Source organism: Syngnathus scovelli, chromosome 2 (genome assembly GCF_024217435.2).
Source record: "Syngnathus scovelli strain Florida chromosome 2, RoL_Ssco_1.2, whole genome shotgun sequence".
NCBI lineage: Eukaryota > Metazoa > Chordata > Actinopteri > Syngnathiformes > Syngnathidae > Syngnathus > Syngnathus scovelli.
In genome coordinates this window covers 15,153,529-15,407,500 of record NC_090848.1, presented here as the reverse complement: position 1 = coordinate 15,407,500, position 253,972 = coordinate 15,153,529, and the positions used below count along the sequence as shown (strand labels likewise).

The window sequence follows — 253,972 nt, the reverse complement described above, 5'->3', positions numbered from 1 at the left end:
GAGACAGCAGTCCCAATTCATGCTGTGACCTCAGCATGGTTGTACTCTTTTGTGTCTTAACTGCCGTGGTATGTCTTTGCTTTAACTTTCTCGCTAGCAATTAACGACACAGTCACCCCACTTCATCCATTATCCGCTACTTCTTGCCATCTGGACAGCGTACAATTGCCATAGATGTTTGTGCACAATAGATGGCCAGTGTTCCCAAAATGGAATATTTTATCCTTCATAAAAAGCAACATAATATTTTGCTTTTAATAAAACAATTTTACAGCGGAATTGCTTTTATGAGTTTAGACAAATTGATTCAATTACAATAGTGAGATGGCTAAATTGCTGGTTCCTTTTTAGGCATCGGTTAACGAAAATATGAGCAATGAATAACAACTAAAGAAAACAAACGCATAAGAATGATGTATTTTCTTTTAACGCATTTCCAAGCAATTTCAAGCAAATGATCAGTGGTAAACGTAAAAGGACCGTCTAAGCCTCTACTTCCAGTCGATTTGCAACAAGACAAAAGCTTGAATAGCTATAGCGCTGTTTGTCTTCCTTCTCTGTTTTGACTGAGTGTGAGGCGGTTTGGCCGTGTGAGAATGGAATTCCCTGTGATCCAGGAAACATCGTTGATGCCTGAGAACGTCTGGCTGAACATACAGTGGCGGTTGTCCAGTGGACAAACTTTAGATACACAACACAGCTCAGGAATGCCTTTGATCGCATATGCCGACCAGGACGATCTAACTGAGGACATTTTTTAGATGAATTCATCCTGGAATAGACAAATAATTATTTTGTGACCTTCCACAAAATCATACGTACACCATGGAAGACAAACAATGGAATGTCCAGATAGCTCTTAGAAGGACATTTAATACTTTCAACATTAAATGAACAATGCTTCTATATGAAACTGACAAGATATTAGGGGGTCGAAGGGATTAGGCAGGCCAGTGTCTGCACTGTTGCAGTGTTGCCACTTTAGTTTTCACTTTGAGTATAATCATAATGATGAGAAGAAGAAGAATCATCATCATCATCATCATCACAGTTCAGCATGCATGGATTTGTTTATTTGCGGATTTTTTTTCCGCCCAATATTTTAATGTATAGTTTTTTTCTGCCCCCTACCCCTCGCCTCATTTTATCCTATCTGTCATGGAAAACAAATGTAATATTTATCAGCGTTATTTATTTATTTATTTATTTAAATTGTGTTAATTTTTTTAATGATTGTTTTTTCTTTTAATTTCTTTCGCAATGGGCGGCTATTATACGCAGAGTTTCTCTATTCTGTGGCTAGCCTTGTCCTTATCCCCTGTGAATACTGTATTTGTTTTCTACATTTCTAATTATCATGTAAGTCAGCATGATTATTTGTATGAATCTCCACAGTGTAAAGGATTTCTCTTTTACCATGCTATTCTGCAAGTGCATGTTGTTCTTTTATTTGGAGGTCTTTGGATTTCTGTGCATAGTATTTATTACAACCATAATGATAGTGGGATTTATTTGGAAACAGAAAAACATATCGAGCAAAAATGCTGACTTTAAAAAAAATATATATATATATATATATTTTGCAATTGTTTTTTTAAGCTTTGTTCCTGTTTCCAGTTTGGTATGCTTGAAGAATTTACAACCTACATTTTGTGGTATTATTATAGAGTCTTCTTTTATTTTTTTTGGCCAGAATCGAGTTCTTCTTCAATATCCATCACGCTGTGTCCAACAACCACCGCAAGGCTCAAGGCTGCATTCCATTCTTTTCTCCATCCACACAATAATGGCAGTCCCACCTTGGCCAAGCTGAAGGACGGTCAGTGGTAAATTATGATAAAGATAGTGATCCAGAGTTAACCACAGTGTTGAAATATTTTGTGTGTGTTTTTGACTCAGTTGTGCATAGCACTCCTTTGTTCAATTTTTCAACTACCACGTAATTCAAACCACCATCAAGGCTGAACAATCCTGAACAGGACAGCCATGAACTGAAAAATTGCGGTGGTAACATTCAACTTACATCGTCTAAATGGCAGTAATGCAAATTGTAAAGCGGATGTCAGGTCCAAAATCTGACCACATGAGAGGTAGGGGGAATAATTCTTAACTTAGTCAGTTGCTATACTGAAAAACTGACAGTTCCAATCCAGTCTTTATCATGGTAAAAGTTTGACCTTGGAAGAACTTATTTTGCCTTGGGCTAATTTGTTTGGAGAGGTTTTGTTCCAGAACAAATCATGGACATCTGCACAAGATTAGCTCTGATCAATATTTTATGGATTATTTTCCATGGTCTGTACCAGCGATGGGCAAGTGGAGGATGCGGCCCACAACCACATTCTGAGTAGCTCCTTGTTGTTGTTTTTTTGGACAAATCTAAATCATCTTAAAAAAAAAAAAAAACTAAAATACACAATAGACAAATACAGTAGTCGTGAAATCTTATCTTTTTAGGAAATTAACAGTAACAGCAGTGCCTTGTGAAAACAAATTCAGCAGAAATCCTCTCAAGTTAAACAACGGACTTCACTGTGCTCCAAAGGTGCTCTTCCAGTGAAGGCACATTTAGAGAGAAGCAACAATATGAGACATTGAGTGCGAACAAAGTGACTGGGAGGGCAGACCCAAAAGGGGGGGAGGTGCTGACCTCTTCCGAAAGAGAAAGCACGCGTTCTGGTAATTAGGGTCAACAAGGAAAGGTCAGCTCGGTTAGTTCCGAATGTGTCAGGCCTTAAGAAATGAGAGGTTGCTGTTAGATACTGATTAAAAACACACTCAAAAGCAAGAAAGACACTAAACAGGTCCCATTATGACACACACACACGCACAAACTCTTGTCCAGGTGAAAGTGGAAGCCTGAAATCGTCAATGAATGGTGCTCATTGTGTTGTCTACATCTGTGTAATCATGCTGATAGCGGCTTTGTGCAACACACACATACTTTTACATGCATTGAAAACAGCATCAACAGAAAGCACTCAGAAGACACTTGAACATGTCAAATGTCATCTGAGTCTGTGTGGTCTATGGATACTCTCAATTTAGACACATAATCATCATATAGATTTAACACATGTGGCAAAGTTTAGAAATATAAAGGTACATCAAAGTTACTATTGTTGGCATCCAATAAAAGGACGAGGAGGAAACAGAGTATGTTTAGAGAAAGTGTGAAGCGTAAAACCAGGGGCGTGAGTTCAATCCCTGGACCGCGCACTCATCCATCAGTGGAAGACATCTCCACTTTTTTTTTTTTTTTTTTTTTTTTTTTTTTTTTTAGCGACTTGTGACTTACTGTAGTAGCAAAGCTTTGTTAAACTCTTCTCAGTGCATCCCAGGGAAAATTCCAGAGTGAAAGAACCACTCTGGCTGAAGCAATGATCATATCAAAGCCAAATGGTAAGCAGAGCTGCAGTCTTAGCGGCATTAGCTTCATTTGTTGTTTTTCATTTCATAGTCTTCTAAATGGTCGACATATTTGCACACATGTATTATGCCCACCAATAATGACAAAATGTAACTTCGATATTGCAAATGCTGAAAACAATTGTGTTTAGACAATGTGAGCAGACTTACTGTGATATCCTTGCCAGCCCAGTTACATTCCTCCCTCCACTCAACAGGGGCAGGCCAGTGGATCTGAAACACAACAGTGGGACTCTTCATTATTTTTCCGTTGGTTTAACGGTGCCTAATCTAGTATACAATATTTGTTCAATTTTATGCCATCCTTTAAGTATCATTTTGAAATCATTTGTCCAACCTTGTGCTCCTGTTTGCCGATGTTATCCAGTGAGAGCGACAGCAGGAAGTTCTTTGCCCCAACAAAGAGTCGGCCCCGCTCCTCGTCCAGCAACAGAGCGCTAAAGCAGCACGATCGGTCCAGCTCAAAGCGCCTCACTCCATTGAACTGCTGCAATTCTACAAAGAAAAACGTAGGATGTTACACCTTGTAACAAAATATGAAAGGCTACTTTCCTTCCTCTTTGAATCCCCCGAAACAACTTCTTCATTTTCTTTTTAAATTAATTTATCTAGTTACGTTGGTGTGATGGTTTGACTAAAACGCCAGTTAAATGGAAGGTATTTCTAAACTTAGACTTAGACTTAGACTTAGACTTAGACTTAGACTCAACTTTATTAATCCCTTGGGATTACTCCTTCAGGGAAATCCTGTGACCAGTAGCAGTAAAATACAAAATACACAAGAAAAACACAAGAGATCAAGATATACAGAAGATGCAGAAATACACACAGTGCAAGAGTTAGCAATGAAATGTAAAAGAGGCAAAACGATAAACTAGGCAAACTTAACTTAACTTAATAAACTTGAACTGTTTATTTCTTTGCACTTGATCGTATTTCTTGAAAAGAAGTTGTAGAACTGCATGTTTTGATTGGGATTTAGTTGGAATATTTCATTGTATTTTGAATCTCATTTATGGGCAAATTTTTGAACAAGTAACTCAAAACAATTGACCTGAAATAAAGCCAACAGCGAAAGAAGTTTTGATAATTTTTCCAGTAGAAGGTGGTCAAGTCATGTGGTAGATAAAAAAAGATTACGATTTTATCCATTTGATTTGCATTTTAGTTTAACTGTACCTTACAGCTAAAGACAAATATAATTGCTTGGTTCTTGCAACGTGCCGGTTTTGTGACTTTCCATCTGGCAACAACAACGTCACGGGGTATGATTGGGGGGTACAAGAGCGGGTACGCTGAACTTGTCACCCAAAATAAAATAGGTAGGTGTTGTGGAAACTGCTGCACAAAACGGATGGATGAGTGAAACTTCTACTACACAGGACTTCACAACAATACTACCTACACTCAAAGGGACAATCAAACAACTTCCACTTTGACACCTGTTTGCATTTTCTTACACCAAAATAACATTTTCATATCAACAAACGACACACACAAAAAAAGCAACACTGTTTATTTATCTGCTTTCAATTAAAATAATTTTGGCTTATATATGAGTTTATATTAGGGGAAATCAGCATCATGTTCTTAGTTGGTAAGGGTGGAGGTCAAGCCCTTGGCACTCAAATAAAAGATCATATGATGGATTTACTATTAGGATGCCGCCTTGGGTGTCACATCATAATATATTACAGTGACTGTAAATGAAGATGACTTGGATGATTCCTTAAAGCTTCTTGCCTTACCTTTATATGAGAGTTTCATACGCGGTGAGGACGAAGAGGAGGAGGAAGATGACCGTGTCACAGTGCTGGAAGAGGAAGCGTGAGCGGCGGCCAATCCCAAAAGAAGGAGAGAGCTGCAGGTGACCATCATGGCCGCCATCATCATCATCATGGTCATCATTCTGGCACAGTTTCTTTGAAAGTCCGCAATGGGAATGTGAGGATACCCTTAACACACGTCTTAAGGTCAAATATTCAACTGGAGTCCATTGGTTGAGTATCGCCTTATCGTGCCAAAGTTCCAGTCTTCTTTTGCACCTGCCGTCTTGGCATGGAAGCGTTCTCCTGGCAGATCCCCAAAGCAACAGATCTCACCTTTCACCTCCAAGAAGGGATGAAAATGTCACACACGCAACAGATCCAAATCTACAAATAGAAAAAGAGTGGCAAGATTTAGAGATGGACAGCAACAGATTGCCTGAATTTGCCTCACACGTACACACGCGCACACGTGACGATGACGGTGGGACAAGAAGAATATAGCATAAGCATAACCCAGCATAACCATACTAGTTATCAAAGTCAATTTCCAACACATCCGGATGAATTTTTGCCTATTTGGCAGGCCAAGTTTGGCATTCATTGATCGGGTGTCAGGAGGCGGTCCCCATGTTTCAATTTTGTGCTTCTGCCATGTCAAGACTCGAGTCCGCTACGCTACTAGCACACCCCATTTGATTGGCTTTGAGTGACCTCGATTGTGACCACTCCCACAGAGGTGCAGCCCTCCCTCTCACAGATCTACCAGCCTGCGCTCATTTGCACAATTACCAAAATCGTGTATACCCCATTTCTGTGCAGAAATACACCATGCGCCACGGTGCATTTGACTCTTGATTTGCACCGCTCACGAAAATAGAGCCCTTAATGTTATGGTTTTATAATCGTTTTATAATCTGTCTAATCGTTGTGCTTTGCTTGTTTGTTTTGATCGAATGTTGCCGTCTCATTCAATGAGCGTGTTGTTGTCAAGTGTGACAGTTATCAAGTTAAACAAGTGACTGTTTTATTGGAGAAATTGAACAGAGCCTGTGGCACAACACACACACGTATTTAAAAACTGAGGTCTGCTGACCACAATGATGTCTTTCAGGAGAAAGACTTGGATTTATCACATTACACCTTACAGATTTCAATGGCAACTCTGCTTGATATTTCTTACTTCCATGTTGGTAATGATTCCCTTAATTCATATTTTGACTACTTATAGCTTCATTTACAAGATTTTCCCTTAACTTCAGCAGCTTTATTTTAAAGCACAGCTGGTTAAAGTACATTCATATGGGGATATGAATACTTTAATGGCTTCATTATCTTGGATGTTACTGATAAATTATGTCTGAAGAGTTGTTTTCCAAAATACTGTCCTGACATGCACATTTATTGTTTTGAGAAAGAAAATAATAATATACGTGAGTCTTGCCGCAAGGAAAAATGGACCAACGTTGGTCTTTCTTGCAGCAGTAGCCATTTTTCAAAATTGTACACTGTTTGATTATTTTTCACCGTGTGACCCTGAATTGGTTAAGTGATGTTGAGACTGGATGGATTATTTTTCATTTGCTGCAATGCAGCCAAAACACATTCATTCAACAACTAAAAATTCACTTAGACTCAAAACGTGTCCAGGGTGTGAGTGATCATAGAGTACAGTGCAAAAATAGTAGGCCACCATTAGATTTGTTGTTTTTGCAATACTATATTGACCGTATATGGTATAACTATAATGTCACTCAGGAGAGCGTGAGATTCCGCTACGCCCAAACAGAGAAAAACAAAGCTAGTTGTGTTCTATTTAAGTCCATCTCTTGACTAGCCAGCAGATTACTTCCTGATTTGCGAATAATGATGGGGCGTGGAATCTTATTTTAATGCCATCTGCAACACAACAACAGGTAGGCGCCGTTACTTTTTCCTCTACCCGTAAACCACCCCTCTTCACAGTTTTGTGTAATCTTGTTGCTGTGTGTGGCCTACCATTTTCTGTTTGACTATGTAGAAATGACTGCTGTGAGGAATAAAAAACAACAACAAAGCTCGTGGTGGGCCTGAGACTTTTTCGCAGTACGACAACTGTAGCAAGGGATATATTGCGCATATGGACACACATGTGCTGCTGGCACACATTTTATGAATAATGGAGCTATTGAGGACAAGAAACAAGCAAAGCTCTTATAAACTTACACAACTCCCTAGTCTCTCCAACACAACAGGACAGGAACATAAAACACCCATACGTAGCGGTATACATGAGACAGACACACACACTCACACACGTGAATGGACAAAGGTGCATATGCAAGCTTTTGAAACAGCACACATTTTGGTTTCCTGTGCCACACTGCACAGCTCTCCAAGTGAACAAAAGAAGTGTTGTGTTCTTCCCGTTTTGTTTTTTTTAACCTTAAAATTTAGTCTGCTAAGTTTGCGTGGCAAAACTGTGAAAAAAAACTAAAGCCTGAAATTTTCTTTGCCAACACTAAAGGAAGTGACTGATTATGGTGCGCAAAATGCATTTATAAAGCATTAATTGAAATTTGCTGTGGTGACTGGGGTGTGTGTGTGTGTGTGCGTGCGTGCGTGCGTGCGTGCGTGTGTGCGTGCGTGCGTGCGTGTATGAGCTGACACACGCACACACTTGCCGTTTGTGTGGCGCTGCAATGACACAACATATAGTGGTACACTTGCACACCTTTCACTTTATTGTCCCTGGGAGTCTGACACTATTGTCGACTACTATTAAAAGCTCGACAAGTCTCATTGTGTGTTTGTGTGTACATTAATGCGTCCTCTCAGGACTCACGCACACATACACACAGCTTTTCTCGATCAGCACTTAACTGTGCACACGCATTCCCTGACAATTGCACAAACTCCCAGCTAGCTCCTTAATGCATCTTAATAAAAAAGAAAAACCCATTGGGTCTGCTGACACTTTTATTCAGTTCAGCTCCAATAGACACTACCGCAGCATGCCAAGAGGGAGTGGACTAAGAGGAAATAAAGAAAGCGAGAAGTCCAGATTTCTTAGAGTGGGTGGGGGTCAGGCGTCCCATAAAAAAAAAAAAAAGCCTAAATAGCGACGGGTAGACAAAGCAGGGTCGGCCTTCCGGGTGTGACAGGTTTTAGAGAGTGAGGTTAGAGAGCAAGCCAATGTACAGCACAACATAATGAATGAATGATGGCTATTAGCATTTAACCGGCAGCCCTCTGAGAATACTACTTAGTTGTAAAGTTGGAGAACAGAAATGAGCTACAGTTGGAGGCTGAGACGAGGTGTTTGAAGGTGAGGATGTTAGAGGGCGAAAAAGCAAATGGCATCAGGGAGTACAGAAAGCAGAGTCATCGCATACCAATTTCCAACATTGTAACTCCTTTTTATAATGATGAGAGATTGTTGCATGATGTCTGCTTACTGCTCTTACCATGTGTCATGTTCACTACATGACAAAACGATTTTTCTCAACCATTCAGTATTCAAGGTTGTTAGCACTTAATCATAAGAAAGTAACTTGTCATAGCCGTGATGCTCGTTCACCTTGTAATTCCAAGTCAACGAGATGCATAAGTATGGAATTTAGTGCAATGTTACAAAAAATATTTCCATTGGTCGTTAAGCTACAACACTGACACATGAAGAAGAATGTGACAATCGTGACATCATGCCTGTTTCAGCCCTGCAAGTTTGGAGGGGCAGACAGAGCGAAGGAGCGGGAGTTGAGACAAAAGGTAACTGAGAGAAAAGGGCCGATTGTTTGGCTTTATGGGAGAAAATGAGTTTCCCAGCCTGCAACGCAGCACGTCTTATAGCTCTCCTTGTATTGGACCAATGAAAAGACAATGGGATAAGGAGAAAAGAATCAAACAAAGGGCCACTAAATGGATTCATAAGGACACGTGTCAGTTAGGGTTAGGATACGATTATTATTATCATTATTATTATTATTATTATTATTATTAAAAAGGAGAACACAATGTATTACAATGCCCCCGTTTCCTCAACAGCTCAACGGCAACCCTAAAAAAATTGCTAGAAAGTGAATGTATGGAAGGCGGCTCAGTGGTGCACTGGTTAGCACCTCCGCCTCACAGTTAGGAGGGTGCCGGTTCGATTCCACCTCGGGCCCTCCCTGTGTGGAGTTTGCATGTTCTCCCCGTGCCCGCGTGGGTTTTCTCCGGGCACTCCGGTTTCCTCCCACATCCCCAAAACATGCTTGGTAGGCCGATTGAGCATTCCAAATTGCCCCTAAGTGTGAGTGCGAGTCCGGATGGTTGTTCGTCTCTGTGTGCCCTGCGATTGGCTGGCAACCGGTTCAAGGTGTCCCCTGACCGGCCCGATGACCGCTGGCCCGATGACCGCTGGGATAGGCTCCAGCACCTCCGTGGGTACAAAGCGGTACAGAAAATGGATGGATGGATGGATGGATGGATGGATGAATGAATGCATGGAAGTGTGTAAACGCCACTAGAGGGCGTAAAAGAGTACTTTCAGCCTTACTGTAAAGGCTCTCTAATTCATTCAATCGTCTCTTTCAGAAGGAAAAAAGAGGTGATCCAAAGTCTAATGGCGTAAGGGCTGTCTGATTAAATTCCAAATCCAGGAATTAGCAGCAAAACTACATCAAGGCTAAAATATGCTGACAGAGTCGAGGAAGGGGAAACAAGAAAATGAGCATGTGGTAAATAAATCCTTGGGGACAAGTACAGTTATCATCGCATCCACTCTTTCACTACGGAAAGATATTTTTATTTGCTCTAGTAATATGAATGTCTGTCCTTAGTGTTACAGGTATCGTATTTAATCTCGTATCGTTTCCACCAGCCTGAAGTCATCATTTGTTATCAGTGTCAGTAGTTCTATTTCTGATTCTAGCAAAAGTTTGAGTTGATCTGACAATTGCAAGCGGCTGTTTTGTAGTCTGGGAAAGTTTCCATCACGTATTGTGCTCCAGATGGCTCTTGACCAGCAAGTAGCAGAACACACTAATGTTCTCCTCTGTGGCTCTTTCAAGAACCACCGGGCTTGCTGCCTCAGAACGTCTCACTTCTCTTCTTTCTCCCAGCTTAAATCCTCTAAAGACTTGTAGTCACTTTGTGTCGGGCTCTTGAGCTATGCTTGATGTTTGTGGCTCTCCTGACTAAATGCAGTAAAGCCAAGTTGCATTAGATAATGGAGCAAATCATTTTTATCAAACAGATGTGACTGCTCTATGACTACGCACCATTTTGATGTGGTTTAGAACTGGAAGCATATTTGGTAAATTATTGCTCCTTTGGCACGTCTTTCTTCAAATGTATGTAAATAAGTCTGGGATACAATTTAGGTTTCATCATATGGACTATATTTTTCATGAGTACTTGTACAAGGTTGATTGTCTCTGATTTCTTATTCTTTATCTTAGGAAGACATTTGAAACATTTGTGTGCTTCCAACTCAATCTGAACAGCAGAAGGCTCCATAAAGAAGTCCTGGGACATGTCTAAAATAGGTTTGGGACAGAAGCAGCAGACCCTCTCTCAGGTCCAACATCAGAAACCTCTGTTTTCATGACAAAATAAATCCCAAACACACACGTTAACATTTTGTATGTAAGCAACAGAAGAAGCATGGAAACTGTTATAAGTACAGCTGCAAGGGGGAGGGAGGGCCTTAGTTCAAATAGTTACAATAAATCCTAATTGATGTGGCTGCCATGCTGATGGAGTGTTGCTAGTAAAAAAAAATAAGTAAGTGCATGACCACCATGTCTGTCATGTTAAGTCCAGAAGCAGCAGTGAGTTCAGCACAGCTTCCTACTGGAACCAATCCAAACAAAATCTCAAGACCAAATCCCTTAATTGCCCTTTTTTTCTGACTAAATAAACGAAGGAGGACCCAGAGTCAGAATAAACTCACCTGTCCATTTGCTTGTGGAAACCAACCACCAAAAGGGTTCAGTACTTCCAAGATTGGGATCAGTGTCCACCTGAGCCTTCCGACTCCATGCTTAAAAGTAGCTCATAAAAAAAAATCCCTCCTATTTGCCACGACCATGGTGTACCTTGTCTACGAAGAGGTAAGTTCTAATGGAGTCAAGCAACTCCAACCCATAGAAAGTGGTCGGATGCACACAATTCCAAAAATTCAATTCCAATTGTATAATAAAAGAAAATCCTGTGATGTGAAAAGAGGGTAAAAAAACAGCAGGCAAAAAGTTCAGTTTTTGTCTCAGAAATGCTTCCAGAAAGAAAGCACAAGAAGGTACTCCCCAATTCTGCAGTCACTTTCACTGATGAGCGGCGGCACTCCGACTCCACTTAGAAAAACACACAAAAAGTCTTCCTAACATACACATGTGAGGGGGTCGCGCGCACACACATATACACACACACAGGAGCTGAGCGGCGCTGAAGTGCTCAGAGGGAGAGCAGGCAGGAATAATGGATTTAATTCAAGAGGGGAGAGACAGGGAGGGATGGAGCGATAGAGGGAGGAGGGAAAGGTGGGATAAAAGAGGAAGGGGAGTGGAAAGGGGCGTGTGAGTGTGCGTGCGTGTGTGTGTGCGTGCGTGCGTGCATGCGTGTGTGTGTGTGTGTGATTATCTGTCTGCGCACTATTGTATGTTTGCATTGGAAGCAGCTTTCACATTTTTCATTCTCAAATCATTACTTGGCAAAATGTGAATCAATGTCAGTAAAGCAATATTAATGCAGAGAATTCTCGGTATACTAAAAAAACAACTCCAAAAATTGTGGTTCCCAAATTGTCTTGCAATAAGAAGTGCGTCTTTGTTGTTGCCATGGCGACCCCGGTGGGCCAACTGGGACACCTTATGCTGGCATTGGTGTTACATTTCAGAAAGGATATGACTGAAAATCACCAAATGTTTTCTACTTTGACTTAAATATTTTATATTGTATGCATGTCACGTGGTTAATCACATTGACATCAACATCACATACAGTGCAGTCATACAACAACTTGCGTATTTGTTTTGTTAAATGAACCCAAAAGCTCGTGTATGAAATTAAATGAGAAAAATATGAAAACTAGACATTTTCACAATTATAATTTTACTTTGATTTCATATAACCAGAAATAGTCTGTTAGTTTTTGTATTTTTTTTTTATAGCATTCTTATTTTTTTTAATTTCTTTTTTTATTTTTAGCTCTAGTTTAGTTTTTAGTTTTTGTTTTCACTGAAACAACCTCCATTCACACAAAAAGGATTGTGATAGCCATGCATGGATGGATAATATCTCTAATGGTGGACATGCTCTAAATTAAACTCTGTCTTGTGATCTATTGATGGGAAGCAATTATTGGTAACGTGGTTTTTAGAACACACCAAATGTTGAAATACATCTCGCTGAACATCTCTGCACGTCAAAGCATAAATGCCCATAGGGTGAATTGTAAGGCTACACTACTTGTGAGGATCATCAGACTTCACCAACTTACCACAAAACCAATGTTTTCCCCCTGATAGAAGCTGATTCCTTTTCTATTGCAAAAGCAGAGAGGCTTAAGACAAAAGTCTTTGTGAGGACCACAGCCTGTAAAGACATTAAGACGGCTTTATGACGGACAGGTCAGCAGGAGGGTGCGAGAGGCAAATAAAAATAAAACGTGCTCACAAACACACGTATTGTGCAGACAATACACACACACCACAGTGAGCCCGCACCCCCTAATGTGAGACTCATGACCTCTCACTGGGCGTCATACCCTGCCTGCTGGGCGTTCGTTTTGTGGATTTGTTTGAGGGTTGCCGGGCGAAGTTCAGCACCTGCCAACGGAATGAAGGCGAAAAATTGTGATGTAACGCACTGCCAGTGCATGTGAGCACTGCTCAGTTACAACGTCACTGGATCAAAAGGTGTAATTTTTTTTTCTTTCTCTCATTGAAAGTGTTGGCATGGGCAACTTTTCACGGCAGAATAATCATGCACACGGTCCTTTCAGTGCAGTAATTGTAATATCTTATCTAAAAATCCTCGGCTTAGCAGACATTCATGCTAACTTTGCAGGTGTTTAGCCACAAAAGGGGTGTTGGGAAAAGAAGAATGTGAGAAGAAAAGAAAGATATACAATGGACATCAAATTGGAAATCGTAAGACTGCTTTCACAAGTTAGATTGCTATAAAAAAATCTCAACAGAAATAAAAATTGATTTTTACAACAACATAAAACTTATTCGAGTTAAGAATGTCAAAATATTACTTAATAATTGTCATTTCAATTAATGAAGGTTTAATAATCTTTACAGTTTGACCCAGGAATATAATTTTAACCTATGAGAAAATTTGTGTCTATTATGTAGCCTCCCTTACTCTAAGGAGTTGGCGCCCTATCTTTTTTTCACGTTAAAACTGTCAGGGAAAGATTTAAGATTTGTGCATGAAAGGAATGTTTAGGCATGGGTAGAGTTACAGCCATTTTTCACTGTGTCATTCTTCGCTCGGTGGATAAAAACTGCAAGAATGCTCACAATGATGATTCCCTCTTCATGGCAATGAGTCATCAAAAGGATCATGTGCTAAATTGGTTTTGACAGCTCCATGACATCCCAATCACTCTTTCCCTCCTAGCCCGTATTTCAGCTTATGCATAGGATGAAGTCATCCCTCATATGATACAAATGCCAATTAGCCCCCACTGCATGTCAAGCTATCTTATCAGCTAACAAGCTATCAACACCAGCATGTACTCTGTTCTGTTTGTGTTGATCTTTATCCAGAGTGTCCTTCTCTAAATACTCCGGTGATTAGAAATAGGATGAGTTGACTTGTGGAACAAGTCCAGTCTGACTGCTCTTTCAAATTATCTTGCCTCAATTTTTCTGTCATCATCCTACACCAGATAATTGAATGGTGCATGTCACAGTTGGTTGAAACTTAGTCTGTGTATTCCATCCATCCAATCAGCCTATCAAAGCTGGGTTGAAGGTAGATTTCACCCACCATCAGTCCGTCACAAGACACAAATAGAGACAGCCATTCTCACTCACATTCACACCGTCACTGTGTTGAAACTAAACCTAAATTACAAGTACCAAAGTCACGTTTACCAACTCATAAATCCTAAGTAGCAGTCCAAAGATTGTTACAATTAGTCATCTCATCATTGACCAAGTTCCCAAGGGCAGCAATAACTTGATCTTTGACCTTAATTTCTATTATGGTCTTCACACATTATGGAATATTCCATTTGATTACAGGAATGACAGAATAAATAAATAGCCACGTGACAAATTTGTTTGTGCTTCTCCAGCTGTCGTTTCATCTTTTGATTTTCTGTAGAGTTTCACATCATGTGAGTAGTGGGTGACCTGGAGCCTCGCCCTGCAGCTGACTTAGGGCGAGAACACCCTTGGCTGGTCGCCAGTCAATCACAGGCCGCACAGCTACACAAACTCACACAAGCACGAGGATGTCATGATCTGCGCTCTGTGCTTTTGGTAACTTTGTTTTGATTAGATTTAGGTTTGTTTGTCTTTGCCCTTATGGCATCTATTATATAATTAATACATCATAACACAATCCACTGAAGACAAATACTTTTGGTCACATAAGACGATTATCTTAAGCACATACTGAGTGAGTTATGTGACCATTTAAGGCGTGTACCATCCTACACCATTCCCACAAATTGCGTCAGTCCTTTGATTACACTGCTTATTTCACACATATGGTAGAGCAAATGTTCCATAGGAGCCAAACATATTTGGGAGGATATTGCTATAATCGTTTCAGCAGCTATGGGTAATGCTGTGTAAGTGCAGCGATAGACTTACATATGCTCTAAAGTTTACCTCCCCTGGCTATACTATAGGCCATTTCCTTGCAAAGGGAGTGATTTTCTTTGTACCCAGCATCCAACTAGATTCTCAATGCAGCAGTCGTAAATGCAGTGTTGTGTCAGAGGGGCTGTCTTTGTCTTGAAATTGAGCATGCAAGCTCTCCGCAGCTTTGCGTGATGTGTCCTGGCAGGTAGTCTATGACATGGTCCCCTGACCCCCTTGACATCGAGGGGATTATTGGGGCCCCAATACAGGAGGGCAGCAGGACTGAGTGTTACAGGTAGAAAGAGAGAAAAGGAGGGTCTTCTTTTCTTGGGAAACCTTGAGGGCATAGGAACCTGTAATCCTCCCTCTTTGTCTTTGATGTGGTCACACGCAAGTGACAGGATGGAGTTGACAGGTGGGGGCAGTCTGGAGTGCAAGGGGTGCGGGCTTGGGGAGAAGAAAGGGTTGAGTATGGTGCCAGGAGGCTCGGAGATGGGACTAACACCTCTCAAGGCATGCATCACACCCCAATTGATTGCAAGGGTCGACGGAGGGGGTTATGACCACCACCAAGCATACAAATCCAAAAGGATAGCCAAACAAGGTGAAATATCCATACAAAGTAAATATCATGACTTTTTTTCCATCCGTAGAATGTGCATGTACACTAAGAAACACTAAAACCAGGGGTGGCGCTACATCAGGGTTAAGGGGGCTATAGCCCTGTCAGAAATCTGTGTAGTCCCAGTTACACTTTATTTGATATTCTAAAATATTTTGGAGGGGCATACAGTATACATTATGTGTTTCGGAGAACAGCATGTGTGAAATGATTTTGCAAGAATGAACAAGGCAAGAAATATTCTAATCCAAAACAACAAATAAGAAAATTGGAGAAAATCTCTCGTGTGTGCTGCAAAGCAGGTTTTGAAGGTCACAACGTGGATTAGAACACCTTGCATGGCCACGGCTTTCATGCGCGCACACGCACACACATACAAAGCAGTATTTCGCAGTGGAATGCACATTTCTGCACTAGTTCCCACCACTATTAAATCTAGTTGGCTGAACACCGGTTTATAAAGGTGTCTCTGTATGCAGGGCAAAACTGAAAATTAAACAAAATGAAGCCATTTCCAAACAAACTTGACGTTTTCGTACCACAAATGTCAGCACAGCCTGACCCTGTAATTCTGTTCTTGGCTTTAATCAAACTTGAGCTATTGGTGAACTGTTCCTGCTGATACAAGAACCCAGAAAAGAACACAGTGTTGTGGAGGACTAAAGAAAGGGAAATCACCTACTCAAAGATGAAGGCTTAAAAACATGAGACTGAACACTATCATTTAGCGTCTAAAGGCCCACACATGCATCAGTCCTGGCGCTCCGTGCAGGTTAAATAGATGATCACACCTTGTGACAATGCTTTTATTCAATAAGCATGTTGTTGTTGTTGCAACTGTTTTTTAATTTTTATTATTATTATTATTATTATTATTATTATTACGTTCTATCGTTCCCTGTACCATTATTATCTTCTGCATGTGCAGTATAGGAATGTCAGGTTCTGTATTCTGCAAGTTTACATACATAGTCACATGGTAACATGGTAAAGATCACAATAACATTACTACACAATTCACAATCACACAATTCACAATCACAATTCATTACTACAGTAATGAAGTCAAGAGTACATGGATGTACACTACTGTATGTACTTGTATTTGAAAGATTAAGACTCACTACCAATTGCCGCACAAACAACTCTTTCAGGCAGGGACATCAAATCAGGGCAGCAGGCGGGCACCCGAGAGACAGCTGACATTGGCCCATATCAATGACAAAGTACAACAATGTGGTGCTGTCTCTTACTCTCTGTTAATAGCTGCAGATACACAGGCAGAGCATGGGGGGCGGGGGGGTGGTGGGGGGTCACTGCCCACCCTTCCCCAGAAATATGACAGGTGCCCGGCCAGATAATTGACTTTTGGGTACTTGCCGATTTTTCCGGGAATTGATTTCCACATTCCCCTTGTTCTCCGTAGTGAGCATATAACAAATCTTCATCAGCATTTTCTGAGAAATTTTTGTAAAATATTTTTTTGTTTTGTTTGTAACACCCTTGTTTAAATATAACCAGCATGTATTATACAATCTTTTTATTTTATTTGCTTACAGTGTTTGTGTCAATTACCGTATTTAATCAAATATATTATTGTTTATCTACCGTCAAGGTTTTTGTTTTGGTAGGGGTCCCTCTATGGTCCTTCTTTCAGGTGTGCATCAAACACACCATTCAACGTCTAAAACACTTAAACAGATTGTGGGAGTGGGTGGAAACTTTCAATTGTTTCAATGAGACTCCAAACATAATGAGGAAAATATTCCTAGTGTCGCCTTGCTGCACTTGAAGTGTGCGGTGCACCAACAAAGCACGCATAATGTCTCTGCAGACAATTGCAAAGCCAATCCCACAAACCAGATGTCTGTACAAGTACCAGAATTGTCTTGTGAAAGCCAACATGGTGCCACTGGCTATTTAGACTGGCACAAAATGAAAAAGTTCGAAAAGAAGAAGACATAGAAGTACTTGTGATAACTCTGAGCTTATCTGTTCATTTACAGTGCCGTTGCAAAGGTAACACTTTATTTATGAGAGGCACAGTGCAGGCCACAAACACACTATCGCATGCACAAAGAAAGCTGATGATTTGAGGTTACCACGGAAACGTGGCAACACGCCTTGTTATCACAGAGGCAACATCTGTGATTAGCTTACGGTAGCTTCCAAACACAGTGAGTGTGCACACACACAAATCAAAGCTGGAACGTGAACAAAAACACCACGCAAAGTGCAGTTTGATCAGATGTCACGGGATTACTGAGGTTACTGGAAAACAGCGTTCCACTCTCGCAGACATTAGCTCATATATTCAATACATCGTGACATTATCACACAGCATATTGAGCGCCTCTATCAACAATATTTTTATTTTACATTTCTGTTGCGAGTGACTGCATAAATGCTGAAATTGCTGATACATACTGGATGTTTGTTGAAATAATTTTTGAAAAGTTTCAGGAATCCGCTTATTCAATTCTTAAATGTGTATTTGAAGAAATTTACAGATTGCATGATCAATTCATTTAATTGTTCTTTTCAGTTATGAAAATATTTACCTCGTTTTTAGCTTTTGTTTGGAGCAAACTAATTATGACTAACATATTGATGCCAATCCTAATGCAAATGTCAAATAATTAACAAAAAAGTGGAAATCAATACATTCAAATAAAACAAAATGATAGCTAAACTCCAAGCTATTTTATTTTAGCCTTGAAATACACTTTGCGTATAAATACAACAAACAATAATATTAGCGCCAGCACTATAACAGACATGTGTCCCTTCAATTGTTAGACCACAATTCATAGAACAACAGTGATGTGTTTATTTCAAGAATAACCTGGGAGTTTATTTGATTTATGATGGCGAATCGGGTCAAAGCAGTTCAGTCCATATACTGTACATCATGAAATAATTTTCTCCAGCACAGCCTCTGTTCCCTGGCTTCCTCCATCCATCCGCCTTGAGGTTGCAGGTTGTCGGCCAAGTGGAACAGGATTAGAACGCTCTCAATATTAGACTGTCCTAGCCAAACAAACTGTCATTTCCCTGTGTTTTGGCTTCCCTCTTCAAACCTCCCCACCCCCCCTCTCGGAGTCCACGTGTCAAGGGAGGGAGGGGGCCTAAGCAGCATGAGGAGAGACAAAGACTGGGGGATAGATTTACTAAAGGGACAGAAGCTTGACTTTTCCTATCACAAATTATTTGAGCATTAAAGAGAAAGGAGAAGGGCGAAGACATGATATAGTCATTTATATAGTCACCCCCCCACAAAAAAAAAGTCCATTGACATCGACCTTGTCAACGAATTATTCACAGGATGAAGCTTTGAACCTGACACCTCCAACAGAGATGTCGCAAGCGACTGATATTTGGCACTTTGACGACTAGGTCGTCTATGGTTTTTATGAAAATGTATTTATCAGGTTTCTTGAGGACTCCAATGTATATTAGGCTCATCCAAAATAAATAGCTTAAATTATGATTTTAGATGATTTTAGTATTTGAAAATATGTTATATGAAGACAAAAATCCAGCTAAAATTTAGATTAAGGTATGTTTGGGAAATTGGTTGAAAAATCGACATTGTTGCTCGGATTGAAGGCAATGATGTACTCTTGTATTGTGCGCTGTTATCCTGACTTTAGCTAGCAGGCTCGCTATTTTGCAAAAATACTCAAAAGCACAAACATGCAAATATTTCACACATGAAACTATACTTTGGAATTTTGGTTCCCAGTCTGCGCCTTTCGTAATGTCTTAAGCCCGATACTGAACGTTTCCAGATAATACCACTAATAGTATTCCTTCCCCAACAACAAACAGCATGTTGGACCGGGACATGACCATTTCTTGGCATCAAGATGGCAAATAATGAAATCAAGATGATGAGGATGGCAAAGCCACATTGGGGTGCACAGACGCGGAGGGAGCATAAAGTTGACAAGCGTTCACCGAGTGTTCTCATATGATTGTAACCAAGATTCATCGCACAGATATTGCGACTTCATCTTCAAACCCGTGAAACTTGAGAGCCACCGTTATTTATTATCCTCAGTGTCTATACTGCCTTTTAAAATGCAAACAGAAGCTTTCCTTTAGCCAACATGTGCTGTGTAACTGTTTCCAGGAGTAACGGAGCGCCATCTTTCATTTGGCTCTCACTTTGTTGGCACTGTTGTGTCACTACGTGAAGCAGATCGCACTGTATGAAGAAGAAAAAATGCTGCACTATTCATACTGTTAATTCTGAATTTCCCAAAGCGTTTTTTTGGCAACACACACAAAGAAGGAGCAGCTTCAATAAGAGGAGTAAGACTCCCCAATCATGTAATTTATGTTCAAAGTAGACACTTTTATTGATATATATGTTTTACTATTAAATTTAGCTAACTTCATTTTACATCAGACCGGTAACATTGTTAAAAATGAGTGCAGAGCATGTCGTTTGCTATAAGTTTTTTAATTATTTTAAATTTGTATTTAAATGATTTGTATTTGTCGACATTTAGATATTTATAAAAGAATAAATAAATAATATTTTTTATCAGTGCTGCTTAGCGATTTGCATGACATGCTGCAATCTACTTTATAGTCTGCAATGTGAGCAGGACTCCAGTTTGAACTACTTAATATCTGGCATCCAAAAAGTGAAAATAATGAAGTCAAGACCCCAGTCATCAAGCAGCAGTAGCGTGCAGAGATGGATTCTTTGAAACTATAATAATTTATCAGGCATCATGTTGTCAGACCACACGGCGAGATATCACCAAAGGGCTACTAATGTACGTCCAATCGATTAAGATTTGTTGTTCTTCCCCATTGTGTAAATGAAACCGTCAGGCTGTTAACACAGAGATACCACAGGCAGCTTTCGCAACAAGGCCTCTCAAAATAGAAAAGCGAATTTGGATGGCGATGTCGGATGAATTACATTTGTATGACAAAAATGTAATATGAATATAAGGTCATACGGTTATTTCAAATGAAACATAACTCAAAATAAATTGCTAAAGACATCCAGATGTGAGGTCTTTGGTCTGTTCATTGTTGTAATTACACTGAGACAAAAGGATTGGGACACGACAATGATGCCTACAGATTGCGTTCCATTTATTATGCTTTGACAGGTCGGTAAATATATACACGTATAAGTCATTATTTTACATTGAGAACAAAGTCATTACATTACAGGAGTCAAATCATAATTTTAGTAAGCCAGAAAATGGAAATATTCTCACCAGAATTATGCTTGGTTTGTTGCACACCTAGTCTCATAAGATAATTTTCACGACATTGTTTTTCTCTCAAAATTACAACTTGATCATTTATTCTGTCCACTATTTTTCTTCTCTGTTTTTTCCTGGTTTGTCGCCAAGCTAAGTGATAGGAGCGGCTCTATTTTCTTCCATTTAAACCCGCCACTGGTTATGACAACAACCTGCACTGAATCAATGCAATGGGGTTTGTGTGCGTGTGTGTGTGTGTGTGTGTGCGTGTGTGTGTGTGTGTGTGTGTGTGTGTGTGTGTGTGTGTGTGTGTGTGTGTGTGTGTGTGTGTGTGTGTGTGTGTGTGTGTGTCTTATTTCATGCAGCTGTTAATCATTAGCAGGATACTCCACGACATCAGCACTGTGTAGATAGATATCTGTTCCTAAGTCAATTATTTTTTACTGTTCCTTTACTTTTTGGCATCTTCACATCGTACTTGCTGGTTGTTTCCGCAGCTTTTTCTTACCATACAAGAGAGATGTGTGTGTGCTCGTTCATGTGTGCAAAGTGGATGCAGGTGCTTACGTGTACAAGTGTGAATGCAGTACAGTAATCCCTCGTTATATGACGTTTCACCTTTTACGGCCTCGCTGCTTCACCGATTTTTTTTTCACAGTGCATTGTGTTATAGCTTCAAAAGAAAAAGACACTACAGAGCGGAGTCATGCCGCAGCGGCACAGTCAGCAGTGCAGTGAAATAGGCATGAGTCACAATTTGTCCTATTATATAGTATGTACATCATATTAATGATTAAAATTATTATTTTAATGTAGTTATTTGTAAGAAAGTGTTTACTTCACTTTGTCAAACAAATGCTTGGGCCTGAAATCAGGTTTTGTTCCTTGGTTTCAATGGTATACCTATATAATAATGGTGAGAAAAAAAAAGGTTCCTACTTCACTTACTTCACCTATCATGGGTTCTTTTCGGAACGTAACCTCAGTCAAAAACGAGGGATTACTGTATTGCGTGACTGTATTGCGTGCAAACTAGCGAGTCCCGCGTGGCTCTTTTGGAAGGGATAATGAAGGAATGGTGGTTGGCCACATCATGTGGAAGAAAAATGTAATTTATGGAATATGATTCAAATAGAGTAAGTATGCACGGCACATGTAAAGCTAGAGAAACCCGACATATGATAAACCGGATCAGTCAGCAGAAGCATGTGGCCACAAACTGCTTGCCTTGCCATGTGGAAGAGAAAAGTTCAAGAAATTGCTGCTTCCTTATGCCATTGGAAATATGTGGTCGCACCACACCGCTTTGAGGGGAAAAGCGAAAGGGGGAAAAGCTGTCAATTAGTTGTGTACTAGCCAAAGAGGCTGCACACAAACACACACGTGTAGAATTTGGCATCAGTCCACAAAGCACAGAGGCATGACACCATTTGGAGGAGCTAAAAAATAAATGGTCGTTTTGCTCCATTCATTTTCATAGTACCGGGAAATTTGATTCATCGAGAGCACACCAGTACATTTTATATTGAAAGAAAATCTGAACTTTTTTTTTCACATGACGTTCTGTATTACATATAAAAATCAATGTTATTATAGTTAATGAGAGCTGACCAAATAAATTTAATTGAAAGGACAATTTCGTTGCCGCTAAAAAAAACAAAAATGAGAATGCTTCAAAAAAAAAATTAAAAAAAATGATAGCTACCTGACACTACACTTTATGTTTGTAAAACTGAAATTAATTCTCATCATTTCCAATTAATTTCATATGTGAACTTTCAGGGTTCATTTTAAATGTTTTTAGTTCGGAATTACTTTTCGGCCGTATCAAAGAAACATAAACTAAGAATGATCAAACCCGCTCTACAAACTAGTTTGTACTTAAAGTGAATCTAAATGTTACAGCTAAATAAAAACTCACTATAATCCAAACTCCAAAACTACTGCAACCCTGATAGAAATACAAAGTACAAGAAAAAAAAGAAAAACTGCAACATTTACTGGCATATTACACAGATCTCACTTTGGCATGCCATGGATAGTCTTCCGACAAGTCAATCTGACATAATTTGACACAAAACTCATAGTCGTGCCCTCAACCTGGACTGAACTCAGATCTATGGGGTTGAAATGTTAAACATTTGCATTACAGTCAGGCTCTCTGGCATCCATTAATCAAGAGACACACTACTGCACAAGTGCAAACAAATACACCTTTCTCATTTTTTCATAATAATATTTTTCATGGCCAAAATTCTGGTGGCGTATATAACACCAGAGTGACACTTACAAGGGCCCATTTGACATCCCGGGGACGACCATGTAGTTCAAACAATTAATTTTATAATGTGCACAAGAGACATGAGAGCAATGACCATTCATCCTCTCTAATTAATTGCTACATTTAATGAGTCCGGTCTGCACAAAGCCACTAATTGGACATGATACACTGTGAGTGTTTCATGCTAATAGGTTCTTTGATGGTGGCAAAGATAATTACATCATTAACTCTGTACACCCAAAATACATGAAGCGTTTGAAAATAGAGGAAAAGATGAGTGCTTCTTGGACCACCAAGGAGTAAAACCAGAGGTGCTCTTTGGGGAGGGAGGTATCCCCCTGAGGACGGCCAGCAAATCTGAAACGCATTGGGGTGTCATGTCCATTTTGATATAAGATGACATATTAAAGGCTTTTTAATTTTTTTTTTCTTACTTTTCTTTGCAATTTGATTGTATTTCAGCATGAATCTATAATGTTAAGTGGAAGCTCTTAGACTGGCCAAGTCAGTTAGCGGACCATAACCCAATAGAGCCTGCATTTTACCTCCTGAAGGAAGGGAGAACCCCGCCCCAGAAACAAACAAAAATGGAAGGAGACTGTAATAAAAGCCTGGGAAAGCATTTCAAATGGAGGCTGCAACCATCTGGTCAAAGCTGCAATCCTCAACTTTTTAAATTTGTAATTCTTAACTTATGAATGTATAGAAGTCATCAGCAACATCAGATGCAATTTAACTGTCCAAAAATCACAGAAATGACAATGAATATGATAGTTGCAAGTAAAGTCCTGACATAGGACAGACACAACTGTGTTGTAAATATTTCCATATGTTCTCACGTTTACTGTAAACACGATCACAATTTCTCATTGAAAGCAAATGGCAGAGGTCACAGTTGCCCAACTGTCCCCGCAGCAACAGCGAGGAATGCTAAAAATAAATGCAAGCCTTTGTAGGCGAACAGAAGGTCAATGTTTGTGAGCGTGACCGCAAGTGTCACATTATCGGAATCAGAGATGCCTTTATGTGTCGCTAAACATATTTTTGACGCTGATTTAAAAAAATACCTTGGGGTTTCTTTTTCTAGCACATCAAGATTTTGAAATATTTTCTTTTTTCTTTTTGTGGTTAAGATTGACCTACAAAGGTTTTCAAACTGTACCATGTTTTGTAATTTATGGCTATGGCAGTTCAGAAAAAATATCACCTGTTGCTGAGCCTAACCCTTAATTCATAAATATTATTAAATATATCATTTTCATGAAAACATAATTTTCTAGCAAAAATATGTGGGGAGACTCAGAATCCGTGCAACAAATTCATCTCTAAATTTACTTATCTTAACATTTAGTGCATTTTTTTTACCAGTTTGGTGGAGTGCCAGCACACCCAAAAAAAAAGAAAACACAAACGTTCTCAATAATGTCATGAACACAACAATGAACTATATTGCAGCAATTCCTACCAACTTTTAAAGCATCATGTAAGAAGTAAAAATGATAGAGGACCTGACTCATGGTTCCACCTCGCTGTAATGTACTTATCATTTTCTGAGTATAAAACTATAATCCACCCATGCAAACTGAGATATGAGACCACTTAGGAAGATGACAGATGGGATTTGTAACAAATCCCCTTATCCTCAGCTCACTTCATTTCCCAAAGTGTCAACATGCCTGAAGTCTTGTGAGAAAATAAGAGCCCTGACTTTAGCCAAAGCTAAAAATGTTTGTCAACAGCACAATTAAATGGAAGCAATGTGTAAAGATGAATCAAGATACTAGAATGGAAGTACCCAAAAAAGATCTATAATTAAGTTGCGGTCCTAATTATAAATATTATGTCATTTCTTCATGGAAATTAAAGCCCTGGCTGCCACCACTGACAAATTTGAATGGCAATTCATCAGCACTATAAAAAAATTCAAAGAAAATTTCTATTACATGATTTCTTTTCTGAGAATGCTTCTCTACCTCTTGCTTCAAGCTACGATATTAAAAACTAAAGCAAGCAGTAAACTGCAGATCTCCAGCAAAGCAAAATACTTTGTTTAAACACATATTTCATATAATAGTCACATGAGAGCTGTATTAAAAAGAAAGGCAATGTTTGCAGCCATATCATTACATTAACAGTCATTGCATTCCAGGATTCGCCATTTACGCAGCCGCCATCTTACTACCTTAGAAGGAAGATAGTTGGGGGGATTTCAGTGCGGTTTATACTCAACAGCGAGTTGGAAAAGAGCACGAAAATGATGGCTATTAGTGTAAAAGAAGCTGATAATGCTAGATGATGGAAGATGGCTCCTTCCTCGCACAGCGGTTGTGTAATAATGTACAAAAGGGAAACTGAGATTTGTAAACTTGCTCTAATGCAGGGATCTCAAATTCAACTTATGTGGGGGTCGCTGGAGAGAGTGTCTGGGCCACATCAAGTATTCCACAAAAAGGGTTTCAATTCCTCAAAAAAGTACAACAAACATTCTCATTTTTTATTAATTACAGTGCAGTTAAACGTGAACAACATAGCTTATCTCCTTGGTGCTTTGCACATGGCTCAGCATGTCTAGCTGAGTAATGATGTCTGATTTCTTGAGCGCCGCAACTTTCTCTATGCATTCCATGTCGGGTGAAAAACATTCCATCTGTTTTTCTTGAAATTGTCTGTTGTGGTCGCCAACCTTTCTCTTCACGGTAGATTTTGAAAAAGACATCCACTTAGTGTTATTTCAGAATTATGATTTGCCAAAAGCTCATCAGCTTGATCAATGCTAGCCCATGGGTGATTTAAAAAAAAAAAAGTAGAAACACCCAGGTTAACAACATGACAAATAAAGATGGGGAGCCACAAAATATCATTCTGTGGGCCGCAAAAGGCCCCCGGGCCCCAAGTTTGAGATCCTTGGTTTAATGGATAGTGTATTTTTTTGTGTTATCTCACTAAATATCCATCCTTTTCCATTTCTAAACTACACATCCTGTTCAAGGTCATGGGGAAGCGAAGCCTATCCTATCTGGCTTTGGGCGAAAGGGGGACCACACAACCCGAATTACACGGCACATATGGAGGACAACTATGGATGAATGGATGAGGACAGAGGGCATTGACAGCTGCTTGTGTATATGTGAGTACAGTAGGTGTTTGGAGGAGGGCACAGAAAGAGAAAGAGAGAGACAGAGAGCGAGCGAGAGAGACAGAGAGAGAGAGAGAGAGAGAGAGAGAGAGAGAGAGAGAGAGAGCGAGAGAGAGCATGGAAGGTATGCAGAGAGGAATTCTTGTAATTGTCCAAAGTCCACCCCACCACTCCTCAGTCATCCATGGATCTCCATTGACAGACACACACACACATTCCAGTCATCGTCTCCACGTTGCTTTCCGGCCAATCTCTCTTAGGCTCACTGACTTTGCAAGTACTCAAAGCCTGTTGATTTTAAATGGATTGAAATTGGTTGATTAGTAATATATACAATTGATTATTAATATATACAATTATTATTTTCAAAATTATTAATATTCCATTGTTGTCAAATTGATTGATGTAGCTCTTTCTTTTCACAATGCTTTTCACACGTCTGAACTGACCAAAAGTATAGATTTTGAAATAATATGAAAGTCACTCAAATTTGACTTATGAGGTTTTGGCCCAATGCCAGGGATAAGCAAGTACAGTTGATTCCCATAAGGAGCTGGACAATGGCAGTTTTAATAACTTTGCCCCAATATAGTAACACTATGATGACTTTCAAATAAAGCAAACAAAATGTTATAGAAGTTTCAGCTTCACGTTCACTGACATATACAGCCAGTTCATGTGGAGTCGGTCAATTTTCAGGATCTCAAAATTGTTTCAACACTTAACCAGATAAAGTCAATTCTCTTATTATGGGACATTGGCTTGCAAGAAGAGGAATTTCTAGTTGCCATGGTGACGCTGGGTTGCCAGTTTTTGTCTTCAATGGTGGACCAGCCAGGACACATTTCATGCAGTGTTAGTGCAACATTGATGCTAAAAATGTTAATTATGTGCATGTGCAGTATTTGTACAAACACAACAAATGATCGGACAACGTTTATTTTTAAGACATGAACTAATTTGGTTAGAATTTAAAGACTCCTATCTGACCGTGTCTTTGCGGCTTGATTTATGTACTACTGAAAAGTGGTGTTCACCACAGTAACTTAAAGTGGCAATTACATTTCAAATTGAAAGAAGAGGACCTGCATGGGAGAATATAACAATCACTTTTTAAGAGTCACATTAATGAACTTAATGGATGATTTTGATGTGGTCACGGAGCCAGTAAAACTCAGCTGGTTCTGATCACTCACTTTGCATTAGTGCAGCAGTGAGGAAAATGACGAGTTTCTTTATGACATTCAGTTTTCAGTTTGGTCTCTTTTGCTATTCCCTTGCTCCAAGATGCCCTTGAGGTAGGATTCCTTGTGCCAAGTGTGTGTGTGTGTGCGTGTTTGCGTTTGTGTGTGTGCGTGCGCATGTGTATGTGTGTGTATAGAGTTACAGACAGGCGTCTGCGTACAGCTGTGTCTGATCTGATTTAAATTGATGAAACGCCACACTGGCCGATAACAAATCCTTTGTGTAGACTCACTCTCATTAGACACTCGCTTGTAATATTGAGCGGCACACTATATGCACAATGTACTAAGGACGTTAAAGTGAGAGGCCATCTAAGGCTAATCTAGGTTATGTGAGTTTAGCAATGTGTTGGGGTGTTAGTTACGGTCTGGCTTGAGAAACAATTGATTTATTGATGGCACAGCCATGAGCTGTTGGGAATTTCCTTTTTAAGTTGCAAAGCGGCTGCAATCTGGAAGGCTTGTGGGCCATCCAGAGTAAAAAAAAGTGGTCAGAGCGGGAGCAGACAAAAGGCATGAATGAGCATCTCCATTTCCTGAGCGGGACTACTGAAAGGGAATTTATTGCAGTTGCGTGGGCAAGGGGGTGGGGGGGAAACACGAATTGGGCAGATGTTCTATATGACTGTCAAAGGCGAGGGATTGCTCAGAGGTCAGCCCCAGGTTTCTAAGAGTGGGATGAAAGATGACAGGAAAAGGTAGAGTGAAGAAGACACATTTATACCCACTGATGAGCAGGTCTTCACAGTTATATCATGTCAAAGTGGAGAAGAAAAATAACGATCCAATGTATGGCCAGCGTTGTGAGAGCTCATCCTGTTTAAGATATTTTGGTAGCCTTTTGTGTAGCGGTGTCATGTCAATATTAAAATCCCCAGCCCTGACCAGCTTTTTTATTAGTCTAACATTTTCAGACCGGGCCAGGGGTCAAGTAGGAAAAAGACCCAGAGAAATTGCTTTACACGGACCAATTTGCCAAGTTAGAGCTCAACGGAGATGAAAGCATCCGAAACGGTTCATCAAAACCACAGCCAAGCTACCATTGTGACTTGAAAGTTATTAAAGATAATCAGGCAAAACTCAAAGGGTATAAATTGGAAATTGTGTTGCCGAGTCATGAAAAGGAAGTCTCTTAGTTATAAGCCAACTCATCTCATGAATGTATCTTTAAAATACACAATTTCCTCACAACAGGGTAAAAAAAAAAAAAGAAGAGCCAGGACAAGTGATTTTTATCTGTGGCAGGATGTGAACTTCGACTTAAGATGTTACTTATTCAACACCATGAAATTTCTTATCGCTTACTGAGAAAGAGTCGGACGGAAGAACGGGCGGGCAGTGGATGGATGGATGGATGGACGGATGGCTAACAGTGATCATATGTATATGAAAAAACAAGTATATTTTCGACTGCTGAATGTTGCACAAGACATAGATGTTGTCACGATGTTTGTATACAGTCATACATTCCGATCATCAAATCCTCCCTCGTGATATTTCTCCCAGTGTTGTTTGCCTCGTTTCTGCTTTTCTTCCATACCCTCCAGTCTGTCTGTCACGCTATGTGTATTTCAAAGAAGATTCTTTGCTTGATTTAAGCACAAAACAAATAAAAAATGATGATTTTGCCTTGAAGCTAATCTCACACCAAGCATAAACCCACCTCCTGTCTGCCGCCAGTAATCAAAAGTGTTGTGTGACTATTTGGCCCCGCTTGCCATCAGCTGCTCAGACCAAGCACAAAAATTCGGTTCTGTTTTGGATTTCAGGACAAACACTTGCTTCCTCCCGCTGACTCACTCGGTTCTGTCTTCCTTCTCACCACACTCCCTGGCCTCATAAACTTTGCTTTTTCTCTCTCTTCTCTTGCTTGTTCTATGTTTTCATTATTTAGCACCTGTCCAGTTTAGAACAGGAAATCTTGTCGTGCGAACGGTCTGACGTTTGAAACACAAATACAAGCTTAAATCCGGACAGAGCGGCATACTTAGGGACACTGACGCACATCCATGGTGCTGTGTAGTATACGAACACTGTGGCCACATGCGCACGGTCCTGACATTTCAGATTGTACATTAGTTAATGTGGAAAGACATCTGGGCTGGATTACCGCTACACCTAATGACTATTTCATGTCAGGAGGAGAGCAAAAGGAGAGTGGAGCAAGAGAGGCCAGCCACTAAATACACGCAAGAATTCCTTCGTCTCTGCTGTCCTCTCTGTGTCCTTGGTTTCTGAAGCTTGTCCTCGTGGCAATTTAGTTCCAAATTTCACATTTTGGTGAAAGCACATACCGACGGGCCAAATTTGAGCTTTGGGTGGATAATGTTCAAAGTCAGAAAAGACCCGATTACCGGTAGTGTGGTGCTGTATTAAGGGGGATTTTTCCCTTCCTGATTTGCTCAGAAAACAGTCGAGTCGACAATTATTATTGTTGAACATGTTAAATATTTCCAACTGCCAAGCACTGAGTTCAGCTTACTCTGACTGTGATTGAAATGGCTTTTTATTTTGCTTTTTTTGTGGGGTTTCATTGTATTGCAACCACAGAAGGTAAAGTGTGGTGGTAAAAAGATAAAAAATATGGTGATGACCACAGAACTCCAAATTAAAGTTATCATGGTGCAGGAAATGCAATGAATTGAAAAGACCTGCTATTATATTTAAAATGGATGAAGTGGGTTTAGCCATTATCTAAAGCGACTTACCATTCCCAAACACGAGCAGGCAGTTTATTACTTTTACGTTGAAATAAAGCTGCAGACATACCCCAATTATTTCAATGAAAATAATCTGTTACATCATTGGAACAGTAACCGAGTGAACTTTTGATGATCGTTATTTAGCCATAAAGCGGCAATTTTATTGAATCTCAGGGTTCATCCGTGAGAGGGTATAGAATAAAGTACAATCGAGATCACAATTGAGAAGGTTGTTAGCTTTATATTCTATGCTTGACTGGCTTTAAGAGGAATCTTGCTTACACAAGCACTCAACACCCTCCTTTCTATCCCCACTCTCCAAGATGACATGAAGACGACGTTACAGTCTCGCTTGCTGTTAAACCGCTGCAAACCACCAAGTGTGACATGATGAGCGCGAACATATTAATGGGGAATCTTAAAATCCCACAACGTGGTTAAAATCCTTTAGTGTGTGACATGCTAACGAAAGATTCTGAAGACATGTGGCAGTTTTGCAATCTGTGCAGTATTATGTCAATGGTACGGTAGAGTATGTGTTTGTACGGGGGGGGGGGGCTGCACGATGCACAAGATTTTGCTTAACTTATTTGTACATTTTACTTTAGAATGAATATAGTAACAGTAAACAAACTACTACTATGATTAAATGAATATAAACAATAAGTTGGCAGGGTCTTATTAAACTAGTAAGACACCAGCGGCATTTGTTACACAACTTCACATTGATTTTCTTTTCAGTGGCATTCTTAACTGTCATTCAAGTGTAAAAACTTTAGCTTGACAGTTGGGAATGCTAAACAAGAAAATACAATGATTGACTTTTCTACACTTCTATAAATCTTAACACATTTCATGCTTGATCAATGAAGGTCTTATGATGGAGACAGTTGGACAATGGAACAAATTAGATTATCCACCATTTCTTATTTAGATGATGTTAAAAAGTATACTAAATGTAGTGCACATCCTGCGTTGATTAAGATTTTTATGAAAGAGATCTTTCTTTTTTGGATACAACAGCATGTGTTAAAGTGAGGGGCAACAGAGCATTACATTATTCCACTTTGTTCCCCTTGAAAACTTCCCCTTGGAGAACTGTGCCGGATGTTGGATGCAATGATGGATGATACATAAACATATGGGGTATATGAAGGCTGTTTGAATGCAGGCCCCTCACCCACATGAGACAAGAGCCAAATTCTCTTTTCCACTTCATAGTCAGTGGTCACATGAAAAAGACTCCCAGCCCGACATTTGGCAATTAAAACCATATTGCCGTGTCTTTGTGCATCCCTTTTGTCAACACTCCTTGGTGACGTTCAGTACCTTCAATCTGAAGCCCGTCAAGACGTTCATGATGGGCTTCGGATCGATGCCTGACAGTCGTAATCTGAGACATTAAGGATTAGGAGATCATTTTTGGTCAACAGCAAAACACAGCAACTAGTTAAATTTTAAAACTAACAGACTTGTGATATCGGTGGATTATTTGATTATTATCTTTCCATAGGACCAAACCCCAAGTGCTCCAAAACACAGTGTATCGTGAGTAGCGAGTCTACCACAAGTCAAATGTCTTTTCCACGTCCGAGCCTAGGGCCCAAATTCTTTATCTGTGCATCTGAAAATGTCATCTTGCTAATGGCCGCTAAAGCTGCCGCTCATACGTACTGTACGTCACATGCTTCCTGCCCTGGAACTAAAGCCCCAAAGCTGTCTAGCATTGTGCATTTGTGTGAGTGTGAGTGCGTTAAACAATAGCCAAAATGCTTTAGTGCACATGCAGCAACTCACAACGTAGATACGGCATTAATGACTAACTCGCATTGTTCTTTGTCTGTATGCTAGTTCATGGGACAAAACCTCACTTGTGCATGTGAGACGCAAACACACTGACACAAAGTGAGGCACGCCCATCCCAAAGTGCAGTTTGTGGAGGAGGATGCTCTCTGAAGGTGAGCCCCAAAGGATTCGCTTTATGCGTGTCTCTCCTTTCAAGTCTATAGCCGAGTGAGCGTATTGCCAACTGGCTGTGGAAAACAATGAAAAGCATAATACTGAGACAGCTAGCTGTTTTGAAACAATAGTCATTTCCGATCACTGTCATGTGTGTTTGTTATTGTTGAATTAAATATTTGGGAGACACTGATTTTAAAGAAGGGGGGGGCGGTTGAAAAGAAGGATGGGTGTAGCTTTTATTCAAAGGAGGGGAAGCCAAATTGGAAATGTGGCATGATCCCACCTCCCCTCTGGGACCCCTGAGTCAATTAGCCGGTAGAGCTGCCAAGAGGATGAGTAGCCCGGGGAGGGGGTCGAATGCTGGTGGGAACGATAGTGCTCTTAGTGAATGCATCAGCAAGAGAAATTTAATGTGTAATATTGAAATGTTTTCATTTCAACATAATTCTAGTTAGTGGAGTGGTCTATGGACCATCTAATGAAAATTTGCACTTTTTTTGAAGTCATCAGAGGGTAGTTAAATGAGCTATACAAGCCACGCTTGTATGGATGGATTGTGCTTTTCTTGTGAAAACTGATTAGGCGCGTAATATATTCTAACTATAATGTTGCTCCATGGCCGATTTGGTGCGGAACTTAACTGCATATCTTTATATAATGCTTCTCGCTTGTGGGAAATGGCAACCAGAGTCACTGATGCGCTTTTGAGCCTAAGACAACAGTAAAACAGAAAATGAGCAGAGCAACAGAGAGGTCTTATGAGGCAGAAAATTCACATCAAATTAAAACCCTAAATTTGCTGAGCAAACAATCTTGAATGACTTTTTGTCCAACTCAAGTGAAAACCTCAATGAAATGAGATCCTAACCAATGTTGGTTCAGTCAGAGAGGAATTGACAGGACACCGGGCAGGCTTCACTAATGCACAAATCACCACTGGGAGCCATCAAAATGAAGCTTTACCATCATCATCATCATCATTCCAATAGCAATACAAGTGTTTTTGCTTTTTCCATCTGTCATTCCAACATCTTAGCAAAGAATTGTGAGCAGGACATCAGGTGGAGATTGATTTGACAGATTTAGCACCAAAAATGTAAATCTGCTTTTTCTCACCAATTCCTGCTCATTGTACATTTAATGTTTTAAAACCTTCAGGAAGCCCATTTCCAACCCCATACATGTGTGTTTATTCTATTAAAGGGGTTCACAGACAGTTATGAGTCATGAACTCTGTTTATGTTCTTCCCGGGTTGTAAAGACAAGTCAAAAGGTTCAAAGTCTGTTGTTGTAAATTGCCTGCTCAAAATGTTACAATGACACGTTGAAAAAATTTATAAACGTGAATAAGCTGTTGAATATACTTTTTTGGTACTCACTGTGTTTGTGTAGTAGTGGATACCAACATGAGTATTTGTGTCATCTACATATGTTTGTTTGTATGTATATTAGAGTTCATGCATGAAGTCAGCCTTTGGGGGGGTGCTGTTAAGAAAGGCTATAAAGATTATAAGCTAGAAACTCAATTAACAGGATATATGTACTATAGTTTCATGTTGTGCCGCCTAAATCACGACTGGCATCATCTTTGTCTTTGTGGTGTGGATACAGTACTTGTGCATATGTGTGTGTGCAAAAAGATGGCAGGTGACTTGAGTGACAGACTAGTTGGGGGTGAGGAGGATATGGAGGCAGAAGCGCATCCCATCTTATCTGACAGGCACACTGCAGAACAGCAAAATCCCTTGCATAAGCCCCTGGAGCTCCCCTGTGGGACATGCTGTGCATGTGTGTGCGTGCGCAAGCTTGCTCTGGAACAGACAGTTACTGAAAGTATACGGGTGCTTGCTTATGTGTAACATGAAGTGTGTGTGTGTGTGTGTGTGCACTTTTGTGACAGGGAGAGTGAGAATCTCGTTACTTTCCCCATCGCTGTGCGGAGCTCCCTAATTCCTGCTCACCTTCAACAGTACATCACTGCTCAAGGTGATCTGACAGGACAGTCCCAGCACCCTCCCCCTCCCCCTCCTCTATTACACACAGCAACAACACACATGGATGAGACCAGCAGTGCGTGTATAACTTTTGCTTTGCAAATGAAAATGTGTTTTTCAGTACTGGATTCCCAGATTTTTGTTTTGGAAATGATTTCCGTTATTTGCTGAAGTCACTGTTTTTTTAGTCTTACTTTTCTATTAAGCGGGGCTTTAGTGCCATCTTTTGGAATCTTAGTGCGAAGGAACAATGTTCAGATGACATCTCGACTAGGAGACAATGTTCTTATATATTATGGCTTTTTAACTTTGAGATGTCTAAGTTAGTGCTCCCAATAGTTGTTTTTTTTTTGCTAGCCCTGACCATCATCCACTGATGGAAGTGAAAGGAAATACCGTATGTCAGATTTCCAGCACTTTTTCACCGTCCAAGCCTTGAAAGTGTCTTTGAGGTTTCATTAAGCCCCTGTAGCTTTGCTACAAGTAACACATCCATCCTTCCTCTGTGAACAGTCAGCTGATGGTGAAGAAAGATTGGCCAGTGTGGCCTCAGCCCAACCTTAACCTCAGGCCAATCAGCAAGTTTAAATTACTATATTTCCTTATCTTTGACAAGACAGTTAATGCCTAGGCTGACCCTTCACCTCATTCATGAAAATACATCTAAATTATTGAAGAAAAAAAACATACTATCCATTAGAGTCGGGCTATTAAGGCATTGACGCCTTGTCATCAAATTTTACAGTTCAAAATATATGTTTTTCTGTCTGTAGATCTTCTAGCTGAGATGAGTGCCATTTGTTTTATGGATTTCTAATCAAGTTCAACATCTTTACACACAATGCGGTTTTGAGCATTTCTGCAGCACCTCCCTTTAAACTATTACATTTTCAGTTTGGAGTTCTACACATCAATTACATTCTTATCTACACTTGTCACCCAAAAATATGCTTGCCTCGTGTTCCTTTCTGTGACTTCAGGTTCAACTCATTTGTTATCATAATATTCCAGGTGTGTACCTTATTTACACATATCATATGACAACGGTAAAATATGACGGCCATTATGTCGCACTCGAGCGTTAACCTACTTGCATACTTCATGTTCAGGCTGTAGCGTAACCAACTGCGCAACAGCGGAAAAGTTCAAACTCACCACTTTGATGTATTATTTTTGTTACCTCGCAAGTCTATAATTGGATAATTGGTATATTTGGAAATCTCAACTGATTAATAATGGCACCTCGGTTCTACATGCTACCTTAATCCAGGATCACTAACTAAGACAAACAAAAAAATCAAACCCAAGTACAAAGCTCTAGGAATTGTTTTACACTTTTATGCAAGCAGTTCTCAAAACTTCTCAGTCACAGGTTCAGATTTGCCCAGGAGCATGGAACACTGAGTACTTCCATTGTTTTTGTTTTGTCTCTTGCATGGTCTTGTGAAGAATCACCTTCAAGGTCTGGTTTTGTAAACTCCCATGGGATACTACCTCGAGGCAGATTTAAATGCAGCATTCCACTCTGCCTCTCTATCCCGATTACATGAAAATGCAGCCATCATAAAATTGCTTTGGCCACATGAAACAAAACTCACATGTGACTCCTCTCACTTTAATTGAATTTGTGCTGATTTTCTTCTTTGGTGGAGTTCAATTGGTGTGAGTATGATCGTGAACCAAATCACCCCGCAGTCTGAGCGGTCCCAAACCTATTCAGGCATGGTTCAGTTGTGATTACCAAGAAATTGGACTTCAGGCCAATTCTTCAGTTAACCTTCTAACGGGATTCACAGTATGAGGCATCATTGCACCTGCCTAGCAATTTACATTTATTAAATTGCCACATTTTTGTCATAAACTTTATATTATAAACACAATTGGGAAATTGCAAGCCACATTAATGTACATAAGGACGTGGCCCAAATCTGACATGTTTTTTGGCGCGGGCATGACTGATAAGATTGTATCTAATGAAAATAACACATTTGACATTCTTTATTCACTAATAGAATCTTATTAGTACATAGGATTAAAAAAATGCATGGGTGAATAAATAAATGAACCCAATGAAAGTTTGATGCAGTATGAACAGCCTTTTGCTTTTTATTTGACTGAGAGAACAACTGACTCATCTGTCCCCTCCGGCTGCATAGAAAAAAAAGTCAATATTTCAAGACAGTACACTTAAATATTTCAAACAAAGGGAACTTGACATTGGATACAATCTCTCGCTCTCTCTTCGTGCTCTCTCTCATTTATATGTATACACATACATACGTCATACACAAACGCACACACACACACACACACACATACATGCAAGAATAGATAATAGTGGAAAAGATGTGTGTGGCCAGAGGCCTGACAGGAGAGAGTTAGGGAAGAAGGTTAATGGGTTTTCACAGCGAGTAAGGGGTTGAGATGGGGGTTAATGGCTTTTAGGGTGTGGTGGTGGATCACTGACATTCATGAACTAAAACATACAAGTTACCTTGGCGGTCTCAGCCAGCAATCAGTAGAGGCACCTTGAACTCATACAGCAGGTTAAATAAATGTCTGCTTTGCTGCAACAATGTGAACACAAGAGCCAATACATCATGTGAGCAGGTGCACAATACTGCTTGGGCTTCAGCGGTTATGCCAGTCTTTTATTTTGCCCAACAATCTCTCACACTTCCGGCGACATATGACAGGCTGTACTTTGACCTTGCTTTTGTTTTCGTGGAAAATATGAATCGTTCTGTATTACAAGCATCTACAATTTGTGTGTGCCAAATTGGAAAAATCCATTGGAACTCCTCTTGGATTTGAGATTTTGATATACAGGCTATCACAAGATCCAACCACAATAACGATATGAACAACATGAAGAGATCATTGTAAAATTACACAACCTTGACTCTAACACAAAACAGATGAGGTTTGCAGCCAGATCTGTCACAATTGTCAACTAAACTAAGCTAGCTTATCAAGGTCATCAGTCTTTTTTTTTTTTTTTTTTAAAAACGTTATGCAATGCTTTGAGGTCAGACCAGGTGAACTCAAGTGAGCTATTTTCTACATCCTTGAATGCAACATATAAAGCATTCTACACTGCAACCTTATTTGATTATTTAAATAATTGATTAATCAATCGATTAATTGTTGAATATTTTGTTGATTATTTGATTAATATGATTTTTTTAAAAAACACTTTAATTTCCATCACACAGGAGACAGATTGGTACTGCAGAAAACATAAACTAATGATGATTCAGTTACTGCTTGGGTCGGTAGCGTGTAGGAAAATAGAACAAAAATGCTGATCGTTGTTTTCTAAAGTGGGACATAACAAAACACTATCGCATTGTCTCTGAACAAAGTGTATAATTCCCTACCCAAATAGGAGCTTTACCCAAGTGAGTCAATCTCAATATATACAATTGCTCTGGTGCGAATATGGGCTTGTGTGGTATGAAAATGGAAGGGTTACAATCCAGGTCAAAAATGGCTTTTGGTGGGGAATGTTACAAAGACCAGCAAGACCTAGGATTACAACGCTGAATAGGTGAGTTGACAGACAAAACACACACCTGCAAGCCCTCCTACAGGGTGGGAAAACATCAACTAAGGATGGGAAAAGATGCCGATTCTTTGCTTCACATGGAAAACAACATACACATGAAACTTTATGATGGGAGATGATTGTAAAAGGTGGAGAAGGGGATAAAGACCCAAGATGTGGATTTTGGAGCTTACCATCAGAAAGCAACAAAGGTTAAAATTAAGTTAAGGGCACAAAAGTGGCAGAGGAGCTTAAGGTTATGATGTCACAATACCCACACACAAATCCAGGACAAAAGTACCGCAAATCAGTGCTGACCAATGAGAAGCATCTACAGTGATTCCATGAAATGTGTGTTGATTGCCACGCTCGTAACTTTAGATCATCTCTCGCCAATGAAATCAATAGAAATGTCATTCATTTTTAGCTTGTGGGTATTGTTATATTGGCTGTCTAGGTGTGTTGCTCCACTATTTGTATTCAAATATGTTGCTTAAAAGTTTATGACACTGATGCTATTTGCTAGCCCATCAATGGTGTTTTGTATTGGTTAGCAGCATTAAATAGACCTTCCTCAATCAAAGCTATTTGGTTCCTCAGTAAACATCAATTGGGAGTGAGATTTAAAAGCTCGACGCTTCTGTTTTGATTTGTCAAAGTGCTGAGTTGAGTTGAGTTCACTGCCAACCTGCAGCACTCGTATCTAAAATTTATGGTTGCAAGTGCTTCTGGAGATTGCAATGTCCTGTAAGGACTTGTACTACCAAATTCAGTCCATTTTTACTCAAACTCAGAATGTGGTTGGACAGCTGAATCGAAGGCCATCCAATATTTTCATTTGTTTATTCACAAGTGGTTATGTTTTTTTTTTTTTTCCACGCTGACTGCAAGTGCTCCAGGAGTGTTACCCTTCTGGGTCTTTGTTTTTGCAAAATAAATTTCCCCCCAAAATGCGACTTACACTCGAGTGCGACTTATAGTCTGAAAAGAAGCAGTAATTGTCAAGCTTAAGATTCAAATAGCAAGCCTAGCTGTGACTTTAGTTCTCTCAGCTATGAAACATCAAATGATGCATAAAATTTCCAAACAACCATCACAAGTCATTAATATTTTTTTCCGATGATGTTTAATGTGACTTTGCAAAACTTTAATCAAGTTGACCTATTCCGTCAGCGGAATAGAATGCAGATATTGAACACACCTGCACACACCTTCACTATCTCTCTCTCTCTCTCTCTCTCTTACACAAACACGCACAAAACTTCCTCCATCAGTTAGTCATTACAGACGAACCTCTGCACGACAAAACATATAAGGCGGTTGATATGAAAGGGCAAAGGTTCAGCAGTAAAGGTATGTCTCACCTTTGTCACCAGAAGCTCCTCTGGCTTGTGTTCCGCCTGTGTCGTCAGCTTGTTCTGACTGCCCCTAGCAGGTGCCAATGACTCCACGAGGAAGCAAAGGGGAACTGTATTCTGAATATATATTTTCTAACTCACTACTATACTCCTTTCTCAGAGTCCTGCTGGGATTTTTACAGCTGCATATTTGCCTTTGCGTATATGAGTCGACACAACTCCAAAGGCTCCCGGAATTCCCGGAGTCCTGTGCCGGGAGAGCAAGCGTGGTTTTGCTCCTCTCTGTCCTTCCTCTTGGAGAGAGGAGGGGGTGGGACGCCACACAGGAGAGGATCCCAGCTATTTCACTCCTTCCTCCACCTTTTTTTATGCTCCCACCTTTTTTCTAAAGCCCCATTCCCATTTTCCCAACTACAATCGCACACCTTGAGGATATAAAGAGAAGATTTATTCCACTGGGAAAATGACACCATACGAGGTAGCCCTCAATAGGCCTAATAACTATTTTAAAACACCAATATGCATGCCTGGCCATTACAAACAAGCAACTTCGTTTCTATCAAAATGTGCAGACAACACTAGACTTAAATGCTTAGCAAGGCATGAAAGCAATTCAATGTGTGACACACACACAAACACACACCTCTTCCAGCTGCACTCCACTCCACTGCCGTCGCTTTCTAGAGGTGAAGTGGCTCCTTCACTGTCCTTGTGTGGCATGTTTAACACAATGTCATTTGTCTTCAACCCCGTTTGGATCTGGTACACAGCTGATACGTACAAAGATGTCTCCTTTAAAGTTTCCCGGTGGAGCCTTGTACATTACTGACTATTTCCTTGACTTGGATTTTCAGATAATTGTCTCTGGAAATGGAATTATTGTGGGCGGCACAATGCATAATTTATTTTGAACATCTGTCTCGGAGCTCGGAGGTTCTGGTGTCTAATCTCAGTTCCCGCCTTTCGTGTGGTGTCGGCGTTCCAGCTTCATCCCACATTCCAAAAACATGCATGCGAAGTTAATCAAAAACTCTAAATGTTGTTTTGTCTATGCTCTGTGATGGACTGGCGACCAGTCCCGGGTGTAGCACACCTCTTTTGAGTCCGCTGGGAAAGGATCCAACTCACCCGCCAGTTGTAACACAAAAGGACATCCTTCGTGCACTCTTACAGCCTATTTAGAAATATGCTTGCTCATAATTAATTCATCAGTTATTGATGTGCTACTCCTATACTATCATCTGACTCACACCAAACAAATGTAGGAAGCACATTTCCCGCCATTTTATTCATCTAAAGAAAATAGGGGATGTCTTTGTCTCTTTGTGCTTCTCTATCTGGGGCGCCGCACGTACATTCACTTGACCCTGCCCTTCTCTCCTCTGTCATTGCTAACCTTTCCTCAAAGGAGCCTGTGGTTTTCTTTTTTTCATTTCGATTCCTCTGCGTTATCTGAAATTACTCATCCCTTGTAAATCCTTTTTCAGAGTTACATCACTTTCATCCATCTTTCCTCTGCCTTTAATAGTTAAGCATCAATTTACAATTTTCCTTGTGTTTTGCATCTCTGACCAAATCTCTTTTTGTGGCTTTTTTCTCTCCCTTACATTTCACCTTCTTTTAACTAGCAACACGTGCACATACGTCACTTATGCTAAACACATTTTCTCTTGATTTCAGCCATTATTGTGATTCTGTGCCAAACACATTGTTTGGTGTCGTGTTGACAAACCACCATCATTATCGTTTTGATTCCCTCTAACGTGATTTAACATCACACCAAATCCACCCCTTGGACACATCTATCCATCGCTCCCCTCCCTACTTTTACCGCTGCTCTGTGTTTGTTCAAGGCCTCTTTTAACGAGACCGACCACCTCCCAGGTCTCAGCAGGCTATTGTCAATGCTGACGTCTGGCCTCTCACAGGCGCACTCCCGCACACACGCTGAACATCGATCTCACACACATGCACTCTGCACGTAGTTTGGTCTGTCCTATGTCCCACCCTACAGCCGCCCACTTTTAACGTTCACATATGCAACGGTGGTCAAGTTTGCCACATCCGCCCTCCATTACGCTGCATTGTCCTTTCTTTACATCAATCAATGCAGCGTACACAGGGCAATGTGCTCATGTCAGTTAAATATTATTTTAATATGACAAGCTTGACTACTCATCTGTATACGTAATTACTGTGTGTGTCATTCACAAAGATGCTGAAAATGAACAGTTTCACATCCCACTAAATTCTCGAGCAAGTGTAAATACTGTATACTGTCACTTTAAAAAAATGCATTTGCTACACAAATGAAACAAACCTGCAAAAGTAACACAATCCGGTGTCATAGTATTATATGAATACTTACTATCACGTATAAATATTTCATGCCTAACACTAAAAAAGGTCTGTTATGATACACTTCAAAGAGTTCACACACACACACATGCACACACACACACGGACACACACACACACGCACACACACACACACCTGCACACGCACGTTAATGATTCATGTCATGGGGATTCTGCTTTTGCTTCCTGCTTGACCAAAGAACTGACACTGCAGCACATGTGATATTTGTGATATATGTGATATTCTGTATAAATATTAAAAAGAGGCTGTATTTACAAGTAGATTTGATTGGAGGATGATTGCACACCTCCACTTCTTCACTACAAAAGGAAGCAAGAATGAAAAGAGTATGAAGAGAAACCCTTTTTTTTTCCGTGGTCGGGACACGCTCTCTCTCTCACATACACACACACACATACACACACACACACACACACGCACGCACACACACACACACACACACACAGCAAACAGGTGCATTTGAATCGCTGGAGTGGTTGCAAGCTGATAAGAATGCATGTGTGTTAGATTCATTAGAGTCTTAAATAATTTTACAGCCCAGCAGAGCACACAGTCGCATCAATTACAAAACCACCTTACCTTGCTCGGTTTTTAAGTGTGTGTGTGTATGCTTGGCAGCCAGAAACCTTAATAATGCATAGTGTTGGTAAGCATGTGTGTAGGTGCATGTGTGTGCATGTGCCTGACTGTGAAATTTCCTAGAAGACCACGGTGTATGCCACTGGGCATCTTCCACTTAGCGAATGGATGACAACGAAACCAGTTATTTGAAACAAGCATCTATTTGATTCAATTCTGCAAAGACAACTGAAGGAGCAGTTCTCTTTTATGTGGACAAAGAAACCAAGAATAATTGGTGGAAATCATCAAGGACTTTGTTGTCCCATTTCAAATAATTTAAGCATCGTTTCCATCGATGGTATCTACTCTACTCAAATCTACTTATAAAACCTCTCTTTTATATTTATATATACACATCTAAAAGCCTAGTTTCCACTACTACTGGAAATGTTTACACTCTTACAGAGTTGGGTAGTGATGCGCCTGATCCAGGAGAGCGCTGAATGTGGCAGCTAAAATCGATTCTAAATTTCTTGTTACTGCCACCTACCGGACTGGAGCAGAACAGATCACGTAGCAAGTAATGTTTTTTCAATCAAACGGGTTTTGAGAGTGCTTTCGAGACTGTTTGGCCTTGAAGGAGGTCTGCAAATCATTGAATGCTATACCAGTTTTAATGCTATAAAATAATGGTAAACTGGGAATCTACAAAGTTCTGCCACTGTCCATATACTGCACATAATTCGTATCCAGGTGGTGATGAAGGTGTGGAATTTCTGCAGAATGACATTTTACCTTTACATGACGCTTTTACTTTAAAGAACAAACCAATGGAATGCTTGCTAAATGTCAAAGGTTTCAGTGACTCTCCTTGAGATAGAAGGCAGCGATCCACGAAAAGCCACCAAACTCAATGACAGAAAATGGAAACAAAAGAAGGAAAGAATGAAGTGAGAAGGACAAAGTGTTCCCTGTGCTCAGCTATGAATGCCAGACAGTTCTGGGCCACTCTCCCAGGCCTGGAGGTCAACTGGATACCAGAACCAAGCCAGTGGTCCACAGCACAGGGATGAATGATACTGAAGGGGGTTGGGGGGGGTACTGAATACTTTAAATTGCTTGCTCCTCTTTCCTACTTTGTCCGGAATTTTGGATATTTAAACCGGATACAAGCAGAAAACACATTCAGAAATAGCTAAACACTTCCAGGAGTTTATTTGAACACATGTTGTCCATGAATTTGCACAGTTGACCTTAAATTAAATTAAAGACTTTAAATCAATCCCGCTTGAAACATGAAGCAGTAGTAATTCAGCGACGTAGTAGATGGCTGATTATTATGCGCGGCAATGGCATGACGTCATCTTCAGTGACATCTCAGTGTCATTCCCCCAAAACACTGCGGTTTTATGAGATAAAAAGATAAACCTGTCACGTTTTGTATCTTCTCGTGGTGTTTGTGTCTTTTCTGATCTTTGTTTTACAGATAGTTTTTGTTAACAAATTATTTTGTTATTTACACCCTTGATTTTCCTACCTATTGAGATAATTGTTATGTATGGTTACAAGCATGTGTTTTAATGAATGACTGGTCAGAGGCATGGGGTCTGGCACAGCGACCTTCCAGATAACACGACTACGGCAAGTTTTAAGGGAATGTGACCTCAAGGGATTGTTTGTTCCATGTGCTGACGTACAGAGACAAACACATTGTTTATCTTTCTGATATCGTATCAAAACTCCCTCTCTTTGATCTACTGGAATATAATTGTACCAAAATTAGGAATTTCTATACATTCTGATCTGGAACGTGACTAGATTTCTTTTCTTACCATTTGAACCTCATCTCCATCAAATGGCACAGCTCAGTCCAGGAAATCCAAGTAACCATGGCAAGAACCGTTCTTTGTAAGAAACAACTGGAATCACTTTGGTATTTTTCTTAAGTCATCTTGGTAAGTAGTTAAAAAACAAATAACAAATAAAACAAAACCCTCAACCTCACGCTCTGTGTGTTTTTCTGTATAATCTCACCAGGAAGTGTATGAAAGGATTGTATGTGACCTTAACCTCTGCATGTTGTCGAAGGAAACACGTTTTAGATATTCTACATGTAACGTGCAGCATCAGGGATGCGTACACATACCACTTGCATTTCCACATGCTCGAGTTTGTTATGACATGACAGGCAGATAAGCCCTGAACTCACAGCCCAAATTCATTTGCACCGCTCCGTGGGAAACGAGCACAGTTTGTGCAAGTGGGTGCGAGTCACATCCCAAAACACACCACAGCTATACCAATGTTACTGTTTTGTCCAATGCCATGCAATTGTATGAAAACCAAATCCCAGCTAATATTAAAGGATTTATTCTGAGTCATTTTGCTTCTATTTTGACTTTCTATTTCTATTGTCTTCTCTGCACACCAGTGTATTCTTTTCTCTAAAATAAAAGGATATTTACGTATTGCTGTGATTTTCATCAGACTGTGTGTTTTCCCAGTGGTAGCCAAGGACACTTAAATGTTGATAAGTAGCAAGACACAACACCCCAGCTCCTCTCCTTCTCTACACACAAAAGAACAGTGTATCAAGATGCTTATTTGGTAACTAAGCTTACTATCTGATATCTGTCTGTTATTCTTTCCCTTTATTTTCGTCCATGCCATCATCTTTTTCTTTGTCCTGACCTTGGTGATCCTCTCTTGTTTTTCAAAGTGCCGCTACTTCTTTTGACGACACTCTCTCATCCGTCCTCGCTCTGTTTTTCTTGTCAGTGTTCTGCCCTTGACTCTTGTCTCTCAGTTGTGTCTGCTTCTATTATCATCTGTTTTCTTTTGAAATCAACCTGTCCTGGATTCTTAGCACAGTGCAGGAATGATGGACACTGAATGTGCACTGAATGTGCACAACGCTAATGAAAGTTTGTGGACATGCCCCATGATTTAGAGGAGGAAAATAACAGTCGCCAATGGAGATGATACACAGCTACAACCACAATAGGGTAAGGACCAAAGTACTTTGAAATGGGAAAAAGAGGTGACTTAATTCAGATTTTTGTTTACGTGGGTTGTGGCAGCATGATGACAAAAAAAGATGCATGGAAGCTGATACCCTGATATTGGAATCAGGGCCAAATGTCTAGAACTAAAACTCCACCTAATGGGCCGCTATGAGATTTCCTTATATATATACTGGTGTCAAAAATATCTGGATGAATTAGCTTTCGCAATTCTGTTTTCCAATTTTGTAAAGAAAGCAAGTCTATTTAATCAGATGAAAAAAAAAATCCAAATCATAACTCACCACTGGCAAATAAAGAGATAAATAGCATTAACTGTTATTTTTTTATTATTATTTTTATTATTTTGCCTTTTAAAGTCCTAAAGGCAGAAGAATGATCGGGAAATTTTAGGGTGGTTTGTGGGGGTTGACCGACAAATGAAAAACGAAGCAACTTAGGGAGTTTTCCCCAGGGGAGAAGGGGAGAGCGAGATTTTGACAAAAAATGTGAGAAGAGGGGGAGAATATGGGTGGGAGGAAGGCATGGAAGCAAAGGTAGAATGAATGCCTGGTGGAGGAAGGGGGATGAATGTGCGCTAAGGGGATAAGACAGCAAAATAAAGGGGAAACAACGGGTGCCAAGAGGATCAGATGAGAGATTGAAGCGATGCAGAAGAGGCGGAGAGAAAGGCTCAACTATTGTGAGCGCTTATTGCCATTGTTAAAGACTGGGAACTTGTGCCAGATGCACCCCAAAACTTTGCCAAAACCCCCCATAGGATCCATAGAACCCCTCCCAAAGTCGGTTCACCAAATAGACAAGTGGGCGGCTTGGGGGTGGACAGAGAATGATGGAGAGGAAGGTGAGTATTCCCCAGGAGGCGAAAAAAGCTTATGTAAACGCTCACACACAAACCAGTAACATTCCCGCCAGTGTCCCATTTGTGCACATGGAAAAGAATATGCAATAAACAGAAACAAATAACATACAGAGAAAATGTGCCAAATGCTTAAGCTGCCAATTCAGTCATTTTTTTCATGTCTAAACGCATTCATGTTTAAGACCAATGATAAACAGGACACAGTCAGCATGCACACATTTTCATTTTTTATTCTACGGCCTCCATCGGTAATTGTTATTCCATGAATGAAGCTACTATGATTGTTGATTGGCTTTTAAGTGCTCATTTCCGGCGCAGACTTTTTACGAGTGGCTTTGTTAGATCTTGACCAAGCTTGCTCATTTTCACACCGACACACCGGAGGAGGCGGGGGAAACAGCGGAACCGCAATTTAAACGTTTAATTCTGTCGTAAAGCAAACACACCTGCAAGGGCACCGACGAGGGAGCGAGATGGATTAGAGGGAAAACAGACGGCAATGGAAGGAAGCGCAGGTGCGTGTTTTAAAGCGTGACCTGAGAAAAGCTTCAAATTATCACCAAAAATGTGCTGATCTCTCAAGTCACCATCACAACTACATGTGTGGGTTCAAAAATGTCCTTTGTCATTGTTATCTTTTTGGTTAAACTTGCAAGAAACTGTAATTTTGATTGCTTCCAAGGTCAGCATTTTTTTTTTTAATAAAAATTTACTCTTCAGGATTATTCATCTTTAGACATCTGTGTTCGTGTCTGAGTGAAGTTGTATTATTGTAGCTACTTTTGTATGTACAGTACCAATCGTATGAGAAAATATGGAGGCTGATGGCCACTGTGTCATCGATGGGATGACTTCCTTTAGCAAACCAAATGATGTCATTTTTCATAATCCCCGGAGAGGACGTTTCATGACATTTTAGAGTCTTGCATGATGCTATGGGACGCAGTGAGATCACTGTCAGCAACAGCCACTTTTATTCACACTTTTTCTATCTTTGCTTCACTATCGTCCTCTCTCACGCACGTAGGATCTTTGCACGGGGTTTCTCGAAAAAAAAAGATGAGGAAAAAAAACAGGGTAAAAAGGAAGTAGACGAATGTCAACAATGTCCAACAGAACTTGTATTGTCATGTCAGTGAGCTCATCTTTCCTGTGAACTCGCTTTGCACTGCTGATATCATCTTGTGGTAAACAAATGACACCAAGACTAAGTGACCTTCGAGGGAGCAGAAGCCAAATTAAGAGGGCCAACTTTTAATTATGCGGGAAGTATGTCAACAAAAGTGTCATTGACATTCTACTACAATAGAAGTAGTGACAGCATTGATTCACAATGTAATTCTATTCAGCGGTTTTGGACACTTTATTAGATCAGTTTTAGGTTTTTAGTGGTCAAGGTATGTTTAAATTGTTTTCATGTGTGGAGTTTCATGTCGAGCTGTTCAGATACCAATATGGATTGTTGCTTTGCTTTATTAATTGGATATATCTAAGAGAAAGATGTTTTAAACACCACATGAAAGTGCATTTGCTGGAGTAGACGGACTAACAATTAGCATCAATAGTTGCTGTATTGTAATTCTTTAAAGGGGAAGTCAAGTAAAAGAAATTCTACACAATAATTCTATGCATCCATGTTTATTCAAGATGAGTTGTGTTTGATCGTCCAAAGTCAGAAAACAGCCCTATTCAAGTGTGATGTCATTTTCAGTCGACAGCAAGTGGCAAAATGTCCGCTCCCCAAGATGGATGAAACAGGTGGATTTAGCTGCTTAATTCATATCCTGCAAACACAATATACCTGAAGAATACCTGATCTAAATTATCGAACGAGCAATGTAACGGTAACAAAAATGCTTGCGGAAAAACAATGTATGTATACTGGTTTGTCGCTTCCCAGTCTGCTGTTCTTCATTTAATCCTGCATTTCACCATTCAAGAACTTAAGTTTCCTGTTCTGCTTCTAACCCAGAACGTGCACGTTCTTATGCATGTGGCTCATATTAAACCCACGCCATGGTGCCACAAGAGCAATTTATTCCTAATATACGATTGCTGCGGTTGAAGAATGTCTAACTGTTTAACAAGAACCAGTAACGGCTACACACAGTTAGGGTGGGATGGGGGGGTACTGCTTAATGAGCCCCAACCAAAAGGCCACCAGTTCACAATCATGTCACACTACTGCAAGTTTTTACAACCTCAACATGCTAAATTCATCAAGTTACTCGAAGTAGGAACCCTTTTGTTTCTATTAACATAATCTTTTCTTTGACACATTTGCCCATTTCCTCCACACATTTATGTTATTCACTCAACTTCTTAAACACCTTTACTCGTGCACATTTTCATTTTAGATTAAGTCCTTGCCGTACATGCTTTGCAAAATATGCGTTCTATTGACTGAATTAAATAAATATTTGCATTTATAGTTGTTGCAAATCTTTGGCAGTACGTTTTGTCCTTATTTTGTGGCTTGATGGAGGAACGCCTGCTAAGTTTGGGAGCCTTTTCTTTAAATTGGCAAAAGGAAGGTTTCTGTTGACTTCTGGGTTTATTTTGCAGCTGTCATCATCATGTGTTGCGTCCACAAAGATTCATGAACCCGTCTCCGGAGAAGCAGAGCAAGTTTCACAGATGAGCTTGGCTTCATGAGCACATGAGTTTTTTTCAAAGCCTTTTCCATCACTTTGGGAAAGTTTTTTTTCTTTTTTGGCTAATCATTCCATTAAGAATTTTTGAGGTTCTTTATAGCTTTGGAATTCTTACAGTCCTCATCTTCTGTCTGCTGACATTTTCCTTGGTCAACCAGAAACAAAAGGATTATGTCAATAGATGTTGATTTCGAAACTTTTTTTTAAATTGCCCTTACACTGCTGTGAATGATGTCTTCAGTATGTAGGAAGGTGGCTACCCTCGAAGGCGTAAAATTTGGTGGTAGCTTCTAGTGACAGAGACAAATGGGCAGCAAAGAGGAGCAGATTGGATGGGATGACCTTAACTCTCCAGCTAATCCGCTGCATTGTTGTACTGTTACGCGTTTTGGCACGTTCTGTTGGTTTTGTGGGGTTTTTTTCCCCCCACAGTCACTAACTCAGCCATTTTTCATTCCCACTGAACTTTTCAGCAAAGAGCACAGCTGCACACACCTTACCAGCCAATACCTTCCACTGCCATCACACCATGACCTTGCTATTATATGTACGGCAGAGGCGGACTGAAAAGGGTGCAAATCTTAACAAAGCCTTTGATTAGCGCAATGTGCTAGGCAGGGAATACCACTTTCTAAGTACTTTCTTTAATTTTCTAGGTCTGGTATATTGGCATCCTACGCCCACCGTTTAATAGATTTGAATTGGCTTAACTTTCTGATGATGGTTGCACCTTAAAGGTTACATTGACACAGTCCGCTTTACTGTGTCAGGGCTGCTGAGATTTTATTTAAGACCCAATAATTCCATTTCCAATGTCCAATCAATCACAGTGACTTGTCAGTCAGCGTGTGAACAAGCATGATGATTGTCCGTTGTTCTGCACTTGGCTCAAATACAGTAAATGGAATTTCATTAATCATTAGGTATCACAAGTTCATAAAGTGATCCAAATCAGAAGGGGGCTGGTTGCTGCATTACTGTAAATACATCAAATTGATTTATCTTCCCTCTCAGTTTTTCTGTTTTGACAAGTGGAAAGATAAAAATCAACTGTAAATAAATAGCCATTTCTATAGCACTTATTCTCATTTGGGTTGCAGGTGAGCCGGATCCTAACCCAGCTAACTTTGGGCGGAAAGTGGGGGTACACCTTGGACTGCTTGCCAGCTAGTCGAAGGGGACACATAAACATCCAAACAAGCATCCACTCAAAAAGCCCACTGAAGTTTCTTGTCATTTCTTTTTAAACATCAGAATCTCAGCCTAACCATCCTTCTCCTCACTGCTTCCCTTGATTTCGTTCTGCACTCTCTGCAGTTACATTTCCATCCTCTTGTTTGTTTTTCTGAATCTGACTCCAGCGATCAGTTTTTATAAGCGACTTCTTAAAACAGTGACAGCAAAACACAGACATGGCCGCACACATTTGCTTCTTCTAGCCTACTGTAAGTTCTATTCCAATGGGAACCGGAATGACCGTGCAGTCGGGTACTACCATGGACCTCTGCCTCAGCACTCCCTTCTTTATCTTCTTGTTTGTTATTTACTAAAAAAATAACAAAGATTTTCAGAAATGCAACAAAAACATTCAAAATCTGTTATTTCACATACACACATATATATAATTATAAATATATAAATATAGCTATAATAATAAATAAATATATAAATATATTATTCTATTCAATACATGACAAAGTCAATATTTTGAATTTTATGTTTTCTATATAACTTTTGGATAGAATTTTAAGAGAACCTTTCCATTCTTCACTGTTAGCAGAGGAGCCATCATCTTCTGCAATTTTCCCATGCCATCTGATGTCTCTCGAAATACAACTTTACATATGACAACTACTACCCTTTAACTCTTACGCCCAAACAGATGTGCAGCATTAAACGTCATTGGCACATTTTTCCCCGCAATCCTTTGACACTTCCAGGGAAATCCCATTTTGTCTCACATTTTCCTTCAACCTCGAACCACTAATTCAATGTGGACTTTTTGTTCGTACCGCTTTTTTCAAACATCATGGGTGCGGTTGGTGAGAGATAAGTTATATAATATGTTCCAAGAGGTCCAATACGCACATGAAAATGTTGTTTTACAGTAACAATGGTCATGGCCTCCCCACTGGTCCGATACTTAAACTTGTTCTGTGGCTCCCTCAGGTTGATCTATGACGCCAGGCCTTTATTCAGATAATGATGATGGGTGGGGTGAATTTCTTCCATTTCCTAAATCCTTTACTTTGTCCTCCACACTCACAGTCCTTGCAAAAACTTTTTTTTATCCAAGCATTTAATCCTCTCTGTCATTTAAGACAATTCAATGATGTTCTCTGCTCACTGTCACATTCAAGGCCACGACTATTTACAGACTTACAATGAACAATTAGTTTATTAAATTAAAATGCAGTGCATGTTGGGACACTTATGCTTGATTATTTGATTCAAAAAGACTTGGGGTATGTGGTTTACGTTTCCTTTTATTTTTAGAAGAGTGTATTCACAGACTTGAACTTGTATCGTCATGGGAAGGTGAGCATGCGAAGCTGTTCTCAGTCACACCCAACATATCATCTCGTATAGAATAAGCGTCACGTGGCAAAAACCGTCACTAAGAAAACATCCATTCTTCAAATAGTAAGGTGTTTTTTTTTTTTTTTTATCATCTGTGTGGTCCTCCTGGCTTGTGTTGAGGAACTATTTGACCCCAGAGCTCACCTTAACATCGCACAGCTCCTGCCTCCTCTTTATCACTCATTGTCTTCATACTGTGGAGCTTTCACCTCCAGTCTGCCTTTTTTTTCACTATTTGACCATGCTTTCTGCTCTGCTTCGTTTCCTTTCCAAACAAATAGCGGTGCTTTTTCCGCTTCTTTTTGTTGACTTTCTGAAAGGAAACTTGTTTTCAGTCAGTCTGTGTGATAGACATAGATGGAGAGCAGTGAACCTTAAATGGTTCACAATGTGTCAAATTAAGAGACGGACAGAAGACACCTGCTGCATTCATTTGGATCACTCAACGGCGGGAGAAAAAAGTAATAAAAGCGCTGAAGTGTGTGATCGCGTAGCAGCTCTTTTTATGCTATTTTACAGTTTTGTATTATTCTAGCTTTTAACTTGTTTTTACACCAGTTTAAGAATGTTGGAACTATCAAATGTGGGAGGCTTCCATTATGTGTTTGATGTTTTAGTAGTTTTTTGTTTACTTCAATGATTCTATTAATTGAAATTGTTTCGTTCATCAAACTGCTGACTTGCTTCTCTTCTTGCCTCCTCACTGCAGCGTGCAAACCCACCAATTATGTGCAGGGTGGGGATGAATAAAAAAATACATAACCTGTTTGCATAACAATGTTGTCTTTGTTGAAGCACCTCGAGTTCAAGTCATGGATGACAAGGTAGGGGGCAGTTTTCAGAGAAGGTCTCATTTGAGTCTGGAATCTGGCCATTTTAATATCATGCTTCAATATGTATTTGATTATCATAATTAAATTATCCAAAATAATTCAGAGTTCCTGTAGTAAAGAGGTCTTATGGGTTGAACTGTAGGTCAAGATCTGCTGCAGAGTCAGTACATTTACAAGCATTAAACATCATGCAAAGAGAAAAAGTTTAACAATGCACCATTTAACAACAAGCTTGGAGTAACTTCGAGACAACACTTAAACTTTTGAATTTATTCAGGCCACATGTGAATCCAGCTGCAATCCAGAAACACGATCTATCAAGAAGCCACTTCCAAACGGACAAGTGATAAAGAAAAACAGATCATCTTGCTCTTTATTCATCGCCGCTGCCAATCACTAATGAATTTGGGCAGAGAGCAACCTCAGAAATGTGAAAAATTCAAACAGTAGTCCTCAGATTTCCAAAGCAAGCGTACGGCAGCGGGCTGCTGCTTTTTGAAACCTAATAACATAATGGCACGTGAGTACGTGTAGGGAGGCTGTGTAAACACAGCAGCATCCCCGAGGATACAATTACCTTATTATTACTCATTTCGTGTTCGCAAAATCATCGTTACGCTTCGTTGAAATTCCTTTGGCACGTGTGAGTCGAATCAGTACACCGCTTTTAAAGTGTGTGTATTGGCAAAGACTCACTAGACGTTAAGCATTTGACATCTTTGCAGTTTATATTGCTCACATTAACAGTTGTAATAGTGGAAGCGGTAAAGGTGAACGGCCTTATTTAGGAAGTCCGCCAAGACTTCCTGGAAAATTTTAACTCTTATGTATATGTTCGACAAAATCTTTATGCGTGACACGATGCGAGATGGCTGAAAGGATTTAGTCTGCATGTTTTATCTTGTTTATTGCTTACTCTAAATGAACAAGCAGCCTTAACAAGATAAACAACGGTTAACAATTTAAACTTGAATGACATAAAAACTAAGGTGTGTGGTATTTGTAATGAATGTTATTTTTTTGCTAGATTGCTCGTACAGTTTATAAGAAGGCAAATGTTTGAGTGAGGAACGGATTTTGTTCCATCTTCAATATTTCCTGAGTGGAGTATGACATTGTGCATATTGTAAACATTCGGAGGAGGCATATAATTTGCTCATCTTCCATACCTTGCTGGTTTATGAAGAGCTTTTTCCGCGTGTAAATCTAGTTAAAGCCAAAATACTCCGTACCTCTTGTGGAAATACAGATTAGTGGACAAGTAGGAACATGCTGGAGGAGGAAAAATAGGGCTCATCCTGTCCTGGGTGGTGTGGTCAAAACTCATTTCATGTGGGTCAAGAGGAAAATTGTGTGGGTGGTTGGTTGGGATTGGGGTGTTCAAGATTCTTGGAAAAGAGGTAAGATGGAAAAAATTGGAACCTACTTTGATTGTTTAAGAAGTTAAAGTTGAATGTTAAAATGTAATTTCTATGTAAGAGGTGGATTCATCATCTTGATGTGAATGATTATCTCTCAACAACTACGCAAAGTGGTTTATTTTCCCCGTTACAGGAACGTTGTCATGCTTTGGACTCACCTGCAGTCCTCTGGGTTGATCTGTCGTTTGGCCGTCAGTTTATATACGTATATTTATGTATGGTTAGGGGCCAAATGTCAAAGCTCAGGGGTCAGAGGCCATAGACAGATGAGCCAGAGAGGAAGAAATAACTAAATAGGCCTCTATCTACCCCCAGGCCACAACATGTTGCCGAAATTTGATTGGCCGTGCTGCCCTCTGCTCATCCTGTCTCGTGTCGTTTTTATTTAGTTTCAAACTCCAGCAGAAGGTAAAAGAAGAAGCGAGACTGGATGCAGAAACAGACAAAAGCAAATTGCCACACAAAGGGAGGATGTTTAAAAAGTTCACAAACTGTGGCTGAATATCACAGTTCAATAATAGACGAGAATATTTTGAGACTATAATCATGAAGCATTCTGTTCCCATGATGATATCGGTCACTTCTAATTGCAGTTTTGAACAGTCTTGGACTTTTGGGACCGTGACTGTATCATCTATTGAAGTTGTTAAGAAATTGATTGGGGAATCAAAAAAGTTTGATCGGATCAAGCGATCCAAAATCCAGAGTGATGTTGTCATACAATAAAAATTCTCTTGTTAAAAAAAAAAAAAAGTAAAAATCATCAATTTCTTGCCCCGTGAACTGCTAAGTTGTTTTGAGTGTGCTTGGCTTTTTACTATGGAAATTATTATTATTAAATTAAGAAAGAAAAAAAAAAGTTCAAACAATGATTATATGAAACAAATGCTTTATTATGAGAAAATGTTTTCCAGGTATAAATGAAGAAACCGTTTAAAACTTACAGATAAGTTAGGAGATAAGCAAGGTAAGCTTTAATAATAACAATAACATTTAGAGGAGTTCAATAATGTTACATGGTTTGGTCAGAAGAAGGGCCCATCCAAAATCCAAAGTAGGCTTAAGTGTACTCTGGAGTGCATATAAAACATCAACAATAAAAATTCACTCGTAAAAGTGACACGTTTCCGCTTGTAGCTAACCACAAGCAGTTTGTCAGCTAGAAAAACAGTACATTAATTTTACAGTTCTCATTTGAAGTCAGTGCAAAGTGTACGTTGCGCACAATGAGTTCTCCAGAGAAATTCTCTTCAGCGCTGCCAAGTTCAGATGTTTGGACTGTGCTTCAGCATATAATTAGAGGGAAAATCCCAAGTATAAGCGCTGAAATGCATCACCTCCCCCTTAGAAGAACAGACGGATAATAAGGACGATGTTTGAGGTACAGGTAAACATGAAAAAGAGAATATGTACGTATATATATAGTATATATATATATATATATATATATACATATACACACACGCACATATATATTTAACAGGACTGGACAATACCAATTAAAAGCAGACTTGTGGTGACTCACTATGTGGCAATTTCTTTTTGCACAAAACAATTCCTGCCATTTTTTTAATTTGCCCTTAGAGGAGTATAATCACTACAATAAATGCTATTGAAATTAAATGAAAAACAAATCACTTGGTACAGACAGAGCATTAAATCAAAATCAATTAAAGTGTTACCACCCCCCTAAAAAAAAAAAACATCTGTATTTCCCTCTGCAATTCATGTGATTTGGTTTACTGACCAACTCTTCCTCAGAAATTGCAAATAATTGTAGTCATGAAAGATACCAGTGATCCGGACTGTGTTTTTATTCATGAGCCCGTAGGACACTTGGGATACTATTTTTTTGATAAAGTTATATAAGGACACAAACCACAACTTACTAAATATGGATTTGGTTTTGTATGGTGGTCAAGTTAAATTTGATGTTGAATCAACAAAAATATCAAAAGCTTGTTTGTAAAGCTTTTCCAAAGTTTCCCAAGCCAATTCACATGATTGTTTGTATACTTTGTGATTTACATGCTTGACTGAAAGAAAACAAAGTATCATGGACATTTCAGAATGTTTGTAAACAAGCACCAACCAAGTTCGCGCCTCTGGCAAGGTTTTATTTGACTCGTGACTCTTCCTTATGCATCATTTTTTTTTTTTTTTTTTTTACGTCCATGTCCTTCCCTGTCCTTCCTATTTCAAGCTCCTTCTACTTTGCCTCGCAGTCCAATTGGTAATTAGCCATTGTGCCAGAGAGAAAGATTATTTATTGGTTACTAATCTTTCACGTCTCAACTAATCCTAATTATTTGAACGTCGACTAAACCCTCTTAAAGACCAGGAAATGTCTGGAATGGCTACACATATTTCAAGAGAGGTACTTACTGTAGATCCAAGACCTAATGTAACCCCCATGGTGGTTTCATACCATGCGTGTTAAAATGGACCAATGGCACACTAGGTCACAGTCCAAGACGAGAGTGGGCTGATCCAATCAGACGCAAGGAAAATTGAACTTGCTCCCAATTTGGAAAAAAAAAATAAAATCTGAGATTGCAAATTCTTGCGATGGAGCCTAATCAGATTCTTAAGCGCTTAGGGAGAATTAGCCCAGCAATTGTCGTTATTATGATTTCTTTGTTCAGGGGATGCCATTATCTCCAAACTGCATGAAGGAGATTATTCCTTTACTCTGCATCACAGCTCAGAACACTGGGAAACTGTTTCCTCGCCATTTCTGCTTGCTGTGGTTTGTCAAAAGTGTCACACTACTCACTCTGTGGGAAACCCAAGTGCATTGTCTTACTATAATGAGACGGCCTCAGTATGGCACTGTTATTGTGATAGCAATTATAAAAATAAATCAAGTTTTTTTTTGACCACACAATGGAGACAAAATGAATATGAGGGAAGGAGTGAAATGAAATCTGGGGAGGTGTCTTAGTGCTTTATCTCAATGTCTCTGGAGTCCAAGGACAAAGTTGGGCTGGTCACAATTTGTCAGCGAAAGCCTGGTCCACCCTGAAATGACTTTAGATGCAACATCCATCTCCAGCCACTTAAAGAGGAAGATGTGCACATACACATGCACACACTCTCTCTCTCACACACACACACACACACATGCACGGTGAACGACTGCCTGACAGGTGTTTCTCAGCCTGAATGTGTTGAGGCGAGCAAGAGCACAAGGACAGGTAATGACACACTTCAACAGCTGTTTGCCTTATCTCTCCACATTCCTTTAGGACACTTTTTCTTTTCTCCACACTTCCCTTCCCTTTGGTGTTGCCCAATATGTTTTCTACCCATTCTGGGTGGACTCCTACTGATGGAGTACCAATCTCAGGAATCTATTCATATACCAGAGTTATTAAAAAGTATATCGGCCGCAATTTTGTGATTGTTTAATGGTCAGAAATTAGAAGAGTAGATAATTGCCAATTATTATTTTGGGATTTTTAGGTCTTTCTTTAAAATTAGTCACTGTGTTTTTGTCAGGAGTATAGAGGAGTATAATCACTACAATAAATGCTATTGAAATAAAATGAAAAACAAACCACTTGGTACAGACAGAGCATTAAATCAAAATCTATTAAAGTGTTACCACCCCCCTAAAAAAAAAACCCCATCTGTATTTCCCTCTGCAATTCATGTGATCTGGTTTACGGACCAACTCGTTCTCAGAAATTGCAAATAATTATAGTCACGAACGATGCCAGTAATCCGGACTGTGTTTTTATTCATGAGCCCGTAGGACACTTGGAATCCTATTTTTTTGATAAAGTTATATAAGGACACAGACCACAACTTACTAAATATGGATTTGTTTTTGTATGGTGGTCAACTTAAATTTGAAGTTGAATCAACAAAAATATCAAAAACTTGTTTGTAAAGCTTTTCCAAAGTTTTCCAAGCCAGTTCACATGATTTTTTTTTTTATACTTTGTGATTTACTTTCTTTAAAATTAGTCATTGTGTTTTTGTCAGGAAATTTTATGTATCAAAAGCACTAGTGGTATCGGTCCTTCTTATCAGTATCGGTGACTACTCAATTATGGAGTACTGGTACTGGGATCGGTCTGAAAAAAAGTGCTATCGAATATCCCCAATTATTACAGTCCGTATTGCACCAATAAAACACAGGCACAACAACAGGTCTCCTCATCAGCCTGACAAATAGCTTTCCCAACATTTCTTACCGATTACAATAGTAAACCCAAACAACAATCTTCCTTCACACCTGGCCAAGTGTATTGCACTTAAAAGGAAATAGCACACAGAAAGGGACGTCAAGGCACTCAGGATATGGAGAAGTGTGAACAGAGCGACTGCGTCATAAATCTGAAAAGACTTTTCAGCGGTACGCTGAGGGGCAAATGAAGTTCTTAACTCCCAGGTTAATCGCTCATCTTGTGGAAAAATAGTGGCCCCTCCATCATTCAATCCCATCATTGCTCCAGGCGCCTCATTCCCGAGCTGTTCTCTTTCTGTCCATCACTCCACTGTTTCCTACTGTCCCCCCCTCCCCCCCACGTGCGGACACTATGCACTGCATGCCAGGAGGCAGGTTCAGGCAGGCTTTTCTACAGGCTTGTCTCCATAGCATTCAATCCATGTGGAACATACTGTTGGGTCTAGTCAGTATTTTCTCAACCTTGTTGTATTACATCACTCTAATATGTGTGTGTGGACGTACAACTTGAAGTAAGCAGCTGTAATGGCTTGCAACCCTTGGTAGCAACCAGCAAAGTGTTTTAAACAATATTCTGCATACAAAATATCCACAGCTAAACATCAATGTAACCACTTTTTACAGTGTATGTGCAAGAACTACATGAGGATGTCCACAGCAGTTGGTTGTCCAGTGTGTATTTTTATTTATTTTTTAATTTTTTTTTACAGCTGACAGAGCAGTTCAGATCTGAGTGCAAGTGCCGAGTCAGGTGAACACTGCAGCAAAGTTTCAACGTGAATAAACATGAGGGAGGACCATCGTCGGAGATAGAGTCTTGGTTTGCACGGAGCAAAACTGCATTACTGCTGCATGCGTGACATCAGTTGAATGTTAAAACAGAGCCAATAACATATGCACACACACACACACACATAGAAGCCACTTGTTTGAGGTACTACGCATTTCTTAATGGATTATGTTTGACCTTAGAAGTTCCTTCTATTGCATAACTTTTCACTAGATGTCCTCCTATGTTGAACATGATGTGTACACAGTTTACCATGAGCAAAGAGCTACAACAAATTGACCATTATTTTATATACAACACACCCTCACAGTCTAAAATGTGTCCTGGATGGACAACAAGCACGGACCAAAATGAAGCCAGAAACGCCAACTCACGCATACACGCTCCTCTTGCTCTGCGCTCCACCCAAGAGTGAGCACAAACCTTTTCCAAACACTCCACCATGTGGATTAAGTGTTATGGAAGCAAAACACTGACAAAGCCAAACAACACAGCTAACAGGGAATAGGACATGTGACAATTTATTTGAACTGTTAGGGTGTACCCTGACTTTCAGTTGAAGTCAGCCAGCATTCGTTTCAGCGGGCAGGTCTGAGTTCTAATTTTAATATATACAAGTTGCAACTGACTATAAGTCACAAGACCAAGCAAACTATGAAGAGTGTGAGTTATTTTTCGAAAAATTGTTTGGAACTGAGCCTCAATGGGTCCATGACAAAGCCTTACGCTGCAAAGAAAAAATGTTATTTTCAGATACGCAAGGAGAGATGTCAGTGTGACAGTAGCCTGCAGATTCTGCATGGCCGTTGGGAACCCTGCTATCATTGCCATTTTAAAGTTTGTCTGCAGCAGCACTTGAATCACGACCTCCAGCTCCAAAGTACAAGTCCTTACAGAAGAGCAACTGCCACTCCATTACCATCTGTGTTTCTAATTTGGCAGCTTTTTGTTTTGTTAGGTGGCTAAAAATTTGGGGTAGGTTGCAGTGACTCAGAACTTTTTGTGCCATTTTATGTTGTCATTGTTATGTTAATTAAGCCGCAAGCCTTTTTTGACACAAGCCGTGGGCTGGTAACAAAGTGGATCTTGTTTGTAAAGAATTGCTTTGACTAGGCAAACTCTCCCATAATTTCTGACCACCTCTCACAGTCTCTTAACTAAAATGTAAAACGGGACTTTTCATGAAATGCGAGATGGATGTAGGAACATGTCGAACATTACCCAAAAAGTAAAAGTGATGATAACAGCGACAAACCGTTGTACTAGTACGATACTATCCATGTATGATACATGCAATTTGTAGATAGGGGGAAAAAAACATGATAGATTTATGTGTTGTGTTACATCACACCAGGCCGGAGGAGAGCGAAGGAGAAAATTTGTGTTCATGTATTTGAGTTTAGCCCAGGCATGCTTCATGAAACATATTTGGCTGCGGGTCCACGGCGAAGCTGACAAGTTTTCAATGAGTTATGGGCCCGACACACATGAGACGCTGAAAGATTTGTGTGAAGATGGTAGAGATTTAAACAACGGCGGCTTTACCATCTCATTTTCTACTGAGGCGGCAAACCAGCTTGTCAACTGTATTTCAGCACTGCGGGTTAGTTTATTGCTGATAAATTCCTCCCAACTGAAGCGTTTGGAAAAATTGTGTAACTTGTTTGTACTCAATGTCTTCTATGATTTTTTTATATGACATTTCTCTGGCATACGCATGCAGTCATGGACGCATACAAATGGATCGTGATAAAAGTGGTAAAGATGCCAAGACAGCCAGTGTCCATCGTAACGTAAAAGCTTTGAAACAAAACTGACCATTCGGTGGATAGATAAGTCAGTCGTCTGTAGACAGCACAGAACCAAACAGACTAAGGTTTTTTTTTTAGATTGAGTTTAGAATGTAAAGGGAAGTTGTTAATGTGCATGGCTAAACACTCTTAGCCTAAAATGCATCATGAAAATAAGGACGCACAAGAACGCGACAAAGGCCAGATGGAAGCATGCCAAATGGAGGGTATTAGTGTGTGAACCGAAATGGCTCCCACACTTCCCAAAATCCCACAATCCTCTTCATATACATACTGGTAGGTGGTAATGGTCCAGCTTGAACATAACAGAGCTTCAACATGCCAAACGTGGGGGTATAGAAGTTCTCACTCAAGGAGTTGCTTTTGTTTGCGTTGGCATTTGAGCAACCTTATTGATTGCAGCCAATCGTAGGGCAAAATTTGCATTTTTGAGAAATACAAAATGCGCGGGACCTGTATTATTTAACTACTTATTAAATAATAAATGTCATTTCATAACTTGTTGTGGGGAAATGTCCTCTATTTAAATCACACCCAAACTTTTATGAGGGCACATACTCACTCTCTGTGCAGCAAAAATGCCTATAGCGTGTCAGTGACAGCTACATGTGTTCTCTTGAACCAAACATGGTATCGGAACACCTGTAAGTGGGTACAGAACGTTCTCCTCTATCACTCATCAAACGAATGTCAACTGGTGTGCTTCACACCTTGTGACGTCACACTGCGGGGCTTTCCGGTAACATCTGCTGTTCGGGGTGAAAATACAGTCTATATTTATTTAGGATTTTGTATGAATGGCAACGTGGATACACTGAGTTGCTTGTACTTTCTGCAATCTAGTGGAAACCCATTTAATTGTTTTTTCCTGTCATTATACATCACTGGCAAAGATAGCTAGGAGCTGGATTAGTTGTCATGATCTCCCGACACACTGGTTAGGACTCACTACACTGACACAATAAAAAAAAACAACTCCCCTTTTCAAACTAAAAACAAAGAGTGGATCCAGGAACAAAGTGACTGGGAAGCGAGTACCTTACTGCTTGAGAGGAGATCGCACTGTCCAAACTTTCTCCAAAAGTCACTCAATGAAAAAGGAGATAATATAATACTGCAACCCCCACATGCCCCTAAGACATTGCAGGCCCATCCATGCACTGTGTGTACATACCAAACAAAGCTAAGCGGTGAAATGAAACAAGGCTCAAGGGCAGGAAGAGGGTCTCAAGGGGATCATGGGAAATCGTGACGGCAGCAAAGCTTTACATGAATTTTACCTAATTCCGATATACTGTACTTCCTCTTGCCCCAAATCCTAATTAAACATTATTTTCAAACACACTCATAAAAACATGTGCTTGGCAGGCAGAAGGAGGAAAGTTGCAGATGTTGGAACTTTGTGGTTGACAATTTGATTAATTCGCCATGTGAATGCTGCTTTTAATATCGGCTATGCAGGAAATTAACATTTAAATGGTCGGAGGACAGCGAATTGGGCACGGAGCGGCAACATCACAACCAAAGTTCAAATTGAGCATAAACTGTGATTTTTCTTTCACTTTCATCTTAGAGCTGTGAATTTTCTGTCCTGGAAATTGAGGGTGCTATGGCCATGACAATGTTGGATAGAAATAATGGGTATAATAATAATAATACTACAGCATATATGTATATGTGCTCAGGGCTCAGGTATCCCCCAATCACAGCTCACGTGACATTCACAGGCTATCACTTATCCTATATATGTGTCTGTGGCACTTTTCTGTCATAATGCATAAAAGACAAAAAATTACAACATTTATCACATTTGGCTGCTTTTCAATGATGACCCAGAGGCCAACTAGGGTATGCAACTCAGTGTTGCTAATTTAGTGACTTTTACAATGCCTCTAGCTTTTATTTTTCTCCCAAAAGCAACAAACTACAAATCTTCCCAGAGCCGGCAATCACTCAACAGCAATATACCCCAATATCGGTCAACGTTGCTGGCCAGATCGATGCTTGTGTACGTAGTAGCCTAAAACAAATGGTTCCTTCACCCAGGGCATAAATAAACAACGATAGGTACCTTACTTTCAATGATGCGAGGAAAGCCACAGGGGACAGGTCAAAGGCTCACCAGGCAAGGTCAGCAAAGCACTCCTAGTTGACAAAGTTCTCCCAGTCTGCAAACGGTCCGTTCCAGTGGGGTGCTTCTCTTCCTTGGCAACTTTGTTTCTCCACACAGGCCTTACTTATTGTGTTAGCTTGTGGTGAGCTGCTAAGCAAACTCCATGCACTAGCATTAACATCTGTATTAGTGACTAATTGCACACATTGATGTCTTCTGCTGAGTAGTTCACTCAACCAACAAACTTTATCCCAGTTAACATTTGCAAAAGCATTCTGGCTGAACACTTTCGCCCACTGTGATCAAATTTCCACTTTTCTGTATCCATTTGAGTGTCTCTCCCTAGTCTGCCTTATCATCTTCTTCTTCTTTTGTATTTAATGGCAGTTGGCAACCAGCTTTTATGGAGCATCACCATCACCTGACTCGTCCTGATCGTCGCAGTCCATCTTTTTTCTCTTCTCTCAACCCTCCCTCATTGTGCCTTATCATCCCGGATGTGATTCACACATTTACAACAACAATTATACAACCCAAATGTATTATCCCTCTTTTTTCATGCACTATTATACCAACACATTCAAACAGAAAATGTGCATTTTGTTCTAACTTTGAACACTTGTACACTTTTTGAACTTATATTCACTTGAAAATATTGTAACATTTTTAATTTGGTTCCACCAATTAGTAGTTAGCAACTGGGGCTCATGGTGCAGAAGAATAGAGACAGAAAGTGGCGGCAGGAACATGAAGTGGGGTAACTGCTGCGGCAATGCCTCATGTGCCCCAATGGCAAACTTGCCACTGACCTGTGGCCAAATGTAAGATTTCTTCCAATGGAGAAAAATTAGGTTTTCACTCACAATATGTGGCTATTAGAACAACACTGTCACCTGCATAGCCAATTATTTATTGTTCTGTACTTTTCTTCCTCTGCAGCCACTTACAAACAGGAAGCAGAAGAACAATCCAACACCAAGCGGTCCTTTGTCCCCTCATGTCAAAAATCACACATGCAGTCTTTCCTGCCTTTGTCCGCCTCCTACATGCGGCGAGAGCGAGCGCCTCATCCCGGCTTGGGAACAATGCCTCGTCTCAGCGTCTCGGCCCACACAGCCGAATACCACGGAAGGCCGCGCTGAACGTCTCCCTCTGTCCGTCACCATTGAGTCACTTCTCCTTTCCTTCGGCTACTTCGTCAGCACTGTCTCCATCCCGGCCGTCCCACCCGTCTCCCGAAGTAGTGACATCACCCGCCCCCACGTGACGGTGACCTCATGAGGCTGCAGCTGCGGTCGAGGCCACATAACGTGTGTCGGTGACACGGCCGGTGTGTCGAGAGGGAATGTCTGGAAGATAGATTTCATTGTGTGCCGTTGACAACTTCTCTTGTTTCCAGTAAAGAAAGATCCAAGAATGCAAAGTCAGGGGAATTGCTCGAGGCCACAATCACAGTCGTGACCACAATGGTTGATCCAACAAACTCATGGCATCATGCATTGCTTCCCATCCAGTTATTGATTTTTTTTTTTTAAACGATTTTCGTCATTGGAACAATCTTCTTCATCAAGGGTTAGATGGAGCCTCTACTGGTCCCCTTTCATTTCTTTTACTACATGGCTACGACGTACATTTGGGTCTCAACCCATCAGTTGAGAATTGCTGCATTACAACTCAGGAAACTGAACCCATTGAGTCATCCATCTCGCCATCAAGCTTCTGTTTTGTCACTTCATCTTACACTTGCTCGCATAATGCACATTTGCGTAAACACATTTCATTTCATTTCATTTCATTTCATTTTACTCAAGCGATCCAGCATGCAGTCAGAAAGGGCTGCAATTACAGGCAAGATGGCGTTATGCTGCCCTCTGCTAGGCGTTGTAGAAACTACACTTCTATGGCGTTCTAGAAAATGAGTACGTAGAGGTGGGGGGAACTTTTTAGCAGTCATGCATAACTGAGATTTAAAAAACAAAAGGCATGTAAAATTATTGATTTGGTTGAGTCATTTTATTTTATAATAGAAAACCTTTAAAACCTATGCAACAAAATAGCCTGGAAATCCAGACTCATTGTTGCAACATAATTTGAGTCAGTGAGGTGATTAGATTACGCGTTAATGACGCATTTAGTAACACCATTGATGTAAAACGCCGTTGCTCCCATCACTGGGCATGATAAGGACCATGACCACATCTATTTACATGTATGTGTTAGAGGTACTGGTGCAGCCACAGCACTACATTGACAAAGCACTGGGCCTGTGTGTCCACTCGGGACAGGGAGTGTCCGTCTTCTGCAAACCACAATAACCTGAAAAGACAATGAGAGCAATTATGGCCACTCAACACCAAAGCATCAATGAGTATTACAGCCACACTGAGAGTGAGCGCGAGATGAGATTATAACACTTGTTCCATTTTCATTCTTAACACCGAGGCCCTTTCTATTAAAAGCCTTTAAAGAACATTCAATAGACTCAGAGTGACATGGTGCAATGTGTGTGAGCATGTGATGTGATATTCACTGTTGTACCTGACAGGTGACGCCCGACTCTTGAGCAACTTATAGAACTCCAGACCTTGATAAGGAGACACCCGTCTGTCTTTGCCTCCCAGCATCAAAAGCACTGGAGCCTTGATCTATATCAAATAAAACACATTGTAGTTCAGGGTTCAGAGTTCTAGGCTTACAGTTAGGGCAACATCTAAGTTTAGAGCTACTTAGCCAGGTGCAGGGTAAGCGTTGAGGTATGGCAGTGACTCCACATCCAACCAGGAGACAATGGCTTTATCGCTACTGACCTGTGCAACATGTATGATAGGTGACTGCGCCAACATGGCAGCCAAGGCTTCTGCAGTGGGTGTCTGGTTGTATGAGTAGTGTGAGCCCACACAGGTATAACGCCTGGCGAGTGCAAGAAGGGAGGGACAGTGTAACAGCTCAACTGGTGAAAGCTGGAGAGCCAAAGTAAACAACCAGTCTCACCAGTCCACGATGTCACTGGTGCCTAGCAAGGTGGCTGCGTTGATGACGGGGTTCCTGGCTATGCAAGCCCTGTAGAACTCGGGGTACTGAGCCACCAGGTGACAAGACAGGAAGCCGCCATGGGAACCCCCGATTACAGCCACACGATTGGGGTCAAGAGTCGTGTGACTCTGCAATGCTGCAAGCACAGCTCTCTAGGCAAAACACAGCGGGTAGGTGGGTACAGTAGGTAGGTTAGATTAGATTAGGTAGGTAAGCTACCTGGACGTCTTTAACATCTTGGCTTCCAATGTGACCGATGAGGGATAGAATGTTGTCCTGGCCAAAGCCTGTCGAGCCGCGGTAGTTTACTAGGAATAAAGAAGCAGAAAATATCTTAAAGAATCTTTCTTACAAACAAAAGCACTGAGCGGTCTACAGTAGGTTTCAAATATTTATCAGTTAATAAGGTTCAAGCAAGAATGACTACCATATAGGCGTGAGTTGCAGGAAAAAAATATATAATTGAACAAAATTATGATAAAAACATGCATTCATGCATACGTGATACACATGCAAGGCTATAAAAATGTCCAATTGTATTTTTCATGTAGTATTTAAATTGCTGCCACATAAAATTTGCATCAGATCTGGGTTTAACATTACAAGTTCCGAACCCAAATCAAATCTGTTTTGATATGATTTTTTACTTTTTTTTCTCTCCAAACAACTAAATGTGTTTTTAAAAATATTCCCCAAAATACAAAATAATAAGTTATTTTCAAAAATATTTATAAAAAGATGGTTTTGAACTGTCTCTATGGTGAATTGCATAGGCTGCGTTGCTCAGCGTGTCCCACCCATTAGCACAGCAAAGCCGAGAGAGACAAGACCAGCAGTGGTGGTGTTCCATTCTGCGGCAAACTGGGAGTTTGGCCCACCTGTGTGAGATATCACGCCTTAAACCACCAGACGTAGCTTTTTGGACAGCCCGCTGGCAATCAAAATAAATACTCCTACCATGGATAAAGACCACGAGTGGTGTCTGGGCTTCATGGAGCGGACTGCATGGTTTAACTAGGACCGCTCCAAACTTTAAGCCAGCTACAGACAAAGATCAGGACAAGTACAAAACGTGAAGAAGCCCCTCCCTCCATCACACATCAAAAAGAAAAAAAAAAAAATCGATGCACTTGTATGCATGTGTGGATCTCACGATAGTTTTTGTTGTCTTCTTCTGGTAGAGGTTCAACTTCTAGAACAGTCCACAGGAAGTCAAAGCTCATGATGGGCTCTTGGAGGAGGTGCCAGGTCACAGCTTCACCTAATGAAGGGAGAAATCCAACCAGCTACACACACACACACACACACACACACACACAGACACACACACACAAACACACACACAAAAAAACATTATTAGCTTCAAAAAGTTCAAATATATTGTGCAGGTGCACCTCATGATGTGTGCATGTGCTAACCATGCTTGGTGGTGTGTTGGGACTTGAGCAACACACGACCATCAGATCATTCTGGATGGTAAGTAGCTTCCAGCTGCCATATTTGTTGTTAACATCAGACAGGCCTAAAATAGGCGCAGCAGAGAAAAATAATTGTGAGACTCGACCCCACTTGAACCACAGAGTGTCAATTCAGCCTTGCGGTTAGGAGGGAGGACTTTTACCACTCGAGAGGCAGAAGACTTTCTTTGACCCTCTGTCCACCATGAAGAGATCCTGAAAAACGAGTTGACTCATGGTCATGAAGTGGACAGACAGTAAACTAAAGGCTAAATTCCAGAGCAGAAAAGAGAGGAAAGAAAAACGAGAAGACAATAAAAAATACTAAAGCTTCAATGTGCACAAAATAGATTTTAAAACTTTAACAGAGCTAAAACACATGAAGACTAAACGACATTTTGGAAACTCAAACCAAAGTTAAGATGAGACAAGATTGTGACGTTCCTGGGCTCAGGAAAATCCAAAAATAAGCGACATAATTGTTAAGCAGCAAGGGTTAAAGCTGAAGGAAAAAGTCTCATCTTATAGTTTGAACTTTACGCTAATGTTATTGACACATATGCATACCTTGCGGTTCTGACAGGCGCTAGTGAACACAACTTTGTGACCATCTGCAGACCAACAGCTGGAGGGCAAGGCTTCATAAATGCCAGCAAAGCCATCTGGAGCAAAAGCATATTTCCAAATGTGGATTGAGAGATTTGATACACTGTCATGTAAATAGCACACAGTGATTTTTATTTCATCTGAGCATGTATGCTGAGAAATGAAACTGAGCCAAATTATGAACTCAATTAATTAATTAATTCAATTAATACATTATGACATATTATAAGGAATTGCTAGAATCCTGAGGGGTTAAAAACAATGCTACTTACCACTCTGAGGCCTATGCACAACATCCAACAGAGTAGATGTTGTCCTACTATTGAGGTCCAACTGTGAAAGATCAGGTTACTGGTAGATGGTTGAACGGACATATGTTCACCCCACCCACAAACTCAAACTAATGTACAGTACATGATACAGGTACCTGTTGAATACTGAGGCACTGACTGTGGGGCCCAAAAACCTGGCCCTGCAGGTAGATTAGTGTGGACCCATCTGGACTCAGTCTGGGACAGAACACCGATAGATTTTCCCCCGTCAAGCGCTCTGTTTTACAGATGTACATTTTGAAGAATCTGAAATGTTAGACTATATACAGTGCTTAAAAAATTATCCTCAGTGAAGCCTGGTGATCCAACTCAAATTTGGGTAGATAAAAAGGTTCATTCAGTTTGAAATGCGTCATTCCTATTCAAAAGGTATCGGAGCTCACTATCATTGAAAGTGGGCATCAAAACATCTGCATAATGTTTGATAGATGGACTATTACTGAAATTTAGTTAAATACTTGCAAATCTAAAACCAATACTTTTCATGCCCCGTCCTAAAAAAAGGCATATTTACAGAGCAACTGTCAAAGAGAGCAAACCACGTTTAACACTTTGGGAATTGGTCAATGATTTGTAAAAATAACAGACCCATATGAGAACTGACCGATAGTGGACGGATTTGTAAAAGAATATGACATTTAGCAAGTTTGTAAAAGGTAGGTTTTCCGTCCGACAGTGATGATATATTTGCGAAGTGAAATTGTGACATAGTTGACTCACCACATTGACCATCCATGTCGAGCTGGAACAAAGCTGACCTGCGAGAGTCAAGAAAGTCCCAATATAGTGTATGGCATTTAGAGATTATGACGTGTGCACATTCTAAACAATAATCTAATTTATAAAAAATTAAATAAAAATGTAACGTTAACGTGTAACATCTCTCCTAACCTGCGATTGGAGCAAAATTTGAGTCCCAATCTGAAGGGTTCATGGTACCAACCAATAAAAAACACTGATTGGCTTCCTGGGGCCCAGCAAGCCTAGATGAGATGAAGACAGACACACGTATAGTCAACGCACAAAATGGCACACAAAGTAGTACTGGTGACAGGACCATGCATTCACCTGTCCTGGTGAGATGTCAGCGGGGACACCCGGCAACACATCCACTAATCCATTGTGCAGGTTGACCGCACAAATAACTGGAGTGCTCTTGTTGGTCAGAGTCTCGCCCCAGTCCTCACGGTATACACTCCTGTCCTGTTTGTGCCAATGCAAGATGGGATTAAATATTTTATCCATGTGTGTATGCGTGTGTGTCAAATGATGAAGATGGTGACCCATGATGACTCCTCTTCTGTGTTCTTGGTCTTCTCAGCTACGTAGAGAAGTCTGCTCTCACACTCTGACCATGACAGGCCGCCAAACTGAGCTGAGAGCACACAACAAAATAACACACCTACAATGCCATTATCAAACTAAAACAAAAAGGACTGTACAGATAATACTTCAAGAAACATCCATCCATTTTCTCAGTAATCTGCATCTGTCTCACCATCATCGTACACGCCGCCATGTTTGTTGAGGGCAGTCAGGTTGAGGCATTTCCTGAGACCATGATGGTCCCAAATCTACAAAATTGCAAACTGTGTTAACACACTCTTGGTTCAATGAACATAATGCTCAGAGAAGTCCATGTGACCTGCTCACCTCCAGCAGCTGGTGACCACCTGTATCTCGGACCACTGCTCTCAATCCACCAATGGGCGAAAGAGCACTAAGCAATCTACAAGGGGAGAAATCCACATTCTTCATTGGAGTAGAATTGACTATTTTACCCTTCTTTCTGGTCATACAAGAATGAAATAAAAGTTAGCCTCTGTGAAAAAGTGAGATTACTTTCCACATTAAGCCTTTGTGGCACATTACGTTCTATTTTTAATTATTACAGCCGACTGGCCCATTGGTCGTCTACTTTCTTGGCATTTCACTGCATGCACACACACAGGTATAAAAGCCAAAGCTATTAGAAAGACGTGGTAACCATCCCATCGGTGCATAATAATAATATACCATGGAATATAACAATTAAATACAGCCGAAGCGTGTGTGTGCTTGTATGTGTCTGTACTTACTCTCCAGACACAGGTATACATGGTCCTGGCGGCAGAGTGGTCCTAATCTGCTGGTCTCTGGGGGCTGAGATCAGAGTCCATTGTTGCGAGTAACAAAGTCTGGATGCTCTCACCGCGTCAATCTGACTCCACCCTGAAAATGTATCCCAAGATATTAGTACACCTGACCAGGAACTACAAAATGTTGCTTCTTCCACTTTGCTGGAAAGGCTTTCTACTAAATTTAGGAGCAGTGTGGATGTCATTCCAGGGGCTTCTCGGTTTGTGACCATGTTCCAGTTATAGCAGTGACGTAACGAACATATTGGAAGGTGCCAAAGGAGAGCTGTGTAATATGGTCTTAAAATAAAACATCTGAATTTTATCCCAAAAATCTGATTTCTGATTGACCTCAGCTGAAGATTTGCCAGTCTGAAGCACATAACTCAGATGAAAAGTGTATTTGGCAATGTTCCAAGCCATTGATTTTAAATTTGCACTCCACAAATTACTGTACCTGTTATACCAAAAACAATGTGAAAAGGATCCTACCTATGCTGTCTATTACTTAGCGGCAATATAACTCGCAACAGGGGCGGAGCTAGTACATGTTGGCCAGAGGTGGCTCAATCTCATCCATCACATTCACATGGATGCTGTATTCTTACATCACTACATAATCCCAATACATTCACAGTATATTAAATGCAAATCTAAATAACAAATTTGAAATTAAACTGGATGCAATCTCTTAGAAGAATCTTACAAGAACAACAACAACCTTGTGAATATCACGTGACCAGGATTGGTCGTTACCAGCGACCTGAACAACTGAAACGTCATTTTCAGTAGACAGCAAGAGGCAAACTTTTTTAAGTCACACACTCACACACATGCGTGAATCAAACTCATAATGCATGCTCACAAGACAGGCGAGGGTACCACTACACCACGTATCAAATTAAGCCCCGGAGGCCAGATACGGCCCGTCACATCATTTTATGTGGCCCGCAAAGACAACTTGTGCATCAAATTCATGTGTCAGTCCTAAAATTGCAAATTGTCTTCTTCACTTTTAAAAATAATCTTTTTTAATATATCTGAACAGTTTTTAATAGTCTGATTTGAGAAAGATTTTGTTTTGTATCTTATACTATATATAATATGAGGCGTTCATGCATTTATTTGAGTTGACAGTCATCGTGGCCCTCCGAAGGAAACTATGACTACACTTCGGCCCGCGACAAAAATAAGTTTGACACCCCTGCCGGGTAAAAACAAGTGGCTTGCTGCTCAATTCATATTCCGCAAATGGAATATTGATCACAATCCAGTTTATAGACGACTGGGGGCGCATAAATGGGAAAGAAACTCTTGCGTTTTTATTTGAAACCTCGGACAGTCACTCCGTCATACCCTATTGTGGACGAATGTACCTGCATTGACTGTGATAAAACGAGTGTCTCCTTGCAGTTGTTCCCGCACGTCAGCAGACACCGGCGTGGCGAGACAGCTGACTTCACCGTACACCTTTGTAAAGTGTCTGGCCTGCATGGACTCCATTTGTGGGACTACAAACTTCACACTAAACAACAAATAAACAACGATTCCCGTTAACACACGACGAGCACATTTATGCACTAGCGTATCTTTGTACACACCATCAGCAGCTCAACGTATACGAGCGGATCGTACCATTCTTCTCCATTCTGAGGGGTGTGGAGCGAAAGGATACACGGCACCACGAAGGAGTAGAAAATGAATGTGTACTGATTCGTTATATTTTATTAACAGATGGAATATTCCAAATGCTTTTGCAGAAGGGTATTAAACCGGATGAGTTATGGAGTCATTTGATAGAATGGTTTGTGAAGCCAATTGATTTGTCCTATTTTTGGACATTTCTTATGGTGTTCTCCAGGGGTCAGTGTTGGGCCCCAAATTATGAGATGAAAGATTTTTGTACATGTAATTTCTGCCAAGAGTGGAATGTTTTGAGAATGAAAATTAAACAGTCAACGCTCAAGACACTCCTTTAATGATTCAAGTAACACCCACCTGCAATAAAATAGACAAAACTGCAACATCATAATAATCTGTCATCTTCCCTAAACTGTAAAAAGTATTCCTGTTATACTTTAGTACAATTTGAAGAACAAATAGCAACAACCAGATAATTAAGCGGTTTTCCCCTTTTCAAAAAATTCCTCCGAAAAGCTAATGAGGCATATAGTTTGTCAGTGATGATTCAAACTCATAAAGCACACTAACATGATCAACACACCCACTTTCGCTTGAGTCACAATGTTTGGAGAGTGTGGATTTGGCAAAGTTATCCTATTAGATACATAATGTATAAACAGCTACCATAGATTAGCATTGTCATTAGCACCTTTCAAAACCGCAACATAAATTAGGCTCAAGATAAAATGCCTCAGAATTTTCCTCCCATGAAATATACAGTGGATCTGGTACATATTCACACAACTTCAAACCACATTTTGTTATATTACATCTTCTTCGAAAATGCAAGGCCCCAATTGTCCTGGATTTGACCAGATAGCACCTAGATATTAACCTGAATGATTTCTGGAGAGATCACGAAATGGCTGTTGCCAAATTGCATTAAGTACTGCGCAAAAGGTGTGACGACTTACATTATGTCCCACATATGTGTGTGTTTTGACTAAATGTTTTTTTCAATTGTAGAGCGCTTTTCTACTTGTTAATGACCTCAAAGCGCTTCACACCGACTTCCTCATTTAGCTCCTGATGACACAGCACCAGGAGCAACTGGGGGTTCGGTATCTTGTTCAAGGATACTTGCGCATGGTCACAACGGCCGAAGATCAAACCCCCAAGCTCTGGATTAGGAAACTACCACTGAGTTATGTGTGGTGTTGCATATGTAGAAATAACTTAGAAAAGTAAATTCATCCATTTTAGAATAAGGTTGTAATATGAAAAAATATTGAAAAAGTTCAGCACTGTTAATACTTTCAGAATGAACTGTAAATGCTTCTATTAAATTATTGACATGAATAAAGCATCATATTACCACTATTTTTCTTCTGAGTCATAAAGCATTTTTCATCCAGTTAAACCTTTGTTACATGACACTAACAGCTAACACATTAAATTATCATCTTTAAAAATTATTCCTCTGCATCATAAGCAAAATATGTTTTACCCATAACGGTAGCCCGAGCGTGAGTGTGCGCCATCTAGAATCTGAAGGATGTAGCCACAGGTAAAATGTTTTGAGTCCAAATTAATTCATTATGCCTCTTCGAGGCTGGCTTGAAGGCAGTTGATTGGTGTCAACTTTTTTTTTTTTTTTTATCTTCACATGATGTCGGCTCGTTTGTCCCGCACTTTGTTCCTCTGCTTCGTCCTGGCCTTGAAGGCAGCTGAGTTGAAAAGATGCTGGTGAAGGAAATAATGAATTAGCCTTCAGTAGAGTACATGCAATAAGTAACAATATTACATAATCAATACAAAGATTAAAATATGTTAGTTCTTTCTTCCTTTATTGATTTTAATGAGTGCCTTGACCACCATCTACAATTATTTTGCATAAGTACTTAAAGAATACTTCTATTGAACAATAACCTCAGATTGGCACAAATTAACTCATTTTCACTCATTTCCTCCACAAAAAGGGCAGTCTTAACATGGCAAAGCAGGGTGTTAGGCTGAAGATATTGTGGTGAAGATGAGTGGCTAGACATTCAAATCTTCGGATGCTCAGAATTCATAGAACATGACCCCTGAGGCCAGAAGTAAGGCATTTACCTTCTCCAATCGTGAGATCTTGTTGGCTTTGACGGTTGCGTCAAGGATGATGGGAGGGCCAAGACCAATGATGTCTCTCAGAAGTGGGTTGAACTGCAGCCAGGCAAAAGAAAACCCCCAAATCCTTTATGAGAGTGTTGTTCCCAACTTCAAACATTTACTTTCACAGTCACTGGAGATAATAGAGTTTAATAATATAGTAATAGTGTTTCCTCACAAAATTGTGATTGGGTTTTTTAAAAAATAAAAAAAAAATTAAAAAATCTGTTTTCTTTTAAGCGCTTGCTGACCTGCAGATGGTGCCTAACACCAGACTCGAGGATCTCTTTGAAAGCATCATAGATTCTTCGCCTCATCCAGCTGTCGACGTACATGCTCTCTACTCCAAAACTGATCTTCTCATCTGTGAAGTCCTCATTCTGAAGGAGACATAACAGGATCTCTTAAGCGCCACAAACCAGAATAATATTAAATAGCTGAAGTTTTCAACAAAATAAAAAAGGCTAAATAATTTAAACAAGACGACTCCAAAAATGGGCAGAACACCAAACAAAAGCATGGACCAACCCAAAAATTATTTGTGGCGTGAGCGCACGATAGCCAAGTCATGTTGATCACGAGCAAAAATGCCATCCCACACAGCGTAAAATTGTAAAAGTTGGCAGCTGAAGCCCACCTCGATGTAGTGTAGAACCTCTCTGAAGATAGAGCGCTGTTTCCTCCTGTCGTTCTTGGCGCGATGCTTGTGGCTGTCAGTTGCTAAACTCTTCAGACTTTCACACAGACTTTCACCATCCTCCACCTCAAAGTCCTGCATACAAAAAAGAAAACTGAGTCATACAACCTTTCCAGCACGCAAAATTCCATATTTTGAAATGTTCACATTATTGTAGTTCCTATCAAGAAATTGTTCTGAGATCCAAACTTTATCAAAACACCGTAAGACCAACAAATTAAAAATTGGATGCACAGCATTCCCTCATTTTTTGTGGGCAATACATTGCATTACAGTACAAGCTTCAATAGGAGAATTTCTGCCAAGTCGAGATTGACTTATTTTGTGGGGATGATACTTGTTACCTTTAAAAATGCAGTATGTACCTCATCTATCTCGCGTCCGAGCTCAACCAGCAGGGCAATGGTTTCCCCAACAGTGATCCTATAATTGACGTCACTACTTTGCAGACAAGCTTGCAGCTTGGGGAGGTGGCTGCAACAGATCATGAGTTTGTGATTTCAAAAATCAAATTATAAAAACATTAATTCAAAGATAAAGCCTCGACTCACAGGTGCAGCAAGACTAAGAGTTTGGATGCTGGACACATGGTGACCAGCAAGGACCATGCCTGCATGGCGGCACTATGGAGACCTGGGCCACCAGGTTTGGGTGTGGGCAGCACTCCCTCTTTGTTGGGGTAGGAAGACATGAACACGCTCTCCAGGAGGGACAATGACTTGATCAAGTCCTGACAGGGTTCAAAATGAAACAATGAAAAGGGTTGGTGTGTACTTAACAAAACATGCATTCCCATCAGTTCACCCAGTCATAAAACACAGAAGCATATTTTATTGTGTTGTCTTTTTGTATTATTGTATTGTTATTTTTAGACTCATACAAGGGATGCTCAGTTTACAACAAAGCTCTTTTTCTATAACAGGAACAAAGCTGGAAAGTACCATATTCCAACACCATGCAGTTGTAAAGTCATCATTTCTGGAAATATTTGAAAGGAAAACACTACTAGGGCATAAATATAAAACAATTGAAAAATTGCAGTTCACAGCAGTCAATATTGTCGCTGGTGTGCTAACTGCCGGTAGTTGCCATCGGTAACCTAAAAAGCAATGTATGAATTATAAGAAAAGTAAACTGAGGGCTCCCTCTAATTGACTACCTGGAAATCCAGCCATTTTATACAAAGAGCCAATAGGTCAAGTGGAGCTTCTTTTTTTTTTCCCCAACCTTTTAAACAAAGCTGTTCTCACCTCTCCATCTTCAGCGGAAGAGACATAGCAGCACATCCCCAAAGCTCTGGCACACTGATGGGGACACAAGCAAAGACAAACAGATAAGTTAAACTAGACACTATTCTTTCATTGCTTTTTCTCTAGTCAGCTGGACAACACCAGAAGGTCAAATACAAATACAAGGTCACATGTGTCTTTTGAATTTCGCATGAATTTGAAAGTTTATAATTAATCAAGATAGTATTGTCATTTTAAACAATTTAAGTATATTTCATAAGGTCTCATATGCATGAAATTAACTTTGGAGGTTGTTGTTTACAATTAATAAAGTCAAAACATATACAAAGAGATTAAAGAGTTTATATTTTTTGTATGAAAAACACACTGGGGCGTCTATTTGGTTTGCCTTGTTTGTTTACATTTCTTTTAGTAATTGGATTCAATTCAATTTCATTCCGGATTCAGGGTCCACTTCATATAAAAACAGACACACAAAAAAATAAACCGTTATATATTAAGAAAACAGGCATACTAGTGTTTCCACTTGTTTGACTGGTCGTGGATTGCACTGATCCGATATTTGACGGTGACACAGTCATTCGTAAAATCGTGATAGTACCAATAATTGTGATATTTTGATCAAGATAACTGGTTTCGACTCTAATGTGAACCAAGTGCTTCCCGTGTTTACTGACACTCTGGCGTGCCGCTATAGCGGCCGTGTTGTCAATCAAGATGCTGGTGAGAACGGGTCGCAGCATGTTGAAGCCCTCCATTGCCTCATCTCCTCCCCCCAACTGGATGCAGAGCAGTGCAAAGACGGTCGCCGCGGCAGCTTGCTCCTCTGTGCTGCCTGGCCACGTGGAGGGAACATGGCAGAAAACATTATTAATGTCAAACTGCGTATTTGTAAGAACTCTAAGTGGTAAAATGAGAAAGAGCAAGACTGACCTTTTTTAAGGCTCCTCTCCAAGCAGTCGCTGACTGTGAAGCGTCTCTCTGTGAGGAACTCGTATAACACTTTGGATGAGAAGGCCAGCCGCAATGACTCGAGGGCTGCGAGTCGAGTCTTTGTACTGAATGAGAGCAGACAGGAAAGAGTTTTTGAGGGACATGCCGCCATTGTGGATTTTCATGACGTGAAACAGGAGCCTCACCTCTTGTCCGTTAGGTTGTCAATGCACTGTTTGAGTTTATCTTCCGTTTCTTCTTGGGCAGTTAGCTCGTCAACCTGCTCTCCTCCTTTAATGAAAGGGGAATTATTTCTTTTACCCAAGACAAAGGTACAAAAAAACCTCCCACTAATTGTGAATCAAGCCAACCTGTGACCTCTTCTAGCACGGAGGTGCTTTCACTGGCACTGCTGTAGTGGCTGAGAACGTCCGACGTCAGCTCGTCGTCACTGGCTCCCGAATCCGCCTTTGCTCCATTTTTGAGACCTAACGGGCAACACAAGAATAGGAATATTAAGATCGGTTCTCAAAAAATTTGGTTGGAACTTCACTGGGAGATAAAGTGTTAATATTTAGTATTTTGTAGCATATTTATTTGCGTTTGGATGTATTGTCACATATTTGTTCATAAGCTTGTATTTAAATCAGTAATGGAAATGGCACCTAAATTTGGAGCTACGCAATCATTGTAATATTTAATAGGGTGAATGTTAGTAAATAAAGAAAGCAGACTGACAATATAAAACACAGAGGCAAGTCAACTTTGCTCAGCTGTTTTTCCCCCACTATGTAACTCAGTGTGGCTTACGTGTTATGCATGTGTGCGTGTGCGCATGCATGCACAAAGCAAGCTAGCCCTCAAATTACTGCTGGATCAGGACTTTTTACTGTTGGCCCATTGGTGTGGCATTCCATGTGCACAACCCTCAATGCTATGTTGTGTGAGTGTTCATGTTGCAGGTCATCAAGGTCAGGGGAGGTAATTCAGAGGTCATTGGATTGTGTGGAGTCAAGTGCAGTGTAAACTTTTTGAGGGGGTGAAGCTGTGCTGTGTCGGCATTGCCACTGTGACACTGGGTGGGGCAATTAATACATTCTGTAGCTATAATCTTTCTTCGTGGCTTCTGTAGTTCAAAGTGTGCACTTGCTAGCATGCACTGCTTGCACGAACATAGAAACTTGTTTTAGTTGGCGACTGTCTATCCAAAATGTGACAAGCAAATGTATTTGCTGCTAAGAAAGTGGTGCTCAAGAGACAAAAGTCCTGATGACGCAGTGGGGACAAGGGTTACAGGAGTTACCTTTCAGTGAGGCTCTAGCCGTCAACTGTAGCTGTAGAACCTCCTGACGAAGAGATCCTGGAGATGATGTATGGGTGTCGGAATGAATGACGTAAATATAGGATGTGTTGGTGGGAGAATATAGAAATGGAATGCGGAAGAAAAGGGTGTAAAAGAATGACCGGGAAGAAAGCATAAAATGTGAGATTTTTTTTTTTTTAAATGTACTTTATGAGGTCTTCAGCCAGGTCTGTCTGACATCCATTCATTTAGAAAACATCAATATAAAAATAAAGAAGCAGTTAAGTCCAATAGGTATTCCAGCTTCCTCCCACATGCCAAAACCTGCACATTTGATTCTTGAAATTGTCGAAAGCTGCGGGCACGAGTGTCAATACTAGAAGCTGTCTAACAGTATGGGCGAAAGCTCAACATGTGCATGCCAGAGCCACACCAGTGCACAAAAAAATGAGATCACACGTGACAGCACAGGCACTCAGAACACACGTGACTAAGTTAGACTAACACATGGGACCTTTGCGCGCAGCTGTCACTCAAAAGGTTGAAATAAAACCAGGTTTTTCATAGGCGTGCACAAGTATAAATAGAAGATTATTTCTAGCAGTGGGAGGTAATGAAGTACAAATAGTGTATGGCAGTTATGGCATTGTGATTTACTTACTGTACTTGTATTTCCTACATTTGAAAATATATTTCTGAAATTTCAATTTCTGACTTTGTTGAACTAAGTGGGTTATTTTTTCACCCTTGTCAGATAATGTGATGGGGGAAAAATGTACATAGGCAAACTGTCAAATGCATTGAGATGGTGGGATAATATAGGGAGGAAAAAGTGTCAACAGTAACATAAGCAAGATGCTCCCCACGTGAAGAGAATTGTTTGTTTTAGCCCCAAGTTTGCCAAGTTTCGTGGCATATCTGTTGTCTTATATACCAGTCTGACAATCATCATTTCAAGAATTAAAAAAAAATCATCACGTTATCAAAACAGATATTTTTAAAATCAATTTCTATCTTTGCACTTGCGTGTTTTCCTTTTCTCTAATAACTTTTGTTTGTGTTTTTATGCAAATCTCTCTACTTTTTTGCCACCTCTGATTCTAAATAAAAAATGAAGTTGACGTACAAACATTGTTTCGCACACAGTTGTTGTCTAACTGGAACACTGATGACAAGGTCAGTGCAAAAACATTTTGAAGACTAATTGGAAGGAGTAATTTTGCTAAAATTAGCATAACATCAAACCCTGGGGAAATGACAACTTCCACCATAAAGTCATCTTATTAACACTGTCATGCAGTCACAATTCTGTTATTAGCTACCTGTGGGAAAGATGGATTATACTACTGTTGTGAGCACACTTACCGGCTTTTGTAGAGCCCCGTTTCCCTTTTTTATTTCGCGGCATGGCGACCGGCAGATTTAGCCGGGCGAGGCTAACTAAAGTCTGCTTTCAAACTGTCCGACTTCAAATCTCCTCTCAGCTTTACAATCGGCGTGGAGACATCTGGGGTTGTTTCCACGATGACAATTCAAAATAAAAACGATGAAATTTCCTCTGACACTATTCTTGTGAAGAGTTGGCTAAAGCTGACTGGCCAAAAACCGCCCAACTCGCTGACTTCCACCCGGGAATAAAATCTTGCCCACAGGTGACAAACCCACTCGCCTTCACGATTGTTATCGGTGTATTATCTATGCTTGTCGCCAGGTATTCTATACGTAACACCGGGTTGGCACAGTGAGCATTTGTCAAAGAGTTTGGGAAGGAGTTTGAAGCACGCTGCAGTTGCGAAGTCCACCATCTTCCTTTCCTCTCACAGCAGAGAGCACGCCGGCTAACGGGGTTGCCAGTTTAGCTTGGTCAAGGATGCCAGCTCCAAGTCACCGATCCCCCTTTCCGCTAATAGTTTGAGCAGAAAAGACAGAGTCCCTCTTTCAGTAATAGCTAATAATCATAGAGGGATTTTGCATATCTAAAATAAAGGACTATGTAGTGATCTCGCCAGAAAAATGAAAAATATTGTTTTTACATGACGAGGTCGTGGCGTTAGGTACGTCAGTGAAGTCCGAACGCTGTTTTGACGTCAGACATTGGGTGGGGGCTTGAACCTAATGAGGCTTGAACAACGCGTGATTAAATTGTACATTAAGTTGTTTGAGTTTATGTATGAAACACAAGAATTTTAGTGATTAGAAAATAAATCATCTTTAATAAAAGGGAAGTGTTCACACATGAAATAATGTTACAGATTAGGTTTTCAAGTAAAGATTCACATCAATTGCTGACAAAAATGTTCAATAATTTCTGATCAGTAGTATTCTGCTTTAAACAAAACACAATAAAGGTTACTACTAATGTGTCAAGTGTAGCACTTTCAGAAACAAAAACATGACTACTCGTGTTTTTTGTTTCTGATGTTTTTCGGTGTGGAAAAAAAAACTGTTTGTGATCACTGGAGCATCATGAGGCTATTTTCATTTGTTAGACTTGACTTCATTGATAGAAGATATTAATATACGATACATTGTTATTAAATTAAATAAGAAGTCATATTAATCCAATAGAAAAAAACATTTGTAAGGACACTTTTTGATAAAACAGTAGTAGTGTTTAGGTTGTCATAGTAGTGGTAATTTCATCCACTAGTTGTAAACTTGTCAGAAGTAAGATATTCTCTTTTTTATAAAAAAAAAATGAAAAAGATAGAAAACGAGCAGGTATTTTGAATGAAAAATCAGATGCTACCTCCATCACCACAAAGGCTGCTGATTGGTCCATCAATTATTAAAGTTTTACAAACAGTATTTAGACTTAAATTTACATCAGAACTCATCACCTCATCACTGTAGTTGCTTTGTTACTCAGTAGGATTATACAAAAATTACCAAATAAATAAAGTCTAGCTTTATTTACACATCCATCTTCGTTGGTCAATACGAGATGTATTATGGTTGCTGGCCAATGAAAAGCATATTTTTTGTGATTAAAATACACATCTAACAAAATGACCTTTTGTTGTGTTGCGCAGGAAAGCTCAGAAAATTTGGAGATACATTGGCCAGCTGATCTGGAAAACCGCGGAAGAAAAACGTTCACATGTAAGGAAAACGCTTGTAGGAACGTTGCTCTATCCTGAATAGTAATTTGTAGGGACGAAGGGCATCTTGCACACAGTGGCAGCCACTGCTTTTTTCCTGACCTCCACCTGGATTGCTGTCCCATTCTTGGCATAGGCGGTGTCCACGTAACCCATAGCGACATTCTTTTTCAGGCAAGGTGAGGGGCAGCCGCTGGTCACTTCACCTAGGAAGAGAACCAAAAGCTGCAATTACACTGCATAAAGAGCTTGCTTTGCTGATTTGTTAAAAAAAAAAAAAAAAAAAAATGCAGACTAACCAATACCAGAGGTCTCGTTATTGTTTGACAGTTGACATTTGCAATTTGTGAAGTTTTCTACTTTTTTGATGAAGTGGCAGTAATAAAAAAGAAGAACTTATTACCAGTACACGTTACTTCTTTCCAACTGCATGAAAACGAGTATCCTAAATAAAAATGAAATAAAACCTGTACAATACAATATTAGAGACCTTATTAATAGATACTTTTATTTGGAGAATTAAACATTCAAAGATATCAAAAACCTCCTGGATTGTACTGGGTTTGATTTCCGAGGCAGCAAATTTGTTCTCTGACCTATGACTTTTCCATCTGGACTGAGTATGGGTGTGTGTTGTCTGACGGGAGGCCCCGTAGAAATCAGGCCAACTCTCTTCCTGGCAGTCTTCGCCTTGATTTGAGGAACAATGATGTCCGCACCAGGGAAGTCCTTGGCCTGACGCCGTCTCTTTCCTGCACGTCACATGAAATTCATGCTGTGAATGCGGCGGTGGACACAATTCATTCAGCATTTGATTAAAGGCTCACCTATTGTCCAAACGAGTGTGGCCTCCACGGGCGTGGTGCTCTCGTCTATGTCGTTGCCATAGAGACAGAGGCCCGCCTCCAGTCGCAGGCTGTCTCTGGCACCCAGGCCGGCCAGCTTGACCTCGCTGTGCGCCAGCAGCTTCTCGGTCAGCTCCACCACTCTAGACTGAGGAACAGAAATCTGGCAAGCACACAGCAAGACGTCTTAACTGTTGCCATTTTGTGCAGTTTTGATGTCATGTTCATAATAAAAGAGGAGTCAAAACACAAAGCAGCAATGGGTGCAAGTACCTCCACCCCGTCCTCTCCGGTGTATCCACACCGGGTGACCCTGCAGCCAGGAATACCAAAGACAGTAGCCAGGGCAGAAGTCATGAAGGGCAGTTTGCTGAGGTCCTCCTTCAAGCCCTCCTGCAGCACCCGAGACATGGACGGACCTGAAGATATAAAACAGTCAACCGGGAATCAGGAACGACATACAAGAGGAACACTATGCAGAGACACACAAATCCAATGTCCAATAAATATCTCACCTTGAAGTGCAATCAGCGCTTCGTCAAGGAACTCCAGATCCACGTCTGAGCCTGACGCCTTGAACTCTGCAAGTCTGGACTGGAGGTAATACGCATGCAGCGAAAACACAAATTTTAGTTGAGTTAAAAACGCTTTTTTTGTGTATTTTGGGGAAAAAGTAACACCATTGAATGAAGAATTGAGTTTTTAAATCTTGTCACGGTCCACTCGTCACTCACCTTCATATGAGCAGAGTCTTTGTCTGCGCAGCCAGCGTTGGAGACCACATAGAGATAGCCCTGGTCCGTCTTTGTTACGATGAGGTCATCAATAATTCCCCCCTTATCATTAGTGAAGAGGGAAAGTGTACCCTAGAAATAAGAGAAGACTGACATGTGAGGAACCGGTTTCCTAATCAAGTCTCTCACTTGCCCATTGTTGTTCATGTAGACCTCACCTGGTTGTCTTTAAGTTCTGAAATATCTGCTACCACGAGAGACTCCATGAACCTGATCCTGTCTTTGCCATGGACTTTGGTCTAATAAAAACAATAAACGTGATGGACGGTTAGTTGGAGGTACAAAAAAGAAAAAATGGCCCACAGGTGGACCATGTCACCTGCAGCATGTGGCTGACGTCAAAGATGGCGCTGTGCTCTCTGGTGTGCATGTGAGAACTGATGTGACTGTCTTTGTACTGCACAGGCATACTCCAGCCTGCAAAGTCCACCATCTTCCCTCCATGTGCCTTGTGGAAGTCAAACAGTGGCGTCTTCTTCAAGGCGACCTGGAGTAGAGAAAACGGACAAACTGACATATAGAAATAGCCAGGACCCAACCAATTTTTTTTTTTTTTCAAGCCGATGCCAAATTAAACTTCAACTTTGGTCCTTGGCACCAACACGCCGCAAGATGTCATCATAAAACTCATCAATTCACTTCTACATGGCATCAAGATGGCAGACAATGGTGCCAAAGCAATACTTTAATTGTTTTGGCTTGTGCACAAAAAACGTAAATAGGGGGGGACTGCACTGGAGTACCTGGTGAAAACCCAGCCAAATGATATGTACACGTTTGACCTTTGGAACGAGAATGAAACGTAGCCCTTATCTGTGTACAAGCGTGAAGCGGTGCTTTGTGGAATGGCAGTTTGCTCTTTAGGCAAGATTCAATATATTGTTTCCTTTTTTTTTGTTTTAAACAAAAGTCCAAGGTCAGCAGGTATTTAAGGAAAGCGGTTGTCCAGGCTGTAACACTCGGGACTCAGATAAAGTGAGATAAACACCACAAATAAGAATTAATGATTAGCACCAATATGCTGTTCAAGCTGCAGGATGAATGAATGAATGAATGAATGAATGAATGAATGAATGAATGAATGAATGAATGAATGAATGAATGAATGACAACGACACAGCACATTTATAAAGCCTCGTGAACATTAAACAATGGAGATGGTGTTTAAGTGCTCATGTCACATCCGTTGCTTGTTTTTAGTTGGATTAAATTCACATGAAAGGACAAAACGGGCACAGATGTTCATTATATCTGCATGAACACACCACAGCTTTCAGCCAGTCACGAATGATGACTCATTAGCCATTGGCAGAGACAATCATTCATTAACACTTGCATTCACCCCTTTGACCTTTTTCGAGTCTTCAATGAACCTATATTGGGGAATGTGTGATGAAGCCATGATCAGCACGAGAGCCACCATGCTGCTCCATTAGATTTTTTGTTGTTGCTGCTATATTTTGTATGCATTCTCAACAAGCTACCGTGGAAAATGGTGATTAAATCAACACAAAGTGAGGGAATATTAGTGGTAATTCCTCATTTTGTCATTGGGTGAATTGTGAAAAGTGGAAAATTCATCTCATGTGTTGGATGCATTCATGTGACAGGAGTCCCAAGATGTGCAAAAATAATTGGATGCTGCTCTGGGAAAAAAAAAAAAAAAAAAAAAAAAAGAAAATGTCGATACTATTCTAACTATTTTGACTGTTTGCTCGTGTGGCGTAAATTTAATTTGTACGTAATGTATAAAAAAAGGTCTACAAGTCATATCTAAAATTATCTGTACATGTGTAAAGAGGAGAATTTTTTTTGTTTTGATTTTTATTTGGGATACATTCCTGCCTATGAATAACCTACTAGTACTAACGTGATAAGAGAACAAAGTCTAGGACTAGATAAGATTTTCTACTTCTAACTCACTTTGAACATGGACACTGTGCTGAACTAAGACATCTTTAATTTTATTTTTTTATTTTTAAGATGACAATTTCGGGTTTTTTGTGAGGGTACTTAATTTTGATTTTCCTCCAACGCTATCCATTTAACTGCACCAACTTCATTGAGGCGCCATCCGTTACATTAAAACGCCATATGTCGGTACCGTGGACACCGTGTCCGAGACTTCAAAACACTCTATGTATCATGTTTTCTGGAAAGCATTCACCATGCATCCACTCACCTCTGCACTTGAAGAAGCATCTCGTTCCTGCAGCTTTGCGGTCGCACATCGGGTCGCCCGCAGCCGGGCTTCTCTGCAAGCCCGACGCCCGACCACCGAAGGCACGACCCCGGCCGACAAACGAGCCCACATGTCGACAAAAAGTCGCAAGGAGTGTGTCGCCCTTGATGCTCGCTCGCTCGCTGCTCCTTGGAGTAGGAAAGCCGTGCCGCTTGTGATTGTTGCTCAATACTTTCTGGACCTCGCACTCATTATGTGGAATTTCTGCTTTCCTTGTCGCAACACGCGAAGTGCTTTATGGGAATTGTAGTTGGCAAACTGGCTGCTTAGCTGTATGATAGGGCTACAATTTTCCATCAGTGCCATAAATGAAGGACCAAAAAAAATTGTTTTTAATTATTGATAACATTTCTGCATATGTGCATACTTCATGCATATGTATTCATTCATTCTCATATACTGTCATATATTTCTTAATTCATGTATAAAAGATCCTTTACCCTAACCAAACAACAAGGGGTTTAAAGTAAACAACAAAATAACAACATATTGTGATTACTTCACTGGTTTCTTTTATGTCAAACAAATTGTTTTAGGTTCATTACCTGACATGTTTCGGCGGTTTCTTCTGCCTTCATCAGAGATATTGTGATTCTTTTTTCCAGTGCAAAGGGCTGTCCAGCACAAATATTACTATTCAAAATTACTATTCACAAAACTACTGAACAAACCAACATTAAGCGCGAGAACTCGTTTGAGCATTTTTGACAAAAAATAATTCACTAAAAAGATAATATCATAGAATTATTATGTCTGCATATCCAAAGCCGCAAAAAAATTATATTAGGCCTTATTTTGTAATATCAGGAAGTATAAGACCCGTTGTAAGTGAAACTAAGCTATTTCTGCCCTCTAGTGATGAATGATGATATTACAGCTTCAAAAATAATTCAATGTGTGTGTGTGCGTGCGTCCCAACGACGCAGCACCCTTCACCCACTCGCCTGCCTAATAATATCACCATGTGCATCCCCTACTATTTTAGGCGAGGCATTTTGTGAAAGGCTTCACTCTCTCTCTTTTACAAGTGTATAGCTTCCTCGGCCACAGTCACCAGGCGTGCTGGCCAGAAAGAAAATTTGCTGTAATGTCATATAGTTGGTCAAGCAGGTGACTATGTCCTCAGGTCTGAGATCAGTCAAGGTTTAAAACTATGAGGTCATTGAAAGTTTTGTCCTCCGTGACCCACTAGGACAAGGACAGCACATACAGGACAGGAGCGCAAGGCTTTTGTTTATGCTGGAGCCAGATAGGTAAGAAGAGATTGTGTGTATTGTTCTATGTGTGACAAAATTTTGGGGGAAATTTTCATATGGTTTAGAAAACAAGGTTTTGAGAAGGAAGACAAGTCTGTGGGCAAAGAATCAATTCTATCACAGCATCGCCTTCAAGAAAATATTTAAAAATCTGTTCCTTGACCTAATTTTCTTCTATGGAAATATTTGGGAGTGCCTGCCTACCTACAAGAAAATTAACAACAATCTAAGTATTTTTGTTAGCTGTCTCTTATTTTTTCTCCCACAAATTGTTCCTATTGTCAAGTGACAGTCAACACCTTGGGGGCTCATTTTTCTCTTCTCAAGAACAAATGGTTGGTTGCTGCCACATCTAAGCGCCATCTTCAGTTGCCATAGCAACAAATGCCCCCCTCGAAAATGCTGGTTTCAGTGGGACCCGGAAAAGTTGGTTGAAAATTAGATACCTGTTACATTTATTATTGTCATGGCACACTTTTCAATTATAATGTACATATACTGCGCATTGTTTATAAATATAATGATCATATTTGGGGACTTCATACAGTCACACAGCTTGTGAGTCTTTTATGCTTGAATATGCTTGGGTACATTTTTTACCGCTTTTCAGATTTGACACCTTTGTATTTTAGATTGATAATGGTATCTTATTAGTTTCTTTTGTTGACACAAACCCAAAATAGCAACTGCATTTCTAGCTTGAAACCGTGAAACTCTCCTTTCTCGTTTGTTATTCTTCATGTGATGTCACATGATTCATCCCATGATGTCACTTTCTCATGCAAATTGTGACGTGACAGAATGCTTCCCTTCAAGCTGTAAACACTATAAATTCCCTTCCTTATGTGTTGTATGATGCACAGTTGTGTGCGGTGTGTCTTGATCGAGGAATTTCATCTTCTCCTGTGCTTTATGATTTCAATTTGGTTTTATTTTGTCCCACCAATATATTTGTTCGTATTGTACGTATTGTAATATTTGTTCCTTTATAAGCGATTTGACTCTCAGAGCATACTTTGCACTAAAACTACAAATGATTAGCATGGCAGATGAGCTAAATGTTTGAGAAGAGACATACTGTCAACAGTTTCTTTGGAATTTTGATTTTCAGGATAGGTGAAATGTCAAGGACTTCTTCACAAACGACTCTGCAGACCTACAGAGTCAACGACAAAGACCTCACTGAGATTGAACTCCATTCTGTGGACTCTATCAATGACCTTCATCGGACTCATCCGGATCATAACCACAAAGGTAGATACAGAGAGACACTGTCACACAAAATTCTGTTATTAAGGTTATAAAAAATAAAAACAATAATCAAAGCAAAACAATATATTTTTAGGTGAAGTAAAAATAACTGGAAAAACGTGGTTGCATAAGTGTGCATACCCTTTAACTGTGTGCAGTGATTGGGTTAAGGTGCATCTGATTGACCACAATTAATTTTCCCCTGTTCTGTTACTCTTTTCACGTTTATTTTCACTTTATAGCAGAATCTAGGGAAAAAATGATTCCATCCCTATAAATCACAAAAACCCGGCATTTGAAAATTTTCACCCAAAACATTCCACAAACCGCACACACATATATACATTCACATACACGCTGACACATGCCGGGATGAGCTAGTAAGTGAGTTGATTACAGGAACGAAGCCGCCCCGCCCCGCTTACACACCTTCTGTGAATGGGACGCTGCAAGCACACCACATGAGATGTGTCAGCGCAGGACCAGGATTGCGGGACTCGTTGACTCCAAGCTCGTGGCGAGCCTACGCTATAGCTTGTGTTGTCATCACGCTGCTTCTGCTCACACTTGCACTTATTTTCTACTTCCTGGGTGAGAAAGCATCTTTCTTGTTTGAATAACCAAAGGCAGGCATCTTTTTTTCATATTTTGCTTTTGACATCATTGAATTGTCTCCCCCCCCCATCCCTCTGTCAGTACAACAAGGCAACGCAGTACAGAGGCTGACTGAAGCCTTGAAGGAGAAAGAAGCTGCAGCCACACAACTATCCGTGCTGATCCAAAAACTACAAGCGCTCACACTCAACCTGACAGCCACAAGGGGGCGGACATGAGTGACAATGTGTGTGAGGGAAAGGATTAGAAAAGGACACCCTCTGAATTTTTGACATGCAAACACATCCAGATATTTTATAGATTTGTTTAATCGAGAGCTTTTTTTGCAATAAAAATAAACATAAAATAGATTTTTTTAAATCAGTCAGGTCCACTTTTCTCCCTTTAACAGGTATGTTATTTTGTTAATAGCACATACAATAACATCCTCAAACTGTGGTAAAAATATTGAAACTCATACAGAGGGCCAATACATTGATATATATTTTTGTTATTCAATATATTCATACATAAAAAAAATCCTTCCCACTGGTCATCCTTTTGTTTTGATAGCTTAAGACATTAAGAGCACACGGGATAGAGTTGCTATCCGGACGTCTCAACGTGATACAGTACATGGACATTTCTGAACAAATCACGTGGAATACTCGAAATTGGAGTCACACAAACATTACCGCAGTAATGGCGACTCTGCTGGTGGCTCAGGCAGCTAAAGTCAAATTGGGAACGACGGGAACCTCACGAGCAGCTGCCGTACTTCTGCACTTGGTCCCGGATGACGTCCCGGACCAAAGTGGCGTTTTCCTTCAGCTCGTCAAGCTCCGTCCGCTGCTCTTGCATCCGCTGCTCGTTGCTCTTGAACTTCTTCTCCAGCTCTGCAAAGCCAACACGGCAGTGGACGGTGAACTTTGGAAGTCGTGCTTAATACACTACGTTGAAATAAAATAACTAAGTGAAAAAGTGCCTGTCTATCAATACTGTCGCTGTTGGACGGAACTGTCCAAACTTGGTTGATTTCATGCAAATTTGCTCTGATGCTTTATTTACACAACTGCAGGGAGATGTTTAGAATAAATAAAAGAAGATTGAAAAAACAGTACAGTACATTTACGGATTGGAAGACTCGTCATAGTAAAGGCCAGAACAGCAACTAAGCGGCATAATTTGTTGCTGACTGCTGACTTGTATGCCTCACAGTATTGTACTCACGCTTGAGCTGCTCCATGCTCTTGTTAGCTTTATTAAGAAGATTTTCTGCCTCTTTCTTAAGCTCCTCGACCTTCCGGTTGATGGCGTCCAATCCTTGAGAGCCGCTGCCAAGAGAGTCAACCTTCTCCCGCAGCTCATTGTAGCGTAAATTGGTGTCGTTGAGGCTCTGAAACCAAATTTTGTTTGGACATCAGAATTTCTACTATATTACTAAGCACTTGTGAAACAATATTCCGATAATTGGGTAAGCAAAAGGTAGTTTTGTTTTAATTTGTTTTTTGTCATTCTAAGCCACACCACGGTGTTTAGAATCGAAAACATACAAATGGACTCCTGATGGCCAATCCTACCTCCAGAAGCGAGTCCGCTTGGAGCGTGGCGTTGTCGGCCAAAGCTTTGGCGTCCTTCGCCATGTCCCTGTTGTGCTCAGTTTTGTTTCTCAGTGCTTCGATGTCTGTGGTGAGGTTGTTTAGGCGCATCATGATCTCCATTTGCTTGGCTTCCAATTGTGTTAATCTGTCAACCACCTGCAGGGAAATGCCATACAAATATTTTTAGGATATGAACATCTCACTACGCTGGTGATCCAATGCACTGGACCTCAGAAGTGGCGTTTTTGGTGCCGTTCAGGTTGGTCAAAGTCTCTTTCAGGGCGCTTCTTGCTTTTTCGATGGCCTTTTCAGACAGATCCAAGGCTGTCTTTGTACCATTGGCTGCATCTTTCACTACCTCAGCTCTACTCCTGCAAAATGTCACAAAGGTTTTGCTCCATTAGTTTTTGTGTGTCATTGTTGTTTCAGCAACCACGGGCAGAGCTGGAGGGTGGCCGTGGAGGCACTGCATCCCCCCCAAAAAAACATCCCAAAGGTACCAGACCAAATAGTTGACTGACTATTTACCTCTTGATGTATTTTATTATTATTATTATTATCATTATTATTATTATTATTATTATTATTATTATATTTTATAGAAATGTCTCACTTCTGCAAGTTCTCATACTCTAATAAATAGTGGCTTTGCCATTATATCTCTGGTACGCTCTATAGTGGAGCAAGGGCATATGTATCTTCAATCTTTTTTTTCTTGTACAAAAATGTCTGCCACTCATTAGTGTCCTCCATTAAAGTGAAGTCGTGGCCTTACTTGGCATCTTTAGCTTCTTCCAAAAGCTGCTTGGCTTGACTGATGTGCTGGGAGGTATTGCCGAGGATGGCATCGATGTCGGTCAGGTTAGAAAGGCTGGTGTTGATTTGCATGATTATTGTGTCCACTGTGGTCTTGTTGACTGGCAGCTGAATGGCCAAAACCTGCATGGCCACCTTCTCAATGCTCTCTGGATTTGCTCCATCCTCTAGTTAGTACAAGCAGAGGAACGTACAAGAAGAACCAAAGATGAGCACCTTGCCTTCCTTTAATACTGACAGTCTAATATGGACAATCTAATGACGTCTTGACCAAATCATGTGAAAGCTTCTTTAGTCCAGTCAGATTTGTCTTATCGTTTCAAATCCTTAAAGTCTAGTTTCTGTCAAGAAAAAATACACATTTACAATATTTTCTAAAAATATGAATTCTTCCCTGCACATTTTTTTTTTTTTTTTACAGAAAAGGTGATACTACTTTTAATAAACTACCAAGCACACACACAAGACCAAAAAAGTATTATACATAAATATAATCAACATACCGGTGAGGAAATCTTTTATCTTCTTGATAAGCTCTTTGAGCTCCCTATTTGATTTTTCAAAGTGGTCTTTGTTCTTCTGGGCTCTCGCCAGGGTGTTCATGGCTTGATTCTTCACATCCTGGCTCAAAGACGCGATATCCTGGAGCTGTACAGAGCCGTAAACATGAAAAAAAAGTGGGAGCCGGGGTACGACATGACATTTGTTACCTTCTTGGCCACGTTATGCAGCTCCTCATTAGCAGCTTCCAGATCGGTGGTGACATTCTTGGCGAGACTTAGCGCAGATACGGAAGCGCTTACTGTCCCATTGCATCCGTCCCCTCCACATATACGGCTGCCCTCATCGTCACGGCAACCAGCACCACCGCATGGGTTGTCTTCGCAGCTGCCGTTGATGCTAGCAGTACCGGGGCCCCCACACATCTGTAGGACAATGTTTTCCAAAATAAAATGCATTCATTCATCATCTACGAATAGCAATAAATGAATAATCTTCCTACCTTTTTACTGAGGTGGCGGGTCTTGTGGTCCAGCTCATGGGCTTTCTGCTGCAGTTCCTCCATAGATTGATTCTGGGCTGCCATGGCACGGAGGAACTTTTCTTTATTAGCATTCATCAGATCTTCAGTGTTGGAGCGAGTTTTTTTGGACTGTTCCACTGGACTAAGGGGACCAGACACTGACGTGTTGCATTTGGACTCCGCCTCTGATGATTCCTGATAGTATTTCTTCACTCTTTTGAACTGATCTATCATGACACATGAGAGGTATCAAATTTGTATCAAATGCAAGTTGCGTTGACAAATGACCATTCTGCATAGAAAAATGTGCTTCTGGTCAGTTGGTGTGAATTAGTTACCTTCAAATCCTGAGATGAGGTAGTCATCTATCTGCTGCCGTTTCGCAGCAACCGTGGCGTTAAGGTCCATCAACTGTCCCTCCATGTCGCTCAGCGTCTGTCTCAGTGCATCGTCGTCCTCTGCTGTTGTGTTGAGCTCTCGAACGACACCCATAAGACGCCCGTCGGTCAACGCGATCTCCGCCCTGAAACACGCATACCATTGACCCTGTGAGTAGATTTGAATAAATACCAAGGGTCACCAATCCTGGTCCTCAGGGTCCTGCATGTTTAATATGTGCACACCTAATCCATATGGTATCAATATGGTGGTCAATGGTATAATGGCTTTATTGTTTTATGTTAAATAAGCGGATTACTTTTGTTTTATACTTTGACGTCTCGACCATCTAACCAACTCCAGTCTTTAGTCAAAGTTTTTACATTATGGAGAGAGTACCGTGCTCACCTTAGGTCATCGATGCTTTGTCCAAGCAGTTGGTGGATTTTTTCGCTTTCATTATTGCCAATCAGATCCTTAACCTGCTTCAGCTTCTCCTCCAGCTCTCTGATTCGAGCGTCGCCGATTCCAGGTGTGACACCACTCTTCAGGATCTTTTCAGCAGTGTGCCGGATGTAATCTAGATCACGCTTGAGCTGACACACCACGTCATCCCACAACTGGAAACAGGCGTGACACTGCAAGCACTCGGGGAAAACGCCGGTGAAGCCGCGGGCACATTCGTCGCAGTGTTTCCCGGTTGCGCCCTCCTTGCACTGGCATTCTCCGCTGGTCCGGTCACACTGTGCTACTTCTGAGCCCTGAGGATGGCAGTTACACTCTGAAGTGGGGAACAAGAAAATCAGACCCATTTAGACAAAGCAAGGAAAGGCTAGATTTACAATTCCAATTCTTTCTTGATCGTAATACAGTGAAGCTCCACTATTCATTGGGGAGAGAGACTCATAAATGTCAGGGAATCCAGGCACACTGTAAAAGCAAAATAGACTACACAGGGGTGGGCTATTATTAGCTACATTAGGAGAGTAGGAAAAATATACGTTCAGTTTTCTGTGCACAAAGTGCACTCAAGGACCGCCAATATGACAAGACATCCTAAATGCAAATGAAATGCAAAAACCAACATTAAAGTATGACTTTTTTTTTTGCTTTGGCCTGAACACAAAAACATACTATGCGAGATTTGCAGCAAATCACAGAATATATTCCCCCCCATAAAATCTGTGAATATGAAAATTCACAAATGCCCATAACATTGAATCACAGAGTAACACTAAAAGGCATTTACAATAAACTCAAATTTACCTTGGTCATATTCTCCGTATCAAATTGCCTTCTGTGTGAATATGTTAACAATGAAAGCTGAGTGAAAAATGGATCTCAAGGAGTCCCGCAAGGGTGAGGCTGCAGCATTATTACCAATAAAGTAACATTAAAAAAATAAATAAGGTAGCTATAGCTATACAGTGAAAAACCAAACTGGCCTTACTGATGACTTTTTTGTGTCAACGAATTAGTTACCTTGACACTGTATCCGTGGGTCTCCCCAGTGGAGCTGCTCACACTCTGTGCACTGTTTCCCTCCGAAGCCCGAGTGGCAGTGGCACTGACCACTGAACTGTCAAGGACAAAGACCTGGCTTTCACAACTAAACTTGCATTCAACATTTTCAAGTTTTTTGAGTCATGCATGCTCACCATATTGCATTCAGTTCCCATGGAATTTTGCAGGTTACAGTTACAGGGCTCACAGCCTTGGTCCTGACCGTAGTTCCAGTGGTTAGGAGTGCATTGGTCACAGTTATGGCCGGTGACGTTTGCCTTGCATAAGCAAGCACCTGTCTGACGATCGCAGTCACAGTGTCCGTCGCTGCAAGTCGACTGGACAGTACCAGCAGTCGCGCAGGTACAGCCTAAGAAAAGATATATCACGTTCAAGAGATAGAATCCAGTGACGCTGACTCTCGAAAGTCAAACATCATAAAATTCTGAATTGCTCTTGTGGTGGTGTTGAACTTCTTTGTACACTTTTGTGCCAATGAAATGTGTGAGATGTAGCTTTACCACTCTTAAGACCAAAAGATGATGAAATATGCAGGGCAACTTAAATATATAACCATTTACAAGGCAGTGCATACAAAACCCATTAATAAAGTATTTTCAAAAAACTCACGTCTACAGTCATGGGCCAAAGCAGTGCCATAGTAACCCTGTTGGCATTGGGCACAAGCTGGACCATCTGTGTGGTACAGGCACTTGAGGCATTGACCTGTCCTAGAGTCACATGACTCCGGGTCTTGAGTGTCAATGTTGCCGCTGCACTCGCATGGAAGGCACTGGCCGCCAGTTTGCTCTGGGTTGCCGTAGTAACCGGGGGCGCACCGGTCACACCGAGGCCCTGGGTTGGAAAAGAAGAAATGGGAGATTTTAGCTCGCTTTTTTTTGGCTGATGCATCTGTTGTAGTGTGATATCTCACCAGCATAGCCTTGTCTGCAGTTACACATTATGAGGTTCGAAGAGTGGTCAGCTTGGCAGGAGTGGCCGTTAAAGTGATTCGAACCGGGATTACCCGGGCAAGAGCAGGGGCGACAGTGGTCCCCTGAGCCAAGCAATGCGTTTCCAAAGAATCCATCCTGACACCTGAGCACAACCGGTGCAGCGAGTTATTTACCATCGCCGGGACAACCGCGGCAACATCGGTGATATTTTGCTTACTGTTCGCAATGATGACCGGCTGTGTAGTCTCGGCATTCTTTACACTCGCCGGTTTGGGAATCGCAACTGTCTGCATGGCCGTTACACTGACAGGGCGTGCAGCTCGGGAAGCTCCACTGGCCGGGTTGGCAATCAGAGCACCGGCGGCCAGATGCTCCCTCCCGGCACTGGCACTGGCCGGTAACGGGGTCACACTGGTGGCTCAGAGAACCCTCTGAATGACAGTCGCAAGCTGAAAAAGAAAAATGTAGTAAACATTCTTTACTTGACTGTATATCGTGACTGGAACTGCCATTGGAGAGTCGTGAGTTTCTGAATGCAGCCTATGTTATAAAGCAATCGGCAGCTCATGATTGAATCATTTCCTTTGGAATCTGTGCTGAATGAGGTGGTCCATGTTTGTGACTCACCAGTACAACCATAGACTCCAAAGCCATAGGTTCCTGGAGTACACTGGTCACATTGTCGGCCCATCACGTTGGGCTTACAGCGGCACTGTCCTCCGACCCTATCACATTCACCCGAGAGGGACCCTTGAAGATCACACTGACAGGCTGGATCCCACAGAAGAGAGACAAACCATCATTACGTGAAAAGCAAAGACAAATAATCTTCTTGCTTGAATACTAACGCAGTGCTCCATCATGAACGATAGCCGAAATACTGCAGATGAGCTTGGAGCACACATCGGCCAAGGTGGGCGTTGGCGTGATCATAAAGGAATCCAGACACATGTAGTGAATCATCTCCTCACGTCGTACCTCTCCTTCAATCTCATTGCCTTGGAAACCAGGAAGCTCGGTATAATCAGGGATCAGAACCAACTGTCGGAGTGGAACAAAGAAAGCAAAATATCTATATATCTACGTATTTCTACATCTATATATGTATATATTTATATATGATGGAGGCTGGGGTTGCTGTCTTTCCTCACCGAATCAATAAGAATGAAGGCTGTAAGATGTCTGTGGGTCACTCCGTGGCGCTGGAAGCGGATGGCAACCACATAACGATTATTTGGCTCAAAACAGAACGGCCTTGGCATCTGGATGTATCTGGAAGACAAAGATATGCAGTATGCTGCGCTCCCTGAGCAACTTTCCTTCTTCGGGGAAGTGTGTGGGAAATTTTGCACATTTGTGACCTATCCAACAGCTTATTTGAAAACAACCTCACTTGGCCCATTGGATTGCATGCTCTCTTCACAGACATGAACCTTCTTCCTGTCTCTTTGTGTTTTTGAAGTCACTGTGCTAATTAGTGCTGGCTGTTGGACCAACCACAGCGGACAACAGAAGGAATACTTTGGTTTACTGCAGTGTTTAGATCCAGGCGTAAGCTGGCCTTTTCAGTTCCGTTCAGTTCCAGATGAATAAAGTTTCTCAAAGGCCATTTAGAACTTGGAAACTAGTCAAGTTGGGCTTCTCACTTATATTTTACACCTGTTATATTTATTATTAATCAATATTGCTAAAGTTGAATGTGGATATAGTATTTTCCCCAAACAGTGGCCTCTGCCTTAATAAACCGCTCCAATCATTGTCTACTTTGGTCACATATTCTCTGCCTGTACAATTCTCTATTTTGTCTTCAACAGTTCCCCCTTTTCTTCTCTAAGCTTCATCAAACAAAGCTGTTCCCACCCTGTAATATCACACTGGCTGACTCTTATTGCAAAGCGTTAGCTATGTTTGCCCTGCTTTCAGCGAACAGAACACAGGATACAATGAGGTAAGAGTGTATCTGACTCACACAGTGCTGCAGGCCAGGGCAGGTTTAAATGACAACAATGTCATGATGCAATCGTTTCTGTCATTTGTTCTTAAAGTATACAGTATATCCCAAATGTACAGAATTGCATTGTAGTCATGCTACCAGCTAGATTGATTATCTGTTTGATTTGTTTTTCTATTCAAGATTATTTAAATCATGATAAAGCAGCATTCTAATATATTTTTGACATTTGACATTTTAATTCCAATATTTTTTTAATGTATTTGTATTTGCCACAATTTTAGGCTTAATGATAAAAATTGGAAATACAAGAAGGATCAGAGCCTATTTTGATGCTAACGGAAGTCACCTTCAGCCTTGTCAGTCATACAGTATGTACCTCCTATATTCTATAATAAAACATAGCTCGAAATATCAATATCAAAATCTAAAGAACTGGATTCAAAGTTCCTGTTAAGGTTATAGCAAATAAGCTGTTCATTCAATAAATCACAATTGACTTTCATTAAAAAAAATTGCCTTTGTAGGGGAAAAAGGCTACATGACAAGTGTCTGAATGCAGCTCCTTTTCATGGTCATGAATACGAGGGCAGTAAAAGCAGTCCGGCTGGTAAAACTCCAATTATACCCGAAAAAGGTCCACTAAAGCTACTGAGTGTTTTGATACCTGCTGCGATGTGGCAAAGTGACTGTGTAGAGCTGCTCAGTTGGTAGAAGGTTTCCACAGCGGAGACTGGAAGGCAGGTTCACAGATGTTATACTGACAATGGCCTCCCAGTCCTCTGTGGACTAAACACACATACAGCACACATATATATAAAAGTCTGGGCTTTTAGACAAAAGGAGTTGCTGAGTTTTAAGAGGGAAGTGTGATGCACAAACCTCAGGTTCATAACGAATCATGATGTTGTACTCCATGGCGTAGGGAATGTTGTCAATATGAAACACCAAGCCAGCACTATCTTTGACCCGAGCAAAACCAGGCCCGGTCCAAGTCACTGTGTGACTTAGGGTGAGCTCTCTGTAAACGGTCCTCACATCCGGCTTAGAAAGACAGAAAAATGCCTTCTTGAGAATGTTTCCACGCTTGAGGGTATATTGTCAATGTATTAGTATAATAGATTTTTTTTTCCAATATAGAACTGTAACAAAAGACTACATTGTGGTGGACTTGGATACTGAACACATTAAGAATAGTTTTCTTTTTTTTTTTAATGTTTTCCCCTCTGAAATATATGTTTGATTGCTATGCCAAGGCTATTATACCAACTTCATTCTTGCAATCTGATGTCTAAATAGAGTAGTTATTGGCGCTAAGGGCTCTCTTTCCAAACATAATAATGAATGACAAACACACTGCATTTCTCATCGTTGGGCGTGAACGAAAGATGATATCATACTGTCTGCTGAAGCTGTCGGATCCGCCTCAGTGCTGCGCGGTGTTGCTGCGGGTTGGCGATACGCCGGTGACGCCTGTGTCTTCTCAGCTGGTTGTTGAGGTGCTGAACGCAGTCTGTCTCTGCCTGAGGTCGAACTTTGCCCTAGGAGAGGAGGGGAGAAGTTCAAGTCTGAAAAGGCAACTTAAAATCAAAATGAAAAATTCTAATCAAATTATGGAAGCACTATGTAAAACCTAATACATACCCCTAAGGTCATTCAAGTCTGAATTTGAAGGATACACAAAACCTTAACTACTGTCATGCACAACAGAATAATACCAAAAGCAAGTAAATCCCACCCACGCTCACAATTAGACGACGTTTTGCGCTTGACTCCAAAATAGAACCCTTCTAGTATCGGCCAACAACCAAATGTTTTGAAAACAGGAAGTGCAATCATTCATCAAGGGAATGAGACAGTTCACCACATAAAACTACTAATTATCAGCATTAGTCCACAGTTCTAGGAAGTGATCACAGCTATGCTCTCTCTGTCTCCGTTTGCTCAGAACAGACGATGATTACCGCTAAGCATCCGCCAGAAGATAAGGCCCGTGAGGCACTTCCCCTCATATTTTGTGTCCTGCATGGCTGCCTCTTTGACAATTTGAAGTCAGCACTTGCCTTTTGCCACATTCCTGGAAATGTTGTGAGACTGTGGATGAAAAGGGTCTGTCTGAGCTTGCCCATGGTTGAACTTGGAAGTGGAAAGAGTGGAGTGGGTAAATTGATGAGTAGAGAGGATACAGACTGTCTGGATGGGAGAGCATGGTAGATTACAGGTAGATGGAAAGAGAAGAGGATAGAAGCTTGTAGAATGGGTGACGGCTGATATAATAAATAATAAATAAATCTCTGAAATCAAACTAATTTGACCAAAGGTTTGAGGATAACATGCTCCTTTAAAGTTGCACAAGAACCTTTTACTACCATCGGGCATGAAGCAACTGTCAAGATGAGTGTAGTATCAACGCACAAATCAGATTCACCCATCATCAAAAAACACAGATTGCTAATAGTCTATGTAGTCTATAGAGTCTACCCAAACAACTAAAATACACACAGAAAAAAAACAGCTGTTAATGCCATGTACTGAAAAAAACGTGGGCATTCTAATATGGTCTAAATATGTCACATTAGTGGTGAATAACAAATAAATAAGCAAAATAATTGAAGATGCAATCAAAAGAGTAATTTGCCCAGGCCAAATAATTGACCCCACATTTTCTCACTGCCCAAGCTACGATATTTACGTGCATTTTGGGTGTACATGCACATTGAATTGTAATTGGGCAGTTGGGCCTGTATTGTGAATGAAGCCAAAGACGTCTTCACTGGAGTGAAAACAAATCTTTATCTATTGTAGTCATAACATCATGCAGGACGTTTCCTCTGACCCATACAGTGATGCTATCAAATGTTTGGAGCATTTTAAGACAGTCAGATTTGAATGTCTCAAGAAGGTTGGTGGTCTATAGTACAGTTTGTAGAAGCCCTATAAGTGATCATAGAGACTTGCAATGGGCTTGAGTGAGTGTCAGTGTTAGAAAAAAAAAATTCTCACAGGTAACGTAGCATCAATGGGTGAATGTCCAGTAGCCCCTTCGGCCTCATATTTGTAGAAGTCCAATGGCGCGCAGAAAAAGCCAGGCTCCACCTCAGAGCACTGTCGACCAATCAGATGGCTCCTGCAGTCGCACTGTCCATTCTCCATCATACACCTTCAACAAAAAATAGATAATAATACCAACACACACAATTCAAACATTCTCAATAAATCTTCATTCTTGAGACGTAGACTTTGGATACCTGTTGTTGATGGCTCCACCAAAGTCACAATCACATTGTCTGCAACCAGCCAGGTCATTACTGAGACCCCAGTATTCAGGCTACAAAGATAGACAACAAAAAAACCAGACACTTTTAATGTACATTACAAAATATGAAGAAAAAAGCAAGACATTGAATACAGTTGGATTTTAAAAGTGAATGACAGGTACTAACCAGACACTGGTTGCAGTAGCGACCAGTGACATATCTTTTACAAGAGCAGTCGCCGCTGATCTGATCGCATGGGGCTCCCATCATAATGATGCCACGAGGATCACAGTTGCAAGCTGGTGGCACACATACACACCCAAGAAAAACATGCAGTCATGAAGAGGTTTAATTGAAAAATAAATGTCAAATCACACCAATTCCAATATCTTAGCAGGCAAAAGAAAGTGAGTGGAAAAAATAAGATGTATACGCACGTTGGCAACCCAGAGGGTCGTTTTGGCTGAGTCCAAAATAGCCCTCCTTGCAGTCGTCACAGCGCAAGCCTTTAACGTTGTCTTTGCAGCGGCACTGACCAGTGATCAAGCCCATGTTTGGGTCGGTGTGACTGTCGCACACGCCTCCCTCCATTGAGCCCACCGGATCACAGTCACAGGCTGGTGGTCACCCAAAGAATGGAAAGTAAAAACGCATCCCTTTTAAACACTTTTAAAATACCTTCAAGCTTCAAACTTTGCATCTGAATGTTTTGAAAGAACGCATATCTTGTCCTTAATATATAAATGTAATATTTGACTCACCAACACAAACCTGGGGGTCTCTAATATCTCTATTTGGGTCTTGATAGTAGAAAGGTTTGCACATCTCACAGTTGCGTCCCATGGTGTTGTGCAAACAGACATCACATACTCCTCCACTGATGTTGCCCGTGGCCAAATATACCGCCATGTCAAAGTGACACTGGTTTGAGTGGCCATTGCAATTACACTCTGTAGAATATAGAAAAAAAACACGTTGTTACCTACAGACTCAAAATTGTGACTTTAGGTTCTGCAGCAACCTTACCAAATAATCAGAAATAATTGGTTAAAAAAACAGTAATTGGGGGAAAATGATTTTAATACGCTAACACAAATAAAATTGTACCAGATGACTCGATTAATCGATGGAAGAATTGATACAATAATTGATTCTAAATAATATTTGATAATGACAGCCATAATACAGTTATATTTGATAGATTTAAATCAAAGTGACACGGTAATAAGTTAAAGAACTCAACATTGAGTATGAGTGCAAAAATATCAAATTAATTTTGATATTCTTGAAACAACATCGACATAGCCCAGGTGTCATGGCCTCTACAAATACTACAAAAAGTGTATCTTCCACATATATTTCCTCTGTTAAACAACTTTTTCTTTGTTGTGTGCACCTACCTCTACAGGTATGCGGGTTTTCGGCCTCAGCCGGCCTCCATGGCAGATCGTGGTAGAAATCTTGGCAACGTTCACAGTTGAGCCCCTCTGTGTTGTGTTTGCAAACACACCGACCGTGGATCTGGAAAGATTGAAAAATAGGTGAATTTCAGAAGCAAGTAAAACAATGGCTACGAGCCAAAAGACTACTACCAAGCCAAAACACAGGCCAATCTTAACCACGTCCATCCATCTCAATGGATTTGCAAATTAATGGGAGTGCAGGACATTATTGTTCAACTCAAATCCCGTAGAGGGCAGTAATGCGAATTGAAAAATGAGTGCCAACTGCCACTCAAGCTTTTTTTCAGTGGAGCTCCATCTGCTAGATCTGAAGTGTCAACGCCCCATTTTCAAACTGTCTAACAACATTTTATTTGTTTTGTTTTGTGTAAGCCTGCTGCCTACCAACCTAACAATCACCACAGTGTATCCCACTTTTACAATTCTTATCTATTCATGTACCATAAAAATTGTTAAGCAAAGTCATCAGGTTTGTATAGTGTCAGCTGACATGAAACTGTTAACTGTCTTTTAAATGACACTGAATTGATGACAAAAAACTAAAGAGATGCTATTTTGGGGCCATGTTGAGTTGTTAAACATTGTTACAAACATACAAAATTTTAATCTAGTAAAATGTATCTGAATTCCGCATACAATTAGCTAATTGAAGAACAAAAATAATTTCAATCACACCATGCCGTTGGCTCGGATATCAACCCCTGGCACAGGGGCGCACTCCGAGGCGTGTCCGTAACAGAAGCAGCTCCCTCTGACAACCAGCTCGTAGATAGCGTAGTAATATTTTTGAAGGACGTCAGAACGTCGGTCTAAAAGGTCGTCCCCCAGAGTGTTCAACTTTGTGAAGTTAATGCGCAGGTTGGTGATTCGCAGGAGCTCTAGTCAAGATAAAGATGAAACATTCTTTGATACTATGTTTACCTGCATTTTTACATGTTTAACGTTTTTTGTTAAGCTACCTTGAATGTCCAAGCTGTAGGGGTCTTTCACATGAATGGCAGGATCCAACACTTTATAAATGACCTTGGATGGGAAGAAAAATAGGTCAAGAGAGAATTTGATTCATTTGTGAGTGAAGAAAAACTCCTATTCTAAATAAAGGAAATGATGTTGTAGCTACATATTGTTTATGTACAATAAACGGATTCTGTTAAGTCTGAATTGTAAATGTGCTACATTTAGTTTCTCATCCATTTGCTTTGTCTGATTTTCCTGCATAATGACCACGATGAGATGATACAGTCAGTGCAACATCATACCTCCCCATTGGTGGAGGGCTCAATGTCAGAGTAGCGTTCTTCGCAGATGATGTCGTTAATGTGGTGCAGGCCATTTGAGGAGATACCAGGAAAGGTCCTGGTGCAGTTGGAGGCAAAGTAGCGGTAGGGACGCCATGTTCGACCAAAATCAGCAGAACGCTCAATTATCATCGCTGCGGGACGGAAAGTCTGTCAAAGAAAACAGGAGACATTTTAAATTTCTCTCCACACTTCTGATTTGTCGTCCAGTTCAATTGAGACAGCAATCATGTGTACCTTGAACTTCATAATTAAATGCGTGAAGTGGAATTCGGCTTCCAGGTTAAGTCGAATACTGACAATTTCCTCTCCTGTGGAAGAAATAACTGTTAGGACATCACTGTTGGGCAAACTTTGAAATATTCTCTCAGGCAAGGGCTTACAGGAAGTGCTTTGTACAACATTTGAGAGCATGATTTAAGATACACCCCAAGTGACATCTTTAAAACACACACCATTAGCAGACTGCCACCACGTGTTGTCACCGTTGCTGTCCATGAGGTAAATCACGTTCTCGATGCGGTGGCTGTTTCTGTGTCGGTCCGGGTCATACGGATGCCGGGAGTTACACTCAAAACATTTGTCCGACTCCTGTTGAGGTAGGAAAAATACATTTGCGCTTTTAGTCAATGTTTTTGTCTGCCGTCATCAACAGACATGTACATGAAAGAAAATATTGAGTGTCAGGAAAGATGTACTGTATGGATGGAAGAATACAATTGTGTTCAAATATGTTTGTCCCAGTAGCTTGTGTCCCATTCATTTATTTCCAACAGCAGTATCGGATTGTCCAAGAATGCAGCAGTGTAATTCCGTCTCAATACAAGTATGCATCAATAGAAGAGGAATAGAGAGGCCATGGGAATCACACAACAATGTGGAGTCTGAATAAAGATGTGTGTGGCAAAGGTTCACAACAAATAGAGGTGCTAGGCAGGAGGGTGCAGGTGAATGATGTTGACATGCAAGTGGAAAAGGTTCTCAGCAGTTGGAGACAAAGACTGGGCCTGCAGAGAGCAAGGGGGCATGGTGAGGTAGGTAGGCTGCAAAAGGGTGCCTCTTGGAAGGGGGGCCATGAAGAGGGGAGCTGAGTAGATGAGGCTGGCACAGAGAAGCACTGGAATCCAGACTAGAGGGTCTTAATTAGGTTGCTGTCAGAAATGATTATGACTAGTTAAGATGCTAAAGTTTTGGCCATTTCCTTGCATGAATAATGTGCCTTGTGTCCAACGACGCTTGATTTTGCAGGACATGGTTCAAATGGCAACATTGGGATACCAAGGTAGCAGCATTGTAAAAAGAAAAAAATTGGATGGCATTTTAACCAAGTGTGGATAAAAATCTGATGTTTTGAATACATATAGTATTACATTCTTGTGCCCTGTGACTAGTTCAAATGAAATAAACCGTTGGACACAACCAATCGTTATTAAAGACAAGGAGGATACATAATATTTTTACGACAACAAATAATCTAAAAGTTTCGAAACTGTAGCAAAAATTACAACAAAGAAGCTTACATGTGATAACGTGGGGTGTAAAGTGTTAAAGAGCTAATTAGTCTCAGTTTCATGGTCCATGTTGTATCTGTCAATGCTTTGGAATGAATGAGCTGCCTCCAATCATGTGCTCCTGGTAGTACTGAGAAAGTAATTGAATTTGAATAAGAGTAAGCTGTGTGGCTTTAAATCTCTTTCACTTCATTTGCGCTCTCACTCTTTCTCTCTCACTCTTGCTCTTTCACTCTTGCTCTCCACTCCAAGCCCTTATTCATACCGAATTAGTGAAGGTTGATCAGCTTTCTGTCGCAACAAAACATTGATGTAAGTCTAATGTTAATTTGAAATGCTTTACAGAAAAGGTGCCATTAAGTTTTCTCATTAGATCAGCTCACAATATGGGAGAAAACCAACTCACACATTTGGAGAACATGCACGGTGGGGCTGGAATTCGAAATTCCGAAGGTCGGAACTGTGACGCAAACATGCTAACTGCGCTGCCCTCTACCTGGCCTGTCCTAACCTGAAATGCTCCTTGTCTTTGAGGCCCCTTTAAAAGGTCATTAACTCAACTGGATTAATAGCAGAACCTCTTCTCAGATACAACAATGGAATCTGACCTTACGGGGAAAAGGAAATCATTCATGTCAAGCTCACATTAGTGATGACCTCTCTCGGACATTTTAACACAGACACTTAAGTTAGTTCCTGACAAAGGTTTACACTTGGATTCGTGGCGTGACAGGTTGTCACCATATCCTGACCCCGAGAGTCACAAAGGGCATCTGGAATCAGGGTCTCACGTCAATCTTGTTCACCTGGAGGCATCGAGGTGCAAGTATGTACTTGCGTAGCAAACAGATGTATGTATACAACGCACCCATGATGAAACACGTCAACCGTGGTTTGAAGAAAAAAAAAAAAACATAGAACTAAAGCTGCACGCCGGATGGGCTAGAGTAGACTCATCAATCGATTTTTATGATCGAGGGATCACGTTGGGAAAAAACGTGTCACTTGAAACCTGGAAATCATAAAAACTGCAATGAACTGAAACGTTTACCACGAGGTGAAAGCGAACAAAGAAGCATAGTTTGTTTTTATGTACGGTATGTGTAACACATACTGAAAGGTTGAGCAGGTGAGTGAAAGCCGAAGATGGACAAGTGGAGATGACAAGGAACAAAAGAGAGAACCAACATAGCTTTGACAACACAGGTGGTAAAAGACAAGGAAGTAAAAGACGTGGGGAAAAATTTAAGTGTGACCTGGAGATGGCTGACAATGCAGTAATGCTGTGGACTGTCCAGCCCACAAGTGGAGGTGGCACTCAGGTTCACAGCACGCCCAATCAAGAGATTTCCCGTGGCAGGGTAGCAACTCCCGTCCGTGCAGCCATGTGGGCTTGATGGCAGGTCTTGTCCAGACACACATGAGGCTGGAGATAGAGGAGCATGAGTGAAGTCAGATCTAATGTATGTTTCATACAAGGTGCAGAATCAATTGATTGTTAAAATTAGGTGGAAGTGAGGTGCCTATGAGCTTATCCCGACTGACTGATTGAATCATGAAATGTGTAAAATGCTCACATGATTAAAGAGTGGTACAGTTGTAGAGTTGTCAAAATTAATCGATTCATCGAAAAGTAGTCGATTATCAAATTACTCAACAACTCTTTTTAATAATCAAGTAATTGCTCAGAGCCATTTTTCAACTTGGATTTGTCCAAGTCCTCCGATGTTAGCTTCTCAATGGTAATTTATTCATTATTTTTTTGAGTCAATCATGAAAACAAACATAATCTTTTGTGTATAATCAAAACATTTGCAAACATTATTTACTTGTTATTGACTTGTTTTTATCACTAAACAATATCAAAAAAAACAAAAGTAAATTGGAAAAATGTGTTTTGGGATCAACTTTCATACAGAACAACATTTTTATTTGATTATTCAATTGATGGAATGATCAATGGAATAATCGATTCTAGAAATATTCCATAGTGACAGCCTTCTACAGTTGTGTACATTTATTTTTGCACATTGTACTTATCCATCATCCACAAAACCATTTTATTATGTTGCTTATCATGTTCAAGGTTGATGAGAAGGTAAAGGAAAGGAAACAAAATAACAAACGGGTCTGCTGACAGGTAGAACAATGAGTTTCAGTCATTTGGGCCTGGTAGTGAAAATGCATTCTTAATGTGGTGAAAACTCTGGCCAGGACGTTACAATTTTTGAATATTGTTTTCCTGGGTTGATAAAGTATGGACAATGTCTCTAATTTTGGACACAGTCTGATATTACAATGTAATTGCTTTAACGGAATTTAGCATGAAACAACTCTTCTGCTCCATGTAAACACTCGCTGTGCACCAGTGAATCGCAGGTCTCACCGACAAGAGGGAGCAACTTGTCTATTTGGTAACTAATAACAAAGCAAAATGGTGGATGTGACCCGGTTCCAGAATTACTTGTATGAACAACAAATAAGAAGACAGCTGAGTGAGGTGACAGTGATGTATGGGGTCTTTTCAACTTGTTGATCTATGAGAAAAAAAAAACCCACAACAGACCTGCAACATGCTGAGGCTTGCTCGCAAAGATTGGAAAAGTTCAAAGTGCATCCCAAAAAATAACATTATCATTAGCAGATGAAAACTGTACGTAATGTTAAATTTTGAATAAATCACTCAACTTTGCTTCTGCATTTGCAAACTCATTCTAAATTAATGCAGCTACTTCGCTCAAGGTGGTCAGACATTTTTTTCAGCTGGTCGCACATCTCTTTGCAGATTCTGTCTAGATTCTTTAACAGGTCGTAGCTTCAGATCCCCTGTTGCATTTTGGACAGGATTAACGTCTGGGGACAGCGAGCCACCCCGTGACCTTAATGTGATTCTTCTTGAGCCATTCTTTTGTTGCATCCCCCGTATGTTTTGGGTCAAATTCACGCTGAAAGATCCGTTGACAACCGCTCTTCAGTTCTTTAAATAGCCCCATCCATCGGCACCGTGCTACTAATTGTGCTCAGTCCTAATTATTTACATTTAAAATAAATTTCACTGGGTTTGTTTTAACAAAAAGGTGGTTTCTGATTTAATTTTTTCCCCCATGGTTAACACATCCCTGAGGAACAAAAAATACTTTATTTATTTATTTATTTATTTATTTATTTATTTATTTATTTATTCATTCATTCATTCAGGCAAATCGATGCACGTCAAACTTCGCCTGTGACAGGCTAAAAAAAATCACATTAATGGAGCTATTCTTTGTTGTAAGTACATCCATATTTCTTTTCTTTCTTATTTTCTTTAATGTTATAAGGATACTACATAAATTTTATAGATAAATGATACTATTTATCATTGCGGCTGCAAATTGGGGAGGACGAAATGTTTTCTTTTACCTTGGCGGGCGTAACAGAAAATAATTGCGAAGCACTGTTGTGCACACAATCCTTTATCATTTAAAAGGTAATCCCAAATATTCTGAAATGTTTAACAACATCACATAAAAGTGTTAGACACACTTCGAACAGGAAGAATTATAGTTTAGACTGAAACTAGCCACTATCCCTTAGCCAAAACTCCGAACAAGGCCACCCCGATTGCCAAAGAACTCAAAAGAAGGACCAAAGCAAGCCTGTTGGAACAACAAGGTCATTGACAGCTGGTTTACAAGTGTGTTATTAGAGTGTAGGATGAGGCAATGAAACGCACACACACGTACACAAAGAAGAAGAATGACAGGTAAACGCACCCCTAGGCATCCAATTTCCCTCCGGTATACTATGCACTACGGCAGGAATGCAGGGACAGGATGGAAAATGTTACTTATTAACGGAAACATTCCAGGTGTCAACGTGGCTGTGAATGACTGCCAATACACCTCTTTGCAACACTTTCTTTGCAGCTCAAGCAGAGCAGGGAAGCTGGCAAGAATGTAAACACTCATCACCTTATCCATCAATATATTCAATACCGGTAATTTCTTACAGACCTCAATTCATAATTTCTATTATTTTTGAAAAGGTTTGATGGAGACTAAGTTTAAGGCCACTTGCACATTGGGCAACATTCAGGAACGTAAAGGCTCAGTGATATCATATGACAATAAAAGCAATATGAGGCAAGGACAGGTATTGTACCTCATTGATCCATATATCATTTATTACCAACAATTAAAATAAAAATCTACACAAGGATCGCTGAAGTTCAGTACTGCTGATATCGTACAATTCGGAAATAAGGAAAATTTTCCACCTAAAATTTGTCTGTCAGGCATGACGAGATGCGTGACGTTATGATATCGCACGGGGGTTCGCTAACTGCTGCCACCGCTACCACTGGATTGCCAGTAGCACAATTTGAAGTTGCCAAACCCACAAAGACTGAAAAACATTTAGATTTAGTTGATTAAAACTTGGGATCTCAAAACAATAATAAAAAAATTCTCTTACTCTAATTTGCATCATCATTTGATATTTTTCCTCCACAGATTAAATGTCATTCAAAGGATAGTTGACAGCAAACGACTTCTAAACCCACCTTAACAATTTTTAGGAAAATGACAAATTGTGATAAAAAATGAAGGACAAAGTCTTCTTCAAAGGATTTGTAATTTTAAGAAACAAATGTAAACGAAAGAGAGGCATTTGTACTCACCCAGCATGAAGATCATCAGATACAAAGCCATGATGGTCATCAGCACCATTGGACACGCAAAGAGCAAAATAAGCAATCTGGATCTGACAACAAACAGACAGAAAGAGAGAAATACATTTTATCTTGTGGTAAGAATCTCAATGCAATTTCAAGTGTTAGGTGCTCCTTGAGAACTCTACCAAAATGTTATTCATTTACCAAACAAACTCATTTTGATCAACACTGTCTTTTAAATAAATGTATAGAAAGCTTCTGGGTGTTGTGTGTTGAACTCCTAACATCACTTCAGGTGCAGACGAACTTTGACCTGCAATTAGTCTTGAACCGGGAACCAAGGTCAAGTTCTAACAGGCTGAGCTATGACTGGCCCGTGCTTAACAACCCAATATCCACTTTACTGATTTGTGAAGTACTGTGATACAACACGGAACAATCTACTTGTTTATTTGAGCTGATCCAATTAGCCAGTTCAGCACAGCCAGTTCTCATAAATGTTGTCAAGTTTCTGTATTGTACCCTTCCAGGTGCAATGCTCCAGTTTCATCTGGCACAGTGAACAAGCAACCGTATTGTTGCTATTTTAGGTCAGATATCGTTCAAGGTCTTTCAAAAAAAAAAAAAAAGTTGAAGATTAGTTTGTTGTTAAATTGCTAGAGTGCTCAAAAGGAAACAAACTTTGGCCATCTGGAGCAAGATATAATTGTGAATATGACTCTTTTCTCTCTGGTTTCTGAAAATATTTTCACATCGTTAATAATCTGAAAGTAGCCAAGTGTAGCCAACAATGGGCAATTATGCTCATTGCTGTGCTGAGGCTGCATGAAAGTGTCGTGCATCTTGTGAGCAAAGGGCCTCTTGTATGCACAGGCTCTGCAAACACAGGGGCGTCCACATTGAATGGGGCAGAATATGTGTGCGCACGTGTGGAAACACAAAATGACAGGCGAGAACAAGCATGTTGCACGTCTCACATCATGAACTCCAATTGTGGTGATAGAAATGCCACAGGAAAAAAAAAAGACACTATAGGGCGTTACTAAGATGTAAGAGCACTTTGCTGTCATATAAATTACTCGATACATGTCCAAATGACTTTTAAAAACTCATTCATAAATCTAGCAGATCATACCATAACTTGATATGCCACAACTACACTCCCTCGTGGCTGTGAGCAATATAGTGATGAAATCAGAGCAATCTGATTGGATGCCGGTGACAAGGCGTTACTCATTTTCTGTCCACTGTTTTCACCTTCAAAGTCAAGTCCAAGAATTAGTGATGTGTTATGGCAGTAAAACATAAACCAACATTAGCTTGTCTCTCAGCATTGGTGACAAATCAGATCACTCAATGAAATTACACAAATGCCATCTGCACTACTGATCTGCACACTTGTTACAATTTAACCAACTACACATCTAGTAACAGTTTAGCCCAAGTGGAGCAACAGTGGGGATGCTTCACCTCCAACCTTTACTCCCAGCACAAGTGCATTAAAAAAAAAAAGCACAGAAACAATAAAAGAAGTCATCATGAGAGTTCCCAAGTGATTCATACTCACGTTTGGTCTCCTCACAATTTAGAGCCATTCACTAAAATTCTCCGCCATGTACAGCCTGGTGTGTGTGTTTACGCATGCATGCACATGTGATGCAGCAGAAAGTGTAAAACAAACTTGAGGGTGCTACCGGCGCCGGCGGCGGTGTAAAAACAGAGGGAAAAGCCCGGGGCCAATCGAAGCTTCCGAGAGTTGGTTTCTCTCCGCCCTCCGCCTCGCCCTCCCTGGTTTTCTCCGGCCGGCTGCCTCGTCACTGGGGCACTGGGGTGAATGGACAGCTATTATTATTCTAATTGCACTGTCACTCTGCGGGCCACTGGTTGAAAGAGGGGAACGGTCTCCAGGCTGTTGGAATGCACCACCCCTTTCTTCTGGACTCACAGGGAGAGTGAAGAGGCAAGGGAGGTAGAGAGAAGGCCAGAGAGGCCAGAGAGAGAGCACGAGAGGGAGAATGACAAGCGACGAGTGCTATGGACAAAGGGGCAATTTAGATAATGTCCATATGTACAGTGGAATTTTTCACTTATTTTTCATCTTATAATTTTTTTTACCAGTCCACATAAAAAGCATTTCCAGGCTGTCAAATATATGATGCAACAGGTGTCACCGTTGTCAAACTACTTTATCGAGTCGAATCAGAATCCCACTGAATCAAATCGCTTCACTTTAAAATGAACAATCCTGGTATCGACTCCGTGTATCTTTTTTTTTTTTTTTTTGTGGAGAGATGCACACCACTGAGTACTAGAGGTAACAAAAACCAACTCGAAACGGAAAATCAGTTTGGATATGACGAACTGAAACAAATTGTTACATTTTTAAAATAGTTGAATCCTTGAACCGTATCACTCACCATGTAACGAGATACTAATAAATTGTCTTTTATGAGAGTTGTACACGAGATATAACTTGTTTTGATCTTTCTTTGAATTTAATTAACTTGGATAATATTCTAAAGCTCTAACATGTTGTTGCATACATGACAAAATCTACAACAACCATCCCATACCAAAATGAATCGTAATCCCACTGAAATGAACAAAATTAAATCATTCCATTTTTTGAAACCATTACATCCTTGAATCATATCATACCCTTTGTATCATGAGATGCACCCCCCAATGGATATGCATCAAAACTTTATAGTATTCAGTAGCCAATTATTAAGAATTAATTCCGTGGCTCATGTGCCACCTGACAAATCTCTTTCTACAAATCCACTTGCTTGTATGGTCGTGGCCTTTCCATAAGTGCACCGCATAGCTAAAGTCTCTTCATTACAATGTCAAGAAGAGCTGAAGTCAACACACCTTGGAACCTATCCAGGTACTTTGAAGGTCAAAAGACTTTGGAAGGGGGGGCCGAGAAGAGACAACACAAAGTGACAAGCGTAGGAGGAAGTGTAACGGTGTCTGCGTGTGTGGGTAATGTGCATGCATGTGTGTGATTGGGGCCAGCCAACAAAACAACAAGTGCACAAGAGAACAAAGCGGCTTTCACATTCACAGCGCTCTGCTCATGTGACCTTTGGCCTCTGGAGATGGTGAGGCAGCAGGAGCAGAAAGTGGAACAAGTTCAAGAAGGGTTCTCGCTTCAGTGAAATGCTAAAAAATTCAACACTTGACAATTATCAGAGTACATTACATAACATTGGATTGTGACTGTATTCAAATATAATGAGAGTTTTTTTTTTTTTTTACAAATCCACTTGGGAACACAGTTTCTACGGTAAAATTAGGGTTTTTTGTTCGAGTATAGGTGAGTTCACCTCTTGACCTTTTTTACAACAATGGTACCCCATTTTAAGATTTTTTTTTTAAGTAACGGACTTCAGCTTGGTCAAATTTGTGTTGCAAGATAACATTTTAATGAGTTACTATTCAGTAACTTTTCAGACTTTCAAGTAAGCCGCCCGTGGAGTGAAATGGACAAAAAGGAAAAAACAGAGGCCGCAAATCTTTGAGTCATGTACTGAATGGGACATAGTGTCAAACGTATAAATACAATCATTTTCACATTGTTTAGTGCATAACAAGAAAATATTAAAATGTTTGGATTCTAAGAATTCCATTAGTATCAGCTGCACCTGGCTCACCTACAAACTGAGCCTGCCAAACGCCCAACAGTTGCATCAAAATGAGATAAGGAAAGGCCAGAAGAAAGTTCATGGCGCCTCTACAAAGTCTATGCAGAGGCGAGACAAAGCCAAGGAATCTCGGAACTCCAGCCCAAACAATCCAAGGCTCCCGTACAATAAAAACATGATAAGCCTTCCTCTGTGCGCTTGTGCCTGTGTGAACTTGTGTACACATCAAATCAAGAACTAACCATTGCAGCTGGCAGCAAAGTAATAGTAAAGATGTCGTAAAAGAATTTGAAATGGTAAAGGCGCTGTAAAAAAAAAAAAAAAGGAAATGGAACCAGATCAAAGTGATGAGCTCATGGCGGAAGTTCGGGTTACTTATGAATCAATGTCAATGAGTCTCTGTGTGGGCACTCAGAAATAACGTAAGATTTAAAAACATGAGGCATAAAACAAAAATTAACCGTTATCTCATTGCCTTCACCAAGACAACGGACTCACACGGCAGTCACTCATTTTATTGTGACTCCGACATCTGACAATATGCAAGAACTCAGCAGCCTCCAAGTGTTCTAGTTAAAAAATAACCCAGTACAGGGTGTGTCAGGTCATATCTATAGCTGAGCAGGTGACCCACACAAAGAGCACGGAACCGTAAAGTGATCTCACTGTGAAACTCTGAATACCTCACAGTATATCACGGCAAAACACAAGGGACGGGCTTTTATGTCGCAACATGCATGACAGAGAGATCTGTTTGCTCTCTCTTACAGTTACAGTCTCTATAGTTACTATTTTATATTGTTAACTCTGCCGAGTGTGGTTTTCAAGAAGATAGGTTGTGTTCGTATCAGTTAGTTAGTTAGTTAGTTAGTTAGTTAGTTAGTTAGTTAGTTAGTTAGTTAGTTTGTTAGTTAGTTAGTTAGTTAGTTAGTTAGTTAGTTGAAGCCAAGTTCCTGTAGACTACTAGACTGCTTTTCACATTTAACAAAGGTTGATGTGAGTTTTGGTAACGCTTTTTCGAACGTCACTTTGTTGTTAGGTCACATGGTATGTTTTTCATTTTGTTACAAAAACCTGGTAAGGCGAGAGGAAATTTGTTATCCCCAGGAGTTTTTAGGAGGTATCCAGGTATTAGTGGCACTGCAACATTTAGACAAAATCGGTGTCACCATTTCTTACTGTCTTTATTTAAGGTAACACAGAGAAAAACTGAAAGGAAATCAATAAATGAGGGAATTTCCTAGACATAAAGAAATCTATTTTTAATTCCTATTTTATTATCTATGTTCAGGCGCCTACGAATACTACAGACACTGTAATTAGTTTGCCCTCATTAAGTTGTCAGCTGTCTGGATACAGGATTTCCAGACTGGATGAAAGGAGACAAATATGCAAGAGGAGGCAGACATGAAAAAGAAAGAAATGAAACAGATTCATATCAGGAGGTATGATGAGGAGGTATGATTATGAGCCTGTCAGCTTCCAAACACAAGATCCCAAGAGACGCGTATGGAACACACACAAAATTGGACTAAGCCAAATAAACAGTGACACACTACCATTTGGCTATAAGCCATAAAAGAATACTTGTGCCACATAATTTGTCCAAAATAAACAATTGGATACAAAGTATACAGGAAAGTACTACAACAACATTTTAATGGGATGTGGGACGCTCTCCCTGAATGTTCTGAACTCCTGCTCCCATGCTACTGCTGCGTTGAGCAGAAAAATGCTGCTGGGATATGTATGGAGCTCACGTTGTTCTTCTTTGAAATCAAATATGTGAAATTATATCAACATTAAATCAAGTAGTGCCCCCCCCCCATGTTGCCTTACGAGTATTTTGCTTCAGCAATAATTAACTACACACAGTGGACAGTAGTCCTAATGATCAATAAATTGATAATCATGCCCATCCCAAGTTGTTTCTGACGGTCCCTAACAGGCAGGCAGCTACTCTTTATGCGTAGTCACTTTTTCTCAAATATACTAGTGCTTTATAATCATCATTTCTTTCTCTTCTTTTTAGGTTTAACCAACATATTGCATATTTAAAAATATATACCTGAGTGGTCCAAATTGAGCCATGAAAACAAACTCGCTAATCACTCTCTCCTACTCGACAAGTGGAAGTGGAGCTACTCGTGGATGCTCTTAACCCTGCAGGTTAAAGTTGATCTCAGCAGCAGGGTGCAGGGCCAGGTCCTTGAGCTGATTAAAGCTAGACTAAGCCTCCAAGGCCCCTGGGAACATGCACCTCCAAACACACACATAAACACGCAAAAAAGAAGAAAAAGGAGAGAATACTGTGCTACGAGAATAAAAGCAAAGCATTTTCAGAATAAAATTGAAATATATTAATAAAAATCATGCAATAAAAATGTCATTAACTTTAGAGAATAAACAAAAAAAGGATAAAAATGTATGTTTGACTGAAAAAGTCAAAATTTTAGAAAAAAAATAAAACGAGTCATTTTTATGATCGTTGCTCATTTTCCCAACATCTTTTCTTCTTATCAGTATTACAAACGCTATTCTTTGGATTTTGTCAGTGTAACTACGATATCAGTCAATGCAGAAAAACTGAAAAAGTTAATGTGTTGAATTAAAGAGAACATATTGAATTACATCTTGGAACAACTAGTGTAAGAAAGTACTGGTGTATATTTGACTCTCATTCTTTTCAGTTCAAGGAGAAAATCTGAGCCTGACTCTCCATTAATCTGTGCCGCTCGTAATCTGGCAGGAATGTGTGTCAAAAAAAAAGAACTGCCTTGCAGCCACGAATCAATGAAAGCACAGCCTCATAGGACATGAGGGCTGTTTTTTTTTTAATATATATATATATAGTCTAGTGTTTTTTTACAAATTAAAGGAACAGATTTTACTATGATACACATACACAAAAATACGAATTAAAATCACAATAACTATAAGAACTGTGGTGAGCATTAAATGAACACATGTAATCACGTAATCTTTACAATGCTCTTTGCATTGTAAGATAAGATAAACTTTTCTTGCCCCACTATGGGTGTGTACATGAGCAGTTTCAACTGGATCATGTAAACCAATCCATGCATTTTCTATAGTGCTTGTCCATTTGAGGGTCATGGGTGAGCTGGAACCTATCCCAGTTGAACACCCTAGATTGGTCACCAGTCAATTGCTAGACACAAGGCACTAACAATCATTCCCATTCATATTTATATGGACTATGGACAATTTTGACTCCTCAAAGAACTTTTTGGGGAAGGCCAAGCTGAGCACCTGAAGAAAAGAAGAACATGCATACTCCACACAGGAAGGCTGAAACCAGGATTCGAACCCTCAGCATCAGAACATTAAGGCAAATGTGCTAGCCGGTCATTCAATGTGCTTCTTCATTATCGCAGTTTAAATATGGTAATAATGATATGACATTTTGATCACTATATAACACTAAATAATGTAGCCTTCTTTTTGTTCAAAAACATGCAACATGTTATGGCTGTTAACAAATTAGTCAAAGATAAGTCGCAGGTGGACAAATGACTCCAATTTTATTTTCAATGGACATAGTTTACACTTTTTTTAAAATCTCAGGAATGTCAAATTCAGGCTAATTAGTTTTTGTATTTTATAACACACCAGGAACGCTGAAACTACATAAAAAATTTAAAAAAAGTAAAATGTCATGTATTTACAGTTGTGCGTTACAAAGAACGCGTTACAAAGAATAAACGTGCTTGGTCCTCACTGTTGATTCAAGTGCGGGACTTGAGAATGATATGTCACTTTATGACGGAAGTTTTGACTAAAGCATTAATTTGAGCCCTCACCTGCTCTTGCCGATGCCACGCACGCTTTGCTCCTGGCTCTCCTTTCTTCACTCCCACACTTCCTCTGCGAGAGCTCGTTGTCCAGACTGCAGCGATGTAGGACGAGGATCGGGGCTGAGAGACGGCCCGACTTTGGCCGGCTGCAGTGTGCCGTCCGTCCGCCGGGAGGGAGAAAGAGAGAGCGAGAGGCACAGGTTGGCCCCCTTGGAAGTGTTGAACTCCACCCAACGCTCCGAGGCCGCGCCCACTGCTTCAGGTAAATATTACTCATACTGTAGCTCTGTTTCCGAAATGTTTGAGAGGAAAGGGAAGCCCACCGCTTCTCTTGTCTTCACAAGTTAAAATGCAGGTTTATATGCATGCATCAGGTGTATATTTAACACGAAACTAGGATGACAAAATAGATTGGTTTAAAAAGAGAACAAAGAAAATTGGTTTTGGTGAAGATATGTCAGGAGCATCTGCTGAAAGTGAAAAAAAAAAAGTATGTAAATAACAAACTTGAAGTAGACTCACTTTTTGTTATTCTGTGAGCCAGTCATGCAGTGGGCCAGATTTGGCCCTGGGGCCTTCAGTTTGACACCTGTGATTTAGAATCTTCAATAAACCAAATATGCATGTCTCAGGAATGTTAGAGGCAGCCGAAGTACCCGGAGCTAAGCCACGCAATCATGAGGAGAACAGGCAAAGCCTCAACTGGTGGACTGTGCACTGAGCAGGAAGGATCACTGACACCATCTCCCCATCTGTACGCTCAGCATTGGGAAGCCTTGATCCAGATCTAAACTCACAGATGAACTTGTCCTCTGAGTGCTTTTGAGTCCATGCAAGTGAGGTGGCATCAAGCAGACAGAGTTCCATTGAGATTGGTAACCCAATCAAAAAAAAAAAAAAAAAAAAAAACACCAAAAAAAACACTGACTGTTGATGGTGTGGCTTCAAATCAAATCATGAAGAAGGTGTTTTGAAGGTGAATTTGGGCTATCTGTACCATTGTACAATTATTTCCCTTATTAGATCCAGATTGAATGCTGATATTTAAACAAATGGTTCACAAAACTCCCTCAGTTTTCTTATATGAACTTGTCACAAATAAATATAATCTAAAAAAAGACCATCAAACAGCACCTTAAGCGAGATGCACACAGACTGTTTTTTTTTTGTTGTTGTTGTTTTTTTTATGTTTACATATTTGAACTGATCGTGCGGGACGCCACGCATTTGAGGGGGGGAAACAGATGATGCTCCAAGTGATCCAAATTGTTGGTCTGTGTGCACCAAACAAATCAAAGTAGCACCCTCTAGTGTTACATCCAAAACTGCAGGGATTTAAAATCATAGACAGGGCAGACATACAGTACTCCCATTATTAATTTACATCCAGTGTGATGTCCACTTCAAGAGATGAGCCTTTGTAAAGATTGTAAAGATCCGTTTTTCATGGATGATGTCAATGCAGTGTTTTAGTTTCCAATTCAAAATTTATTGTGGTTGTACTTTGAGGAGGTGTAAAACTGCACTGCATCAAACCAATATCTCTTTTTAAGGCAATTGTTGGAAGATAAATATAAAATGATATTAAACACAATCACAACTATTTCTACCACGACTACTACCACTATGACGTCGTACCGTATTGGCCCGAATATAAGACGACCCTGATTACAAGATAACCCCCTCTTTTTCAAGACTCAAGTTTGAAAAAAAACTGAGCACCAAATTTAATTTTTATACAGAAAATAATTACAGTACATCTAAAACAAATGATTATAACAATATATTCGAGAGAAAAAGCATGTTATTTTGCCTCATTCAAATGAACATTTAAATATGTAAACTAAAGTGCAATCACATTTGTAAATGAATGGCTTCTGTTTTTTTAAATGTGAATAAACCTACTGTTTCTCCATTTTCTGTTATCGCTTCTCTTATTTTCTTCTCTTTTGTTTCTTACCGCTATTTTTATTTTTCTTCTTCGTGTTACCGCTATTTTTAGTTTTATTCTTCGTGACAGGGGTTCGCTTGGGACCGGGGAGTTAAGTTCAGTATTCTTTAAAGATATCTGGCGCCATCTAGCATTGTGAATGGGTATAATGTCTTGACCCCGAGTGTAAGACGACCCCCACTTTTTCAGTCTTATTTCAATGCAAAAAACACCGTCTTATATTCGGGCCATTACGGTACTCCTTTGCACTCTGCCGCTGTCGAGATGCCGTGTGGCTCCATGCTGCCCCTCAGTGGTCAGTCTTGCTCCTGTGACAGACCTTGAGCTGTGTCGTGTTGGTTCACGTTGTATAAAAACTAAAAACACACACGTATTAATGTCCCACTTATCAGGTGTGCAATCTGTTATGTTTTTAAAAAAATTGGTTAACTTGTTGAATTCTGTGCATGTGCCATTATTGTCTTGAAACAGCTCTGTCGACAGACAGTGAGGTAAGCATGCCTCCCACCTTATTTAGAATGTGTTTTTACAGAGGCCTCAGCTGCTCCTCAAGAGGGGGGCGGGCAATGTCCTGAAATAGAAAGGACCAGTGGAAGGTATCATGAATAGTGAAAGATTATCAAAATCAGGATGGACAAAAATCACTCATTTGATTTTCTCTGTGAAGCAATTACATGTTCTCATTCATTTTTAACAGCAGTTTCCTCTCAGCCAGACAGGAAAGTGAAAGGAGGAGAACGTTGACAGACAGCTGTTGCTGTCAGTCATCCAATCCATGAGGGGAGGGCCCATAAATTGTAAAGCATGGAAGGTGCTCTGGGTGATGACTGAGAAGAGGAGACTCAAAACAGATGGTTAGAGGAGGGCCAGGAGAGAGAGGCTCATAAAACAAGATGTGCTGTCTTCATAGAGGAGAGAAGATAAGTATGGCTGCCAAGGAACATGGATGTAGACATGATGATTACGCGTGCACCCAAAAATAATGTGATGAACCTACTTGGTTGAAGCATGCCATGGAATGCATCGAAAAAGCCTTGGCCAACCAGTAACATTAAAGTTTACATGAACAAATCTGTCATACAAACAAAGGTTTAATAATATTAGTATTAAAGTACTGCAATTAAAGTAACAGTGTTGCAAATATTTGCTAATATTAGCATTTTTGAGCACATGCTTGCTGTATTAGCTGCTGTGCCAATTAACCCAAACTAATAGATTTTCTATGTGTGTATTTGATATAGAAAGGTTTTGTTGATGCATTGGTCATTTTTATGCAGACTAATAATTTTCAATTTGCAGTGTCATTTTGTAGCACAACACAGATTTATATTAATTATTATTGAATTAATTATACATGAACTTTTTTGTTGTTGATGTTAAAGGAATTTTGGAGTTTTCATTTTTTTATTTTCAGTCAACTGGTTCCGTATGGGCGGAAAACTCATAAAGATTATAAAAGCATTTTACACGTGGAGGCAGCACTTCATGCACTACGGTATGTGTGGTGCATGGACACACCACCTTGACTACGTCATTTAAGTTGCTTCAGATTCTTATCAGAAGCTATCACTGTTGGCTTATACTAAACTGTGCATCCAACACTACTCTAAAATTGTTTGTTTACAAGTCAGTGTCTAGTATATTGTTCAAAACATTTCCCCTTTCAACCCAGAAGTCAGTACACAGTAACACGTTAGGTAACACACTTCAGCATACACTTAAGCCTTGTCACTGATTGACATGCTAACTATAGGATGCATGCCTGCTGTTCTATTTGTCTACTTGTTGAAAGAAAAGGAAGCCAGATGGAAAGAGAGCTGGAGATGTTGTGCATCTGTTTGAAGAGCTGCGCTCCATCTTGAGTAACAGATGCCACAAAGTGCAAGGTCAAGCCCGAAGCTGTGAGATGGACCTCCGGGTCGAGGGAGAGGAACGGGTTTGAGAATCTGAGCATGAAGGGTGGGAGGCGTTAATCTAAGTATGAGGTCAGGGTTCCATCGGCAGTCAAGTGCCCAGTTGATCCTCTGCCAAAATAACCTCCAGTTGAGTGATGAATGCACCATCTTACTTTTTTTTTATTCACTTCATAGAGATGATCCCTTGTCTAAATATGGGGGATTGGATTGGACACATGGGGATGTCCATCAAGAGGATGTAAGCGGGCACCCACAAATTTGATTGGCTGCCTCCGGCCCAATCCTGGTCATTTTCAGCCAAAGTTTCACGGGATGCGAGGGTACTTATGTAAGTGACGGCAACAGCGTGACTCTTCTATCCCACCCGTGTAGCAGGGGAGACATCCTTTCATCAGCCAGTTAACAGATTTTTGGGGGGTGCTCATTTGCACAACAAGCCGGTCGCCATGGTAAGAACCTGACATTTTTTCTTGTTGCTGTGGAGGATTTTGTCTTTTACCTGGAGAGGATACAGGAAAGATGTGCCAAGATGGAGATAACCTTCTGACCCAGTGGACCCACTCAGACAACTTCTGGATTTATTTTCAAAAGTGTTTTCTTTGGGGATAATTATGATGATAATGCGAGCTGCTTCCAAAAATTCTAGATCCGTTTCTGAACTTTTACTCCCCTGTTTGAGTTTTCATCTGCTTTTGCATCTTACTCTACGGCAGCTAAACCCGATATGATGGATATTTAGATTCAAGCCAGCCTAACTAAAGATAGCACCACGCACACAGCTGAGTAAATTGAGACAGACATACCCGCCTTTTCCGAGCGTCCTAATTTAGGATGTTCACCTTGAGAAAAATCCCTCTCAAATCCTCCCTCAAGTCTCGTCTTAAAAATAGCTGAGCCTCAAGGATTTGTTTGCGTGGCCATATGTTAAGATATTGACAAGGATCTGTCAAGAGCCAGCGAGGCCATCGTAGACCACCAGTTCAGTGTCCTGGTGATAAATGTACAAAATCACTTTTTTGTTTTTTAATCATTCCGATGTGTTTTTTTTCATAGAATTTGAACGTATTTACCGTAGAGTGTCCCAAAAATGTCAACATAATTGTGCTAAAGTTGAAATGGAAAATTGGCTGTATGATTTTTATCCGTCTCTCATTAGAGTCAAAGGCATCAAATAAAATCATCAAGTTTTAAAATGTATGTGTACGTATCTGAGTACAGTAAAGTTCGGACTTTAAGAGGCTACCTGTAGCGTAGACAATGATGGAGTTCATTTGCACATTTTACAATATCCCAGTAATGTCACATTCTCATCAATTCTTAGCTTCTCTTTAACTCATCAAAATTGTGTTTTTCAATTCTTTAATGAGCTCCAAATCGAACATGCAATAAATGTAGTTTGGCAGCTAGCTAAGATGCAAACTTCAAGCTGTTTATTCATCATAAATGCAAATATCATCACCCTTTTCTCTGGATGAATATTGTACACGTTTATGGTAACAGTAAACAGTATTTAAAATACTTATTTGGCTAACGCAACACTGACCTGAAAGTGTACATGTGGGTAAAAGATAAACAATCTAAATAAGAAATAATAAAATTAATGATTTTTTTTAAATTGCAATAATCTGAATACCACCCTCTGATTGGACATGCAAGGCTGCTATTGTTAGCACACACATTGTTTGCATAACTGTCCTGTGCTGTCATAAATCCATTGTTTGAATGTGTTGATAGATGAGGAAGACAATGGTGTTTCCGCCACAACTGGTAGTGCCCTGTGACTAGTCACATGGCCAGAAAATAAAATCAGATTACACCTTATGCCTCCGTCAACAAATGACAAAAATAGCCTCCTTTAATAGTATCGTTCTGAATATGCCAACTTATGTTAGCCGTGATGTGGTATAAAAAAATTGTAGGTTTTACTTAACCACCACAGTATTTAATGACACCCTATATGTGCAATATTTTTTTTTTTGCGGTCAATATGTTGTAAGTTATTTCTCTTTGTACTTACTCCTTTGCCTCTTCCTTAAAAGCCTACTGACGCTCAAAGCGATGCCCGCTCCTTCCTCACTGAGGAGATGATTGCAGGTAAGTGTGTGCTGCGGATGCAATTTTCATAACTGAGATATCTCCTTAGCCCCTTTTTGACACCATTCTGATGTGCGTCTAGAGTTCAAGGCCGCCTTTGACATGTTTGACACTGATGGCGGTGGTGACATCAGCACCAAGGAGTTGGGCACCGTGATGAGGATGTTGGGACAAAACCCATCGAGGGAGGAGCTGGACGCCATCATTGAGGAAGTAGATGAGGATGGTGAGGAACTGGAATGTGATGCTTTGAATTGCTCTCAACTAGCTGTGCCAGTAGTGACATAAAGTGACACTGAGAACAATGAAATGCTTGCTATTTTTTTAAAATAATATATCTGAGATGTTGTGAGATGATGTGCAGCCGAGACATTCACCTGTGAACTTGTGAATGCTTTCCCCTCCCCAGGCAGCGGTACCATTGACTTTGAGGAGTTCTTGGTCATGATGGTGCAACAGCTCAAGGAGGACCAGGCAGGGAAGAGTGAAGAGGAGCTCTCTGAATGCTTCCGTATTTTCGACAAGTAAGACATCCAGCCGTTTATCAGTTTGCTGCAGTGATGAAATGGCCATAGAAGTTAATTCTTGCAATTGATCAAATGAGAAAATAGATTGAAATTATTGAAGTTTCGCAGATTGATATATTTTGCGAGTTGAACTTGTCTTGCACTGACCACCAACCAGGATGGAAAAATGCTGATGTTGTAACCCAGGTAGCTGACCCTTGTGGTGCAAATTTTAATCTGATTGGTTAAACAAACGGACCCATTGCTAATAGAGTTTTAATTACGTCATCCAGCCATGATTCCGAAGACCCTAAAGAGGTTCGATTGAAAGGATATTTTTTATAACCAGGAACGGAGACGGATTCATCGACCGAGAGGAGTTTGGAGACATTCTGCGCATGACCGGAGAGCCTGTCACAGAAGAAGACATTGATGAAATGTTTGGCGAATCTGACAATAACAAGGACGGAAAGATTGATTTTGACGGTAAGTTAGTAAATACATTGGAAATACTTTGTAAAGGCCAATGGTACATTGATATCACCAACTGATATTGTCCTTCCACTGCGAGGAAACAAATGTGAATTGATGATGATGTTGTAAACATTACTGCCATGCAGCTTTGGAGTCTGAAGGGCATTCATATCTCCAATGTTTTCTAAAAAAAAAAAAAATCATCCAATGATGGCTCGTATCTTGGACTTTCAATAATGTAATATGCGTGGTGTTCCTCAGGGTTCAATTTTAGGCCTTTTATTATTTAATTTGTACACCTTGGTGGTGTCATCAAGAGACATATACTAAAAATACACAACTTTACATCTCTCCAGATGACGTCAGCCCATTTAAGGTTTCTATCTGTATTTGCACCACATTTCATTGATTGATTGATTGATTGATTGATTGATTGATTGATTGATTGATCTTGGCTCACAAGATTGCACTCGTACGTCAAGGCATCCCTGTGCATTGCCTAGAAGTGATTTTTGTACAAACGTTTACTTGAAATAATGACTTTGCTTGTGTTAGCCAGCATAGGTTAGTGGCAGACTGGCGTGTTATGCAAATTTGGGCTACCTTGTCGTCATTGGAACAGAACTCCATTGTAAAACGAGGACCGCCGTCCAACAAGACCAAAGATGTCAACAACTTTGGTCTTGTTGACATCCACGACTATTTGGCAAATCTGTACAGTTTTTTTATGGATGTTTACATACTGTTCATTTTGGTGTCTTCGTGGTAGTTCATCTCACACTCTTTTACATCATAATATTATGGACTACCTAATGCTTTTTTTTCTCTCTTTTTCTCTCTCCAGAGTTTTTGAAGATGATGGAGAATGTCCAGTAAAGACCACATTCCCTGGTGACCCTCCTTCATCAAAATCACTTCACTTTGTTTTTAATTGGCATCATTTTGTTTAGGGGTTAAATACCTTCAACCATGCTGCTCTCATATGAAGCCCTAAGGTCTGGCGAGAATGTCTAAAAATATCCATCCACCCCTTGTAAGACGAAGACACTTTCCTCAGCTGTCCCTTCCTTGGCAGCTGTTGCTCCTCCTGACATGCTACACCATGTATTCCCTTCAAACCACCAAACTCCTCCTCCATAACCCTATCCTGTGCTGTCCTATGAAATAAATCAACCTTTTACTCTTTGGTTGTGAAATCATGGTTAATATAAGTAATTCAATTCATTCAAACTACACTGAAGTACAAAATGTGTCCTTTTTTTCAGGATGTATGAACATAATACTGTCAGAAGGGCCAGGGTGATATATATATATATATATATATATATATATATATATATATATATATATATATATATATATATGATATAAAGTTGTGAAAGATTGTTTTTATATTGTTATTTGTAATCAAATTAAACTTAATCAAGCAGTTGCAAAAGAAAATATAAACTATCCTAAAATGATTGTACATAAATATATAATGGCAAAATGCACCCTTCCAGTTATTTAGCAAAATAAATACAAAAATGTTTAAAAAAAATAAAATAAAAACACTTCACCATTTTTAAGGGGAAAAATCCTAAATTAATAAACAGATATTACAGGACTCTTGCCAATGTAAATTCTCCATGGTAAGAATTATTGAACTGCACTGGCAGTATTATGACATGTAGAATCTCACGTTCTTTTCACGAATTCCACGGCTTTCCCACAAGAAGGGAGTCAATTTTACTTTTAATCAATGGAATTGGGATGGTATAAAAGAGTTCACGGGAGCGGAATCATAAAGTCTGGAAAAAAAACATACTCTGAGAGTCCATGAGGTGAACGTGGTCAACAACCTCTTCAAAAAAATGAGTAAACTAAAACTTTAGTTGTTTGGTTTTCTCATTTCTGTAGCTGACCTACAAAATGGGTACGGTACAGGAGTGGGTGTCATTCTGAATGGCAGCAGGAAGGGAGTGGGAGTCGTTTTTACTGGGATGGGGGGGTTATCATGGTCTGGGACAAGGACAGCACAATATTTTTTTTTCTGCAATGGGATGAGAGTGATAATCAACTCACCCTTAAAGCTGTCGGATTGCGTGATGTCATTCCTATGCAGCTTGCAGCCACTAGGTGGCATTTTGCATGTATTGTGTGTGGAATGTTATGATATGCTGAGCAATACTGTATGAACACTAATAATAACAACAATAATAATAATAATGATAAAATAAATAGAATAATAATAATAATAATAGGGCGGCATGGTGGAGCACTGGTTAAAAAAAAAAAAAAACTCTTGAACACGTAGGCCTCACAGTTCGGAAGGTGCGGGGTCTTCCAGTTTCCTCTCACATCCCAAAAACATGCTTAGTAGGCCGATTAAGCTTTCCAAATTGCCCATAGGTGTGAGTGCGAGTGGGGATGTTTTTTTATCTCTCTGTATCCTGCGATTAGCTGGCAACCAGTTCAGGATGTCCCCTACCTACTGGCCGATGACGGCTGGGATAGGCTCCAGAACGCCCGCATCCCCCGTGAGGACAAGCGGTACAAATAATGGATGAATGATATATTATTATAATATAGTAATACAATAGAATAATAATATTAGTGGATTTTTGCCAATAGTTGCAGCAAATGAAATAAAACGACCACCCTTTGAAATTCTTTGGAAGTCTTCCTTTGGAGTATTTCGTACCATTTACTCACCTCTTGTGGCCACCCCTCAGGCCCTGCCCACCTTATAAGGACCACCAGACTTGGTGTGTGAGCCTTTGTACCCCCTTCCCTCCTTGCTATTCAGGGTGCAGTTGAAGTTGAGTAGGCAGAGGGCGGGGGGGTGTTTGGTCAAGGGATTTGGAAACATAAACATCAGAAAAAGCCATGACCGTCCATATCCTTGTCCTCGTCACACTATAATATTTACAGGGCCTCATTGCGAACCTTTTTTTTTTTTTTTTTTTTTTTACAACAGAGAGAAAAGATGTAAAATTTTGAGTTACTTTAGTCAAACATATTTTTCGTGCGAATGTCAACAATTGTCTTGCTCACAATGAATGCCTTGTGTCTTTGGTCATTACTTTGCATTTTCCGCTCATTATCCATCCACCCAGCGCTCTTAAGTTCCTGTTTTCAACCACTTCCACCTCAAGACACATTCACTTTCAAATTGTGATTGGCTTGCCTTGGTTCCCCATGAACCCTAAAAGATCAGGAGACTATATCTGGTGACCTGTTAGAACCAGGGGGCGGGACCTGGCCATCCGGTTTAAAGTGTGTCTGAAGCTTCACTTGATGTCTAGTCTCTCTGTTGGGGTGCACGCAGATTGACCACTCCTTTGGAGCTTTTTTTTCCTTGGATATCTAGGGGGGGAAAGCTAATCCACAATCATGGTAAGAGACACAGTTCTAAAATGGACCTGTCGAGCAGCCAGGAGGGCATGGCGCTCATAACTATTGGCTTAATTTAAAGTAATAGGCATGTGTGAAATACTGTTGATAGAGAATACTTCCTACTTGAAAAGTCAAAAGATTATTTTTGTTTTTGTTTCAATCACCTTGTTTTTAATGAAAAGATAATAAGTATTTTAATGTTTTAGTCTACTAGTGTAATTTACTTTTTAAATTTTTTCCAAAATATTTCTTTCGCATTTGACTTGTATTTTAAACATAGCTCCTTGACCTTTAAACCCATTCTTACCTCTTTTTTTTTAAACGTTAAAGCTTATTAGACTGCATGATCAAATTTATTTTTAGTACTTCACAAACTAATCAGATTACACAGATTATTATATTAAAGATAACTTGTTGACGCAGTTTGAATTATGATAAGGGTTTTGAAAGTGAGTATGAAAGTTAGGGGTGGGCGGCTGGAATGACGCGGGGTAGGCTGCAGCTGCTCAGGTGTAGATTCCGCTTAAGTGACAAATTCCCAAGGATTGAATGTCTTCGGGCCATATACAGCCACGGCTAATGTGTTGAGCCTGAAATAGTCGGGGTAATTTACTGCGAACTCAACAACAAGCCTTTTTAAGACACTGCCATTGCCTCCTGTAACACAATGCTATGCAAAAAATGCAATTTGAAAAACGAAAATCGAAAATATTCTAGATACAGTATGTGAACATTGAGCGATTGAACATGCGAACGGAACATTTGAACAATGACAACAGTAAAAAAAATGGGCTGACTGACGAAATTGTCAACATTTGCTTGCAGACTGATGCCCAGCAAGAGGCCCGCTCCTACCTGAGCGATGAAATGTTGGCTGGTAAGTACAATACGCAGCATAATAAACTGCTGGCCACCTCACAAAGTAAGGCCACCTCACAAAGTAAGGCCACCATTTCCTACTGAGCAGAAATTTGTACCCACAAGGACCGGCAGAACGGCAGGAACCGGAAGATAAGGATTAACACTGCAAAGATTATTAATCCATTGGAAGAACATCCCTCATGTGTAGTCAAGAAAAAAAAAACATATATAGATACCCTATGTCCCTTAGACTTCTATGGCGTGAAGTTTGAATGCAATGTAACAAAGTCCTGCATAGTCTGCTACACTCAATGATTTTTATTAATAAATATCAATGATAGATCAATATTCAAATCAATAAATCAGTTGCAGTATAAATCACATAAGATGTGATCAGATGGGGCGTTTCAAAATTGAATAGTAATTTGGGCTGATTTTAGACAAAAAAAAAACAAACGAAAGCCCTCAAAAGTGACAAGTATTTTCTCACAAGTCCTCTTCTGGTAGATAGCAAATCACGGGATTTTTACAAAAACACATTCCAAGATGGGTAGGTCCAAGTATTTAGTTTTAAATGGAACTCTCTCCTTTTCTCTCCAGAGTTCAAGGCCGCCTTCGACATGTTCGACACCGACGGTGGCGGTGACATCAGCACCAAGGAGTTGGGCACCGTGATGAGGATGTTGGGACAAAACCCAACAAGAGAGGAGCTGGATGAGATCATTGAGGAGGTGGATGAGGACGGTGAGCATTTAGTACATTATCAGCAGTAAAGTAATATTTGTTGCAATCATTCGGAGATTTATTCCTAGAGTTGAAAGTTTTACAATCTGACATCACCGGTCCATAATGGCGTGGCTTCCTTTCTCACAGGCAGCGGTACTATCGACTTCGAGGAGTTCTTGGTCATGATGGTGAGACTGCTGAAGGAGGACCAGGCCGGCAAGAGCGAGGAAGAGTTGGCGGAGTGCTTCCGTGTTTTCGACAAGTACGAGTGCACTGGGACAAGGCTGCTTCTGATACTAATATCATCTATGAACGAATCATGTGTCTTTGCACAGGAACGCCGATGGCTACATCGACAGAGATGAGTTCTCCCAGATCATCCGCAGCTCCGGCGAGCCCATCACAGAGGATGAGATTGATGAGCTGATGAAAGATGGAGACAAAAACGCTGACGGCATGCTGGACTTTGATGGTAGGCGCCGACCGATGACTCACAAGTCACAGCTAGTAGACCTCCACATGGAGGTGCTGTTCTGGCACTCACTGACTTCCATGCTGTCTTGTGCTCACCAGAATTCCTCAAGATGATGGAGAATGTGCAGTAAAAGCAGACATACTCATGGACATTCCTCCTCACCCTTGTGAATCCCGCCCTCTATGCAGTCAGATTTCATCTGACCCCCTTATGATCAATTCACTTCCCATCCTCAGTCACCCTAAACAGAAAGATTTTGCACCATGAAGAGAAGAGGGGGCGGGTCTTTCGTATTTGGACAAGCGACACTCTTTATGCATCATGGATGCTGCTAAAGGAAAACCGCGGATTCACAGACCCCTGGTCGGGATGACACGCCTGCCCCACCGCCTCTTCTTCAAGCTCTACTCTGGATAAAACAACAACCTATTACTTAGACCAATTCATTCGGTTACCTGCTTGAGTGGCAACAAGAATAAATGAACTAACAACTCACTTGTAGTCTGTCATATTAACAGTCTGTAAAATGTTGTTTGGGGAAGAACAATAAAATGTTGTTTCTTCTTTTTGTCCACTTTGTTTAAAAATCACACCTTTATAGATGCAAATGAAAAAAAAAAAATCAATTTTGACTAAAATGCCAAACAGGAAGTTAGAGAAGCTCCAAATCTCTTTTCCGGGTAAAAATGCACAAAGTGCCTCTCATTGCTCTTCTTCCAAAAGAAAACTATAACTCTACAAGAATAAAATGTACTCACTGAACTGTGTGTGGCTGTCAAATAAATGATAAGTATTGTACATAAAGCATATGTTTATTTAAAATGGTTACAGGGTCCAAAAGATTGACTTAAAAATGAAAAGTTCACAAAAAGGTAACATAAGGTGTGGACACATCAGTAAACGATAAATGTACTGTCGAAAAACATGCGCGTTAACGCTCATGGAAATTTTGTTTATCACTTGTGAACATGAAGGTGAATGCTTGTTTGTGTCCTGTTATTGACTGGCAATTATTCCAGGGTGTATAAAGATGGAAGGAGGGATGATCAAATAACAGTGAATGTGGAATTGCATTCACATTCCATGTTATTTGATCATCCCTTTGACAAGGTGTTTATGAGCCATAGTTGGCCTCGTCGAAAGCTTTGCGAGCCCTCTTGAGCTCCTCATTCATGGTCAGCAAGTCTTTGACTCTGGCAAACTTTCTGGGATCCTTTCGAATGAGGAAAACGATGTCTTCCACCTGGACGCGACCCTGGCGCCCGATGGACATGGCTTTGTGGGTCATTTCTGTGATGAACTCAATCACCAGGTCTTCAAGGATATCCACCGACTCGGTGTACGGGTTCTGGTCATCCCCGAAGCCATACATCATGCACCTCAGCTCCTTGGAGAAGAGCCTCTTTCGACGGCCGTGGCACACATCCACGCCGCTGCAGCTCTCGTCCAACTCTTCGTCAAAGCCGGTCTCATCCTCCTCGTCTGCCATTCTGCTACAAATATAAATAGCTTTTAGTGATTTTTTAGAATTTACATTATTGTTCAGGGTGCCCCGTACATTTCTATACATTGGGAAGACAATCACGATAATAACCATTTTTATTTATACGCTGTGTTCAAATCAGTAAAGAGAATGGTTCACTTCCGTCACCCCATATCCCAGCACTTGGCAACTTTGTTGAATTTATCTGGTGCCGATTAACATCAGTTCCAAAATGTACACTTTGCCCATTAACTTTGTTCCACTGTTTGCGATTCAATTGGATTTGTTCCTGAGCCCAGTCCGCGGTATGTTTCAATTCGTTGCTCTTGGTAAACGCACGATTGAAGGATTTAACCAATTAAACATATAAAGTGTTACAACGAGTAATCGTGAAAACTCTGTATTTAATCCAAGAAATCCTTACTTCAAAATTCTGCGAAGAATCAAAACAGACTTTCTTCTATTCTACTTCCGGTTTTGTGTCGTTGACAGGAAGTGAGCCTTTATCAGATATTGGAAGCTTTTTTGAAACACTGCCACCGTGTGGAACATTTCTTCCCACTACGCCCACTACGCGCGACGTGTACTTTTAGTTAGTGATAACCAAAGCAAAATTATTTGTAACTTTATGATTTAGACTTAATAGTACCGATTAATGGCACCTATATCTTATTTCCTTTCAACGCACGTGGACCGAAATCACTTCTAAGGACCGTTCAGGGTCTGTATTTGTGTGAGTGTGTGCGTCAAACGAATGACAGCTGGAAAAGAGTAGCTCTCAGTTATTGGGTTTAGGCTCAAAACGCTGAAAATAAATGCAATTCCTAGCTGCTAATGTTTATATTAATCACCAGAGTTCCCAACTAGCCTAAACTGACAGTTGGAGACGCGTGGCTAATTCATCGTAATCGCGAGAGCGAATGAGTTGGACCTCGTCGTTGGTTGTGACAATCAAACGCCTCAGCATTTCACAACTTGATTTCATCGATAATAGTGTTTAACAATAGCTTTTGAGACGCTAACGTTAGCTGTGCTTCGAAAGTCAAGCTAGGTATTGAACGCTTTTCAACTCGCCGGAAATCAGTGTCCTTTTTTAGCTACATTAAGTGTTTCTTATTTTTGTCACTACAGGTGTTTAAAAAGTTGAATAGCGGTCACGCTGCAGATGACACTAGAAGCGTGTGTATGGCGGGTCCGGTCCAGTTCCTCTGCAGGACGCTCCGGACTGTGGGACTGGTTCTCTTCTACTATGTCTTCTCTATTGGCATCACCTTCTATAACAAATGGCTCATGAAGGTAAGTCAGTGTAGTTTTATTTGAGATAAAGTGGGCATTGTCTGTTGTAGAGGTTTATTACTACAGAATGTCAGTGGGAATGCTTTTCTGACTCGGGTGTAACAAAAAATGATATGAATCGAGAAATCGGTTTTGATTTAAAAAATGCAAGTGCATCTAATAGTTCCACTAAAATTGATCAAGATACCAAACTATACGTGTTTTCTTGGTGAAATTCATCTTTGAAGGAAATACATATCAAATTGTCCTTTATTGGAGAGATGAGATGCACACCCTTGATTAAGGTTACAGTTAGTTTTCTGGATGCTGGAAGAGATTGATTGCATTCCGTAAGTCAAGGTACCAGTCGATACTCGTCTAGAACGATGACTCAACAGATTTGCAGAAGCAAGACGTTGCAGATCAATGTCCTATTTTAGGATTGATGTTTGATGTTGTCAGCTCCAAGAATGATCTGTGGAGAATATGTTGCATCTTGTAGCAGCCAGCTTCTAGAGTTCAGCAGCAAGTTGAGAGCACCAAAGCGTGAACCAGAGGTCTTGGGAGACACTGGATGTCAGAGAGAGGGCACAGCAGCAAATTGAGACATGAAGATCGTGAAAATGAGATACAGGCAGAGAGAGAGTGTGAAACACAGAAAGAGAACACGCAGGTACCGCATTTGCATCCAGAAGTGCTGGACCATCAGGTTTTTCAAAAACATTTGTCTACTTGAACAAGACGCAATTAAGTAATTTGCATAGCAAAGTAAGAAAACTTTATAACTCGGCAAAAGAAGACACGCACTACCGACTTTTTTTCTTTGTGATTGTTTGTTTTTATATTCATGATAGACAAGTTAGTCTGTCGACTGTGCAAACAGTAATTGATAGATTTAAATATCAGTTTTTTCAGGCAAATATTTACTGTAACTGACTCTACTACTGCATTAGTGTTGGTTGTCCATTATAGAAATAGAACTCAGTCTCAAACCAATATTATTTTCGGCAGTTGCCTCTATCTAGCGCAGAGGTTTGTTGGTGAGAGGTACTGTTGATGAACATCTATTGCAGATATTTTGATTGCTTTGTTAAAGGGGGAAGTCAGCCCTAAAATAATATTTCCCATAATATGTTGCATGTTCCCCCACTAATCTTAACACGGCATTCTGATTAATATTGCGATTCTAGAATATAAATTGAGGAGCAAAATTACCACTGTGGGATATCAGTCCAGGAGCGTGGAGCGTGCAAGATAGTGTTTCAGAAAATGTAGACCAGGCAGCTAGACTTTGCCCTTTGACCCAGCCTAGTTGATCTTGCCATGGGCGGACAAACTCAATGTGTGGGGTGATTATTATGATGATGTAAATTAGCCCCACTGTTATGTAACAGTGTGCTGACACATTTTCAGAAATGGACAAATAAAAAGGTTTAGTTGGTTATTTAATGGCATTTGTAATGGGTGGGCCAGGCTCTCCAGAGACTCACATATTGGTGTATAATCTCACAAAAAGTCAATTATGTCCAATTATATGTCCCACTAGGAACACCCATTTTAGCCTCATGACAATTTCTGTGTAACCTCCTCCAGGGCTTCCACTATCCACTTTTCATGACTTTAGTCCACCTGGCCCTCACCTTCTGCCTGTCGGCGCTGACCCGACAGGCCATGCAGTGCTGGACAGGGAAGACTCGAGTTATTCTGAGTTGGACAGATTACCTCTGCAAAGTGGCTCCCACAGGTGAGACTTGTTGGGTTTGCGTATTTTGACAGAGGAAAGTATTAATAGCTGGACCTCGAGTTTTAAAAACACAAAGAAAATAAGTCTCCTGATTTGCCACTTTACTTTAATACGGCATAACAAGTGAGAAAATAAAATAATTATAATTAGATTAAAAAATGAAGTCATTTATTAGTTGTCTTGTGTTCTTCCTGTTCTTCCTCTTTTCGCCAGCCTTGGCAACCACACTGGACATCGGACTGTCCAACTGGAGTTTCCTCTTCATCACCATTAGCTTGTAAGTTAACAACGTTAATGCGTGCTTATAGAGTCTGTCAAATTGTCCTCCTGCTCAATGAGTTCTGTTTGTTTTTCAAGGTACACCATGACCAAGTCTTCTGCAGTGCTCTTTATTCTCTTTTTCTCGTTGGTCTTTAAACTGGAGGAGCCGGTGAGAATGCATGTATCATATGAGACAGAATATGCTTTCAGAAAAATGAAATAAAAGCAGTTCCCAGGTTTTGCAATAACATGTCTGTTACAAGCTTTCGATAAAGTATTACAGCATACTCTTTAGCCATTTCTCAAATCAATAATGCAGAGTATGGTCTTGTTGTTTTGAAGTCTTTTGCTTTCATTTCCTGGGCTCTGTTTCCACCAGAACCCATTCCTGATCCTCGTGGTCCTGCTGATCTCCTGCGGCTTGTTCATGTTTACCTTCCAATCGACCCAGTTCAACATGGAGGGCTTCCTCATGGTGCTGCTGGCGTCTTTCATCGGGGGGATCCGCTGGACCCTCACTCAGGTGCTCACGCAGAAAGCGGAGCTGGGTCAGTGATGAATCGTTGTCCATTGAATAATCGCAAGTGCTGCACTATTGTTGTGGTGGTTACCTGAAGGCACCTTTGACGCATTTTGCCCCATCAACCAGCTTAAACTAGAGCCTTTGGATTCCTATATGATGCTCGTCGACCTCAACAGTTTTTCCTGTTGGGCAAAATGGAAACAGAAACTCCTCATTAAAGTTTTTTCCCATTTCTTCTTCCTGTAGGCCTCCAGAACCCAGTCGATGCCATGTATCACCTCCAGCCCCTCATGTTTCTTGGCCTCTTTCCTCTCTTCCTGTATAATGAAGGTGAGATAAAACCTTGGCTGTGGCTTGCTCTTCAAAGACAAATGCCAACCAATTGTACGTATACATGGCTGATGTATGCTTTTTGTTTGTTTGTTTGTTTGTTTGTTTGTTTGTTTGTTTGTTTGTTTGTTTGTTTGTTTGTTTGTTTGTTTGTTTGTTTGTTTGTTTGTTTGTTTGTTTGTTTGTTTGTTTGTAGGCTTGAGCATTAGCACTTCTGACAAGTTATTCCGGGGGACTGAGCTCTTGCCGCTCTTGTACTCTGTCTTCTTACTAAGCATCGGTGGAGTTCTGGCTTTTGGTCTCGGCTTTTCAGAGTTCCTGCTCGTCTCCCGAACCTCCAGCCTCACGTTATCCATATCAGGGATCTTTAAGGTAAGTTTTGCAGTTGTTATAGCATTAAAAGAAATGCACTTGGATACTTAGACAAGCAGTGTAATCTAGTTTCTGTCTCGTACTATTTTCCTGCAGGAGATATGCACGTTGGTTCTGGCAGCATCGGTAATGGGAGACAAAATGAGTGTCCTCAACTGGCTGGGCTTCGCCGTGTGTCTGTCTGGCATTGCTTTGCATGTCGGACTCAAAGTCCACTATTCCAAAAGTGAGTCCGGGTACATCTCTGCTGACTTTTGACAGCTGTTACAATGCGATGAATGAAAATTCCAAACATCAAGGTTATTGAAAGGTCATAATTGGGACTAAAAAAGTTCCTGATCCTGTAACTTCACCAGCTCGGGTAGCCACTGAACTCCATGCCAGGATTTCTTTCAAGAAACATTGTAACAATTTTTTATATTAATATGGTAGTCAGTGGCTAGCTAGCTAGCTGGTGGTTAGCACCCTCTGTTTCAGTGAGACCAAAAAAGGCACAAAAATGAAGGAAGCCCAATAACATGTTAATCTTTCGAGTGGCTGAAATGAGGCCTAATGACCCCTATTTGTTCTCTTCTCCTTCAGACAAGAATCAGTCTTTACGACAGCTGAACAGTAAGAGCCCAGAGCTTGAGTTGCCTTTGCTGCGACATAATGACGATGAAGACTCCGCTGCTGAAAATGAAGACGAAATTACCCTCCACTGATATCATCAAATAGTCCGATGTCAGCCCGTTTTTTTTTTTTCGCCTTCCTAAAACTGTTCAATGTACAGCCTACTGCCAAGGGGGAAAGGTAACCATCGTGTTGGTTCATTTAATTTATAATCATTCCGTCATTATGGCTTCTTAATTACTTGACCCAGAGAAGGAAGGATGGGAATCTGCCGCAGGTACGTAGCTTTTCTACTTCAGTGTCCACATCATATGATTGAACTGTGAGAGAATGAGTCTGAAATTGTTCACAATGTCAAAGTAATATTTGGAGTATTGATATAGAAAGCATAAAGGTTTGTAATTGTCATATCAAATTTCTTGTAACCCATTAAAGTTGTCAACCAACTTAATAATACAGTAACAGTCCTAAGAGTACTGTAAAAGGGTCTCTGGCCTCTTCTCAAATTATTTTCTTTGGCTTTTTTTGTTTTGTTTTGGATCAATAAACAAATGTAATATAAACCAAGTAGACGTAAACATAAAATGCAGTTTTTAAAAGGTTGGTGAAAAAATATTCAAATCTGTATTTTATCTTTACGTGGCTTATCTTTATGTTATACCTACATTTGTTTGCTGATCTTAAACATCGTACATTACCCTAATCCTGATGTATTTTAAGTGAAGTGTACATCAATATGGAAAAAGTCTCACTCCTTTGACATCAACTTTTGTTGGAAAAAGGTGCTTGGAAACAAATTAATTCATTTTAAATGGCAAATTATCAGCTACCACTTTAGCTTAAATTTCAGATCATAATTCAACCCAAATGTGCCTTATTTACCTCACGCTTTTCAATTAAGCTAAGTTTAATAGAAATGTACAATCCAGTCTTTGGTATACATGGAAAATGTTAATTATTATTAAAATATTTTTTGTGGCATCCTGAAGATTGTGTCGCTTTTTGGGGAGAACATGCAAACTCCACACAGGGAGGGCCGGAGGTGGAATCGAACCCACAACCTAACTGTGAGGCGGGCGTGCTGATCAGTGTGTCACTGAGCCGCCTTATGGGAAGTTTCACATTATACGAAACACGATATTTATCATTCATGCGGGATTTTAGTTGTGCATATTATTTACCTGTGTAAAATGTTGGCCATAACTGAGGATTCAATGTTAATGGTTGAACAAATGTCATTTTGGGGGACTTTTTTTTAATTTTTATATTTATTAGTTTTGAGGTACAAGATGTTGTTCAGACAGCAGCGAAATGTTTTTGGTGCCCAACTTCGTATAGGTCTTTGTTCACGTGCTCTGAAATTCAGAGTTGTTGCTTTATAAATTTCAATCAACGGAGTTGTATTAAGATGCGGGTTTTTACTGGCACATCCAATATGGCGGACGCGCCGGCGTATCGGTGCAACGTAGACAAACCACTCAAAGCGGTATCTTAAGTCCATGTGATGTCTATGATGCCACGCCCATGAAGGAGAGGCCACGGTGCCTGGTTAAGTTTTGGAATCACGTTACGTTACTCCACACACATGCACGCACAAGCCGGTACCGGAGAGTTAGGTGCATAATTACAGTCCTTGCAAGACTTTGTAGTTCGCTGTCATTAACATCAGACATTCGGACACAATATGCTGTAAAATGTGGACGACTGATTAGCCTTGACCCGAGGCAGCACTGTCACCAGGCAGGTAAGTGCTCACCTTGCTCCTCCCGCCTCTCCACACGGCAAAACCCCTTCGTTGTTGTTTAGGGTTCTTTTTTGACTCGTAATGGTGAGAAAGTTTATCTTCTCAACTTTTTCTGATATTGTTTTTATCCTTCTTCGTTACGGAGCAGGTGCGTTCGAGTCTTTGCTAGCCGAAATTAAAACGCTATCTTTGTGTGAAGTATTTTACAACTAATATGCTTAATATATATATTGTTATTTTTACAAATTAGTGATTTTCATTTACGTAAATATAGTAATAATGTAAACGATTTATCAGAATTATTGGGAAGTATTATTATGCAGATATTTTTTTATAACTCTCTGACAGTGTTTACATTAGCAAATAATCACTTCTACATCTTTCCTAGAAAATCAGAATGTCCCGCCCAGTGATAAGCTGTTTTTAGAACAGATCGTGGGTTCCTTTACTCTTCTGTAATACTCATTTGAGGGCATAATTTGAGAACCAAGCTACAGTTAATGTCATTGCTTTACACTTCCAGAAACCATAAAAAGGGGTTCAAAATGGAGTCACCAGCATTACATAACGATGCTACTTTTTGTGTGTCTGACAGGTCGGCAGACACTTAGTCAGACAGGTACACACAGCGAGTGTAGTTCACAGCAACAGTCAGGCAAGCACAGACACATGTGAGGCATGAGAAAATCAAGAGCATCAGATCTGCTTTATCCCGCTGTGGATTATCAGGCTAAAAATCAGCTGTTTACTGTTATGGCCATCCATCCATCTATCCATTAAACATATGGGGAACGCAAGTGAGCCAGAGCCTATCCCAACTTAGACTTACCATTTACATTACACTTCGAAAATAAGCACCCTCACAGACAATCTTGTTACTTTTATGAGCTCTTTTAAAGAGCAGTGTGAGTCTTAATATTACAGACCTGTGTGTGTTTGTCATTACCTTTATGAAGTCCGAGAGTCTAATGGAGCACTAGCATCTGAGCACCTGTCGTCAGATTCGGTCATAAAACCTTTCCCACGGGAAAGAGGATGACTGTTATTGCCACAAATTTGTTTCATATACGCGTACACTTGAACATTTTGTCATTTGAACGGCTTATCCATTGTACAGGTGAAAAACAAACTACGTTATGACCACATGTTAAAATTGCTTTGTGTGTTTTTAGGTCTTGCGTCGCTTCACCAACCAGACACTCTTCTCAACATCATCGTTGTCATTTCACAGGATCATGTGGCATTTGCTGTTTGTCATCCTGATACTGTCATCAAAAGTCCATGGCCAAGGTAGACCATCGGCATCACTGTGTCATGCTAAATTTATAAACACCAGTGATTCATATTACAATTTATAGTTTGTTTTCTCCCATTCACAACCAAACTGTAATTTATCAAAGTTTTTGTTTTTTGGTTCTTGCCAAGTATTGCCTGCCTCTTTTGAAAGGCTATTGTTGTTTGCTGAGCTGTGTGACCGAGTGCTCATCTAGCTACACACTTTAGACCCAATTTGAACCCTTCAGAGATCCTTGACCCATACCACACAGGCAAGCAAAAGGGATGTTTTCAGCGCTGGTGGGTCATGGTATCCATAGAAGCACTAAGAACACCGTTCCGTTCATGTTCAATCTTCTCCCTCTTCTTTGTCTCCACCACCCTTTCCCCTCATGCTCTATCTATAACTCAACCACGTTACGTACAAAACAGTGACACACTGTAACTCTGTGACGGTACCCTGACATAACCTCTGACCCTCATGGCCCGCCTTAGCATCCCTTCCTGTCTCTTCGCGGGATGGGAGGACAGGACGTGCTTTGACAGAGAACGCGGCAGCTGCAGCGGGGGTTGGACGGAGGGTGGGAAGGCAGAAATATGAAAGATGCTGCTTGTTGGGAAACCCCCTGGTGGAAATCATGCAAATGAAGCAACAAAAGATCATTTTGGGGAAGGAAGTGACATGGGAACAACAGGAGACGTGGAGAAAGTTCCTGAAAGTTCCGCTGGTTTATTTCTGTCATCACACATGTTAAACTCTGGGCAAAGTGCTCGACTAATATCTTGTTGTGGTCTTCCCTATATCTTTGCCAAGGTCGTCTTAAGCTGACGGTCCTGTCCGAAGACAGATTGCAGATGAAATGGAAAGAGAGTGACAGTCCCGTTCAAGGCTACAAGGTCCGAGTAAGACCCATCTCAGGTGAGCCTCATTTGCAATGGGCAATGTTATGTAGGGAAATGTCCAACGCTGATAAGCGTAAGATACGTATGCCTTGACAAGTAACACATGAGTTAGTTACACTTGATGTTTGGACACTATACCTACTTCAATGTAAAGAACATTTTAATATTGCTTTTCATGTAAGCCAGATGGAGCTAGTGTCAGTCACAAGCACTGGTGGAGGTAGGGGGGAGGGGGCTGCAGGGGCAAGCTACAGATTACCATAGACAAAGTAGAACATGGATCCCCAATTAATTATGTGATGTTTGTCAAGTTCCAATATTGCTTAGGCGATGCCCTATGTGGTGTCATTCACAATGGCTGATGGAACTCCCCCTCGCCCCCAATGGACAATCTAATTTGACTTATACATATTCCCCTGTTTATGACTTTGGCACGCTTCCTTTGGCACGCTTCCTTTTGGCCATCAACCAGATTATCCTGATTTAACCTTAGGAATGCAAGTTGATCCCTGCAGCCATAACCAAAAATCCTGTGACAACTTGCTGTCTGACCAAAGATATTTCTAGTACCATTTTTTTTCATCCTCTTTTTAAAATGGTCAATCAAAGTCATTTTTCAAATCACATTAATTATTCTAAAAATAAAATCATCACTGGCAATTTCTACATCTTGCTGTGTCACCAGTAAATAAAGCAGCAATTTAAAACCTAACAAATTTGACAATGCTTTTATTGGACCTACTGTGGACACAAATTCTGCTTTTTATTATATAAATTATAATGTGTTTTTTTCCCCCCAGACGTCCCACAGCCGGAGCTCATGTTGACCACCACAAGAGGGCGAGCAACTGTGGCAGGATTGGACTCAAGTCAGGAGTATGCCCTCCAAGTTCTCGTACTTAATGGGACCATGGAGAAACTTCTGGCAAAGCGTCGATTCACCTGTAAGAGATGCGCCAAGGTGGTTGGCAGATATTTCAAGGGTTGGGTGACTGGTAAAAGCTCCAAATAGGTCAACGAATCAGTCTTTCATTTGCTTGTTTTATATTCATAGCAAAAAAGTCTTCAAAATGTTAGCAGCGATTGCTGTAATGACTACTACTCCGTAAGCAATACATTACAGCTCATTACATCGTATTTACACATTTTGATGACATCGCTCATGTTGTACCCAGCAATGTGGATGGCATGTCAGCTCGAGAACCACGCCACTAGTTGTAGGTTACTGTGTCGAGTCACACATGCCCAGGCAGGCCTCATCACCTCAGCATGAAAATTCGTAACATCAGCTGTCATGCTGGAATGAATGGTGGAAGTCTGGGAGCTTCTTTGCTCCCTGCCTTTTGACTCCCTCCTTTGCTTTGTGATTATCTCAAGGCCTGCCAACGGTTTCCCGTTTGAATGTTTCACCCTCAACTGTTTGATCTTGCCTTCAAACCTCAACAGAGTAAACCACTGAAGGCGCAGTTTTTATTAGCTCAATTTAAAAGTGTTTTTATTCAGACACTGTAATAACTCACAAAATGGAGTTACATTCCCAGGCTTAAGGAACTGACGTGTAAAAAGGGCTATTGTCTCAACTAGTGGACAGTCTCCGGGAGGAGGAGATGGTCCGTAATGGCCATAAGAGGAAGCTGTTGCCTGGTGGCTCTGGATCAGGAGACCTGGATGATGGAACGGAGTCTCTGCTGGCTCTGTCTACCGCTCTGTATCCAGACCCCCTAACCACAACTGTTTCCACCATCAATGCAGGTAAATTATTTTGGTATATACGAAGAACACAACGCATACCATTCCTTGAATTTGATGATGAGGGTTCAACTGAATGGAGATAAGATTCAACAGAGAAGTTTCACTGGTCTTTTCGGTAGCTTGTGATCTCTGTACAGTAAACTTCATACCCTGCACTGAAATGTGCAGAAATACATATTTCTGTAGTCCCAAACTTAAGTTGACCAGTTAGCTTCTTTCTGTGGGGGCTCTAGCGCAAACCACCTTTTTTTCTTTTTTATTTTTTTTTTTTAAACCACAATATTTTGCAGCGAATGACCATCTTACCACGGTTACCATTCCCTTCCTTCTCTCTGCCAGAGCCACCCACTGTAGAACCCTCTCTTGCACCCATGGATGAGCCGCAGGACAAGTCCAGCAAAGACAAGAGGAGGAGGAAGAAAGAAAAAGAGCGGGAGCGCTCCAGGGTTGAAATCAAGGATGAGCAGGGAACCGCAGTGGGCAAAGAGGAGAAAGCACACAAGACACCACTTCCAACCCAAACGGTTACAGGTAACCTCTGGTCCTCCTACAGCCACACCTACCAGTTTGGTTGACATTCAAAACAAGATTCCTCATTTCCCAAACATTGTTGTCTAACCGATAGTATCAGATCTCGCAGGATTAGAACGGCGCCAGATTTCCCGTCATTACAAAAGCTACTCTTCCACTTATGTTCACATTAGCATTTGATCATTCATTTTCTTGCAGTTAATAAAAAGAAAACATTTTTAAAACCAGAAAATGTATATCAGGTATTATTTTACCTTAGAAATTTAGCAAAAATCTCGTCTCGTTCTTGTGGGCGAAGAGAAGAAGAAGCCAGTGTCGCGTCCTTAAGATTGATTTAAAGAAGGCTGACACGATATAATGGCTCTTAAAATAAAGGGGCAAAATGTGATGACAGTGTTTACACAACAGGAAAAGATAATGAAAAGCCACATTGTTCGGCCGCAGGGCACCTGTCGTCACTTTTCAAGGAAACATGCATTTACACGGATGTTTAAGTACACGTCATGCCGACACATGCTATGTGCATTTGGCTTTTTTTTTTTAAGTCTAAAACTATAATGCAGCAGAAAAATAGGAACCTCAAGGTCAAACTGTTGTCTTTATTCAAGGTCCGAGGAAACCTTTCGAGTGCGGCACCGATGCTGCGGCAGACATTGTGTTTTTGGTGGACGGCTCGTGGAGTATTGGACGCACCAACTTCAGGCGGGTCAGGGACTTCTTGGAGGGACTGATGACACCCTTCCGCATCGGGCCCAACCACATTCAGATTGGTGAGGCTTGATTTCTATGAGTTAAGTGCAATGTTGTAATGACATACTTTTTGCTTTCATCATCTATCAGCGTGTATTTAATCGCTCGCCAGTTTGAAACGTGTAAAATTTGCTTCATTTGACGAGCGTCGGTGTTCAATTTCAAATTCAATCTTGGTTTGATTGTTTGGATGATGTGGGAAAAAGTTAATTCTGTCAACATGAAGTGTTCCTCATCCAGGCCTCAGCCAGTACAGTGGAGACCCACGAACAGAGTGGCAGCTGAACAATTTCACCACCAAAGAACAACTGGTTGAAGCAGTAAGGAATTTCAGATATAAAGGAGGAAACACTTTCACAGGTAGTATCTGGCTTGAATTCTTTTTATACTGTTGACTATTTCTTCAGAAAGTGTTTATTGGTGTGTTCGTCTCTAGGTCAAGCGCTGCTCCACGTCATGGAGGAGAACATGAGGATGGAAGCGGGCGCGAGGTCGGACACACCTTTCTTCCTTGTGCTCTTGACAGATGGTAAATCGCAGGATGACGCTATTGCGGCGGCAAACCGACTCAAGAATGCGGGTGTGGAGATCATCGCTGTAGGTGAGATTTTAATGAGAGAAGCTGGCGTGCAATGAATTGATGCGAAACCTATATCGTGTATGCTTGATGGAGTCGCTACATGAATTGCTGACATTTTTGTGGGAAACGGGTCGTGGAGTTTGCTTGGCTTATAATTGAAAGCAAGGTATAACATGTCATCAAAGCACCACATTTGATGGGTTCTTTCACTCTACTGTGGCTTGTGTTTCTTTCCACATCCCACCTTTCTGTGTGGTCTGATCGACTGGCTTTCATGCAATAATTGGGAAACTTTCTGTTTCAACCATGAGTTGGTATCATACAAAAATGATGCTGCACAAACTTATTCCAGATTTGGGCCCAAAAATATACTTGAGTTTGTATTCTGCCTTTAGGGGTTAAGAATGCCGATGAAGCCGAGTTGAGGCAAGTGGCTTCAGAACCGGTGGATTCGAATGTCTTCAACGTCAACGACTTCCATCTGCTCAGCAAACTGGTGGCCCGATTGGTCCACATCCTGTGCGGGAGAATAGAAGATCGCGGAATCATAAAAAGTAATGTAGCACTCACAACACCAACACAATGAACCCTATTTTTGTTTCGAGCGCAAGTCTTTCACTCAATGCGGGACAAGGGGCGCGGCCAGACCGAGCTTTAGCAATTTTGTAGTTTGCCTCCCTCTGCCCCCTTGAGGACCTCAGCGCTACTGATTTACAACTCCACTCTTGTTTGTGCGTGGGGCATGTAATAGAAAATACTAGAAGTGGCTCGCACCTGAACAAAAATCAAGATTCGCCAGTTTTTACGTCTGAACGTACATGCTCGTATTTAATCACTATCGTGAATACACTCGCTGCAAAAACACAGCCCTCAATGTTGGATAATGCAGACTGTAAATGCAGATTACAGTCTATTTGATTTGACCTTTTCTACACACGCTATCGCATCCCTTTTTCTAGAAAGTGAACCGGAACCTACATCAGACCCGACCCTCTCTTACCCGAGTCCCACTGACCTCCGCTTCTCCAACCTGGGCTCCAGAGAAGTGATGCTCCACTGGACCAACCCTGCAAAGCCCGTCCAGCAATTCAGGGTGGTCTACCATAGTGCTGAGGGTCAAAATCCTCAGGAGGTCAGAAACCTTTCATTTGATGAGAACTCCTTCTGTCTTTATGCCAATGTCTACAGTGCTGCAACAATTTTTACGATTGCGTCTCTGGCAGAGTGTAACTTTTCTCTCTGACTCCAAGGTGGTGTTGGCTGGCTCACAGTCATCTGTGCTGCTTCAAGGCCTCTCTTCACAGACACTGTATCATGTATCCATTTTCCCTGTGTATGAACAAAGCGTTGGCCTGGCACTCAGGGGAACTGTCACCACAGGTGAGACTTTTCGCCCCCTCCTTAATAAGCTTCCACACACAGTTAACTTCCATCAATGTATGATTTGTTACTGTGTGTTAACCTACATCCAGGTTCTCTGTCCTCACCTCCAATCCTTTCTATCTCTCTTAGTACCACTCTCTATGCCAACCAACCTGGAGGTGACGCCTTCCTCGTACAGCACGCTGCGAGTGAGCTGGGGTGCAGCGCCGGGGGCCACCGAGTACCTGATTCTTTATTCGGCACTCAACCACGGAGAGCCTGATGATGCCAAGGAGGTGAGAACCGGACCTCACTGTTTTTGAAATGTCATTACAAGGTAAATGGCTACAATACTGACACCACTGGGGATGAATTCTTTGTGTATTTTATAATTGTAATAATATTTCAATTTGACTGTAGGAGAAGTTTGGTGCGGAACGGACAATGTTGGAGCTGGCCGGGTTGCATCCTGCAACAGACTATTCAGTCACTCTTTATGCTCTCTACGATGAAGATTCCAGCGATCCAGTCACGGCTGTTGCTACCACATGTAAGGCTGCTTCCCATACCCCCCTTTTTTTTTTTTTTTTTTTTACCTCCTTCTACAGTATTACCCCGTCGTCTCTTTGTCACATTGTCTACTGCTTTTTCTATTCTCGCTCTGCCTTACAAAGTCTTCTACTCTGTGCTCTTTCATGCTTTCACTCTTCTGACTGTAAAATCTCTTCAACAAAACTCGAGTGCATTGAAACTGAATACAGGTATGTTGGCTGATTGCGAGGAGGTTTGGTGGAACTGATGAAACCAAAAGCATCATTTTTGTTTGCATCATCTTCTCTCTCCATCCTGTCCTGTTTAGTTCCCCTCCCGCCGCCCGCGAGTGTGAGCTTTCCTGTGGTGACCCACAGTATGCTGAGAGTAAGCTGGGTACCTGGAGCTGTGGATGTCCCCGGGCATAGAATCACTTACAGCACTAACCATGGCAGTGAAGTCAAGCAGGTAACATCCTTACAATTATTTTTTTTTTATTCTTTATCTTTTTGCTGTAGTTTTAATAAACAGTGACACCGAGTTTGCATAGATGGAGTTTCCCGATTTGTGTCTTTATGCTGCACTGGCAGATATCTGATAACAAGACAATTTTGCACCGTAGTTACGATTTTATTTTCCCAGGTGGAGGTTACCGGGCAGAGCTCTGTGCTGGTGCAGAGCCTGTCCTCTCTGTCCAGTTATGTGGTGTCGGTCCAGTCTCGCTACCCACAAGGCCTGTCTGCAGCCCTCACAAGTAACATCACCACATGTAAGACACTTACACCTCTCCCCTACCGTGCAAGTCAATCCATATAGAAAGTAACTTCTATTTTTCTCCCTCACAGTGAAAGTACCCGCTCCTACAGACTTGAGGGTGACCAATTTTTCCGGTAGTGACATCACCGTACGTTGGGAGGCTGCTGCTGATGATGTCATATCTTACCTCATCAAGTGGATCTCCCTAGGTGGAGGCGACTTGAGACAGGTAGGGCGTTCTGTACAGATTGATCAGACTACTGTAAAGTAAGTTATGTGTTTGTCGTAAAGCTGAAGGTGAGTGGAGAGAGTGAAGGGGTCATCCTGGAAGGGGTGGAGGATGACAAAGAATACCAGATCTCTTTGTCTGCACTGTATGGAGATGGAGCTCAAAGTGAAGCTGTGGCTATACGCTATAGCACACGTGAGTCACTCACAGTTGCTACATGTTATACACCAAACACATTTTCCTTCATCTCGAGCCTGTTTTTTAATAGTAGCACAAAAGTGCAGAGCAGGTCACTCACAGACACTTCTTCTCTAAAGGTTTGATATTTTCTGCATGGTCAGTGCGTTTTCCACTGCATTACAAATTTTTGCCTTGTTTGCGGCATCTCATTGGTCTTTAACACTGAGTGTCGCTCACGTGAAATGTCGTCAATGGGAATTCTTACCAAGAGTGGTCAGTTGCCTTCAACTATGTTTTTTAAACGGAATCGATTCAGAAAAGTCTTGGCCATTGCTTGATTATTAAGTTATGAAAGTTTAAAAAATAAAAATAAAAAAACCCACTAAGTATGGCAAGCAAAGGGCGGAATGTTATAAGCAACTTGCGATTTATCAAATTATTTATCACGTTAAATCTACTACAAAGAGCGTCACAAGAGCAACAAAAGATGATTTAAATTATATAAATTTTGAAAGACTGGTGATTCATTGCAAACACTCTTTCAGTGATGAATGAAGAAAGTTTAGGCTTCATTTGGTCATATCTGTCTTTACATAGTCATACAAAAGAATATTCTGTGAGCCTGGAAAGATGAGTCAAAATGCTCTAAATCGGCTCAAGAGGTTCTCTCTCTCTTTTTTTTTTTTTTTAAATAACTGGCAATGAAAGAGAACCTGCTCTTTGAATATCATTGCTTCTTTGCTTGCTGTCTCTCCCCCAAAGTGGCTGGTGGGGGTCCGTCCAGCGTGTCCGTCTCCGAGGAGACTCCGGTCAGCATGCTGGTCAGCTGGGTTCCCCCCAATGCTCATGTCTTGCAGTATCGTGTCTCTTACAGCGCACTGACGGGAGCTGAGAATCAGGACAGCTCTGTAAGCGCCACCTTGGCATCAGTGCTTTCTTTAATTGCACAGTGGACCTGAGAGGCACGGTGTTGTGTTCAGGTGTTGGTCCCGGGTGGTGAAAAGCGCGTGGTGCTGGACTCGTTAGAGCCAGATACACGATACAGCATCCTGGTCACAGCTGAATACCACAACAAAGAAGGAGGCGGTGGTTCGGCTCAAGGCAAAACCAGTAGGTCAAACACACAATAATGTTTCTAGGCAGGATATTTGTACATCTAGTCAAAATTACACTCCTTTGCTGCAGCCAGTCTACGAGTAAGCAGTGTGAGCGTTGTGCGCTCAGACCACTCCAGTATCTGTGTGTCTTGGAGACCGCTGTCAATTGTGGACGGATATCGGATTGTTATTCAATCTGTCAAAGGTGATTTTAGATGGAATTGTTTTGTTTGGTATTTTGCTTCAAAGTCTTCATAAGTGTAGTGAACCCAATTTTCTGACATGCTTCCTGAGTACAGACAAAGTGTCTATGGAGGAAAGAGTGGACGACTTCACCAGTGCTCAGTGTTTCACCGGACTACAAGCGGAGACGCTGTACCGCATCAGTGTGCACTCAATTCTGGGACCAGTAGAGGGTGCTGCCGTCTCCATTCTGCATCCAACAGGTCTGAGGTGATCGCACTTAACACCCACTGTAGAGCTTCATGATACTGACACACTTTTTTTGGCCTTTTCATAAGAACCTGTAGTAGCACAGGCATACATTTTAGTTGAAAACATGGAAGTCTTTCAGGTTTTACTGCACTGCCATAAGTTATAAGTGAGATTGTCTCACACGATATCCTCAAACGTTCTCATGTTTAGTAATGCATGGCTTTCGGTAGTATGTACCCTTTTGAGTTTCCAGTATATCAAGGCATTATAAGGAAGAAAAATGTGTTGAATAATCGTAGTTGATGATTGAACATTACTGCTTTTTTTTTCACAGCTCAGGCCCCAGCTAAAATTCCTGTCAATCCTCGGCTATACCCAGTTCATAATGAAGGTGAGCATATTCTGTCAACTTGTTTACATGAATAATTATTGATGGTTTAATCTACGTTTCATGTCCATAAAATAAGTGTACATTGATCAACGGCTGCAAATATATTACCATATGCATTAATACCAACATTAAGATATGCATTAATACTGTGAAGGAAAGTAAATCGCCCTCCTTTGTCATAGTTTGTCCCGAAGTCACCATCAGAAACAGCATTGTTAAAGGTAAGACATCACTCCCATAGTAACGAACCACTCTTTGAAAAGAATGTCAACATTTTCACAAAGTCCCACACTTTGCTATACGACGTGTGCATGTCCAGGCTTTGACATGATGGAAGCATTTGGGCTCACTCCAAAAGCCCACTCGTCTGTGGATGGAGTCGCCGCAGAGCCTTTTGTCTTCAACACACTTCCCGCCTACACTTTGTACCGAGACATCCAGCTGACACAAAGCACCAAGTGAGCCACCATCTTCCTCTTCTGTATATCTGCTGTCACTAATGTAGTAGAGCCTCATTTGGTTGAAATTCTCTGTTAGCTAAGAAGTAGCTTTATGTGACTTTGATAGTTTTGACGCTTCCTTTTCATTCAGTGGCTCTTTCCCTCTAGGTTCATCCACCCCGTAGGCTTCTCTCCCGAGCACACCATCAGCATCGCCTTCCGCCTGCTACAGGAAACGCCCAAAGAGCCCTTTACCCTCTGGCAGCTCACAGATAATGACTACCAGCCCAAGATGGGTGTGGTGCTGGACCGTGAGTTCTTCATCTTCACGCTCCCATTTGTAGTCATTCGATCGTCTATCGCACAAGATTCCTCGAGGAACTCTGTCGTCGGCGTTACTCGGCAAAATGTCTTGAGTGACCTCTGGCTTTGTTGTTTTAATGAGAATGTTAATGTCTCTTTGACAAAATAGGACACATACAATCATTAGCAATGCCAATTATTTAGGTTCAATAGGTTTCAGAGGAGTAGCATCCTGAGACATTGTTGTGCTTTTGAACGTGGATGGAAGGTCATTACAGCATTGGAATGACAAATAACTGAGGTTTTTTTGAATGCACACATACCAAATTTGAACGAATATGTATTGAATTTATGAAATATCGATAGTCCAACTATGCCCTGATATCTTCTCTTTTTGCCCTTTCAAACTAGCTTTGAGCAAACAGCTTGTGTACTTAAGTCTGGATTACAGAGGTGAAGTGCAAGAGTTGACCTTTGACCAGCCGCAGGTCCACAGGCTGTTCTACGGTAGTTTTCATAAGGTGAGCAAATACGACTATACGTTTGTGTTTGTTCACTGCAGTTTCTCAAAATAAGTGGGTGAAAGGTCGTTCTTTCTAACTCAATGTTGAGTTGATTTAATTTTTTCGAAATGTATTGGATTTCTTCTTCTGTGATCGGCAGCTGCACCTGTCTGTCAGCCAAGTGGGCGTGTCCCTGTCTGTGGATTGCCAGCACGTGGGTGAAAGGCCCGCCCGCCCTCTCGGCAACCTGCCTACGGACGGCTTTGAGATGCTGGGGAAGTTGACGAGGACCAGAGGACCCCAAAGTGGCTCCGCTGCGGTACTTTGACTTTCAATCCAGGCACAACACATGAATCAAATCCACTCCCTCAAATGAATAAGGACATCTGTCACATGTTCAACATTTATTCTGTGTTCCTTGTCACCAGTTCCAACTGCAGTCATTTGAAATTGTGTGTAATACGACGTGGGCTACGGAGGACACCTGCTGTGACCTGCCCGGAGTGGTCAGTCATCTTTCTGTGTTTGCATCAACATAACACTCGTTGCTGAGGTGGACTGTACTTGAAACCCCCAAGCAGTCCAGTTCAATCAACCATCAAAGTTTGGTTGACTTATTGATATCTGTTTGCCACAGAGAGACGAGGATAGTTGTCCTCCTCAGCCCTTCTCATGTACCTGCTCCTCCGACATCCCAGGAGCTCCCGGTTCCTCTGGTCCTATGGTATGTCTTTGCCAAAAATTCAATTAAAAGCAGAGAATACAAGGTAGCCAAGTCATTGTATTATTTTTTTTTTGCTCCCAGGGCAAGCCTGGTCCTCGTGGTGATAAAGGTGCTAAGGGTGAACAAGGACACAAGGTAAATGTAGTGAGGCACTTTTCATTGAAAACAAATGGAAACATCCCAGAATTACCCCGCCGATAAATTCCTCAAATAATCCCGGGATTTATGTCCCACAAATTCATATTGGTAGCTTCATATACCAATGAAATACGACTATTTACAGAGACATAAGGATTTATATGCATAATGTGATCTCTGAATCATTCCTTGAAACAAAAAATGTGTTGCAGGGTGAGATGGGTCCTCCTGGAAAACCTGGACTCGAGGGAGCTCTTGGAGCGGTGGGCAGCAGAGGGCCTGAAGGAATGGCTGTGCAAGGCAAAGTAGTGAGTAACCTTTCTTGCCGTAGGCACTATACCATGGTTACCTGGTACAGTGGTCTGAAAAGACAAACAAGAGCCTAACTAATGAATTGGCCAGAAGATTATATCACGCATTATTTTCAAAATAATCATATTTGGCCGGAGTTTTAAAAGCCAATATAATGTTCCTTTTTCATGAAACAGTAAACTGTAAAGTAGGTGTAGGCAGGACGTAAAGGACATAGAATGGGTGACAGAAAATTATTTTGTGTGAATCACAACCTTCTCCATCCTCTTATATCCCCATTAAGACACAATGTTTAAGTATTTAGATGTTCTTGGTTAAAGTTAGTATTATTAGTGTTAAAATTGGTTCCCATTTCTGTTGCACTCCCTCTTAATATATTTCAAATGCAACTAAGTCAAACATGATGTTTTTACATGTGAGAAAGGCGTCTTTTGTTTTTATTTTGGAGTTATAGAAGAAATATGATTACGCGTTTGGCTGAAAGAAAACCATCGACCATATTCCTCCTCTTAGGGTCCACCTGGAAAAAGAGGAGAAAAAGGAAATCTTGGAAGAGTTGGACTACAGGTGACATTGCACAGCTGTCTTTATAGATGTTAGTGTCAAGAAGCACCAAACCATCCTTTTGCACTCATGGCTTGGTCTCTGTGGGTTTTTTTTTCTGTAGGGTGTACCAGGCCCTCAAGGCCCCAAAGGGGAAATAGGCCCTCCAGGCCCCATGGTGAGATGACGATACAAAAAATACTAAATATTGGGTTCCTGCATGTCCTCATCTTGCTGTCTAACAGGGCATCCGAGGTTCTGAAGGCAACATGGGCCCCCCTGGCCCTCCTGGATCAAAGGTAAGATGGAGTTTCATTTTGTTAAGAGGATGTGTGGATACATTATGTGTGCATATAATGCATAGAATTAGGGTCATCATCATCGGTTTAAAGTCCGTTTTCCAGGCACCGCTGGGTTGGTCAACAAGCTTTATCAGTGTTTTCTCATTGATCTTCTCTTACCTTTGTGGCGTGTTTTTTTTAACTATAGGTGAGTGTTTGTTTCACCTCAAATACGTAGAGCAAAATCCAAATCTGAAACTATCCAGAGTGTAGTTGCCCTTTTGCCCCTAGTTAGTTGAGATAGGCTTCTGCAACCTTGATAGATTTCTCACTTATTTTTCCTTGCATCCTTAATACCTTTCTTTATATTATGAGATTTTTTTATGTCCAATGTTTAGATTTCATTGTAGTAATGTTGCATTATTGTACAGGGTTTCCAGGGCATGCCAGGACACCCGGGACCCAGTGGAGAGAGAGGCTACACTGGACCTAACGGCGCTACGGTAGGAGCAATGGAACACATAGCAAAAGCAATCAAAGCTGTCATTGGGTTCATTTATATTCATTCATATATTTTTTTTGGGGGGGGGGTGCTTACAGGGTCTTCCAGGGAGTAAAGGGGAACAAGGAGAGAAGGTGAGTTTCAATAGCCCTCTGATGATTTTAGCTAGGAAATATTTGCTAGTGGAATACAGTGAGTCCCTACAACAGCGAGAGTGTCTCGAATAATTGGAAACAGGAAACATTTGTTGCCTTTTTTAAAGTTCAGAGAGATGTATGTTTGTAAGTAAAAGTCATGTAATACTGTTTTTAACGTGTTTTACAGGGCGAACCTCAGTCCATGGCCATGATCTTCCAGCTTGTCACAGAGGCGTGTGAACAACTTGTTCACAGTACGAACCTCAAGTTGAATTATCAAATCCCACCATTTTTCAAAAAGAAAAAAAAAAAAAAGGCTCTGAATTTGCACAAAACCGTGTTCAAATTACCCTGTGGGTTTTTTGTGTTGAGTACACATGCACAGATCCACACACAAGTGTGAATTACCGGCGTGGTGATGAAGTGCCCCCTCCATGAGGGAAAATAGAATTCCCTTTATGGGCACGCACTTTTTTCTTTACACTCTGGGCTTCCGCAAGCAAGAGCCGCTTATCTTGTCGCAACTACATAGCTCCACTGCAGTTGTCATGGTAATGAAAGACTCATTGGCCCTGCAATGAAGGGAGCGGGGTTAGCAGTGAATTATTCTCATGAGGCCGGACCACTCTCAAAACAATTTACTTTCAGCAAGACTTTCAAGGAATTTGTAAAGTCTGTTTTTTTGGTTTTAGGAATATTTTGATAAAAAGCCTGTCACTGACATGTTATAATGGTTCTTCATCAGGGGGAAAATTGCATTATTGTTCTCCTCCTGTTAATTTTGATGTTGTTTTTGTTTTTTCAACCCAAAACCTGATTGTATTTGACAGTTATGGGATAATATTTCTTGAGATGCCTTTTTCTCACATCTAACACGAGCATGGCTTGCTGATTTGAATTTGTGTATATTTGTCAGAGGAGGTGAGGAAGTTGGATTTGTTCATCGATGACATGAGTCGGAAGCCGGTTCCCGCAGAGGAGCCCGAGGGGCCTCCAGGGGAACCGGGGATACCGGGTGCCAGGGGTCCACCAGGCCCCAGGGGCAACCAGGGGAATATTGGACCTCAAGGGAGACCTGGCAAGCCTGGGTATCCTGGAGAACAAGGTCATTCTCACAAAGATATTAACTTCTTATTCTTGAGTTATTCAGAGTATATGTATGTATTTGCCTGATCAATTGTCTCCTCTACAGGAAGATCAGGGTTGCCAGGAGAAAAAGGTGATGCCGGAACTAATGTTCAAGGACCCCCAGGGGTCAGAGGCCATGCAGGTACATCTTACAATTATTCAAACAAAATAAATATTGTCTCATTCGTTGGGGGATAAAGACTGAGCGAGATATTCATGCCACCCTAAAAAGGTTTCAAATTGCCAATAATAATAGTTTGAACTTTAAATACAGTATAAATATTACAAGCTAGGATCCAAAAGCAAAAAGTGTGTTCCATCCACAGGTCCCGTCGGCGAGTCCAAGATTGGCACGCCAGGGCCCAAAGGAGAAAATGGAAAGTCGGGACCTTCGGGGATTCCCGGTGCTCCTGGCCAGCCGGGCGAGATCGGACCTTCCGGAGCGTGTGACAGCAGTGGAGGCTGCCACAGATTTTCTCAGCAAACAGGTTAGCATTTATACTCCAGCAACAGCAGTTGCAACCTCCATATCTGTCTTCTATACCAGTTGTCCTCTTTCGAGGCAAGGCTGAGATGGCTTACATTTATTACTACTTTTTTTTCCCTTTATGTCTGTGTAGTTTACACCAAATTTCACTTGTGAGTCGTGGTGACATTGCATCTGCGTCTGTGTGTGTTCCTTTCCAGAAGACAATTATTTCGGCTACCAGCCTTGAGTGAAAGTTTGAAATATCAAGTGGTGATGACGTCACAACAGTACACCTGTTTACATTGACAATGCTTCTGGAGTTCAGTGCATGCCAGTATTGGGCTCCTGAGCATCAGTCATAGGAGAAAGCCAAAAAGAAGAAGGAAGAGGAGCACTTGCCTGTGATGTCACACTGGTCTAAGGAACCAGCAAGCACGAGTGTTATTGTTTTGATAAGGATTCGAGTCTTCAGCAACCGCTTCACCAAGATCTTTCTGCTTGGAACCCTTAGGTGCTGTTTTATAAGCCAATTTCGCACTGATACAATTTTTAATTATTTTATTAGTTATGCACTGTGTTGTAGTTTAGCCATATGTCTTACATTTCGTTTGAGTTTCCATTCTAACCTGAACTGCCTCAAAAACAATGTTACTGCATAATCCATGGTGTAAGGTTTATATTATGATCCATGGCACAGATGACTGTGAGAATTTTGTGTATGATATGTATATTGTTAATTATATTGAGTGTATACAGTTATTTGTGTTTTTTTGTGTAAGTTTTTTTGCTGATATTAAACTTTAAATCAGCCATTGTCTGCATTGTCATTTCCTTCTCTTGGGTTTAGAGTGCGTGCGTGCGTGCGACATTTGAACAGTAAAAAAAAAATCGTTATAGATAAAATATTGCACGGCAAACGTTCGACTGGGTTCAGCTTTTGGTTGGAAGCGCAAATATTTCCAAATAATAGGGATTATTGACGTTGATGATACGGGTTTCTCTGTTTTGACCGCAACTAATTACAAGTCTAAATAGCTAGTAAAATTCTGAAAATTGTGCCTTTTTGGTGCATTTAATGGTAAATATAAAAATACCTCGTTGTAATTTTTGTAAATTACTTTGGAATTACTAAACCGGAAGTGATTTTGCACTTCGTCCAGCATAGGGAACTTCAGAAGCGGTGAGGTGAGCGACGCGGACGTCGCCATGACAGCCAGGAAGACTTCAAACTCAAAGCCAAACAATGGGGATAAATATTCGGTGTTATTACCCACCTATAACGAAAGAGAAAACCTCCCTTTGATTGTGTGGCTTTTGGTGAAATATTTTGATGAAAGGTGAGTTCAGGAGAACTAGCAGAGCTGTTCGGCTAGGGGTTTTGTGCTAAACGACCCAGTGATGAGCTGTCACTTAATCTAGCTCGACCCCTCGCTTTTTAATCAAATGTCATTAGGTTGAGAAAATTGCACAAGCACGTTGAATTTTAATGTGCCGAGTTTTGCTTGACTTTTTGCAGTATCGCATTATTAACTTTTTTTTTTCTCAGTGGTTACAAATACGAAATTATCGTCATTGACGACGGAAGCCCCGATGGAACATTAGAGGTGGCCGAACAGCTCCAAACAATATATGGCGAAGACAAAATTGTAAGTTCTTTTTTTTAATTATTATTAATTTTTTGTTTTGCACATATATGTGACACTTGGGTTATTAACATGCATACGTTTTCTTCCTGCAAAGCTTCTTCGGCCACGAGCATCGAAGTTAGGCCTGGGTGAGTTCAAAATGGTTGAAGAAAAATAATAATAATTGTGCGTTACAGGTATTAATGGACACTTGTTTCCCTTGCCCCTCAATATAAAAAGGCACTGCTTATATCCATGGCATGAAGCACGCAACAGGAAATTTCATCTTCATAATGGATGCTGACCTCTCCCATCATGTGAGTGCAACCTACTCATTCACTGTGTCAATTAGGATGTATTAGGAAACAAAATATGAATGTTCTTTGTCTTTTTGTATTATTATTATTCCAGCCCAAATTCATCCCAGAATTCATTGCGTGAGTATTTCCTTTTTTTTTTTTTTTTTGGGTGCACGTTCTTAACTGCTATACCGTGATACTTTGACTCACTGGGTAAATCTGCTCACTTTAATGTACTTGCATAGCATGTCAATATTCCTCATTCCCATTTGTTCAAGTCCTCCTCAAAACAACTGCAAGAAAAATATGTGTGAGCACCTGGGCGTGAGTTGTGGTGTTAGGTGTCAGCCTTTTAGCATTTTATACTCTCATCTTTGTGAGGGCCAATCCACGAGATTAATTATATTGTTAAGCTTTAACGTGTTTGTATAAGCACTGCTATCATGCTAGATAAGCAGTTAAATGTTTTTATTGATACAACAATCACATTTTGTGTCATTGTTCAGGAAACAGAAGGAAGGCAATTACGATTTGGTGTCGGGTACACGATACCGAGGCAACGGCGGTGTCTATGGATGGGACCTACGCAGGAAACTCATCAGGTAACAAAGGTGACCAGATGGGAACGTGCACAAACTTGGCCGAGCTGGCATTTCATTTCATTTTCTCGTTTCTGTCTCGCACTCAGCCGGGGTGCAAACTTTCTGACACAAGTGCTGTTGAGGCCCGGAGCCTCTGACCTCACGGGAAGCTTTAGGTAAGCTTCAGTGTGACCAAATGATTCTCGCCTTCTTTGGGTGTTCCTCAAGTGAGATCTAAAATGTTATTTTCCATAAATATGTAACCGTTTTCATCCCGTTTTTAGGAATTTAGATCATTTCATGTGACACACCTAATGTGTTTGCCCTATGTGCACATCAGATTGTATAAGAAGAAAGTCCTTGAGAGTCTGGTTGAGCGCTGCGTGTCCAAAGGTTACGTCTTTCAAATGGAAATGGTTGTCCGAGCCAGACAACTCAACTACACTATTGGAGAGGTGAGTTATTCGCATAAAACCAGGCCTGGGAAGACTGCTCCCTATCTGGGGTCTTTCTGGAGAGGGTCACACTAAATGGAATTTGGAGAAAGGGCTGTGAATATTTGTTGCTGGTATTCACTTGAAACTGACTAGGGCTGTCACTATTGAATTTTTTTTTTTTTAATAAATGATTATAAAGTTTGATTATTCCATCCAAGAATTGACTAATCAGATTTGCAACAGCTCACAAGATGCAATGGATGGCTGAATGGTTAATACCGCTCCTTCTGAGTACTGAGGACATATGTTGAGATCTCGGTCAGGCTAGCACACCTGTGAACCTTGTGAGGATAAAACGGTTCGGATAATGGATGAATGAAAAGCGTTCTGATTGATTTGGTTGCTTTGCTGCAGTATCAACTTCCCACCAATAGAGGGTGATACTCAAACGTGAAACAGTCATGAAGTAATAAGCCAGGTTCTGTTTTGCAGCTGCCTTGCTCTATCTGACATGGGGTGTCTTGAATTTGAGGAGACTAATGGTTTACTCATTTGACTTCTTTTTTAGGTTCCCATCTCTTTCGTGGATCGAGTCTACGGCGAATCCAAACTGGGAGGGAATGAAATTGTGTCATTTGTGAAAGGCCTGCTCACGCTTTTTGTCACGACATGATCAATCCATATATGCCAAACTGTATATCTATGACCTGAGAGAACTGTATATTGAGAACGTGATACAATTTAAAGTGGCCTGTGATTTGAAAAAGATTCCTCAACCTTGTTTTATGTATTGATAACAAATTATAAGCACCCATAAGTTAGAAGTGAATTAATTCGCTTGATACTGGAGGCCATTTTGAGTTGGACATTCTCATTGTGCTCCTCAATTGACTTTGCACAAAGTGTGGATGCTGTCCCATCATCCCCAAGGCAACATTTTACAAAAGTAATGCTGGATGTCAGAACGGGTGTGCCATCAACAATTTGAATAAACCACCAATTATGTTCAATCACAATGTTTGAGATACACAAGGGTACATGTAAGGCACCAGAAACTTGTTTGAGTCTAATTCTGCCAGATGTGATGCAGCCCAAATGGGAGGGGTGACAGTGTTTTCTTGCATTTTTTTTTTAACCGATCATGTTGCAATATACTAACTGAATGTTTCACTGCACAATGTGCAGGTTGTTCATCAACTTAAAAAAATAAAAAAATAAATCCCACAACAGAGCCAAAGGGTCAAGTCAAGTTTATTTATATAGCCCTAAATCACAAGCAAATCTCAAAGGGCTTCGCATGTACAAAAATTGACAATTTGGGAACCATTTGTTGTGAACAGTTTAGCGTGGACAATATGTGACGCTGGGAATTGCCCAGAAGAAGAAAGAAAAATCTACCCTCGGGAAGTTTCATATTATATCGACATCAGAAGTCGAGAAAAGAACGACTCGGAATGGACAAAAATTACCAAACACAAATCCCACCCACTGATAAGCGTGTGGTATTGATTGATTCATATATTTGTTTGCTTGTACTACATAATTGATATATCGGGTATATGATAAAGGGGTGAATTGGTGATTGTTTCAATATCTTTTATAACAGCGATATCCGCGTAGATTTAGTCCATTTGGTGCGCATGCGTAAACCAGTAGAAGCCCCACTGAAGAGGACGCCCGCTGTTGGCCAAAATGGCGCAACTGCAGTGCAGCTTGCTTCTTTAATTTTCAGTTAGCCCCACGCGATCAACGCTGTGAGCACAAATAAAACTACGGGGTCTGTGTGATTTCAGCAAACATCACGAGGAATAAGTGCTCGCGTGGGGAAAATGTCGACTTTTAAATAACCGCGCGCGAGAGACAATTCGGACGGTGTACGCTAATCAGACAACTACGTCACGTCCGCTTTTCTATTTGCGCCATTTTGGATGGGGGCACTATCTCGCCTGGATGTGTATTGTCTGTCAAGAGAAGAATGGGACAGGGAAGCGTATCGTTATTAACATAGGCTCGCTTTCCATAGCTTTTTAGACATGATGAGAGATTTCTTTTTCGTTTCCTTCATCGCGTGTCCGTCCTCGACGAGCTTTACTTTGTCATATGAGGCAAGGAACGCGTGTGTTCCTGTTTGCTGAGCAGAGGAAGGAGGAGGAGGAGGAGGAGGAGGAGAGAGCCCGTGTCGGCGAGAAGACCAACGGCGGGGTGACTGACTGACTGACTCAACTCTCTCCTCCTACTTTGGAACTCACCTGTAAGGATATCGGCAACCGAGCGGGAGTAGTGGAAGAGTCGCTCCACCGCTTCGGTCGTCCCCGCCGCGGTGACTCTGCCCACTCAAAACGCCAGGCGCGGATGTAAGAGCAGGTAAACTTGTCTGTCACGATGACATAGTTTGTCGTTAGCTGCTAATGTCACCCGGCTACGATGAAGAAATTGCTCAAATTTAATTAAAAAAACGAGTTCGTGACAAGGATAAAATGAGTTCTCATCAAAAGTCACAAGAAGGAAGAGCCCATTGTCGGACAAGCAATAAAAATAGCTGTCGTCTCCTATCGAGAGCCTTGTTGTTGGTTAGCTTAGCATGCTAAGCTAGTGTAGCGCGCTGCTTGGGCACTCTTTGTCAAACAGCAGCAGCTTTCCTGTTCTGTCACTCGAATAATATGATGGCGTGGGCATATCACACTAAGAATCTGGTGTAAATTGCACTACGGAAGAAACGTGAAGGGTGAAATGTGTGCTCCGTTTGTTTACATCGTTTTCATTTTTTTTTTCTTTTTTTGCCTGGGGGTGTGCTGGGGCTGACACATGTCTTCCTGGTGACACTTAAATGTTTTGGATCCCAAAAAGTGAGGGACGCTGTCACTGTCATCCGAACTTCACTTTTTTTTTTTTTTTTTTTCTTCGTGATTATTAAAGCTGAGCTGGTGTCACCCAGTGTTCATCTGAGCATCCCAAACTTTAGGGGCTTAGGGGGGGGGGGGCATGATGTCAGATACCCTTTGAGTGTGCTGATTATATAGAGGAGGCATGTTTAGTTTGGTGGACCATCAAGGTTTTTTGCAGGCCCTAATGTTTGGTATCCATTGAGGCGGTATCTCATGTTTGGTATCCATCGAGGTGGTTTCTTCCAGCTTCCTCTCTCTCTCTCTCTCTCTCTCTCTCTCTCTCTCTCTCTCTCTCTCTCTCTCTCTCTCTTTCTCTCCCTCCCACTCCGTCTTGGCTTCTTTCTCTTTCTCTCATGCTCCCTCTCTCCTGTTCTTCCTCCCAGCAGCTCCGCCTCTCTCTGCTTTCCCTCACCCGTTTCCATTTTCTCCCTCTGCTTCTGCTCGGCCTCACCCTCTCTCCCCTCCCTCCCCCATTCCCTTTGAGGCAGTCTCTTCGACCTCCCCTGTCCCATCCCCCCTCTGCTTCCGTCGCTCGCTCGCTCCCTCCCTCCCTCATCCTCTCAGCAACCCACCCTTCCTCACCCCCAGAGCCCATCCTCTCCCACACCCTCCCTCCCTTTTCTCCCTCTTCTGATTACTCCTTCTCTCCCTCCCTCCACTGCAGACATATTGTAGAGGCTGCCGCTGACTCAATAGGAGGCGCCATTCTGTGTGATGGTATCGGGAGGCAGAGAGAGGAGAAGAGGGGAGGGAAAGCAGGCAGAGGAAAAGTCAGACATTATATAATGGAGCTCCTCACTTGCGCCATCTATGTGTGATGGTAATAAATAGAATAGGCAAAAGGGGGGTTGTAAATGGAAAACACCTGGGTCTTGTTTACCGTTTTGCTCTAACCTAGCAAATATAGCGAAAGCTCTAAAGTTGTACATTTGCAAATTCTGGCAATATTGTGAAGCAAAAAATTCAGGTTGAAGCACAAGAACTCAGGCCATGGTTTTCAAGGAAATGACAGGAAGTACTTAAAGTTGTTTTTATGGATGAGGATGCAAGTTCATGTTGGGCAAAAAAAAAGGTTCAAAGCGTGTTTGTTATCAAGAGAAATAAAGCAAATCCCAGACGGAAAAACATAGCAAGCTGCAACACTTGTTTTGAATAATGTCTAAGTCATTTGCTGTTCCAAAGGCGAAGCGGAAGAAAATCAGTTAGCATTTGGAACCTACGTTTTTTGGGGATAAAATCCGTCCGAGGTTTATTTTTATGACCAGTCTTCCTTCCAAAGAACCTTTGTGACAAGTGGCAAGCACATCAGCCTCACAGTTCTGAAGTTGGTGTTTTGAATCTCTGTGTGGAATTTGCATGTTGTGTCTGTGCTTGAATGGGTTTTCTCCGCATGCCCGAGCCTCCTCTCAAAACATGCATGTTGGTTGTTGGCAATTCTAAATTGTCACCTGTGTGGTAGGTAGCAAATGAATGAATGGATGGAGGTAAAAGTGTAGCATGCAGAATCGTGATCAGGCTTCCTCAGAGCTTTGTGACGATGTGATAATTTGAGTTTGATGTGTTGGAGGAAGGAGCCAGCTAAAGCATGCAGGACAGAGACCCTTGAGGACCGGGTTTGTCACGTTTCCCTACCATTGGAAAATTGTACCCACTTTAGTAGACGTTAACAACAATCAAGAACATGTTTAAACACAACCTCAAGGGGGAGGCATAATAACGTGTGACGTTTGTGGTGCAAACAAAAGTTCAGGCAAGATAAATTGTCCATAAGTGTAGTTGAGTGTGAATGGTTTGTTGTTTATTTTGTGTGCGTGTGTCAAAACAGAGTCCAACAATGTTTGTGTCTTTCTCAACCAGGTCACCAGAATGTTTCAGCTCCCCGTCAATAATCTGGGCAGTCTACGCAAAGCTCGGAAAAATGTCAAGAGGGCCCTGGGAGACATCGGCTTGGAGTACTGCAAGGATCACCTAGAGGTGAGTGAGCACATGGACATTTATTTGGGCGTTTTATTTATTTCAACTGTGAAGCACTAGACCTAAGAAGAAATACTGTGTAAACTGTTGAAATGTTTCCATAGTCTTACAAGCATCACTTCACGCTAATATTTAGGAGCACCGGTAGTTTGTATTTGGGGCGGTGTCGGCTAAATAATGAGGATCATTAAGGGGTAAAGTAGCTTGTCTATTACGCTCTCTGCGGGAAAAGCACCTTCAGCACCAGGGGGCCTAGCCCAGTTGTGCACACAATAACGTGACTCGGCCACTACATTGCTTTTATATCAGCTTTAATATGATGGAATAACATATCACTGACCTACTCCTGACCTTTATACATCTTATTCTCCCTTTATGACGGTCGCGTCATCCAAAGATTCGAGGTTACGACCGGTGCGCAATGAACACGTCCGCATAGTGAGCATTATGAGGTTACCGCCTTACTTTCAAGTTTTTATTTGTTTTATATTTATGGCCTGGAATTAGTTTGCATGCAAATACCTCCTGTCCTCCTGTGTCAGCAGTGGACTACAGCACATTCTGACTTGCTCACTTCTTAGAGTTCCGTTTGCCATAGAAACGGTACCCTTTGGAAAAGTGAACACAGCCTGTACTGCATCTATTGATCAATTTTTTATACTGCGTATCCTCATTAGTGTTGCAGCTAGGGCTGGGCGATCGTGGGAAAAATAACTATTTTGATATTGAAAAGTTGAAAGTTGTGGTTGAACTTGATTAACCCAGTGGCGGCCGCTGGTCATGCAAATGGAGGGAAGCTCAACGCCGCCTCAGACAGTTCATACAATCGTCACGGAGAAGCCGAATGCCTAGGCCAGCCCACTGCCCCAGAGATGCAGAATGCACGATGGGCAAGATTAAAGACCAGCATTTATCCAGTGACGGTCCAGTTTCCTGCAGCGTAACAACCCACTCTTTGAAACACTCACTATGTGGGCAAGGAGACGGAAGTTGTCTCAGTTACCTGTGATAAGTGGCTGATTCTGAATAAAAACGGACAATCTTGTAATATTTTGCAGCTCTGAAGCTCCAACTGAGGTGTCAATAAACATGTTAAAGCACGTTCAGGGAGCGCAGAATACCATGCGTCAGATGCTTGCTTGCTGCAAGCAAGGCAGGGGGATTTGGAGTGCTTTCCGAACGCTGCACCAACTTGTATACCCACTGCGCTGTTCGGTACATCAATCCTTTTTCATCTTTTCTAATGTGTTTTAGAAACGGCAGAAGCCTAAATCGAAAACATTGTTGAATTTCGATACGGGCGAGAGGCGGGCTTCAACCTAGACTGGGCAGTGGACACCAGCCAGTGGCAGGGCACATATAGACAAAGAAGCATTCAAACTCAATTGAGGCTAAATGGAGGGCATACTAGACTCAAAAGCCGATAGCTCGTCACAGCTTTTACAAATAAGTCCTGTATGTACAGCGATGGCTGTTAAAAGATGATGTGAAAGTAGTTGTCAAAACAGATTACGTAACATGCTCTAAAAGGCACGCAGATGAGAAATCTTGACATCAAATGTTTCTTTGTGCAGGACTTTAAAGCCTATACCCCCCCAGAGGTGTACATAAAGCACACTTCTTGGGAAGATGTGTGCATGTGGGAGCCATCGCATACCAAAGTCCAGGTGTGTAGCCTTTTAGTGGTCGTGACCACAATGTACAAATGTCTCGTGTTATTTGTAAAATGCTCTCCCATTGTGCCTCAGGACTACAGATCCAAACCTTTTTGCTGCTCCGGCTGCCTCTTCTCATCCAAATACTTCTCAGCGTATAAGAGCCACTTCCGCAATGTCCACAGCGAAGACTTTGAGAACAACATCCTGCTTAACTGCCCTTACTGCACATACAACGGGAACAAAAAGAGCCTGGAGACGCACATCAAACTTTTCCACATGCCCAGCAACAACGCCGTGCGCCAGGGTCACGGCGCCATGCTGGGTGGTACCAGTGGTCTCGTGATGAAGGATGGCCTCCTAAAGAGGCCAGGGGACACCCTCGAACAGGCCGTGTACTACTGCAAAAAGTGCACCTACCGGGACCCTTTGTACAATGTGGTGCGAAAGCACATCTACAGGGAACACTTCCAGCAGGTGGCTCAGCCTTACATTGCAAAACCGGGAGAGAAGACCAGCACTCCAAATGGCGGATCCGCCGCCAAAGCAGAGGGTAGCAGTGCAAATAGCGCTCCAACTCATCAGATCCATTGCAAGAAGTGTCTGTTCGTTCCAAGGACCTATGAGACGCTCGTGCAGCATGTCATCGAGGACCACGAGAGGATCGGCTACCAGGTGACTGCCATGATTGGACACACCAGCGTGATCGTCCCCCGGCCCAAACCCATCCTACTGATGCCCCCGAAAACTCACGGGGACAAGACCATTATCGGGATGGGCCCGAAGGGGGCCGTCATGGCCACCACTCGGCCGTCGGCTTCTCAGCAGATGGTCCGAGTTGCCGGTGTCTCAAAGCTGAGCTTTGGTTCTCAAACTCTCCTAACAGGCCATAAACACGAGCCAGTAGGCTTAAAGGCGGGGAGCAACCAGCCCTTCAGTTTTGCTGGCCAACAGCCCAAGGCCACTCTCCCGGGGAACGCCCAGGTTTCTCTGCAGCCCCACTCGGCCAAACATCACTTTTCGGCAGGCGGCCTGCGGAGCCCGGTGGTGGTCAGCGGCGCGTCCTCCCTCAAGTCCAATCCCCTGGGCTCACGAGTCCAGGCGGCTGCCACCACCTTCGCATCAATCACAGCCAAGAAAAGCGGCTCCTCGGTCCTGAGCACGTCTTACACCCAGAAGTGGAAAATCTGTACCATTTGCAACGAGCTCTTCCCAGAGAACGTGTACAGTTCTCACTTTGAGAAGGAGCACAAAGCCGAGAAGGTTCCCGCCGTGGCCAACTACATCATGAAGATTCACAACTTCACCAGCAAGTGTCTCTACTGCAACCGCTATCTCCCCAGTGACACCTTGTTAAACCACATGCTCATACATGGCCTGTCCTGCCCGCACTGCCGCGCCACTTTCAACGACGTGGAGAAGATGGTGGCGCACATGCGTCTGTCGCACCCCAACGAGTCGGTGGGCCCTCGCACCGACTCCCCCTTGACTTTCGATCTCACCCTGCAACAGGGCAACCCAAAGAACGTTCAGTTGATTGTGACGACCTACAATATGAAAGATGCCCCAGAGGAGTCTGTGGCTTTTCATGCCCACAACACGCCCGTGTCGCCTTCCCTGTCCACCTCCCTGCTGTCGGCCAAGAGGTTATTGTCTCAGCACCCGCCTAAAATGCACTTGAGTGTACCCGAGAGTGCGTCCGTCAAGAATGTGCCACAAACGTCTGTGCCGTACAAGAGGGACGTAGGGAAGACCCTCTGTCCGCTTTGCTTCTCCATCCTCAAGGGCCCCATCTCGGACTCGCTGGCCCACCACTTGAGAGACAAGCACCAGGTCATTCAAACTGTCCACCCGGTAGAGAAGAAACTGACCTACAAGTGCATTCACTGCCTTGGTGTGTACACCAGTAACATGACTGCCTCCACCATCACCTTACACTTGGTGCACTGTCGTGGCGTAGGCAAGTCACACAACGGCCAGGAGAAGTCCGCTCACGTCTCTCGAATCAGTCAGGGCAGCGCCGTGAAACGTATCGCTTTTGAGAGCGCCGACATTAGTCCGCCAAAAAAGAAGAGGCGGGGACCGCCTGGGGAGAGAGCACACCCGAGAGATATGAACGGTTCATTTACCGAAAACCCGGATGAGCCCGTTGCCCTCGCGCTAGACCCGGAAGGACTAGAAAATGATTCGTACGAATCAAGGAAGGCATTCCTCACGCGCTACTTCAATCGAGCGCCGTACGCCACACAGCGAGAGGTGGAGAAGCTGGCGGCCGGTCTTTGGCTGTGGAAGTCGGACATCTCCAGCCACTTTGTCAACACGCGCAGGAAATGCACACGGGAATGCCAAAGTCACAACCCTGCCGTCTTGCTCGGATTCAGCATGCACGAGATTAGCAAAGTGAACCACGAGTTGGCATTGGACGGGGTCGGTGGCGCGAGCTGGAGCCAAACAGACCGAAGGCGCACGTCCAGGACACGCTTGGGCCTGTCAGAACGAGCCCGCCAAAGGCATAAGGAGTCAGTCGCCGCCAACGTCAAGGGTTTTACCCCGCAACCGAACACTACAGGAGACCAAACCGAGACAATCAACAGCATACTGCTGCAAAAAACGGCTGAGGACCCGACCGAGCCGATCGCCATCAACTCGGACAGTGAAGAGGAAGTCCGAGGCGAGTCGTCCCAAGTGTTCTGTCAACCTCCAGGAACCAAGGAGAGAGCGGCACTCACTATGGAGGCCAACGTTACAACGCAAGCCGCATTCGATGACGAGGATGATGACGACGACGATGATGACGACGACGATGACGACGACGCGATTGAAGGGGTGCACTTTGAGAACGGTTTCGGGCCCACCGATGCAGCCCAAGGAAGAGATTCGCTGCCCATCATTATTCCCAAATTCGTACCCTCGTCTGCTAGGCGGGGCGGCGACGGAGCACAGCTGGGTAAGCAGCAGCAGGTCTGACTACTAACAAGGCGTCGGTTTGAAGACCTGCAGCCCCGCACCAACAAATCTGCCTCACCTGGACCCAAGGAACACACGAAGGAACTCCAAACAAGCCATCCGATGACTTTTCTGTTGACCCGACGGCACCAGACAATGTGCAGGGGTCAAGGAGTACACCCTGAGCAAGCTAGGAATATCAAATATTTTGGCTGTCATCAAACAAAAGGCTTTAGTGTGTATTTAGCCACTCGATTTGTAAACGTGACCAGAAAATCCTTCTTTCCCCCCCCCCCCCCCCCCCCCCCAACCCACCTCGTGTTTCCAAGAAGTTGTAAATTTGTACAGTCTTTGACATGGATGGCCATACATCTCCTCTTGGATATTTGCTATGTCTAAGGTAGACATCAGTATGCTTCATGATTGGTGTTGCTTTGGTGGATGGTCTTTTCTTATATGTTAATTTTATTTTTTAACTAAAAGTATTATTTTCTTTTGCAAAATAAGATATGAATAAATAATTCTGTAAAATTGGTCTTTTTTTTGCACAGAGCTCCTCATTTGAGCAGATTAGTGTTTTTGCAGCTTTGCGCATTAGCCATGACTGCAATCTACTTGCTGTTTTTTAGCGTTACTTGTTATCTTTGCTCCTTTCCCCACTCACACACACAACCGATGACTGGATGGTAACCATCACGTTTTTAAAATATATATTTACCTCATGTTTCTTTAATTCATGTGTGTTTGTTTTACACAAGTTTATTTTCCTCTTGCCCATTTAAGAATAAAGTGTTGTGAATATTTCTCACAGAAATGTTGGCCAAACCAGCTTGATTTAATTTGGATGGATGGGTGAATGTTTTCTCATGCTTATTAAGAATCTAGACAGCGTTTATTTCTTGAACAGAGACTGTGCTTTTATAGTGTGTTGTGCTCAATGACCAACACAGCACACCACACACAATTATATTTTTGATGGACAATAACAAGTCACCTCAAAGCCACATCCTGTCATGTCAAGACTGACCTGTGAGAGACAAGATGCTGTCACAGGGCATCCAGACTTGAAAATAGAAAAGGACATTTCTGTGTCTGGCAGCAGAATAGACTTCAGGTTACTTCCTCATCCATATTTTGGAAGCGGTATAGCCGCTGCTTTACAAAACATTAGACAAAAACAACACTGCCAAGTCTTAAAGGGGTGGAGCAGGGATGAGGCTGGGATGACTTAATTGGAGGGGGAGGTTGTTTGATCCCATCCTTTGCTGTCCCACACCCTAGTGACTAGTCATGAGGAAGACAAAATGGAGGGGAAGAGAGGTCTCCTTGGCTGGCTAGTTCGTGTTGCTATGCTGTAAGGAGCGAGAGGAGGAGAAGGAGAGACAGACGAGCGAGGGGGCGGAGGGAAAGGAGGCCTCATCTGCAGTGCTGTGTGCAGAAGGAGCGCTTAGCAGGCCTTCCATGGGGGGGAGGGGATTGGGGGACGAGATGGGGGAGTCACAGGAAGGTGAGAAGGAGGGGTGAGGCAGAGGAGGGGTTGATAGAGAATGGACGAGGATGAGAGATATGGAGTGGTTGTGGGAGTCTGGCGCCCCCTATTGATGGAAACCAATAATTGGGATATTGTGTGTATGTGTACACCTCTTTGACCCCCAGATGCCCCCCCGAGCACCCACCCACTTGTAGGAAAGGGTCATGTGGGCATCATGCGCAGGAGTGAACAAGAGGCCCCTTCTACAGTGAGGGCGAATGGTTATGTGAAAGGTGAGTGGGCAGACAACCAAACTGACCTAAGGCCACTGCTTGTGCCTATTTTTCTGCTGCTGCCGACGAACACGCATACAAACTTACGCACCAGATCATGAGTTGGAATCCATCACGCCCATCCCACAAGGAGCAATGAATAATAACGATCTGTTCAAACTTTCTCAATCATAGAAAACTTTGTTAACTGCACAAGCAATATTTTAGCAGCATTTTAACTTCCTTAGCTAAACTCGCACAAGTGTGCCGTTTTGTCCACTAGATGTCACTGACTGTACAGCTATGCAGGCACACTGGGAAAGCTCTTACTTTGAAGTCAGTAACCAATAAACTTTTATTTTGAAGCGCCACGGTTCCAAGGAGGGAGAGAGCACAATCTGAGTGCCGCTGAGCGACAGCGCAGTACAGTAGCCGCTACCAGCGTACCGGTGTCCGGCGGTGGGCCAGCCAGTATGTCGGGGAACAAGTTGAGGAGCTCCTGGGCTACTCGACGGTAGCCAGTCATCGTTTATCTTCGACGGACTACACAAACGCTGACGCCGGCTGGGATTTATAGCACCCCCCGCCACCTACTGGAAAGGTATTGGACGGATTCAGCTCTTTAGGTCCTGAGCGGAGGTTCGCGGCGAAACATGAACAAGAACCACCGAGTGCCGAGCAACCGTTCTCTGAGTGCCGTGGAGGTGAAGAGTAAGGTGATGATCACAATTTGTGTGTTTTTTGGATTTCTTTTAGTTGTTGCTGCAATGACATAGTCCAATGGAGGCTAATTTAGCTCAGCTAAAGTGCTCGGTATCAAGTCACACAAATGAGCAAGTGTTCGCTCATCTAAAGTTTACCCGAGGTTGTGGCTAACTTGCTAGCATAAAATGGTGGGAATTCACCGTCGATCGGACGTGCCGCCCGCGTTAACTTTTTGAAAGCGCTCACTTTGGAGAGTAATATCACCTGTCACTGCTTCCTTAATCACCCTTCCCCCTCCAAATATTGACTCAGCCCAAATCGAGTTTACATTAAGGCGCCTTGACTTAAGTAAGGGGGTGTTGTTTTCAAGCCGTCGGTGATATACTCGGGAAACGAGCTCGCTCAGCGGTGTGTTTCCTGGAGGGCACAGGTGTTTTTGGCCCGCAGGCTTCTGGCACGTTCCTTCTGCGGCAGGCGTCACCTTGGCCAGGGAGGGCGGGATTCTCTCCCTCCGAGGCAGGGTTTGGGAAAACACAACGGGGTATAGAAATAAGTGGTTTCACCTTAATAAGTTAACATTTGTTTGAAAAGACTTAATTGAACTTAAAAAATGTCATTCTAATTAATAATCATTAAGTGGCTCCTCGACTTCAAGCGCAGGTAGGACGTCCAGATAAATGGAATAACATCCTAAGAATGCACTTACTCATAGATATAAGCACGCCCAAAGTATTTTGAGGCAATGAAAAAGTCAAATAAGACGAAAATAGTAAGTTACTCATCGCTTTTAATTGAACGCGTCACCGCTTTTAACCGAAGGTAGGACAGGTAAGACAAAAAGTTACATCATTTCCGATGACGATCATCACGATTGGCGTTGTGAGCATGCATGCGCAAGCGCACTGGGCACTTACAAAATGTAAAGCAGAAATGTAAATTATATAAAGCAAAGAGTAATGAGATAATTATATACTATATATAATAGACAAATAAATGTTAAATATTTTCAATTATTTTGATTGCAAAATAATCAAATATTTTAAGTTCATTGCTTCACCAATTATTTGATCAAATATATACTAAATTGTTAAATGTATGTATACAATTTTTTATCACTTTCTGGTTTACCACCACAAATGCTCTTGTGATGAAAGATTATTAATCTTGTTTTGATTGACGCTGTCAGGGAAGTAAAAAAAAAAAAAAAAAGTTCAGCGTGATAGATACATGTTTTTGTCTCATTTAACGTAGATGCAGTTTGCAGTGTATCTTTTTTCTTGCGTATAGCAAAGGCAGCAGAGAAAAGGCTATCTTTAATCCCATGCAGGCTAACAGTCACCACAACACTTAGTAGTACTCAACACCTCCAACGGGACTCTGCGGTCGCTGGCAGCCAATCTGGTGTTTTTGAGCGTACAGTCTTCACATTACTGCATGACAACCATATTCTGTTGACCTGCTTAATTAGGATGAGTGTGGTAATCCAGCTACATTTCTGTAAATGTTAAAAGGTAAGTTTAAAGGCATTGATGATGTTTGTATAGTTAGTGTGGATATTTGTTTGCCCTTGTGAGATGTCACTGTAGTGCTAGTGTGTATTTGAATATGCTAGCTCTTAGCTAATACTATATTGATGAACCTCAAAGATGGTTTGTTTGTGTTGACCAAATGAATTCGGTCATGTTTGATTCTTAACGCCCCTGTTGAGGCTGACTTTGCTTTTGGAATATGAAAAGTACATCCCTTAAAAAACATTTTATTTGTCAACTATTGATGATTATGGCCTTTAAATAAGCATCCTCAGCGAGGTTGGTAGTTTTCATTTGTATCCATTTGCCAAGTACCAGTGATGGCAGTAGATACGGACACGAATAATAAATAATTGATACCCATTAAAATACATTTGGGAAAAATATATCCATATTGCTACATGTCAAAATATTTGAAAAAACAAACTCAATAATATTGAGTTAGGATATATTGAGTCAATATTTTTCTCTAAAACAGGAGGAAATTGGGGCAAAATCATGCCTAGGAAAAAAATAGTTTTAAAAAAATGGGGAAAATTCATGTGTTCCGAATTCTGCCCGGGTTGACTCTCGTCACATTTTAAAGCTCATGTTTTCATTTGGCCCCCCTTTTCTGCCGCATCATAGTTTGGTGCAGAGTTTCGCCGGTTCTCTCTGGATCGCTCGAAGCCCGGCCGCTTTGATGAGTTCTACGGCCTCCTGCAACATGTGCATCGCATCCCCAATGTGGACTTGCTGGTGGGTTACGCCGACATGCACGGCGACCTGTTGCCCATCAACAATGACGACAACTACCACAAGGCCATCTCCACGGCCAGCCCTCTCCTCAGACTCTTCCTGCAGAGGAAAGGTAAGAAGAATGCACGGCAAAAAGAGAAACAAGTTCCACCTGTTCATCCTGGATCCAATTTCCTGTTGAAATGCAGACTTGAGGCTTGAACTGAAGCTTGCTTTACAATTGCTTGAGACGTTCTTTTGTCACAAACCAAATCTGCTTTAGTTGCTCATTTGACTGCGCACACTATTGACGGAAGTTGGAAGACAAAACACATCATAGTCCTACTTCCGCTGCCTTGGGTGGTTCGTGTCAGGAAGGGCATCTGACAACTCTGTCTAAAGAATCACTATATTGTTTGTTTCCCCATAACCTCTCCCTGGATAGACACCCCGTTTTTACAAGCGGTAACTCAATTGTAGAGACCTCCCTTATAAGCCATTATATCAATCAAAGTAAAAATGTTCAGACTCTGAGGTGTCACAGAACCATGTGAAACCCCGGCTGCCCAATTATATGTAGTTTGATTTGAAAGTGGAACCACGCAAATGGCAAGCCCAGCCGTGACAACCCTTGTAGCTGTGTAGTGGAATGGAGTTTTAAAGTAGTCACGGTAATTAGCTTTCTTTGTCGCTCAGCTCTTTTAATGAGTCGAGGAAGTGGTAGTAGGATTTATTGCGCAATTGTGCTTACGTCCAGCGTCTATGGTGCCTCTCGCTCAAAGTCAGCTGGGATAGGCTCCAGCTCAACGGTGACACCAATAAGGATAAGAGCTATAGATAATGATTGGATGGATGAGTCACTCATTGGAGGCCTGTTCACGGAGGAGTTCGTTTTGTGAAGTTGTCCGTATGGCGTGGTTAAGCTGTGCCACTGTGCCGTATGACCCTGTAGAAGCTAAGCCACTTTGTTATGAAGGAGATTAGTTGGGGTCAGTGTGCTGCGCTGCATGGGACTGTGTTTCAATTACACGCTCCAGACATGAGCACCACGCTGGGACCCTGCTGCTGCTTCTCAGGCACACACACACTCCACACACATGGCATTTAAGTTAGCTCATTAACTTTTGTTGTTCACAACCAAACACAATCCATTCCAGGAGGCTGTTTATGTCGTTTGGATTTTATTCACCGATGAAAATAAAACAATAATGCCAGTGTACACGTTTGTTAGCTCACGTGTGACGTCACTTCAGTTTGTGCATGTGGGAAAAGAGAACCACAGTTGCCAGTGCCATTGATTGAATACGGAGAGAACCGTTAGACACAAACACAATGGGAATAGTCACGCAGAAGGTGCTGTCGGCCACAGCTCACACTCAGACACTCGTGCATCCTAGCACAAGTAACACGGCACCACAACACACCGCGCCCTTTGTCCCAGTGTGACACAATAAAGGAATATCTTATCATAAAAGCACATACATATCTTTGTAATGTTTGTTTTTAAAGTGTGTTTTCCAAAAGGCATTTCAAGCATGTGGGAGGGTTACTTGGGTCTGATGCAGAACCTGAACCCACTCAAGCCACTCCAGTCGCCTGGCCAAGGCCACACAGAACATGCAGAATGTTTTGCTTGTAGGTGACCTTATGTTTTGATTACGTTAGACAAACAAAGTGGAGATTTTTAGTTTGAAGTTCATAAGCAGGTTTTAAACACTACTTAGACTTTGAACCCTTGTGGGTGCTTATGTACGGGGTGAGTGGATAGGATGGAAAAGGCTCTATTATTGCATAAGAGCGGACCTTTGTCAAGCGTGCACTGTGGGCCATGTTTGACGCCAGTCGTGCAACTAAACGATACTTGCTTGCAAGCTAGCATTGCTTCTTTCCGAAGTAGCTGTTTTTGGATCTGTTCCTTGAGGGCTAAATTTAGAAACTTTCTTTGTCAGGGTTCTGCTCTTCTGCTGGTGTGCAGATGTTTGGACAAATGGACTGAGGGGTGTGCGCTCTTGTGTGTGGGTCTGCTGCTGTTTCAATAATGTCGCCATTGTTTTTTGTTTTTTTTTATTCTAACTGCGCCGTGATCTGGTCTACTTGTTTTGATGGGTGTCCTTTTGCAAGTAGCTGCGTGTTGGCTAAAAAAAAAAAAATAAATAAAAAGCTTTCAGCTCTCTGATACCTCTCTGGCAAAATTGCTCACCCGCCAAGCCCTACACTTGAGAACAATGACTCAGTGACTATTGTGCCAGCCATGAGGTGCCTGCTGTTTACCTGTTGTCATGGCAGCAGAGGAGAAAGGCAAGTTTACGGATGGATTTAAAGTGCCCAAGTGGTTTTTCAATGTTTGGAGGAGCTGCAAAGCATGTTGGGAACTGCGCCTGTCAACATTTGGCTCTGACAACAAAAGCTGTAGTCCTCCAACATTACGCTTTGTGTAATATATATTCAATTTGGGCAGTGTGTGTGTATGGCACACAGCTCGAATGAAACCGGTTTTACATAATTAGGTGTTACATAAATCTGAATTATTTTCCATAATCCATTCATCCCCTAAATTGTGAAACGTAGGCATTCACAACCAGAGATTATATTGAACCAATATGTGGTCTTAAATTTAAATTCATGGCTGTCGTGTCACAACCGAATCGTTTTAGAATTGAGTTGATCATTAACAATGTAAACGTACCGTAGTACCTGACCTATTCTGCTTGCTCCTGATAGATAAATTATGGAACTAATGGTGTCTATTTCTTCGTCATTCATAACCCAAAGTCACTCGAAGATATGTCAAAGTATTGTCTTGTCTTGGTCCGTCGTCCAGAATGATCCGTTCCATTTTCCAAGGTGTGATCCTTATGGTGGTTGCTCACTTTTCATTCTCTCTCAGGGCGTGTGTTTGTTTGCTGGTTCATGTAGTTTCAGTCGTTGAATGGTAACGGGAAAGGTATCGGGAGGCACCGGAATGTTTGCTTATCCCAGCTGTGCTAATCACTAACCAATGAGTCATTCGGTCAAAGTGAGAGGGCATACGCAGTACAGTGGAGATACAATTGAAATGTTCCTGCGAAAATGGTACATGATGGCAGGAAATGTGTGAGCAAATATATAAATAACAATTGTGGCAAAAGTCACAAGGTATGTTTTTCCATTTTGGCCTTCACATTAAAGGTTTTCAAGTGGGGGTGGGTATAATTATGTGAACCCCCGCCTATTCATGGCTCACTATTCATGAATTCACCTTTAATTTGGGGTTTTGTTCCTGTGGAACTTATTTTTAACGATTTACTGAAAACTATTCATTTGCGTCTTGTGCTCTTTCTGAAACCTAGCCTTGGCCACTAGGGAAGTGGGAATTGGTATAAAGGAAGTACTGCTTTGACGTGATAGAGTTTTGTATGTCGAGGAAGACCTATATTTCACTTGTTACTAAGCGGAAGTTATGGAAAGTTTGTGGAAGGTGTGCCTTGGCTCTGCTGAGCTCAAGCTAACGACGGAGGTCTCGTTACTTGAGTTGTATAGAAGTGATCTGCACGCCAGTCTCCTTCTGGGGGGGGCACTAATTACTTACTGCACTGCATTGGTGTAAATGCGCAAATATTTCTGCCTACATGCTACATGTAATAAGCAAGGCAATAGTAGAGTCACAGCCCCCCCAGGAAGGAATGTGCGGAGGAGGAGGAACACATTTTAGGCTCTCATAGGAGGGATGGACAAGAGGATAGAAAGGAAAAGAGTCAACATTATTAAAGAAGGTGTTGATGTATGAGGCATTGTTTCATTAAGGTAAGTAATTAGAGTGGGCAAAGGAAAGCAAGTGCAATCTAAGTGTGATGAGAAATCAACCAGAGAGAAATAGGAGGGGGGAGGACAGCAAGAATAGTATTAGTAAGGGAGGAATGTAGAGTGAGGCCCAAGCTAGGGAGGGTGGGAGAGAGAGGAGAGAGCAGAATAAGGGAGAAGGATGAGGGGGTGCATTTTGGATGGAATGTGGCCAGTCTCAGATCAGCTCTGTTGGCCAGATTAGACAGGACAGCAGGTCAGACTGGACCCTCGCTGCAGAGCCAAAGGGGGTGCTCACTGAGAGGGAGGGAGTGAGTGGCTGAGAAAGAAAGCACAGACCAAATATTTTACCCCCCTGAAACCTGGCTCCAGTTGTAGCGGAGCGATGGAGGAGTGTGGCTGGGACAGAAGGATGGAGGCGAGGGGGCGCTCTTTTTTTTTTGGGCCTGTCAGTATTGCTCCGCTTAGAGCTGATAAAGAATTGATGAAGGCAAAAAACAGAAAGTGGGTGAGGTGAATGAAACCTGGTAAACAACCAACATGCAAAGGGAAAATGGAATGTGGTATTAGCAATGTCCTGTTCAAATGAACCATTAAAATTTGACCTCAAAATTCATCTCAATAAAAGTTTACTTGCGTCTCTAATTCAAAGCTGAAGTAACAATTTGTTGACCAGTGTAATAATTGCTGCCAACCAAACAGTATTGACTAACAGTATTCGTACAAGCTAACTGTTAGCTAACACTGTTTTGCACCTTTGCTTCCCTTTTGTCTTAAAACCTTCTGCATTTACCAAATTAGCAACATTAAGTTGCTCCTTCTAAGTGTCATCATGTAAAAGTGACTAATGACCAACTTGCCACCATTTATACCACATTTCAGTCAGCAAATGAGGCGATGTGAAAAGCTCTAATTATAGCACGTAACCAGCCAAGAGTGATGATGGCTGTGATTGATAATTCATGAGTGGGGCTAAATGAGAAGCTGCCTTATGATCAGCACCACTGAAGCTTCTGGCTGGTCTCGCCCCCTCAAACAGGTCATAGCCGCTCTTTGTGGTTTTCATTTTGCTCCCGTTTGGCCCAACCGCTCCTCCTCTGATCGCCATCTTTCCACTTCTCTCTCCAGCCTTATCGGCAACATTTAAGGTGCCTTTTATCTGGGCTACGAGGGCGAGGTATACTCGTCCGCACCAGGAATAGCAAACCCATGGGAATGTTCTCCTTTCTCAACGTTTATCACCTCTGCACGCTTGATTCCCATCCCCCGGTCAGCATTTGTTATTTTCGTGCCCCCGTGTCTCTCACGTCTTGTGTTTTGCATTCGTCCTGCTTTTTCTCATCTGCACAAGCTCAAACTGGCAGACACGCACATGTACGTGCGCGCGCGCACACACGAGCGGTGTAACAGTCTGTGTCAGGAACACCTCGGCACAGACTGTAGCGAGCGTTCAGGCTTGTCATCAACAAACCCAACTGTTTCCAGAACTCCACAACCTTCAACGTCTTGTCTTTTGTGTTTTTCCTTACTCAGAGTCTTGCCATGACTCATGTTTGGATACATTGGATAACTTTCACACACAAATGAACACGTATTGCATTATTTTTCTCATATGCGAATGTCCTCTCTTGTTCCTCCAGTTCTAGCCCACTTCGACCAAACTGTTCATTTTGGCACAGTTATGTAATTCTTTTGTGGAAAGTCATGAAAGGGACAAACGTGACTGAAATACCGACGGAAACATTAAAAAAAAAAAAAAATGGCAACTGGCAAAATTAAAAACATAATGTCTGATTTTGCAGATCCAATTAATGATGTCATTGATTTTCTTTTGCAAATTACGCCTGATCACAGATTTTGCATCAAAAGGCAAAATATCAATTTATCCGATCCAGCCAGTCAGATCAGTGTAAAGTCCTACCAGATCGCCTTGCTGTGATGTGACGCTAATTATGTAGCTTGCTATTGCACACCCTACGCAGCCTTGAACTGGAAATGAGTTTGTATCAAAGAATATAGCTCTTACTCCTTTGGAATGTTAATCCATCCTTTTACATGGATTGCATAAACAACTGTAATATTTTGTAACACTAGGGTCAAAAGCCCAAGTTTCATTTAGTTCAGTACACCATTATTTCATTTCCATGGTGACGGACCCCAGAATAGTACCGCATTACCATCAGTAGCCCGAAGTTTCATTGTGCTGCATTCACATCCTTTAAAATCACCTTTTATGTAAGCTGCAGTTGAGGCATGATGGCACGCAGAGCGTGAGAGTAGACCCAGAGTGGCTTCCTCTCCTAAGGCAAATTTGCTTCATGACATCCCTTTGTGATGGAAAGGCAGGCATGTCCTTTTAATTCCGAGCAGAGTCAGCGCATTGACCAAGGCGTGCGACGCCGGCAGCTCGTCATTTTCTCCTCCGGGGATTTAACTTCCGTTGCTCATCGCTGCCTCCATTCAACTGTGTGTGTGTGGGAGTCCAAGCTGCCACTGCATAGTCCGAATACCTGACCTGTGGGCAACCATGACGAGCGTGCCACTGAAGTTGGGCTGGGTGGCCACTGGAACCGGGGTCAATGAGCCCGGCCTGTCATGCGCTGATGAGAGGCTTTGCAATTCTTGGTTCAACACCCGTATCTATCCGCCTTTATTTTCAATTACACAGGTGCTGACTGATGTTGAAGATGTCAAAGTTGACCTCCCTCCCTCCCTCCAGTGGCAGAATTTAAGATGAGAAAAACAGAGCAAGCTCACACTTCTGGTGGAATTCTTGTGTTTAAATGAGTGTCTTGGAATCACAATTTATTCCAGTGTAAACAATAAATATACGCAACCCTATTCTCCTCTTAGCACTAGTGAGGTGATGTCAGTTACCTTTTCACTATTTGCGTCAACGTCTAAGCAGGTAAGGTGGTCATACAGTAACTAACATTAATTAATACAATTGACCCTCCGAACAAACCCGACACCGGTCTCATCAACCAATATAGCAAATGATTGAGTACTCCAATTCTACTGTACTGAGCGAGATAATGGCGCAGGTTTGCTGTCAAGATACTATTTTAAGAATGTAGTTGCTGGCGGTGTTTCATTTTTAATACATTCCAAAAAAGAGAAGTAAAAGTGGAACAAAGTGATTTAATAGTTTGATCTTTGTTTAAAAATAACACAAAGCATAATTTGTACAAATGAGGAATAGATGTTGCCCCTAGGGGCTCTGAAGACAATTACACTGAATACTCGAGATCTGTTTTAAAGAGCGGCATTGACAGTACAGTGGAACCTCATAAAATAACCGGTTTGTTCCGTGATGCACATCGACGCCACTATTAATCGGCCACCTGAATGAATCTGTCATTCGTCAAGACGACTTGTTCTTCACTGGTTGGGCGTTGACAGAAACTAGTGGAATTTATACAGCTGTTAATATTTAGCTGTTGTTTTACTAGTTGAGAGTGAAATTCCTCCCTTTTCCTACCCTTTCGCCTGGTGACCATCCCGGGTTAAAGTCTATAAAAGCTTGTCAATGACAACCCATAGAGCCGTCTCGGGTGTTGCTCTGTAATGTGTGTGGGCCACTTGCAATAATATCCAAGAAGTACTTTGGACTACTGACACCAGCTAACCTGACTGAATTTTAGCATAGCTTAGCTTAGTGGTGATTGTTCCCATCCCATTTTGCCTCAAGGTCACATCCCCTTCAAGGTCACATAGGAACTTGGGTCAGTCCTTTCTGACTTTAGACCAAAGGTGGACTGATTTCCAGAATCATAGAGAACTGAGTGGGGAACTGAACCCATGCTGCCTGATTGATCAAATTGCAAATTATTGACTATGAAGTATATGATGCCGGTCCTGAGACAAGCTAGTCAGTGAGGGCCATAGTGATGATGAAGGACGAAGCTGTGGAGATTTGGAGAATGTGCAGTCCACATTAGACCTACGATCAGAGTTTATTATTCATTGACTTGAAATTATATAACGGGCCAATACTCCAATCCGTTATGATACTTTTGGAAGGAACTGTACATTTTCTTTGGATACTCTAACGTTGTCTCGTATTCCCAAAATATGCTTTCCAGGTTGACTCAATGGGTTTTCAGTTGGAGTGAATAATTGGTCTCTGAATGTCCTCTTCAATTGCAATGTAGTATACCAGCCTTTCATAACAATTGTTTATTCTCTGTCCACCACTTCTGTTTTTTGTTATGCAGAGGAAGCGGATTATACAACCTTTGGTACCGATACGCTGACGAGAAAGAAAAACACGGTCCTCTCGGCAGTTCTTCTCCGACCCGATGCCAACAGGAAAAAGCCACCAGTTATCATCAGCCTCCCGAGAGATTTCCGCCCCGTCTCGTCCATCATAGACGTGGACATCCTGCCCGAGACGCACAGACGCGTGCGGCTGTACAAGCACGGCCAGGAAAAGCCTCTGGGCTTCTACATCCGCGACGGCTCCAGCGTGCGGGTCACGCCGCAGGGCTTGGAGAAAGTCCCCGCCATTTTTATCTCCCGAATGGTTCCCGGCGGCCTGGCAGAAAGCACCGGTCTTCTGGCAGTCAACGATGAGGTCCTGGAGGTGAATGGCATCGAGGTAGCCGGCAAGTCTCTGGACCAAGTGACGGATATGATGATCGCAAACAGTCACAACCTCATCATCACCGTCAAACCGGCCAATCAGCGGAACAACATCGTCAGGGGCGGGGGCGCGGCGTCCGGCAGCTCGGGGCGGTCCTCGGACAGCGGGGCCAGCTACTACGGCTACTCTTCATCGTCCGGGCCTGCCGCCAGCTCGTCTGGCCCCTCGCACATCATCCAGAACTTCCCCGTCGGTGAGCTGGAGAGCGACGAGGATGACGAGGACCTCGTTATCGAGGCAGGAGGCGACGCCGAGCCAGTCAACCGCACGCTGTCCAATTACAGCATGCCCCCGCTGCCTCTCTACGAGCCACACCTCAACCTGCGAGCGTCCGCTTCGCCGCCGCCACCCTTCGCCCTGAATGGCGCCGCGCTGGTCCACGGGAGCAGCGGCTCACTAAGCAAGGCCGGATCCTCCGCACCGTCACCTGACAGAGCCACGAGGAGGCGGAGTCTCGAAGAGGATGGGACTGTAATAACACTGTAAACCCGAAAAACAGGCACTACATTTGAGTACTTCCATACACTCAGTACGTTTACAAGACGTTAGCTAAATCCTGTTTTTTAGTCTGGCTCAAACATAAACACGTTATACCAGCTGAAAAAAACAAAAACTCACTTTGACAGCAGACTTCCTTGACACCAATTCATATTTTGACAGGGCTTTGGCGATATTTTCGGGCATTTCAGAAAGATTGAGTGAACCACCAATATAGCTGGGATTACTGTATTTACAGCGTGTAAACAAGCAAATCAAACCAGGTCAGACTAAGACAATGTGCACATGCTTTGACTGCAAGGCAGACAAGCAGCTGGCAGACCAGGAAGAACATCCATCCCACTTACAAAAAACAAGAATAACAAACATGTCAGTTGTAACATAAGTCAAGTGTAGAGCGTAAACCAAGCGTGCACAGTTGGAACAAATCACTGTTCACCGGCCAACGTGTTGATTTATTTTATGATTATTACAGAAAAAGACCGCATCTAGGTGCACAGGAGGCAGCCACAACCTGTGAAAGAACAATGCAAGTAGTCCGCTGGAGCAAACAGCATGTAAACGTACTGAGCGACACTTTGAGAGGGAGCCACGGGCCAGTCATTGATGCCGCCGGCGTTGACGGAGAAGCACAATGACTTGTAAATATTCAATCTGGACACAAAGGCTATTTAAATGTTTGTACGTCCTAACATTTACATGCAAAACACCACACCCTAGACTGTAGTGCCCACTTATCATGGCACTACGGAGGCTGTGGGCACAACACACAGACACATGCGCGCGCACACACGCACACACACACACACACATACACACACACACACACACACACACACACACACTAAATGACTAAAGGTGTTACTCATAGAAAAAGCTCCCTCCAAATCCAGGTACCTACTGCACCTCCCTCCAAGCCTCCTGAAGCACTTTTTTATACTCAAGCTTCCTCTAGGGGGCAGAAGTGAGCCCTGTCGTGCCCTTGTGTCTTATGAATAGATGAGCGTTTCCCCAGCAACACGCCCGTGACACAAACAAGACTCCCCCCTTCCCCTCGCACGACAATCGTCCGCAAGAACATTGCAGCAAAGTCACCAAAGCTGCCTTCTGCAAAAATAATAACAGTAATAATAATAACAATGATGATAATGTTTTTATTCAAGCACAAAACAAGTCTGGGCCTCTTAGCCTCGGATCAAGAAGTGATGATTTTAATAAGTCAGCTACCGTGTTAAAAATCAGGCCTGCATTTATCTACTTTGTGTTCACTTCAATGAATTTAATATATTTGTGGTATTTTCAACAAAGCCCCCCAAGGATCAAGAATTTTTCCAATGTATTTTTTGCCATGCTGAAATGGGCTCCTTTTGAGAGCGGTTCTAATGATGCCATGAGCAAGCCTCCATCCCGAGTTGCTTACTGTGCAGTGTGGAAAACAGCAGAGATTCGATTATCGATTTTTGTGGCAGTGTGACACCTGTTTGTATACAAGTCAGTCTTCCGTATTATGTCCTTTTTAAGCCTTTCATGGGTGTCTTCATATTTTTTTCATATTTATCCTCTTCTGGCAGCATCACAAAAGTAAAAGATGCAATAAGGCCAAAGAAAAACCACTTATAACTACTACCTTGAAAATGCTCAGAGATTAAGTGTTGCACGGCCACTCATGAAAGTTGGACCTCCATGCCCCCCTCCCCCCTTCCACAGAACTTTCCAGAACCATTTGGAATGGTTATGGTCCACTGTATTTGGGGTGATTTTTGCCCCTGTTGCTGAATATTCCATGACAAGGGAAAGAACCACCTCCCATTGCATGCGTGTAAAACAAATGATTCCCCCCCTCCCCCCTTTTTTCTGTTGATCCTCCCCCACATACTTCCTGGACCTCGACTCATTGTACAGTAAATGTATCTGGGTCAAGACCACAGTTGACTGGTATGTGTCCTCACCAGTGTTTCAATTCTCTTTTAAAGTCCTGAGACGTTAAAAGCATTCCATAATGGATAGTTGGACCCGATTGAAACATTTGATTGCATTACTGTAACACACAACCTTGTCTTTTGAGGTTCTTTTGACTCTAGCTAACAAAAGTAAAATAGATATTGTACTATTTTAAAGAGGCAAAATGGTGTTTAAGGTGTCTTACAGAGCTTTACACTGTATCCTTAACAAATGCACTGGTCAACAGCAAATTTGAATCGGAGATAGCTTTATGTGTCTCTAAATGTGCTTTTGACACAGATTTTTTTTTCTAGCACATCATGTTTTGGAGATATTTGCATTTCTTGTTTTGACCTATAAAAGCTTTGCACTGGATTTTACTGTGTTTCAGCAAAATAATAATTCCACCTGTCGCTGAACCTCCCCCTTAATCACTAAATTTATGATTTTATTTCATGTTATTATTGTTATGAAAACCTGATGTGCTACTGAAAAAAAGAACAAATTCAGAATTAAAAAGTTGATCTAGAAATGTTCACGTGCATCTCTGATTAGAAAGGCGTAAAAACATGGTTGACCAATGATGTGTGCAATTTGACATTTTGTTTTTTTTTTCTGCGGCAGCAGTTAATACGTCTTGCCTGTTTCCCAACCTTTATTGTATCAAGGTACATATTTTTCTTTAAAACATCCCAAGCCACACACACCACCACACATAAAAGTCTCAAAAAGTGGGTAAACGTTTTATTATGCATGTCGTTGGCATACATAGACAAACAAAGGCACATTATTTGGATCAAATAATCTTCTGTCCAATTCCATTGGATTGGGGAATATCCTGCGGTACACCCAATTAAGTGTGAACATGAGTGTGTCTACGCGTGTCCTGTGATTAACTGGCAAACATTCCAGGGTTTTGTCCCCAAAGAAAGCTGGGATAGACTGGAGCTCACCTGTGACCTCAATGAGGAAAAGCTCATAAGATATGTTTCTCCTGCTTACACACGTCCACACAAGTTCCGCTTTTACATAATGCTTCTTACGATTGCAATCGAATGAGCCTGTTTAGCCTATGATGATGTCTGACCGGAAACACTTTTAATGTTTGGTCTCGTGTGGCACCTACTACCATCTGTCACTCCAGCAGTAACAAAGCAAAAGAAAATCAATTTTGAATTATTGTATTTAACTGGACCACAGGACACTGGGATTGTAACTGCAGAGACACTGTTATTTATTCTCTAATCATGTCTGTTTCTGGAGTATTTTCATTCTTTGAACACTTTGTATGACTTTTTAAAGTAACCAAGACATTTTTTTGATATTTTTCCTTGAGAAAATCTCATGGTAGATATATTTGACCGACGGAGATGATTTTTCGTAGCTGACTGTTGTTTTTGCTTAAACAACTGTTTGTTTTTGTTGTTTTTTTGCGGGAGGAGACACTATTTTTTTCATACTGTGAATTCTTATTTTAAAGCAGAACATTTTGATATTTGAGCCCCCCCCTCCTCTCTCTCTGTGTCTCTCAATTTTTATTTTTATAAAGAAGTGATTGAGCAATGGCATTCGTTTGCCAGATAAATGCTATGGTATATATAGATTTGTAATGAAGATTGTCAGTATTTTCATAATAATGCTTTAAATGATGTACATTTTTATCCCATAGTGACATTTTAAGACTCTTCTGGAGCTGTACGAATAAATAGATGTACGTCTGTAATTATTGATTTGAGGAGCTGAATAAAAATAAAGAGGAATATGTAGTAGCTGTTGGCTGTCAACCTCATGCATGCATTCACCGGTCGTGGAGGTTACGTATAAATGTTTGCTTTCTGGCGCCATCTGCAGGAACTGGAAGGAGCTTTTTAACCAATCGTTTTCTCAAGGTGACTCGTTTATTTTTTGTTTTCCACGTTTAATAGTTCTTAATTCTGTTCAACAAGGGATGTTAGTAATTACGACATTGTATTTTAAAATATTATTGTAACAATCCCTGAACCAACCATTGAAGATGCTTGCTCTTTAGCAGCACACTCTCTTTTATGTGGTTATTTTTGTTTATTTGCTTCAAACCCTATTTTTAATAGTGCATCTTCTTCACATGTTGAGAAATGTATTATGAAAAAAAATTAACTATATTAAAAGCCTGTATTTTTTCACATATGTTATGCATTTTTCTAATGGCATTTTTGTCAAAGATCAAGTTAGGAAGTGGACAATGCAACGTAGTAGTATCACTGATGAAAAATTGTCGCCCCTTAAGTTCGAGTTCACTACATAACTAGTATTTTGAACTACACTCGGGCGCGCCATTAATTACGTTATCGTTGTCGCATTAATGACAATGTAGAGGAATCCCGTCACCTGGTGGCTCTTTGGCCAATAAATCACGAAGAAAAACAAAGAAACACGAATACTCGTCGCCGATCTTAAACACCAAAGACGCGTATATGACGCCAGTCACGTCAACTACGCGGATATGACGTCAGTCACGCCGACAACACGGATATGATATTTCACATCACGTGATGTGACAGGTCGCAGTTATGGCGGCGCTGGGCTGACGAGTTGCAAAAAAACCCCGCAGATCGCCCTCCCAGGAAAAGGCTTCGATAGCTTCCCTTGTCACCTGCTTTCGTGCAGGGACCTGGCCAAAATGACGGCCTGAGACAAGCTCATCAGCGAGACTCCAGCAATGCAGCAGCACCAACAACACCAGCAGCAGCAACATCTACAGGCAGAGAATAGTAAAACCAAAAGTATGTTTCTGTCTCGGGCGCTGGAGAAGATCCTCTCAGATCGCGAGGTGAAGAGGAGTCAACACAGCCAGCTGCGCAAAGCCTGTCAGGTGGCACTGGGTGAGTGAGCGTCTGACTTGCTAATAGTAATTCTGTTTTCTTTTAGTTGGGGATCCATGTTTTCCCCCTTCTATCTTCTTCCTCTCCCACGTTAGCTAGCTTTAGCAAGTGAGTGGCACCGTGTTGTGGCGCCTGCTGACGTGTTCAAGTGTCATTTTATTTATCTCCTCGCCATGTTTTGATCAATGCAAAGGCCTTTAGTGTTCTCTCTCCGCTGTCATCGCGGACATTTGCACGCCAGCAGCGCTGTGGTTAGCCGGTTAGGCTAGTTTTGCTAAACAGACCAATCACTGTGTTGTACGTAGCATTGCCAGCCAGTCCAGTAAAACACATACAGTACAGTCAGGATTCCGTCAATCCTTTCCAGTCCACAATGTCCCCACACGTAGCGCTGTATTGTTAAATGTATACATATAAAAACATTATAGGATGTTAAAGAAGAAGAAACGTAGTTTCATACAATTCAAGTATTCACGTGACTAGAGCTGCTACTAACGATAATTTTAAGAACGGATGAAAACGTCAAACACACCACTCAATTTTTTTAACAAAATGTTGTAATCAGGAATGCAATTAAACTTGAGTAGATGATTTTAGGCACTGATCCTGAAGCTGCATTTTTTTTTTCATCGAGCTAGCACATCAGGTTTCATAATCGATCCATTTACTCAACCACCAATTAATATAGTATTGTCATATAATGTAATATGATTTAACGTGTTTGATATTATTTATGAATGAAGGGTTAGGTTCAGCAACAAATGGATTTATTTCCCTGAAACATCAATCCATGGTAAAATCCATACTTTGTGTAGGAGTCAGTGTTTCGAATACATTCAGTGACACAGAGCATCACTGATTAATTAAATCTGATAGACTTGATCAAAAAGTATAGCATGCCTGATATCTCTCAAAGTCAAAAGTCAAATTCAGCTTTATTGTCAATTTCTCCACTCACTGCAAAGGCAGCGTAAACGTACAGATGTAATATGTTGTACCTTGTCAATTTGCGCTTGATATCATCAAGTCTTTTTTTTTTGTCTGATTTTTCATTTCTCTGCTCAGATGAAATCAAGGCAGAGCTCGAGAAACAAAAGTAAGTGAACTCAAGCATTCAAATGTGTGCAATTTGTGCCTGAATGAACGTTTTCATGCCGAGCGATCCGAGTTCAAACCATAAATGCATATAATCCTAATTAATACGATTTTGAATGCTTACAAACATCTTTAAACATTGCTGTAGCCGTAAAACTACACTTGCGCACACACTTTGACAATTCTGATAATGATCATAAAGAATTCATGTGACGCAGTCTGACCAACATTTGATGTTGCTGATGCTCCTTTGGCTGCCTGTGCTGGTGGGGAATTGCCGTTTTGACACCCACTTTCTTGTCCCCCTCCCATAGGGATGGCACGGTGGTCCCACCCAAAGTCAACTACATTGAGGCCGACCAATACGTGCTGCCATTTGAGTTGGCTTGTCAGTCCAAGTCCCCCCGGATAGTTAGCACCTCTTTGGACTGTCTGCAGGTTAACAAACACATACTCTCACGTGCATACGCACGAGGTAGCTCACACCACATCTAGCTCCAAAAATGTGCGTGTAACCATTCTGATTGGATCGGACGTTTAAAAATTTTCTTTTGTGTCTTCCTGGCAGAAACTAATAGCTTATGGACACATCACGGGCAATGCGCCGGACGGCAGAATCCCGGGAAAAAGGTTGATTGACCGCTTGGTGGAGACCATCTGCAACTGCTTCCAGGGACCACAGACTGACGAGGGAGTCCAGCTACAGATCATCAAAGTATGTTCAGTTGAATCCTATCTTCACCGGGCAGTACTCTTTGATTAAGTTTTGTGGGATGCATCATTGCTTTATCTGCACTTTTCAATACCAAATGTTCATGAGTCAACACGTATATGGATATTTCAAAAGATATGGGCAAAGTTTTGTGCTTAGATTTCCTCTAAATGATCAAAATGGGGCAAAAATAAGTTGTAATTCTGTTGCCTCCCAGAACAGCAGCATATAAACAGAAGACTATCAGAAGACCAAGGCTGTGCATATTATTTCCTATGTAGTGCACTATTATGCAATTATGACAATTTGCACGGGTGTTTGAATGTCGGCCACCCAAAATTACCCTCAATGAACTTGGAAAAGTAGTGACCATCGACGGTTTACTCAAAAGTTGAACCATTTGGCTGTGGAAGTAGTGTCCATCTGCCATTGAATAAATAAACACCTTCGGACACTATTTGTGGAAATACGATCCCGGTTTTAGTGTGTTAGACTCAGCCCACCTCTGCGGCTTGCTGAAGTTGTTTGAAGCCATTGCGTACACGCTATCAGGTTAGGCGGGACAGAGTACTCAATCTCCTGTTATGACAAACACTTTGCATACGATTAAATATTTGTTTGTCAACATCTTGCTTGTCAGTCCAGCTTTTTTTTTTAGAGCTAAATCCAAGACACAAGCAGCTAAAAACTAACACAATAAAGTGGCCAACATTTAATAGAAAGTGAAATATGTGATTTCAGAGGTGCTTGCATCAAAATATAGATTCTTAACATTGAAACAAATTGCTATGACACTGATTTGAAAATATTTTCATATGGAGGAGCGAACTTGTCTGTCTTCTCTCCACCATCAGCGTATTCTCTTGTGTTGAACTCCATCTAGGCCCTTCTGACAGCAGTGACCTCCCCACACATCGAAATCCATGAAGGCACAATTCTCCTCACTGTCAGGACCTGCTACAACATCTACCTGGCCAGCCGCAACCTCATCAACCAGACCACCGCCAAGGCCACGCTCACTCAGATGCTCAACGTCATCTTCACGCGCATGGAAAACCAAGCTGTTAGTTCGCTTTACAACTCGCATAGCCTTGACAAATAAATCGGATGAGTAGCACAGCCCCGGTGGCCCCAAAGATCATTACCGAGCCACCCGGCAAGCTGAAAGAGATCATGATGACAAGATGGCCGTCGTATTCTAGGATCAATATGGTTCACATTTTGTGTCTTATACCTCCAGGCTTTGGAAGCCCAAGAGCAAGAGAAAGAGCGGCTTCGACTGCCGCAAGACAACCCCTCTCCGGTCCCTTGTACCCAGAGATCTGGCTCGCCCCGGTCCGACCGCACTCCCACGCCAGAGCCACATAGCTCCCCATCACCGGCAGCCAGTACTCCAGATCTCAACGCCATCAACTCAACACCGCCACCTCCACCCGACCTGGACCTAGATACACCAACTGTTAATGGAGAGTCAGAGAGAAGTAATGTTCCACAGAATGGAGCCACAGAAGGTCCACGTGGCAGTTTAAAATCTCATCTTTTTTCCTTGCAAATTCAGTTTTTGAAGATGAAGGCACCGAAGTGCCTCAGGGCGAAGTAGTTCAGGCAGATGGAGAGGGTCCAGTAACACAGACTGAAGGAGATGAAGGGGAACAGTCGCATCACACTGGTCAGAATTTGTTTTTCATCTTTTTTTTTGGGGGGGGAATATTTCAGTTTTGCAATTGTCAATACCGCTCTTGACCTCGCCTTCTACCAGATGACCCCGTTACCCAGCCCGCCTCTGAGCAGACGCAAGTAGCTCTCCCTAAAGCCGACGTCGAAGCCCTACAGATGAACGGCATCATTGAAGACCGCTCGTCTGTTTCTTCAGCGGACATGCTGGTGAGCCATACAGACATGTTTTGCCTTGCCTTGCTTACACTATTAGAAACTTCATCCACAATAATAATGACAAATGTTATTAAGTGTTTTTTTTTTTTTTTTTTTTTTTTCCCCTGACAGTGTTTTTTTTATTTTTTTATAATCACATCTCATGAGATTGTGCACTAATAAACTTGCAAACTCTTTCTTTGTGTGCACAGGATGCTGAAGCGTTGCAGGGATCCCACAGCCCCTCGCGTTTCTCTCATATCCTACAGAAGGATGCTTTCCTGGTGTTTCGCTCACTGTGCAAACTTTCAATGAAGCCACTTGCTGAAGGACCTCCGGATCCAAAGTGCGTAAGAAGCACGCAAACAAGAGCCTTCTACTTGTTCAATTGCACACTGGCTGCTTGCACATTGCTCAACTTATTGTCTGTCAAAAACAGAAGTACACCTGCATTATAGCCGCACCACACCCTTTTGTTGAGGCTGTCAATCTCATGTCCATAAAATCTATCTCCTTGGCCAAGAAGTAAATACAAGGAGTGCCTCATTTTCCATTCTTTGTTAACACACTTTGTTCAAACGGCTGCATTTAAATGCATAATCTTTTTTGCACTTTTACTAATTTGTGGAGACCAAAAGGTGTAACGTGTATTGAAAATAGAAATTTGTTTCACAAATTCACCAAGTGCTTTGTTTCTCTTTCGCTCTCTCTGTCTCCCGCTCTCCTCTCTCTTCTCTCCCTCTCTATACATCTTATAGTGCCTTTGGATCTCTGGTTACTGTAACTTTAACTCTAGGCTACTGTTGTGGATAGGCCAAAGTAAACTGAGCCCAGAATCCTATAGAGATAATCATGCTCTATTGTTTTAAACGGTGGAATATTCATAGTCTCGTTCACCCATTTTCATGACCTCTTTCTATTCAAAAGACAGTTTCTGATCTTATCGTAACATTTTTCGTGATCCTTAAATAAGCTGTAGGCTGGTCACCTCATATTGCTGATGCCAATGAATGCAGTTAAGGACATTAACATGTCTTATTTTGTCCAGGTCGCACGAGTTGCGCTCCAAGATTGTGTCGCTGCAGCTGCTGCTCTCAGTGCTGCAGGGCGCGGGGCCGTTGTTCCGCACCCACGAGATGTTCGTCAACGCCATCAAGCAGTATCTTTGCGTGGCGCTCTCCAAAAACGGCGTCTCCTCCGTGCCCGAGGTCTTCGAGCTGTCACTGGCTATCTTCCTCACATTGCTGTCCCATTTTAAGGTCCACCTGAAAATGCAGATTGAGGTATGTGGCGCCTCCAAAACTGCTGTTTTGTTTTCCCCCCCAAACTCTTTCTAACATATTGTTCCTCAGGTGTTTTTTAGGGAGATTTTTCTGACCATTTTGGAGACGTCGACGAGTTCGTTTGAGCACAAGTGGATGGTTATTCAGACACTGACACGCATTTGCGCAGGTATGTGTCTTAAGCAAGGGTGGGTAAAATATGGCACACAGGCCACTCCCTTTTGTAACTTTGTTGACAATGATGTATTTTCCCATTTGGTGATGCATCTTTTTCCTCTCCAGATGCTCAATGTGTTGTTGACATTTACGTGAACTACGACTGTGATCTCAATGCCTCCAATATCTTTGAACGCCTGGTCAACGATCTGTCCAAAATAGCTATGGGCAGGAGTGGTCAGGAGCTGGGCATGACCCCTCTGCAGGTACATACTTCTGATTGGCTCCTCTAATGCACAGCAAGAAGAAGAAAATGAATTGTTATAAAGAAACATCAATATTTATTTAATATGATGTATTGGTGAATTGGAACTTTGTACAGTACAGTGGCTGCAGAGAGGAGCAGACGGTTTAAATAAGGGCAGTCCTTTATTTGTACAAATAAAATAAAATACTAACTAGTTTTCATCTTCTTTAATGTAGTTTTTAATAATACCTGTCCCTGTTTGAGGTGCGGTGCCAATTGAAGTTTTTAGTGGATGGTGTCTTATTTGAGTGGAGTCCTCTATATACAAAAAGGCATGTGAAATTAGGACTAAGTGAGTGTCGTCGTGTTCTTCAACAGGAGCTCAGCCTGCGTAAGAAGGGCCTGGAATGCTTGGTGTCCATCCTCAAATGTATGGTTGAGTGGAGCAAGGATATGTATGTCAACCCAAACCTGCAGGCCAACCTCGGTAAGCTCTCTTTTCATTCAGTTTCCCCCCACATTTTGCAAACGTAGATCTGTTTTTGTTTGTTTTGCAGGCCAGGATCCTCCATCGGAGAGCGAAATGTCAGAGTTGAAGCTTCCGGAGCAGCTGGCAGGACGTCGAGACAGCGTCAGCTCCTTGGACTCCACGGTCTCGGCCGGTGTATCGCTGTCTCAGCTGGACCACCCGGAGCAGTATGAAGTCATCAAACAGCAGAAGGACATCATCGAGCATGGCATTGAACTGTGAGCCTCTTGAAAGATACCGTTGACGTTCACAAAATGCGATCGATTGATTGCCTTTGTTCTCTCCCCTTTCTCCTAGCTTTAACAAAAAGCCAAAACGGGGTATCCAGTATCTGCAGGATCAGGGCATGTTGGGCTCCACAGCTGAGAACATTGCACAGTTCCTTCACCAGGAGGACAGACTGGACACAGTAAGCAACATGGGGATTTAAATTATAAACAGCATTCAATACAATCCCGATGCTAACTGCCGTGCGTCTGCACGTAAATAGACCCAAGTGGGCGAGTTCCTGGGTGAGAACATAAAGCTGAATAAAGAGGTGATGTACTGCTACGTTGACCAGCTGGACTTCTGTGGGCGGGACTTTGTCTCGGCCCTCAGAGCCTTTTTGGAAGGATTCCGGCTGCCAGGGGAAGCCCAAAAGATTGATAGGCTCATGGAGAAGTTCGCTGCCCGATACCTCGAGTGCAACCAGGGGTGGGTCCGCTTCAATGCGCAAGAATAATGTTATAATCTTTCTCACTAATCCTGTCATGATTTGGCTAACTGGTGTTTTTTGTTTTGTTTTTTTGCAGACAAACATTGTTTGCCAGTGCAGACACAGCTTATGTACTGGCTTACTCCATCATTATGCTCACCACAGACCTGCATAGTCCTCAGGTAAAAATGAGGGTCATTCGATATATTAGTATGTAGTGTGCTGTGAGGCTTCACACTTGGAATCACTGTTGCTCGTGTAGGTGAAGAACAAAATGACTAAAGAGCAGTACATCAAGATGAACCGTGGCATTAACGACAGTAAGGATCTTCCCGAAGAGTATTTATCCTCTATTTATGACGAGATTGCCGGAAAGAAGATAGCCATGAAGGAGAGCAGAGAGTTCTCAATTACTCCCAAGTCCACCAAGCAGAGTGAGTCTTATTTCTGGATGAGTGTGTCACATATGTGCTCATGATCCATTTTGGCAAAAGGCTTTTCTTTCACCTGAGGTGTAGCCAGTGAAAAACAGCGTCGCCTGTTGTACAACATGGAGATGGAGCAGATGGCCAAGACCGCTAAAGCTCTGATGGAGGCAGTCAGCCATGCGCAGGCCCCTTTTTTTAGCGCTACACACCTGGAACACGTCCGGCCCATGTTTAAGGTCCGTGAAACTGGTCTACTGTAGTCCTCTTTGTCCGAATACTTTTATGCTAAAATCTGTTGATAGTCTATATGGCATAGTTGAAACAAGGCTATATAGAAAAAGATAATGGTGGCTATGTTGCTCAATCCTGTACAGTTTTGAAAATAGTTTACACAATTCTGACGATATTTGACGTGACGTTATATGAGCTGTTCTTTTCAGCTGGCATGGACCCCTTTGCTGGCAGCATTCAGCGTGGGCCTTCAGGACTGTGATGACCCGGAGGTCGCATCATTGTGTCTGGAGGGCATCCGATGCGCCATCAGAATCGCCTGCATCTTCAGCATGCAGGTAAAAATTGCTCCAGAAGTCCTGGATTTGAGTCTGCGCGGGTTATTTTCCACTTTGGTGGTCACCAACCTCCTTGTCTGCATGCAGCTGGAACGAGATGCCTACGTCCAGGCCCTGGCCAGGTTCACGCTGCTGACAGCCAGCTCCAGCATCACTGAGATGAAGCAGAAGAACATTGACACCATCAAGACTCTTATCACTGTGGCACACACGGATGGAAACTACCTGGGCAACTCCTGGCACGAGGTCAGTCAATCGGAATGGTGATGATTCTTTTTGGTATTTATATTATTCACATCAGAAATGTAACGGAAAGAATCCTTGTAATAGATCCTGAGGTGTATTAGTCAACTGGAACTTGCTCAGTTGATTGGCACTGGGGTGAAGACACGCTACATATCAGGGGTGGTTCGAGAGAAAGAGGCCAGCATCAAGGGCTTACCCTCGGGCACAGAGGAATTCATGCCCCTTGGACTCGGTAGGTAACACTGAAAAACAATCTCATTCCACAGGGGATAAGCCAAAGCGCAAATATTGTTTGGAATGATTTTGCATTTGCATGCTTGTTTATTTGGGGGAGGGGAAAAAAAAACCATTAACATTGCAGATTTATTTTAAACCATATCACCCAGCCCTACAGACACAGGACATTGTTGTGTATTTTTCTATAATTGAACAGAAATTAGCTGAAACGAAGGCCTTGTTACACATTTCACAGATGTAACTCGTTGGTTTTCATGGTGGTATGCTCAATGAGTTGCAGGTCATCTGGTTGGAAACCAGGACAAGCGTCAGATGGCTCACCTCCAGGAGTCAGTGGGAGAGACCAGCTCTCAGAGTGTTGTCGTAGCGGTGGACAGGTGAATCATACATGTGTAGAGCTGATCATTCATTCCCTTACACTTGCACTCTTCTGTGGTATCTGCAGGATCTTCACAGGTTCTACCAGACTGGATGGAAACGCGATTGGTGAGTGAACAGCTCCTTCCCCGTTGGCTCTCCTTGTGCGACCGCTCGCACAGCTGAAAAAGTGGCTCACCAGCTATTCGACTATCTCATCTTCCTGCAGTGGACTTTGTGAGGTGGCTGTGCGCCGTCTCCATGGACGAGCTGGCCTCAGCACATCAGCCTAGAATGTTCAGTTTGCAGAAGATAGTGGAGATTTCCTACTACAACATGAACCGAATCAGGCTGCAGTGGTCTCGAATCTGGCAGGTCATAGGAGACCATTTTAATAAGGTCAGTGGGACCTTCATAGTTCATATGGTCCTTCATCGGTCATCTGGAGAGTTAGTGACAATTTCATTCTGCAGTTCTCTGGTGGACAGTTAAAATGTCAAAGAAAACTTTTCATCTCTGCTTTGAGTCTTTTGACCCTCCCTTCTAGTAAAATGCCAAATCCTACTCTGGTGCAAGGTCATTTGTTTCAACAAACAAGAACTACCTATAAATTGTAAACCTCCTTGAAAATAATAGACTCCAGTAAAAACGGATGCAGTTTGTCTTTGGGGAACAAGCTATCAACCCCGGCACCTCCAGACTTGGCAATGTTCTTACTCATAAACAGTTTAAAGAATGCCTGTACATAGATTCCACAAAGTAATCACAGCCTTGGTAAGAAGCACCATCCCCGTTTTGCGTCTTCCATAGGTTGGCTGTAATCCCAATGAAGATGTAGCGATATTTGCAGTGGACTCACTCAGGCAGCTCTCAATGAAGTTCTTGGAAAAAGGAGAGCTCGCGAATTTCCGTTTCCAAAAAGATTTCCTCAGGCCTTTTGAGCACATCATGAAGAAAAACAGGTAGAGAACATTGTAATATGATTGCCTCGCATATCATCTTTGTTGATTTCTGGATATTTTTTTCGGGCATTATCCATCAACACACCCACAGGTCTCCTACTATCAGAGACATGGTGATCAGATGCGTGGCACAGATGGTCAACTCCCAGGCTGCCAACATCCGTTCGGGCTGGAAGAACATCTTCTCGGTATTTCACCAGGCAGCCTCCGACCGTGACGAGTCCATCGTGGACCTTGCATTCCAGACCAGTGGCCATATCGTCAGTGAGTTAACCACTGATTCTCAAACAGTGTGACGCGGCACATCCGTGTTCTGTGTGAGATGTAATCCGGTGTGCTGTAGAAAATTGTGCAATTCCACTTGATTGGTCCAAAATTTATTTCTACTAGGAAATATGTATGTTGTCCGGCTATCTATGCCAGTGATAGGCAGAAGGTACAATTGTCATTCATAATTTCAGGAGGATGTGTGACTTCTTTTCCTTCCATCCTAATCCACTCTTCCGTCCATCAGTGAATACATTCCGGGAACATTTTGCGGCTGCAATCGATTCCTTCCAAGACGCGGTGAAGTGCCTGTCCGAGTTTGTGTGCAACGCAGCTTTCCCCGACACGAGCATGGAGGCCATCCGACTCATCCGCCACTGCGCCAAATATGTCTCAGAGAGGCCACAGGTTGGTGCAACTTAGCTTCCCTCCACTAATTTCTACATCACATGTCCTGGCGTCCTTGTCCTGCAGGCTCTTAGGGAGTACACCAGCGATGACATGAACGTGGCCCCCGGGGATCGGGTTTGGGTTCGCGGCTGGTTTCCCATCCTGTTTGAGCTGTCTTGCATCATCAATCGCTGCAAGTTGGATGTGCGCACCAGGTATGAGCTAATGAGTCCTGCTTAGAGTTTCTTCATATGTTTTACCAATGCACAAAACATCATTCCAGCCTTTGCTGCATTACGGTAGGAGGTTGCCTCCTTCCTGTGGTTCCGTTTTGAACTTTGAAGCATTGTTTGCTCTTGACAGAGGTCTTACAGTTATGTTTGAGATCATGAAGAGTTATGGCCACACCTTCGAGAAACATTGGTGGCACGACCTCTTCCGAATCGTCTTCCGCATCTTTGACAACATGAAGCTCCCGGAGCAACAGACCGAGGTAAGGTGTTTCTGGTTTTGGATTCTTGAGAAAATAAAAGAATCGTAATTAGCTATAATTCCTTTGGTGTTAAGGTGTGGCTCTCATTTGTGGCTTCACTCTGTGTGTACAGAAAACAGAGTGGATGACGACGACGTGCAACCATGCGCTGTACGCCATCTGTGACGTGTTTACACAGTTTTACGAGCCTCTCAGCGAGGTCCTGCTGGCGGACATTTTCACGCAACTCCAATGGTGTGTTCGGCAAGGTGAGTGTTATATTATCACAATCTGCTGAATATACAAAAAGCGTCACCCAATCAGACTTCATTGTCTTCATTGTCGGTTGTGCATGCATGCAAACATGCTTTTTGAAATCACTCTGTGTGATTATTGGAGCACTGTAATGAAACATCTAATAGTGGACAAAGAGTTTTTTTCTACTACATTGCGTGTCTCCTCTTTTCCTTCAGACAATGAGCAGCTGGCTCGTTCGGGAACCAACTGCCTGGAGAACCTGGTGATTCTCAACGGGGAGAAGTTCAGTCCTGAAGTGTGGAACATCACCTGCTCATGCATGCTGGAGATCTTTCAAAACACCAGCCCTCAAGTGTACGCAAGCTGGCCATGAAATTTCTCTTCCATAAAATGCAAATGTCTTTGCTCAATGCATCTTGTTCTTCCTTCATCAGCTTGTTGACATGGCGACCTGCTGGACAGGAGGATGACGCTGCTGACGGCAAGCACTTGGTAAGGACAAACAAAGCACAAAATATCAGGTCTTTTAATGGCAAATAATTAGTGTATAATATACTGTCTATTTTGCAATGGACTTTTAAGAAAAAATAGTATCATGACTAATTGGAAATGCTTTTGTCAACGCATGGCATGATTCACGTACTCTTGGGGAAGAGGGCGTTCCGTGATCGCAGCACTGATTTAAAGTGTATTTCAGGATGTAGACTTTGACACCCAGTCCCAGAGCAGCTATGATCGAGCGCTTTCGGAAAGAGCACACAGCCAAATGTCCAGTGATGACACCTGGAAGGGCAAGTCCAATGCTCGTGAGTAGAACGCATTCTGGACATATACGGAACTTTTTGTTCATGTTATTTGTTTGTTTAACAATATTCTCAGTGGACAGTGTTTTTTTTCCCCCCCCCTCAAAGGTCTGTGGTGCTTTTCTGTCCTTGCAGGAGTTTCAGACCACAAGTTGTTTGCAGGTCTGCTCATCAAATGTGTGGTGCAGTTGGAGCTTATCCAGACCATTGACAACATTGTCTTCTACCCGTCGACCAGCAAGAAAGAGGACGCCGAGAACATGGCTGCTGCCCAGGTAGCAAAAATAGCAAGAAGAAATGTGGCATCAGTGGATTTGCTAGCCTTTGAGTCGCACACTAACTGAGGTTGTCGCTCTGTTAGCGAGACGCTCTGGAAGAAGCGTCGACCGACGTCGGCGGTTCGGATTGTGATCAGGGAATGTACAGTCGTATGACCTCCGCTCACCTCTTCAAGCTGCTAGACTGTCTGCTGGAGTCGCACACCTTTGCCAAGGACTTCAACTCCAACAACGAGCAAAGGACGGCCCTCTGGAGGGCAGGTACAGCAAAGCTCTCATTCACCCGCATACGGAATAAGGTCAATTTTTATTTCTTTAGTATTGTCTTGCTCGCCACAATTTGAGGACCAAGATCCTGGACATGTTTTAGCAAGGCCAGCCGGGGGTGTTAATAATTTTGTCTTTATATGCACATACCCAATGGAGATGTCTAATGTGATGTTGACAGGCTTCAAAGGAAAGTCCAAGCCCAACTTGTTGAAGCAGGAAACTAGCAGCCTTGCCTGCAGCCTGAGGATTCTCTTCCGAATGTACTCGGACCCCCAGCTGCGTGACGCGTGGCCTGACATCCAAACACGACTGCTACTGTGAGTGCAACACGCTGGACCGCTTTTCAGTTTACAATGTATTTTTATGTTTAGTCCTGAAAGAACAGCATTAACATAATACCCACATTAACCCAAGTCATGAACGAGAGGGCAAGCTATCTTGGAAAAAAGAAAAAAACAAAACCTTTCCAGAACGGAACATCCAATTCGAATTATTCTCAATGTTCCAGCTGTTTTATAAGAATAGAGCTCTATTCTTGGAAATGTTTTCATCTCAATAAAATCAACATTACAAATCTATGAAAATTTTAACTTTATTCATGGGAAATTATAAGACTGTTAAAATAAATAAAACAAAAAATTAATAAAATACTACACTTCATTTTCAATAAAATGACTTGATTCTTGAAACTTTACAACTTCTGCAATAAGATGACTATTTTTAAAACAAAACTTATTACAAATAATTGTCAATAAAAATGGACTTTATAACTTAGTTGTGAAAACTGTGACTTTGCATATTCCAAATGACAGAAAATGTTTTTTTATTAACATTGGCACTTGTCAGTTAGTATGTTGCGGGAGTGTGAGTGTTCTCAAATGACGTCTTGTGAAGCTTGTGGCTCCTGGTCTGGTGTTAAAGTGATGATAAACAACAACCAACTGTTTCATTTGCATAAAGTGCAGCTCTGCTCTTACCTCATGTTGGCCAAGATGTTATCGTGTTTTTTGTTGTTGTTTTTCTGGAGGGGCGGGGCACCTGGTTTGTTATATTTGTGCAAACAAGCCGTGCCGTACTGGTGGTGTTTGTCACCCAGCTGCTGACTCACAAGGAATATTTTGACTGATGATGCTGCAGCCGTGCCGTGATCTATATTACTACTTCAGTTGCTGCAATAGCTGTAATAGTAGTGTAATGTGATGCCCAACTCTGAAATTAATGACTGTTATTCATCAGACTTATTGATAATACTGTTGTTGCTGCATTGCCAGGGTGTGCAGTGAAGCTCTGGCCTACTTCATCGGTCTCACGTCGGAGAGTCACAGAGAGGCATGGAACAGTCTGCTCATGCTGCTCCTCACCAGGACACTCAGGCTGCCTGATGACAAGGTACAAACACACTCAGAGCCACACACACTGTCACCTAATTCAAAAATGAAAGTGTCTAATTGGTGCGCATGTTTCTCCTGCCCCAGTTCAAGCCGCACGCCTCGTGCTACTTCTCGCACCTGTGCGAGATGATGCAGTTTGACCTGATTCCCGAGCTACGCGCCGTTCTGCGGCGCTTCTTCCTGCGCATCGGTGCCGTCTTCCACATTGCCGCTCTGGGGCCACGGCAGAGAGATGGCCCCTGAGTAGACCCCCCTCCCCCCAAATTCCCTTCACCCTTCATTTGGCCCACCGAAGAAGCTGACTGTGACCAGCAGTCTGCCGACTCCTCATTCATCTCATACTGGTCATGACGCCATTACACCAAGGGGTGTAATTGGCCAAGACAAAACTTGACGAAACGACTTGGTTCAAGGAACTTGAAGGACCTTCCACCTGCTCTCTCTTTTGGCCACCTGTGCCTGTCAGGAAAAGACCATTTGTGAGTCAGCCGCCCTGCTACATCACACTTTCTGCTGTGACACTGCAGTGTTCAGCATTGGCTTGTTTACAACCGTGTTGCGTCCCAAGTGTGCTAATGCATTCCTATAGTGCGGTGGCCCGCATTTCTTCCCATCCTTGCCTCTACCATCGCATCGACTGGACCCGATAAGGCGGTCGCTCCTCTTCTTTTTGCACATGTCGCTCTCACCTTTTGTCCTAAAATGCAGTGTTTAAAGAAAAAGGATGTTTGTAATTATTTAAAGTGCATTTAAATATTTTTGGGAGAATCATTCCTTCCCCCCCTGTCACAATGGATGTCTAATTTTCTTCCCTAAAGACTAGGGAATCTATAAATATATATAAATATATACAGTAAATGCAAAAATGCAGACTGTCACGTTTGCAGTGTAAGATTCAATGTATGATATACGGTGGAGATGAAAACGCAATGATGGTTCTATTATGTTGTGATGTTATCTTTGAGCGTTGAAGTTATCAATAAACTGAAATTCTGATCAGTTTAACATTGAAACCAATCATTTTAGTACAATGGTTCACCTCTGATGTTATGTTCACACATCATGTTGTTGCTGGCAGGTCGAAAACATGTCTAACTGTCCAAACTCACATTGGTCTGCACTAATGTCATCTGTTATTTGTGTGCATTTTTAAACACTTTAGTGTTGACGCTTGAATGCTCAAATAAGTTTTGCAAAACTCTCCCTTCCCCTTAATTTTGTGGGAGACTTGCAACATTGTCACCTCAAGATTGAAAGTGTTTTTTTTTTTTTTTTTTTTAGACAATAATGAGTGAAATAGGGAGGTTAAATACATTTCATTGAATCCGATTTTTAAAACTGGTCAGCCACTAAGGTAAGTGCAAGCAGATTATTTCTGTATATTAAACTGCTTAGTCATCTTATAGTTTTATTTATTGCATCACTCATGGATCGAAGAACTTTGAGAAAAGAAATTAGGAAGATGTAACCACGGTTGTTTGCCTTTATGACAAATTAAAGGCATTTTGTTGGGCGCCCCTTGTGAGCACTCACTTTGATGTGTGGCCATATATCAAACCAAAAATAAATTAGAATAAACCTAATATGTTTTTGGAATGTGGAAGGAGCCAGAGAAAACACCATGATATTTAGCTTTCGGTGAAATTTTGGAATTAAGCTCAAATGTAGAACAGGTGAATTTAATCTGGCCTCTCATTTTTTCAATATTCATGTTCAACTTCAGTGTCAGTATTTTTTGGACAATGGCAAATTATTGTTTGATCTGCAATTTGACCACTACATTTCCTGATTCAATTAAAATTGGCGTTTGAAAATTCCTCTATTATACAATGCACATGTTGGAAAACGACAAACCAAAGTGCAGCTTCAATTCATCTTGACATTCCCCACGAAGCCTAAAAAAACTTTTTGTGAGCAGTGTTTTTTAATTTCCTGAACCTGATGTTTGAAATATGAATATTTGCAACGTATTTTCAAGAAAAATGTGGAATGCTAATAAAAGCATTGATGAAACTCAACGTGCCGTTCAAACAAATTTCTTCTTCTATGGATGGCAAAATGCATACCATCGTCTGTCCATCAAAGCGCAGTTAATGACGTCAAAGTTACGCGTCAAAGGGATCAAAGATTTGTGCGATGACGTCACAGCGCAACACTTCAGTTAAGTCTGATTAATGTCCAGCTGCAAGCATCGCATAAAGTCTGCTGTCCTCTGGGCTTGCATCCACCAAACACCTCAATAGTGGTAAGTAATAACGTAATTTGGATATTTTGCTAACATGTTGGCCTATGTTCTATTTACTAATAACACGTTGACCATTTTTTGTTTGTGCACGCGCGCGCGTGTCTGCTTGTGGAGTGCTTAAGCTGTTTGTTTAGCTTATTAAAATAGTTCTCAATCGTGGTGGTAAGTACTATCAAAAGTGAATATATTTTTCGTTATTTTGTCTCGTTTTGAGTGTACCCAATGTAGCGGAGGCTTTCAAACTGGGGTTACCGGACCGACGAGGGTCCATCAAGCGTACCTTGAGGGTCTGCAATGTTGCTAACAATCAAAAATGTTGAAAGACGTTTAAAATTGCATATCCACATATGGATAACAGCACGGCAATAAACAAACTTAATAAAGCAATTTCTTTTGTACCTAGGCTGTAGGTGAATTCATCGCGCTAAATAAGATTTTGTAAGAGTTCAATATTGTTAGTTCACTAAAGCACTAACAAGCATCACTAGTGGAATGTGAAAGACTCAGACTTACTGCCAGAGTACAGGTCAGTTGTATTTAACTTACAAGTTACAAAAAAAGAACAAATCAAACAACACACTGGGGCTGTGGCAACTGAAAAAATTGAGTTGGCTGACATTTCTAGACAGAAGTCCCTTCCTGGTTGTGGCATCTTGGTATTCAGATTTTGATTGCCCAATTAAAAACAAATTGGACTAAATCATGAATAACTTACAGTAACTAATTCTGGTATTGTTTCCCTAATTATATTTCCTCTTGTTTGTGAATTAGCTATTGAAACACTACTGCTTCATGCTTCGGTAGCAAATGTCCATTCTCATATTCAGAATGGCGCGCGTGAGAGACGGTAGTTTAATTCAGCGATAAACTCCATTTTCCTTGGAAGTGTCTGTTTCCTCAGCTTTGCCCCGCCTCAGCAATGCGCATCAATACATCTCCCCTGGTCTTGCTTGCCAGGGTAGAGAAATTTCCCCCTGTCGATGGGGGCGGGTGCAAGGCGGAAGTGACCACTGGGAGGCGCACTGCGTCTTCCTGAAGTGGCTTGGTGGGCGGTACCTGCTACCCAACTAACCACTAGCTACTTCTAGCTATCGATCGTCGGCGTTTAGCTCGACAGTTTTGCAATGACTGGATTGTTTCTTTCGGGTGAATACTGCAAGCCGAGGCGACCAGAAATGGTTCTTTGGGAACCGCCGTACAAGTAAGAGCCGTCCTTGTTTGTTTTCGTAAAATAGACACTACGTTTGATCGGCGGTTGTGGTTTTTAAAAAACGGCGGAGACAGGCTACGTTTCTTTACTCTTGCTAGCAGAGGACGGAGGTCGATAGAATTGGGAGTCCCCCACCAGTATTTCATCCGAGTAGTTTTTCCCTCTGAATTAAAACGATGTTCTTTTGCATATTAAAACAATGGATATAACTGAATGAGCATTTGCTCTCATTTCCGCTTGAATGCGATTGCAACTCAATGACAGCTACATACGTGCAGCTCATTTAGAGCTGGCAAAGCGATGCGACCGTTATCGTTCAAATGTGTTAAGTACAAATGGCTGGACTCGCGTCCGGGCGGTGTCTTATAATGAATTTTTATTAATTGCATGCGTTTTCGCTCAGCGATGATGACAGGAGAGCTCGCGCTGCCTTCACAATCCCACACAACTCATTTCCCCCCAATAGGAAATGCCAGACGTCTTCCGTTTTTTTTGTTTTTGTTTTTTTTTTCAAACAGCACTGCCTTTTTTTTTTATCATTACGTGAACATCATAGCCGCCTGGCAGATTAAACACTTCTAAAGCTTTTTTTAGATTGTAATTACGACAGGCGTGGCGCCCTTATCGGCATCGAACTGGAAAAACAGTAATTGAACTGCGTTTTTCATGATGATAGGGAAATTCTCCACAGGCTCCTGAAAGCGTCTTGTTACGTAATTATCAAGTGGGCGTGTTCGTGCATGGGGATAGGGAGGGGGGAGCAGACTGATTACTATTAGTGTACACGCTCTCCGCCACACAAAAGTGGGCTTAACCGTTGAAATTCTCGAACACTCTGATAGTTTGGCAGACGGGAACGAGTAGGGGCAAAGTCGTCGTCTTTTTAACAAACGTGCAGGTAAGACGCCATCTTTCCTCCCCCGCACACTTGGCGTTCACGCGTGTGTGTAGTATTGTCTTAACAGCTTTTGGATGCCAATCAAATAGATGCTAATGAGGAGGTTTGGACTATTGCCTTGTTGGGATCTCCTTTTCGTGATAAAAGAAAAAGAGCTGAGCCAAGACGGCATTTGTGATGTCTCTGTTCGGAGAGGGACGAATTGTGTCGTCCAGGTGCCACATTTGCGGGGTACAAGTTAGCACGCGTGCTGCCCTTGTGTTTACGTGTGGTACGTGGCTAGCAGAGCCACGTGGTCCGTGGAGCTTGAAAACATGTGGCCACTGTAAACACGACCACGTCCGTCAGCCTGCTCCAGGCTCGCTTTCAAAATGTCATAACAGCAACGTGTTAACTCTAGTTTACAATTTTAAGTATAACTGAACTGCAGAAGTATTTTTTCCCCTACTTTCGCCTGCTTTTGTGCTTCATCCATCGGGGATGTCTTCGTTCGTTTCATCTCAATGCACAAGCTGTGTATTAAATGTGGCCTTTCACAACAATAACGAGAAGTTATTAACACGTCTGTACATTTATTTTTAAAAAATAGTTAATAGTTTATTTTTGTTGTTGCTGCTGTACCGAGTAAGCTTGTCTAACCGCACTGCGTTTTCCCCACATAAATCTTTTTTCCTCAATTTCAAATTTCTCTCACTCTTAGCGTATATTAAAAATAAAAGGGCGACAGTATGCCAAACACGTTTTGAGCCACCACCCTTTTTTTGACCAGAGTTATTTGATTATTTCGTTTTGACTAGGGTTTCAAAGTCAAATTTAAATGTTTGGTAATTATGGTAAATGTTTGGAATGAAAACGGATTGTTTTATTTAAGCTTTCATATTTTGTTTTTTACCCATGCATGGAGTATTTGTCGATTGCTGCATTTATTTAAAAAAAAAAAAGTCACCAAGCTTTGTGTAATAAAGTACAATTCTCAAATGATTTTGACCTTTCTTCTGTCCAGAACCAAAGTAAATACAATTGAAAAGAACCCCTAAAGCTCAAGTATAATATTGACAAATTCAAAAGCAAAGAACAGTTTTGCTTTAAGTAATTAACTTAAGATCTAGTTTGTCAGTTTTTGTATTTTTTCAAAAGTATTTTTAATTTTATTTTGTCGACTTTTTTTCAATTTTACTTTATTTTGTTAACTATGTGGCTGACTTGCTGTTTTCCTCATACCAAACAATTTTTGAAACATGTTTTTCCCCCTCACCAGCTGTAAGGTAGCCGGTAATTATTTTTTTATAGATATCAAGAAAAGGACATTGTCACTGTCAAAACACAATCCTTAAGAAATATATTTTTTTAATGTTTAAGACTTTAATTGGATGAGTGGAAAATGAGATGACAAACCACCTTGCATGGCTGGTCTGGTCAGTATGCCTGCTGTCCAAGAGCAAGGCTACACTCCCTCCAGCTCTCGTATGCATGTCTGATGTAAAGTTGTGCCGGTGAAGCAAGGCAAACTCAGGTTGTCGTAAGTTTTCAACACGTCGATCGATGCTTGTTACGCTAAAAATAAAACTCTGCTTTTGCAATGGTCAAGCAGGTCTTTGTCAATTTTCAGTGATTCTGCCTGTGGAAGTTTTTCTTGAGCAAAAAATTAAACTCACTAGTTGTTTTGTTGAAAATTTGTTGCTCAATACATCGATCATACTGCTAAATTCACCAAAGATCCCGGATACGCGTGTGCCTTTGTTTTACTGACCTGATTTGGTTGACGATTGGTAAAGGGAGCATGATTCAGAAACCCTGTATTTTTTGCTTCATTTGTAAATGGGCTTTAAAACTACAAAAGCTGCTATACTGCCCCGAAAAATACAATCCGTTTCATTGCTCAAGTTGATTAATCACTCAGCTTCTAATTGAACGTGGTTTATCACTGAGCATAAATCTCAAGTGATGTCTTTGATATTTACCAATTGGTATTTCCAATGAAAGGTGTACATAATATGATGTACGTTATAGCTCAGATTAGACTGTTGGTACTATGCTGTGACAACTGCTGCCACAACACTGAACCTTTCAAATGTAAAATAAAAAACATTATTGACGCTGCAAAGGCATGAGTTTCAATATCTATTCTAGGGTGGGATGACACAAAGCATTTGACGCTTACCTGTCTTGGTTTACTTCCACCTGTCTCTGTTGTTGGCCTGCTTGTTGCATGGTAGCTAGCAGAAGGTCTTTGGGGGTTTGCTCATGATCCTCCCTTCTTTGTGCCCACAGCCACTGCGACAGTGACGGCACAAAATGAAGGAAGAAGCACACACACCCCCCCCCCCCCCCCTTCTCTCTCTTTGTTGCGGAAACCCACCTTAATTAACAGACCTGCCATATTGACAAGACGCTAACCCAGCATTGTCTTGTATATCCGCGAGTGCTATGACGTTGACACCACCCAACTGGTACAAGCGGTTGAAGGTGTGACGCTCATCTGTGGTCCACCAAGTGCCATTTTGGTTTTGAGACAGTGCCAGCAGAGAGACGGCGCCAGCAGAGAGACGAGACGGCCGCGAGCGTTGACCCATCGTGTTAATGATGTTATGAATCAAAGTTAATAAGCCACCGCCAACATCGATAACATTGGCGCTCGCGCTTTGTGTCTGGGAAATGTGCTTTTCATTTTCATTCTGCCTGACGTGCAGATGAGAGCAAGTCAAAAGCGAAAGGTGGGAGTTTATGTGAGCAGTTGACAGAGCCTCGAGACTCACTCACCTAAACCTCACCTTCAGTGCCCCACCACTCCCTTTGTCTTCCTCAACCCCCTCGCTCACACGCACAGGCACACGAGCATCTCATTAATTGAACTACCATCTGCTCCATATGTACCATCCCAATTAGAGGGATTGAACTTTCACCCCACCTGTCTAAATCTGAGAGGTGGAACTATATGAACACACTAGCACGCACACACTCGGTGTAAACTGTCCAGACTTTGAGCCTTTCCTTGTTGTGTCTTTCCACAGGGTCTGAACTGGATTGTCAGCCTTGTATAGTGTTTTTGGTCACCGCCCCCTCACGTGTCCTCTGGACCTCGGCTGGCCATGGTGGTCTGAAGAAAGGGGAGGTGCTGCGTGCGTGTGTCTTGACTCGAAGGGACCCGGAACGAAGAGAAGCACTTTCCCAAGCTCGATTCCAATATGTCTCAAAACCGAGAACTTGTTGTGTTTTACATTGGCTATAAACTCTCCCAGAGAAACTACCCCCTCAACCTCGTTGGACTCACGCAGGACTTGAACAGGACTGACGGCGGCGCGGAAGCCTCAGGCGAGGAGCAGCGCATACAGACGCCCGCCAACGGGACTACCAATGGCACCAGTCCCCCAGCGTCGCCGCTACGACAGACGGCGAGCCTAAACGCGGTGAAGGAGGCCCTGCGGGACTCGGCCAATGAGTTTGAGGTGCGCTACTCCCACGCCTTCAGCGACCTGGACCAACAGCTACACATCACGCCGGCCACGGCCTACCAAAGCTTTGAGAACGTTGTGAATGAGGTATTCCGGGACGACATCAACTGGGGCCGCATTGTGGGGCTCTTTGCGTTTGGCGGCGCGCTGTGCGTCGAGTGCATGGAGAAGGAGATGAGCCCTCTGGTGGGCAGGATCATCGAGTGGATGACGGTATACCTGGATAACCACCTTCAGCCCTGGATAGAGAGCCAAGGAGGCTGGGTGAGTCTCAAATGCATGCACCTCACTCACTGAGTTGTTCACTTAGGCTCGTTGCGGTTGGGCATCGTAAAAGTCAGACTTGCTTCTTTTCACAGCACAATACCGGTTTGGTTCTGCTTTGATTCGCCCCGTTGGGCTTTTTTTAAAAAAAAAAAAAAAAATCACCCGTCAACCGTGTCAGGAAACTCATAGCGCACTGAGCCCATCTGTCGGAACGACACACAAGCACTTCGAGATGTTGCAATCTGATCACGTGATCCGTAATTGTGAGTAATTTCTTGATTTACGTATTTGATAAATATTTCTTAAACGCAGCTTAAACCGTCAGGTTGACACATGTTGATGCAAGCAATGACGATTAGATGAGTTTGTTGCTGTAGACGGTGCATGCACATGTCGCCGAGTAAGATGGGACACTGGTTAAAGCGGATCCCACACTCACTCACCCAATATTCATCTCGAAAGTGAGAGTAGCGTCTTCCATGGTGTACTCTTGGAACTCGGGTTCAGAAGTAGTACCTTACAGTAACTAGCAGATGCCAATGGAAAATCTCCAGACTGTGGCCTAACGTTTTCAAGTTGGCTCTGGAATTTTTTTGTGTGTGTTTGGAGTTGGCTCTGGAATTTTTTTTGTTTGTGTTTGGATTCTTTCGACACGGAAGGAGTGGTTCGTTGTTGATAAAGAAGTCCCGAAACATTTCTACCATATTGTTTATGATGTGATTTTGACATGACGTGTTGGTGGGGTATTGTCAGAGGGTCATGGGAGACTTGAGACTAGATAGAACGCTGTCAACAGAGACACAGATTGTGCACAAACAATGGTCAAATGACAGCTTGCTCAGCTGCTGGCTAATTGATCAACAACTAGACGCTCGATGAGCTCAATGAACACAGGAGGACATCAGCCTTTGGAGCCGCCGTGCCGTCCACCCGCCGTGCCTGGGGGCTGAGTTGTATCATCTCAGGGTGGGGAAGATTCCAGGCCATCACAGATAGTCCTTTGTTTCACAACGGTCACTCGATTGGTTCTTGGCCATCCTCTCTCTTTTCTTTTTTTTTTTCTCCTCCCTGTTCTCCTCCCTTGCCCCGGCCTCTCCTCTAGCAAGCGTTTGTCCGTGGGAGCTGCCTGCACATGAAAGCTATGTTTTTCTCGCACAGGGTTGGCTAGGGCCAGGCCGTCCCAGTACAGTCTGACCCGTGTGTGCACGTGCGTGCACTGCAGAACCGTTAAGGTCAGCTTTTTCCTTTGTGCCAGCCATTTGATGGTATGAAGGAGAACGGCAGCCACGGGGAGGGGCTGTTTATGTCCACTCTGGTGTTCTGTATAGCGGCAGGTCAAAGGCCGACGCTATGGCAACCGCCATCCCAGCGGCTGCTGCGTTGTGCACCTAGGAGGAAAGCTCACTGGGCAGGCCGCAGCTTTTGTCTCTTTGCACCGCCAGATGCCCATTTTAAAAGGGGATGTAACGTACAACGATAGAAGCAGGCATTTAATGTTTCTCCATGTGTTCAATTTGAATGGTGGCCAATCGAGTGTACAATTGGCGAGCCTGGCATGTTGAGCATCGTACATTTTTGGAGGCTGTATGTCCAGTTTCAGCGCTTTGAATAAGAGCTCACCTCACATATTGCTGCTGCTCGTGTTGAGATGGCATCTTTCTGGAATACACTCTGTGCAAAATACTTAACTAAATCCTTGTATGCTTACTAAATAGAATGGAAATCACATATCACCTTAACACAATGGCCTGTCAATCTTTCAGAAAACATAAAAAAAACTGAACCAAATACTGCTAATATTTACAATTTCATTTCAGGGGTGGAATTAAGAGGTGGAATTTGTTTACCTAAAGATGTTGCAGATTTAAGATATTTAAGGCAATTTATTGCTCATGAAAATGTGATCAAGGCCGTTATTTTAAGAATGTGACGATATACAAACACACCCTTGTCACACTTGCGAGTCGTCATTGAGTGTTTGCGTGTCAACGTAACCTGGACCGGGAGAAGTAAGTGAATGAAAGTTAAATGGCTCAGCGTCTATGCTTTCACTTCTCCTGCCGATGATAGCACTTCCCGGCGCGCATGGTGCCAGTTCCTCCAAAGCCAGCCCTCCCCTCTTCGGTTGGCTTTTTATTGCACTGTGCAGAGAGCATATAAGTGTAACCCTTCTTGCTTATTTATGAGCACACTCCAGCCGCCAGGGCAGTCCCGACAGCACAGATGGAAACTTGAGTGTTTTACCACCAGAGTATCGTAGCATCCCTCCCCCCCCCCGGTTCATATTTGAATTAGTCTCCTCATCAAACAAGCCTGTCTCACTTCTTCTTTTTTTGTGGTCTCGACGGCTCAAATTCAAAACACCCCAGATTCCCCGAAAGGCACCCGTTGCAAAACCCACGCAAGACGCTTTCTCGCTCGCTTCTCTCTTTTTTTTTTTGCCCCCTCTGTAGCTCTTGCAACCTGCCTTCCTTTCCCCTGGCACATCCTCGCAGGGATATGCCACCGGCAGATGTTGGATCATCGCCGTGAGGCAGGTGTGCCCTCCTCAATGTTAGCTGATGAAATGTTTGTCTGTTAGTCTGCACCACGTAGGTCATTTCTCTTTCACTCAGTTCCTCAGTCGCTTTCAAATGAAGCATTTCGGTATGCAGTAAAATGAAGGCGAGATAAAAGTGGGGAAACAAGAACCAGTTGACAGATAATGGGCGACCCTCCAGTCATCTTAGAAGTTTTGACACCCACTTGTAGGCGGCTCCATTTTCAACAAGTCAAGATTTGAGTAGGACAGGGATTTCCCTGCATAATTTTTCACATCACAAAACAAACACAATAACACACTAGATGAATCAGTCTGCTTTCATGAACGACTAGAGAATTCACACAATACTTGTAAGAGCCTGAAATCAGAAGATTTGGACAATCATAAGTTAAAAACTGCTCTAAAAAATTGCTTGATTATTAAATGTGGGCAATTTGAAAATTGATTTGTTATTGATTAATTTTGACACTTCCACCTGTATCTCCTAAAATGCCACTTAAGCGCGCTGTTGAAATGTCCTAAAAATGTGACACCATTTACATCACTGTTAAAATCTTTGTCCAGCTTTTTATTCACTTGGCATTTCAACACGGGAGTTTTTTCCTATAGACCCAGCTAACAATAATAATGAAAATCTATCATCTATCTCAATATGACCTTGTCAAACTGACCAGTTAAATCAACTGGGCTGGGGTGGGGTGCTGTAAGACTCTTAACTGCACAACCTTGTAGGGCGTATCCAGGAGTGTTTAGAAAACAGCTGCTTCTCAAGGAGTCTTCATTTTAGATTGAAACATCCCATCGTAGAAAGAATATTTCTCATTCCAAGTTACTGTATCAATGAAAATATTTCTCGACTATCTTAAATAATCGAATGTAGCCAATAAAACTTAATAAGGCTTCAGAAAACGCGCAGGCATCGTGACAATTCTTTGCAATATAGACTATAAATTACAATTTCAGTTCCTCATTGTGAGTACAATGATTCTGAAAACCTGTCATCCAACCTAAGTGTTCAGATGGAAGGTGGCAGGGGTCACAGGTTCTGCAGTGTAGCGCAAACCTTGCTGTCATTAATACCACCAGCCAGGCGAGCAAACGATCCCGCCGGAGCTTATTTTGGAGGCCGTGCTGAGCGAGCTGCTGAGATAGTGCCATATTAGCGGTTCCTGATGGGAGATAAATATTCTCGGCCAGAGCCGCGACCGAGCGAAGTGCCTGAGTAAAAGGCCATATATTGCCAGATAATAGACAGACAGGGGAGGAAGCGGCAGTGCCATCGACCCTAATAACACTGTTACCAGCCGAGGAAGCGATTGCAGTGATTACTCAGTGGAGACCGAGCTGCCTCAGGGTCGGGCTACAGCCTTATTACCAATTAGGGAAGAATAATATCTTAACTCGCTTTAGAGGGAAACAATGTCTTCCCCCTCCTCTGGCAGACATAAAAGTCTCTCTGGTCTGAAGAAGCTCGATGGCAGCTGGGTGGAGCTAATGCTTGGGGCAGAAACCTGTAAAAGAAGAAAAGTACTAAAAGGCCATTAGTCCAGTTGTTCCATGCCACTAAATATGTAAAAGGCATTTAGGTTGCCATTAAATTGCCTCTTCTCTTACCACCAAATTTAATTAGCATTTAAAAGGAAGACCAACGCATAGCTTTTTTTGTGGTACAAAACCATGGAAAAGCATCTCAAACTTCCCTCTTTGTCCATTAACATCATGATTTAGTTGTGTAATGTTGGTGCCATATTATTGATAGATTTTTATATTGATGGTCTTTCTTTTTGAAGTAGCTCATTAATTCATGTCTTATTCCCATTTTGGAATTCCCCATTCTATTTCCATCAAACGCTGCATTGCGCAGTGTGGTTTTGCCTTCAGGTCACCATTGTGAAGGTAACAGACTAGAAGATGGCCAGATGGACACGACCATGCAGTTCCTCCTTTCGCTAAATGGGACTCTAAATCTTACCACCTTAAAAAGCATCGGTTATTATCTGTGTCCCCCCTCTCATGTAATTAACATAGAGGTGGTTAGATCCACAGTCATCTGTCAGACTGGCTGCCCTAGAAGAGAGGGAAATCTCACCCTCGGGACGCATCCAGCCCGCCTCTTCCTCCGCTCCTCGTCCTTTATCTTCTATACGTCTCTTGCATCTCTTTGCCGGGCTTCCGATCGATTTTTGTCCCTTATTTTTCAGTCTGCGCCTCCCTCGCCACCCCGCTACTCACCTCTCTCGCTCAATACGTCCTTTCCCCATCAATCTTTATGTGCCCCTCATGTCCGCGTCCACATCGGCCTGTCGGTCCCCATTGAGATTGTGGCTAAATGAAAGAGAATTTCTTGCCAATTCAGAGCACGTGTAGCTTTGCTAATAAACATCGGGGACAGCGCCACGCTGGACCGATGACTATTTTAAACAAAGGACCTGAAGCCAGCCACATGCACGTGCAAAAAAAAAAACGTGTTTGCTAGAGTTGTGCACACAACTGGTCACGTATTTAGGTTGTTGTTGTTTTTATTTAATCATTCTTAAGGTTGAACCTCCTGCAATTTTGCTAACTTCTGACTGCTGGGTTAAAAATTGGACCAACCCAGGGTTATGTGCATTTTTTTTCTTCAAATTTTTAACCCGAATGGGGTTGTTTTTAACCCAGCGTCATTAAGGGTTTATACATGTAACACACACAAAGACAAAGCTCCAGCAAAACATCTCTTCGCATCCAGATTTGATCAGTGGAAGGCACTTTAGCTCGTTTTTGTGGGCGGCTCTGTACTGATCTGAATGTGCTCATATGTATGCGTATCTATTGTTTCCATATGCAGTACGCGTGTTTGTGTCTCTGGATGTGGGTGGGCCACTTTTTTTTTTTTTATATTTTCTTTTTTTTTATAAAAACATCCATAATACACAGCTTGGCAGTCTGTGTTTCTTTGTACTCAGTGGTGTGTGTCAGTCCCAAGCTGACAATGACAATGAACAGATTGTATCATCTGAGTCTCCCGCTGCTCTGCAATGAAAACATCAGGAATGTCATTTGCAAGTTTTGGTATGCAAGAAGGTGCGCCCGTTGGTCCCTCTTTGTTTTGATTTGTTTAGCCACCTTTAGATGAAACTGTACAGCAAATCACCTTCCCAACCATATGTAAGTAGATGATTATGTGGCAACAAAGATGCTTTCGTAATCAAAATCTAATGACAGTTCTATTAGATTGGTGTATACATAGATGCGAGTGGATTTAATTTATTTGTAGAGGCAAGATTATTTTTGTATGATTAGCAACAATGTACAGTAGATTTACTTAAAATGGCATCTATGTGTAGTGGTTCGGTCAGGAATCTGATTAAAATATTTTCCCATTGTGTAGTGTATTAAACATTATATAAACCTATATTTTTTATTAAACACAGCATCATCACACAAGAGGGATTCATGTTATACTCTTTTAGTTTAATTTTTATCACTAAACAATGCCAAATAAACAGTAATCTGAGGAAAAAATGGCACTTTATTGCAAAATTGTATTTGATTATTCAATGGAGTAATCAATTCTAGAACATATTAAATAGTGAGAGCCACAGTTAATTGTTTTCCAAAGTAAAAGATGTTTGTGAATTTTTTATCTCGATGAAACACAAAAGATAGTTCTGCTTTAATGATGGACTACAGAAATCAAAGAATTACTGTTGAGGCCAAAATCAAAACATTTGTACAATTTTTAAGTGAAACTATGCCTATAAACAAAAACTCGTGTGTAAATGAGCAGTCAGATTTTGCTGACATTATGGTGCTGACAATTTTGCACGATGATTCTATACATTGCTGTCATCCGTGTGAGACGGGCCATATGCTCTCATTTATGCATCCAGATGTATAACAGATTAGCAGCGTCTTCACTGTCTAGACTGGCAGCGCTGTCACAAAAGTGTTGCCAGTCCAGCGGCGTGAAGACTTCCCCCATTAGCGAATCCCACACACACATACGTACATAGTCACCCCCCATGAAAGACACAAAGAAGCCCCATGCGGCGAAAGATGAGCCACAATGGCCGATATGTCCCGGTGACTCAGCTCGACGAGGTCGTAGCTAGTCGGTGACACCATGGTGCACTGTGGCTTTGTGAAGCCAAGGCAAGAATCGTTTTGGTGTGCTGCTCCACTCCTTTCAGGCTTAGTGGTAAAATCAGGTCATGAGCAAACAGCCCCCCCAGCCCCCACTCATCATCTTGCCTCCATTTTTACCTCTCTGCTCTACCCCTACGGGTAGCCAGCCCCCTTTCTCATTTCACCAAAATTAAAAAAGCTAACCCTATTGTCTTTTGTTTTTTTTTTCCACGCACCCCTCTCATTTCAATGCACTCTCTTCCTCTGTCGTATCTGTGATCAGATTATATGGCATATCGCAGGATTAGTGTGGCTTGTGGCGTGTGTAAAGATGGAGAGCAGTGGGTATGTTGATGAGGCTTTCATGCAAATGCTCACTGCCCGACTTATGAGGACTAAATGATGATAAAGAGCATCGAGGCCACGGTACCCGTGCGCATCCCAGACTGGTTTCAGCCTTGGGGCGCTCTAGGCAATAACGATATTGTCAGCGGCTAAGCAATAAGAGTGCAGATAATAAAACAATTTGTGCACAACATGAAGATGAAATCCTGCTCCACAAATCATGCTCCTTTTCAAGTGTCTCCCCTCATCGTTGACTTTGCAGCACCCCTTCTTCGTCCTTTCTGGGTTTCCATCCCAGGTTTACACTCTTGCATTAATGTAAGCTTAATCAGGAAGCATGGACCTGGCCAGAGCATTAAATGTAGATTAATTTAAGATTAAAAGGCTCAAGCATCAATCAGTTGGAGTGCACGTAATGTCTTAATAGTTCTAAATTAAAAAAACATGCATATACGTTTTAGAATGCAATGGAAAGCTTAATTTACCATCCTCCCACATATCACTAGTAGAATTTCAACTTAATAGTAGAATTTCAATTAAAGAAAAAAGCTAAAACTTAAATGGCTATCAGGTAGCGTGGAAACTTGTACCCAACCATTATTTTATTTTTTTACCTTTTATATATTCTAACCATTCCTGACAGGTGTAAACACAACCTAAAGTCATGGTTTTTCTGGGGAGGAAAAAAACTTTGCAAAGAAATCTCATACTCTATATATTATACAATCTCATACTCGAGCAATGATGGTACTGTAAATTCCTATGTACGTGTTGGGTGAAGGTTCAGGGTTCTCCTGGGGAGATTTTATGTACTGTACTGTCACTCTTGACACGCGCGCACACACACACACACACACACACACTACTTTCCAGTGTATGTCTGCTGTGTAAATTTTGTGTGCGTGTTGACAGAATGGGGTTTTGTGGAAAGAGATCCCCCTGAGTGGGAACAGATTGGTGTCTGGGCCTTCATGTCCTGACTCATTAATCTTGTCTTTAATTCATGGCCTCACTGTCAGTGCAACACACAAGCTCAGCAAGCCTTGGTACCAAGGTCCTAAAACAGAGGAAAGCGTACTTAGAGGCTCGTTGGCACAAGTAAAAGCATTGTTACTACAAGGAGGGAGGTTTAATATTTTAATATCCTCATTTGTTCTTGCTTCTTCGCCACTTATTGGAAACAATCCATCACACAAACACACGCCTCTTATCACTGATCTTGGGCACCAGTGCCAAGAATGTGAAATTAAAAGAACAAAATGCTTTAATGAATGATGGAGAGTAACCGAGCTGGTGATAAACATGCAGGAATTGTTTACTAGGAAGTCTTGCTAACTGGCAAAGGATTTCATGGAGAGTGTTGGTTGATTCTTGCTGCTAAACTAGGTGCTTCATTTTTCCCACATCTGTAACTGAAAAAAAAATTCCTCAAAATCCGACACATGAGCCCGTAATGGCATAATGACAAGATATGACTTGTAAACAAGAGTATTGCTTGATTTAAGTATTTTTCAATGTGGTGCCACAGTTTTGGCATGCTAAACTTTGGGCCGCGTCATCCAAATCCTGTTTTAGCAATTTTGTATGTGTGCTTAGCGTCTTTGTCCTCCACAGAAGAACCACCGCCCTCATCAGACTTGTAGAGCGTCAGCCATTGTCCCGACATTGCTGGATCCACCTTTCCTTCCTTAAGTTACTGGAACTGGAAAAAAGATGTCTTAACATTCATACCAGATAATTTTGCCTCCTCGTGGTTTGAGTCCTTTATATGCCTTTGGGCAACTCTTGGCTTGCTGCTTTGTGCTTTTTATTTCTTCAATACTGTGTCTTCGTCATCATTCTCATTTTGGATGCACCGTGTACACCGTGCTGTGGGTGATGTTTCTGAGCCGCTTGCTGACGTCATCCCGCTTTCTTTGCTTCTCATGCCAGGGAATCGGCTTATCGCTTGATTTACCCGATTGAACTGGGCTGTAGGTTTTTGTGCTCACAATCCCTTCCTGCCCTGGTCATATGAGATTGCTGGCAGATTTCCTTGCTTCTCAAATGTCAAAGCGATCGTGATGAAGTTGGAAAAACGAAGTCCTTGGAAAAAGGAAGGAATCATACCGAGGGGGCATTTTTCCTGGAAGACAATCTTTTGTTCTGACTTGGCACGAATGTAGATTTTCCAGATGTAGATTCAAAAAATGTTTTGCTTTACATTCCTTTTTCATGCTGAGGAAAACTTTGTGAGGTTATTGTAGTAAATGCTAAGAAAATTGCAAGTCAAAGTGTATAGTAAGTTAACAAGTTAACAAATCTAATTGAAGTAGTGTGTCACAGTGATTGGCTGATGTGTTTAGGGACTGGGCAAGCAGCAGGGTCACGTTACCTCACCGGATCACTCTGTCACTGTAAATAAACAGCATTTCGTCAGTCACCTTACATCAGTGCAAGTTTGCTCTGTAAACAAAAACACAAGAGGAAGGACGTGCTAGCACGCATGTGCATGTGTTGCAACCAAATGAAAGGTTGCTTAGCGACATTCCTCAAATAGTCCCTGGCTCTTTTGGGGTCTTAATGGGTACGGAAGTTCAGTCCTTTGAGTTTCAAGATTAATGCATTGTTTGTCCAAACCAGTGCTACTGGTGGGTCAGGACGCAAAGTGGTCTGAAAAATGTACAGGGGTTTCTCAGGGTACAACATTACAGACGGACAGCAATGCCCGGAATGGCAATGTGACTTGTTGATGTAACAAGTGGGCTACAGTTCAATTGGTCACAGGAAGTTAAGCAGGCAAGAGATGACAAATTCCACATGACCGATTCATTCACTTAACAGAAACTTAGATAAGAACTTTACAAGTAAGGCATCCGGAATTTAAAGGCTCGTTCGGGAGGAGTGTGTATGTGTGATCACTTAAAACGGACTCAGGCTAATCAGCACAGAAGAATGCTGCTCTTTGAGTCATGTATTAATTTAATTTTTACATCAAGTGAGTTCCCACACAGTCCTAAACTTTCCATTGTAGCTTCTTGTGTTTCTGTGACTTTGTGTCCATTTGAAAGTCTCTGGCACGCTCTTCGCACCATTGTACAAAAATGCTTGTGTGCGCAAGAATAGCTTTGACAGCATTGTGTTGAAGGTGAATACTTAACGCTTGGTCATTCTGAACTGCCTGGAACTCTCTGCTGCACTCCAGCGTCAAATAAGCATTGTTTGGTCCAAAAGTTCATCAGACTAATGTAGTTTGAAGCAGACTGATCGGAATTGGTTGGAAAAGTGTGGGGACTTGACAATGGCCAATCAGAACAGAAAATTGAAGCCTAAAGGCCATGTCGCCATGTCCACACTTTTTCTCCCACTCAGAGGTTTGAATATGCCATTTTTGTGTTTTTTCCCCAGCCTGGTGGTCACAATAGTGGCATGTTAAAATTTGGTGCTAAACTTAGGGTCATTAATCGCTCTTGTTGGGTGGGGTATGTTGATATTTAATGTGTTGGTAACATTATTTTGGTTTTCACACGGGCCAAAAATGTGTCTATTTGGTATTGATTACTTTTTTTTTTTTCATGGCCCATAAAAAAAAAAAATGTCATGGGTTCAGTGTCAAGCAAAAGACATTTAACGGCTTCATTTCGGATTACCTTATTTGGAAACTATGGTACTTGTAACACAAAATGTAGGCCGCTTGGGGAGATACTATTTAGCAACGTGTATTTCTAGTTTTTATGTTCATGCCCAGTTAATCATCGCAGTTATTGACAATTTGATGGATAGGGACCGTTGATCATTCTCAGCTACTGTTGGCGATCGAATTTCCCTTTGTTTTTGTTTTTTGCTGTCAGCATGGAAAAAAAGTCACTTGTGTGTTGGACTTGTTATGGCGCAACACAGACGCAACCAACCAGTCCGAGGTGATGAATAAGAAGCTCCTGCTAATGATCGTTAAAACGTTTCTTTCTCCACATGCTGCAGTGTTTGGACCATTTGTCAGCCACACTAATCAGCTGCTTTCTCGTTGCTGTGGCAACCAACCGCATGATCTCTCAACCCTTTTTCTCACTCACCTTGTTTCTTTCTTCAGCTAATCTCTGGGCCCTCCAGGCTTCCTCCCCTACCACCCATTCCCCCCCCCCCCCCCCCCCCGGCCAAAATTCAGAACAAGTGAAAAGTTTCAAAATGTTACGGGATTTCCCACGTGGGAGTGGATAAAGAAAAAGGTGCGTTTGTATGAAATGAAAGAAAATGGTGGCTTTAAAGGGGGGGAGGGGGGCTGATGGAATACGTTCCTTCCTACTACATAATAAAGGAGTGGCCCTCGGGATCCTTGAATTACAATGAATATCTAATCCAATGGGTGGAGAACAGGCAGTAAAACTTGTTTAAATGGAGCTGATGCAAATGGTAGAGTATGCATCTGGATGGAGTGGTGCACAATTTTAGTATTTTGAGTCAGATACCCATGCACGTGCATGTCGTACGCAAGAACACCTCAACATGTGCAATCGCACATGAATGCTTGGTATGCAAATGAATGAATAGCGAAAGATATAACAATGAGGAAATGTGAGAAATTGAATTTGGCACTGTTCAACCTTCAAATAACATTGCTTAAGTATTTTTCATCACACGTGTTTTCCCTGATCGTAGCGCCTAAGTTTAAGTGGACCTCTCCACATGTCTGTCTGAAGGACAATATTTTCCTCGTGTAATGATAATTTAAGCTCATTTACGCAACACTCACAATGTCATCAAAGCAGCACATTTACATTTTGCATCGCAACCAGCATAATCAAACGTTTACTAGCTAAATTTGCTCTTCATCTGGTTGTCCACCCTTGTCTTACGAAATATTCTTATTTTTTCAATATACGAATAGAGGCCGATTAAGTACATGATGCAATGTCGCTATGGCAACAAGAAATGCAACAAGCCTTTGAATTTGTTAACTATTCACAACTATTGTTGAGGACTTGTGTGTTAATTTAAGCTCATCAGCAGCATGCCTCAGGGTTTGCATCTTTTGTTACTCCCAAGTGATCGATACAGCTTGTGCACTATTGACATGCCCTGGCTTGTCCCTCGTATAGGTGTCAGTCACCCTCATCACAAGGTACTTGGCCATTCCACCCACATTGCTCACATTGCTTCTGACTGATTACACAAGAGTTGCATAGCCTTTGTTCAGGCCGCCCATTTCTAGTTAGAAAGAATGAAGTCAACTATTGAAAGCAAGCATGACTCATTATTCCAGAATTTGCCAATCCCTGGTGACAGCTTTGGTCTGCTTGAGTAAGTGTGTCCTGTCATCCTGTCCCCGCCCCATTTGGGTCAGAAGTCATGGCAGTGTGGTGGTGGGTTCACTCAGGGTTTATGTTTATCTGGAGGGTTGCTCTTAATCTCGGCATGCACTACAATCGAGGCTTGTTGAGGAAGTCAAGGCGACAGAGAAACAAGAGAAGCAGTCTTTTTCTCTGCGGGTTCCCCGCATTCCTTATACAAGTTAAGAATCAAGGCCCACGCTTGGAAGGTTGGAATCCATGGCCGTCACCACCTTCTGCCATGTCCTCACATATCCAAGGCTTTTTTTTTTTTTGATACAGCAGGACCTCCAAAGTCCAAAAGATTTGATTAATTTCAAAACAAATACTACTTAGTGCAACTTTGTCTATCTTGTGTGGCCACGTGTCAATGCCAAGAGCAAGAGGCGAGGTACGGTCAATGTTTGTTGCCTTAAATGAACCTTGTATGCAGTTAAAATTAGTAAACATTGACAGAAGATGAATGGACATAACCACTTGGATTACACCCACAGCATCGAACATCAGTGCAAGAGCTCATTTTCTTTAGAAATTCAGAGCTCACTTCTTTTTTTAGTCATTGTGATGATACTTTGGAGGGGTGAACAAATACTGCATCATATGTCATCCGAATATTGCTCACGCTCAAGGGAGAATACAGCTGCTTTTGTCATTTATCATGAAAGTAAACGCGTGTTAAAATCCAAACCGATTTTGCGTCAGAACCATTTTGTCTGATTAGGAGTCACGTTGAACTGCGTAATATAGGCCCAAAAGTAAAAAGGTGCATTTGTTTATCTTTTTCGGCAGTCATGTCAAGCACGATTGATGCCAGAAGAGAACGGTCATATTTTTTTTTCTGTTCACCACAGTGGTCTCTTTTTCTTGTACAATGAACACACATCAACACTAAATACTTAGATAATGGTAAAGATACTAAAAAGTTGCATGACAATTGCTTTTTATGCACTCAGGTTTTACGTACACAAACACGTATAGGATTGAGGTCATTGCACCGTCTTATCTTCCAGCAGCATGTCGACACCCAGCAAAATTCTTAGAAACCTTTGCAAGATTTGTTGGTTTAGAAGTTCCTGTCAGTGCAACGACATTACACGATGCACTCCTACGCACTCAAGTTTTTGTCATCCTGTGCACACATGATGCTATTGAATTTGAAGTTGGAGTGAAAATTTACGGAACTCAAGGACCCCATGAGTCCTAATATTGAAATCGTATTATCTTGTCGTGATAAACCTGATTGAGTGAAGGTGTCTCACTGATTCAATAACAGGCCAATTCGTCTTATTGAACTTCTTCTATAGTCATCTTGTTTCCCAGAAGCAGCCATCAACACCTCCACAACAGTTTCACTTTTCTGCCTTATCTGTCTGCAGTTTCCCGTACAAGGCCAGAATGTTCCACTTGTTTGGTTCGCCCCTCCACGCAGAATTAGTCATGGGTCATTTTTGTCTGACTAATTGAGAATGACTGGCAATTTTTTGAAGGCACTTAGAACGACATGGGCATCATCAGCACTGAGTCAGATTGCTGTCCATTGGGAACCTGACAGACGCCCCCTAATGGTGAAAGATATTTGTTTTTATTTCCAGGAAATGATTTCAGTGGGTGGTGGCGATGTGGGCCCTGAGCTGCAAAAGAATGTCAACATCTCACATGACTCTCCTACAGCATTACTGGAATGAGGGCAAAAGGGACTAGTAGCAAATTCCAAGGTTCCTCCGTTGTATCTAAAAGGTGTTTACCATACACAGTCGTGACCAAGGTGGTCGTTGGAACTTTTCATTTTCTTTAACTGTGTTGCTATGGTGACGTAGACTCTCTACACAGCTGTAGGTGGACGTATGAAGCCTACCAGGCTAATGAAAACCTATTTTGTTCATTAACAGTCTTGAAGACGTTAATCCTTCACTGAAAATAGCATTTCACAACCAGAGATGCATGAGGGCCATATGAAATTTGTGAGGGCCACCAGATGGAGGTTTTATGGACAGCTTGATAGAAATTCTAAATAAAGGAGGTGGTGGACTTCATGCATCAATACATTTTATTTGTCAGTAGGTGGCACCTCTAAATGGGGCCAGGACAGTTATCACATCAGACTCGGGCTCATCGAATTGCTTTAATATTGAAAAATGATTGGCTTACGGAGTTTGAGGCATGACTTCTCAAGGCGTCATTGTGTGTTTACTTGATAGCCGAGATGTAAGATACGTTTTACCTGGATGTAAATATATTTGGTGAGGTTTTTAATATGCAAATGATGGTGCAGAATCCAAGTTTGTTTCCGGTTCTTAGACATGATATAAGTATGTAAATATATTGGGTGAGGTTTTTAATATGCAAATGATGGTGCAGAAACCAAGTTTGTTTCCGGTTCTTAGACATGATATAAGTGTGCCCCCTGCTGGTTGCTGTCGGGTTTTCAGAGGTAATGCAAATGCGGAGTTACTGTAAGTCAGCAGCAATACCTAAACCTTTGTGCTCATGGCCCATGCTTAATTTTGAAAGATTAGGCACATCATTTTTTAGACAAACCATAAACAAGTTACCAATTTCAACACTTTGTTAAATGCACATATTTTACTACAGATTTTCTAAATTTTATTTACAATAAACATATGAAATTAAGTTAAAAAATAAAAAGAATAAATCGAGCCAATTCAGTAAGGAGAATCGTGCACCGTATATTGAATTGAATTAAACTCTGACGGACTACAGAATAAGAGGTGGGCTGGATTGAGCTCATGGCTGTTCTTTATTTAGATTTGTGCAATTTTACCTGATCATCATCATTTAACTGTTAGCATTAAATTATGTTCCCTATGTTTGTTTTCCAGGAGCGTTTTGCTGAAATCTTTGGCCACGACGCGGCAGCGGAGATGCGCCGCTCCCAGGAGAGCTTCAAGAAGTGGCTGCTGGCTGGGATGACCTTGGTGACCGGTGTGGTGGTGGGCTCGCTCCTCGCCCAGAAGCGCCTGTGATGCCCTCATCTTACACACTTAGACGCATACACACAAATACACGACACAATTTGAAGATTCTGTTTGCCATCCCCTATTGGACTGAGAATTGACCTTGTTTTTGGAATGCTGTGAGAAACAAGTGGAAGGAAAGAATCTTTGTGTTCACATTACCCCTCCACCCCTGCCATTAACCTCAGCATAAACACGTAGACATGTTATTTTCAGGAAATCTCTTCCTTTTTATGGCCCCTGTTTGGTTTTTTCTCTGTAATCGTGCACACATTCATTCTATCTAAACTACCCATTTTGATACTCCGAGGAGGCTAAAGGTTGATGGGCCAGCCGCCAGAGTATGTGAACCAGCCTGACAAACATTACAGTGCACACTACCCACAAAGATTTGGAGCTTTTGGGCTTTCAGGTGCAGTTTCAGAATGAATGACCGTGTAGCACAAGGTCAAATGGAAATTTACCTATTAAGGTGTATGTCTTTTAGGGTTATCCTGATATTGCACCTGAAAGCCTTGTATAGCTTTTTGCAAGTAGTCTATTTAAATCCTAAAAAAAGCTGTTCCAAAACTTATGAAAACATGGAAGCCACAAATTATAATATATAGTAATGAACATTTGTTTGCATCATTATCTATTTTCTTTTTTGTAATTTTTATTTTTTTTGTTTTTTGAGGCCGGGGCCACGTAAGTTCCCGAAACTCGATCTAAATTGTCGGCATGTTGTCAGCCTTGGCTACTCCTTTGGCCTTGTGTCGACGCCATTCCTGACGCTGGCAGACGTCACAAGCTCGAGCATGGCTGTGCCATATGGAAAGCGAAGGGCGGGATGTGGTTACCGGAACAGTAAAGAAAATTAATAATAAACAAAGTGCTGCATTCCTCTCTGATACTGTCTCGCATGGTAGTTTGTAATGTGTGGTGCTTTTTGTTTATGAGAAGAAATTTTAGCTGTCGAATGCGGCTGTATGAAACAAAAGCGAGCTTACATTTTGCTCATCTGCTTTTAGTTGTATTTGGATTTTTAAGACAATTGAACCCCAGCTCTCCCAGCTGATTTATTGCTCAATTTTGAGTGGAGTTTTAATTTTTTTTTTTTTTTTTTAATAATAAATGTTTACGTTCAGCCAGCCAGAGCACAGTCTGCCGTGTATGTGCGCGCGCGTGTGTGTTGGGGCGCACGTTCTCCTCGTTTACTAGACAGTAGCTGACAATTGCAGCAAACGTAGCAGCTCACACCGCAGATAGAACATTTCTCAGCATGTTAGATATTTGGATGTAAAGTTGTAATGTTGATAGCACTGATCATTTAACACCCCCTGTTAAACATTTTCAATATGAGCAGTTAATAAAAGTTTATGATGCATTCATGTCTGCTTGTCTCATGGTTTGCACTTTACATCCTGTTTGGAAATCGCTAAAAGTCAAGATTTACCATCTCCATAATCCAACAATCACCTTCAATTCTTTATAAGGTTGAGGAGCCTAATTGAATTTTGGAGATATGGAACCAGTCACCTTGATGATTGCTCACTTCGCCTCGTCACCACCATCCCCCTTTGCTTGCGCATCTTGCCCACTTGCCATCATCGCACCAATGCGGTCAGACGGAAGGGCCGGCCGGCCGGCCGAAGCGTCCAGCTCAGATGAAAGTTTGCAAAAGAGGAATAATGAAGCTGCAGTTGTATGTTCATCACAGTTAGGAATGGTTGCACCTTTGCGCAAGAATACATGACCCAAGAAGGTTCACTGGGTGCCTCATGTTTAATATATATCACGCGCTTTTGTTTGATGGCTGAAGATACAATAAATGTATCCATCTACCTGTTGCCAGTCAGACATCAGGATAAGTCAGTGACATAACCCAAAAATACTTTCCAAGTAAAAGTCTAGAAGTCTATCGCGTCTCATACGACAACATTTTCAATGCTCACAAACGACAAACTGCTGGACGGAGATCAATCTTTATTGTTATTGTGCAAGTTACACCATGCAGAATCAGTGTCCTGCTGCATCTTCATTTCCACTGGCCCTTCTCGTAGTCCCACTTGGCGGAGAGACCTTCGACTGGGTTCATCCTCATGTCTAACATCCTCTGGATTTGTTTGGCCTGCCACTCGCTGTCAAAGGTCCGGGGACGCGGAGGGTACACTGGAGACATTCAAATATCAGGAAATCAGTCCATCATGTATCTGAGAACAGGTAACAACACACAAGTTCCTTCTCACCTGCTCAGTCTCTGAACCCACTCCATTATAATTTGCAGTCGAGTTTATTTTCACTTATAATGCTGTCCACCATCCATACCAAAATGCCAAAAAATGTGTGTAATGATAGACGAAGTGCGGTATCTAAAAATGATCATCTGTTGTCAGCTTATCGTCAGATGTGAAGGTGAAAGCCTGACCGTGAACCACGTGACACCATTCTCTTCTCTTATTGGCTACAACAATGTAAACAGGAAAACGCTTTCGCGGACTGACCGACTCGTGTCTTGTGCTTTTCAAAACGCGGAGACAAAAATATCTGTCCTTTAATAGCGGTACGGACAATTACCTTCCCACAGAACAGTATAAAAAGTAGAGGACTTGTGGCAATAATGATGTTCCGTTCTCTGAAATATATTGACACTATAAAGACACGACGACACGTGCAACTGCAGAAGTTTGGCTCATTGACACTTGATCGGCTAAATTGTTATAAAAAGCTCCATAACTTTTAACACTGTTGGTATTTTTAGTGTGTACATTATGTTACTACCTCTGAAGGTGTAAAATTGAGTGCAAGACAAACACGGCACCTGAAGACGAATTTAAAAAAAAAAAAAATGACGTGCAACGAGCGCCCCGAACTCACCGTAGATAGACTGCCACAGGACAACCAGCCCGGTGAAACCCAGAAAGATGAAGACGCCGCCGATGACAGTCTTCCACTCAGCCGTGGTCTGCTTCATTTCTGGGTAAGTCTGACGAAACATCAGGCGGTAGACTGCCACGCGTTTGGACGAGATCATGGACGTTTTAGTGACTCTTTTATTGCAAACATTGTGTCAGTGTTAGGAGCTTACGGGCTATCTTCTCCTCTTTGGTCAATTGGTTCCAGGGCCCTTTCTCCTTTTCCTTTAGGCTCTTGTCAGCAGCACTCAGCTCATCCTTGTAGGCTTTGTCCGGCAACGGGGTGTCCACACGGTCACAATACATTGGCTTGGACATGTCCGCTGCCTGGGTTACATCACCTGCGACAAACAATGCAAAGCTTACTTACTTTAAGACGGGGGTCTCATTGCACAAAACAATCCCTGCATGACAAGTCATCTTGGTTATAGTTTGATATCTGCTATTTCATGCAGTTTGCCTTTTTAAGACAGAAAGCAAGAAAAAAAGTATTTTTGTTTCATTCACCCCGATCTATGTACTAGCTCGTATTTTCAGTCATGGATGGTGCACTTCAGACTTGTTATTATTGTTAACAAGTTCTAAAAGTGACCCTGAGGAACATGTGTTTGAGCTGTTTCTTCTTAGGTATTCATGACCATCTTAATACTTCTTCCCACCTCCTCCAAGGAGACTCAAATATGATACTGTACCGTGACCGTGCCTCGCCACGGTGGCGCTGCTCGGGGTCACGAGTGTCACCAAGCGCCTGCCTAGGAACCCTGTTCCTACACGCCCCGCAGTCAGGGCGAGCATCTGTAAACACAGAGTGCATAAAATCTGCATTAACAAACTGAAAGAACTTGAGCATAATAAATTCGCCACAAGAGCACAAAACGTAAACCCGTGAGCAAAACAATATTTCACTTTTACCTTGTGATTGCCGATTATTACATTTTAGTTGCATTTTTCATGTTGCAAAAGTATATTCATATCTTATCAGGGCCTGAGTAGCGACTCTGCTAGGTCCCGATTGTAATGTTATAAGTATTATTTTGTTAATTTGTACTCTTTTGTTGAATATTGTGTTATTTATTATGTGAACATGTAATGTTACTGTTTTTTTTTAACTTTCTAATTTCATTAATGCAATGTATTATGATTATTCTATTCCTCATTTGTGCCACATGGTTGCTCAAATCGGTCCCTATCAATGATTTGTTGATATTTTTCTCAAGTTATTTTGCATTTGCATGTTTAGATTTTAATTGCATAGTCACGTCTTTTGAGTCCACACAAAGGTAGTCCTCAATGTATTTTACCGTGAACCCCGTGAAAATCCATAACTAATTTGGCGCCCACCCAAACAGGTCAGTAATTGTCAAGAAATGCCACAAGATGGCAGCAAAGCACTTTTTTCCATTAGACAAAGTTATGGCCTGACTAAATGAAGCTCTGCCCCTCAGCGCAACATAGGTGCTTGGCACCAAGATGAGGGGGGGGGGGGGGGGGGGTTAGAAGCTCTCCCGTCTGACTTTGGGTGAGAGTAGGAGAAAACCCTGGACTGGTGGTCAGCCAATTACAGGCCACATAGAGACAAACATCATTCATACTCACATTCATCAATTTAGAGTCCTCAAATAACTTAAAATGCATGCATGTGTTGTGCTTAATGAATTTTGTCAAAAGACGTGAAATGTGTCATCTCGAGTTGAATGGGAGTGAAAGACATGAGCTTGTTCAAAGTGAACTTTTGCTTTGGTTTTGCAAAGTTAGCTGACTGCGTTTATTTATTTATAAAGCATGCCAGCTGCATTAAGGTTTATTTTGTGTCTTAATTCAGTGTTGCAAACAAGTCTTCATTCCTAACAAAAGTTGCTGGCAATGCTCACTGAAAGTGAACATGGTGGAAACTGGCATGTTGTCAAATTTTGAGAGCAAGCTGACCTAAAAGTTATTGTGGTGAAAGGCAACGGCATGCCTGAAAATAACCGAGCTTCTTTGTCCCATTTTACGCAAGACACATTGTTAGTAAGTACATGAATGAATATTCTGCACAGATCCGATAAGTGCAGTGGGCAATGATTGCCTCTTCGGAGAACCCTGATACAGATTAATTCCTTGCATTGTTTACCGTCTCTGCTGCACGTACACCACTCTCTCCACTGGAGTTCCAGAGTGGCGCAGTTGAGAAAGAGAGGGTGTTTTTTTCTCTCCATTTTGTTTTGTCAGAGTATTCCGATTGTAATCATGGATACTCACCATGGTGGTGGTAGTGCAAATCCTACGAGGGGGAATAAAAGTTTCTTGTTTTGCTCCTGTCTTGTGTCTGCTTGGATATCAGGGACAAATGACAGTGAAGCAGCGGGTGGGCGGGTCCCAAGCACAGGGCAAACTTGCACAGGGTGTTAGAAAACATCTGTAAATATATTCACATTAGAAGAATTATGCCTATGAACAATGTGGAAAGATGTTTACTGCATGCAGCAGGCTGTAAAAATGCAGAAACTTTGTCTTTTTCCCTTTTTTCTTGCACTGCTCACTTTGTGCCACAGGAAGGTTATTTAAGGACACGAGGAGTTCGTTCACTGCCCTTTTTTTTTTTTTTTTTTTTAATGAGGATCATTTTTCCGGTATTTATATATATTACGTGGGAGGTCATGGTATATGAAAAAAAAAATACATTCAACGGCTGATTGCTCCACACTGCTTGAGGATGTTATTTTATTTTATTTTGACCGAGGTCTGGCCAAGAGCCCAGAGACAAAATGCTCATGAGTGGGGGCGGCTAGTGAGCCAACAGCAGCACAGAGAAAGCAAAAAGTGGAGGAGACTCACTTGGGTCAGGCAAGGACGGCTTCTTGTACGTTACAGCAAATGTTAGCTGTGACCCGAAACCAGGCAGATACTTTTTTATTTAATCTGCAACTCAACTCAACTATTATGTTTACCAAATGCATTGTCTTTGTGTCGAAGACCTAAGACTTTTCTGCCAGTTACAGTCGTTTGCTTCACTTTTTTTCAAAAGAAATAAACATCTTCTATTGACTTCAGGTCAGTCTGTTGACTTAGTCATTGAATATTTCATTCACTTGCCTTCAAAATGTCTTGAGTTGCTTTCACTTTAGATTTTCATCTGTCCTATCGATTTTATAGCATTATACTGTAGACGGGCGAGTTTAATATTATATTATTTTTAATTTATTCTGTCAACTGATAAACCCCAGTGAGCCTGTTCTGCTTGTTTGTAGAGGAGCCCAAGGTCAAAAGAGCCATATGTCAGGAGTTTGGTGAAAAAAGATTGTGGCTGCCTTTTCTCTCAGCTGGAAATGGCAGCTGCCACTCTGTGAAGAAACTCAAGTAGAATTGGGCCTACGTCAGTCCAAACAAATTGCAGAATTGCCCTGCAATGGCGATCAAAACAAAAGAGGATTCAACATCACCCGGAGCAGGAAAAATCTTGGCTATCGAGAGATCAACTCTGCTGCTAATTTTGCAAGATTCTCGAGCCTGTGAGCAAAGCTCTTGGTCCTGTCGCTTGACCCACACTTCTGCAGTGAGAACTGTCAGAAGCGGAATCCCTTCAGTCAAAAAGCTGCATGGGATCTCCATGTTGAAAGAGCAGAAGAAACCTGACTGCTCCACAGGCAGCTTCATGCACTGTCCACTAGCTGGCAGTGAGACTGGTCACCATTGCATTGTGGAAAATGCACAAGGTTAACTTTGTGACTTTTTTCGTGTCAATTGCCAAATACTTTTGAGGCCATGAAAATAGTTGGTGATTTATGATTAGTATGTACCATATTTTAGTGAAACTTCTCAAATTTAACAAGACATTTTACATATTTGGGGCCACTGATTTAGATTGAGCATAAATGCAAAGTAGTATTTGTGGACAGCCACACTGTCCAAATACTACCGGTCCGAAATGTAAAATCAGATTTGCTCTTCCTGGTCAAAAGACAACAGTACAAAGGTGAATGTTGTACTGTTTGACATGGTGTGTGTCATATTTGAACACCAATCAGCCTATAAAATAAAAAAAAAACCAGTCACAGAGCCTATTATGTAGTCGTAATGGCAATGTCGCTCTCAAACGCTGAGGCTGCCCTCGCGTCCCACGTTAGTCCACTAGCTGGCAGTATCACACAGCATTTTGAGGTCTTGTTTAGGGGAGCAATCTGCCAACAGCAGCCTCTTTGGTTGTGAAAGGTGCAAACAAAGCCCAGCATAAAACGTTTTTTCCATCCTTCCATTTTATATACCGCTTGTCCCCTCCCCACGGGGGTCGCGGGTGTGCTGGAGCCTATCCCAGCAGTCATTGGGCAGTAGGCAGGGGACACCCTGAACCAGTTGCCAGCCAATTGCAGGGCCCACAGAAACGAACAACCATCGGCACTCTCACTCACACCTAGGGGCAATTTAGAGTGCTCAGTCTACCATGCATGTTTTTGGGGAGGAAACCGGAGTGCCCGGAGAAAACCCACGCAGGCACAAGGAGAACATGCAAACGCCACACAAGGAGGGCCTGAGGTAGAATCGAACTCGAACCCTCCTAACTGTGAGGCGGACGTGCTAACCAGAGCTCCACCTTAAAACGCTCAAAAAAAATCTCACTATATGCAGTGTCCTCAAAGAGAAATATTGAAAAAAAAAAATCTTCCTACAACGTTTAGCAAAGACAAAACAAGGTACAGCAGTATAATATTTTTAAAATCGATGTACTGTAGTGGGATTCCCATTACACATTAGCTTAATGGAAGACTTTGAATTCCCATTAAGTATGAATGAGACTGTTAATATTTTTTGCCATCATGTGATTGATTGTCAGCTGGTCTAGGATGTACACCGTCTTCATTCCCAAAATCAACACGGATTGGCTACAGCTAACTCATGACCTGACTGAAAACAGTAAACAACGGATGGATATCATGTAGGTACAAATGAAACACACTATATAATTGTAATACTGTTATGCATTGTATAATTGCATGTTTTTTGATTATGTCGTTGTCAACATTTTATCATTTAAATCCAATTAAAATGAGTTGATCAGTAGCCTGGATCCTACATGTAGCATTGTATTCTTTTTCTATCCCTAGCTGTTTATTGCGCTTTCTGAAACAGCACAGACCTTTTATGCACTGTAAAAAAATAATTCTAATGGTTTTGGTTCTATCAATGTAATTCATCAGGACAGCTGCTGCTCATAACAGTCAATACATACATGGCAGGTTTCCTGAGCATTCAAAGTGGCGTTTTGCTGCTTAAACCCTATCACTAACCCTAGTTTGAAACCCTAGTTTTAATCCCTAACCCTAGTTTGAAAACCTGACCCCCCCACCCCACCCTAACCCTAACCCCACACACCCACAATGGATGTTCGCAATGTTCACATTTTCCTATCAATCTTCCAGGTAATTGTCTTTTTCAAAGAAGTTCAAAATAAAGATATTTCAAACTTTAAATAATTGTGTGGTCCTAGATATAACACCTAATATCATATAAGTCAATTGACAAAAATGGCATGAAAACACATTGATTCTATTATGGGTCATTTTGGGGAACAGCCACTTGTGCATCTAAGGGTTAAAGACTTAAACAGGCATGTTTACTCTCTTAAAGCGCACGTCTGCCAACTTCATTAACTGATCCAATCCTGCTCAACTGGTTCAGGTCCGGTTTTGGAAGAAACATGAAACAAAAACAAAAATTAGCTGTCATTTGTCATATATTCCCATGAATATGCCACCTCAAAGGGAATGAAATTGGTTAAAGGCTGAGTCAAACGTGTTTTACCTGTGAGCATATGTGGTGAAGACACATGTCATCTTGGACGGCAGCTGCGAGGAGATGCACGCGTCCGTTGCTCATTTATGCAAATGAGCTGAAAAGCGTGACGCTGCAAATAGTCCTAAATCCGCTCCCTTTCTATGACACCCCCTGTGGGGCTTCACCCCATAGTAACCTCCTTCTGTCCCATTAGAATTGGAGATATTGCTCCATCTCTCCTGGGTAAACGTTGGCCAGACGCTCTTTCGCTTCGCTTCTCTTCTTTGTTCATCTTTCTTTTTTGTGGTAGAGGGGGATGCTGAAATTGTCATCCTAGGAAATCAATTATCTCCGGCGCTTGACCTCATTAGAGTCGCAGGTGAGCTGCGGCCTATCCCAACGGATTTTGGGTAAGAGGTGGTCAACACCCTGGACTTGTTTGTCCATCAGACTGAGCGCACTTATTTTTAGACAAACAAGCAAATGTGCTTCCCTCTCTACTCACCGTGCTGAATTCATTTCTCTTTGATTTGATTTGCAGCACTATAACTTCACAGCAGCGTCGCGGTGGTCGAGTGGTTGGCTCTGGCCTTTCTTTCCATGTGACGTTTGCATGTTCTCCCTGTGTTGGCATGCTCATTTCTGGCCCTGGAGCCCGAATTAGAAATGCCGCACACCAGTCAAGGCCAGTATGCAAGTTTGAATGATAGTGGGGCGGACAGTGGGGTCTGCTGCCCTTAGCACTCCGGTTATGCTTCTTTTAGCCTTATCTGGTTGGGCGTTTTTCATAGGAGTGGCTGAGTAGTCGATTTTAGAAATTTGATTTGATTTGTCCTGACAATTATTTCCCAATCTGTTTTTTTATAGTGCATCTTTGCTAATGTGCATTGCATCCGCTAACAAACACGGCTGTGAACAAAGGAGCTAGTTTTTATAAGCAGGGTCGGTTTGGCTAACGTAGCAATTTGATTGCTATATGAAGTGACTTCTCCAACAATTCTATGACTTTTTCCAAAAGGCAATTAGTATGTTTAATTGGAGCAAAGACACAAATCCTGCAGAATCATGTTTATGGAATAGTCACTGAGTCAATAACTCTGACCAATGCGTGACAATTTATACATGGTATGAGCAGTAATTTATAGACATGCTGGAAAATATTGACCTTCCAAAATAATTTTCTGAGGTTGCCTTGCCTCTAACTTAACATGAGGAAAGAGTGTAAGCATACTGGGGAAGGCGATGTGGTGTTACAGACACATGCATCAGCTAACTGGTGGTTCATTTAGTAATCTTAAATAATTGAGCATTTAAAAATGGTAATTAGTCAAGTGTCATTTTTATCTCCATCCATTATTTACTGGAAGTTTTATTTGAATAGTGTTAATTGTCATCACATTTTCTATAATGGGAAAATATATTAAATGAAGAAATATACTTTTTTGTAGGGAGGGGCGGGTTGTAATGTCATAAAGCCCTAGTTTGTCACCCCCCAAAAATGGAATATAGGTCACAAGAAGTGACTTGTGTCGACCTCACAAGGTTCACATGTACTTTCTGTTGATTGTGCACTTTTGCTTGTGTGTGTTAGTCCAATAGTCTTGCCGCCTTGAGGCTTTGTGCGTAACTGGGTCATTCTCCCATCACTTCCACGCTAGCGACGGACCCCCGCCGCCCTCCCCCTCCCTCATTCGCCTCTCTTCCTAATCGGTCCTCATCCTCCGCCACATTCGACTCTGCTGCTTTTGTCTCATGTCGGCCCCCCCCTCTTTTTTTTGGCATCGACTCATTGACACAGTTGCATGACTACGAATGAAATGGACAGGCAAAAGGCAGCGCAAGCGTTAGCTGCGCATGCATAATCCTCAATAACGTGTAGCCCACATGGTGAGGTGGTCTTTTTCCTGCTGTGCATCTTTCACTCTCCTACCTCCTAATTGGCTTAGAGTGGCAGCAGCTCCGGGCGACCAAAAGCCACCGTTTGCTTTGCTTTTGAAACGTATCACCCAGGTTGTCCTGGATATGATTGGCGGTATCATTCCTCCAGTGGCTGCGCAATTATTACATCAGTTGAATAAGCAACAGCGTTTAATGCAAACATTCAGACCTCGGCTTTGTCAGATCATTTTTGCTGATTTTATTTTATTTCTTGCTTGATGCATCCTCCAAACATCTGCCCAACCTATTGCCCATTTTACTACACACCCTTAAAACACTGCTGGGTCAAAAGGGACCCAATTTGATCCATTTTGCAACATCCAAGGCCAAACCTGGTTGATTACTTGTGCATTGTTCCACTTGCATCCAGCCTTAAGCCGGGCTTTGGGGTTGAGAATGCCACCATCACTTAAGTCTTTGAAGCTCACAGACGAGCCTCACTTTCTCCTGTTTATAGCCGAGGCCAGTGGGTTAGGTTGATGTTATGGTTCATTGTCTCCATTTGCAAATGTGGAATTGATTGCACTATGCCAGTCAACCTAACTGGTTGTCTTTGCTGAGTTGTAGGCTTGCTGTGACCCGATCTCCAGTATATTTGATTGAACAGGACTATTGAACATACAGTCCTGTAACAACAAGTCAAAAAGTTGGGTTGAGCTGCTTCATTCTTATCACGTTTGACAGAGGCACTGGGTCATTGATGCCACCCATTTTAACAATTAGGTTAATTAGGGTGTGGCTGGAAGAAAGCCTTCATGGGTCAGGATCCTGCCATTATGCCCTCAGATAATCCATCATGGAACCGAGGCCTTGCTGACATGTTGAGGAAGCCTCCCAGCTTTCGGAGCATAGACCACAGCCACCTCTTGCTACCATGGCAATCAATCAATACAAGTAAGCTAATAATGACCCTGGCGAGAAGATCATGAGGTGTGAGAAGGCAGGACACAATAACTCATCAAAGCATTGATATGCATTTCGTTCCTGCTTGGACATCACATAGCAGTCATTGTTTTGCTTTCATAAAATAGGTCACATACTGATGAAGTTGTTTAAGTCGCGCACTCATACGTAACATTTTTCCCCAGTTTATTTCAAACACAAGGAACCCGAGGCCGAGATAGATCAATCCGACATCATCCAAATCTGTCTTTCAGCAAGTTGTGCTGGAAAAAATGACGAAAATATACCGCAAAAGACTAACAGCGATGCTTACTTTCTGCACCTGCGTGAGATGTAATATCCATCCATACACCACCAAACGCTAGGTTTTCTTCGGAGAAGTCTTGCCAGGCCTCTACTGCAACAGTGCTGCTTCTTCTGAGGCCATTTTCAGCTAAAGAAATGCACGCTCAATTGACTCCATGGCAGGTGTTTGACTTGGCCATTGCATAACATAAAACTCATGTGGTTCCTTTTACAGTATGCTAGGTCGTTGTCCATCGGTACTGTCAAGCACCCTCCACTGAGTTTTTTAAGCATTTGGCTGAATATGATCAGACAGCATTGCCTGACATGTTTCTGAATTTATCCTGTTTTTTTAAATCATCAATAAATACAAGCGAACCTGTTCCATTGGCAGCCATACATACCACACCATGACATTGTTTTTTTAACGGTCGAAAGGAAAGATGGCCAAATGGTGTTATTATGACTCATCTCCTCCCTCCATCTTTAGCTTAGCAGGAGGGTCATAGTTGTTATCTCCCTTGGGCTCTGACCCCAAGTCTGCTGTTAAACCCCCCAAAACTTTACATTATACATCTGTGCTTAAGCCCTGTTAATGAATGTGTGGACGGGGACCCACTCCCACCACGGTTAGCGTGATAAAAACCACCAGAGACCTGCCGTGTGACATCATGTAAGGAAGCCAGAGTGGCGGTGATGGAGGGCCATCTCTATCCCCTTTCTTCCTCTCGTGGGACCCTCGCTCGCCCTGGTGGAGGTGCTGAAGGACAGCTGCTTGTCTGGATGTGACGTGTGGTGAGGTGAGGGGCAGTCGTTGAAAGGCGTGGATGAAATGCGGATCGGTGGGGGGATTGATCTTGATTATGAGTTTTTGGTAACCTTTGACACACATTTGCATCGTCAGCAGTATTCCAAATGAGCCATTACAGCTGTGCACTGATATTAACTGCCAATGAAATGAATGGAAGGACAGTCAATATCTCCAACATAGCAGTCACAATTTTGGTTTCGTGAGGAAATGAAAATGTGTCCAAATGATTGATAGTGTCCAATCATGTTGTTGTTTGACCTAGTCCATCATATTTTAATTGAATTTAGCTCCACATCCATCAAGGTGTTTCATGAGCAAGCTCGCTTCCTTTTTGTGTTGATAACGTAAGCTCTTATTGCTTTGCCATCATCCTAAATGGGCCTCTTTAAGCCAGTTGGCCTGGGCCCAGCACCCAAGGGAGAGCCCCTCCCATCCACCCCCCCAGGGAACCTGCTGCCAAGCGGCTGTAAATCACCATCTGTCTCCAATGTGTGATCACCTGACCTGAACTTGTCAACCTTGACCTTTAGCCGTCCACCCACACATGTGCAGGCCTGTTAGCTACACGCGCACACGTACACCCACTAAATAATAGACTTCTTTTGAACTGGAATCAAATGACTTCATGAAAAGAGAGATACATGTGTTTATTTGTAAAAGGGATATTAAAAAAAACAATTGCAATTCCATACACAAATACAATTCTATACTTATATTTTTGACAGAATCTTCCTTACTTTCCTTTCCTTTTTTGCACTCACCTGTAGTGGCATCAGAAGCAATTCGATCTTAAGACGCTCACAGAGCTGAAGTCTTATAAGATTTGCTGACCTCCCACATGTTGCGAATTTGAACTTTTTTTCTTTTAACTTTTGAGGCATACGCGTATTCCAAGAACATTTTGATCAAATTACTCCGCGTATTGGGTCAAAGTTTATGCTTGTCATGAGGCGAGATCACAGAGAGCCTGACTGTAGTCATTTAGCTACAACAGCAATAAATGCAGGCATGTTTTTCCAATTTTGTCACATTCCACCGAGTGGAAGAATTGTAGTTGTACGCTACTATTATAAGATCCCCAAAGAACGCTGTGGTTGACTCTGCTGGAAGTCTCGTCTGCTGCCTGGGCCATTGACTGTCCGCAAGTCACATTTAAAATGAGCTGCCAAAGTGAACCAGGCTTATCCTGCTCTTCTATGTTTCTCTGACTTTGTCTGTCATTTAGACTCTAAATGTTGCACACTTTTGCCAAGGAGAGTTGTTAAGTAATGTGTATTCGAACAAGAACCGCATATGAAAACAGTGAGGAAAAAAACACTTGTGTTTATGTTTGTATTGTGCAATCGTCAGTGTGCGCTCTGACAGGAAGTCGGCAGTAGATGTCAATGAGTGGCAACAAAATCACTTCTATCTTGATGTCATTGACTACCCCAATTTAACTGCAAAACTGACCCCATCTCATACAGGATGTGATGAAAATAGCGTGCCCTCCTGGGCAGCCTGAACAATTTCTTTCCGTCAGAAATCCAGTCCACCCAAAAGAGTCCTTAACTGGAAGCATTCTGGAAGCAATGTGGAGCCATAAACAAAAGGCTGTTGTCGGTTGATGAACTCTTATGAACACTTGTCATAAAAGGGCAAGTCGTTGTTGAGTTACGTAACAGCACTTGCTGTTCAAAGAGCTGAGCGCGACTCGGTAACGCACGTTTCAAAAGTGAAATAATTCTGTTCCAAGCCCAGGAAGACAGGGGGCTGTTATGCAACTGGAATAATGAGGACCCGCTCGCTGCCTCAGCACATCTTTATGATCCAGGCTATTTATGGAAGACTTTATAAATGCTTAAGATATTACCTGCATGCACCAACTCTTACACTTGTAGTGCCTGCTAATATTCTTTAGTATTATTCAATAAATGCATTTGTGCAAATAAAGCCCCCCAAACAGAGGCCTCCAGTTGAGTAATCCCTCTATTTGTGGAAATAAGGTACGCTAAAAGGGTACTGGAATGAGAAGTTTATTTGTACACATAATTTGACAAGTGACTCCTCACTCTAGATTCACCTGTTTATTATTTTCACCACAGTGGCCTCCCGCTTGCAAAAGACCAGTGTGGAGCCTGAACTCAGGCTGTAAATCTTGCGAAATGAAGGATGAATTTATTTATCATCATGTGTTGTAACTGATCTTTTGCCAGTCTGCCAGTCTCATGAAGGCAAGTGGAGCAAGCAGATTGCTGCGCTGTGCACTTCCACATGATCACAGTTGAACAAAAAGCAAGAGTGATTGTGCCAGTCAGTCACGCACTCAAAACAACTTCATCCTTGAATTTTTCCACTGAGCACACACTATTAGGAAAAAAAAGGAGAAAAGGCAACCAGACGATGTTACCAAACGATTTATGACTACAACAGTTTTCCTCTGTGCTTTTCAAAAGTTGAACATGGTCAAACATTCCGCTCTTAGAGACAGTCATCGGATCAGGGAAAAACTTCCACCTTGTGAAAGTTTGGAAGCCATTTTTAGGCTCATGACAGCTGTTGTGTTGACGAATAGCCTAACCTCGCTGCTTTTTCAAAATAGCCCATAAACAAAACCGCAATTCATACTTCAAGCAAAATGAAGTCAAATTGTCACATTATAGCGATGCTTTTTCGAGGTGGGGTCTTTGCATTTTGATGCTATCTTTGACAATATCCATCTAAAGACAACATAAATATCTGGCCCACTCACTACTTTGTAGCGCGCTAAGTGCACCTATTGCATCACCTGTTATTAACACCTATCCAGACGTTCAGGCTCCATTACTTAACACGTAAATGAGGGCATGTTGAGCAAAAACACGTGCGTTTGTTCTCATGGGAAGAGAGAGGCTAATAAGCGCTGCATCCTCTCTGTGTGGGGAAAGAAGCTGAGGTCACGCCGAAATAGTTAATTAAAACAGCTTGTTGCCAAAACATGAGCTCATCATTCTCCAGCTTATTTTGCCATTTGCCAAGTCCGAGCCCCTAACACTGGCCCCCTCGTGCAAAGGCTGAAAACTTAAGGGAAGCTGAGAATGTCTTCATTTTTTGGACTAACTGCAGTGGAGATGTTATTTGTCTTCCTTTTTGTTTTCATTTTTTAAACAGGCTGAATTCATCCATCCATTTTCTCTACTGCTTATTCTCATTAAGGTCATGGATAAGCTGCCACTTGTCCCAGCTGAATTTGTACGAGGAGCGGAGCACATCCTGGTCTGATTGCCAGCCAATCGCAGGGCTCATACAAATAAACAAAGCAATCACACTCACATTCATTTCTATGGACAATTTAGAGTCTTCATTATCCTAAAATGCTTGTTTAGGAATGTGAGTTCCGTGGAAGCCCGCACAAGTACAAGGAGAGCGTGCAAAGTGCACACAGGAAGGCCAAATTTGTACCCTGAGCCTCACAACTGAGAGTGATGTGCGAACTTTAAGTCACCAACCGTGCTGCCCGGCTGAATTACAATAAATCCTGTTGTTTATTTTCATGTTTTTCATTATTTATTTCAAACTCAGGGTTCAGGGAAATTAGCAAAATCTGGATATGCAGTGTATGACGTATCCAGTTTGTTTGGCATTTTAGGAAATCAACAACAAACTATAATTGTATTCACCAATAATTTACGTACTTGAAAAGATGTGTGGTAAAGACTGCAGATGTGTAGAAAAAGCTTTGAAGCCTGCACTGATTCAAAGCAGCTGATAAATTACCATACAAAAAGTATTTTCTCTGGGATAAAGTACACAACATCTGTCTGTTTGTGTCGTGATTATTAAACACGGCAACATCAAGTTCGTCAAACGGTAGGATCAGCATCAAACCTGTAAAATATTCTTTGACTTCTTGTCAAACTAAACAACTTGTTGTTTAGCCTGTGCACACAGTATAAACAAAGCTACAAGGCTACAAATATCTGTTAGGATTGTTTGTGTTCTACAGCGTCTTTGTACCGTGTTGGTGACTCACACATCCTAGTCATCCTGAAATCCAGTTGCTGCCCTCTGCTCCTCCCAAAAGACTGTTTCAAAAAGTCAAAAGTTCTACTAACATTTCTCACAGTGTTGCATAAAAGTGGAAGTCCAACTCAGCATCACATGGTCTCTGGTTAAAAGGTCACGAAAGCCTCACTGGCTGGCTGTTGATAGAAGCACAAGCCACAACATAAGGTACAATTGCTGCCTTTACGAAGATTGTTATGTTTATTTTTGATTGACATCAACTGAAAGATAGAAGCTGTTTATGGTTGTACAGTGCTGCCTTGAGATTTTTTTTTTTTTTTTTAGATACGAGTCGTGTTTTTTTTTTTTTTTTTTTTTTTGCTCTGGTCATCCTAGCTGCTAAGTCATTACCTAAGCAAAAGACAATTTTTCTCAGACACATTTTCTGAAATAGGCAAACATCTATTCCTTGGTTGTGCTATTTTATGCTTGATGCCTGAGTAAGCACTCTAAGCACAACTAGTATTTGTATACAGATGTTCATTTTCCGAGTGTCTCCTTAAAATGCGGTGCTCTCGTACAATTTTGCATGCATAGTGAGCCATTTATCGGCAAAGCATTGTTATTCTGATCGTTGAAGTGTAGTTTTCCTCCCCCACTTGAAGTCGAGCACTTTGAAAACCCACTCTTGATCCAGCAGCTGTCTGAGAACAAAGCATGCTTAGGAGGATGCGAAAACTGCTCACCTTGGGCAACGCCACCTTGTAATTTGCACTCGTAATCATTTCCAGGCCGAAAAGGAGTTTACATGTCAGCGTGGACACTTTTTATACGCTGGAAAAGAGAAAGAAAACAACCAGTCGGACACGGACAGGATCGTACATTACTCCCAAAATTTTAATGGAAACAACATGCCACTTAATAACAGTTTGTGTCCAGGCACGTGTTACATGCTGACTGCCTACTGTAATTCATTCCCATCTGTTTTGTAACTTAACAATATAAATTGCCCTTACTTGGTTTACCTCATTGAGTGAGAGGAAATCAAGGAAGAACATGTGTTCATCTGGAAAGAAGTTTACTCAGGTTCATTCCGGATGGATTTTTCTTCCCCAAAATTACGCTCATCTTATGTTTACACAAGAATGACCTTGGAAAATAAGTGTGTACTAGTAGTGCTGAGTACATGCTGTGTAGACCGCAGTTTTTGCGTTGATGCTGCGTTTCCATGTGCATGGTGTAGAAGACTCCACAATTAATTTTTAATTGCAATCGCAATTTTGGTTGCCGCAAATAAATGTAACCGATCAAGTTCTTTTTCAGCGAGTAGTCAGCCAACCACCAGGAGGGCGATCACATTGCTAAGGCATCAAAATAACAACTCTTGCCCTCTTGAATATGCCGAACAATGTTTGTTGGTACCAACCTTCGTTTAGTCATTCAGTCCCGTCTTTTTAATTCTCAGTAGGCCTTGTTTCCCCTCAGCCCTCCCAGCACGAGGTAGACTCTGACCTTTGCCATCAAAGCATGAAGCTGTTTTTAGGACACTATTTAGCAACATGCCTGCGCTTTGACTGTTATTGACCGGACCCCATTCCAAACTGGACCCACTGACCCACTGACCAGAAAACACAAATACATTGATCCCCCCCACCCCCCGCCACCATACTCACTATATCGCAATGTGTTTGTTTTCATCGTAAGCACGTGAATGTAGTATGTTACATTAGGCTATATGGCTTGAATAAAAATGAACACCACTTTTGTTTTTAGAGTTTACATGTGAGTTTTCAGAAACTATGAGCCTCATTTTCCTATGTTTGTGCCTTGAGAATCCAAAAGAGCATTGACAACCAACACACCACCGCACACAAATTTTTTCCCCTCATTTTCAGTTAAAAATGGTTTCATACCCTGAGCCCTGTGGGGAAAAATAGTCATTCCAAATTCCAAACTAATAAGCGTATACAGAGCCGTGTTTGTGCTGCCTTCTCGCTGAATAGTTTACTTATCTGCCGCATGTGTCACAGGAGCGGCCGGGGGGCTTCAAAACAAGTCACGTGGTGCCCTCAAGAACTCTTAATGTTTAAACAAGCCAAAATTATTTACTCGCCTTACTTGCCTCACATTGAAGTATGGGAATGTCAAGATGCTCATTGCAAACAATTGTGGAGAAAATAGAAAATAGATTCAATGCGAAACAGGCGTGTGTGTACGATATCAACGTCGTAATCATCCAAATCAAATTGGCATATTTTAGCATTGGATGTTTGAACTTTTCACCTTTGGGTGACCAAGATGAGGCCTGTTTGGGCATGAGGGAAATATGAGAGGTAACATGAGGGTTGTTGCACTCGTGGAACGTGTGTATGTCTGTATGTGTGTGTGTGTGTGTGTGTGTGTGCCAAGTATGATACAAGAGCGTGATGTTCTCGATCTGCCGTGACCTCATCCTCCTTGTTTAGTGGCCGTCTCCAGATGAAGGCTAAGAGAATCTAATTGGATCCTGGAGTGTTTGGCCTAAGCAGTGAGCACTCTGTGTAACCTTCTTAATCCACCTGCCGCTTCCTTTTGTGGCTTCCAGCCAAGGTGAGCGCTCTCGTGATGGTACGTTCCCACCACCGCAGAAGCTGGCCGGAACGCTCATGAGCTCTTTATGTTGAGAGGATTGTTCCCAGGCACTGAGATTGTGTAGCATGCAAATAAGGTGAGAGTGTTGGGACAAAAAGTGAGAATCCGGCCAACACAAACAGAAGAAGAGTTAGAGCTGTGGCAGGGTGGTCAACACTTTAGGAATGAGATAGTAACAAAACCTTTTGACTTTGATAACCAGATTTCTGATAGATAGTTAGAATCAAAGGAATAAAATATTGTAAATCCATCAGATTATGTTTCAGCAAGCCATGTTGAGCTTTTGAGTTCACACTATGTATGCATTATAAGGTGGCCAAACAGGCAGGCTGTTGTTAATAGTGTGCCATTTTTATTATACGGAGTGGCTCAAAAGATCACTTTCAAGTTCTGGCACTGGTTGTAACAGGCTTAGTTATAAAAGCCCAAATTGATTTGGAACACATATTTAAAAAAAATAATAATAATTTTAAAAAGGAGAAAATGTTGGACAGCTACTTACTGACTGAATCCTTTTTATTCAAGATTGTGTGGCCGCTGCATGATATGCTGATTGCTGCTACGCCCCCGCTGAAGGAAAGAAGAAAAAAGATATCAAATCTGTGGAGAATTAGATGCGATATTCTGGCGACTTGCATGCTCTGAAGAGAGTCTCATGTTGCTACATAATTGATAGCACATAAGAACAAAAGGGATTTACATGCGCTTTGTGTCTCTTCGCTAAACTATTGCGCTCCATCCACATCAGCACATGCCATCTAAAAATCTTTTTTTTTTGGTAATTTATTTGTGGTTTTCAGCTTGTCATCGCAATAACTGACACACAATAAGATTTGTTTCTTATAGTTTTTATGGCAGATGTCCTTCCAGAAACGAGTCACCATTTTTTTGGTACGTTATAAAATATTTGTTTTTGGGGCATATCATTGATCTGTTTGGCTATGCTCTTGTCATTTACCCCAATGATCTTTTGTAGCCATGAAGTATTGACTTGCTATGGAATCGCCTCTCCACTAAAGTAGCTATCAGTATGTTTTGCTCCACAAAGTAAAAGAAGGCAAGGAATTTTTGGAAGGAATACTCAGAGTTATTCCCTGGTGTCAGAATCTGTTGACCCAGCTGAAATATTTACTGGGCGGTTTACGTCCACTGGTTTATTTTTTACCCTGGAGCTGCCAGTCTGCGGAATCCGACTGGAAGTCCGCTCCCTGCCACGGCCTCCTGAAGATGACGCACCAATTCCCGCGTGTGTGTTTGCCTTTTAGGCCGCGCGTGTGTGTGTATGTGTGTGCGTGTGTGTCGGCATCGAAGCATGTCGTGTGTGTTTAGTGTGTTCGCTGTGCACCACAAGAAGGCTGGCCTAGTGCACCCCACCCTGGTGCACCCTTTCAAATAAGCACGCCTGTTCATGTTTGTAGAGCGAGAGCCAACACGTGCTACAAATAAATGACGTATGGCGATGCAAACAAATGCCTTTATGGATAATTTCCCTTTTGGCTTCACATGATCATACAACCCTTTTCAAGTTGGTGTTCCTCCAACCATAGTTTGGAATGACAGGATATCCTACTTTATACTGTGGATGTTAACACATTGCCCTTTAACCAGCTCGCTTACTGGCATGCACTTTTCATTCCTGTTAAATAATCTCTTCACTTGTTATTTGGAAGTACCATGAATGATGCAGCATCTTTGAACCCAATGCACCTCATTACATGAATCGCTCACCTATTATTGTGTGCAAACGTTTATAGCGATAAACAAGTGGATGAATCTCATTATATTTTTTGGTATCACAGAGTATGTCTGAGTCCCGTTTTGTATGCAAGTCATCAATTAACCACCAGGATCGAAATAACATTAGGCCACAGCAAATGTCACAGTTTAAAAGGCGAGTAACCTCACCATAATGTCATATGATTTTGGGCTATTTTAATTCTCTGTAAATCCCTCTGCTTCCGCTGTAATTTTGATTCACCGCAAGTTGATTGTATATAGGTTATTGATCGGCACATTTTCCTGACATTAGGCTCGCACTGACACGGTATAGCCAATCTCACGGCGTGGTATGAGTGCACTCCATTTGACTGTTTCATTCTTACTATCACCATTATGACATTCCTGGTTAGTGCCAATGTGTGAGGCATAAATGCCAAGAAAAAGAGTAGCCAGGATGACCTATGACAAATTCTTGAAAGCTCCCGTGACTGAGCAAACAAAAGTTTCCTGTCTACTCTCTCAACTGCTTTTCCTGGTTTTTGACAAGAGTGGGTGGAGCCTGCCTGCCTGCCTGCCTGTGTATGAGGAAAAGAGAATCTCATCCTTAAGAAGCAGAAGGACAAGCAGGTTGGCGCTCACACCACCTGCACGGCCACCGCGCTTGGTTGGAGCGGAGTCCTTTTCATCAGCTGCCTGCGACTCCTTGGGAAGCCAAAGTTTCTTTCGGGCGTCTTCCCCAAGAGTTTGGAACTTTGTCGCTGAACCGTTGACATCCTGTAAGTAAACATTAGCTTGTGTCCTGTTTGGAAACTGGCTGGTGTGTACATATGGGTTGTGGGTGTGTACACTTAAACAAGGACGAGGGTCGACTGTTTCGGTTGCTCAGGGTGTCACGTGAGTAAAAAAAAAACCTAATCCTGCAGTAAGAGAGGCAGCTGTTCCTGAGTTGGAAAGCCAGTCTAAAAATATGATTGAAACATTTAGCATCTCTGCTCTATTTTAATTCCCTCTCAGCTGTGACACTTGAACATGGTGAGCTGCTTAAAAGGCATCTGATGTTTCGAATACCACCTGAGGCTGTTGGTAAAGTAAACAGTAACAGACTCTTTTAAGACTTCTACTCAGGCTCCAACAAGTTGATTTAGCTACGGTGAAAGCACCGTTGCCAAACTAAAATCTGTACCAAACAACATTGCAATTAATCACTTTTAATTAGAGCTGAGATATGGTGCTTTTTTACGACAGGGAAACCAGAAAAAATATTGTTTTTGGAGGACTTGAACATAATAGTCGCCTTTTCATTCATTTTAACGGAGAAAAATATTTAATATAATCAAATTGGTTACAAAACGACCGCATATCGTTTCTTGGTCAGAGCAGCCCTCGTAACAACAAAGTGGTTGCCATAAAGATGAGTTTTGACAGCCCTGCTTTACAGCTTGAGAAGAATGTACGGTTTGTGCCAAGAGATGACAGCAATATAATAGATGGCATCAAAATTTGCTCGGCTTTGATCACAAATATCAAAAAAGCCAACAAAAAAGGCGAACAAAAAAAGAGAACAAATACTTCCCTTTAACTTCTGTGGTTAGCTAGCACACTGGTGGTGCCGTGTGTTGACTAGTTTGTATTCTCGACATAAAGTTGAAACAAGTATTTCAGTGTCACTCAACCTCCTGCTACACAACAACAATCATCGATGTCTTCATTGTATATTCATTGATTTTAAAATGAGTTATGGTATGCATATTAGTGTTTGTCTAGATTATGTTTGAAGAGTACAATTTCGGGTTTAATCCAGAGAAACAAGTTTTTGACGATTTTTCTTTGTGCAGACATTTTGGAATATTACCCCTGCAAGAGGGGTTACTATACAAAACAAAACAAAAACATATTCATTCACCTTATGATGATTAACCTTTTGCCATCGTGATGATGTGGATTTCCCCACGTACAACTTTTGCAACATCAGGCAGTGACACTGAGCTGAATAAGAGCAGCGATGAGTCAATTGAAAGCTACAGATACGTACATGGGGGGGTTAACTGAGGCAACACAGATTTGTGACAGGGCTATATCTCTCCTCCGGTTTGGCCAATATGTGCTAAAGTCTGATGCTACCTTTGCTGTCCTCTTCCACCACCTGCTCCCCGACACTGAAAAATAGGGATGCTGGGAGGCAGGCATGCAAGAAAAATGAGATCAGACCTGCAACCCCTGGATGGAATTCAATTGCGCATGACTGTCCAATTTTTCTTGAGGCCACAGACGGCGGTCGTGTGGAGACGAGGGGGTTAAGAGAACAGTGGTGGATGGAGGAGATGGGGCGGGCGTCGGGGGAACCATCTAAAGTTGTAATAACGGACTGCTCATGGTTCACCGCCCGCTCTTGCAGTTGACTAAATCCTTGTGCAAAACAGTTGCATAACTGTGTATTCCAGACACTGCACAGTCATGCATTTGGCTGATGTTCTCCACCCAGCCACGCACGGAGGGAGTTGATATCTTCAAAAGACTCTTGCTTTCCAGTTGGCCTTTCTGTCTTCATTAGCTGCACTGGCAGATCCCTAAATCAGCCCTAAAAGGGAGTGGTTGATAACCTTTTGAACTCTCCCTTCAAGCTCTTGATTGACTTGAAACTGTGCTGTATGTCCCGGGGCTGTTACACTGCGCTAGTGTTGCATTCTTATAAGCTAATCAAAGTATCTTCAGATTTTCTAATACGTGTAGATTGTGAGTCAGTCAGCTGTGTTGTCGCAAACTCTAACGTAATGTAACTTTGTATGCGTCACAGGAAAAGTTCAGCATCCGTTCAAACAAGCAGAAAAGCCACTGCCTCTTCAAAAGGAGAGTTGTGGTTTTATGATGTGCTTGCGCTATTGCTAAGGCAGGTTGTATTGCAATACTAATGTCGCCTTGCTACAAATCATTTAAATCCGTAAATATTTACGCCTGTGATTCTGACATTTCAAGGTTACTTCTGGTGCGAAATAAACTAGCCTTAGGGTAGAACATCCTGTCCTGCAATATATTTTAGTCTCTGTGTTCAATGGTGCAGCTCTTGCCGCTTTTTAAATATTCATTTATTATTTGTTTTGTTAGTTTTATTTTAAGTTAGGTTAGGTACGATAGGGACTAATCCCGAAGGAAGTTTTGAATTTTTCTGACATCTTCGGTGGGAAGAAATTTCCCCTAGAAGCATTTCTTCCCACAATTTCCCCTCTTTTCGTAAGTTCTGAAAGTTTTGTTGGTTTGTTCACAATCTGCGAGTAATGTCCAGTAGGATCACGGCCGCTGTGATACGACGGACGGGACATCCTGCGTCACAGAACACACACGTGCACGTGAATGCACTTTGCTCATGTCTGGCAATGTTTGTTTGACATGGGTGGATGGTGTTTCACTTTTTCAACTCTTCTTCTCTCGCTGTGTAGCTACACTTGAAGGAGAAAAGTATGTGAACCCTTTGGAATTTCTTACATTTCTGCATAAATTGGTTGTAAAATGTAGTCTGATCTTTATCTAAATGACAACTGTAAATTATCTTGATAAACATTTTTTTTCATTCATGATAACAAGTTGTCCAGGCCCTGAGATAGCAAAGCCCACCCATACAATGAAGCTCCCCCCTCCCTCCATCCACCACGCTTTACAATTTGAATAAGATTCACATGTTGCTTTGCTGTGCCATTTGTGTGTTCCTCCCAAACAATTCAACTTTGGTTTTGTCTGTTCAGTTTATTTTATCAGTAGTGCATCCAAGTGTTCTTTAGCAAACTTCAAACGTGCAGCAAAGTTTTTCTTAGACAGCAACGGATTCCTCTGGGGTGGTCTCCCATGAACCCCATCCTTATTTAATGTTTTACGTATGGTGAATTTGTCAACAAAGATTTCTTTTCACTCTGGGGTTCTTTTGTTATTACATTGAGACGGATTCTGCACCACGCTCTCAAAGTCATCTTTACGAGACGACCGTTCCTTGGAAGAGAAGCAGTAGAGTTGATTTTTTCCCCCCATTGTAGACAATTTGCTTAACCTTGAACTAATGAACATCAAATGATACTTTTGTAACCGCTTCCATTTTCATACAAGTTTCTATTTTATGTCCCTGAGATACTGTGGCATGACCTCAAGAGAGCTATTCCCAGCAGACATCCCAGGAATCTGGCTGAACTGTGAGAGGAATGGCCCAAAATTCATCTTGATCGTTACACACTTTTGATCTAACAATTACGGGAAACGTTTTGGTTGAGGTTTCTACTAAATAAGTTGAGACTAGTTATTAAATCCAAGACTTCACCACCCCCCGCCAAAGTGACAGTTTTTTCCCCAATAAAATTTATGAAAACATGATTGCATTAGTTACAGCAGACTGTTTATTTTGATAACCAAACTATCTGTTATGACCAATGTATGCAGAAATTTAAGAAATCCCAAAGTGTTTTCATGTTTCCTCCACTGTACTTCTTCAGCCGCCCTGAAAGTGGTGAGAAAATATAAAGTGGCAAATTGCTTCCAGCCCAAAAGTTTGCCTTTAATTATTCCTATGCGAGCTGTGCTGCTCATGGATTCCCCTCTGCTGAAGCTTTCTCTTCACACTATGTACATGTCTGGTCATCATAAATCATATTCTTACACATTAATATTATGGTCAGAAAGAACAGCGTGGTTCATCTTAATTGTATGACGATGCAATCAAGCAAGTTTCCGTAATTTAATTTCATTCCTCGGTTGTAGACTGCGGTGGGTTCTTATGTTGCATAAGAATCTTATGTTGTTTTCTTGGGTCTTCATAGCTCAGTCTCGCTCCCACACAAACACTGGGACCTTTGTACCTGCAGAAATCTCATTAAGGAAGTTGGGTTGATGTTGGGTTGATGATACTTTGAAGAATTACAGTATTCACCTCAGCTTTACACGCTTGCATGTGCTGTGTATGAGATGGTCACATGAAGAGTGAGGTTCCAATACGTCTAGCCTGACAAGTCTTGCTGGAGCCATCTTGTGTGTGTGTGCCCCCCTCCCTCCCCACACACACACACCTCCCCCCGGCCATATAGTCAACAGACGGCCCCTATTCAAATGATTTAAAGGGTGAATACGTTGCACATTCATTTTCCATTTAGCTGCCCAACCCAAAACGATGAGCCAATGAATGACAATAGCTGCTTTTCTCACTATAATGTGACAATATTTGCATGTTGGCTTCACTGGGTAAGAAGATGTTCTATGCATGTGTGTGTTTTGTGTTTTTACTGGCCATTTTTTTATTTACCCTCATCAGAGCCATAAATTTGTTTTTGTGCAGAAGATGAGTTGTTTTGTGTTCACTGCAGCATTACAGCATTCAGTTGAACCGTGTTTCTTGGATATAAAAAAAAAAAATAAAAATCAATCAAATTTGAAATACTCTTGAAATGCTGAAGAAAGAGACCCTGAATACAAGCAGTCGGCTTGTATCATTTATTTACAAAGGGACGTCACTATCTACTGCCGTTTCCTGTATATTGCAGGCTTACAGTCATTTTACACGTACATGTTAATGGGGATTGTTTTAATGCTGCTTATCTGTGAACCACTTTTACTCACTACTGGGCTAGCCAGGTCTTTATTGGCAGCCTGAATTGATTTGTTTACGATACCACATGTTGTAGACAAGCATTGACGAAGACTGTTGATGACAAGGCGCAACGTAGGCTCTCTATTGACACTGAATTACTACGTCTGGCAAACACCAGGTAAATGTGTACCATTCCTACGACGTAAGATAGGTCTTTCTTTGGAGCATCAAAAGATGCTAAATATGCGCTGGATAGTTTTTTTAAGGTTAATGACAAGGTTGTAGCTGACTAAACCTTAGGTGTCTAAGGTTTCAATGACGGCACATTTGTTTGGTTTAGTCCCTCTCCAGAGTGAATTTCTATGGACTGAATCATATCCTAATAATATGTAGAGTACTCATCTCAAGTTTAACATGACCATGTAAGGTACAGGACTAGTGAGGCTTTCCTTTTCCTGAATTCTTTGTAGAATTTTAGCAGCCCAACTTGCCCGGAGGAATTGATACCGAATGTTAACATTCAACAAACAGGTGTCAAAGATAATTCAGCATGTTGCCACTTGACTAGCCAGACTTGAAGCGTCACTTAGAGTTGAACTTCTAAAGTTACATCACCTCGATGTTGTAAAGTTCTGAATTTGACTGAAACATCTGTGACTCTTAAAGTTGCGCAAAGTTCTGAATTTGACTGAAACATCTGTGACTCTTAAAGTTGCGCAAACTGTACAGTCATCTCTAGCAGTCCTCATACGAGAAAGACTCAAGAGTTAATTAAGAAATTAGGTTCCAGGTCAATATGTAGTTCGGAAGAGAAAACTGCAATCATCACAAAGGCGGCAACATAAAGCCAGAAGACAGAGACAGCTTTGTTCATCGCCTCCTTGTCAGATCTCTACCGGAATTTTCTATTTAGCCGCTGTTTGCTGTCAGCCATGGCCAACGCTAGCTACTCCTCGACCGTGGCACCTTAGAAGGAGCAGGCATTTTCATTACAGAAAGGTGAACAAGGAGGGCTTGATTCATGTTACATAATAAACTCGGTCTGATCTACTGATCTCCTCCTCCTGAACAGATGGAGTGTGGATTTAAAAGCAAGGTGTGTGCACATAAGCCTTTTGATTGGCCCAACTGCAATTCTGTCAACTCCTTGGTGTGCCCATCAATTACATGCGGATTTGTTAGTAACTGAATGTTGGCACACTTGAGACTCCTGCGTCTTAAGGAATAGTTGAGAATATTCAATTTCAAGATCAAATTATTTAAATCTTCCTTGGCTTCACGCATATCTGTCCGTGTGCGTGTGCTGTCAAGCTTGCTGTTGCTCTTTCTGCTGCTGCTGATCTGGCTCTGAGCTGATGAAGTGAGAGGTAGGGGAGAAAACAGTCACGTGCCGAGCAAGACGGCTATAAAAAGACTAATTAAAACATGTGCCGATTGATATTGTGGAGGTGAGAGAAAGGGGGAAGACAAGAGGATGATGTAACCCAGAGTTGTGTGCTGTGATGTTGAAAGGACTTTTGTGGAAAAATGACATTTTGACAGAAGCAGGCAGAAACTTTCACCACTGGTAATAGTCGCTCGCTAAAAAGTAAAAATAAAAAAATTGTGACACAATCCTCTGTTGTGAGGACAAGAGGCCAAGAAAGGGAGTTACTGTACACACAATTTTAATGCAAGTCGTTATACAAAAAAAAAAAAAAAAGCTGTTTGCAGCTGTTATGGCCGTTGGACCCCCCCCAGCTGTTTGCAGCTTTTAAGGCCGTTGCGCCCCCCCCTACACGCACACACACTTACTTTCTCTCTTTCAAAGAATTTTCATTTGAATGAAATCCCTCCCTCAGTACACTGTTGTTCTCACATGGGGGGAGGGGTCTGATTGGTCAGGATGCCTTATGAGGTAAACCAATGAATGCGTAGTCCCGCCCCTAACTCCACCCCCTGAGGCACGCTGAGGTCCAAGGCCCGGTATGTGATTGGAGGGCTGTAGGAACCAGACGTGGTATTAAGTGCCGTCCCGTCTGCTCCACTTCAGTACTGAGGAGAGTCCCGACTGGCTGCCAGAGTGTGTGAGTGTGTGAAAGAGAGAGTGAATGTGTGTGTGTGCATGCATGCCAGGATGAGACTTCCATAGGCATTTGATTTGGACTTATTTTTGCACTCCTCAGGACTGGAGTTTGCTTCAGATCACATCTCGACACGTTGACTTGGGGATGTTGTTGTTTGCCGGCTGATCCGCCTCAGCTGATCTCTGCTTGAAGAGTCTGAACAGTGACCCTGATAGACGGCTTAACCCCCCCCCCTCATTTGGGTCACCGCCGAACCTGACAGCGGTGTCCTTGCCGGGCCCGATGTGGAATTTGACCCCGACTGACCCCGACCTCGGAGAAGCCATACACTGAGGCCGGACTGGGAGAAAGAAGGGTAAACGAGAACGAGGAGTGAGAATATCAGCATAGAGAGTGGTAAGCATGTTAAAGGGGCTTGGAGGGGGGAAGGGGAGCGTTGCGAGACAAGACAAAAGTACAAAAGAGTGATTTTCAAGCTGAGGGACAACATGTAGGAGCTTCCATCCATCCATCCATTTTCTGAACCGCTTAGTCCCCACGGGGGTCGCGGGCGTGCTGGAGCCTATCCCAGCCGTCATCGGGCAGTAGGCGGGGGACACCCTGAATTGGTTGCCAGCCAATCGCAGGGCACACAGAGACAGACAACCAATCGCACTCACACTCACACCTAGGGACAATTTGGAGTCTTCAATCAGCCTACCAAGCATGTTTTTGGAATGTGGGAGGAAACCGGAGTGCCCGGAGAAAACCCACGCGGGCCCGGGGAGAACATGCAAACTCCACACAGGGAGGGCCGGAGGTGGAATCGAACCCGCACCCTCCTAACTGTGAGGCGTACGTGCTACCCAGTGCGCCACCGAGCCGCCATGTAGGAGCTTCATTGTTCATTAAAGTCTCACTTTTGTTTACTGACCCCTTCTGTTGTAAGAAGAATTGGTAACCAGCAAGTCACACCAAAGCCAAACATTTTTTTTTACCTGATGTACACATGCTTTCAATCGCAAGGGCAGAATTTAGTTCTGTTTTTTGAAAACAAGCAGAAAGTAGTACATGGTACAGTTGGGCGGCAAGATGGTGCACGAGTGCTTAGCATGTCTGCTTCACAGTTGTGAGGTTCGGGATCAAATATCAGCCAGTGTGTGGAGTTTGCATGTTCTCTGCCTGCTTGCTTGCTTGGGTTTACTCCAAGTACTCTGTCCGGGTTCCTCCCACACATTCCCAAACTTGCTGTTGTAGTTGCATGTTCGACTGGACTTGGGAGTGTGAATGTTTACTTGTCAATATGTGCCCCTGGGCTGGCAACCAGTATACAATGTGGCCCACTCCTGACTCCAAAACTCAAAGCTGTAGCGCGCCTGATGACAAGCGCTGTTGAAAAGGGATGCTTGGTATTGCCACTATTTACATCTGTTGCTGCTGACCACAGCAAGGAGACAAATGAGGGCTAGAAAATAGAGTGCTTCAGCAAAGTTCAAACTGTCCAGCAACTGAGTAGGCACAGTACCGTAGAATGAGTATAATATGTAATACACACGGTGCATTTTGACAAGAAGCTTTTTAATGTGGGGAATACAGTGAGACCTCCTCGTGACGCTCAACAATTCCTCAACCATTCATGGTCACCTTCACGTCAACAAAAAATTTAAGAGTCTTCAAGGAAACTAACAAGCATGTTAGGCATGTACTTTGAGGACGCCTGAGTAACTTAGCTTAAAACGTAAAAATGCTGACCACCATTGTGGCTCTTCTAAATCAAAAAGCTTGTGACTACAGTCAATTCTTCTTGCTGTTTCTCAGCTTCACCAGTATGCCAGTGGAGACCCTGCGGCCCTCTGACGGTCGCCTGGCCGGGGCCCCCTTCACCTCCGCCATGCCCTTCAGGATCCTCACCAAGGGGCCCGACTACTTTCGGCGCCAGGCTGAGCCGGCTACCCGCAAGCTGAGCGCCGTGGAGCGTCTGGAGGCGGACAAGGCCAAGTATGTTAAAAGCCAGCAGGTGGCGCTGACGCGGCAGGCGCCGGTCAAGCCGCCGATCATCCGCAAGCCCCTTGTCCCCCCGGCTATGATAATGCAGTGCCACATGGGCACTCCCCCTGCCCGGAAAAGTCCGCGCTGCCCCACTAGCATGGACAACGGTGGCGTGAGAGAAGGACCGGGAGGGAGACGAGGACCGCCTCTCAATTTGGATATTTTAAACAATCTCATCAACGACGTACGTGACAGCCCACTGCCCTCCTCCCAGTCGTCGTCATCCACCTCCCCCTCATCCTCGTCCCCTTCCTCGGGCACCAAGAGCATCGGCAGCAGCTTGTCAGCAGAGCACGATAAGAATAGCCGACTCCTGAACAATCTCAAACCGCGGAGCGCCGCCGCCACCAACTCGACCACCTCGTCCTCCACATCGTCCCCGCTCAACCCCAGCCATCGACCTCCCCCTGTCCCGGCACGGGCGCCCCGCATCCTTGTCCCGTCGGCCTACGTCCCTCCAAATACGGTCACGGTACGCAGGGTAGACGTTCGACCACATGCAGAAATGAGGAAACCCCAGAGGCCCCAATTCAGGCCCCGACAAATTGCCCAAGGTCAAGTCACACACACCCAGGTCCCCCCGCCACCTCCGCCAGCACCCAAAAACCCACCTCAATCAAAAGCCACCACGCCGTCACCCCCTTCTTACCTGCCGCCCAGCCCCATGCTGGTCCGTGCAGGTATGATGCCGCCTGCCTCGCCCGCTTTCACCCGCCTGTCCAACGCCAGCTCCAAGGGCTCAGCCCACAAGCACCCGTCACTGCACCGCTCCAAGTCCGACCTGAGCGACCGCTATTCCCGGGCCACAGCCGACCTGGAGCGCTTTTTCAACTACTGCGGGTTGGATCCCGACGAGGTGGAGGGCATGGGCGGGGTGGAGCGCTTCACCAGGGCCAACTCAGACATTGTGTCCATCTCCAAGCTCCGCAGCGTCAGCACGCCCAGCTCAGAGTGCGGGGACGAGGCCGACAGAGGCCGGGAGGACTGCGAGGACGATGAGGACGGGCCCGGCGGAGGCAACGAGCGCGTCCCCTACGGCATCTCCGTCATTGAGAGGAACGCTCGAGTCATTAAGTGGCTCTACGGCATCCGACAGGCACGAGACACTAACAGTGCTGTTTCGAACGTGTAGACTAAAACTCCACTTTTTGTTGTATTTATACGAAGAAGGGAAGTCAGTCGTTTCATCGTTTGTGGCCTTAAGTCTGACATTTTCATGTCCTTCCGACGGAGACTCACGTTTTACATTTGAAGACTTTTGAGGAAGTTGTAACAGGCCCTTCCTTTTTCACTTGAACAATGTTACGTTGTATCTGTAAGTTAGCAATAATAGACTGACGAGGGTGGTTCCTCATACAAAGCAACGGTACTGGCTCTGTGTCAATCTGCGTCTGAGTGTCGCAGAGAACCTCGCTAATGCTGTGAAAGTCACAAGAAAAGCTTCCATCAACAACATATTGTATTTTTCAGTCACCTTTGGCTGCAAGACTGTTCTTCTACTCGTTTTCGTTGGCATGCAAATGTATTTCTGTACATTTGGCACTTTTTGTCAACAAAGCACGCATGTACTATGTACTTCGTTGCACCAACACTCATGTTACAAGTCAGTAAACATCAAGATACTAGCAGCTTTCATTTGTGAGTGTATGTGTGTCCACTCATTGTTTGGGATTAGGCTGCGGGATGAATCGTGTTTACCTCGCATATCCCAGCACAAAGCTGCTAAAATGAATAACAAGTAGCATGAAAAGAAACAACTGATTTTCATTTTCGCACTCAAAACGGTTCGATCAGGGATGGGCTACAGAACATCCACGAGAGCTTTTTATGCGGCGTGACATGCAATTGAAAAACAAACAAAACCTCAGAGGAACTGTTGTAAAAAAGCCCTGCATCATTTAAGCCACAAATGTTAATAATACTGTCACATACAAGAAATAAATCCCCTTTTTTTTTTTCCATAATCCCTCAGAGGACTTGAACTCACCCATGTTAACGTTTTACTAAAGAATTCAGTCATGGATTTAAAAAAAGTGTCTCAGGAAATGTTTGGCTTACTAACACAAATGGACCAATATTTATTTGGAGAATCTATTTTAATGTAGTCAACACTTGTGTACAGACTTGAATTCAATCTGAAGTGCAATCTATTCAAAGTCCCCCCGGCAATTATGTTGGATGAAATGAAGACACATCCACACGCGTACAAATACACCGTGTGTGAGTGTGTGTGTTAAAAATGATGAAAATCTCAGTGTGACTGCGTCTACATAATCTTACTGCAAAGGTTTTTTGTTCTTTTCCCAGGACATTCCTCCTTTAAGATGTCATGTGTCACGGGTTTGACAGTAGCTTCGAAATACGGATGCACAAAGAGATCCGAAAGGCTTTAAAATGGTGTCTTTGAATTTATGATTAAAGCACAGCTCAAGAGAATTCTCGTTGTCTGTTGACTTTTTAACTAGTTTTTTTTTCCCATGATAATTCTGTTTCTGGGTTTGAATCTTAGTTTTGGTCCCCCTGTAGGAATTTGCATGTTCCTCCGTGCTTACGAGAGTTGGTTCCCGGGACGCTTTGAGGCTCCTCATTTACAGTCAATTGCCAAATCGTTAAAGACAACACTTTTATGATCACCATAACTATTTTTGTTTGTGTGTTTTACCTCCACCATTGAGGACCAAGCAGGTTTTCGCTTTTGTTTACAAAATACAACAAAAAATTATTGTTGGGTCATGGGCTCCGGAAGAACAGTACACATTTTAGTGCATGTGCATGTACGGGCTCTGTTTTCACGCACGCTTCCCAATACATGGAATTGGCCTCCCCCCAGCTTAAGCGGTCTACCGAAGGGCTTGTGGAAAGTCTCACTGGCTTCCCACCATGACATCATGGCACACACATGATCCCAACGTGTGGTTTAGATCTACAGCTTTCATGACATGCTATGTCTGATCATGCGGCTGCTGCGGGGCACAGTGATTCCATCTGCAGTCTCACTTTGGGCATTG

At 41.8% G+C, this 253,972-nt stretch overlaps 18 protein-coding genes and 1 long non-coding RNA gene across 31 annotated transcripts in view; 11 read left to right on the top strand and 8 right to left on the bottom strand.

The window, feature by feature from the left end:
• The window catches only part of sema3b (sema domain, immunoglobulin domain (Ig), short basic domain, secreted, (semaphorin) 3B), a 48,599-nt gene extending 8,725 nt beyond the window's left edge, over positions 1–39,874 (bottom strand). Inside the window, exons 1-4 of one of the 3 annotated variants that reach the window (XM_049753666.2) lie at positions 39,707–39,874; positions 5,178–5,582; positions 3,767–3,924; positions 3,580–3,642 (exon numbers count right to left, since the gene is read on the bottom strand). In XM_049753666.2, the coding sequence (XP_049609623.1) occupies positions 3,580–3,642; positions 3,767–3,924; positions 5,178–5,337 (381 nt within the window). In that variant the 5' untranslated portion in view covers positions 5,338–5,582; positions 39,707–39,874. Of the gene's footprint in view, positions 1–3,579; positions 3,643–3,766; positions 3,925–5,177; positions 5,583–11,112; positions 11,658–39,069; positions 39,404–39,706 lie in introns of those variants that run through there. The other 2 variants (XM_049753665.2, XM_049753664.2) reach the window with 2 other exon arrangements.
• Positions 39,875–54,246: 14,372 nt separating this feature from the next.
• Positions 54,247–71,460, bottom strand: zgc:136971 (S9 family peptidase). Its single transcript, XM_049753589.2, has 22 exons — positions 71,208–71,460; positions 69,793–69,925; positions 69,368–69,443; positions 69,213–69,288; positions 68,998–69,089; positions 68,783–68,917; positions 68,606–68,697; positions 68,435–68,472; positions 67,810–67,931; positions 67,655–67,715; positions 67,344–67,438; positions 66,941–66,992; positions 66,738–66,841; positions 66,473–66,605; positions 66,277–66,360; positions 66,117–66,197; positions 65,539–65,627; positions 65,278–65,471; positions 65,094–65,196; positions 64,825–64,931; positions 62,250–64,602; positions 54,247–54,720 (listed from the first exon to the last, which is right to left on the bottom strand). Exons 1-21 carry the CDS (start codon positions 71,332–71,334, stop codon positions 64,503–64,505), a joined length of 2,094 nt encoding a protein of 697 aa, XP_049609546.1. The 5' UTR covers positions 71,335–71,460; the 3' UTR covers positions 54,247–54,720; positions 62,250–64,502.
• Positions 71,461–71,786: 326 nt separating this feature from the next.
• ifrd2 (interferon-related developmental regulator 2) lies at positions 71,787–79,660 on the bottom strand. 2 transcript variants are annotated; one of them, XM_049753590.2, is made up of 13 exons: positions 79,154–79,660; positions 77,789–77,845; positions 76,857–76,973; positions 76,692–76,776; positions 76,486–76,610; positions 76,230–76,387; positions 75,553–75,606; positions 74,854–75,032; positions 74,668–74,776; positions 74,243–74,377; positions 73,857–73,985; positions 73,567–73,659; positions 71,787–73,197 (listed from the first exon to the last, which is right to left on the bottom strand). In XM_049753590.2, exons 1-13 carry the CDS (start codon positions 79,194–79,196, stop codon positions 73,117–73,119), a joined length of 1,365 nt encoding a protein of 454 aa, XP_049609547.1. In that variant the 5' UTR covers positions 79,197–79,660; the 3' UTR covers positions 71,787–73,116. The 2 variants fall into 2 exon arrangements, with proteins under 2 accessions (XP_049609547.1, XP_049609548.1); XM_049753591.2 differs by lacking the exon at positions 77,789–77,845 and having other exon boundaries at positions 79,154–79,648.
• Positions 79,661–79,972: 312 nt separating this feature from the next.
• amt (aminomethyltransferase) lies at positions 79,973–85,007 on the bottom strand. Its single transcript, XM_049753592.2, has 9 exons — positions 84,711–85,007; positions 82,848–83,015; positions 82,687–82,767; positions 82,469–82,600; positions 82,250–82,328; positions 82,008–82,153; positions 81,717–81,897; positions 81,486–81,641; positions 79,973–81,095 (listed from the first exon to the last, which is right to left on the bottom strand). Exons 1-9 carry the CDS (start codon positions 84,840–84,842, stop codon positions 80,920–80,922), a joined length of 1,251 nt encoding a protein of 416 aa, XP_049609549.1. The 5' UTR covers positions 84,843–85,007; the 3' UTR covers positions 79,973–80,919.
• A 738-nt stretch (positions 85,008–85,745) lies between these two features.
• Positions 85,746–88,242, top strand: si:dkey-20d21.12 (uncharacterized protein LOC556245 homolog). 2 transcript variants are annotated; one of them, XM_049755831.1, is made up of 5 exons: positions 85,746–85,880; positions 85,963–86,023; positions 87,138–87,280; positions 87,677–87,868; positions 87,974–88,242. In XM_049755831.1, exons 2-5 carry the CDS (start codon positions 86,007–86,009, stop codon positions 88,108–88,110), a joined length of 489 nt encoding a protein of 162 aa, XP_049611788.1. In that variant the 5' UTR covers positions 85,746–85,880; positions 85,963–86,006; the 3' UTR covers positions 88,111–88,242. The 2 variants fall into 2 exon arrangements, with proteins under 2 accessions (XP_049611788.1, XP_049611787.1); XM_049755830.2 differs by lacking the exon at positions 85,746–85,880 and having other exon boundaries at positions 85,890–86,023.
• Positions 88,183–115,919, bottom strand: lamb2l (laminin, beta 2-like). 2 transcript variants are annotated; one of them, XM_049755824.2, is made up of 35 exons: positions 115,758–115,919; positions 108,290–108,372; positions 104,886–105,055; positions 102,574–102,709; positions 102,356–102,429; positions 102,080–102,268; positions 101,780–101,843; positions 101,496–101,698; positions 100,758–100,878; positions 100,119–100,307; positions 99,795–99,974; positions 99,544–99,656; positions 99,349–99,428; positions 99,104–99,260; positions 97,501–97,641; positions 96,983–97,144; positions 96,768–96,889; positions 95,301–95,421; positions 94,998–95,190; positions 94,777–94,920; positions 94,367–94,598; positions 94,128–94,291; positions 93,824–94,048; positions 93,349–93,563; positions 93,173–93,269; positions 92,099–92,471; positions 91,651–91,835; positions 91,292–91,539; positions 90,999–91,214; positions 90,792–90,936; positions 90,248–90,455; positions 89,702–89,843; positions 89,452–89,628; positions 89,102–89,267; positions 88,183–88,767 (listed from the first exon to the last, which is right to left on the bottom strand). In XM_049755824.2, the coding sequence occupies exons 2-35, from the start codon at positions 108,336–108,338 to the stop codon at positions 88,631–88,633; spliced, it is 5,538 nt and encodes a 1,845-aa protein (XP_049611781.1). In that variant the 5' UTR covers positions 108,339–108,372; positions 115,758–115,919; the 3' UTR covers positions 88,183–88,630. The 2 variants fall into 2 exon arrangements, with proteins under 2 accessions (XP_049611781.1, XP_049611782.1); XM_049755825.2 differs by lacking the exon at positions 115,758–115,919 and adding an exon at positions 109,851–110,225.
• A 3,983-nt stretch (positions 115,920–119,902) lies between these two features.
• Positions 119,903–123,879, top strand: LOC125989444 (troponin C, skeletal muscle). Its single transcript, XM_049755832.1, has 6 exons — positions 119,903–120,067; positions 121,658–121,712; positions 121,795–121,938; positions 122,122–122,236; positions 122,568–122,704; positions 123,537–123,879. Exons 1-6 carry the CDS (start codon positions 120,065–120,067, stop codon positions 123,566–123,568), a joined length of 486 nt encoding a protein of 161 aa, XP_049611789.1. The 5' UTR covers positions 119,903–120,064; the 3' UTR covers positions 123,569–123,879.
• Positions 123,880–125,910: 2,031 nt separating this feature from the next.
• tnnc2.2 (troponin C2, fast skeletal type, tandem duplicate 2) lies at positions 125,911–128,696 on the top strand. Its single transcript, XM_049755833.2, has 6 exons — positions 125,911–126,070; positions 126,896–126,947; positions 127,532–127,675; positions 127,805–127,919; positions 127,993–128,129; positions 128,231–128,696. Exons 1-6 carry the CDS (start codon positions 126,068–126,070, stop codon positions 128,260–128,262), a joined length of 483 nt encoding a protein of 160 aa, XP_049611790.1. The 5' UTR covers positions 125,911–126,067; the 3' UTR covers positions 128,263–128,696.
• Positions 128,697–128,925: 229 nt separating this feature from the next.
• On the bottom strand, positions 128,926–130,187 carry taf13 (TATA-box binding protein associated factor 13). 2 transcript variants are annotated; one of them, XM_049755834.2, is made up of 2 exons: positions 130,040–130,187; positions 128,926–129,622 (listed from the first exon to the last, which is right to left on the bottom strand). In XM_049755834.2, the coding sequence occupies exon 2, from the start codon at positions 129,619–129,621 to the stop codon at positions 129,247–129,249; it is 375 nt and encodes a 124-aa protein (XP_049611791.1). In that variant the 5' UTR covers position 129,622; positions 130,040–130,187; the 3' UTR covers positions 128,926–129,246. The 2 variants fall into 2 exon arrangements, with proteins under 2 accessions (XP_049611791.1, XP_049611792.1); XM_049755835.1 differs by having other exon boundaries at positions 128,926–129,625; positions 130,040–130,131.
• A 1-nt stretch (position 130,188) lies between these two features.
• slc35c2 (solute carrier family 35 member C2) lies at positions 130,189–135,720 on the top strand. 3 transcript variants are annotated; one of them, XM_049755827.1, is made up of 10 exons: positions 130,189–130,336; positions 130,747–130,911; positions 132,484–132,634; positions 132,848–132,911; positions 132,992–133,064; positions 133,275–133,443; positions 133,665–133,748; positions 133,945–134,120; positions 134,217–134,346; positions 134,703–135,720. In XM_049755827.1, exons 2-10 carry the CDS (start codon positions 130,801–130,803, stop codon positions 134,822–134,824), a joined length of 1,080 nt encoding a protein of 359 aa, XP_049611784.1. In that variant the 5' UTR covers positions 130,189–130,336; positions 130,747–130,800; the 3' UTR covers positions 134,825–135,720. The 3 variants fall into 3 exon arrangements, with proteins under 3 accessions (XP_049611784.1, XP_049611786.1, XP_049611785.1); XM_049755829.2 differs by having other exon boundaries at positions 130,208–130,348; XM_049755828.2 differs by lacking the exon at positions 130,189–130,336 and adding an exon at positions 130,375–130,666.
• A 548-nt stretch (positions 135,721–136,268) lies between these two features.
• Positions 136,269–153,538, top strand: LOC125989441 (collagen alpha-1(XX) chain). Its single transcript, XM_049755826.2, has 42 exons — positions 136,269–136,476; positions 137,649–137,766; positions 138,566–138,670; positions 139,455–139,598; positions 140,239–140,406; positions 140,746–140,937; positions 141,546–141,707; positions 141,928–142,047; positions 142,124–142,288; positions 142,663–142,821; positions 143,227–143,399; positions 143,518–143,647; positions 143,780–143,925; positions 144,050–144,179; positions 144,489–144,628; positions 144,803–144,929; positions 145,006–145,145; positions 145,208–145,340; positions 146,088–146,233; positions 146,306–146,435; positions 146,511–146,627; positions 146,722–146,868; positions 147,192–147,248; positions 147,431–147,469; positions 147,568–147,706; positions 147,857–147,999; positions 148,403–148,512; positions 148,655–148,813; positions 148,923–149,000; positions 149,132–149,218; positions 149,300–149,353; positions 149,569–149,664; positions 150,182–150,235; positions 150,336–150,389; positions 150,457–150,510; positions 150,924–150,995; positions 151,093–151,128; positions 151,319–151,385; positions 152,048–152,236; positions 152,324–152,401; positions 152,586–152,747; positions 152,947–153,538. The coding sequence occupies exons 2-42, from the start codon at positions 137,712–137,714 to the stop codon at positions 152,973–152,975; spliced, it is 4,686 nt and encodes a 1,561-aa protein (XP_049611783.1). The 5' UTR covers positions 136,269–136,476; positions 137,649–137,711; the 3' UTR covers positions 152,976–153,538.
• Positions 153,539–153,877: 339 nt separating this feature from the next.
• On the top strand, positions 153,878–156,901 carry dpm1 (dolichyl-phosphate mannosyltransferase subunit 1, catalytic). The gene is made up of 9 exons (XM_049754480.1): positions 153,878–154,065; positions 154,275–154,374; positions 154,469–154,502; positions 154,594–154,670; positions 154,765–154,790; positions 155,159–155,254; positions 155,341–155,409; positions 155,574–155,688; positions 156,239–156,901. The coding sequence occupies exons 1-9, from the start codon at positions 153,935–153,937 to the stop codon at positions 156,341–156,343; spliced, it is 753 nt and encodes a 250-aa protein (XP_049610437.1). The 5' UTR covers positions 153,878–153,934; the 3' UTR covers positions 156,344–156,901.
• Positions 156,902–157,573: 672 nt separating this feature from the next.
• On the top strand, positions 157,574–165,944 carry adnpb (activity-dependent neuroprotector homeobox b). Of its 2 annotated transcripts, none has more exons than XM_049755688.2 (4): positions 157,574–158,024; positions 160,413–160,529; positions 162,104–162,196; positions 162,278–165,944. In XM_049755688.2, the coding sequence occupies exons 2-4, from the start codon at positions 160,422–160,424 to the stop codon at positions 165,149–165,151; spliced, it is 3,075 nt and encodes a 1,024-aa protein (XP_049611645.1). In that variant the 5' UTR covers positions 157,574–158,024; positions 160,413–160,421; the 3' UTR covers positions 165,152–165,944. The 2 variants fall into 2 exon arrangements, with proteins under 2 accessions (XP_049611645.1, XP_049611644.1); XM_049755687.2 differs by having other exon boundaries at positions 157,574–158,034.
• A 1,309-nt stretch (positions 165,945–167,253) lies between these two features.
• On the top strand, positions 167,254–182,457 carry pard6b (par-6 partitioning defective 6 homolog beta (C. elegans)). The gene is made up of 3 exons (XM_049755689.2): positions 167,254–167,589; positions 169,735–169,957; positions 177,822–182,457. Exons 1-3 carry the CDS (start codon positions 167,527–167,529, stop codon positions 178,733–178,735), a joined length of 1,200 nt encoding a protein of 399 aa, XP_049611646.1. The 5' UTR covers positions 167,254–167,526; the 3' UTR covers positions 178,736–182,457.
• A 743-nt stretch (positions 182,458–183,200) lies between these two features.
• arfgef2 (ADP-ribosylation factor guanine nucleotide-exchange factor 2 (brefeldin A-inhibited)) lies at positions 183,201–198,073 on the top strand. 3 transcript variants are annotated; one of them, XM_049755686.2, is made up of 39 exons: positions 183,201–183,549; positions 184,615–184,645; positions 184,959–185,082; positions 185,213–185,359; positions 186,240–186,419; positions 186,597–186,837; positions 186,909–187,025; positions 187,116–187,240; positions 187,441–187,574; positions 188,277–188,511; positions 188,581–188,680; positions 188,794–188,933; positions 189,293–189,401; positions 189,472–189,661; positions 189,741–189,852; positions 189,934–190,139; positions 190,238–190,322; positions 190,403–190,574; positions 190,659–190,804; positions 191,009–191,137; positions 191,225–191,383; positions 191,468–191,615; positions 191,895–191,997; positions 192,066–192,106; positions 192,207–192,376; positions 192,788–192,939; positions 193,031–193,203; positions 193,454–193,614; positions 193,681–193,811; positions 193,960–194,089; positions 194,202–194,337; positions 194,542–194,680; positions 194,761–194,818; positions 195,024–195,132; positions 195,265–195,404; positions 195,491–195,668; positions 195,856–195,994; positions 196,949–197,066; positions 197,153–198,073. In XM_049755686.2, exons 1-39 carry the CDS (start codon positions 183,387–183,389, stop codon positions 197,309–197,311), a joined length of 5,430 nt encoding a protein of 1,809 aa, XP_049611643.1. In that variant the 5' UTR covers positions 183,201–183,386; the 3' UTR covers positions 197,312–198,073. The 3 variants fall into 3 exon arrangements, with proteins under 3 accessions (XP_049611643.1, XP_049611641.1, XP_049611642.1); XM_049755684.2 differs by having other exon boundaries at positions 190,653–190,804; XM_049755685.1 differs by having other exon boundaries at positions 183,202–183,549; positions 190,653–190,804; positions 191,901–191,997.
• Positions 198,074–200,348: 2,275 nt separating this feature from the next.
• Positions 200,349–221,781, top strand: bcl2l1 (BCL2 like 1). Its single transcript, XM_049755690.1, has 3 exons — positions 200,349–200,514; positions 204,433–205,137; positions 220,281–221,781. Exons 2-3 carry the CDS (start codon positions 204,607–204,609, stop codon positions 220,422–220,424), a joined length of 675 nt encoding a protein of 224 aa, XP_049611647.1. The 5' UTR covers positions 200,349–200,514; positions 204,433–204,606; the 3' UTR covers positions 220,425–221,781.
• A 582-nt stretch (positions 221,782–222,363) lies between these two features.
• cox4i2 (cytochrome c oxidase subunit 4I2) lies at positions 222,364–225,714 on the bottom strand. Its single transcript, XM_049755691.1, has 5 exons — positions 225,551–225,714; positions 224,002–224,104; positions 223,483–223,650; positions 223,272–223,403; positions 222,364–222,566 (listed from the first exon to the last, which is right to left on the bottom strand). Exons 1-5 carry the CDS (start codon positions 225,551–225,553, stop codon positions 222,433–222,435), a joined length of 540 nt encoding a protein of 179 aa, XP_049611648.1. The 5' UTR covers positions 225,554–225,714; the 3' UTR covers positions 222,364–222,432.
• Positions 225,715–235,176: 9,462 nt separating this feature from the next.
• Positions 235,177–240,161, bottom strand: LOC125989135 (uncharacterized). The gene is made up of 3 exons (XR_007488611.1): positions 240,094–240,161; positions 237,707–237,794; positions 235,177–237,157 (listed from the first exon to the last, which is right to left on the bottom strand). It is a non-coding gene; the product is annotated as an uncharacterized lncRNA (long non-coding RNA).
• Positions 240,162–241,887: 1,726 nt separating this feature from the next.
• wu:fa11c10 (protein FAM110A) lies at positions 241,888–253,400 on the top strand. 2 transcript variants are annotated; one of them, XM_049755951.2, is made up of 3 exons: positions 241,889–242,086; positions 249,036–249,332; positions 250,734–253,400. In XM_049755951.2, the coding sequence occupies exon 3, from the start codon at positions 250,744–250,746 to the stop codon at positions 252,094–252,096; it is 1,353 nt and encodes a 450-aa protein (XP_049611908.1). In that variant the 5' UTR covers positions 241,889–242,086; positions 249,036–249,332; positions 250,734–250,743; the 3' UTR covers positions 252,097–253,400. The 2 variants fall into 2 exon arrangements, with proteins under 2 accessions (XP_049611907.1, XP_049611908.1); XM_049755950.2 differs by lacking the exon at positions 249,036–249,332 and having other exon boundaries at positions 241,888–242,086.
• Positions 253,401–253,972: the final 572 nt, after the last annotated feature.

Excerpts from the sequence above, each read along its gene's own strand:
- zgc:136971 (XM_049753589.2), bottom strand. The coding sequence starts at position 71,334 with ATGGAGTCCATGCAGGCCAGACACTTTACAAAGGTGTACGGTGAAGTC. Across the intron at positions 68,918-68,997 it reads CAGAAGAGGAGTCATCATGG|GACAGGAGTGTATACCGTGA; the intron begins GTCACCATCTTC and ends TGGCACAAACAG. Across the intron at positions 67,716-67,809 it reads AGTGCCTCAGTATTCAACAG|TTGGACCTCAATAGTAGGAC; the intron begins GTACCTGTATCA and ends GATCTTTCACAG.
- ifrd2 (XM_049753590.2), bottom strand. The coding sequence starts at position 79,196 with ATGCCGCGAAATAAAAAAGGGAAACGGGGCTCTACAAAAGCCG. Across the intron at positions 76,777-76,856 it reads CGTGCTAGAAGAGGTCACAG|GAGGAGAGCAGGTTGACGAG; the intron begins GTTGGCTTGATT and ends CTTTCATTAAAG. Across the intron at positions 74,378-74,667 it reads TCGGACGCGAGATAGATGAG|GACTTTGAGGTGGAGGATGG; the intron begins GTACATACTGCA and ends TTTTGTATGCAG.
- amt (XM_049753592.2), bottom strand. The coding sequence starts at position 84,842 with ATGTGGGCTCGTTTGTCGGCCGGGGTCGTGCCTTCGGTGGTCGGGCGT. Across the intron at positions 82,768-82,847 it reads ACGTCAGCCACATGCTGCAG|ACCAAAGTCCATGGCAAAGA; the intron begins GTGACATGGTCC and ends TGTTTTTATTAG. Across the intron at positions 81,642-81,716 it reads CACACTCGTTTGGACAATAG|GAAAGAGACGGCGTCAGGCC; the intron begins GTGAGCCTTTAA and ends TGTGACGTGCAG.
- si:dkey-20d21.12 (XM_049755831.1), top strand. Across the intron at positions 87,281-87,676 it reads TCCGGATCATAACCACAAAG|GAACGAAGCCGCCCCGCCCC; the intron begins GTAGATACAGAG and ends AGTTGATTACAG. Across the intron at positions 87,869-87,973 it reads ACTTATTTTCTACTTCCTGG|TACAACAAGGCAACGCAGTA; the intron begins GTGAGAAAGCAT and ends TCCCTCTGTCAG.
- lamb2l (XM_049755824.2), bottom strand. The coding sequence starts at position 108,338 with ATGGTGCTGATGACCATCATGGCTTTGTATCTGATGATCTTCATGCTG. Across the intron at positions 97,145-97,500 it reads TCCGACAGCTTCAGCAGACA|CCGGATGTGAGGACCGTTTA; the intron begins GTATGATATCAT and ends TGTCTTTCTAAG. Across the intron at positions 96,890-96,982 it reads TGATTCGTTATGAACCTGAG|TCCACAGAGGACTGGGAGGC; the intron begins GTTTGTGCATCA and ends ATGTGTGTTTAG.
- LOC125989444 (XM_049755832.1), top strand. Across the intron at positions 121,939-122,121 it reads TGAGGAAGTAGATGAGGATG|GCAGCGGTACCATTGACTTT; the intron begins GTGAGGAACTGG and ends TCCCCTCCCCAG. Across the intron at positions 122,705-123,536 it reads CGGAAAGATTGATTTTGACG|AGTTTTTGAAGATGATGGAG; the intron begins GTAAGTTAGTAA and ends TTCTCTCTCCAG.
- tnnc2.2 (XM_049755833.2), top strand. Across the intron at positions 126,948-127,531 it reads GAGCGATGAAATGTTGGCTG|AGTTCAAGGCCGCCTTCGAC; the intron begins GTAAGTACAATA and ends TTTTCTCTCCAG. Across the intron at positions 128,130-128,230 it reads CGGCATGCTGGACTTTGATG|AATTCCTCAAGATGATGGAG; the intron begins GTAGGCGCCGAC and ends TGTGCTCACCAG.
- taf13 (XM_049755834.2), bottom strand. The coding sequence starts at position 129,621 with ATGGCAGACGAGGAGGATGAGACCGGCTTTGACGAAGAGTTGGACGAG.
- slc35c2 (XM_049755827.1), top strand. The coding sequence starts at position 130,801 with ATGGCGGGTCCGGTCCAGTTCCTCTGCAGGACGCTCCGGACTGTGGGA. Across the intron at positions 130,912-132,483 it reads ATAACAAATGGCTCATGAAG|GGCTTCCACTATCCACTTTT; the intron begins GTAAGTCAGTGT and ends AACCTCCTCCAG. Across the intron at positions 132,912-132,991 it reads CTCTTCATCACCATTAGCTT|GTACACCATGACCAAGTCTT; the intron begins GTAAGTTAACAA and ends TTGTTTTTCAAG.
- LOC125989441 (XM_049755826.2), top strand. The coding sequence starts at position 137,712 with ATGTGGCATTTGCTGTTTGTCATCCTGATACTGTCATCAAAAGTCCAT. Across the intron at positions 144,629-144,802 it reads ATGGCAGTGAAGTCAAGCAG|GTGGAGGTTACCGGGCAGAG; the intron begins GTAACATCCTTA and ends TTATTTTCCCAG. Across the intron at positions 150,390-150,456 it reads TAGGCCCTCCAGGCCCCATG|GGCATCCGAGGTTCTGAAGG; the intron begins GTGAGATGACGA and ends GCTGTCTAACAG.
- dpm1 (XM_049754480.1), top strand. The coding sequence starts at position 153,935 with ATGACAGCCAGGAAGACTTCAAACTCAAAGCCAAACAATGGGGATAAA. Across the intron at positions 154,671-154,764 it reads ATGCTGACCTCTCCCATCAT|CCCAAATTCATCCCAGAATT; the intron begins GTGAGTGCAACC and ends TTATTATTCCAG. Across the intron at positions 154,791-155,158 it reads TTCATCCCAGAATTCATTGC|GAAACAGAAGGAAGGCAATT; the intron begins GTGAGTATTTCC and ends GTCATTGTTCAG.
- adnpb (XM_049755688.2), top strand. The coding sequence starts at position 160,422 with ATGTTTCAGCTCCCCGTCAATAATCTGGGCAGTCTACGCAAAGCTCGG. Across the intron at positions 160,530-162,103 it reads ACTGCAAGGATCACCTAGAG|GACTTTAAAGCCTATACCCC; the intron begins GTGAGTGAGCAC and ends TTCTTTGTGCAG. Across the intron at positions 162,197-162,277 it reads CATCGCATACCAAAGTCCAG|GACTACAGATCCAAACCTTT; the intron begins GTGTGTAGCCTT and ends ATTGTGCCTCAG.
- pard6b (XM_049755689.2), top strand. The coding sequence starts at position 167,527 with ATGAACAAGAACCACCGAGTGCCGAGCAACCGTTCTCTGAGTGCCGTG. Across the intron at positions 167,590-169,734 it reads CCGTGGAGGTGAAGAGTAAG|TTTGGTGCAGAGTTTCGCCG; the intron begins GTGATGATCACA and ends GCCGCATCATAG. Across the intron at positions 169,958-177,821 it reads ACTCTTCCTGCAGAGGAAAG|AGGAAGCGGATTATACAACC; the intron begins GTAAGAAGAATG and ends TTTGTTATGCAG.
- arfgef2 (XM_049755684.2), top strand. The coding sequence starts at position 183,387 with ATGCAGCAGCACCAACAACACCAGCAGCAGCAACATCTACAGGCAGAG. Across the intron at positions 183,550-184,614 it reads AGCCTGTCAGGTGGCACTGG|ATGAAATCAAGGCAGAGCTC; the intron begins GTGAGTGAGCGT and ends TTCTCTGCTCAG. Across the intron at positions 195,995-196,948 it reads ATCCAAACACGACTGCTACT|GGTGTGCAGTGAAGCTCTGG; the intron begins GTGAGTGCAACA and ends CTGCATTGCCAG.
- bcl2l1 (XM_049755690.1), top strand. The coding sequence starts at position 204,607 with ATGTCTCAAAACCGAGAACTTGTTGTGTTTTACATTGGCTATAAACTC. Across the intron at positions 205,138-220,280 it reads TAGAGAGCCAAGGAGGCTGG|GAGCGTTTTGCTGAAATCTT; the intron begins GTGAGTCTCAAA and ends TTTGTTTTCCAG.
- cox4i2 (XM_049755691.1), bottom strand. Across the intron at positions 223,404-223,482 it reads CAAAGAGGAGAAGATAGCCC|TCTACCGCCTGATGTTTCGT; the intron begins GTAAGCTCCTAA and ends AACGCGTGGCAG. Across the intron at positions 222,567-223,271 it reads CCTGTGGCAGTCTATCTACG|TGTACCCTCCGCGTCCCCGG; the intron begins GTGAGTTCGGGG and ends GAATGTCTCCAG.
- wu:fa11c10 (XM_049755950.2), top strand. The coding sequence starts at position 250,744 with ATGCCAGTGGAGACCCTGCGGCCCTCTGACGGTCGCCTGGCCGGGGCC.